Source organism: Tiliqua scincoides, chromosome 1 (genome assembly GCF_035046505.1).
Source record: "Tiliqua scincoides isolate rTilSci1 chromosome 1, rTilSci1.hap2, whole genome shotgun sequence".
Classification (NCBI taxonomy): Eukaryota; Metazoa; Chordata; class Lepidosauria; order Squamata; family Scincidae; genus Tiliqua; species Tiliqua scincoides.
The window spans coordinates 225550560-225838917 of NC_089821.1; the positions used below are offsets into that span (position 1 = coordinate 225550560).

At 42.9% G+C, this 288358-nt stretch overlaps 5 protein-coding genes and 1 pseudogene across 6 annotated transcripts; 3 read left to right on the forward strand and 3 right to left on the reverse strand.

The window, feature by feature from the left end:
* Nucleotides 1-6817: 6817 nt before the first annotated feature.
* WDR27 (WD repeat domain 27) lies at nucleotides 6818-162349 on the reverse strand. The gene is made up of 26 exons (XM_066623014.1): nucleotides 162324-162349; nucleotides 159643-159841; nucleotides 158218-158359; nucleotides 157377-157501; nucleotides 155975-156088; nucleotides 153873-153924; nucleotides 152512-152582; nucleotides 151647-151758; nucleotides 150741-150876; nucleotides 149950-150053; nucleotides 149496-149563; nucleotides 148539-148672; nucleotides 146280-146347; nucleotides 144776-144854; nucleotides 144236-144310; nucleotides 143871-143977; nucleotides 140285-140374; nucleotides 136598-136719; nucleotides 135644-135777; nucleotides 131188-131285; nucleotides 130236-130357; nucleotides 115759-115856; nucleotides 109663-109765; nucleotides 102599-102697; nucleotides 8663-8758; nucleotides 6818-6889 (listed from the first exon to the last, which is right to left on the reverse strand). The coding sequence occupies exons 2-26, from the start codon at nucleotides 159832-159834 to the stop codon at nucleotides 6818-6820; spliced, it is 2613 nt and encodes an 870-aa protein (XP_066479111.1). The 5' UTR covers nucleotides 159835-159841; nucleotides 162324-162349.
* On the forward strand, nucleotides 56072-56190 carry LOC136638165 (5S ribosomal RNA; annotated as a pseudogene).
* Nucleotides 162350-164023: 1674 nt separating the features above from the next.
* Nucleotides 164024-168641, forward strand: C1H6orf120 (chromosome 1 C6orf120 homolog). The gene is made up of 2 exons (XM_066616558.1): nucleotides 164024-164110; nucleotides 166663-168641. Exon 2 carries the CDS (start codon nucleotides 166668-166670, stop codon nucleotides 167226-167228), a length of 561 nt encoding a protein of 186 aa, XP_066472655.1. The 5' UTR covers nucleotides 164024-164110; nucleotides 166663-166667; the 3' UTR covers nucleotides 167229-168641.
* On the reverse strand, nucleotides 168575-187557 carry PHF10 (PHD finger protein 10). Of its 2 annotated transcripts, none has more exons than XM_066616542.1 (12): nucleotides 187474-187557; nucleotides 185229-185335; nucleotides 184139-184269; nucleotides 182748-182825; nucleotides 182454-182587; nucleotides 182193-182342; nucleotides 180977-181086; nucleotides 179863-180013; nucleotides 178946-179098; nucleotides 170373-170481; nucleotides 169983-170171; nucleotides 168575-168800 (listed from the first exon to the last, which is right to left on the reverse strand). In XM_066616542.1, the coding sequence occupies exons 1-12, from the start codon at nucleotides 187540-187542 to the stop codon at nucleotides 168715-168717; spliced, it is 1467 nt and encodes a 488-aa protein (XP_066472639.1). In that variant the 5' UTR covers nucleotides 187543-187557; the 3' UTR covers nucleotides 168575-168714. The 2 variants fall into 2 exon arrangements, with proteins under 2 accessions (XP_066472639.1, XP_066472631.1); XM_066616534.1 differs by having other exon boundaries at nucleotides 182748-182831.
* Nucleotides 187558-189886: 2329 nt separating this feature from the next.
* DYNLT2 (dynein light chain Tctex-type 2) lies at nucleotides 189887-195679 on the reverse strand. Its single transcript, XM_066623021.1, has 4 exons — nucleotides 195581-195679; nucleotides 192187-192444; nucleotides 190923-191081; nucleotides 189887-189997 (listed from the first exon to the last, which is right to left on the reverse strand). The coding sequence occupies exons 1-4, from the start codon at nucleotides 195677-195679 to the stop codon at nucleotides 189887-189889; spliced, it is 627 nt and encodes a 208-aa protein (XP_066479118.1).
* ERMARD (ER membrane associated RNA degradation) lies at nucleotides 195658-224148 on the forward strand. The gene is made up of 18 exons (XM_066616575.1): nucleotides 195658-195834; nucleotides 197913-198081; nucleotides 198353-198492; nucleotides 199886-199987; nucleotides 202482-202571; nucleotides 203353-203450; nucleotides 203647-203783; nucleotides 209453-209567; nucleotides 211056-211158; nucleotides 216335-216364; nucleotides 217141-217209; nucleotides 219042-219212; nucleotides 220700-220783; nucleotides 221124-221203; nucleotides 221688-221810; nucleotides 222254-222463; nucleotides 223100-223213; nucleotides 223638-224148. The coding sequence occupies exons 1-18, from the start codon at nucleotides 195796-195798 to the stop codon at nucleotides 223795-223797; spliced, it is 2034 nt and encodes a 677-aa protein (XP_066472672.1). The 5' UTR covers nucleotides 195658-195795; the 3' UTR covers nucleotides 223798-224148.
* Nucleotides 224149-288358: the final 64210 nt, after the last annotated feature.

Below are 288358 nucleotides of genomic sequence, written 5' to 3' on the forward strand. Positions count from 1 at the left end.
ATCCTATTCATGCTCTTGATGGCATCAGATCAATCAAGAGGCAATCAGGATGAAAGCTACAAAGGTTTTTTTTTTAAAAAAAAATCCTTTAGAAAATGCATTGCTTCTATTACTGCCCACATATTTTTGCCACAGAAATAAGCTTATGATGTGTGACATAATTCCACCCACCCATTTATGTCAGTACTACAATGCTTGTCAGTATTCTACTGTGACCAAAGATTTGAGAGGAACCAATAATATTTCCTCCTAATGACATAATCTCCACTTTACCCTCTTTCTTTTAACAAGAGAGCCAACACTGATATGGTAAAAAGAGGGGAACTCTGTGTGTATGTGTGAAAGGGAAGATCCAAAATGTATGCCTCAGACAGTTCAATAATGGCTCATGTCAAACATCTGTAAATTCAGTCTAATAACATCTGTAAATTCAGTCTAATAAGAAAGAATGAGCTTGCCATAGACAAGATATCCCTCCCCTTCTCCTTTATTAATAAATAAATGTGTAGAAACAAAATCCAGGACATGAAATTTACAGGGGGGAAAAGGCAAACTTTTTAAAAAGGATAAAGAAAAAAAGAGGGGAATACATAATATACATTGAATACATAAGAATTAACCAATCTATACATCTAAGAAAGAAATATAAGAAAAGCAATTTAAGAAAGGCTTCCAAGTGTCCCAAAGTACATCCATATTGGATATGGCTTGGGAGCAGTATATTTGAGAGACCATCTCCATCTGTATAATCTGGCCCATTCTCTTTGGTCATCTGAGATGGCCCTTCTGGGTGTGCTGCCATTGAAAGAGGTTAGAGGGATTATGGCCAGAAATAGGGCCTTCTTGGCAGTGGTGCCTGTCATTCCCTTGCCTTTGGGTTGAGAACTTCTGCTTCTTTATTTATTTATTCGATTTATATTCCGCTTTTCTCCCCGAAGGGCACCCAAGGCGGCTAACAATCAGGTTAAAAATACAAAACAACAGATAAAGATTAAAAATACAAAACAGTTAAAACAATTAAAACAAGATAAAATACATGGATAAAATACATAGCACGCAGTAAAAGACAAATTTATAACAACAGCCCTTATGGTGCCTCGAAGGCTTTCCTGAATAAAAAAGTCTTCAGGCCCTGCCAGAATGCTAATAATGAGGAAGCAGCTCTCAATTCAAAAGAAGGGAATTCCATAGTGCAGGTGCCACCACCGAAAAGGCCCTGTTTCTGGCCGCCATTCCCTTCACCACTCTCAATGACGGCACAACCATCAGGGCCCCTTCTGATGACCTTAGAGAACGAACCGGATTATATGGAAGAAGGTGGTCTCTCAAAAACGCTGGTCCCAAGCCATTTAGGGCTTTAAAGGTCATAACCAGCACCTTGAATTCAGCCCGGAAATGAATGGGCAGCCAGTGCAGCCGCCAGAGTAGCAGCGTGACAGAATCAAACCGCCGACCCCCAGCAACTACCCGAGCCGCTGCATTCTGCACTAGCTGTAGCTTCCGGACCATCTTCAGGGGCAGCCCCACGTAGAGCGTGTTACAATAATCTAATCTTGATGTCACCATGGCATGGACCACCGTGGCCAGATCCGCCTGAGACAGGTACGGCTGCAGCTGGCGCACCAGCCGAAGCTGGGCAAAGGCACCCCTGGCCACAGCTGACACCTGGACATCCAGGAGGAGCTGCGAGTCCAGGAGAACCCCCAAGCTGTGAACCTGCTCTTTCAGGGGGAGTGCAACCCCATTCAGAGCAGGGCGATAGTCCAGCACCCGCGTCGTGGATTTCTGCACCAGGAGGACCTCTGTCTTATCTGGATTTAATCTTTAGGAGCATTCTGGAGGCCTGAAGATCTTCAAAAAGACTATTTATTGAAGATTTCAAAAAAGATCTTCTTATTTCAAAAAGCGCTCTGAACCCTGTAAGGTTTGTACGTCTGCTGGTTGCAGATTGGGGCTTCGTGGTTTTTATTACTTATTTAATGTTTCAGGGCCAATGGTTTTTATAGCTGCTGCTGGTTGCTGGTTGTCTTTTTAAATATTGGGCAGACATTCTTGACAGCCCTCACTACAATTCTCCAGATTCTTTGCTAAAAGCTCTGGTAGTTAAATTGGTATAAAACCAATATACTTTCTAGTGTTGGTATGCTTTCAGAGAAGTCTGTCTTTCCATTTGGCTATAGGCAAAGTAAAATGTAGGAGCTAAATTTGTCCATGCACAACAGATCAAAAGGCATGCACAAAAGTCAGGAGTATTTGTTCCCCCTATTAGGGTTGCCAGATCTGGCCTCACCTTTCAAATGTAAAGAACTATGGTAATTCAAGCATGTGGTAGACAACATGTCATTTAAAGTATTTGTTTTCTGGAGAAACAGTAGCTTGCTGATACTTGGCATGCAGAAATCATGGTCATGGAAAAATATGTGAGTCACAGAAGAGAGATATCTTAGATGATTTAAAGGGAGCAGGGATGCACTCTTTGGTCCACTGGGAAGACTGGTTTTCTTGGAAATTTAGTCTCAGTGTCTCATCCGGGCTCCAACTTCTGCATCACAGAAGCTTGTGTAAGATAGCAGTTGCAGCCAAAAATACTTTCCAGAGCTTCCATAACATAACGGCTTGCCAGATTGTTTCTTAAAATCTCTCCGGCACCACTTGCTAAGAGGCTATGAGTACCTGTTGTTTTGCAAAGATCTTAGCTCAGTTCTTGACTTGCCTAGGTCACTGGACCATAAAACCATGTGGTGTTTATTTCTGGGCAGTGGTCTTATTTCTTGTTTCACTTTTCTGTCTCCTCTGGAGGCAATGAAGCAAGTGAAGTCACCACAGGGACAAGACAGGGAGGGGTATCACAGCCAGGAAGTGGGCAGTATTGGGCTGCAGCCACACAAAAATATCTTATCCTCCTTGATTCACCTTCCCAGGTCTACTTGAACTTGTGACAAAAATTGCTAGTGCAAGTCAAGAGTAGACTCACAGCAGCCGAGGACGATTACCCCCAGGCGAGGGGAAAATGTTACCGTACCTGGAGGAGATCTTTGGTAATGCCCCCTCTCCCAGGTTGCAGCATGTGTTCCAGTGGCACAGCTGCACTGGGGGGGGGCAGGGTTGGATAGGATTGGGCTGTTAGATGTTTAAAACTAAGAAAAACCTTTCACAGTAGAGAATCTAGCAACATCTGTTCTGCTTCCTTTTCCTTCTTTGTCACACATGCATCTCAGAAAGCACCTATGTTTGCATTTAGAAATTATTGTCAAGCAGAGCATACTGCCCTCGGTCAGATGGATCTACGTTAAGCCAGATGGACCTACAGTCAGATTCATTATAAGACATGCAACCCAACCCTAACCAACTTGCTAGCACCATTGCAGCCCCCAGGCAAGAGTGCATCCCCCACAAAAGAGGTGTATCCCCCCACAGCACATACTCTGTTGGCATTCTACATGCATTGGATATATAATGCGATTCACTGAAGGCTTATTCCTCCTCTCTGTATGGTATAATTCAACAGGGTTCTGAAATGAGCAACCTTTCTTACAACCTCTTACAACCTTTCTTACAAATTCTTACAACCAGCCCACCAAGAGAAGTGTATTTGTCAAGAAAGAGTTGTGGGTGACACAAACAAAATCCAATTTATACTCAACCAAGCTAACATGGAAATGAGGCTTTTGCAATAGTGGTTATCATTGTCAATGGAAAGAACAATATGGAGGGTTTCCAAGTCTACATATGTTAAAATATATGACCTTGATGTATTGCATGATATTGCTCCAAAACGCTGAGAAGTATTTGTTGGGATTATACTACATACCAAATCGGTTGAGGTGGAATATCAGATGCATCCAAAAATGATGTTACTTTTTCCATGAGCCAGAGAATTATCTTCCATGAATAGTATACGACAAAATAAAATCTGGCAACAGAAATTTCTATTATTACTTACTACTGTATAGCTTATATCCTTATGGCTAATTACTGCTTCTCTGCATCCCTCTCTACTGACAGATTAACCTTATATTATCTTTAGCAAGGCCTGCCAAGATTTTGGACTGACAATCAGCCTGAAGAAAACACAGGTCATGGTTCAGGATGCGGACTCACCTCCCTGCATTACAATCTCTGAGCATGAACTGGAGGTTGTCCATGACTTTGTGTACCTTGGCTCAACGGTCTCCGACACTCATTCTCTCGATACCGAGCTAAACAAGCGCATCGGTAAAGCAGCTACCACGCTTTCCAGACTCACAAAGAGAGTCTGGTCCAACAAGAAGCTGACGGAACATACCAAGATCCAGGTCTACAGAGCTTGCGTCCTGAGTACACTTCTGTACTGCAGCGAGTCATGGACTCTTCGCTCACAACAGGAGAGGAAATTGAGCGCTTTCCACATGCGCTGCCTCCGACGCATCCTCGGCATCACCTGGCAGGACAAAGTTCCAAACAACACAGTCCTGGAACGTGCTGGAATCCCTAGCATGTATTCACTGCTGAAACAGAGACGCCTGCGTTGGCTTGGTCATGTCGTGAGAATGGATGATGGCCGGATCCCAAAGGATCTCCTCTATGGAGAACTTGTGCAAGGAAAGCGCCCTACAGGTAGACCACAGCTGCGATACAAGGACATCTGCAAGAGGGATCTGAAGGCCTTAGGGATGGACCTCAACAAGTGGGAAACCCTGGCCTCTGAGCGGCCCGCGTGGAGGCAGGCTGTGCAGCATGGCCTTTCCCAGTTTGAAGAGACACTTTGCCAACAGTCTGAGGCTAAGAGGCAAAGAAGGAAGGCCCATAGCCAGGGAGACAGACCAGGGACAGACTGCACTTACTCCCGGTGTGGAAGGGATTGTCACTCCCGGATTGGCCTTTTCAGCCACACTAGACGCTGTGCCAGAACCACCTTTCAGAGCGCGATACCATAGTCTTTCGAGACTGAAGGTTGCCAATACAATACATACAATCTTTAGTGTGCCAGTCTTCTGTGAGAACTGTTAACCTGAATCACTGTTTTTGAAGTAGCAATTTCTGTGCTACTTCAGAAACCTTTAAAAAGTGACTCAGAAGTTTTCTTGGCATAGACTCAGTGGCATAGTTACGGGGTGCAGGTCACACCAGGTGACACACACAGGGGGGTGACACCACTACTGGCCAAAATTTTTAAAATCTTGGTATTTTTGAATAATACCATCATGCTGGCCTCCCACACAGGGTGACGCAAACCCTAGTGACACAACTGCATGGACTACTTCCTCATTGAGGGACACAGGTTCAAACACAGCGCTAAACACGGATTAAACTGTGCTTCATCATTAGTAGCACATGCTTTGGGCTCACATGCTTCTCCATTCTATGCACTTGAGAGGAAATCAGCAGTTTATTATTTATTTGTGAAAGAGATTTTGACCCTCATTGATCTTGACACCCTGTGTGTGTGTGTGTGGTTCAATTAAAGGAGGCTCCTTTGTATGGTAACTACAAAGTGGTAAACTACAAGTGGTAAACTACAAGTGGTATTTGGTGGTAGCATCAAAATAGTCCATGTCACACTGACAAATAGCTTCAACACATTAAATCCACCATGTGGAACAGCTGCCACATAAGTGCTGGGTCAGAGTTTCCATGTACAGTAGATATTGAAACCTGTGAAACCACCTTGGAAGAGGAAGGGGTAGGTAGACAACACTAGGTGGAGGTGACTGAACTGGCTAAGTTCCCTACATTAGCAGGGCTTGTAAAGTTCCCTGGGCTCTCTGGACTTGTCCAGACTGTCACTTCCTTTAGTCCTGCAGTCCTGTATTGGGCACTGTATTACCCTATCCAGAGAATGGGAATCCTGGGGGAACCATAGATTACTTTTCCCTGGGATACCTTCATGTTTAGTTTGGAGAGCCCTAGCATGTGGAGTGTACAGTCCATACTGCTGCCTTTCCACTGAAAAATTTGGTAGGAATCAACACAAGTGTATAAGCGTTCAACGTCTGGGTTATGGAGATCAAAAGCACTAAAGCATAATCAGAAGCTTTCATAAATGCCTTATCTGCATGAGGAGCTCAAAAGCCAAGACAAAAGTATTTTGTTATCTATTTCATTTATTTCCATTTATATCAGTATAACAGAGCCACTGACAGTGCTGGGGGCAGGGGGGAACAGAGTATTCTTTAAGGAAAATTATACTGTCATATAGTCTAATTTATGTCCTTTTATTATTATTTTTTCTTTGCAGATAGACTCCACACGCTTCTAGGAAAGATGTAAACGGTTCTCTGCAGGAGACAGATAAGCAGTTCAAATACAAGCAGGCAGATAAGTAGTTCAAATACAAGCAAACAGTGTTTTGGGGCAAAAGAAATTTCCTGAGAATGAAGTGATGTCTCACATTAGCCTGGTTAGTTTTGACTGTTTCCTCCCAGTGGGTGGAAAGTCGGACACAACAAAAACTGCTGAAGCAGTAAGCACAAATACCATTTAAGGGAAGCCCTAAAAAGAAAATGTGGAAAAACGTGATCCTCAAACAAATATTCTTGGTTGACGAAGACAATTTTGAAGAGCCAAAATAGGCAAGCTTTCACTCAGTGGATTCTAGAGAAAATGTTCTCAAAACCACACTTTCCCACTTAGAGGTTTATTGCTTAGCAGAAAGGAGAACATTCCTGAATATGGAAAAAAGTGTGCAGTCTTTCTGAGAGCAAGTCATCATTTCCATCCAGGCCTTTTCTACGCTCTTCTAATTCACGGCACCTGATGCTGCCTTGGCCGGCTCAAGCTCAATGTTGAAACTATGGATTTTTTTTTTTCTTGAACTCAGAAGAGGCCTGTCTTGCTGTCAGTACTGTGGTTGGAGAGCGCTCTTGGAGTGTCGAAATTCTCCAAGGAGGTAAACGTATCTCCATGAGAACTGTGAACAAAAAGAAATACTATTGTGAGGTTAAATGTGAAGTGGAGGGGAAACCTCTCCCCCACTTGACTGCATTGCTGGAAAGTCACAGAGATGGCCACTCTGCTGAAGAAACGCACATACAGTAGCATTTTCCAACACCAGCACCAGATGTGAGGAGGAGAGAGCTGCCAACTTCTCATCCAGCGCAGCTTCTGTATCTTTAATAGCTGCAAGGCCAGGATGTATTTGGCAGCTTTGTCTTCGTCCACTCCTGCTGACTTCTGAAAATCTGTGAGAGAGATTTAGGTCCCTCTCCCAATTGCAAAGTCCCCACCCCTTCCCAGCTATCTTCCTCATGTAAAGTAAAGCCAAGGAAACCAGGTGCCAGAGGCTGTGTTCTCACTAAAGTGGTTAGTTGGGTCTTCTGGGTGTCACCACTACAAGTGCAGATGGAATGTCCACCCGTAAAAAGACATCCCTATTCACAGAAAAGTAGCTAGTCAGGAAGGAGGACTAATGCTAGTTTTCTGTGTGGAGGAATGTAGGGTGTTTTGTTTTTGCTCGTAGGAGAGCATTTAGTCTTGTGAATCCCTAGCTTCAGTCTTAAGTGGCATGGTCCAGGCATCAGTGAGAATTAGGGCAAGTTCTCTCAGGTTCTCTTGGTTCTCTCAGGTGAGAGTTTGAAGGCAGGGCCTGGCCAAGTGAGCAACACTTCTCCTCAGTGTTGCTTCTGAGTGTTGCACTTAGTCCTCAGAACCTTCGTGTATTTTAGTGAGTAGGGATGTGTAGCATCAGCTCCTGTGACTGAGAGATAGTAAAAAGCCACTGTGTTGGTGATACCCAGGTATCAGTGCTGGTCTCCTGCCTTTGCCTGAGCAGTGCATTCTGCTTGCCACCATTGAGGCTTCAGCTTCCAGCTCAGGCCCAAGGGACCACAACAGGAAATCTTCACATCCTCCAGCTCTAATATCAGAAGTGGCTCACCAAAACCCCAATCTGGCTCCTTCATACCACCATGCTTGAGGCTGAAGAGTAGACTCAATACCCTGATCTTAAAAGTATGTACTTGAAATTAACAGAGCCCCAGGAATGTCGAAGTAATTTACTTCCATGTGGGTGGGCTTAGACTCATACCCTCAGTTTTATTATTCAGCAGAAAATTCCAGTTGAAGCATTTGACTGCCACATTGCCTAATAATGATAAAGGAGTAAACATCTGCTTATGAGATCTTAGAGATAAGCTCCCTAACAGCTGGGTTTTCCCTTAGCATCATGCTGGCCTAGCTGGCTCTGTGGTAGCTGATAGGCAGGATGAATTGTAGATGAATTGAAAGACAGGATGAATTGTTCTTACGTTCTTAGCCAGTCCCGCACACAGCTCTTCTTCCTCAACCTTTCTGTATGGTGTGCTTCAATGTAGCTGTGCCACATCTATTAATAGTTCTTGCTGGCACAGTAGCATCAATGCATGCCACCAGACTGTCACAGAATCCTGGTCTGCACAAATAACGAGTGCACCCCCATAAGTTGTGACATGATGCTGATTCTGCAATCTTTGCATCCAGTCCTCTCTGGTCATTTGCCCAAATATCGTAGGTCTGGGCCATGAGGTGTTACAACTTTGCATTCCTTATGGATTTTAAACATTCCCATTTCCTAAGGAGGAAAATGCTAATATTTACATCATTGCCAAACATCTCTTCTTTTGTAAACCTGTTGACTAGAAATAAAGCTTTAATAAGAGGAATTTTAATGAGAACGTTTTTCTTCTTTAGTTTCCATATTTCAAACCTTGGAGGAATCCGACATTTCCACGCATTCATGAATCCAGACCTGGACAGACAGCTGAGTCCCGGTAGTGTCATTGAAGTCCCAGTTTATGCACACCTGCAGTGGAAATGGCAGAAGAATCACTATATGAATCAGACTTTTATCTGAGAGAGGGGAGTTTTAATTCTTCAGCTTTGACAGCATCTGTAATTACAAAATGCTGAATAGAATTCAGAGCCTATTCCCACTGGAAAAGACTTGAATGTATAGTTGAATTTACAGCATTGACTGACTTTCCAAAACATTCACTCTTTAAGAAAACACAACCCCACAGAATATTTATTAATATAGTGTCACGTGCTATGCTTTAGGATTTCAGGAACGTGTCAGTGTAAGGAGCTGATAAAAATGTGGATTGGATCAGATCAGATTGGAGTGGGGTTATTCATTATTTTTGTTGTTTTGTTGATGTTTTGTTTGTGCTTGTGAGGTTTTGTTTTAATATAGTTTTTTTTCTTCTTTTTCAGGAAAAAAGTTGTGTTCTTGCCCTCTAACTTCTCTCTTCCAGAAGATCAGAAGTAAATTATTTTCTGGGCTTCCTTCCATCAGGGAATTGTGTTGAACAATGAAATGAGTTTGATGACTGTCAAGAGTATGGGGGACATTCCAAGAGAGGGGCCTGGGAGCCCAATCTTGGGCTCGGTGCAGTGGCTCACCACTGGCATGCACTGTTGCAAACATGCCATAAGGCACATTTGCGGGTCATTCCGCCAGGCAAACACTGGTGGTAGCCCAGCATTGACTGGTGCTGGGTTACCACCAGCGGGCACCCAACCTCTGCTGCTTGGCGGTTGCACAGACCGCCAAGCAGCAGAGAGGTAAGTGGGGGGAGGCTTGGAGGAGGCGTTCTGGGGAGGGGGGAGGTGAGAAGAGGGTGGGCAGAGGGCGGAGAGGAGGCATGTTGGGGAGGCGGGGAGATAGCAGCGGGAGGCATGCTAGGGGAGGGGGAGGGGAGGGAGGGAGGCAGGTCCAGTGGAGCTTTGCTCCACCGGATCCAAAGCCTCCATGTAGGGCTCGCTGCCTTACACAGGGGGCTCTTGATTCACTGCCCACCTTTGGGTTGGCGGTGAATCAAGTAGTCCCATAGCGGGGCTACTGCGCTTACCCAGGGGAAGGGTTTGAAAGTTCCCTTTTCCCGAGGAGCCACTGGAATCTTCATTGGGGGTGCAGGATGCAGCGGCAGCCATTTTCAGCGCTGCTGCAGCCATGTGCCCCAGGCAGCTCAGGACTGGGCTGCCCATGAGCTGTAGCTATCATATCTCCAGGTTCAACTCTCAGTCTCGGTCGGTCGGTCGGTCGGTCGGCCTCTCTCTCTCTCTCTCTCTCTCTCTCTGTGATATGCTTGAAAATACTTTCAAAAATTATGACCTGCCACATATTCAATGTTACAACTTAAAATACAGAAAAGGCTACTGGGGATTCTACTCTAGAGAAGTAATATATTTGGCAAATTACTGACTTTCTGAAAGGTAAACAAATGTACTGTTTTCAAGGCTGTGCAGTAAATCATTTCCTGTGTAGTTCACCACTCATGTCAGCGCTTTATCATATCTCATATTGAAATGTGTTTATTTATTCCATACTTACTTTTTAAAGTCTTCCTTTTTATGTGCCATCCAGGACATAAATGCTCCTAGCAACAGGGCCTTACTTTCCATGAGAAAGTGACAATGAAGTCATCACACACAATCTTTACGGCCACTTTGCAAACAGACTGTAAAAACCAAAGGGTGTTTCTAACTTGTTCTGTTTCATCTGTTGACACAATTATCTTACCCCAAAGATTTACTCTAAAGGCTGAATAGCCAATTGGGTCTGAGAGGTTTTGGGGCTTTTCATTCAGCAGTTTAATGAGCCTTGCTTATTTTAAAGGATTTTGGATTTTTCCCCAAAGATGTAATTATAACTTTCCCTCTATAGCATAGGTCTCCAAACTATGGCCCGGGGGCCAAATCTGGCCTGCCACAAGATTTTATCTGACCCGCAGCAACTTTATGTCAGAGAATTTGCAAATGTTTGACATTTTTACTCAATATATATGATTTCTCAGTTTAAGCAAGGCATTGTTTCTTTGTAATTGTCACATTTCTCTTTTGTTCTGAATCATAGCATGCTGATTACAAAAAAGATCCAAGTAAAACTTATTCATTCATTTAAATTTCATTCATTCATAAAACTGATTTTTTCAACTCAGAAAAATGTGTAAAATGTATGATGTGGTCCTCGTACTGAAACTTTGGAGACCCCTGCTTTATAGGTACATTTTAATAGCTATTGGGTCAGCACACCACCTAACTTTTACAGACATTTTATGCCACTACACAAACAAGTGATTTTATTAATTTTGCACAAAGGTAAAGATGTCTGCAATCCTCCAGAGAAGCTACATGCAAGAGGCTAGACATTTCCAAGGCATCAAGCAACTCCAGTACATTCAGTATAATCAGTGATCTGACCTCTGATTATGAGATAGAATAGATCTCCTGACCTATAAATTGTATCAATGTATACCTATCAATATATTGGTAATATTGCAAAGTTTGTTGAACCCCAGGACTGACTGACTAACTGGGAACCACTGCCTTAACCTTATTTCTGGATTTCATTACACCTGGGATTTTTTGCATTCTATTCTGGGCTTGACTTTTTACAAGAGATTTGCAGAACACAAGAAAACATTTATGGTCCTAAAGAACCATACCAAAATAATACTGTAATTTAATTTGATTATTCCCATGCCTCCTTTTTATATTAGTTTATTAGCTCTAATCAACAATAGCATGCTGTCTGCACCTAACATTCTCACAGATGTCTAGTAACTATAATTTCTTATTATAGTTTCACAGTGAATAGATGTAAACTTCTATAATTATTTTGTTGACAGGGCAGTGCTTTAAACACTCATGTTAAAAGACAGAGGAGACTCAAATAAAATGCTAAGCAGTCAACACTCTTAAAATCTAACCACAGTTTGGATGTAAATCTGAAGTACACCCTCAAATACCAACACTTGTGACCTCTACAAGGAATTAAATCAATTTATTATTCTCAGGGATAGAATGTATTGTCCAGCAGCTGTAGATTTGTTTTAGAACCCTGAGTCACAATTCTTTAATACTAAGAAAGTATGAAAGCAAGTAGGAGCTCTAGGCTTTGGAAGGCCATGGTCAAGCATTATCTCACAGTGCTACCAGGGATTTGGGTTCTTTATAGCAAAGATTAAAGGTCTGCAGCTAAAGACTGAACTGGTTACAAATCAGTGTATGAATTTCAACTTTTCAATATTTAGCCAATCTAATAACTGCCAGGATCCTTCTACCCAGCTAGCTCCTCTATGACATGGGCTGTGCTGTGCTGGTGCTGTGCTGGTGGAAAGTGCATTCCACCAGTGCTGGCTAATGAAAAGCAGCTGTAAAGCGTGCGCCAGCAGTACACTGGGTAGCATGCTGCCAGAGCACCACTGGCCATCCGCTAGAGGAGGAAAGCCAGTGGGGGAGGCAAAAGGGATAGGGAGGGCAAAACAAGGGCGAGGAGGAGGCAAAACTGGGCAGGAAGAGGGAGGAGCAGTGTGGGGAGGCTGTGCAAGGGGGTAGATCTGGTGGTGATGGCACATACTAGATCCTGTCCCCTCTGGCAGCATCCTCCCTTCCCCCTTTCTTCAGACTTGCACCAGCAAAATGGCTGGAGAAGGTCCAAGGAGATCCATTGCAGAGCAGGGGGCTTACAGAGGTGTAAAGGGATTTAAATTCCCTATCCCCTCCAAAACCTCCTGCTCTACCCCCCCCCCTTTTCAGCACAGCAGCACCAGCGAGGAGGGATAGGATTGGGATGTACGTCAGTTTAGCTTAGCCAGTCATGACCAGAGATGTTAATATTGCTACCATCAAAACAGCTTTTTGCAGTATAGTCTAGAGCAGGAGTGTCAAACATAAGGCCCGGGGGCTGGATGTGGCCCACAGAAGCTTTTTATCTGGCCCTTAGGCTCGGTTGCTGAGCAGTGCTGGGGTGTTACTACTGCAAGGGCAGCTCACATGAAAATTGGGTGTGAAATATGATCAAGATTTGCCTATTTTCTCCTCTATCATTTGCAGCTAATGAGTTCCTAAGTGAGAAAAAGTGCTTATTTTTGTTTATGGTCTGTTTAATGACATCACGTTCGGCTCTCAGCAGGCATCATGAATGCTATTCGGCCCTCAGAATGAAATGAGTTTGGCACCCCTGGTATAGATATTTATACTTGATGCCTGCTTATATTTTAAAATGTAACATGTTTTTAGCCTGAAAGTAATTTTTGCTATCACAATTAACCTCAGTCTTAGAGGAGAATTGTAACAGAATGATTGACTGATCGGCAGATTTTCTATGTGCCAAAATGTGGAAAGCAAAAAAAAGTCTGATATATTTAGTTTGGACACTATTTCATGATAACATTGGACCATCATACTGCTGTCTAAAGCCAATCCATCTCTGTAGAGAGAAGTATTAGATGTCTGTAGTTAGGTAAAGATAAGAACATGCCTGTACCCAGAGTTTATTGAAGAATATACTTTCCAAGGTTCACTTGAAGCCTTGTATTTTAGTGCTGTACATATCAAAGAATTGAGAGCTATTTTTTTGTTGGAAAAAAACAAGGTAATTTAGGAAGATCATTTAATCCATACCCTACAGTCCAAAGACATCAATATGCGCCTTAATATGCAGCCAAACAAAATAGATGAGAACAGAAAATGCCACAAGAAAGGACAAAATTCTTTTTCTAAAGAAAGTGCAAGTCATATTTCATTTTAATATCTGGAAGTTTTATTTGAACTCATAACTAGGGATGCACGAGTGCCCCAGCATTCAGCACAAAATAGGGCTGAGTACTTTCGTGCATTCCTAGCAAGCACTCACAAAAAGTGAAGAAGTTGTTCTCAGAGGTGCAAATGCCAAACACACGCTTTGCACCAATGTGATTTCCATCATTTCCGTCTAGAACAGGGGTGTCCAAAGTTTTTGGCAGGAGGGCCACATCATCTCTCTGACACTGTGTCGGGGGCCGGGGGGAAAAAAGAATTAATTTACATTTAAAATTTGAATAAGTTTACATACGTTTACATAAATGAATATATTAAAGATGAAACTTATATGAATGAATGAAGGTCTTGCAATAGCTCAAGGCCTATAAAAGGCCTTGCACAAAGCAAGGCTGGCCTTTCCTTTGCTGCCACTACTGCATCACAGACGTGAAACAACAAGCAGTGAAGGGAGCCTTCATCCACAGCTCATGCGTCAAACAGTTTGATACATCAAACAGTTGCCCTCCCCCTGAGAACAGTTGCGTTGGGCCAGTGTGGGCTCCAACAAATCTCCAGAGAGCCAATTGGAGACTGGGGGCTCCCTGAGGGCCACATTGAGAGGCCTCGAGGGCCACAAGTGGCCCCAGGGCCAGGGTTTGGGCACCCCTGGTCTAGAAGAAAAGCTTTCACCCAGATGGAAAGGATGTAAATACAGTTTCCAGTAGGAAACTGTAGTGTCAGTTTCCTACTGGAGATTCAGAGACTGGTAGTCTCTATCCCCACCAGCAGCGGCAAATCTAGGCCCATAAATTTTTGACACCCCTCATACGATTCAATCCAATCAATCAATCAATCAATCAATCAATCAATCAATCAATCAATCTTTTTCATATTTTAATACCACCCTTCCTCTAAGGAGCTCAGGGTGGTGTGCATGGTTCCTCCCCTTCTTTTGTCCTCATAACAACCCCGTGAGGTAGGCTGAGACATAGTAATAGTCATGACATGAAATGAATAATAGCCAGAAAATAAATGCAGTGAATATTTCCTCACAAGCAACAGATGAATGTCAGTGCCCTCCCCTGCTATCTTCCCTGCTGTTGCTCCCCTGAACATAGTACTCAGTGATATACTGCCCCTGCATCTGGAGGTTCAATGTGGCCGTCATGGTAAATAACCACTGATTACATGGTTTATAACCACTGATTATAGCCCACCATGAATGTTTAAAATCCACTTTAAAAGTCAGCCAGTAACCAACAACACCTTTCCACCAGTGGCATCACTAGGGTTTGGTGTCACCCAGTCTGGTAACTCATGGTGTCACCCCATTAACTTTATTTATTTATTTATTTATTTATTAACTATAGAACAGTACAGGTCACCCAACCAATTAGTAACTAACAAAAAAATCAGTGGACAACTTGATGATACTCACACAACTGAATAGGAGTTTGAATATTAGTTCAGAGGCATGGATACTGAAACCGTGGATACAGACAATACAGGGGTTCACCCCCCCCCCCAGAGGCAAGGGGAGCTCTGCTTTCCCTTGCCTCTGAAGGAGCCTCTGAGCAGAAGCTGAAGACGTCCATTCCAGGCCTCTGCTGGGCTCGGGCTGAGCTCTAAAGCTTAAAAAATGCAACTTCCAGTTCCATGGAGGAATCGGAAGTGACTTTTTAATGCCTTATAAAACATCTGTTTATAACGCCTTGTAAGGAATCTGCATCCTCAGCCTCTGCTGAGCTCAGAGGCCCCTCTGGAGGCAAAGGGACAAGAGCTCCCCTCATCTCCGGAGGGGTTGTGCACACTGGGGAGGTGGGACCCAATCCATGGATAAGTGAATTCACAAATACGGGGTCTGTGGATATGGGGTCCCCCTGTACACAGAGATCTGAATTAGGTCTTTTTACATAAAATTATCAACATGTAAAAGATAATAGAATATTTTCTGTAATATAACACCAGTTGTAGGCATGAGGAAATTCATATGCTTAGCACCAGAGATTGTGCTCTCAAAGGTTAAGTAAAACCTGCAAAGGGAAGGTTTTAATGTGTTGTTTTTTTTCTGCAGCTGATTAAAGGCAGATAACATTATCATAAGTGACATAAATCTAGAGAGGAGGGATAAGAGGAATAATGGCTATATACAGCTGGAAAGATATAGCTGGAAGTTTTTCATCCCAGACAGGCTAGGACTGTAAAGCACACTGGAGAAAAATTCTATTCTTCAACAGCTGCAAGATGAAACAGTCCATAATATATTGCTTTCTAATTTGGCTTCCAGGCATACAGAATGGATTTTATCTCTGAAATTCAGTGGTAGGACTTAAAGGAAATTGACACAGGTAGACACAGAGCATTCCAAGATAAAATGCCTTGATTTGGAAGTCTTTTCTTCAGTCTTGAAATAGTGACTAATTATTAAAACACATGTTTAAAGTTCAACATTCCTTTACTGTGATTTTCTTCTATTAAAACGGACATGCACACATTACTGCAAAATAGGACCCATATGCTCCAACAGGGAAATTGCTCAAGGGTCCATAAGCTCTGCAGTACATACAGAATTCTCACCGCCCACAATAGCTTCCTCATGTGTTTCAATGGAGAGACCCAATTCACCTGCACACAGACACATGTTCCTTAGCCCTATGCACATGTGCAAAATCCAACTATCATGAACACGCTAGTATGGAGTGGAGGCAGCAGGTCCCACACCTGGCTTCCATGTCTTCATTGCACATTGAGCCTATGGGCATACCCCTGAATGTGAGTAAACTTCTACACACAATCAATCCAGGATTTCCACTGTACATATACATATATATATATAGTGGCGTTGCTAAGGGGTGCGGGGGGTGCGGGCCGCACCAGGTGATGCGCATGTGGGGGTGACATGCAATTGGGGAGTAACATGCTAAAATCACGGTGGTTAGGATAACCCATCATATTATATACTGTTGGATGCAGAATTTTGAGTGGAATGCAATGCAAAAAACTGGAGTGAAATATCTCCTTTCTATCAAACGTTATGGCCAAACAACTGGAGAACAAAAAATGCATGGATCCCTATGGAAAGTGAAACTGAGCCTTATTGCGCATTTACTCATGAGTAGGTGAACTTGCATTAGTTCGTCGGAAAGGGCAGGCTGAGAGAAATCCAATAACACCAGATTGGTCCTGATCCAATGAATGCAGCCCCCAAAAACACCTGAGAAGAAAGTCCCTCCCTCCAAGCAGATGTATGTATTGAGCCCTATGGAAAGCAAAACTAAGCCTCAAATTTACTCGAGTTTACTCACGAGTAAGCAAACGTGCCTTGGCTGGTGTGGAAGATCAGGTGAAGGAGAGTGAAAGGCTACCAGAATGGTCCTGATCCTATGCACCTAGAGTTCAACAAGTGCTCCAGAAGGCAGCCTCCACTCCCCAATAAAAAGGATCAAAACAGAGGTTTCAGCTGATAAAGTGAACCTTTTTGAGACTTGCAAAGCCAGGTGGATCCTGACAGTGATCTGGTTTAAACAGAAGTTCTTAAATTGAACTGGGCACTGGGAAGGGCTGAAAACCTTACTAGTTTTGGAGGGAGTTGTTATTGCAGGCAGGCTACAGAGGAAATTCACTTGGTGGAACAGGGCTGGCTTCTGCTTATTTAATTATTTGTTTTACTTTGATCATTCATTCTTATTTATTTTAATTTGCCTGATGATATCACTTCCACCATGACATCACTTCTGGTGGGTCTTGGACAGATTGTCATTCTAAAAAGTGGGTCCCAGTACTAAAAGTTTGAGAACTACTGCAATAAGGTGTTAGTAAGCTGACATCCTGGGTGTGTGTGTGTGTATGTGTGTGTGTGTGTGTGTGTGAGAGAGAGAGAGAGAGAGAGAGAGAGAGAGAGAGAGAGAGACCACTAGTGACAAAATCACTAATTTGGAAGAATAATACCATCATGTTATATATCAATCAATGCGTAATTTCATGCAGAATGTGTTCTGTCTTTGTTCTATCAAAAGGTACAGCCAAAAAACCAGTGGGGGCGGAGTGATGGTACATCACCACACCCACCACCTGGGGTGTTGCCCCGCCCACTGCATGGGGGGTTACACGCTGGTCTCCCGCACCGGGTGACGCCAACCCTAGTGACGCCACTGTCTTCACTTAGGGTGTTGCCCTGCCCACTGCATGGGGGGTGACACACTGGCATCACGCACCGGGTGATGCAAACCTTAGTGATGCCACTCTGTGTGTGTGTGTGTGTGTGTGTGTGTGTAAATATAAAACTGCCACTGTGATACTTTTTCTGGATTCTACGTGATCTAAAACTCTCAGATGATTTGCATGGGTCTGTAAAAGCGTCTTGCAAGTTGCTTCTACTGAGGGAATGATGATTCTGTTCCTTATGGAAGGCTGTTCGGGTCAGAAGTTCATGAGGGGAGATCTCAGAATAGTCTCTAGAAATCTTTTTATTCCATAATAATTCTCAACTGCTTTGGAACTCTCAAGAGTTTAATGTCTGATATTGGTCAGAGAAGCCCATAGCATCAAATAAGATCTAAACAAAACAGCCTGGACCTGAATGAGAAATGTATTTCATTTTGGCTTTATTTTCCTTATATAAAACTAATATTTTATATTAGGAATGTTATGAAACTATAAAATGTAAATGTTTCTTTGGGAATCATAGCAAAGAATATCCCTAATTCATCCTGCAACCCTAGGCAGACTTACTTGGGAGTAAGCCCCATCCAACACAGAGTTGGAGAAGACATTTGGCTGAGGCTGGTTAGACAAGCTCAGTTTCTTTCTTCTCAAGTTTATAAAAACAAAAAATGCTATTGCCTTAAACGGGGATTAATTGGTTTTTTCCAGAAAGGCACATGCTAATGTTACCTGGCAACAACTAGGAGTTTGCTTGGCAACAACCACCCAAGTTAAACTATATACGGTAATCTTGATATGTGAATAGATGCAGATAATGAACACATTAACAGCATAATCCTGGGCATGTCTACTAAGAAGTAAGATCAGGAATAAATTCAATGGGTAAGTGTGCATATTCACTGGTAAGTGTGTATAGGATTTTAGCCTAAGGGAATTATAGCCTTATCCTAACTAGGACTGCACAGACTTTTACAACAGTGGAAGACTGTTCTGCTGTTGTAAAATGGTTTCCGGTGATGCACCATGCCCCCATGCCACCATGCCACCAGCACCCATTTTGGGAGTGGCACTGCAAATGGCAGTAGGTGCTGGAGGTCCGCTCATACAGCCAGCTAATTCTGGCAGGGCAGGCAAGGTAGTAGTGGCAGGGATTGGGTGGAATGTAGTGGGGAGGAAGAGACCAGGAGAGTGTCTGGGGGGGAGGGAGTCGAATGGGAGCAGAATGGATCGATAAATGTGGCAACAACTTTTGCCAGTATCCTCATCCTGTTCCCCTACCCCGTTACCTCTCTTTTATTCACCTTGCACCCATGCCAGCAAAGTAGCTTGAGCAGATCTCAGGTGACCCATTGGGTTAATGGAGGCTTACTCTCAGGTACAGGAACAAATATTTCCTTAACTGGAGGAGACCTCTGTGACTTTCCTCCACACACAGGGTGCAGCACACCCCCCACTGGCATGGTTGCATCAGCAAGGAGTTTTTTAGTTAGGATTGAGCAGTTAATCAACACTAACTGTATAGGAATTTCTTTATAAGGCATCATTTTGATTACTGCCATAAAATGTACCAGGACAGACTCACTTGCCACTTATTGCAAAACTAACATACTTTCCTTCCTACTGAATAGCTTGTGCTGCGTCATACATCCTGTAAATAAGAGCAACTAACACTCTGTGGTTAGATGGCATCCTAAAATGCATGTGGTACTTCTTCCAAAACTAGAAGTATATGAAGACATTTTCCTTTGAAGAGCCAAGATGTTCACCTTTCCACTGTTTTCTCTTTAGTGGTGTCCAAGTCTTTTAGAGATAGTCTCAAAAGCATTTTTAAAAAGAATTCTGGAGATGTCACTAACATTTGCTCCTACAGATGTTTAAAGCAGAAATTCTTAACCTTTTCAGAATTACACACCCCAAATGAATTGCCCAATATATCCCCAAACACCCTTTGTAGATACCAGCATACTTCAAAAGATGTCAATAGCTTGGCTTTACTTTATATATGGGTAGCTAGGACAGAATGCTTCAATCAATATTGATAATGGTGATAGTTAATAATCTAATCTAACAACAACTTTAAAAAAATTATTCAGACATCAAAGACGCAATCCTGAAGTGCCCTTGGGCTGACGCAGGTCCCTTGCGCTGGCCCGGGAGTGTCGCAAAAGTGTCACTCTGAGGTAAGATAGGCCATTACATGGATGTGTGCTGGCCTCCCCAAGCTGATGTGAGCAATGGGACCAGTAAGTATGCATTGGTCGAGCTCAACCGGCACAGGGGTCTGGGGGAGGACAAGGGGAGGGCAGGGAGGAGGTGGGAGGGACGCATTTTGGGGCGAAGGAGGGAAGGCAGGAAGCAGGAGGCGGTGCCAAGATCCAGCAGGTATGCCAGATTCTGATCCATTTCCCAAGTGGCCCAGGGCAGTCCTGGGCTGCTTGGATTTGTGCCACCATATCAGATAGCGCAGATCTGACTAGACCCATTGGGGCTGCTGTGGCTCTCCCCAGGGTAAGGGGGAAATTTTCGCTTTGCCTTGGGCCAAATCTCAAACAGCCCAAAACCTGCACAGGATAGAGTGCAGGCCCGCCAAGCTGCCTCTTCCAGCGCAAGTTAGAACTGAGCTGCAAGTCCTATATCCCCATCATCTGGGGCCCACACCCCCAAGGGGTATGGATACCATCAGTTAAGAATCCCTGGTTTAAAGCAATAGTTAGTTGCCTCCTTTTACTTTAATATTTCTGGGTTGCAACAACAGTTGCTATTAATGGACAATCAGCACAGCAGAGTCAATTTTCGAATGGGCAGTTCACACTCTTCTATAGGGAGGAGGCTCTGACACGAATAGCCCGATCATAACCAACTTTCCAGCACTGATGCAGTTGTGCCAATGGGCTGTGCATGTCATCCTTCGATGGGGGGGGGGGCAGTCATGGAGGCCTCCTCAAGGTAAGGAAACAAATGTTCCCTTGCCTTGAGGCTGCATTGTGGCTGCATCAGTGCTGGAAAGTTGGTTAGGATTAGGCTGTAAGTCAGAATGGGCTGTTCAAATTTCTAAGTAACTTCTAGCAGAGATGTGAAGCAGTTTTTCCTTCTTTTTCTTTTTTTGGATTTAAGAAAGCTGATATTTTGTTTTGGGATTAGCACCATGTTCTGTTTGGCTGCATAAACAGAGTAGTCAAATACAAAATCACACCTACTACAAGAAGAAGGAAGAATAAACACGCTCTTACTGGAATAGTTCCGGATCTTTGGTTGCTGTTGTGTATTTTGGTTGCTCTTTGGTGTAACCAAAGCTGGTGGGCTAATACGGGATCCTGTCACAAGGACATGCAAAGGCAACAAGGTCGACTTCAATACATCAATAAAAACAGACTAATTCACTGGTCCCGTCCCCCTTGCAAGGAAAGCAGCAGGCTTCACTATTCCACAAAGACGGTGGCACATGCATGGAAATTCAATCATTCTAATCCTTTGTAGCACTAAAGACTGATAGACGTGGAGCAAAGAGCTTCACAGCTGCTCTTCATTACCAAAACGCAAGGAGCCAATGTCAAGGGAAGACAGTGTTGGATTTTTGGCATTTTTAAACTGCTAAAAGGAACTTCTTTTAAGTCGACTATCAAAATAAGCGCTGGGGCTAGAGCCTGCATGGTAGTTTGGAATGCTGAATGGAACTGGGCTGACTTTTCTAAGAGCAAACTATATGTGCCGCTGGAGTGTACAGCTACACACAGTGCATATATGCATATGCTGAAATTGGCATGTGCATTTGTCTTCTGTACAAAATGTGCTGCCAGAAGGAAAGTGGGAAGCCAGAAAGAAAGGGGAAGGGGGGAAACATGCAGCTTAATCTGAGCCAGAGGACCACCACTTCTTCTCAATGCCAGAACTCAACCATGGAACTAAGAACATAGGAAGAACTGATGCAAGTGCCCTCAGCAGGTGCAGAGTCCACCCTCTTCACCGCGGGATCACCACAGAAAGTTCCCAAATACCAAAGAGGAGGGAGAGCCTCTAAATGAGATGGTGGAGTCTCCAGACAGTCTCAAGCACTGGCATTTCTTGCTGTAGAAATTAAGGTAGGACCAGGTCTGTATTACCCCCTTCAACAAAACCGCAAACATCAGGAGTCAGTTGTTTGAGGAAGGACATAAATGCTTGTGGGAAAACAGCCAAAGCAGTAGAATCTGAGAAAGAGACCAAGCCCCCCTCGACTCACTCTCTCCAACACGGCAGCAGCTACTTGTGGCAAAATGCTGCCTTTAAGGTTTTGTCCTCCGTTATAAGAGGGACTATGCAGCACAAGAAGAAAAAATAGTTAGGCTTGTCAGGGTTCCCCTGACTTACCTGGGAGCCACAGGCTGACCCTCACACCCACCAGGAGGGCAGTAGCAAGTTCAGAGGAGAGCAAGTTCTGGTGAGCCACGGCCAAGCACTCAGTGGCAAACCTGGCCTGTTCCTGAGCCAGGCACTGGGGCTGTGGGGGACCAAGCCAGTTCTTGCCTGGCTGGGCAGGCCTCCTGCAGACTGACCAGAGCTCCAGGGCTCACCCACAACCACCCACAAACCCAGCCCACTCCAGGGATGAGGGTGTGGGCAGCAGCCTGCAACCTGACTGGCAGGCAGAGCAGGAGGGGCAGGTGAGAAGAGGGAAGGAGGGCTTAGGTGGCCAGCATTATAACCGCCACAGGGAGGAAGGGGTGGAGCCTAAGGGGAACGGTCTCCAGCATAAAGCCCAGACAGGGTTGAAGGCCGAACTGGCTAGGCTGCTGGCTAGCCCATGAGGCAAAGCAGCCTGGGGCTGTGAGAGTCTCAAACAGTGGAGGGAAGGGCTTGGGTGATGCAACCCTTTCTCCCACAACCCTACCAAGGCTACTTGGGCCAGCCTGATGTTGCTGAGGCCAGACCCCAAGGTGCCCTGCTGCTGCCTCCTGTGACCCAGTGGGTCCCCCGTGTCCCGGGCCCCACAAGCTTCTTCTTTACAATCAGTAGCTACCATGGCAACAGAGGAGGTGAGCCCTCCCCAGAGCCTAAATCCAGAGATTATTTTTTCCAGTCTTAACTTTATACCCCATAGTAACTCAGCGAACACCCTTCCTCCTAACCTATGGATTTACTTTTTCCTCCATCCTAAACCCAGGCTTTATTCCTCATCCCTTTGTCACCCTGTAGCCTTCCCTTCTTTGGTCAAGCTGAACCCCAAAGTCTAAACATCCCTTCCCTGGTCCTTCTCCCCACATCTCCCTACTGCTAACACCATCTGCAAAATATCATTTATATTTTCATACATTGCAATACACCTTGAAAGGTTCTTGAGGCTATGTGCAATAAAATAGATCAAAACAGAGTCCTTTCTTCAGAAAAAGAATAGCAAAGATGAAAACAGCAATCAAGAAACACTTGATGATGACTCATACAGTTCTGTAGTGATGTGGTTGACATCTGTGAAAAAGAGGCACATGGATTGAGAAAATGATATGGTTTCATCCAATGCCAGCACTGCTGTTCTCCAGGGAAGGATGCTGAAGGAATCATGTAGTAGGTTGACCCATATATATATATATATATATTTCTCAACAGATATTAGTATGGGATTCAACTACACTCCAGGAATGTAAGAATAGGACCTGAAAGAAAGAATAAACACCAATAATATTCATCAAAATCATTGAGCATCCTGGGGTGCCATGATGAAAAAGATCCTACCCTTACCAAGGAGGCTTTCGGGGAGTCTAAAATGAGAGGAGGACAAGCTAGCACCCCCCTCATAGATAGGTAAGGGAGGAAAGGAGAGAGCCACCCTTACCCCAACCTCCCTTCCTTTCACTTACCCAGCATGCAGGATTGTTCCTATGCATTTGAAAAGAAGTGGTGCAGGAGAAAAGGCTGCAGACCAAGCTCTAAGTGAGAGAAACAAATGATTTTAGCATAGATGTGACTGGATACCGTTGTCCACTTTTTCCTTCTCCTCCTCTTCCCTGAGCAGGAAAGGCAGAACTTCATCCTCTTTCCAGTTCAGGTCTTATTTCCGTTTGTTTTGTAAAAAATGAGATTTTTTTATTTCAGCTGTTAAACATTTAAAAGTGCAATATGGCTGTTCACAGGTCCGTGGAGTGCAAGGCTTCTGCGTGCAGAGGATGGCTACATATAGCCTAGTAATTAATTGCAGAATCTTGTGCTCCACTTACCCGCATACATACAAATCGTGCTTTTAAAGGTTCAAAATGTTTATATATTTTTTGTGAGTAAAAAAAATTCAGAACTGGAAAGAGCACGGAATCCTGTCTTTGCTGCTCAAGGAGGGGGAAGAGAGGAGAAGAATAGACAAGCTGACAGCATGGGGAGATCTCCATTGACTTTTATAGGCAGTTCTTGCTTCATCCCCAGGGGAGACAAAACCAAAGCAATAGATTTACAAAGGACTGAGGAAGTTCCATCTTTGGACAACTAAACTGGGACTCTAGCCTTTTCCAAACTCTGTGTGTAACAGGGAATGAAAGCACAAACCACTACTCCACCTGTCATTCATCACTTACCTGTTCTGCCATCCCTCATTGGCTAGTAGAGTGGAAGGAAGGAAGTGGCTGCTTTCTCAGAAGATGAGGCTGCTTGCTGCCTGCACTTTGGGACTCATATTTCAGCTTCCAATAGTGCAATACTAACCTGCCCTGGAGCAGGTAGGCACTGTATCCAAAGCAGGATTGGAGCTGAAAGCAGCTCAGCCCAGAGCAAGGGGATCCACTTCTCCTTACCCTGGGTAAAGCTACAGCAGTCCCAATGGGGCTACTTGGATCTGCGCTACCTCAAGAGAGAGCACAAACCCAAGCAGCCCAGGACTGCACCAGGCCACCCGGGAGCAGGGTTAGGATTTGACATAACCGCAGATCCTCATCCCGCCTCCCGCTCCCTGCCTGCCCCAGGAATGTCCTTTGCTCTCCCTACCCTGCCCCAAAACGCCTCCTTCCCACCTCTTCCCCGCCCTCCCCATACTCCCCCCCAAAGCCTTGCATTGGTCGACACAGCTTACCCAATCCCTGGGGCCCGCGTTAGCATGGGGAGGCCGGTGCATATCTGTGCACTGGCCTACCCCTCTGTCAAGTGGCGCAAAAGTGCTTTATGGCACTTTTGCAACATTCCTGGGCCAGTGCAAGGGACTTGCGTTGGCCTAAGGACATGTTAGGATTGTGCCCCAAAGCACCTAGGAACTTACTTTAAGAACAATAGAAAGAAATTGGCAGTTCAGGTCATGGGTAAAACAATCAGGGAATGGGATGGCTAAAATTCAGGTAAAAACCAGTGGCCAGAATACCTGACCACCCCACCCCACACGTTTCAACATAGACAGGAAACCAGTCCATTGCTTTGTCCCTCTGTTCTGCTGTATGGCATAAAGTCGCAGTTACAGTATAAACTTGTATGCATTTGAGGGTTTTATCAATATTATACAAATGGATCCATTAAAAAGTAGCTTTATTTTAATTTGATACATTTTTAAAAAGAAGAATTGGGTTTAAATGAAACATTTTCTTGGTGGTTTCTTCAGTGCAGTTCCTGGTAGATATAATCAAGTTGGCACAATAGCCTTAGGGGAAAAGAAACTCAGGATCACAATAAAAGGAATGCCATATAGGTCAGAAGCAAATAGCTTTGACCAAGCCAGATGCTTGGGAGAAATAAGGCAGACATTCCAGCTGAGATCTATTGTATATAAAACAGAACAGCTCAAGGATTTTGCTGAGTAAGTTTGCCTTTAATTTGAACTGGAGTATGCCTGGACCAGTGTTTTTAACTACCCATTATAGTGAATAATAGAAGTAAAAACACCAGAGATTCTAACTGAACCTTCACAATCTTCTCTCTCTCCCTCTCTCTCTCTCTCTCTCTCTCTCTCTCTCTCTCTCTCTCTCTCTCTCTCTCTCGTGTGTTGTGCATGCATGCACACACACACACACACAGAGTCGTCTATGCAGTCCATGAAGAAAAACCCTGCTGGATCAGGACAAAAGCCCACCTAGCCCAGCACCCCATTTCCCACAGTGGCCCATTAGCTGCTTCTGGGCAGTAGTCGACTAGTAGATATTGATAGACCTTTCTTTCATGAATGTGATTAAATACAATATGCTTTCAAAACCATTCAAACTAGCACCATCACCCCATCTTGTGGCAATTAATTCCACAGACTATGTGCAACATGAAGTATCTCCTATTGTTATGTCCATTTCATTGGATAACTGCTGGTTCTAGTATTGTGAGAGAGGAAGAAAAATGTTTCTGCCTTCATGAAATACAGAATTCTATGCATTTCAATCAAGTCTCCCTTTAATCGCCTGTTCTCCAAGCAAAAAAAGCCACAAACATTGCTGCATTTCCTCAAGAAGAAGGGGCCTCAGCCCTCTGACTATTTTGGTTGTCCTCTTTTGAACCTTTACAGCTCTACAATGTCCTGCCTGAGGTGCAGTGACCAACTCTATCCACGGTATTCCAAATATGGCCACACCATAGATTTGTATAAAGACTTTATGGTGTTAGCAGTCTTATTCCCGATTATTTTCCTGATGACTCCAACACGGAAAATGCCTTCTTTTCCACAGCTGCAAGCTGGGTCGATATTTTCATTGAGCTTTTCCACCATGACCCCAGGTGGGTCGTTCCTGGTTTGTAACTAACAGCTCAGACCACATCATATGAAATGGACAGTGGTCAAAACTGGTCTGTTGTCATATGTGCTCTCGCTTTATGGCCGTGCCAAATAGAAACCAATTGTTCATGTAGTTTCCTGCTTTAGAAAGTAACAACACTAATGAGTTGGTATTCATTTGGATGTGCTTAATTAGTTAACCAGTACTGCCACCCACACAAATGGCATTTCGTTTATGAGTTTATGAGCTAACGCCAGACTTGCACTCTTTTTCTTTTTTTCTTTTTTTAATGCAGAATTAGGTGTTTGGCTTCTCTGCCATGTGTTCCATAGCTTCATTTTCAGAGTTGTGGATCACAGCTGAAGCATAGCTGAGGCAATGCTTAAATCCTAGATTTCTCAATTGTATTGTGTGGGCAGCTCTCTCTTCTGCTCCAGGGGAGGGGGGAAAAAAGGCAGGGACTGCTTTGCTTCTATGCTTCCAGAGAAAACTAGGGAAAATAAAAATAAAAGGCTTACAAAGATGCTGGTAAGCGGCCGTGGCTGCAATCCTATCCACACTTTCCTGGGAGTAAGTCTCATTGAACACAATAGGACTTACTTCTGAGTCCTGCATTGGATTGTGCCCTCGGGTTGGTAAGAGGCTGGTAGAGGCTCATGGCTGGCAGGAGAGCTTTTTCTTGCCCTCAAAAACCATGCGCTAGAGCTCTGCCCACCAGCTCTAGCTTCTTATCGCCATTGGAAACTCCCGTCTCAATCTCATTGCTGGGCAGTGGGTGTTACACACTTACCACCCAACACCACCTGGTATACCACTGGTTGAGAACCACTGTTCTAAAACAGCCAAGCTCCAAACTGCACGGAACTCTGTTTCAAGTTGCATGGCTACACGACTTAGAGGGAACACTGCCTGCCCTTGCTGCAGTATATTTTTGTGGTTGAGAACATATTGTTTTTAGGACTGTGACGTTTTTCTAGTATATCTCTAACCAGTAGAATAATTATCTCTTTGGGTTTTAAACTAGCAGAGGATTGATTATGGCAGAGTAAATGAGCAGTCCGGCAGACCTTCAAGGATGTACAACAGTGGAAAAGTGGGGCATGCAAAGAACAAAGGTATTCTAAGCACATCCCTATTTTCATTTGTAAAATGCTGAGGGTATGTCAGGGTCAGAAATAAAAATGTCACCTAGAAGTGTTAAGACTGGAAAAAAAGAGAAAGCCCCAAACTGCATACTATAAATATATTAAAGAACTTTTGTGCTGGAAGAAAAATTACAAAGGATACTGCAGCTTAAGCAGTGAGTTGAAGCCTGACTACATGCAGACTACTTTTTTTAGTTTTTATTTAGCCTTTGAGGTTTCAGCTATACATTATTGTTATAAACCGCCTTCTGGCCATTTTACAGCAGAAGGTGGAGCAGAGTTGTTATAATAAATAAATGCTTATATGTTGCACCCGCTGCTTAATTTGAATAATTACCACATTATTTGCACAATATGCAAATTAGTCTACCCAGATTTGGGGGACTGCAATATGGCAAACTTCTTGGTTTGGGTTCCAACCGTTCTGAAAATGAGTACACATCCCAAGTATGACATATAGTTTATATAGCACTGTTTGGAAAAGAGGTTTTCCTTCAATTCATAACTTTTCGAAATGTGGAACGACGCTTTCTGGTGCATACCACATTAGACCTTTTGCTTTTTATGATATTCTTCAGCAAAATATGAAACAGCTGTTCCCCAGTGCCAGCTGGCATGTATGCTGGTGGTGTGAATGGAAACAGGGGGTTCTTCTTTTTCCTCACATGAACCAGACAATTATGGAAACTGTGAGGTTACGGAAAAACATTAGCAGGTGACATAAAACATTTATTTGATTTACATAGTTCTTTATGGAACACGCTCCAAAGTCACTCTGACCAGTTCCAATTATAGCTTTTTTTTAACGTACAAAGATTTGATAACCACAGATGTAATTAGTTGAGTAAAAGAGCTAGTATTCATTGCCATTATCCTTCCTCAGGGAATACTTTTGGCAAACACTTAACAGATTTCAGCAGCTAACACTCTGACCTGTGGAACAGCAACATAAGGTCTGCGTGAACCTCTTCCTTCATCTCTTTTATAAGTTGGCACCTTCATTTTTATTCTCCAATATGATTTTTTGAAATCCCATTTATTCTGAAGCAAAAATTTTAGCAAATGCTTTATTTTGCTTTTACGCATCTGTTGAATCTGAAATGTGCACTGGAGGGTCTCACTTAAAGCCATAGATAGCCAGACACAGGTGACCAAGCCATGGTATAAAGGACAACTGAGCTCTTACAAAGAAGAAATTCTGAATTAAGTGAAGACAGCAGATCACCATGATTGACAACTGAACATCTACAGACCAAATCCAGACAGAGAATGTCTATCATCATGTTGAAACTACCAAAAGCATGCAGCTATACACAGGAACACATATACATGATCTTACAGCCAAACTACATGGGTGCTCAAATGTGTACTCTGGGGAGGGAGGCATTGAACAGGAGCACTGCCTTATTTCTTGAAAACACAGCCATGGGATGCTACAATCCCAGTCAGAACTGGAGCATGTGAGGAAGCAGGAGGTTCGTTCTCCCCTTGTGCATTGTTGTTCTCATAAAGATTGGCCTGATGAACAGGAATTTGCCCTTAAAACTGAGATTTGGTTTTGAGAGCAAATTGCCTTGGTGGGCTTATTTTCAAGAGGAAAAAATGGTACACAAGAGGAAGAATGGACCTCTCCCTTCCCATATGATCCAGTTCTAACCAGAATTGCACAGCTGCTTTCAAGAAAAAGGAGCCCTTTCCAGTTTCAGGAATGCCCCCTGAGTGTGTGTCTGAATGCTTGTGTAATTTGGCTCCCATACACATGCAGGTGCTTGCGTGCTGGTGTAGTAAAAAAATTATTTCATTTCAATCATGGATTTTGGCCGGGAAAGCCTCCGCAAATATGATGAACATGTAGACATACGTGAATTTATATGTTTGTCAGCTAAAGATATTCCTCCTTTGAAATGTGCTTTAAACTTTTGTTATCTTTTTGGTATGAAACTAGTGTCTTCATAATGAGCTATCCTAAGCCCTATCAGTATTTTATAATGATCAGTATCAAAGCCTAAATAGGTATATATTGTTTAGATGGTATATTAGATATTAGAATAGATGATATATTGTTTAGATTACACTAACAACTTTTGGGGACGTCATTTTTGGGGAAATCATATGATTTCGGAGAAATTGAAAACTAGATATTAATTTCAACAAGCTCCCTGTTCACTGCACATGAGTATTACTTAATCACAGGTGGTTTTAATTAAAATGGTGATGGGGCAGTCTTGGTTGTTGTGAATGTAGAGATAACAGTGCACCTTTCTGACAGAATGCACAACTGTACATCTCATCTGTCATTAATTAAAGAGAAAAATAAATTGAACTATCTGCTTTGATCTGCTTGTGTTTGAGTGTGTAATTGTTCTAGATCAGAACCCCATAGGGGAGCAGCTGGTTCCCCAATGATATCTTGGTTAAGGTCACCTTGTCAGGTGCCACTCAAAATTTCATGGCCACCATAATGATAACCATGAGCCTATCCCAATTGGATATCTGTCCCTCTGCAAGTGGTAGGGTATATCCCAGACTCGCTATATTGTACTGGGCAGGATGTTTATGATCTGAGGGTGGGGGAGGTTGAGTTTATTCTCTTGTCATGAATACATTATTAGTTGATGAGGTTTATAAAATGAAGTTATATCGAGCTCTGCCCAAGTAGGGGGTTGGTTAAGAGAAAGAACCAATTCACTGGGGGATTTACCTACTGGCAAGGCTGGCAGTTCTGTTGCTGCCCTGGTTGCTGCCCTGTTGCTGCCCTGCCCTGCTACTGGAAGACAGAGATGACTCAGGATGGTGACACAGTCACTCCTAGCAATGAGCATTGAAATGAGAAAGGAAATTATACTTTTGCCACCATTGTTGTGTCAGCAGTCAGAGAATGGAGTTGTAACTCACTGCTAGAGCACATGTCTTCCATGCAGAAGGATATCTCCAGGTAAGGCTTTGAAAGATCCTGCCTGAGACCCTGGAGAGATCCCCTGGAGCACTACCGGCAGAATACACAACATGACTCAGACAGACTAGTGATCTGACTCAGCATAAGGCAATTTTGCATCATATCATATGGAGCATGTCCATATCAGTTCCAAAAAGGTCCTCAAAGGGCAATAGATGAGCCCTTAGAAGCCCCAACTTGCAAAATAGTTTGCAGAGAAAATCACTCATCTTCATTCTGGCATGGAGTCTAGTGGTTCAGTGGTCATCTTGGAGGCAGCTTTTCCTCAAATTTTAGTAGATACATTTCAATGTCTTCCATCTGTGGATGTGGATAAGATACTTGAAGCAGTGTGGCCAAGTACATATTTGCTTGACCCTTACCCGTCTTGGCTAATTAAAATGGCTTGGCTAGGACTAGATGTCAGCAGAAGTCATAAATACTTCTCTGAGGGAGTGACATATTCCAGCTGTGCTAAAGAAGACTGTGGTTCATCCTTGGTTGAAAACCAAAAATAGCACTGACTTCCTCAGATGTGAACTATCATCTGTTGCCTAATATACCATTCCTTGCCAAGGTGCTCAAGTGGGCAGTAGCAACACACCTCCAGGTTTTCTTGAATGAGACTGATTATTTGACCTCTCACTCAAGTTTTCAACCTACTTCTTGGACAGAAATTGCCTTTGTTTCCCAAGCAACCACATGCAGGAGGGCTTGTAATTCTTTCATTCATTCATTCCACCTTTATTGGCATAAAGACTTGTAATTCTGTTGAGCCACCTTGATCACAAGCATTCAATACCATTAACCACGATATCCTTCTGGGGATAGGAGAGGGAGGCATTATTTTTGGTGGCTCTCCTCATTTCTGGAGGGTAATTCTCAGAAGGAAGTGTTAGGGGACTATAGCTATACCCCGTGAACTTTTGACTTGGCTTATCCCGAATGCTTTTTAACATCCACATGAAACTGCTGAGTGAAGTTCTCTTGATATTTTATCGGAGGAGTCATCAGTATGTTGATGCCACTTAGTTGCAGTTTTCATGTACATCAGATCCCAGTAAGGCAGTGGAAGCCCTGAAGTGGGGCTGTGAGGAACACAATTGGAGGGGGGAGAACAGTTTAGAGCAACTCCTACAATTCTGCAGTATTCTTGGTTGATGGCTCATCAGGTCCCATGTTTAGCTATATATTCGGATCTAGATGGGATTGTACACCCACTGAAAGACTCAGGGTGCAATCCCAACTGGCCCTTGGGCTGGCACAAGTCCCTTGTGCCAGCCCAGAGGTGTCACCTCAGAAGTCAGGAGGCGGACACATGGAAATGTGAGTTCTCACCGGAGCAGGGGTCTGGGGAGGGTGGAACGGAGGCCATTCAGGTGGGGGGGGGAGGAAGGACAGTGGGTGGGTTGGTGGGCAGTCTGGGGTCGAGCATGGGGTGGGACCAGGATATGGCACTTGGGCCAGATCCTAACACCACTCCTAGGCAACCCAGCACAGCAGGGCCTCTGAGAGGAATTTCATCAGGGTGTACAAAGTTTCTTTTGGGCCCCTTTGCAAAGGGGGAGGGGTGAAACAGCAGGGGAGAGCGGTGATGGGCAAGCAGAATAGGGGCAGGGAGGAATGAAGCAAGGGGAGGGGAGGGTAGAGACAGCTAGAAAAGTCTTTAGAGCCCAAGTCTACCCACCTATGTGGCATCAGTAGTGTCCCCAGCATCCCGTCATGGTAGTGTCCCAAGCATTCCGTACGGGCAACAAGTCTGAGTAGATAGGAAAATATCAAATCTAAGGAAATTTCTGGGGCCCCTCCTTTGGTTCTGGGGCCCCCATTTTGACCATGGGCCCGGGTACAAATTACCCCCTTTACCCCCCTCTCCTAGGCCCTGCAGCACAGCACCGAGCTGCTTGGATTTGTGCCACCTTTTTAGGTCACACGTCACCCCATTGGGGATGCTGCCATGTTACCTGGGGTAAGGGAAATCTGTTCCCTGTGCCACAGGCTGAACTGCAGCCAGCCCCAACCCCACACTGTATATGGGGCAGACCAGGTGGTCTGCTTGTTCCAGCGCGGGTTAGGATCGGGCTGTAAGTTTGCGCCTTGAAGATGCTTTTTGGTCCAGTACTACATTCAAGTCTCAGGTAGCAGTACTGTTGAGGAACTAGCCACACTCTTTTCTGGAAAAAAAAAATAGACCTCTTTATGGCCATTCATGGTCAAGTTCCAGATTGTATTACTGTGATGTACTCTATGGTAGGGTGCTCTTGACAAGCATTGAATACCATGGGAATACTGGCTGAGTGGAACTTATTTCAGGCATGCTCTGGTATCCACAAGGTTTCCATTCCAGAACCTCTTGCAGTTAACTGAAACCCTAGATACCAAGGAATGCCCCCCCCCACCCTCCAGAGGCGAGGGGAGAACCGGGATGAGAGGGGGGGGGAGACCGGTGGAGCTCAGAATTCCATGTTGGGCTGGAAGGCAAAATAGCTGGTGCAGACTTGAAAAGCCCAACTGAGGGGCTTAACCAAGACTAAAGTCTCCTTCCCCCGAGGAAACCTCCAGCATTTGCCACAGAGATGCAGGATTCAGTGGTAGCCACTTTGGTGCCGCTGCACCTGGCAAGGTTGCCGCCTTTAGGATTGGGCTGGAACAAACTAACTAAAGTAGTGATTCCCAAATTGATGGGTCATGAACTGTCAGCCTGGGAAACACATAGCTCTGGCCACTTAAGGGATGTGGAGGGAAGAAGGTAGCAACACGATCCTCAGGATGGCGCTGCTGCCAGGGGGGAAGGGGAGTTTTCCAACTTTCCAGCTGGAGTGCCAGTCTCCTGGGGGGGGGGTTTGCAGGAAGCCCTGCAGATGCCTCTACAGGGCTTCCCAAGCCTCTGTAACAGTGAAAAAACTCAGTTGAAAGCCATTTTCAGTTTTCAATCAAGAACAGGAAGTCGATTTCAATTGAGTTGTGTTTTTTTTACTATTACAGAGGCTGCCTGCACCCCCTGGAGGCCGGTAGTATAGCCGGTAAGTTGGAAAAACCACCCCTTCCCTGGCAGCAGCGCAACCCTGGGATCGCATTGCTGACTTCCCTCCCTCCCCCACACACATATAGAGTGCTCCCAACTCTCCTGTAGGAGTGTAGAAGCACTGAACTAAAGGATTGCCTGCTAAATTTCTTCCTTCTGTGTTAAGGGAACTCTGAAATAAACACCAAAAATACATTGGTAACCCTAATAGTGACAGGATCTAAAATTTGATCCTCTGCCTTCAAGAAGAACTACCAAATGCCCCAACTTGTTGGTTCATGCATGATAAAAATGCCACCAGAATTTGTTTGAGGTTTCTTTGTTTCATTGTATTTTTTTCCCCCTTCCTAAAATTCTCACCTGGGAGGGGACATTTCTATGCCAGGTTTTTAGTCTGGAGCCAAGTTGTTTGCAGCCAAGCCCCTTGAAAATGAGAAGAGAGTGTGGTTGTTATAATGGAAATGCTGGCATGACTTCAACGTCTGCACATGGCTGCCCAAAAGATGGTGTGGCTGTGAGTTGAAAGAATCCCTGCCAATCTGCATGCTGTTCAAATAAGGTAAAGCCATGCTAAAACGCTTGACTGGGGTCCTTTTCTCTGTGGTTTTTTCAACATGTTTAAACCCACTCACACTCACTTATTCAGGCAGTGACATAAAAATACGTCGCAGATGAAAAAGACACACAAAGCCATTTGGAATATTGTTTCATTCGTGTTTTGTTTCTGCCGTGTCAAAAGGGAGGTGGGAAGCCGTAGCTGAATGTGACATCTGAAATCACTTTTCCTGATTCTCAGACTTTACCTTTCCAGAAGAAAGGAAGTGCTATATGGGCTGTTCCCTGAAAATACAGAATAGACGTCTAAATATAACCAGAGCCACAGGCCTCAAATTGGCTTCTCAACACCAAGGGCTTCCCGCAGCAGCAGTCTGAACAGGAAGAGAAAAAGTTCTGTTTGTCTTTCAACTAGGTCCCCATTCTCTGTAATGGTGATTTGCTATATTTATGGATGAGCATGTATATTCCGTGCTTTTCAGGGTTTAATTTGAACATGTTTCTTAGACTGTGCAATAGTTTTTCAAAGACTTGGAGCAAGGCAGACTGATGGCCCTCTCTTTCCCATTGGCCTTTCATGGCTACACTGCTCACTGGTCAACAGCAGGCAATAGTAGATGCTTGGAGGTGGTCAGAATGTGGGAAGAGCCTAGTGGAAATTTCTGGGATTTTGTACATGATCAGAGTTATTTGAGCCTGTTCTAAGCATGTACAGAGTGCTTGGCTAAAGTAGGCCCTTGTACTTGGTTGTTTAGTTCAGCTGACTGCTTGAAAATACCCATGTCTGTGTTAAAGAGGAAGTGGTGTTGCAGCCACAAGCTTTGAAAGCAAGAAGTTGTTTTGCAGAACTTTTGCAGTTAAAAAGAAAACAGGAAACTGCTAGCTTAACTGCAACAGACAGGTGGTTAAAAAAGAAAAGAGACTTTTGCAAGCGTGCTATTAGCCAATGCAGGGAGGAAGAGATGGAACCTTTGCAGTTTAGAAATATTTCACATATTTTAAAATGGCATATAAGGTAGAGCATGTTAAAAAATGGAAGATGTAGGCAGGGACAAAGCTTCACGTGATATGCCGTTTGCCAATCAGAAATGTGACCGATGCTTTACAATGAGGACTTGTTCTGTGTATCAACCCAAAGCCCAGAGAAATCGGGTGTCACAGACTTTGGAAGCTATTCCTCTGTGACCAGCAGCAGGCTAAGAATAAAAGCTTGTTTTCCTTGACCTCCTGGTGTCCGCCTTTCTCCTTGCTCAACCTGCAACAAGAATGCATTTGTTAGTCCAACCCCGACCTCCGCAAGTTGACAAGGCTCTTATCCACAGAGTTCTGCACACATCCAAGCTGTATGCCCATCGTCAGTCTTTGCGCAATCGGAATCTCTACATCTTACAGGGACCCAGGCCATGTGTACAGAGCCTATACATGTTCACGTTGGATATTTATAGGCTCTGTGGTTGTAGGCTCTGAAGAGCTGAATCAACATATGGATTGAGGCAGGGTCAGAGGCAGTGAGTGCAAGCCCAAACTTCATTCTCCATACACTGACTATTGTCTGTTTCAGTCAGCTGAAGATGACTATTGCTGTCCTTTCACAGCTGGTGCCCATTCTCCATTTTTGGAATATAACATCAAGATAATACTTTCTTGAGGCAATGAGCCATTCAGAGGAATCACCATTTTCATGTTATGCAATCATCATGTTACTCAACCAAAATATTTTTTCAGTAGAGACAGTTCATTTATTTGGCTGTGAGTCATCCACAAGCACTGGATTCCAGAGAGGTAACTGTGCTGGCTGATTGTAGCAACAAAAACAATGAAGAGTCCTGTGGGACTTTTAAAGACAGATTTATCTTGAAGAGGAGAGCCTTGAAATGTCGAGAACTTGACTCACTCACTTGGGGCCTTTTCCAGGTCCAAGCTGGGGAACAGGTGAGGCGCCACTGCTAATGGGAGCTGCCTAAGAGGAAAGGGCAAAGCAGCACCCAGGAGGCAAGCGCCGCTTGTAGGAGACAGACAGCAGTCACCTTCTAGGCACTGCTTCCAGCTCCATTGGAACCTGGGCCACTGCAATTACTTCTGGGGGGTTGGCAAGTGAGGGGTGGCCCCTGGCAGGAAAACAACCAGGACCGCCATTGCTTCCTAGACTTGGCTATGAAAGAGGCAGTACACAGCAGCCAAAAGCATTTTCTGACTCGAGTGCAATGGCCTCCTGATTGTGTTTAAATATCCAGCTATGCTAAATTTTCAGCCTTCTCGCTGCTTCCCTTCCCTATTGCTGGATCTCAATTTACATGGAAGCTTTGTGTCACTGACACTAATGGTCTCGCTATGGTTGGCTTCCACATTGCATCATTAATAGCACCTTGTAAGTCAGAAGTGCAGGGAAGCAAATCTGCTGCTGGCTGCTTTGTTTTGCATCATTGTGATTTCCAGAAATGTTCAGCTCGTTTGCCCTCTCCGTTGCATTAATGAACCATTTCCAAAGTGGAAAAACACATCTGAAGGCACTGATTGTATCAGTAATCCAGATCAAGAGGGTACTTTCCAAGCCAGCAAGGCACTTGCATAGCAACTGTCTGGAGATTTGAGGGCAGGTCATTCACATATGCTGCCACCCATGAGAATGGCTGCTTGAAGCACCACAGGTGGAGCAGTGGTGGCGAGGTGCATTTTGACGTGCAAGAGCTCATCAAGATACCTTTCCTACAGCCAGGTCCCACTAAGACTAGTCAACAACATCAACTTTAAATATCTTCATTAGAGTGGGTTCTTCCTCTCTGACTTTGAAACGTTGGCAACCTTCAGTCTCGAAAGACTCTGGTATCGCGCTCTGAATGGTGATTCTGGCATAGTGTCTAGTGTGGCTGAAAAGGCCAATTCGGGAGTGACAATCCCTTCCACACTGGGAGCAAGTGCAGTCTGTCCCTGGTCTGCCTCCCTGGCTATGGGCCTTCCTTCTTTGCCTCTTTGAAACATATGATACTCAATTTGAAGATCTAGCTCATTTTATCCCAGACTCTTAGAGCAGGTTGCAATGCAGTAGTTTAAAACAAATACATGCGAACAGAAAAATTGAATTAAAAATACTCCAGAAAATATAAAAGATGTATTAAGTGCTGCTACCTACGCATGTTTATTCAGAAGTAAGTCCCACTGTGTTCATTAGGACTTGCTCCAAGGTACATATGCACAGGAGTGAATGCATTTGTAGCCTTACTGTAGTTTTAATGTAACATGATGTTGCCTTAATGTAACATGAGCAACATGAATCTCAGGTAGCTCTTAGGAAACAAGTTTGATAGCCTAGATCAGGGGTGTCAAACATAAGGCCCGCTGGCCAGTTACGGCCCCCAGAAGCTCTTCATCTCACCCATGGGATTAACTGGGATCTCCCATTGCTGCCCTTTCAGTACTGCCACTTCTGCCAAGGCTGTGGGAAGGAGAGATGGAAGGAGGTTTCAGAAGCAAGTGGTGCTATTGGAAGGGGAGCGCACATGATAATTGGGCTTTCGCATAGCTTGAAAATATGATCAAGATTTGCACATTTTCTGTCATTTGCAACTTATGAGTTCCTACATGAGAACAAAATACTTATTTCTGACCATCAGCTGCTTAATGACATCACTTCCTGCTTAATGATGTCACTTCTGGTCCTTTGCAGGCGCTATGAATGCTATTCAGTCCACAATATGAAGCTAGTTTGACACATAGTAACAGGTACCCCGGGCAAATTTCTCAGTTTGCCTCCTGCTCAGTCTGATGCTTCTTCTCAACTAACTGCTTTGGAACAAGTTTCAAAGTTTCAGCAGCACTTGAGAGCTCCTGCCAATGACACAGTTGCTATAGAATGCAGTAGTTGCCTATACTGAGCAAGGGGTTGGACTAGATGATCTCTAAGATCCTTTCCATCTCTAATATTCTATGACATCACTGCCTCTGTTGTAGGAGTGGTCCCAGATCACTGCTCCCCTCTCACCACATCCCTGATGTGGAGGTTGCTCTTCATGGCAAGCCAGCTGTGTGATTTTAAGCATTGCCGATAGCAAAAAGACCCAGATGGTTTGTGACCACAAGGTTAAACGTTGCCGATTGCTTTAGGAGCTGCTTGCCATGTGGATCGTGCGGCTTAACAAATGGATTTGATGTAAGCCATGGGTAAAGCATTTACCGTACTCATCAGCTCGTTTGCATACGGTGCCAGCTATCCGCGGCTGAATGCGAGCATACTGCTGGTGTGTCCTACACGTGACTGGACTGGTGCTTGTGGTAAGTCCCTTGAAACATGACAGGGCGCACATGGAACATTTGCAAAGGCCTGTGCTTTTCCCATAGGCAGCCTCACATCTGTTGCATGTACATGGTTGCTTCTCAATATGTATATGCAGGGCCAAAGGTGTCCAAGGGGGCCTCAAAGTTAAACACTTGTGAATCATTCTTCCCACCCCTATCAGAACAAAATGCGACACTCTCTCATGTTTTATTTGTATTATGACTGGGGTCTCCAGGGTCCTCTGACTGGATGTTTCCAGTTCGGATAAGCAAAGAAGCCTCCTGGAAGCAAATAGCGTCCCTTTTACAGATCTTTTCTCTTGAACCACTTTTCTTTGCATCAGGGTCGATGAAGAGAACTCTTGGGGGCTTGTCCTTTCGGAAGTGAGACCAGGCGAGAGAGCTCTCACCCTTTCAGGAGAGGCTTTTCAGCTGCTGCAAGGAGGCAGGCTGGGAAGTTTTCGGTGCCTTCATTTCCAATAGCTGTGGAGAAAGAGGAGGAGGAGCCTTGGCTTGGGGTCCCTGGGTACAAAGGGTGATTTCTGCTCACTGTCTCCGAAAGTGTTACGCAGCTCAGCAGCAGATGCTGGATACAGTCAGTCTGGGGGAAAGTTCAAGCTCCAAAGCCAGGGAGGGCTGCAGTGCAGTCGGTTCCCAGGTCCTTGCCCTGCAGCCTCTTCCAATTCGAGAGCAAGGCAAGGCGCAAGAACGCAGGCACAGCTCTTTTCCCTGGGTGACGGCTGGACTCCATTCTGTCTGAGCAAAATGATAAGATTCCCCTGGCAAGAAGCTTTGTCCTGCCTCTCCTTTTCCCTCCATCCTGCTGACACAGGGATCTCACCCAAAAAGTGTAAAACAACCTCCCAGTCACCCCGTCCCCATTCTCCCACCACCCCAACAAATACAGCTGGGGGGTATTCAGAACAGGAGGGGGGCTGCCCTCTGTCCTGCAGTAGGAAGTTTTCAAGTGGAACGCTTCATGGAGTATTTTGCACAGTTGCTCCTGACTTCATTGCCTCAGGGAACACTTGGGGTGTTGTGTTTTTTATTTTCCTTCCTCTAAAGCAGGGGTGCCCAAACCCCAGCTCTGGGGCCATGTGTGGCCCTCAAGATCTCTCAATGCAGCCCTCAGGGAGCTCCCAGTCACCAATGAGCCTCTGGCCCTCCAGGGATTTGCTGGAACCCGCACTGGCCTGACACAACTGCTGTGAGTGTGAGGGCGACTGACCTCTTGTGTGAGCTGTGGGATGAGGGCTTCCTCCACAGCTTGTTGTTTCACTTCTGTGATGCAGTAGTGGCAGCAAAGGAAAGGCCAGCCTTGCTTTGTGCAAGGCCTTTTATAGGCCTTGAGCTATTGCAAGACCTTCATTCATTCATATAAGTTCATCTTTAATATATTCATTTATGCATACTTATGTAAATGTATTCAAATTTTAAATATAAATTAATTCTTCCCCCCCCCCCGGCCCCTGACACAGTGTCAGAGAGATGATGTGGCCCTCCTGCCAAAAACTTAGGACACTCCTGCTCTAAAGTCCTCCATTCTGACACCTTCAAATTCAAAAGCCACATTATACAACCCGCATCCGTGTATAAAATGTTCACAAAGGATGGTTTGCCTAAATTTGCTGATTGCATTCTTTATTCTAGACTAGAGGAAGGCACTTGTCTCTGTTTACATAAGAACATAAGAACAGCCCCACTGGATCAGGCCATAGGCCCATCTAGTCCAGCTTCCTGTATCTCACAGCGGCCCACCAAATGCCCCAGGGAGCACACCAGTTTCCATTAGTTTTGTTTTAAGACTGGGGGACTTGATACTGGTTGAAGGATACCTTTCACATTTGGTACTGGGGAGCAGTGTGTGTGCAGAGAGAGACAAGAACAAGGGTCCATGGAAAGGATGAGAGAGATGTGTGGTATTCAGGAGTCTTGTCCCTTGACTACTATAAGCCTTGGTAGGACAGTCTGGAGTCTGAGCAGTCACTTGTGGCCCACAGTTATGAGGACTAACCAAGAAACTTGCTCTTTTTAACATGAAAGCCTGGCTCCTGCAGATTCTGCGTTTGCCCCCAGGAAGTTCAGTCACGGAACGTTGAAAAACAGTTGCAGCTGTTATGAGGAAACTTGGTTTGGCTGGTGAAAAGGCCTCACATGGGGCCTAATGACTGGCAAGTCCATGTGCTGAAGGGAAACTGTGGATATAGGATGTTGGCAAGGAGGCGAGTGGTGTGGAGAAAAGCTGGACACAAAAGCTGAAGACAGTACAGTATTTGCGTTGTTGATGGGTTGATGTTGACGGGACACATGGCAAAATTCGCTTCATTTTAGGGCTGGTGCTAGGAAATTACCAACCATAAAAGAAAGAGTTCCACCCCCCCCCCTTGAAATGTAAAGACTTTTGGTTACCAATATTTGACCAGTGGTGTAGCATGGCTGGGGTGGCTCGACTCCCCCTCGACAGCGATCCAGAAGTTTGCCAGGCTGTCCACTGGGATGGGTGCTCGGCACTCACTGCTCAAATGTTCAGAGCATTGAAGGGCCCTCCTGCCCACCTGCTCCTCTGTTTGGCTCCAAATCAGAGCCAATCCAGAGGTGGGGGTGACATGACTATGTCATCGCATCACCCTACCCCGGGCAACAGCTGGGTTGGCAATGTCACTGCATTTGACATAAATTTAAACATGTAATTCCTAAGCACTGGCACATGATTATCTACACATGCACCAGACATGCTTTCTGTGTAAGAACCCCATAGTCTGGAGTAATTCCAAAATAATATCTTCTAGAGCAGGGGCGCCCAAACCCTGGCCCTGGGGCCACTTGCGGTCCTTGAGGACTCCCAATCTGGCCCTCAGGGAGCCCCCAGTCTCCAATGAGCCTCTGGCCCTATTGAGACTTGCGGGAGCCTGTGCTGGCCCAACACAACTGCTCTCAGCATGAGGGCGACTGTTCAACCTCTCGCCTGAGCTGTGGAACGAGGGCTCCCTCCACTGCTTGCTGTTTCACATCTGTGATGCAGCAGTGGCAGCAAAGTGAAGGCTGACCTTACTTTGTGCAAGGCCTTTTATAGGCCTTGAGTTATTGCAAGACCTTCATTCATTCATAACTATAATATATTCATTTATGTAAATTTATTCAAAATTGAAATGTAAATTAATTCTTTTTTCCCGAGCCCCCGACACAGTGACAGAGAGATGATGTGGCCCTCCTGCAAAAAGTTTGGACTTTTTGGACTGCCCAAAAGTTGGACTCTCAGCTGTTCTAGAGCATAGCTGAGCTTGGGAAACCGTGAGAAGGAATCCTAAATAACAGAAAAGCATGGAGGGAAATCAGCTATTCAAGTGGAGGTTTTCTTTAAGTTTTCTTGTTCAAAGAAACCACTTCCTCTAAGTGTATGAGAGGAAACCATTTGATTAATTCAAAGTCTGGCTCTAAGAGCAGATTTATTCTGATTGCTTCATGCTGTCAAAAAAACAAGAATATAAATTCCAAGCAAAATATATGTTTCTGTATATAGCACAGTATGCAACTGATTACGTATTAGTTAATATATACAATGTCTTACTCTTGTATATAGAGAGATTTTGCAGCTTGATGGACTCCAAGGGTAAATAAACCACTATATAAATAAGTTAAAATACATTTTACCAGTTATGTTGACCATAATTTACTGGGAGGATTTTCAGATTATCTTCCAAGAACAAATAGCAACCATACAGAAAACTTTCCAGGAAGCAAAGCAAAAGGTAGATAGAATGCATGATCTCAAATCTTGTAGCCCTTAGAATACTTCTGGCTCTGACATTTCAAATACTGGATGCTGAAGTCAAGGTGAACCCTCTACAGTTAAGACATGGAGAAATGTGACATGATTTTATCTGACGTTCTCGTCTTTCTCAGCCATAAGGCATTTCTTCCACCTTGGTTTCACTACTTGCTCTTTCATTCACCTATGCTTCTCCCGAGGTCAAAACTGAACCAGAATGCAGCTAGATAGTATGAAATGGTTGTGTTATAAACAGAATCACCAAGAACCATTGGAGTAATGTGACCCATGTCAAAGCACTGTGTAGTGCCATCTAGTGTAACTGAGGAGTAGATACATTGAACAGAACAGACCTTCCCACAAACACTAGGCAAAGCAGGGAAAATGAGGACTTCAGTAGAGAAATTTAAATTCCTTCTGATTATGGAAGACGGGTACTAAGACTCTTGTCTTAGAGTTCAAATGAGTGCATAAAATAGAATATCTTTGTTAGAATTCTAACCCCTTGATACATCTCCATAATGAGGTCAGAATCTATATTATGAATTCACAAATTGAATTCATGGAAAATTCTTGGCAGAGAATACACCTTCCCGTGTGGGTGTGTTGAGGTGTAAAAACAGATGGGTAGAAAGTGGTAGAAAGGACATTGGGGAGAGAAGGCAGAGATAAGAGAAAATGGCCAAAGCAAAGTACAAAGTGCCCGGGATTCCAGGATGGGAAGCGGCTACTTGGGAATGAGGAATGAAGAGGGGATGGGGGCAGGCAATAGGCAGATCAGCCCTGGGAGAGGGCAGGATTGGTGCCCCTTCCAGGTCTGATCCACATTACACAGATCAATGTGGACTTGCGACAGCAATATCGTTGCCACAGCTTCAAGCTGACCCATTGTGGCTGCTGGTCTTATCCCAGGACAAGGAGACAAATGTCCCCTTACACTGAGGAGACTTCCAGCAGCCAAAAATCCCCCATGGGATGCAGTGTAACCTGGGCTGGCACCACTACAATCTGCACAGGGGGTTTAAATTGGACTGGGCTGCAAGTAGTGGAGCAGAAAAGATGCAAAAGATCAGGATACTCTCACAATACGGCATTGGTCTTTGGAGAGCCCCAGTTCCCATCATAGTCCCTCCAGAACTGTCAGCAACAATGCTTCTGAAGAGAAAGACCAAGCAGAAGACACAACTGATTTGACTCACTGATTTCAGTAAGACTGAAGGCCCAATACTACCCAACTTTCCAGCACCAGTGCAGCCACAGTGCAGCTCTGGGTTAAGGGAACAAACATTCTCTTATCTTAAGGTGACTTCCATGGCTGCCTCCCAATGACAGGATGGAATGCATGCCCCACTGGCACAGCTACATCAGTGCTGGAAAGCTGGATAGGATTGGGCTCTTAAGTATACCTTTGCTATTTGAATTGTATACCTAATGTTTAAATCTGGGCTGTTGTGTGTTCTTGGTGGTTCTGGAGAACCCTTGAGACGTGCTTTGTTTTTCATGGGCCATGTGTGCTAGAGTCTCATGGACAATGAAACCCTTTGCAGATTCTCATGATTCTGTCCTGTTCTCCCCTAGACGTGTTATTAACAGCACATTTTTGCTTGGACTGGAGAGAAGGTAACCCCTTCTGAACTCTTCAGATAGTCATTTTTCATTGTCAAAAGCAGTTTCCAGGCATGTACTTTCCAGCTTGCCCATCTCTACTAAAATAGCTCTTAAAAATGATAAAACATGCTAAGGAATAGAAGCCAACATAAGCATGAATTTAAAAAAAAAAAAAAGTAAACTATGTAAAGAAAAGGAAAGGAAAATCCCATGGGAGATTTTTGGCTGCTGGAGATCTCCTTTGGGAAAGGGGACATTTATCCCCTTGCCCCATGCATAAATCACTGAGGAAAAGGAAATACTTAGACATTTTTCTAAATAAATTACATATAAAAATTAAGGAGATGTTGACTTTCCATGCTTCGTACCACTTGATCTACAAGCACACAAGGTCAACTTTGGGGCAAGTTTATTAACAGTGCAACCCTATGCACGTCTACTCAGTAGTCAGACCCATTAAATTCAGTGAGACTTACAGCCCAATTCTGTGAGCGCAATGCACTGATGCATCTCATAATCCATCAGTGTACCATACAGGTCACTGCTGCTGCAGCCGCTCTGCTGTCCTGAGGTGAATTGCCACCAGCACACAAGGTCTGCACATGGATGACAGTGGCCTGCAGAACCTCTGTTGTCACCAGTAAGTTAACAGCAGGAGCAGATTGGGGTGGATTGGGGTAGGGTTTGGGCCAGGCCAGGGACAGGTCAGGGCAGGGTGGGGATGGGATGGCTAGGTTGTTACGCACACAATATGTAGGCTGTAACTACTTCAGTTGGCCTCATAGATGGCCTGGTCCTGCCCATGGCATGACCTGGTCCTGCCCATGGTCCTGCCCTCTTGGTGCACTGGGTATTGTCACTGCTACCTGTGCTGAGGGGTTAGATTGTCTGGCCAGGTGGGCCCCCTGATAAGCATTGACCCTTGATCAGTGACTGACCTACCTGGCTCTGATGTTACCTCTGAATAATGTAGGGTAGGAAGTACTATTGATCACAAAACAGACCATGGGTAGAAGAATTTATGGCCACAAATCAACTTGTAACAGATTTAGGATGAAAATCAGAAGATGGTATTTAAAGTTATGGAGTTCAAAAGAGTCTCCTGGTAACCATGTGGGTACAAAGAATCTTCCCAGGTTTGAGAAAGAAATGGCTGTCTTGTAAATTTTATTCTAATTCCTGGGGCTTGGGCCTTTTGGGGATTCAGGTGGGATTTATTTTTCCACACTCAATATTGGGTCTTTATTTCTGCTTCCTCCAGAGCAGTGGTTCTCACACATTCAGTACCGGGACCCACTTTTTAAAATGAAAATCTGTCAGGACCGGAAGTGACATCATCAAGCAGGGCAATTTTTAACAATCCTAGATTGCAATCCTACCCACACTTACCAGGTGTAAGTACCATTTACTGTCATTGTTAAAAGAGTATACACAGTAGCTTGTTAAAAATACAGGTCTGTAACATTTCCCCAAATGCAGTCACATACCATGGTAGCATCAAGTCTAATATATTAAAAATAAAATATTGAAATGAATGGGGACCCACCTGAAATTAGCTCATGACCCACCTAGTGGGTCCCGACCCACAGTTTAAGAAACACTGCTTTAAAGCAATAAGAAATGCTTTTGCTACTGATGGTATGATGGATGGGATAGGTTGGCAACCCTCCTTAAAGATTTCCCTTTGGAAACTCCAGTAGTTTAGTTTTTCTCTTTCTTACCATCTAGTTGGCTTTTGGTCTTTCAACTATGATTTTATTTGGCGGGAGGAGATACAACTTTACTACCTCATCTTTGAGCCATAAGGTTTGTTTAATCGATTCATGTTTATATCACAGTGTTATTTTCCCGAGAGTTCTTGAAAGACATATGACCTTACATGCTCCAAGAGGCTTCCATGAAATTGTATAGAAGTAAAAATTCAATTGACCTTGAACTACAACAGTGTCAACAATGAGGTAGGGGGAAAGCTACCCAACGTAACCCACAAAATCCTATATTACTGTTTCAATGTCCTTTGGACAGAGAAGAGAAGCATAGAGTCAAATCAGGCAATCCTCTTTGCATCTCGAACCCTGATACTGTTTTTGCCGGCAAAAGAAAGAACAGCACATTCCTCTTAGGATAGGAGCTGAGTTCACATACAAGCACTAAAGGAAAATAAGGCAAATGAAGAAAAACCGCAATATACTCATGGGGTATTTTCCATCCTTCATGGCTGACTGCTCAGTATTCATCCTACATAATATATGGTTACTAGAATTACCATGTTTTACTGTAGACAAGCTTCAAGTGGATGCCTGAAGTAGATGCTGGTGGAATCATTTGAAATAATAACACAGAAGTCTACCTACCCTGAGCACGTGTGCCCCCGTCATGTCACAGTGCGTCTTGTGCTGGATGGGCTCCGATGGGTATGGTCACGCCAGTTTGTTTGCAAAGGTAATGGGATTGTTTTGGTTTGAGGGTGATGGTGACATTTGAAAAGAATTCGAGACGATAAATGGCTGGAAGGAAATTGTCATGCAAGGCCAACAAAAGGGGAAAACAAATCGAGACTCCAGGCCAAGTCTATAATGGATTTGGCATTCTGCTTAGGAAGCAATGGTGTAAGGCTCAACCAAACCGGAGCAGTTACCTGAGGGTCAAACTTGACATGATACAGAATGCATAATGTAGCCCTATATGGGTGTGCGTGTGTGTTTGTATATAGCGCACTGGGGGTCAAAATGTGGCAAAACCACATTTGGTTTTGGGGACTTTAACACAATGCCCTTGCCTTTGTTCCAATTCTGATCCTCCACTTGCTACTTTTATGAGATAATCCTCTTCCACTGAAATCCATGTTCAGCCATGTCCTTTCTGTTTCATGTCCATCTGTCAAATGGGAAAACAAGAAGCCACTTCACAGGTTGTTGTGGGTAGGACGCGATTAGTATTGTGTAAAATACACACAGTATTCAAGAGATAATTATTTAAATGAGCGCTGCCTAAGGCAAGAACAAATCTTATTAACCAAAAACTTTTTGGTGCCCAGTTCTTTAATGCTCTTCTGCTTGAATCATGATGCAGGCATACCTGCTACTGAAAGGCATGATGGGAAACAATGGATGCCATTTCACCCTCAACTTCCTTCTATGAGACTTTGGATAAAGACTCTCAGTGACACCAAAGAAGGATGCCTGAGCATGTTCCAGTGAACTCCTCCCCGCTTCATCTGTAGAGACTGCGGACTGAAGGACAACACTTCAGTTTACCGCAGGAGGCTGCAAAGGCATCTTTCTCCCCGTGCAGCTCATATGGGAAGCACATGCCATACCATGCCACATGTTTTGGCCCACAGGCTGTAGTTCTCCTGTTATTATACGAGTGACACATCTTTATTATATCTTTCATTGCAAGACAGAATTTTCCACAAACATGTGAGTTCAGTCGTCTTTACTGCAATTGCAAATTCCATGATGTAATTGTAAGATGTTGGTTTAAATTTTTCAGTTCAGGTTTATCATTTTTGAGGTTGCAAAACCTATTTTTTCCATTCATTTTTCAATGATGACATTCCAAGGTTCCTACTAAGGGTAGTTTTTTTCTTTGTGAGCTTCACTAACAGCCCAAACCAATGTAAATCTCCACACAGTTATGCAGCGGTGCCAGCGGGGCTGTGCTGCATTCCGTAGGGGATTTTGCTTGAGATCTCCTTGGGATAAGAGGACAGTTGTTCTCTTACCCCAGAAGCTGCAACAGGTCAGCTCAGACCTACACCAGCAATAACCCTGGCATAAATCCACATTGATTCATGCAGGCTGATCAAGCCTGGGAAAGGGATTTGGATATGGCATGCACTGCTGCCGCTGATCCCTCCTGGGCTTGATCTGCCCTGAACCAATGTCCTCTTAAATTAAAAATTTTAAAGCTAGAGCTACAAGGCCAATGACTCTGTAGCTATATTGTTATATATAGCTTCTGTAGAATCCTACCTTTTCATTAAGGTTATCAGAGGGGGACCTTCTGACTGTGCTGCCACCAGCAGAGATGAGGGGGATGGTGGCCAGACATAAGGCCTTCTTGGTGGTGGCTCCTTGTTTATGGAATTCCCTTCTCCTGGAATTAAGAACAACACCCTCTCTGGAGACCTTTTGTTGGGGCCTCAAGACATTTTTATTCAAATAAATAAATTTTATTCAATTCTATTGAATAAAATGGAGATTGATGGAGAAGGTGGGGAGGGGGAGGTTTGGGGATATTCTGGGGCAAGGAAGGAGCAGGAGACCAAGGGCTGGCTGGAGGAGTTGGATCTCAATGGGAAATGCACATATCCCCCATTTTTTAGCCCACCCCATACCCTTTCTCTCATTGGACATGCCAGCTTTGTAGCTGATGTGGGTCCAAGGCGATTCATAGGTGGACAGGAGGCCTACCCAAAAGTAAGTTTAAAACTTTTCTGTGTGCAACCTGATGGCCTTCTAATCATCCCTCACCACTACCACTGGCTGCAGGGTGTGCACTATCCACTTGAATGCATCGTTGTTCTTGGTGATATTTACTTGGAAGTAAGTCCCGCTGGACCTTGATGTCACCTAAGTGTCTTTGGATTAGGTTATTTGTGGTTCTTCCATAAATGGTTTCCTTAAGCAGAAAATATAAGAAAAAAAAGAAATGAACAAAATGTGAAAATTACATCTGCGAAAAAGGCTGAGACCAAAAGAAGGTAACAGATAACTGACTTGTACTTTGCTTGGGGAAAAATGTTTATAGAACACAGGTTGATTCACAAAGAACAAACATACGGATTCAATCACAAAACCAAGATCTCACTGTTAAAACAGGAAGAATTTATATGACTGTGTTTATAACAGTTGGAAAAAAACATTCCATCACACACAAGGGCTCAATGTTCTGATAAGAGCTGTAGCCCAAGTTAGCTACAAAGGAAAAAAGGAGGGTGTCACCAACCATCTATCATCAGTTGGTCTCACAAAAGAAGGACAAGTATGTGTGTGATTTGAATTCTTTATGATATGACAGCCCAGTCTATGGAGAACAGGGCTGTCAAGCAGAGGCATTACAATAAAGGAGGCCACTTTTACTGTTGTAAAAGGGCTGCCATGGCAATTGCAGTGCTCCATTGGCAGCCATTCTGCAAGCGATGCGTCTGTTCGGCGACCAGATCCTGCTGTGCCTGCCAGACCTAGCAAGCCATCAGTGAGGATGGGAGGTGGGTGGAGAGGGGGATGATGAAGGCAAAACTGGGCAGGAAGGGGGAAACAGGGATGGGCTGGATCTGATGGCCATGGTGAATCTTCATCCTATCCCCTTCTTTTTGAAGCTCCCCATCCCTTTGCTGTCCTCAGATATATGCCATAAAAAGTGGTGGTATATGTTCAAGGAGACCCATAGGCTGCCCCAGGACTTACCAGGAGGTAAGTATTGATGTTTTACCTCCCAATTGCCCCTCAGGTTCTCCCCCCCCCCCCCGATGCAGTGTGTACCTTTTTGGTATGGCTGCATAGGTGGGGTGCAGAGGCAAGAATTGGGCCCTAAACATTTTATACTGCACCAAGATAAAGGCAACTTCTTTTCACTTACAACATTTTCAGCAATAGAGTCCTTATTTTTCTTCCTAATATTTGAGAGCATGTAGGACTGTCCAGCCCTTGAGATTGAGCAGGGCTGCCCATGCAGAGGCACCATTTGTTTGAACCAGATAGGGGTGTGTGTATGTGTGTGGTCTCTTTGGTTTCCTTAATCAGCCCTGTTTTAAGCTACTGTGGTTGTATAAATTGCAACTGCTGTCTCTGCAGTCCCAACATGGAGGTGCTATTTCATACTAATAGTGGTTCCATGTGAGTGCTTTCCAGTTGTGAAAGCAAGTGACACTCAATCTATTTTGAAAATGGCTTCTTGTTAAAGCCTCTTTCATCGAACCATGTAGTTCAGATCAAGTGCGAATTGAAGACCAAATGGAAAGATAGATGACTCAGTGCCCAACCTTTTCCAATTTTCCAGTGCTGGTGTAGCCATGCCAATGGGGTGTGAGCTGTATCCTGCGGTGGGGAGAGAGTCACAGAGGCCTCCTCAAGGTAAGGGAACATTTGTTCCCTGACCTTGGGGTTGCATTGTGGTTACACTGGAAAAGTTGGATAGGATTGGACCCTCAGAGCCCAATCCTATGCATGTTTACTCAGAAGTGAGTCCCATAATAGTTAGTGTATCTTACTCCCAGGTGAGTGTGGATAGAATTGCCGCCTCAGTGAGAAAAAGAACCTTAAATAGAAAGCACATGATTATTCTGCACAGCAAGACCAAATTGGCTTCTGGGAATCCTGAGGTGAGGGGATGGTGTAATGGGATTTTATTCTTTCCTTGTAGGAGCACTGGGTTTGACAAAGGGGAGTCAGTGCTGGATCTACAAACGGTATAACAACAATTGTCACAGCGGGAATGTCAAGGAGTCTTGTGGTTTATGTCCACTTGGAATAGAACACCCTTGTTTATGCCAGGCTGGAAGAAGAAGATTGAGCTCATGTTCTCTTGCTGAACATCTAGCAAATGGCGGTTTTATGATGACTGCATAAATCATGGCAGAAAGTGTTTTTGTTTTCTTTAGCACACTCAATGAAAATGTGGCCCTTCCAGTAATTTCTTTAGGCTGCTTTATACCTGATGCTAACGTTTGTTTTCAGAGTCTCCTCTGTGGTCAGACGCAAGAATGTTAAGGAAAACTTTCACCCATGATGTAAGGAGCGACCACAAATTGCTGCTGAAAATCAGTAAGCACAAAGCAAAGTGTCTTTCCAGATTATGATAAAAATTAGAATGGAATGTGTGGAACCAAAGCAGCATCCGCTGAGATCCGCACATTTCTGCCATTACGTCATACAGTGAGAAGGAACAACCTTACGGTTGGGGAGATTACATTGTTGTTGTCATTGTTACCATCGTTGTTTAAACTTACATACCACTTTTCAACCAACATAGTTGTCAAAGCGGCTAACATAGTAAAATAAAGCAATAAATGGTTGTGAAAGATCTCCTCTAATCCTATATGATTAAAATAGTAAATAAATGTTATATAGAAATGTAACCCATCTTAAACATGCCCCCCCCTTTTTTTTAGTTCTTACACCAAACATATATAAACCTTTTATGCCTTGGTAAATAGAAATTTTAATTTGAAGTGATACTTATTAGTTATTAGACCTCTGAAACTGTTTTCTTTAACAAGCTGAAGAGCAGACCTTCTGATCTTTACAACATTAAAGCATATTTGCAATTTTATTTTACATGAGGGCATAATTTATTTATTTCTGATTTATAGGTATAGCTCACTGCTTCCACAGGGGATCAGGGTAAAGGCCTAGTGTGGGGTTGCAATCCCCAGCATAGGAGGTCCCTCTTAATCAGTGTTTCTCAACATTTTCCCCCTCCCATACAACTTCCCATTGTCCACCTATTCAAAGTACCACTGGAAGTAACTGGCAATGAATCATTGCCAGTTGGGAGTAAAGACCCCTCACTAGGCCTTTCCTTTTGAGTTGGGAGACCCGACGTTAATCTATGAACACCAGTAAAAGGCTCAGGGTAGATGGGAGGGCTTTTTTTGAGCTCCGCCCATTGAACCGAGCCTCCTACCGCTGTTCGTTGTGTTTGCATTCCTGGTCTCGTTGCCAGGCAGACATGTCCAGTGGTCCCTCAAGTACCACCAAACACCATGTTAAGTACCACTGGTGGTACCTGTACTACTGGCTGAGAAACACTGCTCCAAATCAAAGGATTTCTGGCACATTTCTGGGCTGGCCCAAGACCTTCTGACATATGAAGGGACATAACAAATACCACTCACCTTTATCCAGTGGTCACTTCAATATTTTATTTCTAATATATTAGACTGGTCTGTGACTGCATTTGGGGAAATGTTACAGATCTCTGCTTTTAACAGACTACTATGTATATGCTTTTAACAATGATAGTAAATGGGACTTACTCCTGGGTAAGAGTGGGTAGGATTGTTAAAACTCTTCCTGCTTGATGATGTCACTTCCGGTCATGACATCACTTCTGGTGGATCCTGACAGATTCTCAGTTCTAAAAAGTGAATCCCGATGCTAAAAGTTCGAGAACTACCGTAAGGTATGTATATGTAACTGAAACAATCACATACATTTCCTGTTTGTCCTGGCCTCCATCCTCCAACCTGCTGTTGTCCCCCTTGTGACAATATCTAGATCAGCGGTTTTCAATGCCGTGAGGCTGTCTCAGGTGTGCCACGGGGCCAGAGGAGGCAGGTAGCCTGCCTGCGGAAAAAGAGCAACCCGGGGCTGCTTTGCATCTCCTGCTGCTGAGCAAGAGAAAGGCTGCAACCCAATCCTCATTTACCTAGGAGTAAGCCCTATTGACTATTATGGGGCTTACTTCTGAGTAGACACACCTAGGATTGGGTATCAAGTTCACCCCGCAAGCTGATTGGGCAGCCAGAGATGCCCCTGCGGAGTGAGTGAGAAGGAGGGAGGCAGGAGCAGGCAAGAAGGTCAGAAGGGAGTTTGTCTGCTGAGGCCACCAGCCCACGAACTGGCTGGCCTGGCGAAGGGTCCACGAAAGCCCCTTTTCCGGCCAAAGTTGCCTGCAACTGCCCAAAGCAATCCTCCCTGCCTTGCCTTTTGCCTTTTAGGGGAAGGGCATTGGGACACAATCCTAGCCACACTTACCTGGGAGTAAGCCCCATTGACTATAGTGGGGCTTACTTCTGAGTAAACATATTGCCTAGGATTGAGCTTTTGGTCACACTCTTCTTAAATACAGGAGCAGGCAATTGGCACTTCTCATAAGAACATATGAACATAAGAACAGCCCCACTGGATCAGGCCATAGGCCCATCTAGTCCAGCTTCCTGTATCTCACAGCGGCCCACCAAATGCCCCAGGGAGCACACCTGATAACAAGAGACCTGCATCCTGGTGCCCTCCCTTGCACTGGCATTCTGACATAGCCCATTTCTAAAATCAGGAGGTTGCACATACACATCATGGCTTGTAACCCAGAATGGATTTTTCCTCCAGAAACTTGTCCAATCCCCTTTTAAAGGCATCTATGCTAGACGCCAGCACCACATCCTGTGGCAAGGAGTTCCATAGACCGACCACGCGCTGAGTAAAGAAATATTTTCTTTTGTCTGTCCTAACCCGCCCAACACTCAATTTTAGTGGATGTCCCCTGGTTCTGGTATTATGTGAGAGTGTAAAGAGCATCTCCCTATCCACTCTGTCCATTCCCTGCATAATTTTGTATGTCTCAATCATGTCCCCCCTCAAGCGTCCCTTTTCTAGGCTGAAGAGGCCCAAACGCCGTAGCCTTTCCTCATAAGGAAGGTGCCCCAGCCCCGTAATCATCTTAGTCGCTCTCTTTTGCACCTTTTCCATTTCCACTATGTCTTTTTTGAGATGCGGCGACCAGAACTGGACACAATACTCCAGGTGTGGCCTTACCATCGATTTGTACAACGGCATTATAATACTAACTGTTTTGTTCTCAATACCCTTCCTAATGATCCCAAGCATAGAATTGGCCTTCTTCACTGCCGCCGCACATTGGGTCGACACTTTCATCGACCTGTCCACCACCACCCCAAGATCTCCCCACCCCACTCCCTCCCACAGGCAGATTCCCCCCCCAATCTCATAATCGCAGTTAGTGCCTCTCCTACTCTCCCTCCCTTCACTCCTCTGCACCTTTCAAAGGTCCAGAATCACTTTCCTCATTCTCTCCCCCCCCCCCCACTCCAGCTGAATCCTGCACTTCTTTCAATCATGTGTCTTCATTGCCTCTCACCCCACACCTCTGCACTATGTGCTCAGTCTGACCTCTCCTTGCCAACACTTTCTGGCATTACACTTTAAGAACAACATTTTCCAGATTCTTTCCAGAATCACATATACTTTCCTCTCCAATCTTCTTGTGAGTCTTTGGCTGCGATCCTAACCACACTTTCCTGAGAGTAAGCCCCATTGAACAAAATTGGACTTACTTCTGAGTAGACCTGGTTAGGATTGTGCCCTTTGTCATGTAATGATTTAATTGTATTAATTGTTTTCAAATTAATTGTAATGTAGTAATTAAATGTAAGTAAAAAACTGGTAGTGTGCCTTGACAATTTTAGTGCCTTGTCAGTGTGCCGTGAGCTGAAAAAGGTTGAAAATGGCTGATCTAGATTGTATGCTCTTTAGAGCAAGGACCCATCTTTCCACTCTTCGTAAAGCACCTGCACATTTGATGATTGATAATAACAGTGCAAATAACCTAGAATCCAAGTCACTGGGGATTTGAGCAACTCTTTCCGTAAAGTGTTGAGCAAATAGAACACAGTGGGTCACAGAGAGTTCCTCCCTGGTTCCCCAGGAGGCAGTGTGCAACAACGAAATTGCCCCTCAGAGTACCTTCACTAGCCTGTACTGATCAAACTCTATAGTGATGGAGAAATAAGTTTGCCTTACCACCACCACGGAATCAGCCCTAAAACAGATTCTCTCCTGGTTTCAGCTCAATTTGTCACAAGTCTTTCTCAGCTGTCGCTCTTGTTGTCATCCAAGCTCTTTCATTGCCTAGTGTCATTGTCTTCTCTGCCTAGTGATGGTCATCTGTGAACCTATGATAGAAAGGAATGGATATGTCTGCCAAGCAAAGGCAAGCAAACGTTAGCTTTTTTGCTACACATTATTATTACTGGACACTGGACAATAGGCGTGCTTGGGGAGAGGTGAGATGTGGCTGCTAACTAAAGTTCATGGTAGAACACCATTTTTATTACTGCATTCTTACGCTTTTTGCTAATACACAACAAATGGAATGATGATAACTGGAAGCTGTCATTCAGCACTGGAAGGAAAGAGAGAAACTCCCTCCCCTTTCCCTCTCCCCCTCCTGTCAAGCATCTGAATTCATTCTAGTTTGTTCAGTGGGAGAGAAAAAAATAAACACATCCTATAGTTATGATATACAGCTGAAACTTGGCTTGGAATTCAGCAGCTGGGAGCCTGGTTTCTTGAGCATGTCGGTTGTAGCGAATATAAAACTGCTATAGAAATAAAACAAGATACATGAAGTTGCCTTTATTATACTAAGGGCCAAATCCTATGTGCCTGCTTGGGTGCCAATAACTCATGTTCCGGCCGCACAGTGTGCTTTCTGGCCATTGCAAAATGCAGTGCATCATAGAGTGCAAGCTGACCACTGCCACAACCATTGAGTTCTGGTGACTGAGTGACAGCAGTCACCATGGGAGCCCCCATTGCCAGAGCGTTGGCATGGGGGGGAAGGGAGGCAATGGGTAGAACAGGGCGGGGAGGGAGAAGGGCATGGACTGGGGCAGAAATGGTGCTATGTCAAGGGTGGAAATGGCATGCTTAACAGTGGCAGCAATTCTGCAGATATCCTATCCCCCTTCCTGTCCTCGATCCTCCTACCTCAGTCCGCTCAGACTTGTGCCAGCAAAATTGCTAATGCAGAGCTGATTAGACCTATATAGACAGGGGAGGCTTGCTCAGGGTCAAGGGAACAAATGTTCACTTAACTTGAGAAGGATTCCAGGGCTTGAAACTACCCCATGGATAGGATACAGCATGTGTCCTGTTGGCCCATCGGGCTACTAGATTAGGCTACTCATTAGCTTACCAGTCCATCAATTAGTTTTACCTACCCTGATAGTATTTCCTGTGATCTGTAGCTCTTCATCCAACTGACTAAAGGCCACATATAGACCAAAACTACTTCTGATGTTCTTAAATAACTTCCTGTACATCTCCTTTCACTTATTTCCAGAGGTGAATGTATCCCCTTCATTAAATGTTAGCCTTGGGAAAATAGTAAGAATGAAACCAGTAGAGACAAACAAGAATCATTTTTGTATTCTTGCTACAAAGTGGTATCATTTCTCAATACTTTTTTCCTCTATGAAAAAGGTACTCATGGAAAAATATTCCAGGATATTTATACTGATTGAGGAATGAAATGACAGTGCTTTTCTCCATTCACCTAGAGTCACCTTCTTGCTATTAAGAAAAAAACTCTTACTCATGGTCTTGGCATCAGGGCTATTAGGAAAGAGTGCTCCAGCCATCCCTCCAATGGGATGCAGCCATGCATGAAAGAGCTCCCTGGGATGCTGGAAGGGCGTCCTCTCTTGTTCTGAATTAGTGCTTGGAAAATCTGCTCTCTTCTGCTTTCTTGATGAGATTTACTAGAGTTCACTCTTGTTCACTGCTGAGAAGCTAGGACATTTCCCCTGACAGTTTTAAGAACTTTCATAACCTGGAAAGTATTTTGTTGGACTAGAAGTTGCTTTCCTAGAATGTACAAAGGATGTTGTTGTTCCTACTGTTTTTGAGCCTACAGCCTAGTCCTAGAAATATACAGTACTGTAGTTCTGACAGCCCAGTCTATCCTACAGTGGCACTGCTCAGCTTCCTAGGTTGTCATCCCTTTATGGCAGGAGACATCTTTGTTACCCTGCACATGCCTGATCTTGTCTGATCTCAGAAGCTAAGCAGGGTCAGGCCTGATTAGTACTTGGATGGGAGACCGCCTGGGAATACCAGGTGCTGTAGGCTTATACCATAGTCTTTCAAGACTGAAGGTTGCCAGCCATTGCCATCTTCTAAAACTGATAGAGCCTGTTTGGGCAATCCTTTACATGCCCTACTGGCCACATGCAATCAAAGAAACAGAGGTAGGTAAAATCTTTTTACTTACCTCTGAGTAGGCCTTCTGGTTACCTATGGGTTTCATTGGACCTATACTGCCTATGCAGCTGGGATGTCAGAGGAGAGAAAGAGGGTGGGGCAGCCTGGGAAAGAGGGGATCAGATCCAGGCACAAGTCACTAGAGTCAGGGTTCACCCCCTCCCTAACTAGTTCTCTCACCTCTCTCCACCATGGAACCCCTCCAAACCTAGAGCTGCTTAAGATTCTCTCATACATTCTCTCCATTATATATGACAGATTCTCCAAGTGCCATAACTGTAACACAACAAAATGACCACAGCATGAGAAAGCATTCTTGATCTTTTACCCAACATGCTCCAATTTGCCAATGAAATTAGCCCTATGCACAATGGCACCATGCAGAAATAAAAGGGATAGAGGGGTTAAGGAATAACAGTAAGAAGGAATCACAGTTTTTCCTGCAATTAACTACAAGGGGTAACACTAACGAGAATGAAACTACAGGCATGTGCTGCTTAACAACTGTTTGCTTAATGACAGACCGCATATATGATGGCAGTCAAAGCACAATAAAGATGCTCTTAATGAAGCAATCGCATCTCCCATAACCTGCAGCAGAGTGTCTGTTTACACAACAGAGAGGTTCTTAATGCAAAGAAGAGGCAATCTCTCTCCAGTAGCCTATGCAGCCAGCTAGTGTCTGGCAGGGAGTGTCTGTTGACACAACAAAGGCAATAGATTGGACTGAATGTTCACTTAATGACCTAATCGCATAACAGCGGGGATAGGAGAATGTATCCACATCGTTAAGTGGTGCACACCTGTTTAATTAAAGCAAGTCATGCAATAAGAAAGCCTGCTAGTTTCATCCCAGGCCATTTACAAAGCCAAGAGTGTATTTCAAGTGAACCTTTTCCCCCACGGAGATCCCAAGACAGAGAAAAAGTGAGATTCCAAACAGCTTCTGTCATGCTTGCCTCAAGATGGGAGTGTCAATAAATCACCATTAACTCGTACAGTAATTGTCTCTTGGTACATATGCAATGGAGGAGCCATCACCTGACAGACAAGAAGAGGGACTCTGGAGTCAAAAATCCTTTCTGACCAGCTGATGTATGTTGGGATTACGCACAGAATGAAGGAAGGCAAACCAAATGCTTCAAGAAGCCTTTCCATATGTGATGTGATTCTGGTTGTTGAAACCTCATGCTGTGCACAGTTTAGATGGATCCGCTGCAAATGATGCATCACTGAATTTACATTCCAAATGGTGAGTGCAGGCCGAGGAAAAAGGATGAGCCTTCCCATTTCTCAGCATCTGTGTGAAAGTCACTGTTGGGCTTTGTGTACTTTTAAAATGGGTGGGAACGGTTTCTTTTCAGGCTTGATGGCCAATATGTTTTATTGAGCCCAGCTCTTTAAAACACATCTGCCTAAATAAGGGTTCCTATGAGAGGGGCTTTTCAGCCAATGGTTTTCTTATGGTGCATCATTTCCTTTTTGTCAGCACACCCTTAACAAGTTTACATCCCATTTACATCCTCCCATTCTTGTATATTATATACTGCACTTTTTGCTTTTCAAAAGATGCTTTTTTTTTTTTGCTTCACTCCTAGTTACGTTATTTGTGAAACGGAATCTGCAGACTCAAATTGTTTTTATATGTCATATGTTCTGTTATTATGGTTATCTTTATGGTCATTTTATGTAAATTTTGTAAGCCTCTTTGGGCATTTGCTTTGGCAAGGGAAATGAGAAATTTTTTAAATTAATAAAAAGCCATTTTGAAAGCACTAAGAGCCCAATCCTGACCTACACTGGTACAGCTGGGCTACATGGCCTGCGCTGTTTCCAACACAGTTTGAGAGGCTGGTGGGTAAGGGGATTTTTGCCCCCCTTAGTCTGTGTCGGGCCCCAGCCTACCCTATGGAGCTACGCGGATCCATGCCAGCTATTTAGCTGGTGTAAATCCAAGCAGCCTGTATAAGGGCTCGGGATTAGGATATGGCATGCACTACTGCAGCTGATCCTGCCCCCCTCTCGGATTAGGATTGCACCATAAGGCAGATAGCTATACTGTAAAGAAAGTGCTTGCGAATAAAATTCCTACATCCGTTATTATGCATAATAGCTGTTGAGACAACATCAGATTTTGCAGTAGGGAATTCCATCAATTAATTTTGTGCAAACAACTACTTCCTTTTGCCAGTCTTACTTGTCAGCTATTTGAGGACATATCTTTATTGGGGGATATATCATCGATTTATGTACAGGAACATCACTGTAGAATTTACTCCCCCCCCCTCCCAAAAAAACCTACTTAGGTTGCAATGCTGTGTTCTGAACCCAGTAGACCTTTCCTCTACATAAGAATATAAGAACAGCCCCACTGGGTCAGGCCATAGGCCCATCTAGTCCAGCTTCCTGTATCTCACAGAGGCCCACCAAATGCCCCAAGGAGCACACCAGATAACAAGAGACCTGCATCCTGGTGCCCTCCCTTGCATCTGACATAGCCCATTTCTAAAATCAGGAGGTTGCACATACGCATCATGGCTTGTAACCCATAATGGATTTTTCCTAAAGAAACTTGTCCAATTCCCTTTTAAAGGCATCCAGGCCTGATGCCATCACCACATCCTGTGGCAAGGAGTTCCACAGACCAACCACACACTGAGTAAAGAAATATTTTCTTTTGTCTGTCCTAACTCTCCCAACACTCAATTTGAGTGGATGTCCCCTGGTTCTGGTGTTATGTGAGAGTGTAAAGAGCATCTCTCTATCCACTTTATCCTTCCCATGCATAATTTGTATGTCTCAATCATGTCCCCCCTCAGACATCTCTTTTCTAGGCTGAAGAGGCCCAAACACTGTAGCCTTTCCTCATAAGGAAGGTGCCCCAGCCCAGTAATCATCTTAGCCGCTCTCTTTTGCACCTTTTCCATTTCCACTATGTCCTTTTTGAGATGTGGCGACCAAAACTGGACACAATACTCCAGGTGTGGCCTTACCATTGATTTGTGCAATGGCATTATAATATTAGCCGTTTTGTTCTCAATACCTTTCCTAATGATCCCAAGCATAGAATTGGCCTTCTTCACTGCCGCCGCACATTGGGTCGACACTTTCATCGACCTGTCCACCACCACCCCAAGATCTCTCTCCTGATCTGTCACAGACAGCTCAGAACCCATCAGCCTATATGTGAAGTTTTGATTTTTTGCCCCAGTGTGCATGACTTTACACTTACTTACATTGAAACGCATCTGCCATTTTGCTGCCCATTCTGCCAGTTTGGAGAGATCCTTCTGGAGCTCCTCACAATCACTTCTGGCCTTCACCACTAGGAAAAGTTTGGTGTTGGCTGCAAACTTTGCCACCTCACTGCTCACCCCTGTCTCCAGGTCATTTATGAAGAGGTTGAAAAGCACAGGTCCCCAGTCAGATCCTTGGGGCACACCGCTTTTCACCTCTCTCCATTGTGAAAATTGCCCATTGACACCCACTCTCTGTTTCGTGGTCTTCAACCAGTTCTCAATCCATGAGACTGTCTGTTGTAACTAAACATGCTTGGAATCAGGTTGTGTAACTAATTTGCTTTATTCTCCTAAAACACAGTTGAAATCTTGATTTTGAGGAGAAATCACCTCTACTGTGTAATACTGCATTTTATAAATTGCATTTTATAAATTTTATAAACTGCATTTTATAAATTGGGCCTGCAAGAAGCAAAACAATAATGAGTACAGTGGAAGGAAAACTATGACATGTTTTCAATGAATCCTTTCAAAGTGTAGCCAAGCATGTGCTACTTTTGTGTTTCATTTCCCTAATGACCAATGCATATGACTTTGCATCCCAGAAATATCAATGCATCAAAAACGCTGGAAGCAAAACCAAAATTTGAATAATCAAACCCAGATTAATTCTAGGATACCAACCTGTTAATATTAGCCACCCACTGAGTTCCCATTCACTGGAAAAAAAAAACCAAAAAACCTTGTTGCCATTAAAGGAGTACGAGCTGCTTGTCTTGCTCTGACAAATCTCCTCTATGTGCCTCTATTCTAATGCTCATTTGTCAGAGACAAGAAGCCGAGCACAATAAATCTAAATCAAAATGATCAGTAACTTTTAAAATTTGCAGTTTAAGACAATCTTGAAGAGTTCAGAGGAGGAATGTCTGGCCCACAGTTATTTGCAGCTCCTGGGCCATTTCTGTCTCCGTGACTGTTCTTCGGCTAGTGTTCCTTTTGCTCTCTGAGAGTTGGAATGTGCCAAAAATGAACCTGGCCAACACAGCAAGATTTTCTTTTCTGATTCCAAAGACACAAAGGAAATAAAAATAGAGGCACATGCCTTCATTTTATGGCTATAAAAATGAAGCTGTGACTGCCACGAAGGCGCCAGTGGTCATCAAATCTATTCTTCATGTCAGTTTGTCATGATGGGCATGGATGACACAAAATCAGCAAAATGATGGCCAGCCTAGAGAATGAATGAGGTTCCCTTTGCTTTTAGTGGCAGGGAACCTAAAAGTGACCATTTCATTATTTCAAGCAAGTTAGTAGTAACTCAAACCACCAAAAATGTAGGAAGAGCCTATCATGGTATGGGAATGAAAAACATATATAAGAATTTCTGCTAGTGTGTAACACACTTCATTTACTGAATGTCCGTTTGTGTCTTCGCACGAACCTAATGGGAAGGACAAGGCCATAAAAAGAAATGGTGCAATGCAGACAAATCTGAATGTGTTTAAGGGCCCTCCTATATGGAGCCAATGGCAACTTGGGGCGAGGGGAGATGTGGAGGCACAGACCACATTGTGTGACACCATGGGAGTGGGTTGACACCAAAGGATGGGAGCTAGAAATTTCCTGGCCAGGACATACAGGAGGCCAGGCTCTGGAGACTTTTCTGGCCATTGCTGCCCTCCCCCTGTCCCATTTTGCCCACTCCCCACCCCGTACCACTTACCCCTCCATCACTGCCCTCTCCCTGCCCCACACTGGGTGAAACCAGACTAGTGGCACCACTGTACAGAGCTCTTTTTGTAGGCTTCATCCCACGCCACTGACTGCCATTTGATAGTTAAAACTACATGGGTGGATCACATGGCAGTTCCACACCTTCTATGCAACAGGGACTGCCTCCATCACAATGGGCGCCACCTGCATGGTTTCAACTTCCAGATGTTACCACAGTGTAATGATCTAAAGCCACAGACAAGCGACTCTCATTCCACACAGGTCACATCTGACAGAGCCTCATCCCACTGAAATAAATGGAAGGGGACTTGAGTGTGTGATATGGATGTCAGTGCTGTGTTATCCCTTGAGCCGGATGTCTTCCTTCATGGAACGTCAGCCTGAGCATCAGTGCAGTTGTTTCTATGACGTTTGAAAGATTGTCCAGATTGCAGCTAGTTGAGTGCAATGAATGACACGGGCTTATGTGCAAATGTACCAAAAATGTACAGTGCCTGCAGGTTCTCATCTAGTCCCTTTTGGCTCTTTCTCATTACATAGATTGTTCACTCCACATAGCTGCCTCCACCCAAAATATATGCGCTCATGACACATCATTGGAATGCATATAATTTTCTGTCCTGTTCTTAATTACGGTCTGCAGAACTCTACAAGGGCTGGAGGCAGTCAATTGTTTTGACAAGGGTTGACAGCAGTTTGAGAGAGACTTTGCTTCCCAAAAAGCATAGAAGCTGTGATTTGTTAAAAGAAAAAGTCGCAAGCTCTCAGGCAGCCCTCTTGTGATTGCTGCCTGCCTGAGATGTCAAAGAGTGTGGCAGGCCACACTCCATGGTTGGTGGAGCCTAGTTTGACAAGCCACAAATGCAGCCAGGCATAGCTGTGGCATCCTGGAACATGCATGCAAACTTGTAGCCAAGAACTTCCCCCTTTTGCTTCTAAATTCAGAGTATTAGGCTAAAAAAGATTCTATGTTGCCAGACAAAAAAATAATCATCAGAAGAAACATTAAGAGGAATAAATGTTTGTTTACTCAATTTTTCAGCATTTTCTTCTTGCCTTTGTTTCCTCTCCTGAAATATGGGGCTCACTGGTAGGGAGTGAAATCCTCCATAAAGAGCTGCAGTCATATTAATTTCCTCTGACAGTTAGGCGGAACCAACACAGCACCTAACAACTGGTACCCATTGACACTGGATTTATACAAGGATGGTAGATGATTGGCACTACTGAAACCTCCATCTATCCCAATAAAAGGAAGAAAATAAAACAGACCACTAATGTGATGTTTCTTTACCCTTTGTACTCTTGCTAGTCCAGGCTCACAATCCTTTCACTTACACCTACCTGGATGGGCAAGCCCCATAGAAGAAAGAGATTGTATTTTTAGTTGTGTGTATTCTTAAATGGCAGCTATGGGGGATTCAGATTTGGACTGTGACATGGGGAGGAATGGCAGAATCCTTTCTTCTCATGTCATAGTAAAATCATCTTCCCCACCATCCAAGTTATACTCAGTACTTGTACCTTTTTGTGCCACTTCTTCATAGCGCTTCACAATCAATGAGAAACAGACCTCCATGGGAAATCCATCCAATTCAGTGATGGGCTCAAGCAACAAGTAATGTGGCTTATTAAACATGTGATACTATTGTCAATGCTATTCTCCTTTCTCTTTGAGGAAAAGGATGCATAATCCATTGCCTCAGTATTGTACTGGGAATCAGCCCAAATTGCCTTATCAGGACAGTCTCAAAAATGCCATCACGGGTTACAATTTCTGTGAGATTTTTCTGAGACTCTCTCCTGCTGGTGTTCAGTCGGAATTGTTGAAAAAGGAAGGTCATGTCAGACCTCCATCAGCTGCTTGACCTGACACAAACTTTAGAATTTAGCTTAACAATTAGAACTGAGAAAATGCCTGTTCACAGTCACATTGTTTTGTTTACCATCAATTTATGAGAGGAGGCTACCAGTGTTCATTTTCCTAGTAAAAGGCCAGAACAGAAGAAGAAAAAATGAACCATGATTGGAATCTAAACCATGTCCAAAACATGGCACATTTGTGCTATTTCAAAATTAAAACAAGGTTAATTCTCCCACACTTCTCTGCTATTAAGTGTTTTTGAAACAACTTGAAACAATTTGCCCTTCATTTGTTCTGCACACAGGAATTAAGCATTCCATTCTTTTAGAGCCTATCATACTTTCCTCCTGTTAATTGCACTGTTTTGAAAAACATTATTCAAGATCCTTGAAGGGAGGATCTTGGGTCCTCCCATTCAATACATTTGAAAGTATGTGTTGGTAAGAAGTGGCAACCAACTGTCAAGCCATGGCCTGACTTTGAGCCAGGTTGTGGGGGAAGTGGGGCAGGCGGGATTCAGTTACTATACAGAGTAGGCAGGCAGGGGACAAAGGAACCAGGGGCAGTTGATGTATCATGACAAGTTGGGGACAATGTCAAAGAGGGATCAGAAGGTCCAAAGGTAGCAAGCAAGGGTCAGGGTTGAGCTGGAGTTGAGTTCTAAGGGCTTCAAATCAACAGAGGCAGAGCAGGCTAAGGTGAGACCAGAAAAGAACAGACCAGAAGTTCTCAATTAAAAGGGGTGGGGGTGAGCGAATTGGGCCCAGGAGGCAGGTGGGATCATCATCACAGGCGCATCTTATCCTATCCCCCTTTCTGGTCCTGATCAGCTGACACAGATCAACTTGGACATGGACCACTGTGGCTGTGGGGGCTAACCCAGGAGCAAAGGGACAAATGTTCTCTTAACCTGAGGAGACTTCCAGCAGCCAAAATTCCTCTATGGCAGGGCTTTTCAAACTGGGGTGTCGCGACGCCCCAGCCTATGAGCCCTGGCCTCTGCCCCCTTAAGGGCCAGAGGCAACCTGGAGGCAGGGAGGAGGCAGCGGCGCGATCCCCAGGATTGCGCCGCCCAGGGGGGCTGCAGGGGCTTGGGTGCACTTACGCAAGCCTCCTGCAGCCTTCCCAGGCTACGGGGAGCCCAGCGCGAACTGCAGCAGGGCTCCCTGCAGCAGTGAAAGTAAATGCAGAGTAATCACACTCCACTTCCCCTTTAGCGCAATCACTCCGCATTTACTTTTACTGCTGCAGGGAGCCCTGCTGCAGGTCGTGCCGGGCTCCCCGCAGCCTGGGGAGGCTGCAAGAGGCTTGGGTAAGTACACCCAAGCCCCTGCAGCCCCCCTGGGTGGCACAATCCTGGGGATCACGCCACTGCCTTTTCCCCGCCCCTGCTGCCTCCCCCCCCGCCCCCACCCACACAAGTACTTAGTGGCTCTCAAACTCTCCCAGAGAGTTTGAGAACCACTGCTCTTTGGGATGTAGTGGAGCCCACAGTGATGCCACTGCATTGCCATGTAAGAATTTAGCTAAGACTGAACTGTCAGTCTCTTTTTTTCTCCAAGGTCTGATACCAAATGAGAAGCCTATTGGGAGAAAAATGCCTGGGGAAGAGGGCTGGGGGGAGTTAAGTAGTAAATGGAGGATTCCGCTCCTGCATCTCATTTTCCTCTTAAAATTGGATCCCTAAAAATCCTATTTTAACTGTAATTGATGCAGACCTATATTTAAAGATACCAATCTAACTTTGGCCTTAAAGCAACAGGCTGGGATAAGGTTTTCCATCTGTGTTAAACCAAGATAGGAGACTTGAGTGAAAAGTCTCCTCCAGCAGTGGAAGCCTTTAGTAAAAATGAATGAAAGTCATGTATAATAATAACCCTCATAATACCAGGGTCACTGCATAACTTAAGAAAATTTATTAGAACATGCAAACCATCGCAAACTTTCTTCTGAAAACAGTTCATTATAGAATCCTACTAATTACAGCAAGCCTGGCATATTTGAGAAGCAAGCATTTCCATGAGCCCGAAAAATAAACTGAGGTCAGTTAGTGACCAGTTGTCTGATACATCCTGTTGACTCCTGATGGGCCTTTTCCCCATATAATCAAATACTGATACAGTGTTGGGCAATGCACTGATTAATTCTGGAAATGGCATGTCGACTTGCCTGTATGCATGTTATTTCAAGGCCCCACTTACAGAGGATAGCGTAGTAGATATTAAAGTCCCAAAGGCTGCTGTGAAAAATAGATGTTATATAAATGGTGTGCATCTTGAGCTCTATGGATGGACTTAGAATGTTTTTCATTGTTGTTTGAAAAGGTAGAGACTCTTTGATAGTACGGCTGAATGATGTGCCATGGATGGAAGTGAGGGGGAGCAAGTACAGGAAAAGACTTTAAACACCTATGTTTAATAGCTGGGATAAAATGGAACAGTAAATTGAAGAACATCAGCCCTAATATTAGTTAACTATGATTCATAGCTGAATAAAAATACACTTTCATTTTCTTAAGGAATCCCAAGGGTGGCATTTATAGAGTCAGCATTTATGGTCACACTGTCAGCTGCAATCTCATGCATGCTGGTGCCCATCTCATTCTCTTTTTTATTTTATATATGTAATACATTGATATCCAACTTATCCACTCAGTTGAGCTTGGTGGTTTATGATAAAAACATAAATCCTGAAAACAAGCCATCAGACAATTACCTGAAAACAAGCAATCAGAAAGACAGTTAAAAAAAAAAAAAGAAAAAAGAAAACCACACAGGTGAGGGGGGAAAAGCAATAAAACCAGTAGCAGAAAAACTCAGGTAGATAAATCATGGACAATAAAATGATTTTTGAAGGTAAGCAGCATAGGAGCTTAAGTGTACAGGGCTGGCTCTAGTTTCAGAGTATCCTTGGTAAACTGACTTGCATGAACCTTCTCCTAACTGGGTGGTCTCCCTATGGTTTGTGTGACTTCACTTGGGCAGGAGATCTGGTCTAGAGGGTAGAGCCTCCGTTAGCCCGAAGATAACATCAGAAGGTCGCCAGTTCGAGGACACCGGCAGCTCCCTGACTTGCTGAGAATGGCGAGACCTTGAAGCAGCTGACAAGCCCAGCTGAGTGATTCCACCTGCTCTTGGTGTGAGCAAGAAGCGTCTTGGCTGCCCTCCATGTGAGAGATGGAGCTGCTTGTCAGCCTGCCTGGGAGAACTGGAGGCCAGAAGTGGGACCAAACCAGAAAGATCCATCTGAAATGTTGTTGGTTCTTGAAAGAGAGAACCTCTATGATTGTAAAAATCCCCTTGAGGGATTTAGAAACGCCTGCCTATGTAAACCGCCTTGAATAAAGTCAGAGGAGTAATCCAATGACCAGAAAGGTGGTATATAAATACTTAGTTATTATTGTTATTATTATTATTCACTTGTTGGCTGGGACAGTAAAGAGAAGGCAACAAGAGGTAGTATTGGAACATCCACACTACCCATTGGGAAAGATCCAAAAGCAGAAGTGTACTTTTAAGTGAACTTCTTCTCTCAGTGGCATATAAATGTGAGCAGCTTGACAATAAAACTATGTAAGCCTAGTACAACAAGCTAATATGACTGGTAATTTCAGCAAAGATAAATTTCGGAAATGCAACAAATGGTGATAACAAATGTTAGACTTCAATCTGTTTACATACATAGGATCAGAACCATTAAACGGGGGGGGGGGGTCCACATGATTTGTCAGCTTATAGACAGAGCACCTTGAAGTTTCTGTTATTTTTTGAACATGATCTGTTGATATTCTCTCTCTCTCTCTCTCACACACACACAATGTCTTACATTATTAGCAGTATATTTTTATAGTGCTATTGAGTGAAGTCTGCTGTTTCTGCACTGGCTCTGCTGAGCTACAGTGGACTAATTTGATTTGCCCCAGGACAGAGAAAGGACAATACAGTTTTTACTTGCAGAATTCATAGCATTACAGCTTGCTGATACAGATCCTGGTGTGAATGGAGCCAGCGATCATGTTACGAATCATTATTATTGTTTCATGGATGTAATTATGTGTTGTAACCAAATGTTTCTGGAGTTATTATGGAATGATTCAAACATCATCTATTCCTTTAGTCCTAAAATCTCCACCCTTGCGCTGAGAAGACTGTTGCCAAAATGAGACCACCCACTAACATGATAGATTTTTGGGGGGTGGGTGGGTTATTTTTGAGTTCACTCCATGTCTGTGCAGAAGTTAGAAACTTTCAAAAATAGAATCCCCAAAGGGACCTTAAAATGCTAAACTGGGAGGTCTAAAGAGAAAGCCTGGATTCCTAGAGAGGCTTCATAGTACACTGAACACCCAATTATTTCCTGCCCAGAGATGGGATGGGGCAAAGGACTTTTATTTTCAAGTGATTAGCACAATGCATTTGAAATACACTGGAAATCTTTGCAAAAGATGGGAATGGGAATGGAGAAGGAAGGAAGGAAGGAAGGAAGGAAGGAAGGAAGTCAACCATAGATATATCCATGAATTTCGGCATCTGCGGGGAGTCTGAGAATGGATCCCCTGTGGATACTGTGGCCCCACCTTCACAATGTTTGATCTGAAGTAAATGTTGACTCTGAAGTAAACCCCATGGAATCCAGCAAGATATCCAGCAGGAAAGATATGGAAAAGAAGCAGGGAAATTAAGTAGGGAAATATATACGACTCTGATCCAGACTTTCCAGGACAAGTCAGGGCATGTTTTCTCTCAAGTAAACCCATGAGGTCCACTAGTGCTTTCTCCAAGGGAGATGTAAACGTATCAAGAAGCCTGTTATAGGCTGAGCATGCTCAATGTCCTCTGGGAGCCACATAATGTTGAGGTGACAGGAAAAGCCATCAGCAATACAGGGGGATTGGTTTTAACAACTGAAGGTCAACAACTTGGGGTTGGGAAGCTGCAACATTTGTCTATCTAAAAGCAAACTTGGGTGGCTGAGCGCCTATCAATTTGGAAGCAAATGGTGGAATGTTCAATTTATGACTCTAAGAGTGCAATCCTAACCCCTTATGTCAGTGCTTTCCAGTGCTGACATAAGGGAATGCACATCCGAGGTAAGGGAACAAATGTTCCCTTACTTTGAGGAGGCCTCCATGAGTGACACTCAACTGCAGGATGCAGCACACGTCCCATTGGCACTGCTATGCCAGTGCTGGAAAGCACTGACATAAGGGGTTAGGATTGCGCCCTAAGTGGGTAATTCCAGGCTGCGTGTTTGAATAAACTTTTTGCACTTAACAGACAAGAATTCTAGTGCCTGTTGTTTCTATGACATGATAACTTTGTATGCAAATTCTAGATTTTGCTGTTGCTTTCTGTGGGCAGCTCTCATGTCCCCCAGGGGAAAAAAAACAGGTTTAAAGTGATGGTGTCAAACATAAGGCCCACAGGCTGAATGTGGCTCCCGGAAGCAATTTATTCAGCCCCCGTTATAATTGGGCTCTCCCAGCTTGACAATTGGGGTCTCTCACATCTTGAAAATATGAACAAGTTTTGCAGGTTTTCTCTTCTATCATTTGCAGCTAATGAGTTTCTAAGTGAGTACAAAGTGCTTATTTCTGGCCATCATCTGCTTAATGATGTCACTTCCTGCTTAAGACGTCACTTCTAGCCCTCAACAGGCACCGCAAATGCTAACTTCAGCCCTTTGTATGAAACAAGTTTGACATCCCTGATTTAAAGGAATCCCCCTCCCTCAGAGACTGAAAGAGATAGCTTCAAATCAATTATCACAGTTTTAGAAAATAGAAACAAAGTATTGTCTGTGTTACAGGCATTGTGTGATATTTTGTGAGTAGACATTCTACTGTATAGAATACCTAGGTATTCTACACCAGGGCTCTCTAAACCCCAGCCCACATGACAGATCTGGGGTTTGGAAAAAGCCCTCTCCCCCACCCCCACACTGTGAACGGCGCTTACCATTATGCTCCCTGTCCCCAGATCAGCTTGAAAGAAATGTACCGTCGTGGCAGAATGGAAAGTGCCACTCGGGATGGGGAGGGTTTTTCGGGACACAGCGGTTTCTAGTTTGGAGATCTATGCAATGCCTGAGTTTCACACAATGCCTGTAACAGAGACACTACAAACAGGAGGTACATTGGAAGGGTTACATAATTGCATTCACTGGAGACAGGAGGTTGCACAAATGGGATTATCATCTTCCTCCCAGGGTGTGTGACTGGAAGGGAAAGCACATTCAAGGGAATTTGAGGCTTGGCCTAAGTTTCTGAGGCTTGGCGTTCTGCAAAGCAGTGTCACATTGTCCATTTTATGTACAGAAGTTTTTGATGAGCCCATAATCCAAAACTGGCATCCCTTGGTATTGACACGCAAGGCAGGTGGTAATTCTGTCTGGCAGCAAACTTTATATTGTCCATTATCATTATGTAATGGCATGGCATGGACAGAAAATAAGAGAACATAATACAGGAAAATATGATTTGTAGCAGTTGAGTGATGGGATGTTAAAGAGGTCTGCTGGGAAAACAAAGAAGGGAGGGGAAGGGGATTGGCCTGTTTGAGCCCCTAGCAACTGGTAGTGTCTGAAAAGCAAATATTAGGGGACAGGCATGCCATGAGATTGAAAAAACTCCCTACTATTTAACAATGAAACAGTCAAGTTCAGGACTGACAGCCCACCTTGATCCTGAGCCCTTTAACTTTGCAAATTTAGCACAGGGGGGGGGGGGTTCAGAAGAATTAGCAAGAGAAAGGTTGTTCTTGCTGAGCTTCAAAGTGTGCTATAATGCCCTTAGAGCCAGGCTGAGTGGGGCACTGATCAGTACTCCTTTTAGGGGCTGTGGATGCTCTGCACCATTTTGCTGCAGGTCTCCACTTCTCAGGGATGCACAATACGGGTCACTTTATATGCACAGCATTTTTCACATTTCTGCCCCATGTTTTCACATAGCCATGGAAACTCTGAGAAGTCAGGCCAATATCCTTGCTTTTAAGAAACACTGGTGTAAACTGAAGTGCTTTGGGATGTGTGTTGGAATGCAGATGACATCTTGCTATTAGGCTGTTAGGTGGATAAGGATAAACATCAAAATACATACTTCATGGTGATTCTTAACACACACCAATCCCATGATTGTGCACAAGTTTCTACATCTAGTTACCATTTTCCCTAGCTTGCCCAAGAAAGTGCATGTGAAGCTGCTCTTTTTTCCCCCTTGATGAAAAATCAAACACAATTGGATGGAATTGGGCTTGTAATAATTGTCCACTCAACAGTACTGTAATATTTGAATTTGAAATCAATCCTGTTGAATTACCATGGCATACTATATGAATTACCATAGCATGGTATGAAAATACCATACCATATATATGTATGCAACCATGCATGTGACAGGATAGTGCAATTTTATGCATGCCTGCTCAGAAGTAAATCCCACTGTGTTCGTGGGGCTTAACCTCAGGAATGTATGCATAGGATTGCACTGCTGAGGTCTGAAAATGCATGAATCAGTACCTCCAAATATTTGCACTGAAGTCAGTCTGTGCTCTGCAGGGTGGGAGGCCATCCCATGTCTTTTGTGACTGATCTAAAACTGCCCTGCTTCTTTTCAACAGATGTAATTATGTCTGGCCTAATTTGAAGCAAAACCAACCCACTTCCTTGTTGCTCTCATTTTGAGCACTGAAATCAATAAGATGGCTCTTGAATGTGGGGTCTGAAGTGTGGTCAAAGTTATTTGCAAGAACTGCAGAAACTTTGCATTCAATCTGACCAAAATGAAACAGTTTTAAAATTCCATTTATTTCAGAGGGAGAGTTAAACACACACTTAACCATCTCTTACTGAAACAAATATGGCTTGAAAGTGCTGAAATGTGGCCGGAGCAGGCGCTTTATTGGTATTTCTATTCTTCCCAAAATCTGTGTCCTCCTTTGCTTAGGATCCTGATGGGTTCGGAAAGAGTAATGATTTCTTTGTAAATAGCTTTTATAAATAGCATCATCACTGTTTCAAAATTAGTTTTCAAGAATTTCTGTAAAATATTATTATACCACATCAGCATTCTTCAAGAGTCTGTTAGGAAACAGCACCAACCGCATTTTTCTTACTAACTTTTAAAAGGAGGTGGAAAAGGACAAAAATCCAATTTAATTTGGCATCTAAGGTCTTTTTAGATAATGATGCATTCAGTTAATCTTATTATTATTATTATTATTATTATTATTACATGTATTTATATACCACCTTTCTTGGTCATCAGATTTCTCCTCAGCATTTATTCAAGGTGGTTTACATGGACAGGCTGTTCTAAATCCCTGTAGGGATTTTTACAATCAAAGAAAGGTTCTATCTTTCAAGAACCACAACATTTCAGATGGATCTTTCTGATCTGGTATCACATTCTGGCCTCTGATTTCCTCCCATGCAAGCTGACAAGCAGCTCCTTCATCTCTCACATGGAGGGCAGCCAAGACGCTTCTTCGCTCACACCAAAGAGCAGGTGGAATAACTCGGCTCAGCAGCTGCTTCAAGGTCTCACCATTCACAGTGCCGGTGGCCTCGAACTGGCAACCTGCGGATGTTATCTTCAGGCAAATGGGGGCTCTACCCTCTAGACCAGACCTCCTGCCCTCTTGAAAGATTGCTGAAAGCATGGCCATCATAATATGAAATACAGTAAGTCTTAACTAGCATATCACAACGAAGGGGAAAATGCTCAATGTCTCAGGTGTTCCCTACTGTTTAAATAGACAAGGAAATAAATGACTAGGAGCCCAATACTGGGCTTGGCTTGCCCGCTCACTGCCGGTGTGCACTGTCGCAAGCATGCCATAAGGCACGTTTGTGGACCCTACCACTGGGCAAGCGCCGACAGTAGCATAGCACTGGCCAGCGCGAGACTACTGCAGGACTACCACTACACTGGGTGGGTGCCCGACCTCCACTACTCAGTGGTCGTGCAGACCACTGAGCAGCAGCGAGGTAAGCACGGGTGTGGGGGAAGGTGGGGAGAAGGTGTTCTGAGAAGGGGGAAGGTGGGCAGAGGGTGGGGAGGTGGGAGGAGGGTGGGGGTAGGCGTGCCCAGGGGAGGGAGCAGGGAGAAATAATATATATTATTTCTATATATGACAAGTGCAGCAAGAATACTTTTGTGCAACAATGGAAGACACCAGATAAACCCTCTGTTGAAGCATGGTGGATACAAATTTTGGACTTAGCAGAATTGGACAAGCCGAAGACCTTGCTAAACCAATTTCTTCCCAGCCCACATTTGATCCCCGTTGTGTATGTGCAATGCTGGGCAGAAACGGCTTATAGAAAAATCAGTAACTCCTTAAGTAACTTAAAAAGGTTAGAGATAATGGTAAGTATAAAAAAGCTCTGACAGATCTGAATTATATAATTTGAAGTACAGAATAGATACTGTGGGCATATAAGTAAATATGATATTCTGCTTCATACTTGCTATACTTTACCTTTAGACAGTTTATGTTTATGTATTTGTCTATTGCCTGATATTAATTTTGAAATAAATTAATTTTTTAAAAAATTGCATATACACACTGCCAGACATTAGCTTCCTTAAATCTTAATTGATGTTCCCTGACCAAATATGACTAGATTTACAGATAATAGGATTCATCCCCAAAGTCTGTTGAACACCTGCCTGTTTTGTAGCTATTTGTGTAGTCTAATTGCTATGTTACAAAGCATTACAGGATACATACATACTGCTCTTCTGGAGAAGCAGCAGAAAGGACCCAGTAAGTACTTTTGTACCAAATGTCTTTCTGATGGATAGCTTTCCAGCAATCATCCTGGCACTCTAAGCAAATCTCAAAGGGTTTATAAAAAAGTAGAAATAATCTGAAGGACTACATTTAACAGAAATACACAGTGGCTTTCCCAGTTACTAATCTTCTCCTTTCTTTCAAGGAGCTTTTATTCTCAGAGTAGCAGGACCGAGGATGTCAAGGATGATCGGCATCAGGGCAGGAACAACTGCAGTTTGCCATCCAAGGTGGCTGTGACAAGCTGTAATTCAAAACAGGAAGACTATTATTGGCATAGACATCTTTGTGCTGAATCATGCTTGAAGCTTGGATATCTTAGAAGATGCTTTGAATTCACTTATAAAATCTTAAAAGTCAAATTAGGAAATTAGTTTATTATTCTATTCCCCTTTATAGAACATATTCTTGCAATGATCCTTCCTCTGCTTCTCCCTTTGCAGATAGTGAAATTTATAGTGGACATCATTATATATACTGATCAGTTCCTCAAACTTTTTATTGCAAAATTAAGGATAAGCAAAGATCTGCTGTAAAAGCATTGAATTAAAAGTTGCTCGTGAGCTTCAAGAAGAAATTAAGTTCCACAGAGAACAAACACAATTCTTGATTGGATTTAAATTGGCTAAATATCTTGGATGGAGAAACAGACAACAGTGCCATCTGAGGGACCCACTGGTGGACTATTCAATTTATGGTTGTAAGTGGGTAATTCCAGGCTCTTTTGAATAGATAAACTTTTTGCACATATCAGACAAGAATGTCAGAGTATTCTAGTTCTTGTTAGTTCCATGACATGCTAGCTTTGTATGCTTAGGAGGTTTCCTATATTCAGACATGCAGTCTGAATTTATCCATCTGCAAACCGAAACTGTACAACTTGGTAGCAAATACATACCATGAGCCTGAAGACTGTATAGCAGGGGCATGAAGTCCTTCAAAAAGAGCCACCGCTGTGTGAGGTGCGCAAATACTCACAACCAACATGCTGTGTGTGTTGGTTCTGAGTGCCTGCGCAACTCACATGGTGGCAGCGTTTTCTGAAGGACCCCAGTGGGGAGGCTCTGCCCCTCCCTTCCACCGCATGTCCTTGTTGTATAGCTTGGCAAAAAGTCACAACATGTTCAGGTTTACTGAACTGTTTGCTAAACAGTGGTTTGCCTGGTGCTGATGTCATCACTGGATGAGACAGCCAGAAGCCTTGTCCCACTGCTGCTGTTTGCAGACCCTCTAGGAACCATGTCTCAAACTGCTATTTGAACATGTCACTCCCCCTTCCATTGTTATTTTGTCATCGTCTAGAAAAAAATATGCTAACAATATTTTCTAACAATATGTAAATACAATATTTACATTGTATTATAGAATCTGGTCCTTCCTTGTGCAGTTTCTTTAAAGCAATTGGGAAGTGCAGAATGTGCTGGGAGTGCTCCCAGTGTCCCACACTTCCTGATTTGTTTAAAGTGACCTTGTAGCTAAGAAGCAATGTAAAGAGGGAGGGGATGGATTGCTGCCTTCTGCGTGGTTTGTTTTTTGGGGGGGATACACAACAGCAGGTTGGGGTGGTGTTGGTGGGGACTTCAGGTTGGGCAGCAGATCACTTATTGGTATTTCAGACAGCTGTGTAGTTAATTTAAGCAAAAAAAGGGAAGGACAAAAAAACAACTCTCTCTTCACTTATGCATGAGAAGAAAAATCCCATAGGTTGTATTTGCTTCCCAATAGTTTTTTTCCAGCTATATATTCCATTGACAATGGATATGACCAGCCAGTGGCTGAATATTTAGTCCCAGCCAGAATAGATCTCAAAAGGAAACAAACTCCCTAGTGAAGCTACACTGTGCACACCCACATGAAAACAAAACATTTTTGCATCCATTATCACACATCAGCTACAAATAATTTAAAAAAACCTTTTTCCAGCTGCGTATTTCAGCCACTTCTTCTGCTGCTGCTCCACAAAGGGTCATAAACAATTACTAAAATGCAGCATTGTTTTAATGAGCACATTTTTAATAGCAGCTGCTGCCTTATAGAAAGCCCACCGGACAGCAAGAACCTCCTCTACTTTCACAACTGGGATCAATCTGACTGGGATCTTATTGTTCCATTTAAGAGCTTCATGATCCAATCCTAAGCCATGTGGTTGCTTAGGATGCTGGGCTCCTAGGGCACCAGCAGGGAGCCAGGCTGGTCAGGAGAAATAAGCAAATAAAAACTTTCCTTGCCTCCCTGGCCACTGCCTGATTTCCTTTAGGCCTCTTCAAATCTATCTCTTTCACTATCTCTTTCACTGGTGTAGTTTTCAGAAGCCTGCTGGGGTGTGTCAGGTCAGGGATTGGGGTTTGGATATGGTGAATGCTGGTGCCACCATGATCTGACCCTGTCCCACCCTGATCCCTGTCCCTTTTTGGTCTCTCCACTGGCTGAAGCATGCCAGTGGTCACTCTGCACAGCACCGCTTCAAGGAGTCCCCATCAGCAGAGATGGTATCTTCCTTTTTTTTTGTCTTCACAACAACCCAGTAGGTTTCCCAAAAAAGATAATGGCTAGTCCACAACTACATGGTTAGTTTCATGGCAAGGTAGATATTTGAATTTTCATCTCATATCCAAGCCTAATATTATCAAATCTGGCTCTTAAATATTCCCCGAGCATGTCATGATATTGACGCAATGCATACCACAAGACATGGTAACAGGGACTTGAGAGCAAGCTTGAGAGCCTGTATTGACCTTGGGTTGCTGCAGCCATATATTGCAGGCAGGAGGTCTGGTCTAGAGGGTAGAGCCTCCATTTGCCTGAAGATAACATCCACAAGGTCGCCAGTTCGACCTTGAAGCAGCTGACAAGCTGAAGCCGAGCTATTCCATCTGCTCTGAGCGTGGGAGGATGGAGGCCAGGATGGAGGCCAGATCAGAACAAAACATCTGAATTGTTGTAGCTCTTGAAAGATAGAGCCTTCTTTCAATTGTAAAAATCCCTATGGGGATTTAAATAAGCCTGCCTATGTAAACCGCCTTGAATAAAGTCTTGAATAAAGACCAAGAAAGGCGGTATATAAATAGCCGTATTATTATTATTATTATTATTATTATTATTATTATTATTATTATTATTATTATTATTATTATCTGGTCACAATGTTAGAGGTAAAAGCCCTGGAACTGAACTGGAGTCTCCCATCACAGAGAAAATGTCTTTAAACTGTCGTTGACAGTCTGGAGACCGATGGATTCCATGACTCTTCTACCCAAATAGGGTAGTCTTATCTATCATGCTTTAGAGGTAGAGGGCAACATCGTGCGGGGGGGACGGGACAGCATTATACAGACCTTTGCCCCTGGAGCAAGGTAGGGTAAATCTGCCACTGGTATGAGCTCTGCCACTTGCTGCTCTGGTGGGCATAAAAGCCTCAAGGCCATCATCACACTCTGCTGCAGTCTTTCACTCCTTTCCCCTGCCAGTCTTGAGGGACAAAGAAGTTCCTAGACAGACCCAGTGACATAACTCGCTGGGGGCAGGAGGGCAGGACACCCTGGATGCCACCCTCAGAGAATGTATGTCACCACTAGTGACCAAAATTGCAGTTGCTAGGAATAATAACATCATGTTATATACCATTTGATGTGTATCTACAGCTGAATGCAATGAAACAAACCGGAGTAAAATATCTCCACTCTGACAAAAGTTATGGCCAAAAAACCAGAAATCAAAATTACAACTGTCTTATATAACAAAAAGTAGGTCTCCTTAATTCAAAATGGACCAATGAGACTGAGCCAATGAGATGTTATTATGAAACAGCAGTATATTATATTGGCAACCTTCAGTCTCGAAAGACTCTGGTATCGCGCTCTGAAAGGTGGTTCTGGCACAGCGTCTAGTGTGGCTGAAAAGGTCAATCTGGGAGTGACAATCCCTTCCACACCGGGAGCAAGTGCAGTCTGTCCCTGGTCTGTCTCCCTGGCTATGGGCCTTCCTTCTTTGCCTCTTTGCCTCAGACTGTTGGCCAAGTGTCTCTTCAAACTGGGAAAGGCCATGCTGCACAGCCTGCCTCCAAGCGGGCTGCTCAGAGGCCAGGGTTTCCCACTTGTTGAGGTCCATTCCTAAGGCCTTCAGATCCCTCTTGCAGATGTCCTTGTATCGCAGCTGTGGTCTACTTGTAGGGCGCTTTCCTTGCACGAGTTCACCATAGAGGAGATCCTTTGGGATCCGGCCATCATCCATTCTCACGACATGACCGAGCCAACGCAGGCGTCTCTGTTTCAGCAGTGCATACATGCTAGGGATTCCAGCATGTTCCAGGACTGTGTTGTTAGGAACTTTGTCCTGCCAGGTGATGCCGAGAATGCGTCGGAGGCAGCGCATGTGGAAAGCGTTCAGTTTCCTCTCCTGTTGTGAGCGGAGAGTCCATGACTCGCTGCAGTACAGAAGTGTACTCAGGACGCAAGCTCTGTAGACCTGGATCTTGGTATGTTCCGTCAGCTTCTTGTTGGACCAGACTCTCTTTGTGAGTCTGGAAAACGTGGTAGCTGCTTTACCGATGCGTTTGTTATAACCACTATAATCAGTGGTTATTAACCATGATGGCTACATTGAACCTCCAGATGTAGGGACAGCATGTCACTGAGTACTATGTGCAGGGGAGCAATAATAGGGGAGGGCACTGACGTTCTTCCATTGCTTGAGGGAAATATTCACTGCATTAACTTTCTGGTCATTATTATTATTTATTTTATGACTATTACTATTTCTCAGCCTCACCTACCTCACAGGGTTGTTGCGAGGACAAAAGAAGGGGAGAAACTATGCACACCACCCTGAGCTCCTTATATAAGTGTGGTATAAAAATGTTAAAATATAATTTAACTAAATAATTTTGTCATATGGCGGTGTCAAAAATTTTTGGGCCCCGCATGTTAAATGACCTAGCTATGCCACTGGCCAGACCTGTGATCAATTAAGAGAGAAATGGGGTGGGGGGGGAATAATGCTGATACCAAGTTGTTGGTGCCTTAAGGCAAAACTCTACATGGAGTACACCATGGTACCCTTCCCCCAATGTCTTATTGGACCCTACCATTGCCTCCAATGCTGAAAGGTTAGGGCTCAGCCTGGCCAGTGCCTGACCTTATGAAACCCTTATTCCACGCCCGGAGGGGAAGTCATTCAGCAGAGGTGAATTTCATCCCAACTGGTCCTTTATCTCACGTCCAATTTTGCAATTCTCTGGGAGAGGAAGGGGGCATTCCTAATCCTTCAGGATTGTCCCACTCACTTGCAGGTGGCAGGTTCAGCAAGTTGAATAGACTATAGAGGGGCACCCAGCCACCAGACTGGCCCTGCCTTGAGCCAGGATGCAGGGTTTTCAGCTGAGCTCCACTAAGCTCAACCTTTCCAGCTTGAAGTTGATTTTCTTTCCTTTCTCTTTGTTTTCTTTCCTTTTCCTTTTCTTCTTTTCCTCCAATTCCCTCCCCACAACTCTAGCTAGGGATGGGGCTCTTTGGAGTAGGGAGGAAGTTTAAGGAAGCAAGTCTGAAATTCCTTCTCCCTTAAATTATAGTATTTCTTTAGAGAAGACAGTTCTACTGACAGGTTTTAGTCTGAAATTCCATTTTTGCAGACGTCACCCTAACTTGATGCTTTGAACTTTACCTCAGGTAAAAAATTAATAATTTATCAGATTTCCTGGTGACTTATATTCATGAAGTCCTGTGTTACATCCTGGAAGAACTGAATCGCTAGAATGTCCATTTTTCTATTTCATTTTTCATTATTATACAGTGCCCTCTACTGAAAATCCATTCCAATCTGAGACAGAGATGAAATGCACACAGACACATTTTGAAAAACCAAAAGGTAGAGGTAGCAAACTGGTATGCAGATTTTTTTCTTATCTTGTCCATTTTTTCCTCCCTGTCCTCCTCATATAGTCACCAAGCTACTGCCTCTCTTTGCCCCAAGTAAGAAGATGAATAAGGGCAGTCTTCCTTGATGTTGATTTCAATTGCTCTTTTAGAGTTGTGTTCTCTCTCTCTCTCTCTCCTCCATAGTTCACTGTTGGGAGAAGAGGCAATCTTGACATCATTGTCTGCACCTGAAGCAACCATTCACATCAAAGTTGGCGGAACTACTGTAGATGTCAAAATTGGTGGTAGTAAAACAGCAGCTGGCCCTGTGCTTCATAAGTGGCAAAGAGACTGTTGCTGATCGTGGTTCTCTTGCATGTAGCACTGCACAGTAAGTGTGATGACTGTAGCCACAACAGCAGCGATTATCCCTGCCCCCATATTGAGCTGTGTTGAACAACAGAAAGTGCCTATGATGATAATATCAGAAAGTTGAGTGTAGATACTCCAATCATCAATATGGAGATCTGAACAGTGGTAAAAACCTAGTTCTGTCACCATGGCTGTTGATCTCCACACTAATATTTTGGTTATGTACATGTCACTATTTCAAGACTGATCATATTCCGTGTCAATGACATCAGCTGCAACCTCAAGAAGAAGACGAACATTATGATAGTTCAACAAACTTCCCATCAGAATTAGGGCAGGCCATAACAATGTCCTACCCAGGGGAGGAGCCCAGCAATGGGACCTTCCAAATCAATCTTTATGGAGAGTGATATTGTTCCAAGGCTGGGTCACCAGGAAAGATGGCTTCTGAGGCTGGAGTGTTTGTCAGTGTTGACAAGTCAGCCACCAAGGGAGAAGGTGGGTTTGTGAGGACCCCAGAAGGCTTTTTATACAGACTTGATTTCCGAATGACATTTTGCCTTATTTTTTACAAATGGCCTTTGAAAGACCTAAAAAAAAAAGTGTGGTGGTGTGGGTGACGCCCAGGGCATTTATACCCCTTGACACACACCCCAGTACACGGCTGCCAGGACTCTTGTTGCTTCTGCTATAATGAGCTAACATTGGTACTTTTTTGAAACAACAAATGCTTATTCTAATGACAGTAAACATCACTCAACAAATATAAATTGGTCTCCAAAGGCAATGGTGGTGAATGCAATTATTTTATGTATTATGTTGTGCCCCATAATCATCATGCCATTTCTTGTATGCATTCATATTGCTGTCACTAATGTTCAGCTTACAGTATGCAAATTAATTCAGGTATTTTACCCTCTCAAATGTTTATCATCACACACATTCAACTTCCCTGTACTACACAATAATCATGGTTTTCTCAAACTGACATTATGTGGTATGCTGAGTTTTTAAAAATGTAAATGGAAACAAAGAAAATATTTAACTTTCTAGTAAGTGAGCCTTAAAATGCATAATGGTTTCCCACTCACATTTGTAATAGCCATTTGTAAGTCTATAACATATATTTAAAACTCACATGGCTGAAAGCGTATGGCTTCAAATTAGCTTTTTTTTAAAAAGATGAGTTTAAAAGAGCATTGGTTTCTCATGCAGTTAATATGACATCATATTATTTTCATCATGATATTGTCTCCCTAGTAATGAGAAAAACTGGGAAAATTACCTCTAGGAAGAAGTTGAGGAGGAGGTTTCACAGATGATATATAATTTCAGAGTTGCTCAAATTCTGGCTCTTAATATACTATGCTTGGATGCCAGATTAAACTAAACCCGAGATAAATGGTGAACTCTGTGTGATTCAACTTTGTGTGTAATTCGAAAATAGTGATGACTTAATAGCTTAAACAGTAAAGAATATGATGGTGATGATGATGTGCAATTTTGTAACTGTGGTTATATGAGGACTACTTCACACAATGCATTTCGAGGCAATTTTTGTTTAGGAAGAATGCAATGCATTGAAGTAATCCTCAGGATGCAATCCTATACACACCAGGAAATGAAACCCACTGAACTCAATGGGACTTGCTCTGGGGTAGGCATGTATAAGATTGCACAGTAAAGCTTTATTGCTAACATTCTTATTTGCTAAAATAATATTCAACATTATTCACAGTCTAATAACTTACATTTCTATTTGCAAGTTATTAGAAAACAGAAAACAGTGCAGCTTTATTTATTTTTAGAGATTATTATCCTGCCATTCCTAACCAACATGGTGACCTTAAGGAAGCTAACAAATATACAAATCAGCACAAAAGAAAACATCATAAAACTAAATTAGTTTTATCATAAAACATCATAAAACTAATTAGCTTCTAATTAGTTCTAATTAGAGAACCAGGGTGGAATTGAATTTTCATCCACACCAGGGCTGGAAAACAGCTATGCTGCTGCTTCTACTGTAATCTCGACTGAACTTTCAAAGCATGTTTTCAAATATTTGACAGCATCCTGGTGACCTCTTCCCCTTCCAAAACTAAGAGACAGTATTCTTTCTGAGGAGAAACAAAGAAAGACTTTGAGGAGTATATGGCCAGTAACATTAAGAGAAATAATAAAAGCTTTTTTCAAATATGTTAAAAGCAGGAAAATGCTACGGAAGCATTCTTGGGAAAATTAAAAAGAGGATTGAGAATAAAATGGCCAATATTATGACACTGTACAGATTGATGGTGAGGTCACAACTGGAGCATTTTCTCCAGTTCTGGACACCACATCTCAAAAAGGTTATAGTGGAACTGATAAAGGTAAAGCAGAGAGTGACCAAAGAAATCAGAGGGTTGGAGTACCTCCCTTACAAAGAAAAGCTACAACATTTGGGCTACAACATTCAGTCTGGAAAAATGGTGTATGCCCTTCCCTACATATCTGTAACCTATGAACAGTAGCCTGAAAGAATGGAGAATAACCACCATGTAACCCTTAAAAAACTGTATGTACACAAACACACATTGTTTGTAATGATGGCGTTGAATTTGCAATCCTTAGCACACAAGGCAATCTATAGAGAAGAATCGTATAAACTGCTTCTTCCTTGTTTGTAATAAGTAATGGGTCCTAAGGCAGAATCTGATAACATATAATATTGCCCACTTATTGAAACTATGTGGGTTCAGGTTTGGCCACAGTTTGGATGGACCATTTAGGGACTCAATATATGTCATTCCAAGTTCCACCACAGAAGACAGTCAGATATAAATAAGATAAGGAAGCAAGTGCTATTCTGATTCTGGAGACATGAAACATGAAAGCAAAAATGTTAACAGATGACCTTGCTAACAATCATTAGTGGCTTTTATTAGCTTAAGATTCTTTCAACATTTGAAAAATAACACATATTGCAGTTTGGGTAATAGCAATCCTTTAAAAGGCTGATGATCAACAAAATTCCTTTAATCCATTTGACAACTCTAAAATGTATATATGACTAAAACTTTACACTACACTTCGCAGTTCAAACACATGAGGTTAGTATAGAACCCTCAAATTAAGTGAAATATGCTCCCATAAACCATGAAATATGACTTCATACATTAGCCAACTGAAGGAGACGCACAGCTTATTATATTAGCTGTATTAGTACTTTTCCTGCTGTCTTACAAAAATAATGAATGCTGTCAATGAAAGCAGTGTCATCTTCAGCAGCCAACCAAAAAGGGGGAAAATGGAATTTTACTGTACTGCTAAGGTAATCAAATAGATGCAGCCGTGTGCTACGCAAATACCTAGGAATGCATAGAACAGCAAAATGCACGTGTTCTCAGACCTCAATGTCTGGAAGAACTTTGTGGTTTGGTTATAGTGATCAAGGGGCGGGTGGCAAACATATGCAGTGGTAAAAAGCTAAGCCTTGTTGTGTTACAAAATACATGGCGAGCCTAATTACCTATCAGGAATTGTCTTCCAAGAAGAAAAATTTGGGTGATAAGCCAGACCAATTTCTGATGAGCCCATCACTTTCTCTTGTCATTGTGTCAACTAGTTGAGGTCTATAAGGCCACATAAGGTTGAGGTCAATAAGGGTGCAATCCTATAGTCTCCTAGTGCTGGCACTGCATCCTAGTACAGCGCTGGGTGCCATAAATGTGCCATAAATCACTTTATGGCACCCAGAGAGTAGGGAACTCTGGTACTGGGCCCGCATCTGTCAGCCGCGGACCCAGCACCAGCAGGAGAAGGATGCAATGTAAGCAGGGGGAGATGAGACCACTGGATGGTAGTGCAGCCTCTGTTGGGGTGGGGGAGGGCAGGATGAGGGTGGGGTGGGGGAAGGCACTGGGTCAGCAGGGGGGTGGGATGACCCCCACTGGAAGGGTGGAAGGCCCAGTACAGATCCTGATCCAGCGGGGCTCTTCTTATGTTCTTGTTGTCATCGATTTGGTTTGGTTTTATGAGGGGTTTAGCACTCCTAGCTTGTGGAACTTATGTTCTGGAACGCTCAGGCTACACTTCATAAACAGGTGAACAGCCTGAGCATTCCAGAGCATAATTTTTACATGCTGAGAGTGATCCCCATTAGAAAAAGTTCTGCAGAATGAATGGTCTGGGTGGAGTCGTAATGGTGTCTCTGGAGTTCTGCACTGGAACAATTAGCATTTCCAACATGTGAGCTCACAAAGAATACTGATATTCAGGCACATGTATTCATAAATCACAATCCTATATATATATATATAAGATATATATCCTTACACGGAAGTCATATTGTAACAAATGAGGCTTACTTCCTAATAAATGTGTATAGGATTGCAGCCTTAGATATTTTCTGTCTGCCTCATCATGCCCACATCATAAAAATCTTATTATTACAAAGCCATCTGTCTTCCTTTTAGGAAAATGTTATGCAAATCGTAGCAATGTCAGAGGCCAAACCATCATCATACACAACCCACAAAATACTGAATTTATGAGCAAAGGATACTGTTCCACTAAGAAAAAAACACTCCGTTTTCACACTGCTATGCTATAATTATTCTAAACTGCCTTTAAGCAATAGGTACCTTTGGAGGCCTAGTTCACTGCCAATCCACATAAACATTTAGGTAGTCGTGCTGGTTCATAAGAAAACATCCTGAAGTCACATTCTGGCAATACCTCTATTAAGATCAACCCAAAAGCCATAATATCATAAGCAAGCTTCTGAGTTCTTCACTGATGTTCAAAAGGTTGAATGTTAAGAAAAGCAAAAATCAGGGTGTAGGGCCGAGTGGAAACAGCCATGAAAGGTCTGCATTTTATAAAAGTCTTAAGATAGAGTCAGGACTTATGCAAACTTACACTGATCAGTCTCACTCCATACCAGGCATGATCTTCTCAGGACATACCCAGGGACATGCACATATAAGGTGCATGATTCAGTAATGGCTTCACTCCAATCTTAGCAAATATAAAAACTAGCAGTTTAGTATGATTCACCTCCAGTGCTAAAAAAGGCACGAAGTCTATCTATAAATTCATATCTAACGTACCTTGTGTCAATCACAATAATCTGAATGAGTTTAAGTTAGTACACTCTGGGAATAGGAACAAGGTTCTTGAAGCAATACGCTTTTTCTGAAGTAGCCCCTTAGTAAGTGGGAACTAGGGTATATGTGGATATAATTCTGGATATTAGTGTTTCTGATGGCGTGGATTGCAATCTTCCTACTTGCAATATTTTAATATTTTTGTTTTAGTAGAACTACAGCTATTGTTTTCACTACTGCTGTTAATCACCTTAAGGCAACTGTGAAGGCAAGATAATTCAAAAATAAATGCAGATGATACCCAGTTACCTTTCTCCTTTTCTTTAAAACCCCAGTGAGGCAGCAGAATCCTGAACAGGTGCCTGAAGCATGGGGCTGAATGACAACTAACAAACAAAACTCAAGCCACCTAAAACAAAGATACACAGATCAACTGACTTGGGAACAGGTGGATGGGATACACTCCCTTTAGAGTAGTTCTTCAGACTGAATGCCATACCCCTTGGCATTGCTGCAAGATGCTCAAGTGGCAGCTGTTGCCTGGATTTCCTATTTTCAACAATGCTTGTGCACCAACTGTGCCCTCTCCTGGAAGATAAAGACCTAGCATCCATCATACATGCCCTGGCAAGCTTTAGAAACACTGCAGTGTATTTCATATGTATATTGTATTGGCAACCTTCAGTCTCGAAAGACTATGGTATCGCGCTCTGAAAGGTGGTTCTGGCACAGCGTCTAGTGTGGCTGAAAAGGCCAATCCGGGAGTGACAATCCCTTCCACAAATTTCGTATGTAAAGCTGGCGATTTCAGCAGGGCCAGAATGTAGCCAAGTTAATGCTGGAACGATCAGAAATGGAGATGGGTGGGAGCACCATAGTAATTAACAAAATGAACAAAAATAGTGCAGGAATACTTTAAAACATTGCAAGCACTGTATTTAGTGCAGTAGTCCTCTACTTTTAAAGTGTCTTTGTTCATTTGTTAGCTGGTAACAGAGAGATCCTATTACACTCGTCTTCAAGAAGCTGAACTGCCAGTTGGTTTCTGGGTACAATTCCAAGTTCTGATCTCGACCTTTAAAGCCCTAAGCAAACCTGGTTCCTGGTTGTCTGAAGAAATGCATCCTTCAAAATACTATTTATTTAAGAAATTTCTACTCCATCCTTCTGTCTCTGTAGGTGCCCACCTGGGCAGCTTATAGCAAATACAAAAAAGTTCCTAAAAACAGTATAACAAAGTGAAATCTTTGGGGTTATAAAACTGTTCCAGAGATGTCTATGTTTTCCTGATTCAGTTTGAAGGCTAATATCAACAAGAAACTTAACAAAGTTACTGCAGCTTGCGTAAGTCTTGGTAAGCTAATGAAGAAAAACCAAATGTGCCTGCCAGGCTAGCAGCTCTTCAGTGTAGAGTATCATATTTTGCAGTATAAACAAAAGATTTGGATGTTAAGTAGTTTAGGCACAGCCATTGGCCCAAGTCTTCATATATAAAACTAGTCTACATTCAAAATGTGCTGAACGTGGAGAATTAAGTAAAACAACAACAAACCAATTCCGTTGACTAGATTGTTGCAATATTGTAACACAAATGTTATAAGACAGGCAGTTCAATCCCTAGCTGTGCTAGCGCATCCAGGCTGCATGGCCTGTAATCCAGTTTAAAAGCAGGCTGGTGGTCTCTTCAAGGTATGTATTTCCCCTTACCCCCAATAAAGCTCCAGCCAGCCCTATGGGGCTTCTCAGATCTATGCCAGCTATACAGCTGGTGCAAATCCAGGAAGCCCCGCGTAGGGCTGTCCAGTCAGGGAAAGGGGATTGGATGCAGCATACACTGCCATCTCCAATCCCACTCTTCCATCCCCTCCCAGGCCTGATCCTCCCGCTCTCCCCAAAATGGAATGTAGGCATAAAAGGAGAACAATGATGGGAAACCAAAATAAAGATGATTCTTAGAATAATTGGTTCTGATTAATGTATAGTTCACAACAACATCAGAGAGAATGTTGATGATGATGTACGTTCTGAATGATACACAAGAAACAGTAATCCTAATCCTACATGCATTATCAAGTAATTTAGTTATTTGATTTTTCGCTCTAAACTTTTTTCTCTGTAAACTTCTTTGTGAACTTTTCATTGAAAAGCAGTGTATTATTATTATTATTATTATTATTAGCTACAGGAACAGGAAGTGCCAGCGCTTACTACTTTATCTGCAAGGGCTGCCCCACATTTTTCAAAGAAAGAGAACTTTCTGCCTGAATCCCTTTGCATGCTCCAAACTGCCCCATTAATTGAAGGCAATGTAGCAGCCAGCACATGCAAGAACTACATTTGTGTTTCAGAGCCCACACAGGCATCTGGATCAAGATTAGTTGTCTAAGGCTCTATGAGAATTCTAGAGAAATCAAACACAACTTCCACGAAATCCATTAAAAAAACACATCGGAATGTTTTTAATAAAAACTTTTTTTTTGTAATTTTAAATTATTGCATTAAGAAAATTACAATGATGCAATAATGAGGCACAATGATCACATTAATATATCCAGTTCATTGTCCCAAAGTTTAAAAAAAAACAAAAACAAGATTGCAAACTCATGCAGTTCTTATTCTAGCAAAAACTGAGCAGCTGTTCTATTTTCCTTCAATCAACATTTACAATCAAATAAATAATTTTAATACCATAGTCTTTCGAGACTGAAGGTTGCCAATACAATACAAATAATTTTATGTTGAAAGAAAACAGACCAAACATGAATGAACTTCCACTAATGCATGCATTGTCCAGAATCCACTAAGAGGGGCTATACTTAGAACTACATCAGTGGTCATTTCCATCAGCCCATCTCTTAATCAGTATATCTAGTAAATGAGATACTATAAACCCTGTGGTATTTTAAGGCATGGAACAAGCATAGAATAAAGAAAACAGATGATCCGGTGATGCAATTGGTGTTAATGCATGTTTTGGCACCAGCTGAAAACATTTTTATTTCAGTTTGTTTTCCCCTCTTGATTATGGCGCGGCTTTGTTGATTCTCATATTGATTTTTGTTTTATTTTTGATGAATTTATTGTCGTTTTTAAACTTGTGCTATTAGTCACGTTGAGTGCCTCTCTAATGAGCAGTGAAAGCAAAGGTTGATTTTTTTAAAAAAATAAATAAGTAATTGGGCAGCAGCCTTGTGTTACATGGGTTCAAGATGAACCACATATGTAACCAGAGATGACCAATCCTCAGATAGCAGTTTGGCAAAAGGTGCTCACCTCAACTGCTGCTGCTCCTGCCACTCTGTAAATTTGAAAATGAAGACAGAAGTGGTGGGCTAGAGCATCAACAATCTAGTCCACTATTCCTCTCTATACATCCTTTTACTCTCTACCCCCTTCCAATTTAGATGGGTGCATCACAGGTAAAGGAGACAACATTTGGCACATTATCTCAGGAGCCAGGAGGTCTTGGACCAGTCCTGCACACAGCACGCATTGACACATGCAGTTTCTTATCCAGTTAGGAATAGGTGTGCAGAAGCTTGTTTCCAGGTTTGCATGCCCTTAACTGGATTCAGACAAGTATTTAAACTTCCTCATACCACTACCGCAGGTTATACTAAACACAACTTGCTATTTTTAAGACATCAAGCCAAAATCCAATCCACAACTAGGGATGGTTAAGGATCTACCTGAAATATATTTCTCTCATAACTTTGATTTCAATGGTTCTTACAGATTTTGCTAGACATTCAAATGTAAAAAAAGAGATTTCTTTCATTTTTTAAAACAAATTTAATTCTTGATTTTTTTTCAGACTTGTAAATTGCCTTCAACCAAGAAACTTTATTTAAAAAATTTTTAAATTGGAATGTGGGTAGTTTGTTTCAATTTTTACAGTTAATTTCCCACTTAAAAAAATATTTTAACATGAATGTAATTGTTGGGGGATTTTTTTTTTTTTAGCAGTAACTATTGTGGGGATAGAAGCATATAACTTTTTACTAACATTCCAAATCTACAATTCAGATGATGTTGATTGCAAGGGACATCTAAATACCAGAACTATAGGCTAAATGTTTCTGAGCTCACTCCAAATTGGGAAAATAGGCCACAAAATGGCAGGTGCGTTTCAATGTAAGTAAGTATAAAGTGATGCACACTGGAGCGAAAAACCAAAACTTCACATATAGGTTAATGGGTTCTGACCTGTCTGTGACAGATCAGGAGAGAGATCTTGGGGTGCTGGTGGATCGCTCGATGAAAGTGTCGACCCAATGTGTGGTAGCAGCGAAAAAGGCTAATTCCATGCTTGGGATTGTTAGAAAAGGCATTGAGAATAAAATGGCTAATATGCTATTGTACAAATTGATGGTAAGGCCACACCTGGAGTACTGCGTCCAGTTTTGGTTGCCACATCTCAAAAAGTATATAGTAGAAATGGAAAAGAAGAGAGCTACTAAAATGATTACTGAGCTAGGGCACCTCCCTTACGAGGAAAGGCTACAGCATCTGAGGCTCTTTAGTCTAGGAAAAAGGCGCCTGAGGAGGAGACATATTAAGACATACAAAATTTAGCAGGGGGTGAATAAACTGGACAGGGGGATGTTCTTTTCCCTCTCATACAACACCAAATGGTTGGCTATGTTCAGTCTCGAAAGACTATAGTATAAGCTACAGCACCCGGTATTCCGGGCGGTCTCCCATTCAGAACCTGGGGATATCCATTAAAACTGAGTGTTGAGAAAGCTGAGAAAGACAAAAGAAAACATTTCTTTACTCAACGTGTAATCTGTGGAACTCCTTGCCATATGATGTGGTGATGGCATTTGGCCTGGATGTCTTTAAAAGGGGATTGGACAAATTTCTGGAGGAAGAGTCCATCAGATTACAAGGCCATCTGGGTATTACAAGACCATGATGGGTATGTGTAACCTCCTGATTTTAGAAGTGGGTTACTTCAGAATACCAGATGTGAGGGAGGGCATGAGGATGCAGGTCTCTTCTTATCTTATGTGCTCCCTGGGGCATCTGGTGGGCCACTGTGAGATACAGGAAGCTGGACTAGATGGGCTTTTGGCCTGATTCAGCCAGACTTCTCTTCTTAACAGACTTGAGGGAATCCACATATCCCTAGAAATAGACACTCATCATATGTTGTGAGAATTAACATCTTCTGGGAAACATCTCATGATACAAGTGAGTATTTTCCCCTTTTTGTGTATATTGTATTGGCAACCTTCAGTCTCGAAAGACTATGGTATCGCGCTCTGAAAGGTGGTTCTGGCACAGTGTCTAGTGTGGCTGAAAAGGCCAATCCGGGAGTGACAATCCCTTCCACACCGGGAGCAAGTGCAGTCTGTCCCTGGTCTGTCTCCCTGGCTATGGGCCTTTAAAACTGAGTGCAATAACTATTTTCTTTTTCCCTTTCAAGTGTTTACACGTGGATGCAGTTAGTTCATTAGGTGTTGCACGGGGAACCAGATGGCCATGTAATTCTTCTATTGGTTTTCCAGACATCTGGCTAGTTTTATTATACAGAGATTTTTCTAAACAAGTTGATTCAGCTCTTCAAAAAAGGGATATTCCACGACTACCTGTCATTTTGTATGACTACAAAAAAGGTGAGAGCATAGTCTTATAAATGGTTTGGATAACACTTAACAGTGAAGTGGTTAGCTGTATGAACCCATATTGTATAGTGAGCATTTTATAAGATGTTGAAATTGTTTCCAAAATATTTTTGGTTTTTAGAATAGTCAGCAAATCCAGAAGAAATCTATCATAGCTTTTCAAGGAGTAATTTCTTTCTGTATAGGTGCTGAACTGTATGTATTAGAAAAACTGGGCCTAATTGTGTTTACAAACAGTAGCCAATTAGACATTACCCTAAGATGGCAGCTGATACCAAAATATCACAACTATGCATCTAGCTCCCTCCTCTGTAATTTGTACAACATACCTAATATCACAGTTTTGTGCATTCCCTCCCCTCCCGCACCAACAGCGAATGATGTTCAGGGGTTGAGGTACACAGAACATCATAAAATGAAGCTCTGTCAAGGAAAGATTTAGGGCATAGCAAAAAAGACAAAACTAAACTGGAGGAAGTTGCCATGCTGCTGCCACAGAGCAAAGCATTCTGTTTGAATGGTCCTTTTAGGCTGCAATCCTAGGTATGCTTACTTGAGAGTAAGTCCCACTGCACTCAATGGTACTTCTGAGTACACATGCATAGGACTGTGCTGCTTGGCACAGTTTATTTAATTATTTAAATGATATATCCTGCCTTTCCTGTCCCCCTGTTCTTTGTGTTCACCACAGTCTTTGCTAGATGGTTCTAGTGAGATGGCAATTGGTTTAGGATATCACATATACATGAACCTATATTTTGGTGAAAAAAGAAACATGTAAGTTCTATGCTACTGCATATTACTTGATCTCTTATCTGACAGATAGGCCATACCTGACTGCTAACCAGCACATACACATGACCAATCTGTTCTTCATATTGAACAAACTACTCTCAGACATTTTGATGTATGGCCATTGACCACTCTTCTGTACAGCAGTAAGGGAACAGTCACTATATTCTGAGCTGTACAGATTTTTAAGAAAGCAAAGCATACAGACCAGAACACCTTCCACATCCATGGTAAAATAACAGACCCAACGTGCCTGGGGTTGTAAAGCATAGTTCATTAGCCAAAAACTCTGATCTCATTCTCCATAAGGTAGATGGGCAGCAAAATCCTAACTTGCCCTGGAACAGGTAGGCCATGCACTGCATCAAGTGCAAGTTTGGGGTCGGCTGAGTCTCGGACCGAGGCTCGGAGACATAATTCCCCTTACCCCAGGGAGAGCCGTAACAGCCCCAATGGGTCTAACTTGGATCTGCACCTCTTGAGGAGGTGGTGCAGATTTGAACAGAACAGAATAGCCTGAGGTCACTCTGCACTGCCCAGCAACAGGGCTAGGATCTGGTATAACTGCTGCTGCCATTTTGCTATAGCAGTTTGGACTGGACCAGTGGAGGTGCATTCTGTGGCCTGATGCTGGGCGTTTTGCGACACTAGGACACTCCTCCCAATGTTGCAAACAGTGCACAGGACTGGGCCATAAATCTCTCTCTCTCTCTCAAGCACAAACCTCTCCTATTAGCCCCTTGAAGGAAAAAAAAGTTTGCATATGTGGGACTGTTCAAAATAGTTGGCTTAAGGAACTCAGTCTAAGAAGTTTATGATGAATTTCTGCAGAATTAACACATTTTGTTATTTTGCTTAACACAATGTTCTCTTTGCATCAGTTATACAGGGACACATGTAATATAAAATGCATGCCTGTAGTTAATTTTAAAATATTTATGAGAATTGAAGACTTTTGTTCATTGTCACTTCTGAGGTCTGAGTGTTCCTTTAAAAAATTAGAAAGTCTTCAATTTCTTTTTTTGCTATGATTCTAACTTTATATAAATTAAAGTTAGAACATCTGGTAGAAAAGAACACACTAAATGTCAATAAATTTATGAGGCAATTCTCTCCAATCAGTGTAAAAACTATCTTGTGAGAAAAAGAGTTATCCTCAGTTTTCTTGGAAAGATTCAGCAGCGTTTGGCATCAATAATGTCATGTTAAATGATTTCATAGTTTTTAGAAGATCAGTACAGAAAACTGCTTCCCGATGTTTGTTTTCAATATAAGGCAAAGGCATGCAAAATTTATACACGTGTCTGTGTGGCTGTGTACATAGCCTCAAAAACTGCATAGCTACAAAATATTTGAGAATAGACAATTGCTTTAAAAATCCTGTTTTCATACCTAAAATATTTAGGTATGTATATTTATGTATGTACATATTTAAAATATGTATGCCTTGCCTCCCCTACATCAGGGGTGCCCAAACCCTGACCCAGGGGCCATTTGCAGCCCTCGGAGACCCCCAATTCAGCCTGCGGGGAGTTCCCAATCTCTAATGAGCCTCTGGCCCTCTGGAGACTTGCTGAAGCCTGTGCTGGTCTGATGTGACTACTCTCAACGTGAGGGCAACTGTTCGACCTCTTGCACGTGCTTCGGGCCAAAGGCTCCCTCCACTGCTTGCTCTTTAACATGTGAGAAGCAACAGCAGAATCAAAGGAAAGGCCAGCTTTGTGCAAGGTCTTTTAAAGGCCTTGAGCTATTGCAAAACTTTCATTCATTAAAAAAAAGTTCCATCTCTATGGAACTTTATTTTTCTCTTCATTTTCTTTTCTTTTCTAAACTCTCCTCTATTTGTTTATGCAAATTGATGTAATTTTATTCAAATTTTAAACGTAAATTAATTCTTTTTCCCCAGCCTCCGACACAGTGTCAGAGAGATCATGTGGCCCTCCTGCCAACAAGTTTGGACACTCCTGCCCTACATCATCAGAGCACCCAAGGCACTTTAGAAAAGATCATAAAACAAGAATATAAACAAGGGACTTAAAAGTCACATTTACGATAATACTTTTCATATGTCCATCGTCAAAGGATTAGATTGCTGATTCATACACATACATGCACGAATCAGTCTGAAATGGGAAATTAGCAATTCAGCTTTAATGATACTTGCATGGTTAGATAATCACCATTTTATCAGTGTAAACTCTGGACAGAGAACAAATGTGCTCCTTACCAACACACACAAATAAAATGTTCTTATGCTGAATGTGTCACATTAATAAAGGGAGTTATACACTATTGCATAACATGAAGATTTCAAGAATTGTGAACTTTTCAGAGCAATGATATACGTTAGTACAGAATATTTTTGGCATAAAAATAAAGAACATCTATAATTCTTTAGAGCTGGCCCAGTTAAGACAAGTTCTTTGCCTTCTTTCTATGGGATGCTCCTTCACCTGGCCTCAGCCACACACAATCATGTGATCACCAGGAGAAACAGGAATATGAGCAGTAACACCAGGATGGGGAAAAAAGAGGTGAAATTTCATGGGTGACGAAACCACAATGTAAAACCCACAATGGAAGAGAAATAGGTTGCAAACAACTTGACAAGATAAATCCACCTACAAAACAATATAATAGGCACATTGTTTGAAAGCAACAGATGATAATGCCTCAAATGTTAAATGTGCAATGCATAAAGGAACTTCTACACTACCATGCCCTTCTGTAACATCCACTGAGATAAGACTGGAATATTACTGTGAATTCTAAATATCCTCCTTTTTGTAGATACCACAGTCATAGAAATAGTAGAAGTTGTATAATTATAGTTCTGCTCCTCCACATGAGTGAAGCAAGAGGTCTGTTAAATGGAGAGAGAAAAACTGATCACATCAGCCATGTAGCTGACAGGCATGCTGGCGAGTCTACTGCCCTCTTCAACCCGGAAGTAATTGTGGTGATGTGATGACATCACCGCAATTACTTCCAGCTAGTTCAGAGCGAAGCCGGCTGCAAAGTGGCTGGCTTTGCTCTGACTGCGCCAAGAAAGACTGCGGGGGTGGGCAGGAGAATCTGACTGCTTCCGCAACCTTTCTTGGCGCGGTTGGTCTGTTGGAGAGAAGCTGGCTGCTTCTTTGTAAGCTGCCAGCTTCGCTCCAAACAACCACGGCTCAGGTTGGGGGGCAGGACTGTGGCAACTAAAGGAGTGCTGCATGGTGTTCTGTGACCCCCCTCAGCTACGCAACTGGTTCACATGTAGGAGACAAGTACAGTGAACCAGTCCTTAGCCACATTTTACATAGATACGTACATCCTGGAAAACCAAAAGGAAGCTTGGTCCTGGTACTTGGTCCTGGTACATGGGGTGCACTTACTCTGTGTAAAGTTACTATCTTCCAGGGTTCTCTAAGCATTTTTTCCCTGGAAACTGACTAAATGCAGAGCTTGATCCTGCAGCCAAAGTAATGGGCAAAAATGCTTATTTCCTTCAACGCAAGTAAGATGTCAGGATATAACTCTCCATGGGCATAAGTGCAGAGTTCAAATAGAATCACTTCAGAAAAGTTGGCTGTAACCCTTTCGACCGTAACAATGGTGGCTTATTTAAAATAATCTAAATAATCTTGTCAGAGTAGCAGAAATTGTTCTGATACTGATCAAGAAAATAAATAAACAAATCAAGATTTCAGACGCAGTTGCAGAAGCAACTCTCTGTATTCTGGAAAGACAAATTTTAAAAGGCATCATGTGCTAATGGCATTACTATCTTAAGGCAGCAGAAAGCAAACCCTCTCCTTCCCTCAAATTGGAACTGCCTCTATTAATTTTCCACCGCTACTTATGCTCCCCAAAATTAGTACATGTGATATTACAACAGAGATCCCTATGATAAATTAATCTTGGGAGATCCAATAGCTGAACAGGGGAGAAGCTACAAGTGGTGAAACCAAAAAGGTTTGAGGAAGAAATTTACCAAGCATTATAAAGCCCCTTGGAAAGGTCTTTTAGCGGAGTGGAAAAAGCTCCTGAAATGTCCAGCTCATTTATGTGCTTTTGTAACTTCCAACTTGATCCTGTATTGAAAGCTGGGGTGACATTCAAACCTATTGAAAGCCCTTTTGCTCCTTCTCTGTTTCTTGCCTACTATTATTTCTTCCTTTACAGACAGATATTAGATCCTGTACATTTGAAGCTATTTTGATTGTGTGTTTGCAGTGATTCCTAGAGCAGGAGTCTCCGAAGCCATTGGAATCCAGGAATCCACAGCAATTTCTTCTATTGCTATAAGTGCTTCACACTTGAATTTTGAAGAAATGGGAATTACTGGAAATGTATAGGCTTTTTTAACAATATGTAAAATATGTTAAATACCCACAGAGTATAATTTTTAAAAGTCATATCTTAATTTTTAAATTATAACCCCATCCCTACAACATATAAGAAGCTGTTTCCTAAACTCCCCTCCAGGGCAGGATGTTATTGAGGAATTATGCTGGCAGTTGTAATGGTTTTTAATCAGCTTTTAGTACATATTTTTGCTCCACTTTTGTTACTTTGTGGTCTTTGTTATCTGCCCTGAATTTCCTTTTGCAAAGAAAGACAATCCAAAACAAACTCTAAAAATAAATAGATATAACATAACAGAGTGTTTTCTGCGACTAGAAATTTAATACTAAATGTCAAGAGCAGGTCTCTGACAACAACATTGTCATTCCGTACATACTGACTAAATGCTTATAGTTTAAGTGTCAAAACAATATATTTTATAAAAGTTAAAGAAAATTAAGTGATCGCTTAAGATGTATCATATGCTTACAGATGTGCAGCATGGCCTCTTCCAGTTTGAAGATACACTTGGCCAACAGACTGAGGCAAAGAGGCAAAGAAGGAAGGCCCATAGCAGGGAGACAGACCAAGGACAGACTGCACTTGCTCCCAGTGTGGAAGGGATTGTCACTCCCGAATCAGCCTTTTCAGTCACACTAGACGCTGTTCCAGAACCACCAGAGTCTTTTGAGACTGAAGGTTGCCAACCATACTATACTATGCTTACAGAACATGGATTCTTGCTAATGATTTGTTCTAAATCCAACTTTAATGGCCATTGCATTGCAAGTTTGGTTTAAGCATCTAGAAGGTTGCATGAATTAAACCTGAAGAAAGTAAACCAAACCTTATGAATCTCCACAAGCAGACAAATATTTTTGCTGCATCTCCCTGAGATCCATATTGCTCTTCAGGTTCTCAAGCACTCAATGGGAGCTTGTCAACTTTGGAATGAGTACATGCTACAGGTGTTGCAGGACATGACTTTGTGTACCTTGGCTCAATGATCTCCGACACTCTTTCTCTCGATACCGAGCTAAACAAACGCATCGGTAAAGCAGCTACCACGTTTTCCAGACTCACAAAGAGAGTCTGGTCCAACAAGAAGCTGACGGAACATACCAAGATCCAGGTCTACAGAGCTTGCGTACTGAGTACACTTCTGTACTGCAGCGAGTCATGGACTCTTCACTCACAACAGGAGAGGAAACTGAATGCTTTCCACATGCGCTGCCTCCGACGTATTCTCGGCATCACCTGGCAGGACAAAGTTCCAAACTACACAGTCCTGGAACGTGCTGGAATCCCTAGCATGTATGCACTACTGAAACAGAGACGCCTGCGTTGGCTCGGTCATGTCGTGAGAATGGATGATGGCCGGATCTCAAAGGATCTCCTCTATGGAGAACTCGTGCAAGGAAAGCGCCCTACAGGTAGACCACAGCTGCGATACAAGGACATCTGCAAGAGGGATCTGAAGGCCTTAGGAGTGGACCTCAACAAGTGGGAAACCCTGGCCTCTGAGCCGCCCGCTTGGAGGCAGGCTGTGCAACATGGCCTTTCCCAGTTTGAAGAGACACTTGGCCAACAGTCTGAGGTTAAGAGGCAAAGAAGGAAGGCCCATGGCCAGGGAGACAGGCCAGGGACAGACTGCACTTGCTCCCAGTGTGGAAGGGATTGTCACTCCCGAATCGGCCTTTTCAGCCACACTAGACGCTGTTCCAGAACCACCTTTCAGAGCGCGATACCATAGTCTTTCGAGACTGAAGGTTGCCAACTCTAAACAGGATGCCATGCAACTAATCAGATCTGTCTATGTGATATCACCACAAAGCCCTTGTTGGCAGCACCCCATTCTGAAGAAGTGAAGGAACACCTTCCATGGGGGGGGGGGGGAAGGTATGAAAGGTTTTTGAAAAGTGCTGCCCTATTTGTCCTGGCCTTAGAAATAACGTATTTCTATATGGATATTACATAGAAATATATTTCTATAGTTCTGTAACACACACACACACACACACATACACACACACAGAACCTCTTAGCACAGCAATTTTCAACCCTTTTCAGCTCACGGCACACTGACAAGAGGTTAAAATTGCCAAGGCACACCATCACTTTTTTGACAACTGACAGCCCAATCCTGAGCTTGTGCGCCCTGGGCTGCCACGGGAGGCGCCTCAGGAGAAGGAGACTTTCGTCCCCTTCCCCTGGGTAAGGTAAGCAGCCCCGCAATGGTAAAGGTGCTCGTGTAGGGTGCCGAGTCCTCCATGAGCGCCTTGGATCCTGCAGAGCAGAGCTCTGCGGACCCATCTCTCTCCCTCCCCCAGCACTCCTCCCGCTTGCCCCCTCCCCATGTCACGCCTTTGCATCACTCCTCCCCCTGCCCTCTCTCTGTCCCCCACAGGTCTCCTCTCCGCCCCCATCCCCGCTTACCGTGCTGCAGCTCGGTGGTCCATGAGACTGCCGAGCAGCAGAGACTGGGCGACTGCCCCATGCTAGCCCAGCACCGGCCGGCGCTGGGCTAGCACGGGTGGGAGCCCGGCAGAGAGGCTCGCAAACGTGCCTTACAGCATGTTTGCGACAGTGTTATTGAGGGCACGAAGTTGTGCCATTGAGCACAGGATTGGGCTCTGACAAGGCACACTGCACTGACAGCAGGGGCACTCATCCCCCAGTGGCCCTACTAACAAATGATCCTCCCCCAAACTCCAATGGCACACCTGCAGACCATCCATGGCACACCAGTGTGCCATGACACTGTGGTTGAAAATGGCTGCCTTCGAAGTATCGTTATTATTATTTTATTATTTACTTCATTTGTACCCGCCTTTCTCCCCGAAGGGACCCAAGGCAGCTTACAATAGTCATTAAAAACACAATTAAAAACATGAATTAAAAACAAGATAAACACATTAACATAAACACTTTAGGAGGCTTATTAAAATGTTGTAGTCAACTGCCGGACATGCCAACAATTCATTCATTTCATTGCTGTGTTATGCCCGAATGCACAAACAGATTTATCCAATTTATATAGACAAATACAGAATATGCCATCATAGATTTGATCTTTCAGGGTGAGAGACTGCTAGCAAGCTGGGTGATGTTATGCTGTATACAATATTAACTATTGTTTATACCCAATCTTATCTAATAGAAAATCTTATTTCCAGATCAGTTAAAACATTACCCGCTTTACACGGCAGCCGTTAATGATAGTCTGATCGAGAACTTCCAATCTATGTAGTCAAAATTCCACGACTATGTCTAAACTGGGTTTAAACTTTCCAGGAAGAGCAGGAGGGCCCATTTTGTGGTAGTTATGTGTGCTGAAAGGTAGGTGCTGTCATTCCCTCTATTGAGATGGTGGACAACCTCCACTCTGCTGTGGTGGACAATTGAACCCCTGGTCCTGGCTTAGCTATGTTACTGGTGCCGGACCTCCGAGCGACTCCAAGGGCCAAGTCAAGGCCAAAAAAAAAAAAAAAAAAAAAAAGGTGGGGAAGGAGAAAATGGTGCCAAAAGAGGTATAAATGGTGATTTCACTATATTCCTGAATATTGCTTTATTTTGTTTTTAAAGGTCATTTTCACACTTAGCATCATTTTGCATTTACCATTTTTAAACACCTCCCTCCACAGGTCAGTCATTAGGCGGCCTATGCAGGGGTAAGGGAAAATATATTTTCCTTTACCTCTAGAAGGCTCCCTGATTACCTCCCCACAATAGCAAGCAGTGTGTGCTTTTACCCTTGCTAATTTGGGTAAGAGGCACTTCTTCAAGTGGGTACTCCTCTTTTATTTAGCAGGGGGAGAGTAACTGGCCCTCCTCACCCCAGCAGTGTCTTTTTTAGTGGCTGTCTGCTGGTGTTTTGCATCTTTTAGATTGTGAGCCCCTTTGGGACAGGTAGCCATTAGTTATTTGATTTTTCTCTGTAAACCGCTTTGTGAACTTTTGTTGAAAAGCGGTATATAAATACTGTTAATAATAATAATAATAATAATAATAATAATAATAATAATAATAATAATAATAATGTGCCTCCACAGCATGCCTGCATGCTACAGCATGAAGAGAGACACCATTGGGCAGTTAGATTTCATTCCTGGACTGCTATGTTGCACCATGGTTACTACTATTGAGAGCAAGAGATTCAGGAAGATTTGTTGCAAAATGTACTTGGTACAAATATAGATGAAAAACTTTAAATGGCACAAACAACTGATGTCATACAATCCTTGGTTTTACTTCAAGTAAAATACATCTGGTCAAGAAAGGTTGTAATCACATTGTCATGTGGTAAGATTTTGTGGCAACAGTAATAACGTCATTAGAAAGTGGTTCTTGCTGAAAGATGCTGTATTGAATTCCTACATCATTTACTCAGATTGTATTTCCTTTAATAAATAAGATTTAAATAATTCCATGACAGATGCTGTCTAGTCAAAATATAAATGTTTATTATACTTCAGTTATTGCTTCCTACTTCTTGGCTTGCTAAAAGCCTGTGAGATAAATGCCAAGTGCATGAAACCTAAACATCAATACTAAAGAAACAAAACATCATTCATAGCATCCGAGATCTAAAGTCTTATTTTAACATAACAAACTGGAACTTACTGATATATGTTCAGACAATTTGTGTTCATTGTTAACAATCACTGTTCTTGGGCTTCTTCTGTTATGGCAGAAGAATATTTCAGATAATACTGCTTCCGCATCTTTTCCCCAGTTGTTTCTGTCATACATACTATTGCTTCCTTTCTCTCCCATCTCTTTGTCTGCCACACATACAGGAGTAGAATACAAATCCTCATGTCTACTTGAGGGCTTCCCTTAGTGAAAATTACTTAATCTTAAAGAAACCCTTCAGGTGATTTTGACCCTGTCCAATATTCAGGTGATTTTGACCCTGTCCAAAATTTAAGGTTACTATGAAGAGACCACACAAAGGCTTCTGTTCTCAAAGCTTTTTTGCCTATCCAATCTGATTAATGCATTGCTGCACTCACAAAATACTTTGAGAATCAAGATTCTAGTCCATTAATAAAGAAACCTGCAGTCTTTCACAAAATGGAAAATATGCAGCATCTACAGGAGGGATAAGCTAGAGTGATTTAATGCCAAATGTAAGCCAAAGCATTGGTAAATTTTTTTTTAAATAAAAGGCTTTTCCTTATCACTACAAAGTACTGCTAACTTGCAGAAGATTAAGTACTACGGAAGATTAGATTAAATTAAAAGACAACAGTGAACCAGTATCAGAGAAGAATGGTGTTTTCATGCATATCTTTCTTCTAAACTGAGTTCTCCAGATGTTGTCACCAGGGAAAACAGACTTTCCTTAGCAGCCAGTTAAAAAAAATATATATAACATATTTTTAGACTAATCTAAAACTAGTTATAGCCAATTCTAAATAAACTGTGGTAATTTTAGTGCTAAAAATTGTACTGTCTGAGAAAGTCTAATTTCTCTATTGGTCAGTGGGAGGATACTTCCTTCTGACCTAGGTAGGCAGAAAAAGTCAATATAAACCTTTTTCAAGCTACAATGTAACTTTAACTGAAAAAGAGATATTTTTGTTTATACAATTTTTGTCCCACCTTTCCCTCCACAATGGGGTGCCCAAGGCAACTTACAATATAAATTATAAAACAACAAAAACTGTACAAAACTGCTAGATCTATTTGGCATCCTGGCCTTTGGCACATGGAGAGCCACAAGGTTCCATCTTTTCCCCCTTGTGATTTAATAGGTGTCCTCCTGTATATCCAGGGGATTCCCTCCACCTGCAGATACCAAAACTGCAGATAAAAGGGAATCCTATACTCACTGTGGTGCCAAGCACTCATGTCTCTTTGTAGAATGTTAGAAGAAGAACGTGACAAACTAGCATCCTGAACTCTAGAGGAGGGAGACAGCCAAAATGTTAACAGGAAGCTTCCTGCTTGCATTCTTTTAGCCTCCCTCCTCTAGCGTTCAGGCTTCCTGCTTGTCATATTCCTCTTCTAGCATTTTGCAAAGGAAGAGACATGAGTGTTTGGAACCACAGTAAAGGAAGACAAATAGGTAGTGGGCGTGGGGGTGTGGAGAATAACACATAAGTGAATCTGTGGATATAGTGGGAGAGAGGCTTGTATATGACACCACTAGAAGACATTCTCTAAGGGTATTCAATATGTGGATGATGACAAAGAAAAGTAGAGCTGGGTATCTAATGCTGGGGAAGAAGATGAAATCCTAGAGTGCAGTCTGGAGGTGGTGAAGATATGGAAGCGGGTTAACAGGGTGATATTAAATACAGACAAAACAGGTTCTTTTGGTTTGCAAATCCCTGACACATGTATTGGACAGTTCTGAACAGGGTTGCACTCCTTCTGTGGGAGCAGATCCATAGTACGGAGATCATCCTGAACTCTCTGCTGCTCCTAGATGCCCAGGTGGTGGCAATGCCTTTGCCCAGTTTGTTTTATCCAAAAAAATTATGAATATACCTTAATTTTAAGATCTTTCAGACAAGCTGGGAAGACACAATCTAGCACAGTTATGCTGTTCTATATGTAGGAACAGAATACACTCCCAAAACACTAAGAAAATTTTTTTTTTACTAAAATTTGCATCTGGATTTATTGATACCAGTGAATATGTGTAGCAGTGCAGAAGCACTGGGCTTTGAAATGCTTTAGCATATGTGGCAACAGCAGGTATGCCTGCTTCTGCGCAGAGCAAACTCTGCTGGCCTTGGTACTATGCTGAGTGTCTGAGCCCAGTGCTGTAAACAACAGGATGAGATAGGAAGCGGTCAGACCTAGGAATGTGTTGTTGCCAGCTAGCGTTATCTCTAACCGAAAGTAACATCAGCTTGCTCTGTATTGTTGGAGGAGGGTGAATAAAAGGCTGGAGAGAGGTTGGACAACAGGCTTCCCTCCTTGCACTCTATCTTTGAAACCTGCCTGCCGTCTCTTCATTTCTGCCTCTCTGACTCCTTGCTGCTTCAGTTCCTTCCCTCAACCCTCAGAGTGCCTCTGCTCCTGCACTACATCCAGCAGCTGGACTCTTGAGTCCTGCTTGCTCCCAACATCACTGCTACAAATATGGAAGTGCAGGTTTTTGGATTTTCCAAGCAGGAAGGGTGAACTTACATGCGCCCCCCCCAAGTCTCAAACATGACAAATAATGTTTCTCTGAAGGATGCAAACACAATTAGTAATATAAGTAAAAACATTCAGCAGTTGTTAAACTCTGATCATGTAGTTTGAATTTACTTAAGAAACATACAAACATAACTAGAACTGTAATTTTAACAACTAGGGAGTATGCTATACATTGGACAGAGGGTTGTTTACTGCCAAGTAAATATGCATAGATTGCACAGTATTTATTTATTTGATTTATACTCCACCTTCTGCCCTGAAGGGCACCCAAGGTGGCTAACTACATGGCACATACGATGGATTCCACTCTGAATAAATATTAATATAAACTGAGATGAGAAAGGAAATGAGGAAAATACCATAATTAATATTATAGGCAATTAAAAATAGATCTAATGTATAAGAAACAAACAGAAAAATACCTGGGGAGATGAAGGACAGAAAGCTACGTTAATTACAGATTCTGTATGTCCTGTTAGTTTATGGGAATAGGTGCCTGAATACTTCTCGTATATGTATGCCTGAAAGACAATAGAGATTTACATTAGTCAAGCTTGTTAACATTACATGAAGAAATGAAAACTTTAAAAAGAAAATATTTAGCTACTGAGATATTTAGCTAAAATAAAATGTATATTCCTTACAAAAACTGTATTGTATGCATTTTATAACCGAAACTAGATTTAACAAATCGGAATGAAAAGTATTTACAGAGACACTGTTTTCATCAGTGCTTAACTGCAACATATTTACAGTTGGTAATATCTAAACCTTTGGCACAGTGGTGCTCCAGAGTCATGTTCCTTCTGTAAACGGAAGGAGAGTTGCATATACAAAAGGAATTTTCAACAACAAAGTACTGCCGCATCAAAAGTTTGGAGACAACCCAATATAGAAATATAACTAACAGCCCAATCCTATGCATGTCTACTCAAAAGTAAGTCCCACTGAGTTCAATGGGGTGTACTCCCAGGAAAGTGTGCATAGGATTGCAGCCTAAGAGTGCAATCCTATGCATGTCTACTTAGAAGTAAGCCCCACTGCTGTTAGCTTTCTGGCTGTCATAAATCCAATTCAGTCCATTGGGGGCGTGCTGAACTTGGGTCAGGCAATAGGATATTGCCACTGCCACTGCCGCAGATATCTGCCCTCAGACCACACTCAAAATGTCCCCAGCTGGGCCCAATTACAACCCGTATTCTCCCCCAGAATGCCCCTCTGCTGACTTATCTGCTCTAGTGGGAGCTCTGGAGGCCATGTGCTAGTGGCTCTGGTCTTTGCTTTGTCACATCAGCTGTGGCACCAGCAATTCAAGCCCTGCTTTGATAGAATGCAAGTTCCATCAATGCAACACCTGGATAGGATTGGCCCATAAGTCAACTCCTGCCTTGGCAGCCTGAAACAGACACCTACTGGTAGGGCTCCCTTTCTCTTGGCTGCCAATTCAGTGACCACAGCTATTTAGTATTTTCCACCCCACCCCACAACTAGTCAGTCTTAACTGTTCTACTTTTATTAGATCTCAATTCTATTCAATCTACTAATAGGCAAATTTCAAATACTTCTTTTCTAGAGGAAAATCCCCTATATGAATAACAGTTACTCTGAAAAATGGTTAATTATATTGTTTTAACGATAAAAGGTGGACTGCAAAATCAATGTTATAAAGGGGGAAAGAAGCCATGGAGGAAATGAATAAATAGTGAAAATGAACATGTGCATGAAAGTCTGATTCACTACAGCCAAAGTAAATTTTTCTTTCATATTTAAACTTATTCCTAATAACAAAAAATTACTGATTCAGGACTGATTGCTATTTAGTTTTCATCTTTGGCCCCACTTCAGTCAAAAATAAAAATTATTTACCTGTCCTATTGGCATCCACATAGCCTTCCTGTATTTATAACCACACACTACTTTTGTGCCCTTAACTGTAAAGTGTAGCAATTACTTTCAGCACATTTTCAAAAATGCTGATGTTCAAGGGGGTATTTACTAATCCAGTGGTTCTCAAAGCTTTAGCACTAGGACCCACTTTTTAGAATGGCAATCTGTCTGGGACCCACTGGAAGCGATGTCATGACCAGAAGTGACATCATCAAGCAAATTAAAATAAATTGTAAATAATTAAAATTAAACTAAAATAAATAAATAAGGGGCAGCCAGCCCTGTTCTACCAAGTGAATTTTCTCTGTAGTCAGTCTGCAATAACATCCACCCTACAAAAAAAAACAACAGTAAGATGTTCAGCCCTACCCAGTATGCAGTTCAATTTCTTATATTTAAATCATATTACTATCAGGACCCATCTAGCTTTACAAGTCTAAGAAAGAAAGAAAATTCACCTTACCCACTCAAGCCTCAGTTTTATTATTTTTATGGGGGGAGGACTGCCTTCTGGAGCATTGGTTGAGCTCCACTTTTCATCAGATCGGGACCATTCTGGTGGTCTTGCTTTCCTCTTTGCCTGACCAGACCAGGAGCCAAGCCATGTTTGCTTACTTGCGAGTAAACACATACATGATGTATGTATCCCCAATGCTGAAAATTGCACATACAATTCTGAGATGCCCTTATATACCACTGAACCAGAAGCACTTCCATCCCAGAGAGCCAAGTACAGAACTCTGGGGCTTCCCCGCATAATTTCACTGAACATGACATCGTATGCGAGCATGAGTAGTATAGGAGCAAGGTACACACTCATGAATAAATTACTGTTGGGCAGCCCAATCCTGAGCCACCCTGACATGGAGGCTCTGGATCGGAGAGCTGCCTCCCTCCCACCCTGCTCCTTCCTCCGGAAAGCCTCTTCCCCACCCTCTACCTGCCCTTCTTCCATCTCCCCCCTCCCTGGAACACCTCCTCCTCACTTCCCCTCACGCCTCCACCTACCTCTCCGCTGCTTGGTGGTCTGCGCAACCTAGTGCTAGCCCAGAACTGGCCAATGCTGGGCTAGCACCAGTGGAGCACTGGCACAAGGGCCCACAAACGCCATTACGGTATGTTTGCAACAGTGCACACTGGAGGCGAGCCAGTGTGCCGAGCTCAGGATTTGGCTCTTTTCCTTTGTTCATGTGAACACAGGCAAAATTAAACTAGAGCGAACTTTGGTAGCATCTTAATTTGCTTGAATTGTGTGTCGACAAATAATTGAACAATGGTTTGAACCAGCATGGGGCTCTGCCAAGCTATTTTTAGCAAACAGTAGGTCTCTAGTTTTATTTTTACATGTAGGGAATTAGAGGCTAAGCACCTGCAATTCTTGTTTACAGTAACATAGCACTGTGATTTGTTTCTGGAACAAGAGGGAATATGGTTTCAATTTTATTTTTAAGCAATGTTGCCAACACATATTCTTTCCTGTCAAACACTTGTGGAATTGCAGAAGGCAGTTTATGATTAATATCTCTAATATATGTCTCTTTTGGCTTCTCATTCATTACACATTTCTTTAAAAGAAGGGGTGAAACCACTATGCCTCATAAATAGAATTACAGATGTCTCAAATATTAATCATCATTACAGACGTATTGGGAAGAAGAAGCTTATATAAGGTATTTCTTTCCAAATTCCAGTGTTTAGAGTCAAGAATAATATCACTAATGGCCAGAAGAGCTGGTAGGGGAGTGGGAGAGCTATTTCCACAGCATCACAGAAACTTTTCCCAACATTCCAAATAAAATCCATGCTGAGCAAGCAGGATGCTCTCTCTAGCTAACATGGCTCAGGTAACAGTGATTATATGCAGTGGCGTCACTAGGATTCACATCACCCGGTGTGGGAGGCCTGTGCATCACCCCATGCAGTGGGTGGGGCAACGCCCAGGTGATGGGCGTGGTTATGTACTACCGTCCTGCCCCCACCGGTTTTTTGGCTGTACTTTTTGTTAGAATACAGATATTTCAATGTGGTTTGTTTCATTGCATTCTGCATGAAACTACGCATTGATTGATATATAACATGATGGTATTATTCCTCCAAATTCTGATTTTAGTGATTTTGAAAACTTGTAGATTCTCTCTCTCTCTCACACACACACACCCTGTGTCAACTTACTAACAGCTTATTGCAGCAGTTCTCAAACTTTTAGCACATGGACCCACTTTTTAGAATGACAATCTGTCCATGACCCATTGCAAGTGATGTCATGGCCAAATTAAAATAAGCATTTGTCATTGAGCAAATTAAAATAAATAATTATAAATAATTACATTAAAATAAAATAATTAAATAAGGGGGAACCAGTCCTGTTCCACCAAGTGAATCTACTCTGAAGTAAGTCCCATAGTGGTCAATGGAGTAGTCTGCCTGCAATAACCCCCCAAAAAGAATCAGCGAGATTTCCAGCCCTCCCCAGTGCCCAGTTTAAGGTTCTTCTATTTCAGGCATATCAAGACAAAGACCCTACTGGCTTTGCAAGTGGAAAATAGAAAACTTTCCCCTTACCATTCAAGCCTCTTTTTTGTCCTTTTCAGTGGGGGGGGGGGAGTGCCTTCTGTTGCGCTTCAGCTCCATCGGATCAGGACCCTTCTGGTATCCTCACATTCCCCTTTCCCTGGCCTGACCACCAGCCAAGGCACATCTGCCTACTCGCGAGTAAACGCAACCGTGAGGCTGCTTTGCAGCTGGGAGGGAGGAAGGGACCGACCCCCTCCTCGGATGTTTTTGGGGGCTGCACTCATTGTATCAGGACTATTCTGACGTCCTTGGAGTCCTCTCAACCTGCCCTTTCCGACGGACTAAGGCAATTCCACCTACTCGCGAGTAAACGCACGATACGGCTCACTTTCACTTTCCATAGGCTCCATGCATTTTTTCCTTCTGGTTTTTTGGCCATAACTTTTGAACAAAAGGAGCTATTTTGATTCTGTTTGTTGCACTGCACTCCGCTGGCCATTCTGCATCCAACGGTGTATGGTATGATGCGGTAGCTCCTAACCCCGTGATGTTAGTGCATCTTCCCCACCAGGGCACATCACCCCCCAGGTGCGTCACCTGGTACGACCCACACCCCCCCGCACCCTCCTGGCGACGCCAGTGATTATACAATATGCAAACCTTACCGTGTGGTGGGTAACCTGAGAGTGACAGCAGCAAGCACTGCCTTGGAGAGCATTCCCTTTTCCATCAAAGTTTCCATATAGCTGTACTTTGGAAAATACAGAACATTTTCCTTGGTTCAAATTCATATGCATGTATCTTAGATATTTAGTCAGGGTATATTTCCTCATAGTGCTGACCCCTCCACCACCATATTACTGAACATGTGTGATTGTTCCAAGGGACACCTAATTTTGTAGTTATAGGTATAAAACACAGCCACAACATATACCCTTACAACACATTATAATACCTTAATTTTTTTTAGTTTAATATTGAATATATCCATGTGCAAACTTTTGAAACACCAATGAAACTGGGTCCCTGTGTCCCTTTCCTCCCTACAATGAAACTGTGTCCCTGTCTCCAGAGGACTCAAACTTCAATACTTTCCCTTCTCTCCTATCTTTTACCACAGTCATCCCCCCGCCCTGAAATTTACCCCTAGGTGCATAAGGCATTGTGCCACTTCATATGAATACAATATCATTTGTTCAGAATATTACAAAGACAAGAAATATGCAAGGTCTCCCTGAACTCCAAAATCCAAATAAATACAAAGATATATGAAAAAAACCTGAATTCAGTGCAGGAAAAAAGTATTTGAGACACTCAACTGTATCAATCAAGAGTTACATATCATCTTAAAAACAGGTCTTCTGGATCAGGCTAATGGTCTAGTTAGCACAGCATATACTGGTTCCCACAGAAGGAACCATGCACATACTAGATAGACAGTGTATATATGGGAAGAAGTATATTTGAGCATCTACTGTCATTAAAATGAACATCTTGTTTGTATTAGTTTTATGTTTTTAATGTATATTTTTTCTCTAACAAAATGCAAAATAAAAAAATTAAAAAATGATGTGCATTTCGCTTAATCCACCAGGGCTTTTCTTACGTCTCAAAGGTTATAATCCTAGACTCATTTTTTTCTGAGAGTATGCCCCAGAAATATTGTATCAATATTGGGCCCATTTGACACAATAGGAGTAGACGTGCATAGGATTGTGCTGTAAGAATGGCATTAACTGAAAGCAGATTGGAGATTACCCAGGAACACAGGAGAAGCATCTCCCTCAAGAACCTTTCTTTGGCTTTTGATTCTTTTCTCAGTATTATCATGCTTATGTGCAGGCTGTTTGCACTTCATATTGCACTCATCCATAACATATCTCCAGTGTCCACTGACTCAAAACACATAAGATTTTGTAAAACAACTTTGTTTGACTTAATAAACAAGCCAAAGGGGGGGGGGGAATCAGTAAAAAGGGTAGAATTCTGAGAATGTTTCCTTAACTATAGGAAACCTCAATTATTTACGGTTTTATGAAAAGTCAGTTTTTTCTTATCAGCAAGTCTTAATATACTGTCCTCAAAGGGCATCTACTTAGACCTAAATGTCTAAACAGCTAAATAACTGGCAGAGATCTGAATAGCCCCATTGAGCAGGCTGGGGTGCTACATGGGTAATGGTTATGAGTCTTACTGAACATAATGCACTTACTTCAGAGTAAAAAAAAATACTCTTTTCAACATTTCTGGATATAGGGTGAAATAGAAGTTAAATTAGGGTGTATACAGACTATCTAAAAATAGCAGCTGCTGTACTGTGGAAGTTTTGGTGTATGCTCACACCAAGAGTATAGACTGCATCAACTTCTGTTTTTAGGAACAGATGCAGTTTTAACATTTACATTTGTAAATATTCTTAATAATGAGATCACAGGTGGGTATTTGCTAAAGAACACTTTCATCAGAATAACAGAAGTGAACAAGGAAGACAAAAATAGCTGTGGCAGAGAACTCAAGGACACCCATGAGAAGAGGGTGCCAGAAGGGGCTAGAAGGGGGTATGCAAAGAAGTAAAGATAAGTGGCCATATGGCTTCGTCTATAAATACAGGTCCAGACTTATTATTCGCTAATTTGGGAACTGCAGTTTTATCTAACAACAGGTTGCAAACCAGAAGGTTCAGTTGGACCTGTTCCCTCCAAACACGACCAGAGTACAGCTCTGAATTACAGGGTGCCTACCTGCAGATTTCATTATCTTGCAGATTCTGGCATCTGCTGGGGTTCCGGGAACAGAAACTCCGTGGATGCTGAGGCACAACTCTATTAAGTGGGGGCAGCTGCCATCATGGCTGGACTCATATGGCATTCCTCACATGACACTCTGGGATGGTACCCAGGACAACCCGTCCCTAGCCCCTGCTAGTTACAACACTGGGAAGGTAGTTTTTTGGCATCCAGCAAAACCTCAAAGTAATGTACAAGTTGGGCCTCAGTTTTCCCCTTAAAATTTTGCCAGAAATGTTCAGGACACTCTTTGTACTTATGACAGCATATTCTGTCAGAAATAAATGACTCATACATACACATTTATCCTCAGATCCGCAGGCAATGAACTGTCCACAAGGAGAAACAGCAATTCCACAGGGGTGACAACGATTACTATGACCCCCAAAACGACGTTCGCATCTTCAGAAAAACATAAATATATTATTTTGCTGTAAATTCCTTTAGTATATTTTCCAACCTAATATGTGTACAATGGATTTCTTATCCAGAGGAACTAGAACAACCCAATGAAAAAATACTAACATTAATTAAATGAATATGTTATTATGATTTACTTTAGCAAGTCCTTTTCAGAGTACCACCTGATATTCTTCTCATGTGAACTGGAAAATTCATTATTAAGATTTATAGACTGCTTTTCAACAAAAGAAGTTCACAAAGCAAAAATAAATAAATAAATAGTTCCCTATCCCAAAAAGGCTCAAAACCTAAAAAGATCTCAAGGAGGACACCAGCAAACAGCCGCTGGACAAGAAGCTCTACTGGGCTGAATAGGAACAGTTGCTAAATTTGGGTACAACTTTTAAAAGGTGCCTCTTCACCCAGTCAGCAAGAGTGGAAGTGAATTAGAAGTTCTGAAAACAGGTTGACAATTGATTAGAAAACTTTTCCAAGTAGCAAACAGTTAATGGATCACAATCAGGAAGGGAATAGTCTCTACTGGACAATGCTCTCAGGTCAACAGAGTTGTATAACATAGGGCGCAATCCTAACTGATTTTCCAGCAGTGACCTAGCTGCAATGCAGCCCCAAGGTAAGGTAATAAACATGCCCTTACCTTGAGGAGGCCTCCTTGACTGCCTCCCCACTGCAGGATGCAGTGCACACCACATTGGCACAGCTATGTCAGTGCTGGAAAGTTGGTTAGGATTGAGCCCATAACCAGTAAATTATGTATGGCTGCAAACCTATACTTACCTGAGAGTAAGTCCCAACAAACACAATAGAACTTAATTCTGAGTAACCATGTATAGAATTGCACTGTAAATCATGTAATGCAAGCATTTTTATATTACTAAATAGGAACTCCAAAATCAAAGCACCAGAGCTTGCTTATAATAACAGGGGGCCCCCCATATCTGCAGATCCTGTACCCGTGGTTTCAGGTATCCAGGGATGTGGGGACCCACCTGCCCCCACTAAATCATTTTAGAAAGTTATCGGGGTGAAAATCAGCTTGCTCAAACAAGCCAATTTTTGCCCAAGTAACTTTTAAAAATGATTTAATGGGTGCATCGGACCAACCCCCACTTTCTGCATGCCCCCCAGAGGCCCATTAAACTATTTTAAAAACTTACTGGATGCACATTCTTGTTTAAGCAGGCTGTGTTTGCAGCCAGAAGGAAGGAAGGAACAAAAGTGAGGTCTTCCTATTGGTGTTCACCTACTGGTGTTCTCTTTAACCATTCTCGCTACTTAAGGACAAAGCAGCTGGAATGGTTAAAGAGAACACTAGTGAAGTCCATAGGAAGACCACATTACTTTAATTTTTGCCCTGGTAAGAGTTTAAAATGGTGTAATGGGTGTGGGGGTTGGGGGTTGGGGGGCATCTGCAGTTTCTGCAGACCCCGGTATCCGCAGGAGGGTCCAGAACAGAGCCCCTGAGGATACGGGGACATGCCTGTATAAGTTTATGAAATGTGGAGTACTTCAGTACACAGAACGTTTTTCTAACAAGCTGCTTTGTTTGCCTAGGACAAGTCTGATTATAACCGAATTTATTTACACAAGATAAATCTTTGCATTTGAAAAATATTAACTGTACTTTTATATCACAAATTTCCCTCTTTGCTACCATAAAAAAAATGGTAACAGGAACTTGTGGGGAAGCATTTCTATCTCAAGGATACTTTGTATTAGATTTGAAAACTACTAAAAATTTCAACAACACTTGGCCACATCAATGGGAGACCAGTAGGAAACTGATGAGTTGGAATTCATTTGCAGATTTGATATGGTTATACTTGGGCTCCAGAGACTAGGAATGCCTAGTTCACTACAGGTTCTCTTTAGTTATGCACACTATTCATTGTGCTTTATTAGTTCACTATTGTTGGGAATGGGCAACAAGTGAATTGGATGTTTTGCTCTTTTGATTAGCTTGTGTTTTCATCTGCACTCTAGTTGTCTATATCAGTGGAAGACATTTCATCTACCACCATCAGATTCTTAAGGAAACAGCCCAGTTAGTGCTTCTGCCACTGAGAGCTCCATCCAGGAATGGAGCGTTCCACTTACGGAAGGGGCCCTCTGAAATTACTCTTTGGCTGGTTTTGTGACATATTAAAACACATGTTCCATGAAAAACAAATTCTATGGTGTTAAACAATCACTTCAAATTTTTTCCCAGTACGTGGACAAGGCTAGAAGAGCAATCAGTCATTCAACTGCCACTTATTGCCTGAAGAGTAAAAGATTTCAGAGAAAGCTTTAGCATTAACTAGGAATGGATGGTATTCTATGGGTAGTATCCCAACTATCATCCTCTTCATGAATGGAAGGAACATTTTGCTCATACAAGGAGTCCTTGCATGAGTAGCAGCTTCCACTGATGAAAGTGCAAGTCAAGACCTACCTGTTGTAATTAAAGTGCTGCTACAAAAGGATCCCACAAGCGTTGCTGAGGCAGCTGACACACAGCCATGCAACATTCCTGACTTGCACTCCTTAGGCAGAAAGTAGGCACAAACTGCCACAACTAACATCTGGTAACTGTATAGTGAAGTTGTTTTGCCAAGTTCTCTCTATGTTCTCCACAGTACAATGCTTAGCAAATAATGTATACAATGTGTGACTTTTTATTTTACTAATAATTTGCTGCAGCTATTGTACTGTTGTGCATGATCTTCCTATTCTAAAATTAGGCCTCTGGGGAAAAATGTTGGCATATATTTCCATTACAGAATCAGTATACCACCAACTCCACCTGACATTTCCTGTAACTATTGCATTCTTTACACTAGTCTTGTAAATGATTATTAGCACTTACTACCACCACATCTATTTAGACAACAAATATACTACAAATATTGAGTAGTGTTCTAATTCATTGGAGCTGCTGGTGGATAAGACAAAAATAGTTTGGGGTAGGTGAAAAAGCTGCCATCCATGGCCAATTTGGATGACAGAAAAAATTCCTACCCAGCTCTCATGATGAAGGACTGGCTAATCTCATACTTGTAACCTGTGATGGAGTTTTCTGCCAGAAATCTGTCCAATCCCCTTTTAAAGGCATCTAGGCCAGACGCCATCACCACATCCTGTGGCAAGGAGTACCACAAAGTACACGCTGGGTAAAGAAACATTTTCTATTGTCTGTTCTAACTCTCCCAAAACTCAGTGTTAATGAGTGCTAGTGCTCCCTACTCCTTGTGCTATGTGAGAGGGAAAAGAGCATCCTTCAATCCACTCTATCCATCCCCTACATAATCTTGTAAGTCTCAATCATGTTTCCCCTCAGGTGCCTCTCAGAGCCTCAAACACTGTAGCCTTTCCTCATAAGTAAGGAGCCCCAGCCCAGTACAGCTCAGGAACTGAGAACTTAAAGGATTGCCTACTCCCACTTCCACCTGTTTGTGTATTAAGATAATCTGCAGGGGTTCCCACTGATGGAGATTAGGAAGGTAGTGACAAGAGAAAAGGTGTTTTTTGTTTGTTTGTTTATTTGTGGGTTTTTTTGGCTGTGATGCCTTATTTCTGGACTGCTCTCCAAAGGAAATCTTATCTGGTGCTCCCTCCGAAGTCTTTTACGTGCCAAGAAAGACCTTTTTTTATTTTTCCAGACTTTTAATATAATGTCTAATATGTTTTGTCTTGCTATAATCTCTCCTGTTTCATCATTGTCCTGCTTAATAGTCACTTTTATCACATTGGCTTGTATATTTGTTAGCTGCCCTGGAAGTATTTGCATTGAAGAGTAGGAAATCAATGCATACAATAAAATAAATAAGATTATTAGACTAAACTTGGAAGTATTAAGATTTCTTTTATGTCTCATATTTAAAATATGTCAGTATGAAATAATGTATTAAGGAATATAACCAGCTTTACATCAAAACACCCTCTCATGTGGGTGGTAGTACATGCAAACAGATTGCCCACAAAGTTTGGAGTTCAATTTCTAAAGTCTCCAAATGGCATTCTTAAGTCTCCAATGATATCAAGAGAGGTAGGGCAGAAAAAGGGGTACAAAGCCAAAGAAAGAGGGGAGTGGAGGTCTCTCAGAAAGGTGGACTGATGACAATACTTATGGTACATGGAAGAGTAGGGCCCTGAATACACCAGTTTGCTTATCCAGCTTTTACTTTTAACTGTTTTTCCATTCATCTACTCTTTCCATTCATCTACTCTTCTTAAATTAATGTTTTCGGGGAGGCAGCAGGTAAGTGACCTGTGAAAAACATTCAACTTTTTCATTATTCATGAACTGTAGTTAGACCAGTTGATTACAAAAACATAAGGATGTAACTGAGTCCAACACCAAAAGTCACTCATTTTATTACTTTTTAACATATGGTAGTGGTAATAAACATTTACAGTTTGGCAAGACCTTACAAGCTTCCTTAAAAAAATAAGATAAGATTAAATGATAAAATAACAAGAACACTGATATTAAGCTGGCTCCCACATTCTTCCAAAGCTGTTTTTCCACAACGCTTTACCTGGACACTTTCTACATTTTGCTGATTTACAGCAATGTCCCCACATATTAGTTCTTTTCTGTACTGCTGCCCCAGTTTGTAATACTGTATATGTAATGTCTTTCAGGTCAGACAAGATGAAATAGATTTTCAAGGTTAAAAATATGCATGTTATTACCGAATGCCAGTTTTAAAGCCCCACAGATTTCAAACAGCATTCAACTCCATATCTGCCTTTTCTATCTTTCACGTCCACCTTTTGATGTAAGGGTATTTCATTTATTGCAGAAAGTGCACAGAGTGAACAGGGCAGGGGGAGGGCAGAATGGGGAGGAGATGGAGTGGGGATGGGTGGATCAGGCCTGTAAGGGGGGTAGGTTTGGAAGTGGCAGCGCCTGCCACATCCAAACTCCCTTTCTGGGCCTTATCCACCTGCATGGATCAACGCAGCCTCCTGCCAATGATATTTGCTGGTGCAGGTCCAAGTTGTCCCTTTGCAGCTGCTGGGGCTTATCCCAGGGCAAAGGGATAAATATTTACTACCCTGAGGAAACCTCTAGCGGCCAAGAATGCCCTATGGCTGCAGTTTTAAAACTCTCAGGGAGTTTGAAAGCCACAGTAACTTCTTGCGAGGGTGGGGGGAGAGGCAGCGGGGGCAGGGGGAAGGCAGTAGCACGATCCCCAGGATCGCACCACTTAGGGGGGCTGCAGGAGCTTGGGTACGCTTACCAGAGGCTCCTGCAGCCTCCTGGGGGTGCGGGGAGCTCTGTGCGGCTGTTTGCAGGGCTCCCTGATGCTTCACAAGTGAAAGTGGAGCAATCACACTCCACTTCTGGTTTAGCAGAAGTAGAACATGATCACTCCACTTTTACTTGTGAAGCTTCAGGGAGCCCTGCAGAGAGCTGCATAGGGCTCCCCACACCCCCGGGAGGCCGCAGGAGGCTCTGGTAAGTGTACCCAAGCCCCTGCAGCCCCCCCAAGTGGTGCGATCCTGGGGAACGTGCCAATGCCTCCCCCCTGCCTCCTGGCTGCCCCCGCCCCTTAAGGGGAAATAGGCCAGGACCCACAGGCTGGGGCGTCGCAACGCCCCGGTCTGAAAAGCCCCGCCCTATGGGATGAAGGAAGCTGTGCCAGCTCTGCTGAATCACCATGCAGGGATTTAGATAGAAGTGGGCTGCCCGAAGTAGAGTATGTAGAATCATTAGTATATATTCAGAAATCTGCACATATTGAAACCTTAAAAGAAATCTGTATTTAAAATGACAGAAAAAATATGTATACATGTCAGGTGATAGGGTAAAAAAATAGGCACTGCTATTCACAAAAAAAGAGATTTATTTCCATTACATGTGCAACTATTTTCGTCCTAGTTAGCTGAAAAAATGTCACCATGAACGTTTAATTTGTTTCACATGTATGAACAATTGATGCAACATTTTGCCTTTTTCATTTTAATATACATAAGTATCTTACCTCAGAGTTCTCAAATCCCAGAGTTTGATGCCATCACCAATGGCTGTTGTCAAGAATAGGTTGTAATTTTCATATTGCTGAGTGCTAAAAGCTGATCCCTTTAAGACAGAACATTAATTTAAAATTACTGAATTCTATGTGGTTAGATATCACCTCTAGATATGCAGTTGTGCCAAAAATATATATGGACCACAGCAAAAATTTAAAAAATTCATCAGTATGCCAAAGTTTTCACACACTTCAGAACAACCACCTCAACATTGGTTAATTTGCCTCTTGTCCTTTTCATACAGTCAGTTCCTTTGGGAATGGAAGCTACTTGAATGACCAAACTTTTGGTAACGGGTCATGGGCAAGGAAACACATGCATTCACAGATGCCAGAAACTAGAAGCCAAGAAGGCAGAGAGGGAAGAGAAACTTGGGATTTTGGCTTATATGCCAAATGTTGCAACTACTGACAGTGAAAAATAAAGATGTTTTCCATGGTTGGATTGTCCTTCAACCTAAAGGTTATACAGATATTAGGAGAAGAGCATAGGTTAAGTAGCATTAGCAATGTCGCATTTCCCTCCAATGCGGTATTTATGAATTCCTGCCACTAATTTATTGTACATTTTAGACAAATATTCTACAAATGCTTATTGCTATCACTTACATTGGGCGCAGCAGATCGGGCGCAGCAGATGGAACGCTGAGTGCAGCACTACTCTGAGCTATATTCCAGAGAAAATGTAGTCACCGAAGAAGCACTGAACAACACTGAGTGCCTGCCTGTGATGAAAGAGCTTGACAGTGAACCAACCCTAGAAGAACTTCACGTGGCCCTGGACTCCCTTGCCTTTGGCAAGGCACCTGGAAAAGACAGCATCCCTGCTGAAGTCCTAAAATGCTGCAAAGAGATCATCGTCACTGAGCTGCATGAAATCCTCTGTCTCTGCTGGAGAGAAGGTGGAGTACCTCAAGACATGAGGGATGCAAACATCATCACGCTGTACAAGAACAAAGGTGACAGGGGTGACTGCAACAACTACCGCGGCATCTCTCTCCTTAGCGTTGTAGGAAAGCTGTTTGCCCGAGTTGTACTAAAGAGGCTCCAGGTACTTGCAGAGAGCGTCTATCCAGAATCGCAGTGTGGATTCCGAGCCAACAGGTCCACCACTGATATGGTATTCTCCCTTAGACAACTGCAGGAGAAATGCAGGGAACAACGACAGCCACTCTTTATAGCCTTCATAGATCTCACAAAGGCTTTCGACCTGGTCAGCAGAGACGGCCTCTTCAAGATTCTCCCCAAGATTGGATGTCCACCCAGGCTCCTCAGCATCATCAGATCTTTCCACAAGGACATGAAGGGCACTGTTGTCTTCGATGGCTCCACATCAGACCCTTTTGACATCCGAAGCGGAGTGAAGCAGGGCTGTGTTCTTGCACCAACCTTGTTTGGGATTTTCTTCGCTGTCCTGCTGAAGCAGGCCTTTGGAACTGCAACAGAAGGCATCTATCTCCGGACCAGATCAGACGGAAAGCTCTTCAACCTCTCCAGACTGAGAGCAAAATCCAAAGTCCAGCTGAAATGTCTGCGTGACTTCCTCTTTGCCGACGATGCAGCTGTCACTACCCACTCTGCCAAAGATCTCCAGCAGCTCATGGATCGTTTTAGCAAGGCCTGCCAAGATTTTGGACTGACAATCAGCCTGAAGAAAACACAGGTCATGGTTCAGGATGTGGACTCACCTCCCTGCATTACAATCTCTGAGCATGAACTGGAGGTTGTCCATGACTTTGTGTACCTTGGCTCAACGATCTCCGACACTCATTCTCTCGATACCGAGCTAAACAAGCGCATCGGTAAAGCAGCTACCACGTTTTCCAGACTCACAAAGAGAGTCTGGTCCAACAAGAAGCTGACGGAACATACCAAGATCCAGGTCTACAGAGCTTGCGTCCTGAGTACACTTCTGTACTGCAGCGAGTCATGGACTCTTCGCTCACAACAGGAGAGGAAACTGAGCGCTTTCCACATGCGCTGCCTCCGACGCATCCTCGGCATCACCTGGCAGGACAAAGTTCCAAACAACACAGTCCTGGAACGTGCTGGAATCCCTAGCATGTATTCACTGCTGAAACAGAGACGCCTGCGTTGGCTTGGTCATGTCGTGAGAATGGATGATGGCCGGATCCCAAAGGATCTCCTCTATGGAGAACTCGTGCAAGGAAAGCGCCCTACAGGTAGACCACAGCTGCGATACAAGGACATCTGCAAGAGGGATCTGAAGGCCTTAGGGATGGACCTCAACAAGTGGGAAACCCTGGCCTCTGAGCGGCCCGCTTGGAGGCAGGCTGTGCAGCATGGCCTTTCCCAGTTTGAAGAGACACTTTGCCAACAGTCTGAGGCTAAGAGGCAAAGAAGGAAGGCCCATAGCCAGGGAGACAGACCAGGGACAGACTGCACTTGCTCCTGGTGTGGAAGGGATTGTCACTCCCGGATTGGCCTTTTCAGCCACACTAGACGCTGTGCCAGAACCACCTTTCAGAGCGCGATACCATAGTCTTTCGAGACTGAAGGTTGCCAATACAAATCACTTACAGCACAATTCTATGAATGTCTACTCAGAAATAAACCCAACTGAATTCAGTGGAACATATTCCCAGGTAATTACATATAGGATTGCAGCCTTAGATGGCAACAATACTCCCTACATGGCAACCAATATAAGAATAAAATACAAAAATTTGTTTCATAATTTGGATTTTTCAGATTTCTGAATATTTGCTTATACATCACATGTAGACATGAACATTACAGAGGGAGGGGAGCACGTGGGTACACTCCAGAGGTGACCTTTGTAATCAAGGAACCGGTCCTCAATCACCAAGCATTGTTCTTCCATGAACCAAATATTTGTAATGTCTAATCAACACCATGGCAGCAGAAAAAGGCCTGGTGCCAAGCATTTTCAACTGCACCAGAATAAACGAATTTCTCAGAAAATACAAAGCCCTTTACTGGAATATGTTTTGTTTAGCAACAGGTTAAGTAAATTATCTCTGCACTTTTATCATATATCACAAGAAGAATGGATAACAGTGGTTCTCAAACTGTTCTCAGGAACCCACCAGTGGGTCATGACCCAATTTTTGGTGGGTCACAAAATTAACAGGGCAAATTAGACTATGTGCATCAAGGGTTAAACAAGCTGCTACTTGGGGGGAACACTGCCTTTTTCTAAAGATGATTCAGGGCTTAATGAGGTTATGAACCAAATAGCATATAAGCATACCTGCTTATTCTTAGTTTTAGCAATGTAACTGATAGCTCAAAATCCAACATGCATCAAGAATTGCAGCTAAAAAATACCAGACAGGGTATGCAACAATTTCCAAAGACATTTGAACATCTTGAGGATCAGGGATTATCAAAGATGGCACCCAAGGATTAAAAAAATGCTAAGTACCTACAACTGAACTGTACTTCAGACACAGCATGATTCTGGGGCTACCTTGGGGTCAAGAACTGGAAAGCTTGAATTCCTATCCCTCCTCAGCCAAAGACTTATCAGATTGCCTTGGGGAAGTCATAAGTCCTGACCCAAAGCTCCTTGTGTGCTCCAAACTTGAGACATATAAAATTATGGCAGAAGACCTCGGGCAAATACCGCTGCCCGAACAGCCCCTCCTGACCGAGGAATTAAGTCAGATAGAGGTTGAAAGAGAAGATGTTTCAGACCTCATTGATAAATTAAAGATCAATAAGTCACCGGGCCCTGATGGCATCCACTCAAGAGTTATTAAGGAATTAAAGAATGAAGTTGCTGATCTCTTGACTAAAATATGCAACTTGTCCCTCAAAACGGCCACGGTCCCAGAGGATTGGAGGACAGCAAATGTCATATCAATCTTTAAAAAGGGAAAGAGGGGGGACCTGGGAAACTATAGGCTGGTCAGCCTAACATCTATACCTGGTAAGATGGTGGAATGCCTCATCAAAGATAGGATCTCAAAACACATAGACGAACAGGCCTTGCTGAGGGAGAATCAACATGGCTTCTGTAAGGATAAGTCTTGCCTCACAAACCTTTTAGAATTCTTTGAAAAAGTCAACAGGCATATGGATGCGGGACAACCTGTGGACATTATATATCTGGACTTTCAGAAGGCATTCGACACGGTCCCTCACCAAAGGCTACTGAAAAAACTCCACAGTCAGGGAATTAGAGGGCAGGTCCTCTCATGGACTGAGAATTGGCTGAAGACCAGGAAACAGAGAGTGGGTGTCAATGGGCAATTTTCACAATAGAGAGAAGTGAAAAGCAGTGTGCCCCAAGGATCTGTCCTGGGAACAGTGCTTTTCAACCTCTTCATAAATGACCTGGAAGGGGTGAGTAGTGAGGTGGCAAAGTTTGCAGATGACACCAAACTTTTCCGAGTGGTGAAGACCAGAAGTGATTGTGAGGAGCTCCAGAAGGATCTCTCCAGACTGGCAGAATGGGCAGCAAAATGGCAGGTGCGTTTCAATGTAAGTAAGTGTAAAGTCATGCACATTGGGGCAAAAAATCAAAACTTCACATATAGGCTGATGGGTTCTGAGCTGTCTGTGACAGATTACGAGAGAGATCTTGGGGAGGTGGTGGACAGGTCGATGAAAGTGTCGACCCAATGTGCGGCGGCAGTAAAGAAGGCCAATTCTATGCTTGGGATCATTAGAAAAGGTATTGAGAACAAAACGGCTAATATTATAATGCTGTTGTACAAATTGATGGTAAGGCCACACCTGGAGTACTGTGTCCACTTCTGGTTGCCACATCTCAAAAAGGACATAGTGGAAATGGAAAAGGTGCAAAAGAGAGTGACTAAGATGATTACTGAGTTGGGGCACCTTCCTTATGAGGAAAGGCTATGGCATTTGGGCCTCTTCAGCCTAGAAAAGAGATGCCTGAGGGGGGACATGATTGAGACATAAAAAATTATGCATGGGAAGGATAAAGTGGATAGAGAGATGCTCTTTACACTCTCACATAATACCAGAACCAGGGGACATCCACTAAAATTGAGTATTGGGAGGGTTAGGGCAGACAAAAGAAAATATTTCTTTACTGTGTGGTCGGTCTGTGGAACTCCCTGCCACAGGATGTGGTGACGGCATCTGGCCTGGATGCCTTTAAAAGGGGATTGGACAAGTTTCTGGAGGAAAAATCCATTATGGGTTACAAGCCATGATGTGTATGTGCAACCTCTTGATTTTAGAAATGGGCTATGTCAGAATGCCAGATGCAAGGGAGGGCACCAGGATGCAGGTCTCTTGTTATCTGGGGTGCTCCCTGAGGCATTTGGTGGGCCGCTGTGAGATACAGGAAGCTGGACTAGATGGGCCTATGGCCTGATCCAGTGGGGCTCTTCTTATGTTCTTATGCATGGGACTGATAAAACGGATAGAGGGAAGTTCTTTTCCCTCTCCCACAACATCAGAATCAGGAGACATCCACTAAAATTGAGGGTTGGGAGAGTTAGAACAAACAAAAGGAAATATTCCTTTACACAGAGTATTATTAACCTGCGGGACTCCTTGCAACAGGATGTGAAGATGGCATCTAGCCTAGATGCCTTTAAAAGGGAATGGGACAGATTTCTAGAGGAAAAGTCCATCACATATTACAGAGCATGAAGGGTATATGCTACCTCCTGGTTTTAGAAGTAGGCTACTTCAGAATGCCAAATGCAAGGGAATGGCAACAGGGTACAGGTATCTTGTCTGGTGTGGTCCCCGAGGCAGCTGGTGGGCCACTGTTCGATACAGGAAGCTGGACAAGATGGGCCTTTGGTCTGATCCAGTCAGGCTTTTCTTATGGTCTTACATGGGCCTTCCACATACTACTTCAGCATAGAGGTTCATAAGATTTGGTCATTCCAAACAGTGGCAAATTTTCTGGTGCTGTCTAATCGGTTAGTTGATGCACATATCATTTCTTTGCAGAGATGTTTACTGGACTATGTCATTGCCACTTTAATATAAAGCACCGAACAATCATACTGCACTGCTTTGCCTTAGATGGAATTAAAGAAAAAAAGATAAACCAATCTTTTAATGTGCCATCAAAAATATGGCTAAAATACAGGGGCAAGCATGCTTAACCCTATCGATTGCAATGGGTTTAAGAAAGTGCTTCTGGTCTCTGTCTAAAAACTAAATAATTATGGATTTTATATGCAATAATATAATAAGAGAGAAAGAGAAGAATCATGTTGCCTTCAGAACCATTTATTGAAAAAGTCTGTGTTGATAATGTTATATAAGACCCAAATTTCTATTAATATAATTTCAGCTTTAGCATCAGCATCTACTATGTCATGTTGCTATAACAGGCTATGATTCAGAAAAATTGAACTTAAAAACATAAGAAAAAAAGTGAAGGGCCTGTGTAGTCCAGTACCCTGTTTCCCACAGTGGCTCATTAGCTGCATTTGGGAAGCTCACAAGGTGACAGAGGCATATTTCTCTCCCCCACCACCCCAGGGTGATCCCAATAGATCTGCTAACTCAATTGGCACAGAAATGTTGCCCTTGCCACTATGCACATGATCCCGTTTCCTCAACCCCCATTAAAAAAGAAATCAAACTCGCACACATGCTCCACCACAACCGTTGCTTCTGGCCCCCACACCTCCTCCTTAGCTACCCAGAAGCAGCTGGGCAGGCAAGGAAAGGGGAACAGATTCTGAAACTCCTTATTCATCCCAGTATGAGTAAGCAGCCAACATTGGTTTGAACAGGAGCAGGAGCAAGAGCAAGTATGAGGTGGAAGTGTCAGATAGATAGATCTAAAAGTTGTTGTGTTTTTTTAAAGGAACGAGTGGGGGTTGGGGCTCCTTCTCACCTATCTGGTCTTCTTGCTGGGAGTACAAGGTGGCAGAGCAATCCTGTTTTGTTCACTCATTGAAATGTGTGATCAAGACTGCATCATATTGCTACTTCTCTCTGCAGTACCATTGCCACAGTTGCATCTGGCAGCAGCATAGAAGTAGATTGTCACTGCCCCAATTCTCCTCTCTCTCTCTCTCTCTCTCTCTCTCTCTCTCTCACACACACACACACACACACACACACACACACACACTGAGTGATCAACAAGACTATTGGAGCACCAACATAAGTGGCTCGATAGGTGGTGGATTAGAGGGGAACCTGTCACCGATTCCCTCCAATCCACCATTCAAAGGAGTTACTTCAGTCAGACTCATGACTAGGATGGTTCTGCTCTCAGAACCATTGCAACTGGTTTAGAGGCATATTGCTGTTGAAACTGGGGGTAGAACATAACCAACATGATTAATAGACATTGACAGATATAATCTCCATGAACTGGTTCAATCATCATATAAAGTTATCTATACTAAGGCCTTCATCATATCTATGGCAATGAATTCCACAGACAAATAATATGCTGTGTGAAGAACTACCCCTTCTGCCCCTCCTAAATAGTCCACTGATCAGTGACACTGAATGACCCCTGGTTCTAGTGTCATCAGAGAGGGGGGAAAAACTGTTCTCTATCCACTCTCCCACACTATCCATAATTCCATAAATCATATCCTCCCTTAACTGCTTTTTCTCCAAGATAAAAAGCCCCTAACACTTTTCATTTCTTATAAAGAAGGTGCTCCAGTCCTCTGATCATTTTGGTTGGCCTCCTTTGCAATTTTTCCAGTTATACAATATCCTTCTTGACATGTGGTAACCAGAACTGCACACAATATAACAAATGTGACTGTGCCATAGATTTGTATTGGGGCACTTCAATATTAGCAGTCTTTATGCCATTCCTAAAGACCTTAGTATGGAATTTGCTTTCTTCACCACTGCAACAGACTGGGTCAATGCTTTCATTATGACCCAAAGAATCTTTTCCTGGTTCATCACCAAGAGCTCAGACCCCATCAGCGTATATGCGAAGTTGGAATTGTTTGCCCCATTGAGCATCACTTTACATTCATTGACACTGAACTGTATTTGTCATTGAGCTGCCATTTACCCAGTATGGAGAAGTCCTTTGGGGACACTTTAAAAACTACTTTGGTTTTTACTATCTTGGTATCATCCTGTGCACCCTGCAAGGCTTTTATCTTTTTTATTCCCTTAACAGCAGCTCCTCAATGTCCTTCCATTGCCTAAAGAGGCTGCTGGATTGTGGCCATAGTGTTTTGCCATTAAGCATTTTACTTTAACATTATAATGCATGTTACAAAACTGCAAAGGTTGATTTAGGACCATAATCTCCAATTTTCCATTAAAAACAAGCTTCGATTTCTTTCTTCATGTGAATATGTCCACAACTTCAAATGTGCTCTGCTTAAATAACTTCAAGTTGCTTTGCTGACAGAGCGAAAAGAAAAGCCAGAAAAACTAAGCATTGATGTATCACAAATAATACTGCATTAGTTTAGTGAAGTTAAGTGTTATACCAGACCAGTCTCTCAGAAAACCACAAAAGTTATGCTAAAGTCATTCTAAAGAACAGTTTTAAAACCACAAAAGAAAAGTCATTCAAAACTAAGGATGGGTTGCTGTCGGTAGCCTAACCAATGAGCTTAAACACAGTAGGAAGACAAAGCTGGGCACAAGGAACAATTCTTAATATCCCAAAGTGTCTCTAATTCCTAAAATGTGGGTCTATATTGCTGAAACAACCTTGAGAATTAAAAAAGGCTGTGAATTCTGTATCTTCTGCCCAAGGCTGCAGTGGAGAAAAATGTGTAATCTATCCCTGTGGTTCTCAAACTTTGAGGGAGCTTTACTCCCTCAGTAAGTCTTTGCAGGCGAAGGGCTAGGGCACCAACGCAATCCCCAGGATCATGTTGCTAAGGGGGAGCGAGGGGGAGTGTTTTCCTCTTACTTTTAAGTAGGTAGGGCTGGGGGAGGCTGCAGGAGGTGTGAGGAGCCCTGTGCAGCAATCTGAAGGGCTCCCTGAGGCTTGGAATCTTCAAACGGGGAGATCACAAAGCACCTTCAGCAAACAGGAAATGCTTTGCGATCACTAGGTTTGAACATTCTAAGCCGTGGGGAGCCTCTTCCTCCATCCCTTAAAGGGATGGGGGAACCTTTACACACATTGGTTTGAGAACCACTCATCTTATTTATAAATGTTTAGCAAAAATGTATCACGATGATGACAACCACTAACCCGACTCCCAAGAACAGCTATGAACTGGATTCCATATAAGAGGAAGCGAAAACCAGGACGTCCAAAGATCACATGGAAAAAGACCTTCATTGAAGACCTAATGGCCATCAACCTGTCATGGGATGAAGCCGAGGCTGCTACAATTGATCAAGTATGATGGAGAGCATTTACTGCCCAATGCACTAAATGGGAGGATCTAAGTTTAAGTACGTATCATGATGACTGAAAAAAGATTTCAGTTCCAAAAGGTTTGCTCGAGGCCTATTAATAAAATAATACTATGTGAGTATATTTTAAAGTTTAGTAACAAATATTTTTGTTGATTGTGAGTAAGTTTTAATAGAATGATCTTCTTTCAGCTGCTTTGAATTTTCTAAAAAACTTAATGTTGTACTGCTATCCACGAAAGGGAGTAGGACTTTCTTCTGAGTAAATATGCATAGGATTGTGCCAGACTCCTGCAGCCATGCTCATTGGACAAAGGATGGGTGAGGGAGGGCAAAAGGAGGAGCCCAAAGGGGTTCTTGCCTTAGATTGGCTGGAAACCCAGGGAGGGGGAAAAAGGGAGGTGGGGAAGCCAGGAAGCAGTTAGAACATAAGAACATAAGAACAGCCCCACTGGATCAGGCCATAGGCCCATCTAGTCCAGCTTCCTGTATCTCACAGCGGCCCACCAAATGCCCCAGGGAGCACACCAGATAACAAGAGACCTCATCCTGGTGCCCTCCCCTACATCTGGCATTCTGACTTAACCCATTCCTAAAATCAGGAGGTTGCGCATACACATCATGGCTTGTACCCCATAATGGATTTTTCCTCCAGAAACCCGTCCAATCCCCTTTTAAAGGCGTCTAGGCTAGACGCCAGCACCACATCCTGTGGCAAGGAGTTCCACAGACTGACCACGCGCTGAGTAAATAAATATTTTCTTTTGTCTGTCCTAACCCGCCCAACACTCAATTTTAGTGGATGTCCCCTGGTTCTGGTATTATGTGAGAGTGTAAAGAGCATCTCCCTATCCACTCTGTCCATCCCCTGCATAATTTTGTATGTCTCAATCATGTCCCCCCTCAAGCGTCTCTTTTCTAGGCTGAAGAGGCCCAAACGCCGTAGCCTTTCCTCATAAGGAAGGTGCCCCAGCCCCGTAATCATCTTAGTCGCTCTCTTTTGCACCTTTTCCATTTCCACTATGTCTTTTTTGAGATGCGGCAACCAGAACTGGACACAATACTCCAGGTGTGGCCTTACCATCGATTTGTACAACGGCATTATAATACTAACCGTTTTGTTCTCAATACCCTTCCTAATGATCCCAAGCATAGAATTGGCCTTCTTCACTGCCGCCGCACATTGGGTCGACACTTTCATCGACCTGTCCACCACCACCCCAAGATCTCTCTCGTAATCTGTCACAGACAGCTCAGAACCCATCAGCCTATATCTAAAGTTTTGATTTTTTGCCCCAATGTGCATGACTTTACACTTACTGACATTGAAGCGCATCTGCCATTTTGCTGCCCATTCTGCCAGTCTGGAGAGATCCTTCTGGAGCTCCTCACAATCACTTCTGGTCTTTACCACTCGGAAAAGTTTGGTGTCGTCTGCAAACTTAGCCACTTCACTGCTCAACCCTGTCTCCAGGTCATTTATGAAGAGGTTGAAAAGCACCGGTCCCAGGACAGATCCTTGGGGCACACCGCTTTTCACCTCTCTCCATTGTGAAAATTGCCCATTGACACCCACTCTCTGCTTCCTGGCCTCCAACCAGTTCTCAATCCACGAGAGGACCTGTCCTCTAATTCCCTGACTGTGGAGTTTTTTCAGTAGCCTTTGGTGAGGGACCGTGTCAAACGCCTTCTGAAAGTCCAGATATATAATGTCTACGGGTTCTCCCGCATCCACATGCCTGTTGACCTTTTCAAAGAATTCTGTAAGGTTTGTGAGGCAAGACTTACCCTTACAGAAGCCATGCTGACTCTCCCTCAGCAAGGCCTGTTCGTCTATGTGTTTTGAGATCCTATCTTTGATGAGGCATTCCACCATCTTACCCGGTATGGATGTTAGGCTGACCGGCCTATAGTTTCCCGGGTCCCCCCTCTTTCCCTTTTTAAAAATAGGCGTGACATTTGCTATCCTCCAATCTTCTGGTACCGTGGCCGTTTTGAGGGACAAGTTGCATACCTTAGTCAAGAGATCTGCAACTTCATTCTTCAATTCCTTAATAACCCTTGGGTGGATGCCATCAGGGCCCGGTGACTTATTGATCTTTAATCTATCAATGAGGTCTGAAACATCTTCTCTTTTAACCTCTATCTGACTTAACTCCTCGGTTAGGAGGGGCCGTTCGGGCAGCGGTATCTGCCCGAGGTCTTCTGCCGTGAAGACAGATGCAAAGAACTCATTTAATTTCTCTGCCATCTCTAAGTCTCCTTTTATCTCCCCTTTCCCTCCCTCACCATCCAGAGGGCCAACCGCTTCTCTGGCGGGTTTCCTGCTTCTAACATATTTGAAGAAGCTTTTATTATTCCCCTTAATGTTGCTGGCCATGCGTTCCTCATAGTCTCGCTTGGCCTCCCCTATCACCTTCTTACATTTCTTTTGCCACAGTTTATGTTCCTTTTTATTCTCTTCATTAGGGCAAGACTTCCTCAGTTCCTCATGGCTTCAGCCATTGTTACTTGGGAGGAAGAAGCTGCCTCATTGAATGATAGGCAATGGGACTACTACTGAGTAGAGCTGCAAAGGATTGCATTACACTCTGAAAGTAAGTCTCCCAGCTGCTATAGCGTAACCCTTCTCCCACTAGCCATTTCTGTCACTCCCCCACTGTCCATCTCACCCCCTTCCACCTTGCCAAGCTCGGATGCCTCGCAGTCCTTTTTGATCCCTAACCCAAAAGACTCTGTTTCAAGTCAAAATGACTTAGGAATTTGGGGGGGGGGGGAGCAAAGGGCGCCCATTAAGACTCGTGCACGAGTCGAGGCAAAGGGGGTAGGGTTAGACTTGAGTCACCCTGCGGTGCCAAGTTCCCATCCCTGCTTCATTAATTATGCTTTACCTACACCTTGAGTACACACACACACACACACACACACACACACACACACACAGAGTGTATGTGCCCATATATGAACCCTCACAAATGTCAGTTTTCTCTCCATGACAGTGGCTATCCATTATCTAACTGAGCAGCTCCACAAAATGAGGCAGACACCCACAGAACTTCCAAATATTAAGAATACTTGTGTGTTTCCTTAGCTACAGAAAAAAATGTAACAAATGAACCTACCACATGACAAAAAGTTAAGGACAAGTATTTCAAATCCTTGATGGCAGAGGCCTCTTACCAATATTAACCACAGTAAACCAGGATATGGCTCTACTTTATCTACCATGTCAAACTTGCAGATTCACATGCTTACTTACCTCTAATATGGAGGGACTGAAGGCAAAGGGAGGAAAAAGGAGGAAAGTTGCCATTTGGACTCACTTTCTACCACGTGACAGATTATGTAACTTTTTAATGGAGTTTGTTCTGCTGGAATTCTCTCTGTAGCTAACATCTAAGGGAATGATCTTGTTTCATGTCATCAAAATAAAAAAATAAAGTCTAGATCATAGAGTAATTAGTTCCCAAAAATGCATTTAAAATTTTGATTTATGGATTAGAAGAAATAACAGAAACCACAAAAATTGTTTTCCACTACTGAACAAGTGGAATGTACTTAGACTAAATTTGGGAACATTTTTTTCCCTTTGACTACAGCATGCCAAGTTTAGCCAAGACTGAATTTTTATAGTAGCATTATACATATTAGAAGAAAATCAAGATTAAAACGGAACTGCTGACAGATTACTTTCCATAATACCAATATTATTTTAGCTCTATTGATACCAATCCAATAAACCAATCGGAAGCCAACATTAGAAAAATCTTTTAATTAAGACTGTCATCTAAGAAGAATACTTGTACATTGGTTTAATTGCAACCAATGGAATTTGTTTCCAAGTAAATGTGTTAAAAGATCAGAGTGCATGACAATGTTTATGAATAAAGGAAAATGGGGAAATTATGTATAACACCACCTCACAAAAGCAGAGTTTCTGTAACATTTCAATGTACATTATTGTCTAATGTGGTGCAGCTCAGTTCAACTAGAATATGCAGATTAGCATGACTCCTCCATCTCACAAGATACTTCCTGAGTGATCCTTGATGCTGAACAATACTTTGCTTCTCATTATTTTATAGCAATCATTGTACAGAATGAATCAACTAGTCAATGGCAGTCCATGTCATCTGAATCTCCCCCAAAATGCTGCCCCTAAAGATGTGCCTCTCCCCATGGACGAAGAGAGCAAGCATGGGGCAAACAGGTGAAAAAGTGAGCATAGGTGAGAGCTGCAACAGCTTCCCCCTCTTCTTCCTCCAGCACTGATAGAAGAAAGGGGGAGGAAAAAAAGCTGATGCACTCTAAATTACTTCTCTTTGCTCACTTGGCACTTACAGTGCACCAAGTTGATGGGGGAGAGGCAATTTGGAGCTTACCCACCCATTTCCCTTCCCTTTGCATACCCAAGGCACAACTTGCAACCTCCCTTTTGGGTGCTGCTTCTGTTTCAAATGAACCAAAATGTACACTGGGAACACAATATATATCACTACTGTTCATTGAAACAGAATCAACTCGGAGCAGGGAATCTGCACTTCTGGTAATTAAAAGGAAGGAGAAGGCTCTAAATTGCCTCTCCCTGCTGCATTGGTACTTTAAAAGAACCAGGTGAGTGGGGAGAAAGAATCTGGAACTGTGGCAGGTTTTTTTCCCCCTCTCCACTTCTTCCTCCAGCGGTGCTGGATGGAGTTGAGGGCTTCCACTGACTCAATCCTCTTCTGACTTGCTTTTAAAACATTGAAAGAGGATCAGAGTCCCCAGTGAAGCAGCAGGATGGACATGTTGAAGGACAAACAGGCTGGGGGTTTGTCTGTTCACTGCATTTCCTAGGGCACTGTTTCACATGACCATTTCATGTCACTTTGTGGCAAGGCCAATCCTAACTGCAGTCCAAAAGGAACAGACTAATGAATTAGGACAAATGAGATTTAAAACTTGACATTTCCCTAACCATTTACTCAATACAATTAATCATAGAGAGTTAGAATTTTTCTTTCTTGTTCTCCTAAATTTTTTAATATGCCAATTACACATAATAGGAAAAATAAATTAATGTTGTTCTTAAGTGTGTGTTTTATGCCTGTTTGCACTTAGAAAACTTAATATTAACAGAAGATCTCACCTACCTTATTTTGGCAAATCTGGTGAACTGATCTAGCATGAACATCCGGTATCACGGCTGCACTACAACCCGCATTGAGGTCAAAAACTTCTAGCGCTCGGTTACTACCAGCTGCCAGTACAATATCTGCCATCTCTGCAAGTTAAAGTTCTCCTAAATCTGTTGCTTGTTACAGTGACAATTATTATTGTTAAAGTTTTCATAACTGTTTTTAAGTACATCTTTAATTTGTTGAGAAAATGCTACAATGACATAACCTGAACAGGGGCATTACGTTTGTTGGTAACATCAGAGCCACAGTGGACCTCCATTTGGCACATGGCTTTTGATAGTGCTGCTGTCAAAGGCCTCCTTTTTCACAGTTAACCACTTTGACTCAGAGGTATGCAGTAAGCAAAGCAGGCGAGATCAGAAGGCTGAGTTTGTTTTTCTACTTCATCTGCATAGTGCTTCCTATAGACTCATAGAGGATTGATGCAAGGGCATAGAATCCGCAGGCCAGAGACTTGCAAAAGATAGAAATAACCAGAAATGAGATGACTGATGGGGCACAATGCAGTTCAGAAAGTTTCATGGGTCATGTAAAAGGGGAACTGAATCCAATGGATTGGGAGAATATCACAGAGGGAGTACGAGTTTAACCATGTTAAGAGTTCTGATCTACAGAGACTGAAAGCAAAGAGAATACAGTACTTACTTCATCTCTGACTGGGAGCTGAAAAACTGCCCAGTCTCATAAATATATGGAAGCCCAAATTTCCCCAACATATTACTATTAGCATTATAGAATGATATTATATTAAAGCTTGTGATATAATTTTTTGAAATAATTTGATTTTTTATTCCTGTCATAATAGTTAAAAAACTTTAGATAGACAAAGAATTAATGCCATTCTATTCAATCAAATCTTTCTGACAAAAATGCTGAACATAGGTAATGATTAATGGAAGGATACAAGAGTAGAATTCATTTACTGCTGAAAGGCTGGTAATTTCCACTGTAGAAGCCATGAGAAATTTATGTACTAGTTTGCACATACTCTTATTTTGGTACCTGCAGAGAATATATATATTCCAAAGAGACAGAAACAAGGAAATCAATGATGATGGTTGCAATTCTATACATACTTTCTTGGTAGTAAATCTCATTGAGTTCTCGGTAGGCACACATAGGACTGCACTATAAATATTGTTAGTAAATAAAACATATTCTTATTTGTACAAACACTTTAAAGTATAAAGTAAAAATTACCCATGTAATTATTATTTTACATAACTGCATTGCTATTCAGGTCTACAGTTGTCATCAAAGCACTGCAATACCATGAGCCCAATTCAACAGCACTTTTCATATTTCTGTCACTTCCTGTTGTGGGTAAAAGGCTAGAGAAATGATTCAGATTTCTGTCCAATAGCAAAAATCTACAGCATACATTAAGAGAATATCTTCAAAAAAGATTTAAGTACTTCTGTAAGTGCAGGGGCCCATGTTATCTGCAGGTTTGGCACCCAAAGACCTCCAGTATCCGCAGGTGCTGAATGGCCTGCCCCCAGTCAGGCCTGGAGGTTTTCTGAGGCCTGCAGAGGCCATGTGTGATCTCCCACAGATGCTACAAGCCTCAGAATGCCCAAAGATACAAAAAAAGAGAGCGTGATTTCCAGCTTTATGATAAAACCGGAAGTCATGTTTTTAATGCCTTATAAGACACTAGGAGTCACCACTGGAAGTGGTTTTTCATCATTTATTTTTAATATTCTAAGACCTGGGGAGCCCTGCAGAGTGCTCTGCAGGGCTCCCTGCACCTCCTGGAGGCTGCTGAGGTGCCCTGGGAATAAAACCCTCCTCTTGGCCCCCGACAATGGTGCAATCCTGGGAATCGCAATCCTGCCTTCCCCCTTCCTTTAAGGGGCCAGAGGCTGAGGTCCTCAGGCTGTGGTGATTTGACACCCCAGATGGGGACCTCAGTTGTATAGGATTGTAGCCCTTGAACATGAAACAAGTATTTTCACCCATGGCCAGAGCATGTGCCTGTCAGATCACATGAAAAATTCAAATGCTTAGTCTTTGATCCCTTTGATACAGTTAGGGAATGAAGAAAAAGCAGAGTATGACTTCCTGCCTAGCCAAAACAGACATGATATTAAATGTGTTTTTGCTTCTCTATCTCATTTCTTTCTTTCTTTCTTTCTTTCTTTCTTTCTTTCTTTCTTTCTTTCTTTCTTTCTTTCTTTCTTTCTTTCTGCAAGTCTGTTTTATTTTGTTTTTTCTTTCATCAGATGGGAGATGGTTCAGACACATTGGAATCTGCACTGGGTTCCCTTCTGACACTACAGTCAGGGATCAGCTATCAGTAAAACTAACATTTAACCACAGAGACTACTGAAATGCAAATAGCGATAGCCAAGAAGAAAATTATCTTGATGGAGACAGAGAAGTGGAAGAATTATAGTTTAGTCAAAAGGCATGGCACACAGAAACAGACAGATCATGTATGAGAATACAGAAAAGAAGAACATGTAACAAGAGAACCAGACAGTTTTTTACTCAGGCAGACTCCCATGAGCAAAGACATAATTAACGTCACATCTGTTTATATTGGGCAATTAGATATTGTCATCTTGACACCAAGGCATACCTCCCCAAAGTCTGTGATGGGAAGAGAAAATGCTACGATTGCAAAGGCTCTTTCTTGTCCACCTGGATTCAAAGCACACCTCCAGAGAGCTGATTCACATACACATAATATAATATCAAATTGTGATTTGCTTGTATGAATAAGCCATCAAAGAACAAACATCACAGATTACTTTTACATCAAAAGAGAGAGTACAAGAGAGACAGAGAAGTGAGTGGGTGAGCTAAGTTGCACTACCATGTTCTTCTAATTAAGAGATTTAACACATTCCTGATGTTTCTGTCTAAAGTTTCACTGAGACTTTTCCCTTCAAGCATTTTTCCAAACCTGACTCATCAGAGAACTGAGTGAAGAATTAGGAGAAATTAAAGAAATAGCACAGTGGTATATTAAAAAAAAAAAAAAAGCAAGAAATGATGGGAAATTGACATGAACAAAGCCACAAACAAAATGTCAGGGCAAATTAGGCTTTTCATGTATATGAAATCACAAACAAACCAAAAACACCCTGGCTCTCAGGGTAACTTGTGGGTATTTTTTTTTCTTTGCCTTTGTCATTGTTTCTTTGGCTTTCAGTAGTGAATTAAAGGCCCAGTCCTATCCTTGAGATATGCCATTGTAGCTCTACATACATAGGTGTAACAACAACCTGATTGACAAAGTAAACCACTTGCCAAAAGACACACCATGGACACTGGTTGGAAAAATGCAGTGCCAACAACATGAATGTCACTTGGACACCAGTGCAATTTCTCCAGCAAGTAGGCCAAAACAGGGAGAATGCATGTTGGTGCATGACATGGGAGAGAGGTGGAGTTGATATCTACCATATCCTCACCCCCCTTTAGACAACGGACATACCCCTGACACTGGAAAAACACTATGCAAACACAGCTGGGATTTGAGGAATCACCCCACATGGAACAACAAAGAAGGTAAAAATAGCAGAAAATTGCAACTCCTGCCTAGGGGCAGTTCTGGGGCTTGTGCTGCCCGAGGGCATCCCTTGAGAAGTCAACCCCTGGCCCAGAAGTAATTGTGGTGACATGATGAAGTCACCACATTACTTTCACACTCCAAGTGGCTGTGATCACTTGGAGCAGCCAGGTCGCCCACTGTTTTTTGCATGTGGCCAAGAATACCTGAAACTGTATCTACAGTAGGCTAGTCCAATAACCAGCAGAAATCAATATGACTGAGTAAGATTCCAACTTTCCCCCCTTTCTTTTCCTTCTGCACAACTGCAGTGGACTGTAGCACATTTGGTGGGCTGGTGATGGACAACCTCCCTAAATAAAGCACTCTTTATTCAGCAGCATCCAGTCAATTTCATCCTGCTTCCCAGATAGATAGCCTGCTCATTTCCTAACCTTCCCCATACAATGCGGAACTTCTACCTTGGGATAGCACACAGGTGAAAAGAGCACCCACACTCCCATAAAGCTGCTTTCTTTAGCTCCATCTCACTACAGTGCCCTTTGTCCTGGCTGTGACTGAAAGCCATTCCAGCCAATGGAAGAAGTGCATACTTGGTAGTGTGGGGCCAATCAGCACCAGTGTCCTGCCTCATAGACATTGCTGGATTTTTATAGCGCTGTTTCACATAGTGCTTGATTTTCAGAGAACATCTCCTGAGCTACTTGAGACATTCTTGTATTAGACAAACAATGGTTCTAGTGCCTTTTGAAACATCTTTGGTTACTAATAAATTGAATTGAATTAACAGACTGTTCACCAGTTAAATAATTTTAGTTGGTTTATAGTGTAGGCCATATATATATATTGGCAACCTTCAGTCTCGAAAGACTATGGTATCGCGCTCTGAAAGGTGGTTCTGGCACAGCGTCTAGTGTGGCTGAAAAGGCCAATCCGGGAGTGACAATCCCTTCCACACCGGAAGCAAGTGCAGTCTGTCCCTGGTCTGTCTCCCTGGCTATGGGCCTTCCTTCTTTGCCTCTTTGCCTCAGACTGTTGGCAAAGTGTCTCTTCAAACTGGGAAAGGCCATGCTGCACAGCCTGCCTCCAAGCAGGCCGCTCAGAGGCCAGGGTTTCCCACTTGTTGAGGTCCATTCCTAAGGCCTTCAGATCCCTCTTGCAGATGTCCTTGTATCGCAGCTGTGGTCTACCTGTAGGGCGCTTTCCTTGCATGAGTTCTCCATAGAGGAGATCCTTTGAGATCCGGCCATCATCCATTCTCACGACATGACCGAGCCAACGCAGGCGTATCTGTTTCAGCAGTGAATACATGCTAGGGATTCCAGCACGTTCCAGGACTGTGTTGTTAGGAACTTTGTCCTGCCAGGTGATGCCAAGAATGCGTCGGAGGCAGCGCATGTGGAAAGCGTTCAGTTTCCTCTCCTGCTATGAGCCACTGCTAGAATTAAATCTGGCATACTAGTATCTATGACCAAAGTCAATGCCATGCTGCTGGATGTCCTGTGGCAAAGCCTTGCAGCACTGGGCCACTGATTTGATGCCTGCCCAATACCAGTTAGTGTTTTCACTGCTACCACTGCCATCAGTGCTAAGGATTTGAGTTGGCCTGGCTAGGTGGATCTGCTGATGTTGGTGGGCCTTCATCCACTGGCTGACCTCACCAACGTTATATCAACTTTAACACATGTGATGTTCAAATATTCATTTTCTGATACTCAACAATAGCTAACAAGAACAGTATACTATTTCTTCATTATTTTGTTTTTATTTATTCAGTTAAGATGTTTTATATACAAATAAAGGAATTTAGATATTTGTTAAATTGTAAGTTTTTACTTACCGTTTCATGTCATCCTTGCTGGTGTCAAGGGAGTATCTTAACAAATGAAACTCTGCTCCACAAGATAGCAATATAAACATATCCATATAATAAAACTGTGCTGATCGAATAGATTTATGAAACAACTCCTTGCCCTGAAATTAAGATTACATAAATTAGGAACATAGGAAGCTGCCTTATACTGAGTCAGACCACTGGCCTATCTACTTCAGTACCATAAATCCTGACTAGCAATCTCTCTCCAAGACTTCAGACAGAAAATTCTCTCTGCCCTACCTGATGCCAGGATCAGACCTGAACTTTCTGCATGCAAAACAGGTGCTCTTCCACTGACCTACAGTCCCTCCCAGCCCAAGCAGGAAGCACTGTAGCAGCTTAGGAGCAGACTGGAGGTCTCCTCAGGGTAAGGATAAGGGGATATATTTCCCCTTACCCCAGTAAAGCCCCAGGCAGCCCCATAAGGCTTCTCAGCTATATAGATGGTACAAATTTGAAAAACCCAGTGTAATGGCAAGCAGACTGAGAGCGGGGTTAGGGTGTGGTCACCACCACTGCCAATCCTGCCCACCTCCAGGGCCTGATTATCCCCTTCTCCCACATTCTTCCACCCAGAACCTCCCCTCCCCATCTCCAAAATGCCCTCTTGCCACCCTCTCCAAGTCTTCATGCTGCCCATAGCAAATTTACCTGTGCTGGCTGGCATAGGGTTCAGATGCAACACTGCTGGGCTGGCGCAGGCTTTTGCACTGGCCCAGCAGGCTCCTGAGTAGCCACAAATGTGTCTTATGGCATGCTTGTGACACTATGAATCGGTGCAGGGATGGCCATGTGGCTCAAGAGCACCTTAGCAGTAAAATGCTAATAGCTATTATTTTCCAAATGCTTCTACTCAGTAAGATTTGTGAATGCAGGTGCTGTATAGGACACAAAACCTTTCTAATGTGCATTGATTACCAGACATAAAGCAGGTTCTGCACTGCTGACTGACCAGATCCTTAATGTTCTGTCTTCAGAAGATGAAACAAGCCAATTATTGTCATGGCTCCAGCTCACTGAATTAACAGCACCATCATGCCCTATGAAAAAAATGACAGCAGATACATTTTTGAAAAATAGCCTTATCACAGTCTCAACAAATCATGAGTTTTTTCCAAAAATTTTCCTTTTATCTAAGACAACATAAAAATACATATTATAAATAAGCTGTAAAGAGCGAAACATGTGTACAATTATTTATTTACAAATTTATATTGCACTGTATCTCCCTGATTTATTACCCACCCAAGAGAAGAGTAGATTTGCGTAGAAATTAATATCTTTTCATCTTCCTGCTACTTGAGACTACTAGGTTACGTCTGCCTATGGAGGATGAGCATCAGTTTGTAGATTGCAATCTCACTTAGGTTCCAAAATTCCCGCCTTGTACAGGAATGGACAATAAATTACAGCTAATGTTCACTATAGCAGGAAGGGCAAAAAGGGGATCACTGCCTTTCCAATTAATCCCTCTCCTTTTGTTGTGGTGTACAACTTCACTTCTCACCTTGAATCCACTCTATGGACATTGGTATTCTGTGAACTTATAAGGGTTTTTAAAATACACTATATATTGTTGTGAGGTCAATTGACTGCTTCATTTCATTAATTTTCTTGTTTCAATATTCTCTTTTCTGTAGCTGTTATAACTAACTTCTGGTTATCGTGGGTAATCTGCCGTCTTTGCTGGATACCCAATCAAAATGTGCTTCCCCCAGTATTACCCTCACCATCCCCACCATAATGCAGATCACCATTATGAGATCAGACATTGACCATAACAGTATAAAAAAAGGAAAAAAATAACAGATACAAAATGTGTGTAACATTTCCCAATATCTATACTACTCAATTTCCAGTGCTGGAATATAATCAGTAAAATATGAAATGGTGCAAATACTTATAATACTGATTATATTACAATGCCTAATTTTAACAGGCATGAAAATAGAATTTAAAAAGCTAGTACTGTACCTGTCTACTTCTTCCCATTCATACAACTGCAACTTGATCAGATTAACATTGGGAAGAAAAGTAGTATACTGTAAAACAATTTCATCCATGAAAATGTCTCACGGTAATTACACTTTGCCATTATGTGAATGACTGTACTGCAATACTTGACACCTGACAAACCATGTGACTGTGATTTCTAAGCCCTGCTTTGAGCATCTCTTGAGTTGGCAGCTGGAGGAAAGAACAAGAACAGTGTAGCTCTGCCCACTTGCTAGGAGTGTCAACAGATGCTCTGACCATTTGTATAGCTACAGGGGGTGCAAAGCACTAAGTTTTACAGGGAACCTAACCGTAGCTACTCAATACTTGGAAAACAATTAGCAAGAAGGACAGCATCTGTACATTCTGGCCTTCTATTTGCTTGATTACAACATGGTAATTAAATATAGGGGGTCCCCATAATAAGCTTTCCTGTTATATGTTCCCCTGTATTTAAGTCGTCAACATTTTGAGGAACTAGGCGTAAAATTCAGCACTTTCATCCTTTTTTGCTACAGCCCTAACTGTGTATCTTCTTACTGCTTTGAACTCTTAAAGGAACAACCTTGATATTTAGATTTTGCCATTGCTGGATCTACATGTTCCTCTTTTTGCTTCCCACATCCTCCAAGCTCTTGAGGGATAAGGTAAATTAAGATTATTAATAAGTTAATATTATTAATAAATAATAAAACAGGCCAACACACATTTTGCTTCCTTAAACATTACACCAATTCCTGGGTATATTTGGGGTGCTGATTCCAAAAATGGCATCTGTTTTGCCTTATCACATCTAGTTTTGGAGACACGGCATAGCCTCTTTAGTGAATGGTTCAAGCAGCTTCCTCATGAAGAAGGCTGGCTCTCTCTCTCTCTCTCACAGTCCAGCACTCCTGCTTCCTTTCATGGCCACAGATAGAATGATGAACTCCTAGCATTCCCTCCACTGGCCCTTAAAGGAAGAGGAGGCAGCAGCAGCAAAGACTGTGTTGGGTACCGAGATTGGGGAGGGCTGACCTTTCTCCCAAAGTGTTGGATAACTTCCTCTAATAGCTACAGAGAGAATTCTGGACTTCCAGAAGCACTGGGAGAGAGGCAAGCCCTTCCTACCCTCCTCTTACAGGCTACAATGCGAGAAGAAGATGGAGCTAATTTGGGCTCGATGGAAGTGGCAGGCTGAGGAAGACAGCAGATGGGCATAGGGTACCCTCTGACAACTCACCACTTCCTACAATTTACTGCGGAACACAAAGTTCTCAGCTCACAACAAGGATAGGCTGCCCCTACAGGGGTCGTACTGGGTTATACATGTTCAGAATTGCATGCCACTCTCTATAGTCCCTAAACTGTCAGAATGCCAGATGCAAGGGAGGGCACCAGAATGCAGGTCTCTTGTTGTCCCTGGGGCATCCGACGGGCCACTGTGAGATACAGGAAGCTGGACTAGATGGGCCTACGGCCTGATGTTCTTATGTTCTTAACCTAGTTTTCCATTCATCCTTATGGGATAAAATCCTCCTCTTTAAGAGCAATGAAGGGCATGGAGATACTCACAGTCCCCATTAATTCCTATTTACATTATTTCTCATGGAAAAAAATTACCTGTTGTAAGTTGTTTTGCTACAAGCCCATGCCTTCTGTTCCCTAGCAGTAACTTGTAAAGAGGACTCCCTGTAAACTACTCATAAAGAAAGATAAGCATCAACTGAGAACTTGATATTATATGGATTGTTCTCATCTACTTACAAAAGGAATAAATTTGTTTGAAACTGAGACATATAAAAAGAACCCCCTTTAAATTATCAATTAATGTGGCTAGTTAATTTTTCAACCCTATAAATTGTGAGCAAATTCAAAGCAAATGAAAATCTGATGTAGTATGCCATTAGCTTTGTACATTTATTCCCCAATGTGAAAACTATTGATGTTAAGACATTTGAAGGTCCTAGGCTGCCCCCTAGTGCACATTCATTGATGTATTATTAAGAATATTTCATTTGTAGAAAGGTTTTCCAAGTTTGTCACAGTGAAGAAACAAATAGTTTTAGTCTCAAGTGTTATGAAAGCCAAATTAAGATGAACCTTCTAGCACCCTTGTACAATGCACAAAGTTGGCAGATCAGGGAAAATGAAACAAAGCATGATGGACAGTGTTTCCTAAGAGCATATCTGGGAGCCCACTTCACAGCATGTTTGGTGTCAGGTGGAAGTTCACAAATAGAATTAATCTCAAAACAAAATGTGGTGCACCACCATCTCTTCCTGAATGCATATCAGAGGAACTCGAGGACTTGGCAGAGCCCTTTAACTTTCCATCAACTTTCAGCAGGACACAGTAGCACCAAGTGTACACAATGCATCAAATATAACCTGAACTGAGAAGACCATGTGGACCTCCAAAAGTAAATCTAGACATCTCGCTCCAGACAAGTGGGCGACTCTTGCCCTACTGAAGAATCAATGAGAACATAAGAAAAGACATCAAAGTAGAACTGAAACAAAATCTAAGAGTCAGTGGCTTAGAACCTAGTATCTCAAGCTAGATGAACCCTCACCTTATACAGGACAGTGAAGGATGGTTAATACTGGAATTGTCTAGAATTAATTTACCTGAATATACAGTTGGTGTTCCAGTAAGGTTTGAACTGAAAGCCAGCAAGGTTTTGTCAGCTAAGCCACAAGCCAACAACTTTCCATCTCCTGTAAGAGGAATACATAAAGGAAGGGAAACCAATAATTCTAAATTGTACATATGCCAAACAGTGGAAAAAGCACATAACAGTTACACAGATTACATTTAAGCCAAACATGCATATGTGTTAAATGGGCAAACAAGACTAAGAAACAAGCAAATTGTTGCTGATTGTTTTAACTATAGACAATGTGCACCAGAAAAATTTAGCTCTGATTCAGGGAGGTTATTTTCCCCATCAGAAACCATGCTACATAAAAAACATGATTCCAAAATTTCAACAGATGTTCTGAGCATATAAATGGCTTTTACTATGTTAGTAATCCGTAAATTACAGTTAACATCTTTATAATTAATATTCTAATAGTGATCTTGACAATATAGCAATCTAGCTGATGAATATAAGAATCCATATTCTACCAATGATTTTGGATTTTCACAGAAGATTCCTTAATCCTATTTGGGAGACAGCCATAGCATCTTAGGATAATTGCTGAAGATACCGATTACTTTGAGAGGCAACTATCCCTCCCTCACTTCTTGGTCAATTGTACAATCAAGACTCATAGAAGAAAGAGGCCTGACTAGGGACAGAAGGATTTGTTAATGGTCTGGGAAAGTGGGTGATCAATATACTTACTTTGAAAGACAAAGCAGAAAAATCAGAGTCAAACTAGATATCACTTTAAGAATGTATTTTGAAAGCAGATCAATTTTTAAAAAAATGTTGAATAGGAGCTGGGCCTATCATGAACTGGGACCACAGTAGGATAGGCCACTGTAACTGGGGTTATGATCCCAAACTGGGTCCCTATAGTTCTTATTTACTAAGGAAAAAAGCAGAAACTAAGGAAAAAAGTGACTAGGGTTTGCACCACCGGGTGCAGGAGGCCAGTGCGTCACCCCCATGATTGACCTCATGACCATACAGTGGGCGGGGCAATGGCCATGTACCACTGCCCCCACTTCACTGGTGTTTTCGCTGTATCTTTTGATAGAACACAAATATTTCAACGTGGTTTTTTTTAATTGTATTCTGCTGTAAATTACACATTGAATGGTATATAACACGATGGTATTATTTCTACAAACTGTGATTTTAGTGATTTTGGTCAATTTTAGCGATTTTGGTCGATTTTAGCGATAGTGGTATCACCCACCCTGGGTGTCACCTTACTAACACCTTATTGGTTCCATGCTGTGTCATAACAACATCTCACTGGTCTGTTTTGAATTAAGGAAATGTACTTTTTTATTACATAAGACAGTTGCATTTTTGTTTTCTATTTTTTTTTTTTGCCATAACTTTTGATAGAATGGAGATATTTTACTTATTTTTTTAAATACATTCTGCTGTAAATTACACATCAAATAGTATATGATGGTATTTTTCCTACAAACTGCGATTTTGGTCACTAGGACGAGTCACCCTTCCCATGCGCGTCACTTGGTGCGGCCTGCACCCTCTGCACCTCCCTAGCGATGCCACTGAAGGAAAGTTAACAATGGGGGGTTAATCTGGATTGGGATTGTAATGGGGGTAGGGTTAAAGCCCGTCTCCCCCCACTATGGTCCCAATTGACAAGGAGCTCCTATCTGTTTGCTATTTAGAAAAATAAGCAAATACTTGCTGAACCTGTGCTTAAAGTTAACATCTAGTTGACCCTTAGTGAGGGGAATTCCAGAGCAAAGTGGTCCTTCAATAGCAGTTATCATTGGGTCTTTCCGGGTCATCTCCATGGACCATCTATAAAAACATACGACTATCACTGCTGGAGCAGGCCAAGGGCCCTTCCAGTCCAGCTTCTCATATGTGTGGCTCACCAGATGCCTCTGGGAGCACAGGACAACAACAAACCTATGTCCTGTTGCCACTCCCTTGCGTCTGTGGCATTCAGAGATAAACCACCTTTAAATCTTGGACGTTGCATATAGTCTACGCAGTCAGCAACACTGCTCCCTAGGTTCTTCTATGAATTGCCCCTTTGGCTCACAAAGGGACCTACGTATAGAAGCTATGAGAGCAAAGGACAGGAGGTAGAAAATAATCCCTATTTTCTCTCTTTCACACCTCAATCATGATTTATCCCAGGTTTCCACATGTTACTTATAATTCAAACCTAATTTAAATGTGATGCTGGGCATATAAGAAAAGTTAACTGATGAGATGTTTCACGTTGTCAACATGCCACTTTAACTGGGCCATCACCACTACACATGCAGCATCACCACACTATCACAGCACTCATACCGGATCCATGGTGTGCTTTATGATGCATATGTCATTAAGGTGATGCAGTTTAAAAACAAGATGCCAGCCCACAGAGCACTGCACTGATAAGGTTTTCTGGTGGAGCGCCGGTGCTAGCCCAGCGCTGGGCTAGCGCCGGTGGAGCACTGGAGCTCCACCGCTTGGCAATCATGCAAACTGTCAGGCAGCAGAGAGGTAGGTAGGGAGGGTGTTCCATGGCGGAGGGAGATGCAGGAAGGATGGGGAGGAGGCATGCTGGGGAAAGGGAGCGAGGAGAGAAAGAGGGAGGCGAGAAAGAGGAAGAGCTTTGCTTCACTGGATCACGAGTCTCCATGTCAGGCCGTCCGCCCAACACAGAGGCTCTTCCTTCTAAGCTGATCCTTGGGTCGTCATGGAATTGAGTAGCCCCATTGTGGGGCTACTTGCTTTAACCGGGGGAAGAGGAGGAATTGCAGTATATGCCCAATACCCATGTGGAATTGACAGCCTGGCTAGGGCAAGGATAGGCCCTGATGTCTTGGCCTGGATGAAAGCAATGTAATACAATGTAATGTGCCACAATGTAAGTGCCTGTATAGCCTCTGCAAGTATAAAGTGTATCATGTGGCGTACAAGTGACCAATGAAAATGGTATTGTGGACAAATGCCAAGTGACAAGGCAAGTGAATGCATTCCTGTTGCATCATGGGATTGGCTGATGCAATATCTTGCAATACAGAGTCACAAGATTATGAGGTAACCCACTTCCCATTGGCCAGTGTTGGCTTGGACAGCCTGCAGTGTGGGAGTTGTTATTAGGAGTGTCAGTGTGAATCTATGTTGGAGGAGTTGGCAGTTGTGGCTGGTTGTATCCTTGATATTTGTCTTTGCTGTGCTGCCGCAGCATTGTACATTTGTAAATACTTTATAAACAGACTTCTGGTGGTGGTGGATTGCCAAGTCTAGGCCTCATTCACTGGGAACTCTCGCCTCGCCTTGGGTCTCTGGTACAGCTGCAACCAAGCCTTCTCAACAGTCCCCTTCTCCCAAGGAGGTGGTGGCAGCTGCCTGGGGAGCACTGCATGCAATGGCAGCCATTTTTGGCACTGCTGCAATCCCACACACTGAACAGCTCAGGATTGGGCTACCTGTCTCCAAAATCAAAGTAAGCTATCTGAAATGAGTTGATTCCTATGTGAATAAATTTGGTTTTTAACATTTCAGTGCTACAGGCATCCAACTTAGAATGAACACACAAGTAGATTTTCTTATACCTGAATATTGAATACAGCATACAGAAGTTGGTTTATCAGCTACAGCAATCTGCCTCTTGGATTTGTTTGGTGGACAATTTGCCGCTGGATACTCTTCTTTATTTCTTCTTCAAAAAATATTTCACAAAAATACCAAAGGATACAAAAACAGATTGTGACACATTAAAATTTTCAGTAGCAATAAAGGAAGTGGGAACATGTCCCCCTGTTCTTGTGCTGCTGTAATAAAAGTCACGTATTAAGAAAATTTTTTAAAATGCATTTCTTTATTTTCCTCTTATGTCACAATTACAGGATAACACATCTACATCTCAGGTGTCATAAGTGCCCTCTTTATTTTTTTACATAGCCATTGTATCACTTACTGTTTGCAACTTCTCTTGCACTTTGATGTCAGACTATTCTGCTTTGTACCTGTCTTCGGAGAAAATATGGTCATTCTGCAAAGAAAAACAAGAAATATTCACTACAGCTCTGACACATTACATAGAGGTTCCACGAGTTAATTAAAACTTGGAAAACTTGTTTGCTATTTTTGCGCATCCATTTAGTACATTAGAAATAAGAATAGACAAGATAGAGACAAAGACTTTTGTAGTCACCACTGGCTCTGAAGGGGGGGCTGCTTGACACAGACTTCCCTGTGCCTGAAAAAAACTTAGCAGTTCCCCGCCCTGCCCCCCGGAACATCAGTAGTGCAAGGAGTTCTCCTGTAATTGTTTCAATGAAAGGAAGGAACTTACGATAAAAGAACATCACTCTGCACAAAGTCAGAATAAAACACAAAATATTTCCCATAAGTGAGATATCGCGTAAAGACTATACAGCTCTTCTTCCTGCAATAAAATGAACTTAAATTTATAACAAATGACTGCAAATAACATTACTACCATATTTGTACTTACTGTGGTGGTAATGTATATCCTGATGACTTAATTTTGCTATGGAAAACCAGTGGTTGGTCTTTTATAGAGTTCATTTTACCTGTGTTTTTAAAAAGTCAATAATAGTTAACTTAAAAAATGAACACTGAAACAACTAACAGTAAATAAATGTATTTCACAAACACAAATATTGTTATACCCACTAAGGGCCCAATCCTATCTAACTTTCTAGCTTTGATGCAGCTGCAATGCAGCTCTAAAGTAAGGGAACATATATTCTCTTACCTTGAGGAGGCATCTGTGACTGGCCCCCCATCGCGGGATGCAGCACATGCCCTCTCAGCATGGTTGCATCTGCCCAGGCAGCTGTCCAGGCACCCCAATCCTATCGAGCTTACTGCCCATGCTCTAGGCTTACCAGCTGCTCCGGGTGCCATAAAAAGTTCCATAAGGCACATCAGTGCTGGCAGTATGGGCGCAGCACCCATTCTGAGGCCAGTGCTAGTTGCGTGGTGCCTCAGCACAGAGAAGATGCATCAGGGGAGCACTGGGTGGTGAGTATTGCCACCAGATGGTGGCGAGGCTTTCCGCGACAGGGGGAAAGGGGAGGGGAGGGCATAACTGGGAGGAGGGAGGGAGGACTGGAGGGAGGATCAGGCCTGGGAGAGGAGCAGAGATGGTGGCACAGGCTGCTGCTGAATCCTAAACCCCCTCCCAAGCCATGGAAACCAACACAGGTCAAACAAACTGGCGCAGCTCTGAATGGACCTATTGGGTTGCCTGGGTTTGACATGGGGTAAAGGAACCACAGTTCCCTTACCCTTAGACATCAGGGAGCTCCCCTGGCCCTATAGGATACAGCAGTGGTCATTTTGGTGCTGCTATCTTCCTGGGTGCCAAGGAAGCATAGGATAGGGCCCTAATATTGGTGATTCCTATGTAGTGCTGCATTTTTTCACGATACATTTTTAAACTGCTAAGAAGTTCAAAAATATCCTTCTACATGCTGCAGGTGTTCTGAACTAGGAATCAATTCACAGGTACCATGCTGCACATACGGAGTTTCCACATGACTTCCCCATTTCTTTTACTTATTTCTTCATTAAAATCATTTGAACCATTCAGTTCAAAGACCCTCAAAGCAGGTTAATGATATCAGCAACAAAAACTAATTAAAAGCCTAAATAAGGAATTTTTCCCTCTTTGTTAACATATTTAGCATTATTTAAAAAAAGAAACTCCAATCAACAGTTCCAAGAGAAAGAAACACACATATGTATGAGATACATAAAACAAATCCATAAAACTTACATAAAACAAATCCATAAAAGATACATAAAACTTTACAAGATGTAAAGCGTGACAGAATGATGACCTAAATACTCTGAAAGGAAAGTAAAAGTAAATTCAAAGACATTTGAAATTAAAAATGCAGTGCAAGCTTCCAAAGTTGAGAAAAATGTGTGTGTGGGGTAGATATTTAAAGTTATTGGATGCCAGATGGACATAAATTTACCAAACTCACCTTTTCTGTTTACAAGTTTGCTTGTTTCTTTCTTCAAGTACAAGGGAGAGGTTGGCAGAAGAGAGCCACTAAACCAACAAATCAGTAGACATATTTTTATATATTTATATATATATTATTATGAGCAACAAATACTTAACTGCAATCCATAAAACACTTATAGAAAAGCTTCCAGTGATTTTAATATTGTAGCCTCAAAATAAATGATTCTGAGGACTATAGATAGCATTTTTTCTATCATATTCATACATATAACACCAGATGTCACCTTTCTTTGGAATTAGATATATCTATTTTTTAAAAATAGATGCATTTGAACAATTTAATATATTGGGTAATTTGTTAAAACGACATATTTACTAAATAAATTTAAGAGCTGAAGCAAAATTTAAACCCAGAATAACTGGTGCAAGTGTGACTGCACCAGCTCGACTCAAGGATTACACCGTTGGTGTAATCCTTTTCTGCAATGGGGAGGATAATATTAATTTTCCTTACAGGGATGTTATAAGGATTATTGAGATAATGTTAATTAAGTACAGGTGGTACCTTGATATCTGGGGGATCCGTTCCTGGATCCCTCCCCCCATGGATACAAAAAAAAGTGGATACAAAATCCACTGTTGGGCACCCCTTAAAGCTTCCAAAGGAGACTAGAGCTGTGCTCTGGTAGAAGCACAGAAGGCTCAGAAGGCTCTTCTGAGACCCATGGAAGCCTCCGTGGGCCTCAGAAAGCAGGCCTTTGACACGATACCAAAAGTGACCTTCTAATGCAGGGGTGTCAAACATAAGGCCCGGGGACTGGATGCGGCCTGCAGAAGCTTTTTATCTGGCCCTCAGGCTCTCAGCTGCTGAGCAATGCTGAGGTGACACTGCTTGAAAGGGTGGCCCACATGATAATTGGGCTCTCCCATACCTTAAAATATGATCAAGATTTGTGTATTTTCTCTCCTGTCATTAGCAGCTAATGAGTTCCTACATGAGAACAGAGTGTTTATTTCTGCTTTTGACCTGCTTAATGACATCACTTCCTGTGTAATGACATCACCTCTGGCCCTCAGCAGGCATCATGAATGCTTTTCGATCCTCTGTACGACATGAGTTTGACACCCCTGTTCTAAGGCCTCCTGGATGCCTTAGAAGCTTCCATGGGCCTTAGAAGAGCCTTCAGGGGATTACCAGAGCACAACTCCGGTTGCCTTTGGCTTCTGGTTGGGCCAGATCTGGCTCAACGTGGGTCCAGGGGACCCGCGTTGAGCCAGATCCTCAGATACAAAATCCATGAATAAGTAGACTCCACCTGTACACTGCAACTCAAAAACACTATTATAAATCCAATGCATTTTTATTGTTCTTATTACTTCACCAAGTGCTAAAAAAAATTGCTGAAATATGTTATTTGGAAAAAAAAATTCGAATCCACAATATCAGATTTTTGAAGAATCCCTTCTACGGATGGAATTCACCTTCTATGAATGAAGTCTCCATCTGAAAATGGAGCAAAAAGTTGGATACAACCCAATGTTTAAGAAGAAAAGAAATTATTCAGTTGACTAGGCCTAAGTCCAGCTTTAAAGTTTGCATTCACATTCATATCACAGCTGAAAATAATGACAACACAATATGCTGCAGAACTAGAAATTCTGATTATGCATAAAAAGTGACCAGGTAACCCAATTACTGGCTTGTATTGGTGCTACAAGCTGGAATTTGAGCATAGTGAAACCAACCTGCCTCCTATTACCAAAATCATTGCTCCATAGTGGAAGCAGCACAGAAAAGAGGATGCTTCCTAGAATAACTTGATGGATAACGTGATGTCTCAAAATCCACACATTGGTGATATAATTGCTTTTGTACAGATTTGGAGGATTCTGCTCAGACTGAAGTGCAAGATGGAAAATCAAGAGTTTTTTTTAATGCTCCATGCCCCAACATCCACCCCTACAGTTTATCCAAATTCCACTTGAATTAGAATATAATGGTGTAAAATTTAGCATTTGCTTAAGCTGTTTTAGAGCTCAATCCTACTCAGAAGTACATCCTATTATAGATAACAGACCTTACTCCCAGGTAAGTGCAGACAGCACTGCAGTCATAGGGCACAATCCTAACCAGGTGTACTTAGAAGTAAGTCCTATTTTGTTCAATAGGATTGCAGCCTTAATCAGATTTAGACAAACCATTTATATATTGTTATTGAAACTCTGTAGTAAACAAAACACAATACACTTTAGCGTATGTGAAATGTATTTTTACCTGGCAACCATGGAAAGGCCTTTTTCCCTTCCAATTACAAGGAGCTTACTCTTCTGAGATCGCAATAGGGCAGTCATATTAACCTCCAATAAGGCAATTTTATTCTCAAACATTGAAGTTAGCAAACAGAAAACCTGCAAAAACATGTTCATGGAATATTTAAATCCAAAGCAATGCCATCCGTAACAATGGAATCCTACAGTTTTATCAGTGTCCAATGCATGTGCCTTTTCAGAAAGCCAGTTGCTTTCTTACCATTCTCAAGGTAACTTAGAAGACTTCCCTCTATATAGATCTGAACAGTGCTAGTTTCCAATTCATTACATCTTCCAAGTCAGGATATGCAAGTCATAGTAATTGTGACTTTGTTTTGCCTTTCATAATTCAAAGGTAGCAAAGTCATGGCACGCATACATACACACGGGTGCACTCATTCAGGAGTTGCTAAGTAAACATCTCATCCTTCTCTTACTGCCCTGCTTACTAGTCAAGGCAGCATCACAGAAGTGGTGAGAGGGACAGAGCTTAGCATTAGGGCATACGCTGTGAACTGAACTGAAATCTTGCATGAAGTCCTCTGCAGCTTGAGAGAAAGGACCTTGGTTATCAAGGCTGGAAAAAAATTCTGTCTTACACCTACGAGACTTCTTGCCAATCAGAGCTGACAAAACGGAACTCAGAGAATCAATTAGCTAGCTCAAGCACAGATCAGCACCATAAATATTTCCTTTTCAGTGGTCTTTCCATTACTTTTTTGAAGTTTTATACACACCACTACCAATAAATTCTACAAAAATTACGAGGGGAAAACAACATAGGCTTATCTAAAAGTTCTGCTAGCATGTGGGTTATTTTCAAAAAACTTTAGAACTGTCAAGCAAGAAGAAACTACATTATGTGATTATGAATATTATTCAATATCCACATACCTTAAAATCACTTTAAAACTGTACTCACCTTACCATCAATGGCCTTCTTCATTAAAGCACATGATCCAGCAACCTGAATGCTGAGGGCACTGTAATCTTTATAGGAAAAAAAAGTTTGATATTAGAAAACATTTCTCTTTAAAAAAAAAAAAAAGCATTTCATTAGATTATATACTGGGTCTAACTTCCTCATGTGTGTTTTACGTCAATTTAATTCCCCCAATTTCTGCAGTGACAGTTTTAATATTTTTGAGTTGAAAAGGACTTCTAGCACAAGAACTCACAGAAAAATTCAAAGACAAACTCATTTGTTAAGAAACTGCACATACGTATAATTCTAGCCAGTCAGCAGAAATAGGAATAAGAAAACCACATATCAATTAAATGTTTTTAAACAGAAGCCTGGGGTTTTCCATATATGTGTAAGTGTTATATATAGTCAGAAATCACATCAAACAAGAACAAACATGATATAATCATACCTCTATAATGTAAAACAGCTTCTAGCTCAAGGTTTGCCATATTAATTATGAATAAACCAGTAGAGCTTCCTATCCACAAGCACCGATCATTCACAGAAGGAAAACTAAATTAAGAGAGAAGGGAGTATATATTTTAAAAACACACACACAATAATCAAGCATGCTCTTTGTTAAAGATACAAGAAGATATTTTCAAATACCATAGCCTTGATACAAGGACCTCCCATGCAAACTGGTAGTTCTACACACAGAGCAGATACTTCTCTTTGTGCGAGGGCTCAGCTGTCCCATCACCAAGCAGATTTCATTTTAAACTATTTTATGTTTAAAGAAAATGGTGCAGAATCAACAATTGTGGGAGAAGGGGAAGGACAAACGACAGACAAAGTTGCTGTAAAAAAGTGTCGGCCCACTGTGGAAAATTATATATATGAGAAACTTCTATATGGTTCTCTTTTACAGAATGTAAAATGGTTGCCAAGTTGTCAATGAACATGTATGACACTTACACTCCAATCCTACCCTGCACTGAACAGGCAGGCCAACAGGCCTACACTGTATCCTGAACAGCGCACAAGGTGGCTGCCATGCAACTTGGAATAAGAGGATTTATTTCCCCTTACCCCATGCAGCCAAACCTATGAGGCTACTCAGATGGATTTGACATCCATGCACTGGCACGGCTGACTTCCAAGTAGTCACAAATGTGCTTTATGGTACGTTCACGACACTCCTGAGCCGGCATAAGGGACTTATGCTGGCCAAGCACACCACTAGGATTGCACTCTTACCTGCATTCTTCAACACCTACATTTACAGACATGTCACAATGTTCAATTCTGAGAACTGGAAAGGTGGTTTCAACTGCTGCTTCATCTTCTCTTAAGTCATCTGGAGAGCACACTTTAGAAGTATTCTGAATTTCATCTAAGGAAAACAGACACTGTATCAGAAATAGGTTTACCAAGATATTCATTAAAATTAAAACTAATTAAACAAGTTCATAATCAGATTTACTTCAAAGTTGGTTCATGTGACACCTTGTGTAATGATGTTTTCAATTAACATCGAAGTGAGCACGCTTCTGTTTCTATCTGTCGTGCTGTACAAGTCCAAGGTATAACCCATTCTGGAAGGCAGACAGGATATCAACTGACTATTCTGTTCCTGCTCCACCACACCCTCTTTTTCTAAAGGCCCAATCCTATGAGCCAGGGCTAGAGCCCAGCGCTGGTGCTAGGTGTCATAAACATGCCATAAAGCACATTCACAGCACTGGGGAGTAGGGAAACCAGGCTAGCAAGAGTTGGGACTGGGCCCTGCATCATGAGGATGCCAGCTGGGGTAAGTGGCGCCGCTGGGTAGGTGCAGCTTTTCGGGGCTGAGGGAGGGTAGGGGAGGGAGGTCAACTCAAAAGGTCAACATGACTATTTTTAAATTGCCTAGAAAAGGAACTTTGTTTTTTAAATGGATTTGCTTTAATGCAAATTTCACCATCCAGTTTTGCCATGAGTTCTGGGAATGGGACCCTCCTGAATAATGAGACTCAAACTGTATGTGATGCAACTCTACTGATTTGTGCCCATGTGGAACAAATGAATAGAATTCATGAAAGTAAAATTAATCTATGTTGCTCAGAAAGTTTCTATTATCAGCAAACAAGAGATATTTTAAAACATCTTGAATCAACATATTACCCAAATGTTCAAATTTCTTCATTTTACTGTAAAATTTTTCTCTTTCTTTCTTAACATTTACATGTACCACACAGCGAAACTGATGGCCATTAATCAAGCTGAAGATCCACAGCTAGAACAGAAAAAACCCGTCACTATAAATATACTTTTTCACATTTCTGTTTTAGAAAATATGTTTATTCCCTGAAGTTAACGGTAAGTATTGATATCTGGCCACAAGCTTATCAGGACAGTGAAGTTTATCTCAGACATAAATGTCTCTATGAAATGGTGCCTTAGCAAGCAACTTTCTCAGGCTAGCAACACAACAATCTCTCATTTGGTTTAAACTGACTAATGATAAATTGACTAATAGGTGCATAACTGACTATTTTGAATTGCTAATAAAAATGCAATTAAAACTTTAATGTACATTTTTCATTTAAAAATAAATTGTGGCCTCATCCTACATACAAAACCATTATAAAACACAAAATTGTAAGACAGAAATATGTCTTACAAGCACATATCACAAATTACATTTCACATATCACATTACAAACACAAATCCAGCCATTCAAAACCATAGATCAAAGGTAAATGATCTGCTTTACACGTATTTGGACCCAGGTTCAACTCCCCACATAACTAGTTAGAAACAATCATAGACTACTGTCAAAGTTCATTATATGGCTTAGTACAAAGTAGTGACATATATCCGTGTTATTATGGATTACTTCTGTAATTTGTCTCGTGCTCATTAGTAAATCAAAAGGCATGATTTTTCTATCAAATGTTATACTGTCCCAGTTATAGGATTTGGTTATACAGATATGCTATTTCGATATTTGTCCAAGGTTAATATTTTCTGTTTTTCATTTCTCACCTGTCCATCTGCACATCCAGTGATAATCTGTTTATTTTCTTCATCAATGAAGAGGCTTAGGAGAGGAAATGCTGTATAAAACAATTGCATGGTATTATTCTTAATATGTTATACTGAAATCACTGGCACCTGTTCAGTTGCTTGGTCAGGTGCAACAGCAGAAAGTCCTATCTCATTCAAAGTGTTGTGTAAAAAAAAAAAAGTTTTAAATTCTTATAATAAATGCCCTGGTTGCCTTCAGAGCTCAGGTGGGCCCCAAAAACTGTGGTTTTCAGTATCTTCGGAAGGTCTGGAAATGGATAAACAGGCTCCACCTGTAAATAAATAAATTCGGAGCCTGATATCAGCAGATTTCATACCAGCAGGGTTTCCAAAACAGAAACACTGCCGATACCAGGGTCCAACCTGTACATGTGTTCTCTGGCCTGTGATGGTTTTCCCACTGTCTACTGAAAGATAAGAAAGTAAAAATGAAGCTCCAGAGACACAGAATTGAGGAGCTAAATGTATATTATGCAGAAACACACATAGAATAATATGTTCAAGGAAGAACAGCTTCCAGAATCTAGACAAATATTGTGTTTAACCATTTCTCTACCTGCAGTTCCTCTACCCCACGTCAACCACTAAGTAGCATCCTCACCACATACATACAGCTTTTTGCAACAGCAAACCCATGTTTTCAGTCCTGTGAGGAAAACCATTAGTGCAAGAGGCAACTTGGTGCAGAGAAGCTGAAGGCGAGGCAGGGGATAAATAGTCCCCTACCCCTCTTGAAGATGCTTTCTAAATAATGTTGGGGGCTCTCCTAAATGTACTTATACATAATATGTAACTAGTCCCCTGAGAACAGAATTTAAGCAGTAATGCTGAAGAATGAATAAAGGAACTAACATGAAGAAAAAGAGGCAGACAAGGAACAAAATATGGGGAACAAAAGGAAGCAACAGAGCATGGGGCCTAAATATGAATTCCATTATTAATGGAACTGCAAGATACAGAAACCAAGGATAACTAGCAGTAAATACAAACCGTTATCCGAATCCAATGGCATTTTATGCCTCTATTGAAACTGACAGGGCAAAACCTCTCAGTGGAGAAACTCTTATGTATGCATTAGAACACATGCGTTAGGCCCTGTGATCATGACAACTTCAGTTAATGTCACTTTGAGGAATATGGAGACTAGGAGAACCAGCATCGACCAAATTTATACCCATACTTCTAACAATTAATGAATTTTGCCTTTTACCTCCAAGCAACAATACCCACACAGGTGAACATATTCATCTCTTATTTCAAATATTCTATTGTTTAGAAAAGGTTGATTGGTATGAATTCATTTATTTTTTAAAACCTACCTGTTATTATTGCTGATTGGTATATTAACAGTCCAGCACAATAGTCCCACACCTTTTGAAAAACATGGAAACATTCAAATGCTGGGTTAAATCATAACATATTTTCAAAGCATGACTGAGCTATCCTATGGAGAAAGTGGACACCAAAGAGATCTGCTCCCTCTCCACAATACTAGAACCAGAGAACACCTAATAAAACATTTGCAAGGAATTTGGGACAGATGAAAGAAGATACTTCTTCACACAGTAGGACAGAGGCATCAGGCAGACAATCAACCAAGTCAGCAACCCATCACATAGAGGTGGTGATAATCACTTGCATTCTTTCACATGCTCAGGGGGAAGGGAGGGGTCACTTGCCTCGGAATGAAGCTGTACTAAGTGCCTGGAGAATGACTGATGGTCTGTCAGTTGGTTGCCCTCTCCCACATTAAAGAGGCTATTATAAATGACATTTTCCCTTTAATTTAAAGGGCCTTTCTCATCGCGTTGAGATAAAACTGCGAAAAATCTGTGGATAATTAAGTTATACATGTATACATGTTATACATATATAACAAAATCTGAGAAATTTGCTGCTGCAAGATGGGATGATCGCTTTAAAATGGGTTTAGGCAAGTTCATAGAGAACAAGTTTACCAATGGATAGTCATGACAGTTATGCATTATCCTTCAGGTTCAGAGAGGGGATGTCTCTCAATACCAGCTGCAGGAAAGTAATGGTGGGAGAGAGGCACGCCTTCAACCTCTTCTTGGGGACTTAACGCTATGGAGTTCATTCTCTAAGAAAAAAGATGCTGAGCTTCATGGATATTGGGCTCAGTTCAGCAAGGCTATTTTCATGTTCTTACATTCTTAACCAATGAAACATTATGTAAAATAACATGCTGCATGGTGCAAAGCAAATATTTCAAATAATGTACAGGAGGGCTGTATCTGCGGATCCTGTATCTGTAGTTTCACTTATTCGTGGATTAGGGATCCATGGGGCCCCCCTGCACCCCATTTGAAGACAAGGGGAGTTCATCTCCCCTCACCTATGGAGTGTAGGGGGAGGCATCCCCTGTGTCCATAGATCAGGTATCTGCAGATTCAGGTATCTGTGGGGGGTTCTGGAATGGAACCGCTTGCCCATGCAGGGGAACACCTGCATTCACTGTTATTCCAATGTGTTAAATGCAGTGAAATGCGGGTGCTTGCTTAGTACTGAAAATGACTGGCAGTAAGATACATACACACAATTTCTTTGGCAAATTTCTAATTAAGATCAGCTTATTTCCAAATAAATATGTTTTTGTTAGTACAGTAACCTGTATCAGACAACTTTTAATATAAATGCTCATTAAAAAAAGATTCTGAGCATAAAATTTTCTTGTCCTACAATCTGAAGAAGAACAAAATAAAGTGGACAAAAGTGAGCTATATTTGCTTTCAAAATAACAAAGAATAAAATATAGACCCATGGGCAGCCCAATCCTACGGTCCAGCACCACTATATCCAGCAGGGCCAGACCAGCTGCCAGAGCCACCTTGGGCTCCAAAGAACATTTGTTCCCTTACCCTGAGTACAATACTGTTGGTAACAATGGGTCTCATTAGATCTGTGCACTCTAAATAGTGGGCACAGAACCAAGAAGGCTCATGGCAGGCAGAACAGCTTGGGGAGGGCATAAGATTTGGCAGCAGACTCTGCTGTAGCCTCTGCCTCCCTCCTGGACCTGATCTGCCCACCGCCCTCCCTCCCTCTTCCCAGTTCTGCCTTCTCCCCACCCTGAAAAGTCTCCCCACCACTCAGCAGGACCACCAGGCGCTCCTTAGAGGAATCTGCCCAGTGCTGTCAACAGGTACTGGCCTCACTTCCAGCGCAGCATGCTCACCGCCTCCACCAGCATGCTCAATGCCAACATGCACAACAGCGGTTGCCAGGGCAGTGCATGGGACACAGGCACTGTCCTGGCTTAGTACTGGGCCCTAAAAATAGTTGACATGTTTTTATTCATTTCACATGATGTGAATTAAACTTCACAGGTAAAGCTATGCAGGAAGTTTAGGGAAAATATCTTTTCATAGGTTTTGTTTCTTTTATCATAAATTTTCCTTGCCTTAAAGCTTCTGTCTTCAGACACTGATATAAGCATATTTTTCTCCCAGGTACAAAACTCAGCAGCTGTCACTGGAGCCAGGTGGCCTTCCAATTCAGTAAGTACAGCCTCATTCTAAATTAATCCGGGGGGGGGGGGGGAGAAAAAAATGTCAAAAGAAAAAGAGCACTATTTTATTCTATCCATTTAAATGCCACTAGATCTTTATAACAAGTTATAGGAGTTTGCATCTACACATAGTTTAATAACATTAATTAATGACCTACAGAAATTAGTGGGAGCTGTGTAATCATATCAAAAGAGCTTCCCAGTGAGTCACTTAAGAGGACTGAATCCTAAGTCTGCTCCATTATCACTGTTCTCTACATGTAATACTATATCTAATTTTCATATAGTACTCACTGTATTTCACTGACAACCAGTTCATGAACTCCTAACATTCACTAATTTCAAGATCCTTACCTGTCCTAAGGACTATTTACACACACACACACACACACACACACACATATATATATAACTGCAAAAAGACCATAACAATGAGTGGCTTGTATCCTAAGGAGAAGGAGCATAGCAGTGCTCACACAAACTTCCCCAACTTCCCTTCCTCCCTCTGGCAGGTTCTGGTGTCCTTTACCAAAATGCTCCTGAAGTTTGGTGGACCCTGAAGAATGGTGTGGCATTGGAGGCTGCTGAAAGAGGAGAAAATGGCCAAAAATTATGCAAAACCAGCTTCCATGAGTAGCCACAATCCAATCAGAGAATACAGGCCAGTGATTTATGAGGTCCACTAATTCTTCTACTTCTTAAATTATGGTACCATGCTAGCTCTCACTCTCACTTTCTATTTTATTTTTTTTAATTCTTCCCTCCTATTTCAGCATTACCTTCCACTGTAATTATTTTCACTGGTGAAACAAAACATGACTTGGATGCAATCCTACACATAGTTATCTGAGAGTAAGTCCCATTGACAATAATGGGACTTACTTCCGAGTAGACATGCAGAGGATTGGGCTATGTCTCCAGTACATCACTTCATAATATTGCTGAACAGATATCAAACATGGTAGAGAATAATGCACTCAAATATACATACCACTATAATCAACAATGCTTTTCACTAGATATACAAACATGAGAAACTGAAGTAAAATTATTTCCTATTATTTCTGAAAAACACTCCACTTAATGCAACAGGGTAAAAATGGTTTTTGACATTTGTGTTTAATTCATAGCATAGATAGGGGACCACAAATATCACTCATGCAGTACAATCATATGCACGTTTACTCAGAAGTAAATCCCACTATGTCCAATGGTACTGAATTCCAAGTAACACTATATAGGACTGCAGCTTAAAATTTTGAAAAAGAACAGGAATACAGTATCATATGCTCACCTTTGCATTAAGCATGTATATTCTATTGCCAGCACACACTGCCACTGTCTGATCATCAGGACTAAATCGGACATAAAGCACCATTCCCAAAAGAGTTCCAATAACAATACCTTGCGGCATTAAACCTGCAACAGTTAAAAAGACAGTTATTAGGACTATTTCATAAACCTATCACTCTAAAAACTGCTTCCGCTCAGTCAGTTAATATCATACAAATATCTATGTTGTAACATACTGATTAATGTATCTGTGACTGAATAGACTCAAAGAGTCAATATGAGTTTATCTTTTCACATTACACTTTTTTCTCTGTTAAACATGTGATTCATTTTACATTCATAATTATCGTACTCCTCTTCAAAAGATGCATTTTCTAATTATTGTTAAAAAAATAACAGCATCTTGTACCACCTTACAGTTTATATTTCTTATTATAAGACTCTCTGTTACATTTGTTGCAGCCTATTGTGGCTATATTATTAAGGGTAATGGTATTAGCCACCTGTTTTTAGAACATTCAAAACTCTGTATAAAGGTATCACAATTTATCTGACTTTTCTATAACACAGCCCACCCAAAACAAAGTTAACAGAAATTAGAAGTTTCAAACTCTAGTCTGCACTTCCCATTATACATGCAAAAAAAAAAAAAAAAAAAAAAGGCAGAAAATTAATTAGATGCACATTTACATGGAAATAAAGACTGATTTGTATAGCCATTTTATTGTAAACATGCTGCATTTACAGTGTCTATAACATCTTTAGGGGGGACGTTCATGTGTTGAGCAAAAATTTGACTAGTTTATAACAAACCAATATTGAATATATCATACAGTGTTCACCTTGTAGCACCTTTTTTATACATTCATCCAGATTCCACACTATCACATAGTCACGTGAAGCAGAACAAACAAGAAGCGGGTTGACTTTGCTCCCAAATGCCAGGGCAGTAATTGAATGGTGATGACCTATTAAGTGCAATGGCTGACAAAATACATCATTGGCAATTTGAAACATACAACACACATCTAACCAAGCAGATTCTCCTAAAATACTCATTTAGTGATATTCAACTATTTCTTGATATACAGTATTACAGGCGTGATATACAGTATTTAAACATAAACAATAAGCAAGTCAATCCTAAGCAGTGCTGGTGCAGCCTGGCTGCAAGCCCACACTGTATTCAATGCAGCTTAGGAGCCAGCTGGAGGTCTCCTTGAGGTAAGGAAATATTTTTCCTCTTGTGCTGGGTAAAGCCCCAGACTATCCTAGAGGGCTTCTTGGATTTGCACCAGTTATATAGCAGGCGCAAATCCAGGAAGCCTGGTGTAATGCCAGGCAAGCAGGAGGGGTGTTAAGATACAGTAGAGGCCTGCTCCGCAGATCCTGCCCCCCTCCAGGGCCTGATTTGCTCTCCAATCCACCCTCTCCCACCCAGAAATGGCCCCCTCTGTCTTCAAAAACAGCCTCCCACTACCCTGTCCCAGACTCATGCCATCATGTGCAAACTACCTGTGCCAGCAGATGTAGGGTTCAGATGCAGTTTGGCTGGGCCAGTGCTGGCCTTCACACTGATACAGCTGGCTCCTAAGTAACCACAAACATGCCTTATAGCATGTTTGTGACACTCTGAGCCAAATAGTGGGCAGCTCATTTAGAATTGCACTGTTAGACATATAGTAATACCTACCATAATGCTGCTTCCTTTAGTGATGATTCATTATATTGCTCTTAGTTCTGGCTGTGATTGACAGCCATTGTAGCTAATGGAATCAATCAGAGCCAGTTTCCTGCCTCATTGGAAACAATACCTCCTATAGTGAGATTTAACAAAAGTTTAAAAGTTTAGGATGCTTGCCAGGCATCCTAAACTAGTTCAGAATTAAGAATTATCAAAATGGGAATGTCTTTCCCTTTGCCTGCATTATTTGACAGTTAACACAGAGAGAACATTATCAAAAAGACTCTCCATGACAGCAGAGATGAATTCCCAGTGAGATACAAGGGAAGAAGCAATCTGTAATCCAGTTTTTTCATGATTAACTAAACATTAGCTATTGTTGCATTAAGCACAAAATTGTACTTGCCACAATAAATTCCTATATACTGTTCCTACAAATATAAAACTGGACTTATTAATGGGTACAGTCTTGCAACAACCATCTATATTAATCAAAAAAGGATTTGCATGGAAGCAATGAACAATAGATTACATTCCTTTAGAACATTGCTTTTAAATAGGAACCAAAAAACAAGTTTTTAACCTGATGGTCACGGTCATCAGCAGTATCCCAAATGCAAAGCTCATTCCCATTCAAAGGAAAAGCACAATAATGAAGGCTGCAAGCAAGCTGAACATGTGATTCTGGCTCTTTGGATCTAAACACTTGTTTTTCAAGAACTATGCTGTTGTTACATCCTTCTTCAGTAAAACAGAGATCCACTGGGCTTTCCATAGTACAACTGAAATAAACAAAATTAGCGTATAATTAGTAATACATCATTCATTAGCATATTTAGACTCCATCTGAATCACTCAATACTATCCATAGCATGTTAAGTAACATATTTTGTGCTTCAACAAAGACTTGCAAGGTGCACAAGATTCTGCATTTCTACTTAATTCACTCAATTTGAAAATATTTCATTAATTACAGAGCCCATTCAGATCATGTATTCAAAAAATAATGTGTTTTTCACAATTACTTGAATTTAATGTAAATAATGATACTGTATTAACATTGTTTAGAGTACAGGAGTATATCAACATAAAAAGGGCCCAATACTATCCAAATTCCCAGCACTGATGTAGCTGTGCCAACAGGTCATGCATGTGCTGTATCCTGCAGTTGGGGAAGGGAGGGAGTCATGGAAATCTCCTCAAGATAAAGGAATTTTTGTTCTCTACCTCGGAGCTGTGCATTGCTTCTACACCAGTAATGGATAGGATTAGGCCCTGAGTCGCTAATGAAACTGGTGTTAACCTAATGGACCTAACCAAACTCTGAAATCTTTCTCATGCACTTTTTCCTTCAGCTCAAAATCTTCTGAAAGGTATAGGGAAATATATTGTCTCAGAGCCTAAGAACAGTGTTCCACTTGCAGAAAAGTGTCCCCCCCCCCCCCCCGGAGAACTAGCATTCCCCAAAATCTCAGGATAGGATTTCAGAGCAAGATTGCATGCAGCGAAAGCACCATTCCATTTGCAGCGCATCACTCATGGTTCTCTGGATCCAAGCCACCATTCAAACATTTTATGTTATGTCATTGTACAGCACTGAGGAGCATGACGATGTTTTTACTAAAGTATTCTCTTGCAGTTCTTGGTGTATCCTGGCCTTCCCAACGTGTGGCAAATCAGTCCTTGCTCTCCAAGCATGCACCCTCACATAAAAATACAGGTCTAACATTCCACTCATCAAACCGATGGCTACTTTACATATTAAAACATTAAACAATCTATATTAACACAATGCTTCTATACCTAAGCATGTTAGCTCAGGATTAAGTCCAAATGATCTCAGTAGGACTTACTTCTGCATAAGCATGTTAAGGATTAGGCTTTAAATCTTCACATCAGACATGCTGCTTAACAGTTCCTGTTAAAGCATTTGGGGCCCCATCCTATCCAATATTCCAGTGCTGGTGCTGCTGTGCCAATAGGGTATGCACTGCTTCCTGTGTTGGGGGTGCAGTCACAGAGGCCTCCTTAAGATATGGGAACATTTGTTCCCTTACCACAGGGCTGCATTGTGGCTGCACTGGAGCTGGAAAGTTGGATAGGATTGGGCTGTCAGATGGCTCCAAGATCAACTTTATTCATTTTTGTTATCATCATTATTGACAATGCATTCATTTGTTTTCCTTTCGTGGACAGCTGGTCATCATCCACCTATATGGAACTGGATGAATGTAAAAACTGAAGGGTCAACAGCTTTCTGCCATCCCAAAACAGAACATGGGACAAGGTGAACTTTGTAGTCAGAGCTATTTCACTGTGGAAAGATTATTTAAGCGTCTAAGAAACAAAAACGTGAGGAGATCCTTAAAACAAAGTTCTGTATAGCTTGGTACATACGCTGATCTATACGGCCCAAGAGTAACAACAAAGGGTTTCTATGCAAGTTGCCAGATGTGCAGAGTGCAGGATAGGGGACTTTGCTCCCTCCAAACGCATCCAGGTCAGCTATTTTCAGGCTCTCTCATCTTAACAGCACACTAATATTTTCAGGGGACAGCATCAGTTTTGTGACAGTTGACAAGGCACAGCATGCTGCCACTGGCTCACATTCAACAATGGCCCTGCTAATAAATTACTCTTCCCCCAAGGTCTTGTGGCACAAAGCTGCAGCGGGGTCCTTCGGAGAGCGCCGCTGCCACTGTGGGAGATGCTCAGGCACACTCAACCGATGCGCTTCGCCTGAGCATCTCCCACAGTGGCAGCGGCGCTCTCCAAAGGACCCTGCTGCAGCTTTGGAAACCCTTTGTTGTTGAGCTGCACCTGCCCACATTCCCTCTTCTAACGCCATGGCTAGAGGCACACGCACTGTGTCCTCCACAGTATCTGGTCACCCAGCCCGGGGGCTCACACTTTGGGAACCAACACTTAAAGCTATAGGCACTCTGGCCCTCTTCGCACCTGGCCGCCCTACCCAAGAGGGCTCTGAGCACAGCCTGACAACGCTGACGTCACAAAGAGCACCACTGAACGCGCCTCAGAAAGGGCGCGCGCTTCCACAGAACAGCGCACGTGACCCAGCGCGAGGCAGCGGGGGACCCTTTCCAGGCCGTTGGCGCGTTGAAGGGGCGGGGCTTGCTCCTCCTGCTCACGGGAGGCGGAGCTGGATTGGAGGAGCTCGCGGCGTGGGCGGGACACGCCTGGCGCTCATTCCTCATCCCCCCGGCCGCCCCCTCCCCTAATTCAGCGGAATTCTGCTCTCTTTACCGTGCCCGCAGGAATGGAGGTGGTGTTCCTGCTCGCCCCTGTCGGCCTACTCGTTTCCCAGGCAACCCAGACGCTTACGGCAAGAGGGCTGGGCCAATTCCAGCCGTCTCTTGTTTCGCCCCGCCTGCTTTTCAGGGGCTTCCCTGGGATGGACTGCACGGAACGGGGACTGGGCAGCCGCCCCCTCCGGGTCCCTGTGCCTTCATCATCTGCGCGACAGCCAGGCAGAAGTCCAACAGGTGGACTCTGATGGGGCAACAGCTGTGCTGTTTTTCCTGTACCTGTTGTGAAGCTGCTGGTGAGGCAGCGCTGTTCAGTTGTGAGGGAAGAGGCTGACTGGAGAGAGCTCGCTCATTTTGATAATGTGCTGTACTGCAGTGGCTCTCAAACTTTTGAACACGGGGGCTCACTTTTTAGAATGACACTCTGTTGGGGAACCACCAGATTGGGTCATCAGACCGGAAGTGATGTCATAGCTGGGAGTGTGACATCATCAAGCAGGAAAATTTTAACACCCCAATATGACAAAATCAAATTGTAAATTAAAAGTTTACAATATATATATTTTTAAATAAGTACCCTCATAACCCTCCCAGGGCCCAATCCTATCCAACTTTCAGCACCGGTGCAACCGCAATGCAGCGCTGAGGTAAGGGAACAAAAGTTCCCATACCTTGAGGAGGGCTCTGTGTCTGCCTCCCCACGAAAGGATGCAGTGCATATCCCGCTGGCATAGGTGCACTGGCACTGCAGCATTGGGCAGGAGTGGGCCCCCAAGCAGCTGCCGATCTGTTTTTAAAAAAATTCCCCAAACATCCCAAAGGCTGCAATGCAAAGCGATCCAATCCGCCCTTACTTGGGAGGAAGCCACTGACCGTCACCGTTAGAAGCATACACGTGTTCAAAGTACAGGCCTGGAACGTCTCCCCAAACGCACTAGATGGTTTCCACCCAGTCTGAGAAAAAGTGTTGTACTGTATAGCTAAGGAGCAACTGCAGATCCACTAGATGGGTCCTGAGCCCATTTCAGCCCATGGGGACCATTTCAATGTGCATTTTATTTTTAACCTATAAGACTTGATGCTGCCTTGCTATGTGACTGCATTTGGTGAAATGTTGCAGGTCTGTATTTTGAATGCATGAATGGGGACCCGCCTGAAATGGGCTCAGGACCCATCTAGTGGATCTGCAGTTGCTCCTTAGCTATACAGTACAACACTTTTTCTCAGACTGGGTGGAAACCATCTAGTGCGTTTGGGGAGACGTTCCAGGCCTGTACTTTGAACACGTGTATGCTTCTAACGGTGACGGTCAGTGGCTTCCTCCCAAGTAAGGGCGGATTGGATCGCTTTGCATTGCAGCCTTTGGGATGTTTGGGGAATTTTTTTAAAAACAGCTCGGCAGCTGCTTGGGAGGGTGAGGAGGTTCTTTATTTTTAAACTTGTAGTTTGTGGTCAGTGCACTTTGATTTTGCCATGTGGGGCTGTTAAAAGTTCCACGGCAAGGGAGTTCGAATCCCTTGCAGCCCCTCCAGCTCTAAGAGCAGCGCATGCTCCTGCTTGTTTGCTGTTTGGCGTCCGGTTGCCGTGGAAACGCTCCAAACCTTCCAACCCCGCCCCTTTCTTCCCTCCCCTTGGATGCGGGAAGGGGGGAGAAAAAACCATAACGCAGGCACGCCCCCCAACTCTCGCGATGCTGGGTGCGATCTCGCCGCCGTGGGCCCGAGTGAACGTGTGGCTTCCTGCTCAATGGTGGCGGGAGGACAAGCGGGGTGGCGCGGCATTGGGGTAAGCGCGGCGGCAGTTGGGGGTGTGAGTGAGTGGGGGGGAAGGTTTGGCAGGTGTGTGTGTGTGACGGGGGGCTTGGCAGGTGTGAGAGTGAGAGTGAGAGAGGGGGGTTTGGCAGGTGTGAGAGTGAGTATGAGTGAGGGGGGCTTGGCAGGTGTGAGAGTGAGAGTGTGAGTGAGTGAGAGAGGGGGGCTTGGCAGGTGTGAATTTGAGTGTGAGAGGGGGGGCTTGGCAGGCGTGAGTGTGGAGCTTCCAGAGTACGGGGAAGCCCTGAGCAGGCGACCCAGCTCTCCCCCCCCCCCCAGGAGCGGGCTCCCTCGCAGCAGCGCTTGTGTGCCTGTCCCTGCAGCCTTTGCTGCCAGGTCCTTTCCTCCCCAGGGCTTCTCCCCAGCTAGTGGCTCAGAGAAAGTCCCACAGGTGTGAGGGTCTAGACTCCAGAGCTGGTCTCCTTTCCTGTCCTGGTGAGCTCATTGACCTCTTTCCAAGCCTCAAAGACAAGTGGATGAAGCTTCTGCCTCTCACCTTGCTGAGCTTCTGTTCTGCTCTTAAGCCATTGCTGCCCAACGTTGCACATACGCAACAAATGCCTACACTGGGCAGAAATGGTGTGAACACAGTGGCTCCAGAATCTTTTTTTTGGGGGGGGGGGATACGTGGACAGATATATGACTGCGGACTCAATTGTCTGTCCTTTCCACTCCATGACCCCAAAACTAGATTACATTCCCCCCCCCATGCACTGTGTTGTTGTCAGTAAACAGGGTGCATTGCTGGCTTAAGCCATTACTGCCCAGTGCTGCATATGCGCAACAGGGATCAAATGTGTACACCTGTGGTCTAGGCAAATATGGAGTTAAAGCCATTTCTGCCCAGCCCACAGGTGTACACATTGGCGTATACACATTTCCTCTTGTGTATATGCAATGTTGCGCAAAAATAGCATAAGTTACTGCACTGCAGCCTCCAGAATCACTTCTGAACCTTCTAACTGTGTAGTAGCCTGTGTCTATGCGGTATAGGGGCATCTGTGCTCATGGCTTAATGTTACTTTTAAGTATCCAGGGTCCTGATATCTTTGAGATGCACATAGAAATGCCCCCACAGAAATGTTCACAGGCGAAACTTTTATCTTGAGAAATGTAACATGGTGTTTGTCTCTATTTACCAAGACTCCTTCATACTTTAGAACAGTGGTCTTAAACCGTTTTTGTGTCACAACCCCAAAAAATAGTAAGACTGGGGACCCACCATCAATCCTGCCCCCCCAGGACCCTATCCACCCCACCCCTGTTGCTACCCACTTCTCACCCCTATAATGCTGTGTTCATAGCAACCAAATATTTTTATTAGAGAGCAGAAAATGTTACCATGAAGCCTGGCACTGGTGAAAGCTATTTAAGCACAGTTGCTAAGATCCTGAGCAGGACTGGGACACAATCCCCTGGTACTTGAAGGGGTACACCAGATGCCTCCCCTTTAACTAGCGGTGGTATAGTCCAGTGCTCTTTAACCTTTTTCATTCCTGTAAGTTTCCAGGGCTTGGAAACCCTGACCCCCAGGTTGAAGAACACTGCTTTAGAATATAAATGTAATCCTTTCATTTGCATTTGAAGTAACCAAATTACTTTACAGTCCTATATGTACTGTAAATTCTGTACTGTGTAGTAATTTGCTGATCTTCAAAATACACTCTTATTGCGTGGAGAAGTACATCCATATGTTGCAGTGAAAGACCATCAAAGCAATTTGTAAATGAAAGGTACTTTGTAACTTTCTGGGAAAACATTTTCACTCAGTATTTTGAAATGCTGAAAGATGGCTTACCAGAACATGGCAGTTTAATGTTTACAAAGCCTGTAAATTAGGTAAGGCTCACCAAGTACTTTGACATAAATCTGAACAACACATGATGAGGATCTCCTGTATCATGTGTAGCTTGGTTCTTAGTACTATTTAGATTGACTTATGTGATTGGAGTATAGTATTGCATAATTTTCACATTGGTGCACTTTACTAATACTGGATGCCAGTAACAGCAATGACTTTAAAAAGCACAACTTTGTTTCCTTAAATCAGTGGTTCTCTCCCGGACCCACTTTTTAGAATGAGAATCTGTCAGAACCCACTGGAAGTGATGTTATGACCGGAATTGTCATCATCAAGCAGGAACATTTTTAACAATCCTAGGCTGCAATCCTACCCACACTTAGCCAGTAATAAGTCCCATTTACCATCATTGTTAAAAGAATATACATAGTAGTTTGTTAAAAGTACAGATCTGTAACTTTTCCCCAAATGCAGTCGCATACCAGGGTAGTATCAAGTCTATTAAAAATAAAATATTGAAATGAATGGGGACCCGCCTGAAATTGGCTCCTGACCCACCTAGTGTGTGGGTGGGTAGTATTTTTCAAACTCAGTTTGAGAAATACTACCTTAAATGATATTGACTCTCCTGTTTTTTCAACCATAGTTGTTGGAAATGAAATAAATATTCTTGCATTAACACTATAATTATATGTGACAGAACAAGTTTGCTCTGTATCCAACAGATGCCATGGCAGCTTACTGGAAGAGAATGTTTGTGATAGCACTTGCTTTTCAAGGACTTCTAATAGCAAACGCTTACAATGAGGAAGAGGATATACCTGAAGAATGGATTCTTCTTCATGTGGTTCAGGGTCAGATAGCTGCTGGAAACTACACCTACTTGAGGCTAAATCATGAAGGGAAGATTGTGCTTCAAATGCAGAGTTTGAAAGGTGATGCAGATTTATATGTATCTGATGTGACCCTTCACCCCAGTTTTGATGATTATGAATTACAGTCTGTAACTTGTGGCCAAGATGTGGTTCGTGTGCCAGCACACTTCCACCGACCTGTGGGAATAGGGATTTATGGCCACCCATATCACTTGGAAAGTGAATTTGAAATGAAAGTATACTACGATCAAACAGTTGTAGAATATCCATTTAGTACTGGCTCTTACAATCCAGAAAATATGGAAATGAGCCAAAAGCAGTTTCATTCAACAGAAGATGAGTCTCAGGATGAAGAATCTGTCTTCTGGACTATATTGATTGGGATACTGAAGTTAATACTTGAAATCCTTTTTTAGATACACCTGGTCTCCCACTGTGGACTGAATTCATTTATGACTGAATGAACATTTTCTGTGAGCATTAGTACTAACTGACATTTTCTATGCTGGGGAGGGGGAAATAAAGCCATAATTTTGTATTGTAAATTTCCCCTAGAGCTGCACAGTATTTGTATAGTTTTCCCTTAACCTATCAGGGTCAGATATAAATGAATTACACTTTACTGTAACTTTGAATAAAATTATTTTCTATATCAGAATTTTAAAAACTGTAAAAGACAATCTACACACTCAGTATTTATCGCATTTCAAATAGGGGCTATATCTGAACCATGGCTTTTGTAATGCTAGTAATCTGCTTGCACAATTGGGGGGGTGAATGATTTTCATTTGCATCTCCTCAGTGCACTCTGTCTCATTGCAGTTTGGTTACCCTATTTAGTTTTCTTTCTTGACTATATACAATTTTAAAAGGCTACCAGCCTTTGGAAGGTGAAAGCAATTTCGAGTGCTTTGACATGTTACAATGTTCAGAAAAGGAGTACAAGTTGCACTACCTGTCTTCATGCATCTAGACTTTTAGTATAGGGCTACCACTTCTATTGCTGCACAGAAAAATTGTGAGTTTCTATCTTAACTGCAGTAAAGTACAAGTCTCTCATTTGTTGGTCTTAGAACTGAATATACCAGAAAACTCAAAAGGCAGCTCAAGAATAAGGTAATGGACATGAAGTTGAACACATACTTAAATTTTAAAGGGGGGGGGGGGAGAGACAAACTTGTCTGAGGTAATGATTACTAGCCACAGCTTCCAGGATAGCTTTCCCTTTCTTGTAATTGAATTTGGTTACAACTGTAGTTCAGATGATAATGATTTGAGCCTCAATTACTTCTTGGGTGATATTTAAAAGTGGGTACCATTATCTAAGAAAAGCACCTTATTCTACACAAAATAAGCTTGATTTTTTTCTGTACTATTGATATAGCTTCCTATTCATTAACACATTTGAGATTGCCAACTCACTATGCTATAGAGACTCCCAGCATTGCACAAAGAAAGTCCTCTTCTAAATCCTTTGGAGTTACTGAACTAATAAAAAGTATCAAACAGCAACAACAGTCATGCAGCAGCAGCAGTGTAAATTGTTTTCCTTAGGATGGGATGTAGAACACAATATGCAATAAAACAGATCTGCGTACCTTTTTCTTGTTAATAGGATTATGTACATGTTAATGAAATGATGTACAGCACTAGATCAATGTGACAAATGATACATTTTTCAAAAATCTAGACAGAACCTGCCCTTTGTATGGGATTGTCAGCAAGAAAAACTTCAGGAACAAAACGTTCAATAACCTTCCCCTTCATACTAAAATTAAAAATTTTATTTGGTGAAAAAATGTTTTGAGTGGTATTTTTCCTTATACAGAGTGGTAGGTTAAATAGCACCAAACTTATCCTTGTTTTTTATGTGTGGTTTACAATAGAATGTAACTATTCCATTTAGCCTTCTTTGCTGTTCTTTGCTCTTCTTCCTCTGCCTCTTGGTACTGGAGGTTGTCTTTCACAACAGTCACAAATCCAGCGACCTACAAAACCAGAATTGTCTATTAAAAGCAGACCAACTATCTCCTGCAAATTAAAAGGTTGGTATAAATACTTGTGGGGGATGAGTAGGCAGGGCAGAAATGTAAACAGTAAATCAAGGTTACAATTCTACACTTTCCTGGACTGGCTTCCAACCTAACCTGTTTATTAGACTGTAATTTTTCAATTTCATACAGCTTAAAATAGTAGGAAGGGTGAAGTTTTTCTCTTTCTCATCGTATAACGTTAAGAAATCACCCACATTTTGCAGTTCTTCAAATAGAGTCTTACTGCCATAAAAATTATACAATAAGCATGAGGTTGCACCTTTTAATTGTTTACTTAGGGAGCAGAATGGCACTGTATCTCTGATCTCAAAAGAACTCAGTATCTGTACTCCAGTACTAAATAGATTCTTTTCAGATTCAGCACACTGCCACTCATTCCCCTAAGCAAATTTGAAAGGGCAATAGCACACTGTGTGAACGCTTAAAAACACTGCACGTTCATGTTTCCTATTATGGAAGCTTATTAAGAGAGCATTCAGTGTACTGTACTATGTGGAATGAGCAAAATAGTGAATGAGTTGTGTGATTTACTGCATTGTTTAACAGAGGAAATTGCTGGATATTTCTTGCCTTCATTAGGCTCACAGTGGCCAACTAACATTTATAGTTTACTAAAATGACTGACAAATACACTAGGGGAGGAGGAAAAAGAGGGAAGAGGAGGATAGTTTAACCAATAGCTACACTGCATAATCCACTCACAATAATTCAGAGCAGGAGTCAGTTTTTCTGCAGTTAAGGATTAACTGAAAAATCACCAACTCTGTCTCATATCCTTGATTTGCATACACAGATTTTAAAAAGCAATAATCTTCGCTGCAAACCCTGAAGACAGTTCTTGAGCTGCTCTTTAATTTGCTTGCCTACATCAGTGATTTTTATGATCAACCTACTTGTAGTTAAATACATGATTAATTGCAAAGACCTTTAATGAACAAGAGATGGAATGAAGTGCCTAAGAAATAGTTGTACCTAAGCACCATATTGATCAATGACATTTTATAAAACATTCGAATGGGTGTTTTTTTCAAATTGAAGAAATCTTTTTTTAGAAATAGTTTCTTAGATCATCTTTAGAGAAAGACCTGTCTCTGAACAAGAAGATTAACATATTACCTGAGGGGATAGCACCAATCCCCACACAAAATGTATGATAGCCACGGTCACACACATCACAGAACATCATTTCTTCCTCATGGTGAGGTTGCCCACATATAATGCACGTTTTACACTCCATACATTGCCACGGGTAGGTCTTAATTATGGCAACAAGTTCTGCAGACATATCCAGACAGGAAGGGTGGCCTAGATCAAAACCAGCACCATTACTAGAACAGTGAAGTGAAATATATAACAAGTAGCTTATTTTACAGAACATTGTTCATTTCAGCGTATCAGCCATGTTGTGTTTTTTTAAATGAAAAAAGTTAATTCAGATTTTTTTCTTCAAATGAGTCATCACTTTACATATTTAGACATACAATTAAAGCATGTTCTGTTACTTACCACTGTTTTCACACTGGGAGCAGTGTATAAGTGCTTCAGACTTCCCTTTCTTGTTGGACTCCTTACCCTTCAGACAAATTCCACATATAGCATTTGGAATGGCCTTTGGCTGGAAGGGTAGAAGAGGGCTATAAATTCATTCCAGAAGAATTGATATAGGTTCTTTAAAAAAAAAAATGTATCTCCTTATTTCAACTTTTATAAATTAATGAACCTTCTGTGTGGTGTGGATCAAAGGGGATTATTAAAATGGACAAGCATTGATTATACTAGAGATTGGGATAGAAATGAATGGAAAGTTTAAAGCATATGCAAAGTGAACCCTATTGCATGTTTAGAAAACATACCCTAGGCCACAAAAACATTTCTAAGCTCAAAATTTCCTTTAAAAGTCAAAAGCAAAGGAATCATACAATTGACAATTTCTAATCAGCTATAGTCTGTCTAAATCCTACAGAACAAAAATAATAGGAGTTGGAAGGAACCTACAATATCATAGAGTCCAACCCCTGCCAGTACAGGTAGTCTATAATGCCTGAGCATGTATGTGAAAATAAGTAGCACAAAGGCTGCAATCCTAACCTCACTTTCCTGGGAGTAAGTCCCATTGAACACAATAGGATTTACTTCTGAATAGACCTGCTTAGGACTGTGCCCAAAGACTTTTAAAATGTACACGCAACAGTTAATGTCAAAACCCAAACTTCCTGTTTAGTTTAAGAATTTTACTGTGCATTCACAATAACACATTAAGGAATGTAAAAGGCTTTTTTGCCCTTTACAACAAGAAAATTATTAAACGCTCTAAACCTGAGGGAACCTTTGAGCAGTACTACCACATGTTGCATTCTGCCCATAGTGTTGAAGAGCCCAATGGATGTTCCTCTTAAAATCAGTGAGATTATCCACAATTTAAGGCACAGCAGGATATAGAGGGGCTGATTAGCCTTCTAACTCAGTATTTTCAATCCATGAAAGATGGGAGGTCTTGAAGTCAACTCTGCTAAGTTACAGGCAGTAATGTTTTCCAGCATTGCCACCTGAGTCTGACAACAGCCTGTTCACTTTGTCTCTTATAAATTAATATAAGTTATTGAGTTGTATGGTACAAACTAAGCAAGCTGTAAACAAAGGCTTAGTTATGTAGGTGGAAAATAAAACTTATGCTACAACTGTTGGTGATCCCAGTGTCTGAGGCAGAAGACTAGTTTTACACTTAAATACAATCAACTACATCCCACAGACTGCAGTCTGTTTAGTTTGCCAACTGCAACCTAAGCCTGACTCTTTGTCTGCCCAGCACCACCCTGTGTTCTGTTCTTTGGTCACACTAGTAGGACACGGAAATATAACTTTGGAACTGTCTCTTATAATTCCCAGCTATATGCACTACAGAAGTTGGTATAAAATATCTGGACTACCTTAAAGTGATTTTCAATTGAATGGTACAGGATTACGTGCATCCAAGTATATGGAACTTCATTTGGACATGTCAGTAAGCATCACTTTACAGTACTCTATATCAATTTTAAATCACAAAATTCAAGTGCTTTTAAGTATTTGCATATATTGCATGTTGCATAAACTGTATTAAGAACATAAAATGTAGCTATCACCTGCCTATTCTGCTTTGCAACTATGATCACTACATGTAGAATATGTGGGGGTAAAAAAAGCACTTTATTGTTTGAATTAGTATATAGCAGTGGTTCTCACACATTTAGCACCGGGACCCACTTTTTAGAATGAGAATCTGTCAGAACCCACTGGAAGTGAGGTCATGACCGGAAGTGACATCATCAAGCAGGAACATTTTTAACAATCCTAGGCTGCAATCCAGAGCTTACCCAGGAATAAGTCCCAGTTACTATCATTGTTAAAATAATATACATAGTAGCTTGTTAAAAATACAGGTCTGTAACATTTTCCCAAATGCAGTCACATAGTATAGTAGCATCAAGTCTATTAAAAATAAAATATTGAAATGAATGGGGACCCACCTGAAATTGGCTCATGACCCATCTAGTGGGTCCCGACCCACAGTTTGAGAAACACTGGTATATAGTATTAAACCAACAAAAAGCACCTTCAGAAGAAAACCATTTTAAATTATCTTTGAAATTACTTACATTTTTCTTGGTGCTTAAATACATTTTCACAAAGAACCTTGATGTGTTACAGAAAACAATTCACAGCTGACTTTTATTATAATCTTTTAACTGTGATAGTGTATCTATGCTGACCAGATCCATTTTCCCTCCATGTCTACATTTTTAGAAAGCTGTGTCTTAATGGCATTTAATTCCAAGTAAACATGCTGTGCAAATCTGTCCATATTTTAAACTATTTATATATATAAATATATATATTTAAACTATATTTTGCATGATAATGCTGCATTTAAAAGAAGCATATCTTCCATAAATAAATTCCACAAAGTTAGCATCTGTTAACTAGAATTAGACATCTTTTCAGTGGTCCCCCAATTCCCTTTTATTCAACGGGGCAGAGCAACTGTTCTTATTCACCCCAACTTAGAGTCTTTTCCAATGATCATTTGTTTCTTGTGTCTTTTTTAAGATTGTGAATTTTCTTTGACATGAAACATTCTTAAAATGTTATTTCCTATGTAAACTTTTTTCATTAAAAAGTGGTATATAAATATTATAATAAATATTACCAATATAATCTGTACACACATTTGCATATTGTAGTTGTACTGGACAAATACCAATACTGTTTTGTATATGGCCCAGAGACAGTTTGCAAGGCAACATCTGCTGGCTTCAAAAGATACTGGTATCTGAACTTCGGAACTCCCTGCCTTGTTATGTTTGCAGCATAGGAGCCTATAACTGTGAACTTGCTGGCTGCTGTTATGGGTCAGTAAAACTTCTAGCGGTTTTCTTCAAAAACCTTATCAAAATAAACACCATAAGCACATCCCAAGAGTGAGAAGAGAAGTATGATCAGGCAGAACTTTGCAAAGTCAACAAGGAAAGGAGGGACAGCATTTAAAAAAGCACACGATAGAAAGATCCCTTCGCTCTGGCCCTCCAAACACTTGGGCAGTGGGTTGTTAATGGCTACCAAATACACATCCCTGTCAAGTACCGCAGATACCCGCCTATAAGTCGACCCCACAGATAAGTCGAGGGCAGGCTTTCAGCCAACAATCATGGAATTTTGTATGGCCCTCGGATAAGTCGGGGGTTAAACTTAGGGGGGGTGTCTGACTATAGTTTTGTCTGATTTTACCTGAGGCCAGATCCTGAAAAATAACCCACCACTAATTGTTACTTAAGAACTGTAGTCTCTAATTTATTAAAAAACATAGTAAAAGATCATACATTTTTATTCTTTTAAAATTCTGGTCTTCATCACCTTTTTGTAAGCACTATCAGAGTAAGTGCACTGTAAACAGCATACCAGTGAAACAGTGGTTCCCAACCTGGTATTCATGTACTCCCAGGGACACTCAACAGGACCTTTACGGGTACTTGAAAAAGAATGGAATAATGGTAGAAAAAGGCAGGTCATGCTCCAGAATGCCTTGCAAGACAGGAATGCCTTGCAAGGACCAGCAAGGCAAGAAGGGAGGTAGCTAGTTGACTGTGAAAGCCCCACCAATAGCTCGTTTTTGGTCATCAATTCATGTATGAACCAATGATTGAAATCCAGCACAAAGCTGAAACATAATATGGAAAGTGATCAATCACCCAGAATTTCTCAGCACACTTCTGGTGCAAAACAGTGCAAAGGCAATCTTCTGTTCTTCAAACAGACAAAAAGAGAAAATATGTGATGAATACATGAAGTCTGGGCTTTCATATGGAGGAGATAAGGGCTTGTATTATTAATTACAAACATTTTGCTAATAGGAAGGGTACAATTTATGGAAATGGGCTGCCAAGGGATATGCAAGTGAAAAGGGTTGGGAACCACTGCAGGAGAACCATGAATCAAATGCACCTTTAAGGTGTCTGGGTGTTAAGCCATAAGTTCTACGTACAACATACAACCCATAACACATAACTGGGAGTGTGCAATTCAGTTCACAGCAGAGAGATGCAGCTGCATATATTTGCAACCCTTTTTACTCAGAAGTAGACCCACTGCTTTCCATGGGTGTTATTCTTAAGCAAGGGTGCACTGAATTGTAGCCTGCTTCAAATGGAAAGGAGGATTCCCACCCTGGTGTTTCAAAAAACAAACCTGCTTTGCAAGCACTTGCAAAGCAGTACCAGGCTGCAGCAGAAGGAAGGAGAATAAAGGTTAACAAATTGCTTCTAAGGAGCTGCCTGCTGCTTGAGAAACTTGTTGCCTGTCTGCCCTTGAGAAATGAAACTTTTCAAAGTTGAAAGGCTTTCCCCTCTGATTGACCCGGATATAAGGCAAAGTGATAACTGGAGCTTGATTACTTGGCAAAAATTTCACAGCTATAGGCGAGTATCTACCTATATTTTAGTTATGCCAAAGGAAGCAGTAGAGATTTGAACTGTTCCAATCACTGCTAAGTAATCAAATGCATTTGTCTGTAAAGTCACACGCACCAAATGGGGGGAAAAAAACAAAATTATTTTGAACTCAAATTGATCTTAGGAAAAATGAATGTGAAAAAAAAATCAAACCATTAAAACTGATTCTTTAAAAAAGCTCCATCTAAATATACTGTTAGCCAGATATTGTTCAGTAATTATGAATAACTAACATTTTAAGGAATGTTTCATATGCACTGGCCTGATTTTAGAAGTTTTGAAATTTTAAAATCAATTTATACACCTCAAAAGAACTAGGACTTCGGGGTTCTTTATCTGGCCTCCAGAGTTTTGTTTAAACAAATACCCACAAGGCATTTATATACAGCTCCCTTTTCAAAAGATGACAGAGGCATTCATGAATAATTTTTTGCTTATTTATTTTTTTATAAAAAGCATAGTCCACCTGTTTTTATACATAAATATAATCAAATGATAAAAGAAGTCTACATTCACAAATGTCTCTACAAAATAATAAATACCATGGAAGTGAAAACATACATATAAAGTTTTACTATTAGCTATTCTACTCCTACATGTATACCTTTTTATACCCTGCTCTTGCCAACAAAAGGATTAGGCCTCATTTCTGCAGTGTTCACCCTCTTCCTACTGCTACATGTCTGTGAGGAAGGTTTTCATTGCATGTTAAGCTATAATCACTATGAAACAAAACAGCAAGTGCACTTTTCTAATTCTCTTACCATATCTATCACTGCTGTAGTACACAAGAGCAAACTCTCTTAATCACCCAAAGTAAAAGCTACTTTTCAGCTGTTATATCTGTGCTGTGTGATATGTGCAGTTAATACTCTGATACACAGTTTACATGGTAAAAATGGTATAGGTGCATTTATTAATCATGCTTCCTTCCTTCTATCTCCCCATATCTAGGAGTGAAATAGTCACAGCATAATAAGCTTCCAAAAACATGGAAGGAAATGAAATACAAAGGAGAGCCAATTCACATTTCAGAGCAATTCAACTGATACTAGGAAAAAAGAAATAGCTTTGCAGGAAAACTGAAGAATACAAGCTGGCATGCTGCTGGCCAAGTAACTGTGGACTCAGCAAAGCTAGGTAAGGAAAAAACATTTTCCATCCTGCTGCTTACAAAATTTGTTTTAAGACTAAGGCTATAATCCTGTATGTAGGCTAATACACCCCACTGAATATAATGGACTTCAAACTGTCTATTTGCAGAATTGTAGCTAAACTATTAATGAAAAACGACATAAGCACACTGGATTCACCGAGATCACTATGCCAGAAAATGAGCCCTGCCTCTTTTTATAACAAATGCATACAAACCAGAGAATTCTGGGATGGAGGAGAAAAAAAGAATGGTGCCAGGATTTCACCTCAGTCTCCTGCATGCTCAGTTTACATGAGTGCAGATTTCCCTTACTCTCAAAAAAGGATAGTACCACATGTGCGAATATAACTATCAGTCCGCCATCAATTAGAGCAACAAAGAATGACTACTAAAGAACAGTACATGGGGAACTATTCACCTCAAAGATAAATGTTTCAAAAGCATAAGCAAAATGCATGTATATGTATTTTTTTAATGTTGTGTAAAAACAGATTATCTGTATTCTACGAGTTATTAATAGTACACTCTGATATCCTAACTGCTCTTGTACTTGAATTTTAAGTTTTAAAATTATTAGTATTAATAGACATATTCTGCTAAATAGTATGATGATATACTGGCATTCTCTAGTGAATCCTGCATAATAAAACCATTAAAATATTAAGAGTTCCTGGGGACAACAGTAAAGTCCCCTTATAGACTTAAAAGTGCCTCAAAATTTAGGAACATTATCAAAAAGACAGACCACAATCTTCAGTGAAGATGCTCTTGTCTTACCAATTCCATGTAATAAACTGTACTACATGTTTAAAACTACTCTGCATATACCAACCTATATAGTCAAGGTAGGAAGTTGTGTTGAAGGGATGTGTGCCATAGATTTTTTTAAGTTGACAATGTTACATTCTCAGAGTAATCTGTGATATCTCTTCTTGGGGGCCAAAGCAAGACATTCTTGGGGGCAAGACACCAGAAATGAAATGCCATTGAAAAGAATGGCAGCTGCACAACAGCATAGGAATATTAATGTCTTGGGGGCACGCAGAAAACTCCTCAGTAAATCGTTTCCAGTTACTAAAATAGAGATGGTTTCGAACTACTGGTCAACAGTTACTTGGATCCACTTTCAAATCCAAGCACTAAAAACAAGGTACAGGTCCTACAGTTATCAGTCAAGAGCCTTACCCATTTTGATGCTGTGCTCTCACAACAACTGACTAGCCAAACATTTCTTATAGGTTGCACTCTTTGTTCATATAATCCCTAAAGTTCAAAAAATTGTACAAAGCCTTCTCAGGCTCCATCTTTGGGTCTCCAATAAAGTAAACATTTTGCAGTGAAAATGTCTAAAAACAGACATATTCTGCTGAAGTTTAAATCTCTGTACCGGTATCATTAAAAACCATTCCTAAAAGAAGGTGTGGCTGAAGACTATGTTGCTTTTTAGTATAGTCCAAAAGCATGCATTTTATGCAGTTAAACAGTATTCCTGGAAGCTTTTTCCAACAAAGGCAGAACAACTCAAACAGGAAAGTAGATTATTTTGAAACATTAAGGAAAAAAAACACATTCAGGATATAAACTACTATATGTAGTTTGGTAGTGGTCTGCAGAACGATTTTTGCATATGCTACATTACTTCTCAGAATAGACCTTCTTTAATCACCTTTAAGTTACTTTTCTTAACTTTCTTCCTATAACCTTTCCAATGCATGTGCCTTTTCTTGTTTTGACTGCAGAACAAAATAGCTTTCACTTATTTCAATGGAAGCAAAATGGGTTATTGCTTACTTCTTATTTCCCTTACCCTTCAAAATGATAGATCAATTCAATGAAAATATGAACGAAATGGAAATGTATAGTAACACTTATTAAATACTATATAGCAATCACTGTCTGAAATGCAACATCTTTTTAAACTTTGGACAAGCTTAAGGTGGAGAGATTCTGGGCATGTCCAGATAATATTTTTCTTCCCCTCCCACATCCCCTCTATGTGTACTGGTATCAGGAGAAGTCTCAGGATCACACACTTCCTCTCTGTCCCCCATTATCTACTTACAACATTAACAGATGAATCAAGAGATCGCATGTTTGGGATCTCCCCCAACCCTGCACTACAGAACTATGTGCCAAACTGCAAAACCAAGAAACTATATGAGTACTATACTGTTAAGTCAGGGAGAGCCTATATTTCAATAAAGTTGGAGATCTTCTGGTTCAGGCATTCTTCACATAACCAAGAGGAGTGGTGGAGAGGAAGCACATGAGTTCAAGACTGGCTTCTGACTAACTACATGTGGGTAAAGATGAAAAAGTATTTTCTGACCACATTCCCAATAATTAGACTAAATATTATTCCCTAAAAACAATATTGTATTGCTGCTCAAATCAAAGCTAGCTTCCCAATGTACTTCATATGAAATAAAGTTTGTTAAACATTACCAAATCATATTCTAAACAGTTACCTCTTTCCAGGTGAAAAACATGTTATAAGAAAATATATATATATATATGTATCTCTGTGTTTTACAGTGCTGGCCAACTGCCACACTAGTGAGCAAGCTATTTTAAACTAATTTCCACTTTGTACTCGATATGTAACCAGCTACTTTCTGAAGGCAGTGAAAGAATAAAACTCTACTCCCCCACCCCATCAGAAAAATCATTCTTATAATGGGGTTGCATGCTAAAATTGCTTAGGAACCAACTGAGGTACAGAAAATAGAAGCCACTCCACAGCCAGGGTCACAAACAGTAAGGCCCCCCAAGTAAAATAAAGCAACAGGAAGTAAAGAAGCAAACAGGAATGCACAACAGGAGAGCAGCTAGTCAAGTATAGTAAGCAGAAGTTCCATATTTTTGAAAAACAAAGGTAAACATTTCAGGGAGAGAGGCTGGTCAGTAAAGAAGCTGAGTCAGGGGCTTTTTTCTTCTACCTTGTACCCAGGAACTGACTTGGATACAGATCGTTTGGAACCCTCTTTTCTTGGAGTAGAATTTTTCTCTCTTGTTTTTTGTCTTCCCTGCAAAGGTTCCTCCTGGTTTTCGGGGGGGCATTCACCTTCAGATACATTGCCAGACGAATTATCCTATAACAAAAATATCATAATTTTGTTTGCTTTCTTGGGGTTGGCAACAAAAGAGCTCCTTCCGCACTTCCAAGCCAACTAGCATCAGAAGGAAGGTCATACTTTCTATTTGACTTTCCAGAAAAGGGACAAGGCATTTTTTTTTTAACCACTAAGGTAACATTTTTTTAACCACTAAGGTAACTGAATTCTACAACCTGATGCTCTACTGATGGGACCACATTTAAAGGGTCATGGCAATGGTACAAAGTCATAACAGCCTACTGACTACCAACTAGCAGAGAAGCAGTCACAAGCTAGTGCGCAGATAAAGATTTCTAGTCACCAGGCTATTAATGGGTCAACAGTTTCTTAATCTGGTGTTTTTACTCCTCTGGAAGTACGCTACAACAAAAGCAACAGTAACATAAATAATCATATAATTAGAAACATCTCAAGGGCTTCACTCAGAAAATTTTGTACCATCAGAACGATGTCATTTTCTGTTTGGGTTTTTTTTTTTAATTATTAAAAAAAGAGTTGATTGCATGAAATAACTGCAGTTCAGCAGCTGAAAGAGCTGTGTTCAGTATGGGACACATTCATATCCCCCACTCAGTCATACAACTCACTGGCTTACTACCAGTAAGTTGTATGAAGACCAGCAGAGAGCACACACACTGTTGAATTACAGCCTGATCCTTTGGATTTGACAGCCTTTCTATTACTCAATGCGAAAAGACATTTGTTTTTACTAAAATTACTAAAGGATACTTTTAGCTCACCGAGTTGCCTTTGATTTTCCGTTTTTCATCCCCTCGCTCTTCTGCATCATCTGAATCACCATCGCTGTCCAGCGCAGGTAGCTCTGGATCTAAGGGGGGCTCATAAAGAGCTGTATTTAGCGGCAAATACCGAAGTTCATCTGGAGAGTATCTAAAGTGAAGCAGTAGAACTTTGTGAGTTGATTTACTTAAAACAGGAAATTAGGGCTCAAAAAACTACATTGGATTCCACAACTGGTTTTGAATGTCATGAAAAATGCTGACAAGCAGGTTTGCAAAAACCTTGCACTTTCCTTTCTTTACTGTTATTCCCAAAAGGAAACTCATGGGGAAGACTTGCAAGCTTCAAAGTACGCATAGATTTCACATCTCCTTCACCAATCACTTTTTTCAAATTTGATTATTTTGCTATGCTGCATCCCTCAGGGGATTTTTTGCAACTGGATGTCTCCTTGGGAAAGGGGACATCTGTCCCCTTGCCCTGGAGTAAGCCCCAGCACCTGCAATGGGTCAACTCAGATCTGTGTCAGCAAAATGAGAATCTGTCAGGACTCACCAGAAGTGATGTCATGACCAGAAGTGACATCATCAAGACATTTTCAAAGGAAAATTTTTAGGAATCCTAGATTGCAATCCTACTCACACTTACCCCAGAGTAAGTCCCATTTACTATAATTGTTAAAAGAATATACAAAGTAGTTTGTTCAAAGTATAGGTCTGTAACATTTCTCCAAATGCAGTCACGTACCACGGCAGCATCAAGTCTGATATATTAAAATGAATGGGGGACCCACCTGAAATTGGCTTGCGACCCACCTAGTGGGTCCCAACCCAGTTTGAGAAACACTGTTCTAGAAGATACGACTGTCCACCACTGGAATATAAGGATCTTTAGTCTGAATCAGCGTGGCATTTTTAAGCAATGTTCATACATTAAATTCTGTATAGACTATGAGAACCTGGAGGCATTGCCAAACCAGGGCATTTGCCAAGCAAGTGTTTCACAAGCACATCATTTCCTTAAATGTTGTTTTCAAGTCATGTTCTCATAGCAATTTCAAGAAACTACACTTCTAAATAACCAGACCAGTGATATCTCAATATTTTACTGTACCTTTTGTAGTATTCCTGAAACTGGCCTGGTATGAGAGACACTGGATAAGGACTAACCTTCGTCCTTTCTGTAGGTAAGATTTTATATTTTCCTTGAGGCACCTGGATAACCTGCATTAGTAACCAAAAAAACCACAGAGTTCATTTTCCACAACAATTTAATGAACATATTTATTTTTCCACAAGATTATTAAGTATTTAGTATTCAGACTCACTCCGAGTACAACACCACATGCAACTAGTGCTGTAAACATAAACAAATCTGACTTCCATGGTACTCCTTGGCCCTCCCCAGAGTGCATCACATACTGTAAAACTCTATACATGTACTGGGGCACTGGGATTGTGTGCACCCTCACCCATGCAAGTAGGAGTTGAGGAGTCATACAGATGTATGCATGTGCATCCTGTACCACATGGTACAGTACACATAGTGGGCAGGACTAACAACCAAGCAAGATTCCACCAGGTATATAACATTTGTGAGAGATGGTGCGAAAAAGGTTACAGTGAGAAAGAATTGTGGAAATCAGATCTATACTCCTAGTCATGGGATATTATACATGAGGCTTGAAAGAAAGCAGAAGAAAGTGTTGTCCCAATTGCACACAATATGGCCATGGTTCCCTTTGCGTTCCTAAGTAAGATTAGTGTTTCCTTAGCTTATAAATCTGAGCTGCTTACAAACGAAAATGAAAAGAATGTAAGCAGAGTTAAAATGTATTCATACTCCAAAATATAAATGTGGGAGAAATATCAGCATTAAACTATCATATTCTTGCAAGCGTAGGGGTATTTTAAAAACAAAGGTTTACAGTAGTTGTAGTAGGAGAATAATAATACAGGAATAAGAAAAGCTAACTGTGAGTCTCAAAGCACCAGGGCAATTCAGGAATCCAGTGAATGAGCTCACAGGAATGTGGGTCTGAAAGAGTTTAGAGTTTGATCAGGACCAATCAGGTTTAAGTTCAATTAGGCTGATCCAGTTGTTTTTTTTTCTCCTCTGCAAGACCTGTGTTCAATCCATAACCAATCCATAACCATGAATCAATTGGAAAACCTTGGGCAACCGATTCCTACCTGCAGCTCCTTGGAAACATTAAGCTCAGCTTTGAAACAAGTTATTTTCCAGGAAAAATACAAAAGCAATCTGGCATCTTTACTATTAACAAGAAGCTACCTATGGTCATTTGAGGAAGAAAGTTAAACCATCCTACATGTGTCTGTAAATCAAAGTAGGCTCTTCTTTCTTCCATTCGTTCACGGTTCAAGTTGCTGTTGAACTCAGCGGCTTTCTTTGCAGCTTTCTTAATGTATTCTGGAACTTTACTTGCTTCAACCTTTTGGGTGTTCTGCTGCTGCATTTGCTGAAATAAAGTTTTTTCTTCAATTCACAAACTTCAGAAGCTTCCCAAAAGACAACCAACATCTTCTCCAAGTTTTTCAATCATTTCATCAGATACTATTTGAGTACTTACAGAATACTCTTTATAGTGATCAGTTATTCGCTGGCGTTCTTTTTCTTGAAGTATGACAGAATACTCAGCATGTTTGGCAGGATATTCCTTAATCATCAGATCAATTACTTCATCACTGCGTAAGGCTGTTAGACCTTAGAGTGCATAAATACATTACTCATGTGACTTGATAGAAACCATATTGTTAAGAGATTAAATTAAGGTCAATTTAACCTTTGGATGTTCTAAATATATTAAATTTTAAATACATTAAATTACTTTACAATTTTAAAATGAAAGGACCATTTTTCTTACCCAAAGTACACTGTGTTTCCGTAATGACATTTAATTCTCTGAGGTAGAGTTTTTCTTTGTGGGATAAATCTCGTCTTTCTAAATCTCAAGAAAAAGAAGGGGAAGGAAGTGGTAAAAAAGTGTAAAGTGTTTTTCCAACCTCTCCAAAATATATTCTAAAATAGATGCAGTTTGATTAAGATGAGAATTTCATGAAAAACTTCAATGAAAAAGCTACAGACTTCATGTAAACATTTAAAACTATTTTAAAGAGTCTGTAATCCTGCTCCTAATTACAATCATTTATTTCTGAGTGTGTTAGCCAACTTTAAAATCCTAGGATAAAATATATAGTATTAACTAACAAACAGTAGTTTAATACAAAAGCACACAATTCTGCCAAAGCTATTTAACCATTCTTGTTCACAGCTGTGTTGAGAGAAATTTTTCTTGTTCCCTTATTAATACATGGGGAGTGTGCCTAGATTAAGGCCACTGGTGATCTGAGAAAACTAAACTACTGCTGAGAACAAACATAAAAGGAAACATTCGATTCATTTTTACCGAAGGTTTTAAGGAATAAACTCTGGTCTATTCTAAACATTTCAAGTCAGACATATAAGGCAGAAAAATGACCTTTTAAAATTTCAGTGCTTTCAAAAATAGCAGCACAATGAGGGAAGAAAAAGCCTGAACAGGAAGTTACCAGGGTTCCTTCCTGGAGCTTCGGTTTCCTCAAAGGCTGGCAATTATGTATGACATCATTACTGAGCGTCTGAAGATGGTGCCATGCAGCACAGAAAGGATTCTCATAGTAGCATGGACCCCTTAAGCGCTGGAAGCTATCTTATCTGAATTAGATCACTTATCCATCTAGGTCAGCAGTGTAAACACAGACTAGCAGTGACTCTTCCGGGCATCAGAAGGAATTTTTCTCTGCTCTGTTACAGAGACTTCTGCATAGAGAGGATGGACATTTTATCACTGAGCTACAGTTCTTTGTGGATATTTAGGCTTTAGGAACGTTACAACCTCAAGCAAAAATATTCTATAGGCACCCTAATACTCACATATGAACTTGCATTCATTTGTCACAGACACAAAGACCATGAATACACACACAAGCATCCTCTTAACAGAAGGAGATTGCACCTCAGCTTCGAGCCACCTGTAAGTGCAAACCTATGCATGTTTGCTCAGAAGTATCATTTTGCTCACTGATAACTTAGTCTCTTGTAACTGTGTTTAGGAATGTAGCCTTAGGGGCTATACTTAGAGGCCAAAACTCTTATCATTCATGGGGTCCTGTGAACAGGCTTGCTTGTTCCACTGTGCGTATAAATATACAAGGTTGCTAATTTGTACACATTCCAATTTGCAAAGTTTCACACAAGTTTTTATAACATAAATACCTGGATATTTTCGCTTGAAGGAGGTCACACCTAAGTATTCACTGACTTGCTCTTGAAGCATATAATATTCTCCTGTTTCATCAGGTGGCCATTTGTACTCTATCAGGTTTTCAGCTGGAAAGTAGCTAAAGCTAAACACAGAAAGACCATTTTTGAAACTATCAACATTTGGAAGAGCAAACAGAACTTCCACACTCCAGCACTGCAAGACGGTGAATGGGAACACTGTCTTTGATTAGGAGATAAACTTCATATGCTGGGTTTTGACTCTTAAGTGTTCAAATGTCTAAATTTCAAGCCAATCTAGTCAGGCTATGTTTTTATCAAATGTCAGCTTTCTAGCTAGAGAGAAATTGTTTAATTTTACTCATTTATTTATTCTAAAATATTTCAATCCCACCATTTCCTTTCCCATTGGGGCAATCATTTAGGGGTACATTTTCAGTCCCCCATTTTGAGGGAAAGAAATATAAGTGGCCTCTTTACAAATGTTTCCACTGAACCTTTTTGACTACCTGAGCAATGTCAGCTCCAAGTACTCAAGGACCCCCAAGCACAAGCCCTGTGCTGGACTCGCTTTATATGTGCAGATGCTTGCCAGCAATGCCCCTCACCCTAGAATTATACCACCTCATAACACCATTGCAACAGTAGTTCAAAAAAAGAACTTCATCTGCCCACGGCAGTTGTCACTTTACTCCCTCCCATCACATGGTAGGATACAAGCACACTTAACAGGCAGCAACCACAGTGGATCTGAGCAGGTGGAGTGCACCTTCAACATTTGCTGCCCAGAAACTAGACAGGAGACCAAGAAGAGTTCTCCTTCATACCACAATTGGTACACGAGCTTGGGCACTCAGTCAGTGCTGGACCAGGCTGACCTCTGATGCTGATCCTGTACCTAGGTACTAACTTTGAGAGCTTTGGCTCATATTCTATGTCCTCATGTGTAAGCAAGAGAATCGGGGTGGCCCAAGTGTGTTTAATTAATTAATTAAATACACACATACAAACAATGGAAATATGTTGGAAAATAACACATTCTATACCAAACTGGATAAAAACACTTTTGAAAACATAACCTTACCTAAGATCTTGACTGGAAGTTTCACAGCTTCGTGAGCTGTCCCCTGAGCCCATTCGTCGTCTTTTAGATGGTTGGCTGCCATCGTTTGAATTTTCTTCTGTATCATCCTGAGACAAGTACCAAATGTCAGATAATCAAAAACAAAATACTGGGACATACTCATCACAAAAGGGGAGTAAGAAGAGCAACATTAAGTATCTGGATATGATGCCCATTTGGGATTTTAACAGGCCAAATGCAGACATAATAATCCAACAAACTGTGGACCATTGGACCAGGAATTAATGCTGGGTCCATGCATTTTCTCTTCCCATATTTCCTTACTGAATCAATGGTCAATCAATCTAACTGGATGTGGAAGTCCTTGGGCCTTAGTATTAATAGGGGAATACAAACCTATCCACTTTCTCCCTACCATTCATATCTCCACTATATCAGTATCTTTTTCCTACACTAAAATGCCCCAAATGTTTTAGCCATTCCTCAAAGAGAAAGCACTTCAAATCCCTAATCATTTTAGTTGTCCCTTTCCAGTTCTACAGTATCCAGTTTAGGTAGAAATTGTACTGGGATGAAGGTAACCACATGGGTAAGAAGATAACAGTGCTACCTGTATAAAAGTCAGTTCCATAAGATTACCAAGAAACAGAATCTAAAATGAAGCAGTCCAAATGATGGGTCAGGCTTCATTCTCTGCTAGGATCATAGGCAGCGTGTTTAGCCACATATCACAGCAGTGCCCTACCAAATATACCCCTTATTTTCTCAAATATAAGTGAGTGGTTGTCATTCATTCCTACGGGGGGGGCAATATTGGGGGTCACTGTTGAAAAACCTACTCTCCAGCCTTTGAAGTGAGTGGCTTTGCCTCACTGAGAGGTTTTCCTTAGAATAGAATGATGGGGGAAAGGATTCTAAACTGCCATCCCACTACCTATTTCTTTCAAAATACAAGCTTTCTCTCTTCTCTCACACACCTCTTACACAGCAAGTGGTCTTTTGCTAGTAAGGTGGATATGGTGGGGAAGGGCAGGATGAGAAGACTGAGTGCTGCTAGTTTAAAACATATATGCATTCCTTTATACCTACATCAAACCCTACACCCACACTACCATCTAAAGCAGTGGTTCCCAAACTGTGGGCCTGTGGCCCACCAGTGGGTCACAACCCAATTTTGGTGAGTCATGAAACTGACAAGGTATGAGGTTACGTGCAACAAGGGTTAAACAACCTGCTACTTGTGGGAAGCACTGCTGCCCAATGACCATTCTAGCCACACAGGCTTGAGCGGCTGGTAATGTGAAATTTTTTTTAGGTGGGTCCCAATGCTAAAACATTTGGGAACAGCGGATCTAAAGGCACCTGAATCTAAGCAGTTCGGTCTAGTCAGTGCCTGAATGGAAGACTGAGGGCCCAAGCCTATCCAAATTTTCAGATGCAGCTGCAATGCATCCCCAAGATAAGGAAACAAAAGCTTCCTTGCCTGAGCAGATTTCCATGGCTGGCCTCCCACTGCTGGATGCAGCTCATGCCCCACGGGCATCAGCACTGGAAAGTCGGATAGGACCAGGGCCATGCAGTGGGTGGGGAGGCAGGTGAGGCAGAGCCTCCCCACCAGAGTCCTTCAAAAAGCACCGCCGCCATGTGAGGCACCCAAGCACCCACAAACCATGCACTCTGCAGAATCTGCAGTCCAGGATCACATTCTGCCTGTGGGCGCCTTACCCTGCGGCGGTGCTTTGCAAAGGACTCCTGTGGGGAGGCTCTGCCTCACCTGCCTCCCCACCCACCGCACATCCTTGTACAGGCCTGGACCCTGAATGGGCCACCTTGAGCACCAGGAGAAAAGGGGGGTTATAAATGAAACAGAAGTGAGTCCTGTGAGCCAAGCCGGGGCAGGGGGCAGCCACAAGGGCAGGCACAGGGAAGCCTGGTGCCCTCCAGTCCTGAGCCTGGGCTGTGCTTCTGGGTCACACCTCTGGCACACAGGCAGAGGAGCCCTCCTTGGTGGCTGCCTCCCCCCTGGGACCCGAGGGCTAGAGGAGGGCTGCGGGGAAGAGGCGGAGGCTCCACACTCCAGGGAGCTCCTGGGCACAGCCGCAAGCCGGGCGAAGACCCCGGGAGACCTGCCTGCTCGCAGCCACTCAGTCCCCCCACCTACGCTGCTTCTCCAGCCAACCAACAGGGCAGCACGAGGCCGGGAGAGGAAGAAGCAACTCAAACCCGCCCCCCCCCGTCTCCTCACCTTTAGCGACTGGGCTCCAGGCGTGGCCGGGTCGCTGTCACAGACCCGCGGGGAGAGCACGGCCGCCATCACCGCCACCGGCCACGGATGGGCGGGGCTAAGCAGAGCCCCGCCCCCTCCTCCTGAAGCTGAAGAACAGCGTCCTCTGCTGCCCCGGGGATGGCAGCGCCGAGTCTGGCTGCAGCCCGTCCTCTTCCAGGAGCCGCGGCTGTGTGAGTGCTGCAGCCGCTCTTAGCGCGGGGTGGAGGACGAGGCCTTGAGGCTGCAGTCCTAGCCACTCCTGGGAGGAAGCCCCATCGACCAGTGCCATTTCTTTGGGCGTTCTTGTAGCTCAATCTTAGATGCATGTCTACTCAGAAGGAAGCTCCACTGAGTACAATGGGGTTACTTCTAAGTAGACAAGACCTCCATAAGATTGGGCTGGAAGAGCCCCCAAAGTAATGGAAGTGTAGGTCGTAAGAAACCTGGGGGCAGAGCCCAAACTTGAGGAGGCACCAGCAGGTTGTGTTGATGATGGCTCTTTGCTGTCCTGGCTTTCCTTTATTGATCATAGGAACACCAGAAGCGGCCTTGTATCAAATCATTGGTTCATTTAGATTGGTGTTACTGTCACCAGTTTGCTACAGTGCACTGTATATCAGCATATCTCAACAGCTTTAGAACGAAATTTATTTCAAAAGCATATTGTCATGTGGAAGGAGGGGAACTACTATTCAGTAAATATAAGGCCAAAGTACCCTTGAGCATGTGGATCTAGTTGCATTGTTCTTTCAATCCTCTATTTAAAGAATATATATTAAAAACTAGAAATCACTAATAGCTCAACAAGTGTTTGAAACTTGCAACCTCCAACAGTGATAATTTATTATTATCTTTTTTAATTATTATTATTGGGTAGCATCTAGACATCTTGTGGGACAGTACTTCCTTTACTAAACAGAGCATCACACTCATGCAATGCTACTCCCATGGGAATGCTACACCCATTAAGAATGGAGCTTTCAGTGTCAGTTCACTAAAGGACTACATATTACCCACCATTTTTAACACCAACTTTGAAGATGTCAGACTTCAGATGTAGATTTATTCCATACCATTTATGAAGTTATTGAAACTATTGGGAAAGAAATCCTGGGGAAAATAAGGAGATAATGGAACATGATATTTTATACAATAAAAATAAAACAGTTGGGATATTTGAAAGGCATGAATTTGGAAGAAGACTTTGAACTGAAAATGTATTTATCAGGATATATATTGCTACATGTTGGAAATCACTAAAAGTGTCAAATGTGGTGGACTGATATGAGATCAGTTGTACAGTACTCCTAATGGCAATTAGCATTATTGACTAAGGTCCTGATTCAGATCTTCTCACACTGGCTCACTCCCGGTGCACACTGTCTTACTATGGGCCTAGTGTCAGAGTTAGCCCAGCACGACTCTGCGCTGGGCCAGCTGCACTGCAGCACTGGGCCCATGGTCCACCGCCAGACACTCCTTGCAAAGCACTAGGCGGCGGAGAGGTAAGACGGAGTTTGGGGGAGGCAGGGCAGAGGTGTTTCAGGGGGAAGGTATGGCGGGGAGAGAGGGGGCGGGACAGCTCAGCTCCACCAGATCTGGAGCCCCGTGTCGGGCCGTGCGGCTAGAGCCAGCACAGAATTGAATAGCCCCATTGTGGGGCTACTTCCCTTCCCTACGAATGTCCCCTTCCCCTGAGGAGCCACCAGCGGCTGCCCAGCACTCTTAGGATGTCGCAGCAGTCATTTTTGCACTGCGGCAGCCCCATGCACCAGGCAGCTCAGGATTGGGCTGCCCACTAACATACAATAGCAATACAATGACACTCCGAAGTGAGTATCTATCCCATGGTATCTAATGGGAAGTACTCTCAGGTATGAGTGCATACGATTACAGACTAAAGGACTTTCAGAATATACATTTGTTAAACCTTGTTCAGAAAGGCAGGATCGCAATCCTTATATAAATAAAGTTCAGATTCCTTGTTGTCCACTATACTTGGCTTCCATGGAATGCATGTGTTATAGCTTCAACTGTTTTTCACTACAAAACCCACTTTTGAGCAAATAAAAAAGAAGAGAAATAGTCAACACAGAAATTAATGCAGAAATAGAATCCAGTATTGTTATTGCAAACTGAAAAGACCTCAGGAAGCCCTGAAGAACGCAATTAGTGTCCAAGTGTTTTAACATCCTGTTCCTCATTAATGTCATTCAAACAGCATACATGAGAAAATATCAAAGTCAGCACAGTATAGCTCTCAGTTTTATACCAAACTGAAATCCAGTTGAAAAAATAACTGCCAGAACATTTATTAGATCAAATACAGTATACCACTGTAGACAGTAACAGAATAACATTTGTACTATCACTGCAGGTTTTTTTAAAGGAGTCACTCATAATAACCAGCAACTATCAAAGCCACTGCAACATAGTTCTCAGTTTCATGTTCAACTGAAACCCAGTTGTCCCTTGAGGTATCCCAGACCCATCTGCTGGAAATCTGTAGGAGAGAAAAGAACGAAGTATTGAACAAGTTGCTCAACCAGACTAACATAATCACAGCTTTACAATTATTATGAACTACCTTGACAGTATAAGGGCACAATCCTAATTAGTAATTAGGATGTGGGATCTGCACCGCCCACAGGGATGGGAGAAGGGGGAAGGCATTCTGGAGGGGAGGGCGGGGGAGGTTGGGGGGAAGGCAGGTCAGGGGGAGGAACTGGGATGGGACTGGTGAAGCCCCTGCTCTATCCTCTATGTCAGCCTGTACAGGCGGACATGGACATTCCCAAGTCTATGCTAGCAAAACAGCGGGTGCAGACTTGAAAAGCGCCATTGTGGGGCTTGGGCTTTCCCTGAGGAAAGGGGACAAATGTTCCTTTCTCCCAAGGAGACCTCCGGCTGCCCCGGTGGTGCTGCTGGATGTAGCAGTAGCCATCTTGGCGCCACTGCACCCAGTGGAGCCCCCAGGGATAGAATTGGGCTGCTCCACAGTTATTTTATCTGATCCAAACACACATGTGAATGTTTTTACTTGTATGGACAGTTATTCACCATAATGGACCCCTGATTTAGCTATAAGGAGTGACCACAATTTTAGTTTGCATTCCTGATGCGACTCTTTAGTTATTAGCCAGGACAGCTCAATAGAATCTCTATGTACACCTCTGAATACAGGTTCTGGAAACAAACAACAGGGTGTGGACTGGGCATTCATGGCTTGTGAGCTCCCAGAGACGCACTACAAGCTGCTGTTGGACACAAAATACTGGGCTTTGGTCTGATACATGAAACATGTTCTTATATTCTGATGGTCTGGTAAGCCATCATTTGGTAAGCCCTGTTGTACACAACTGCAATGGAGAAAAAGGCCTAAGAAAGTCATTATTCTTCTAACAGAGTAAGCAAACTCATCTACTTACATGTACTGACTGACCAGTCTTTTCCACAATAAATATTTGGACTATATACTTGTAACGATCAAAGCCATGATCCTTCACAGCTGCTAATATATTCTCTGAGAGGTTTGTGCACATGGTGGCACCAGTGAAACCAGTATATTTGTAATCTTGAAGCTTACTCTGTTAAGAATTAAAAATACAGCTGCCAATATTAATCTAAAGACATCAGTGTATAAGTTATACTTATTGTAATATTTTAAATTTTTGTTTTATTATTATAACCCCACTGTTAAAAGATTATATCGCTGCAAAATATTTTAGAACATTATTTTTCATGCCTCTCAGTAAGAGTGTCTCCCAGTTTAGGGCTTGGTTGATCAGAAAACAGGTATATTTTGCATCATCAATCTTGGGCTGCAATCCTAACCACACTTTCCTGAGAGTAAGCCCCACTGAACAAAATAGGACTTATTTCTGAGTAGACCTGGTTAGGATTGTGCCCTTGAATATTTTTTGCTTAGTTCTATCGACTTGAAGCAAAGACTTTGGGTTAGGAGCAGTGCACGTTACCAAAGTTTATCTTTTGGGGATAAATTCCATTGCAATAAAAATGCTCAGCAAGTATGGTTTTGTAGAATGTTAGGGCTTAGCTATGCAGTAAGCGTATATTGGTTTCATGCAGCTTTAACAGTCATGATGTTCTCCAAACAATACTGGATATTATAGTTTGCGGAAGGTGTTGAGAATCCTGAAACCTCTAGCTCATCTTCAATTCCTAATGTTCTCTGGAACATTGTTCTCTGGAAAAAGGCAATGATTGTTAACCCAATTTGAGGCTGAAATCCTAGGTAAACTCACTTGGGAATAAGCACCATTGCACACAATGGATCTTATTTTGAGTAAACACAAGCACAGACTGCATACTTGTAGTGTAATTGTTTTCAAGGTTGTGTCATGTAAATATTTATGAGGATGGTAGATTGATCTAAGTCAAAGCAATTTAAATTGTGATATCAATCACAATTGGTACGTCAATATGGTGCAGAATGACAAATGGCAGTTGTTGACCAGTAAATAGAGTTTTCTAATAAATAGGTTTAAAAAAAAATAATATACTGTAGTAATCAACCATCAATCATAGACCAGAGATCATATAAACAGAGAAAGTGTTGTGGTACTGGGCAGTTTCCCTTACTGATCTATATCACAAAGTTTAAAATATGCACATATTTTGATGACAAAATTTTGTCACTTGATTTTTGAATGACGTCATATGTTATCCTACCTTTAAAATCTCTTCAGCTTTCTTCCTTACTAAGTGAGCCATAAATTTTTTATAAGGTTCCATTCTGTACGTGTTGGCAAATCTCGGTCTTGCAAAACTAGTTTTGAATACCAAGAGCTCAGCTTTTGTAAAATCAGAGACAGACTCATCCTCTCCCGTCTCCGCGCCTTGACTGTCATGGCTTGATGCTCTGCGTTTATCCCTTACAAGCTGTGAAGGCTGGAAAACCGCTGATAATATTAGGAAATATTTATCATACTTCACAGTTAAAAATAACAATTCACATTATGAATGCAAGTTAATCATCCTCCTCCTCCTCCTCATTATAAATTTACATGGATAATCTAAAGCAGGGGTGATGCTTTACATGGATGATCTAAAGCGAGAGGTCAAACAGTCACCCTCATGCTGAGAGCAGTTGTGTCAGGCCAGTGTGGGCTCCAACAAATCTCCAGAGGGCCAGAGGCTCATTGGACACTGGGGGCTCCATGAGGGCCGCATTGAGAGTCCTGGAGGGCCGCAGGTGGCCCCAGGGCCGGGGTTTGGGCACCCCTGATCTAAAGCTATATGGAAAATCACCATCTGAATAGAATCACTGTTAAACACTGTCTGAATATATATGGAGCTTGGATTAGACAAATGCACAGCCCTAAATATCAACAGGGAAAAGTGGCGAGAACTGAAGTATTGAAATGCCATACTGAAACAACTTCAAGTGTTTGGAAGAAGAAGATCACTACAAATATTTAGACATTCTTCAGGTGGAAAGCATTAAACATGCAGATTTTAAAAGGAAGATTAGTAATGAATATATTAGAAGGATGAAGAAGATCCTAAAATCCAAACTCAATGCAGGAAACACCATCAAAGCAATAAACACATGGGCAATTCAATTCATAAGATACACAGCTGGAATAGTAGGCTGGAACCAGGATGAGTAAGAAGTGTTAGACAGGAAGGTCAGGAAGGTAATGACAATTACAGCCCAGTGCCTGAGCTGCTAGGCACACAGGATTGCCGCGGTGCCAAAAATGGCTGCTGTAATATTCTGCGCACAGCCAGGCAGCCTGTAGCAGCTCCTCTGGAGAGGGGACTTTTGTCCCCTTCCCTGGGTAAGGGAAATAGCCCCACAATTGGGCTACTTAATTCTACAGTGGCTTTACAGCACATTTACAACACCTAGTGCGGGTGCTGGGCTCCAGTGCCGGCACTTATGGTCCATAGTATTGGGCCCTTAGTCCACTATTTTAATGGGCCTGCCTCTCTCTACAAAGGATCAGCTTCAGAAAGCAATACTCTAGGATTGCAGCCTAACCATGAAGGAAGGTTGCATCATTCTGCATGTTTTGTTCAGAGTAAGTCTCATTGAATCTAGTGGGATGTTGAACCCAGTATGTGGCGCCCCGCTGTAAAAAGGCAAATTCCACATTAGAAAAGAGACTGAAAATAAACTGCTATTATAATGCTCTTATATAAATCTACGGTGTGGCCACACTTGGAATACTATGTTTAGTTCTAGTAATCACATCTCCAAATGGTTATAGAGCTGGAACAGAACAGGACAGAAGAGGACAACCAAAATGTTCAGGAGACCACAGCACCTTCCTTTTTTTCATATTGAAAAAAGGCAACTAATGGAAGCAGGTTGCTGGGTGCCTGGGGCAGACACTGGGTTCCTCATCCGCTCCCTGATAGCACATTGGGGTACTATCACTGCCATGAATATTGAGACGTTAGTGATGATCAACCAACCAAGTTGATCTTGTGATAAATGTGGACCCTTGGACTAGTGACCAACTAGGCTAACCTCCTGATGCCACCCTTGAAGGGAGAGTGTGATTGAGGCTTTATTTATAATTTTATTTATAATTATACTTTATTACATAGTGTGGGCAGAGTGGATAGAAATAAGTTTTTCTCCTTCTGTTACAGCACAGCCCTATGCATGTCTACTCAGAAGGAAGTCTCACTGAGTTCAGTGGGATGTGCTTCTAGGTAAATGCATAGAATTGCAGCCTTACAACACTAGAACTAGCAATCATCCAATGAAATTGATTGGCAGGTTGGCCACTTTTAAGGTTGGCCATATAGGTCCTGGTCGTGGCTTCTCTGCTCTTATAAGTGTGTTTGGCAATAATCAGAAGCAGAGACTTTTAGATGATTGTCTGGTGTTTCTGGAACACCTTGCCCAGGGAGGTTAGGCTGCCCCCATCCTTTCCTGTCTTCAGGTGATGCCTTTTTTTTTAAAATCCAATACTCACTCCTGGGAGTCAGCCCCATTGACTCAAATTTAATTCTGCATAGACATGCATAGGATTGCACTGAATGTGAGCTACATGTAGGCTTCCTTGTGGTTCAGTCAGGATATAATAGCAAGTGGGCTTCCTAAAGAAATAAAGCCTGAGTAAATAAAGGTAAATAAAGTAAATTACAATATACTTTGTGTGTGTGTGGCCGCGTGCACACACACACAATATGGTTGATTTTATTATTGACAGCATCGCAACACAAGCAAAATGCAAAAAGGTGACATGTTTTATCAATTTCTCTCAAAGAAAAAGCTTTTTCTAGGTATGTTCAATTTCTTTTGGAATAAACACATGTACACAAGATGTACACAATGTGCATCTCTCTCCTTTCACTTGAGGGATTTTCTCTCTCTCCTTTCACTTGAGCTAGTTAAACGCCCCATTCTGTGTGTGTGTGTGTTTTATTCTGTGTGTCTTATTGTGTGTGTGTGTTTTAATTTGTGTGTGTTTTACTCTTTGTGTGTGTGTGTTTTACTTTGTGTATGTTCTACTGTGTGTTTTACTTTGTGTGTTTTACTGTGTGTGTGTTACTTTGTATGTGTGTTCTACTGTGTTTTACTTTGTGTTTTACTGTGTGTGTGACTTAGTGTATGTTCTACTGTGTTTTACTTTGTGTTTTACTCTGTGTGTCTGTTTTAGTGTGTTACTTTGTGCATATATTCTACTGTGTGTGTTTTACTTTGTGTTACTTTGTGCGTTTTACTCTATGTGTGTGTGTGTGTGTGTTTTACTGTGTGTTTTGCTTTGTAAAGAAGGAATTTGTAGTGATGCCTCTGATGGGTGCTGGATCTTAGTACCATTTTACGATGTCCTGACTTTGGCTGCGAACCCCATGCCCGTTTTCCTGGCAGGAAGTACCACTGAAGACTATGGGCTTACTTCTGAGTAGACCAGCATAGGCTTGTGCTCTCTGGAGCTGGACTATCTTATTCTGTCTGGGGAGGAGGGTTTGTGCAGAACGTGAACCGCCTGTCCTGAGGGGGAGTAAAACGAGCGCGTTTCAACAGACCACAGCTGACTCGCGCAGGCAGAGCCCAGCCCAGGCGCATGCGCGCACTCTCCCACTAGGCGCTGCCACCGCCTACCCGGCCAAGCCCCTCCTTCTCGTGAGAAATTAATTTTTTAACGCCCCCCGTCGCGTGATGGGAGGGGGCCGCGGCCAGCTTCTTGAAGCGCCTGTCCATGCTGGAGCCTGACTGGGCGGCGGGAGCAGCCACACCCACAACCGCCGTCCGCCAGCAGTCAGCCGCGCGACTGGAACGATCGGGGCTGCTTCGCGGGGGGTGTCGCTGCGCGCGCCATGAGCGGGGGGAGTGGAGCGCGCCTGGAGGGGCTGGAGGTAAACGCCCCTGTGGGGGAGGGGCGGACGCGGGTCTCGCAACGCCTGCCCGCTTGGCTTTTGGGCCTCACGCGCCTGCGCGTCCTTGCAGGTGAACGGAGCGCTGCTCTTGCTGCAGAGCAGCAACGCTGAGAACTAGTTCTGCTCGGCTGCAGGTGCTTCCCAAGCTTCGGAGCAGCGCAACCCACTTTTTAAAATGGCACTCTGTTGTGACCCACCAGACCCCACCCCCCAAAAAAACCAGTTGGTGCCTTCAAATGGGATCTCTGCCATGCCAGTCACTAGAGAGAATTTTGACCCACCAGAAATCAGCTCATGACCCACCGGTGGGTCCCAGCCCACAGTTTGGCAACCACTGCTGTAGTGTTTTTAAACATACTTTAACCACCTTGATTCTTATTCAGAAGTCTGGCTGCAGTCTTCTGGACTGGGGTGACCAGATGTCCTCTTTTCTAGGACATGTCCTCTTTTTCAGCCTCATGTCCTGAAAAAAATTTAATGTCCTCCTTTTCCTTGTGAGCAGGCCCCTGCAGGGGCGTCTACCTCTGTCAGTTGTACATAGTCTTCTCGTACTTAATAAATTATATGCAATATAGATTTAAATTTAATAAGTAATGCAGTGTTTAACCACATAAAATCAATATACAACAGTTATTAGCTTTTATTTTGTCATATCCTACATTTTTGTTGGTTGTCCTACATTTTTGGATGCCTTGTCCTCTTTTGTGGTTATGACATCTGGTCACCCTGGGCCAAATCCTATCCAGCTTTCCAGCACTGGTGCAACCACAATGCAGCTCTGAGATAACAGAGCAAACATTCCCTTACATTGAGGAGGCCTCTGTGACTGCCTGCCCACCACAGGAAGCAGTGCATGCCCCATTGGCACTACTGCACTGGCACTGGAAAGTTGGATAGGATTGGGCCCCCTGTCTGTACAGTTTTAATTCTGTATTCCTTGAATTGCCCGTAGTCTTCCCCCCCCCCTTTTTTACTGCCTGTACTCCAAGAAGCTCAGGGAGGTGTTTTCTTCTCTTTTTTTTCACAGTAACTCTGTGAGTTCGGTAAGGCTGAGAGACAGTAACCAGCCCAAGGTCACCCAGGAAGCTTCATGGTTGAGTGGGGATTTGGACCATTTAAGTTCAACAGCCAAACCACTGCACCATCCTGGCTCTATTCTGTATAGTGTAATCCAGCCACTATTAAGCAGTATTAAGTCCCACTGTTATTTACAGAGGATCATTAAGTATGTCCCTTTAACTCCTCAACAGAATTTTGGCTGGCTTGTTTCTGTAAAAGAAAAAAGGTTGATGTTTGTGAAACATCATAGGTGGTGTGGATGGAGCTATACATGTGTTACGTTTTAATGCAGTGAGCTTTCTGCAAAATGCAGCTAACCAGATATTCTTTGGTGTGATCTATGATCATATCTTGCATTTGTTACTTTAGCTGCATTGGTTGCTAGTTTGTTTCTGAATGTAGTTCAAGGTGTTGGTGATTACTTTTAAAACTGTAAACACTTTAGGCCAAGATCCTGGAAGGACCACCTTCCCACCATATAAATTTACTTTTCTGTTGAGATCTAGGAGGAGGGCTCTTTCATGTGCCCTGCTACCTTTTGAAGTGTATAATTGGTGGTGACATGCAACAGGACTGTCTCAGTTATGGCTCCTACATTTTGGAATTCCTTACCCTCTAGTGTATATTTTTTTTCCTCCTTGCCAGTATTTCATCAGACCTGGCCTTTCATAAGTTTTTTGTTTTTAATATTTTGTGCTGGCTTGTTTTTATTATATCTGCCACCTTGTGTCCCTAAAGGAGAAAGGCACAACATAAATTTTTAGGACAATAAGTTCAAGTGCTTTTGCATGTGGAGTGAGTGATTATATGTGATTCATTTCATAAGTCAAAATTGAGGTTGGGCCCATCAAAATTGTAGAAAAAATGTGGTACAATATCAGACACGTGAATGTGGTTAATATCTCTTGGGATTCTATAGAAGTGAATGCTACAGCAAATACATTGTTTTTAAAGTACTTTGTTTTCTCCTCTAGTCTTTATTTTTTATTTCATTTCAGATGTTACTGACCAATCCAGTCGCTACTTGCCTTTCCCCAACAGTGCACTATATGGTTTGTGAACTTGGTTTTGAAAGAAAAACAAACCATGCTATTAATACCATTGTATCTGAAGGTGGTGAGATATATTGGAAAACAATCACGAAGCATGTGCAATATAAAGAGTCAGGTGCGTGTATATAAAAGTATATATATTGTTTTATTAAATCATGTCTTTAATGTGCATCTTTGTTGGCCCCTCACTTTTTGTCTAATTCAGTGGAATAAGTTTTTTTAATTAATTTTAAAATAGATGTCTTGAATAAATATTGCATATCAATCTTTTATATAGATGTTGGTTGTTTTAGGGAAACATGTTTTATCTGGAGAATAAAGTTTATGCATCATGGGGTATCCAACCTTCTGCTTGACTGAACACTATTTTAATTCTTGTTTTTAAGATCACGATGTGGATTATATAAAAAGTGTGAGATCTTTAGGACCTTTATGTGAGTCTGTTCACTTACATTTACAATCATTTGCCATGGATCAATTCCAAGATCTGTTTATGGTGTGGTTCTCTTGGACAAACTGCTCAGAGGTATGGAAATTATCTACAGTAGTTTGTTTGAATTGAAAGTGGAAAATGGTTTGCCCCAGTCTGCTCTTAGAATATAATAATAATAATAATAATGGTATTTCTATACCGCCTTACTTGGTCCTCGGATTTCTCCTTAGACTTTATTCAAGGCGGTTTACATAGGCAGGCAATTTAAATCCCCGTAGGGATTTTTACAATTTGAAAGAAGGTTTCTATCTTTCAAGAAACCACAACATTCAGATGTTTCTTTCTTGATCTGGTCGCACATTCTGGCCTCCATCCTCCTCAGAGCAGATGGAATAGCTCGGCTCAGCTTGTCAGCTGCTTCAAGGTCGCACGGTGCCGGTGGCCTCGAACTGGCGACCTTCAGATGTTATCTTCAGGCAAATGGAGGCTCAACCCTCTAGACCAGACCTCCTGGCCATTATTATTATTATGCATTATCCTGTCTGGTATTGTACAAAATAATGTAAACAAAAAGGACAGAGAGCATGATGCTCTAAATTTCAACAGTGGGAGTGACAAAAGAAAGAAGAGGAAAAGCTCACAAGGGATGGAATTTGCCTCCAACATGTTACCTGAGGGGGGGACGGACATGATTGAGACATACAAAATTATGTATGGAAAGGATAAAGTGGATAGGGAGATGCTCTTTACACTCTCACATAACACCAGAACCAGGGGACATCCACTAAAATTGAGTGTTGAGAGGTTTAGGACAGACAAAAGAAAATACTTCTTTACTCAGTGTGTGGTCGGTCTGTGGAACTCCTTGCCGCAGGATGTGGTGACGGCATCTGGCCTGGATACCTTTAAAAGGGGATTGGACAAGTTTCTGGAGGGAAAATCCATTATGGGTTACAAGCCATGATGCGTATGTGCAACCTCCTGATTTTAGAAATGGGCTATGTCAGAATGCCAGATGCAAGAGGGGGCACCAGGAATTGGGTCTCTTATTATCTGGTGTGCTCCCTGGGGCATTTGGTGGGCCGCAGTGAGATACAGGAAGCTGGACTAGATGGGCCTATGGCCTGATCCAGTGGGGCTGTTCTTATGTTCTTACCTCGTCAGCTTAATACAGTATGTTGATATTGTAGTTGTCCAGTGCAGGTGTCTTATCATAGGCTCTAGGTGGGCCACACTTGTGCATTTGGGGCAGGGCAAACAGATCTTAACCTCTACTCATAGCAAGTGGCATAGTACATTTCTTCACAGGAAGAGTGACCCATTGTAATGCATAGAAAGATTTTCTCTGTAGCTTCATAAGTATTCTTTGATTTTATTTTGCCACTTAATTATATTTGTAAGCTTATTTGACTGTTCTGTTCTCTTGCATGTGTACGCTGGAAAAAATAGCACACAACCTCTCATTTCCTTGTTTGCCAAACTGCAGGTATTTGTTGACATGTTTGATGCGCTAAAGAGTTCATGCACTACAGCAATCTCACTCTGCTTAATGAAGCTTACATCATGTTTGGAACGAGCCTTGGGTGATGTAAGTGCTAAAATCTGAGACTCTACCAAGCTTTAGTTTAAGAATTCCTTCTTGCACTCAAGAAACCAGTGTTTCATGACTTCATCTAATGATTGGATAGTTATAAGATGAACCTAACTACCAGCTAGTTTCTGTAACCTTCTGTTTTTTTCATTGCAGAGGCAATCTGCACTGTCTCCCAGAATGCGCTTCTCATGGTGGAACTTCTGCCACTTACTGCCTTGAGGTGGTGAAGCAGCTTGTGTCTGGCTAGTTGCGTAGGTGTAGAAAGTATGGAGTATTCTGAGCAGGCTTTTCCTTCCCCCTGCTTGCCATTCAACAACTGAGGCTGTGATTGCTACATAAAAAAGCAGGGCAGAGATGGCCAGCTTTAGATGCTTCCCCTCCCACCTTGGTCCACCCATTCTGTTTAGAGAGAAAGTAGACAAATGGAGAGTATCCTTAGTACAGACATGCCCCGGTATCCACGGGGGTTGCTTTCCAGCCCCCCCACCCCGCAGATACAGGGTAAAAATATATAAATAGCAGGGAGGGATCCATGAGCCCATTAACAATTACCTTTGTTTTATCGTAGAGTGCTTGCAGCTCTGGAGTTCTTATTTAACAATTTTGCTTCACTGAGGAACCAAATGTGCAAGCAACTAGCCTGTACACTATTGACAAACAGGAAACAGGAACTCCTGCTTCCTATTAATTAGCCTCTAACATGTAGGCTGAGTGCCTGCATGTTTGGTTCTTCAGTGAAGCAAGATTGTTAAACAAGAACAATGGTGCAGCAAGTGCTTTGGCTATACAGCAAAGGTGATCTAATGATTCTGAGGGGTGGGGTGCCTAGGATAATGGAATCTCTGGATGCAGGATCTGTGGATACGGGGCCCTGCCTATATCTAATCAGTTACATTATTATATCCTTAGTTTTAGAAGAGTAAAATAATATTGTTACATTGAAAGTCTCTTCCTTGTATGCTCCTGTACTTGGGGTTTACAGTTTTCATTGTTCAACTATTAGTTACTTCTAAAGCAGTGGTTCTCACACATCTCACACCGGGACCCGCTTTGTAGAATGAGAATCTGTCAGGACCCACCAGAAGTGATGTCATGACCAGAAGTGGCATCATCAAACAGGAAAATTTTTAGCAGACCTAGTCTGCAATCCTACCCACACTTACCCAGGAGTAAGTCCCATTTACTATCATTGTTAAAAGAATATACAAAGTAACTTGTTAAAAGTACAGGTCTGTAACACTTCCCCAAATGCAGTCACGTACCATGGCAACCTGGAGGGCTGGGGTCACACTCCGGGAGGGTCACATCCCCCTCTGTGGGGCCCAAAGTCCAAGTAAAACTTTGGGAATTGCTGGGTTATAGGAATAAGCTACTGCGAGTCTCAAATTCATGCAGACTTCTTCCTCCATGGTCCTTCACTCATATATGAGGAGGGTGAAATCTCTCACTTCTGTTTCAACTAAACTACAATTTCCCATTATGTATGAACTTGGGCAGCTGTAAACTAGCCCTTTTTTCTTCTAAAAGCATCAGTGAATATTGCTTTTGTGTTGCTTTGTAAATTTAATGGGACATAATTATTTTTTCTTGCATTCTAAAATTCATAGTAAAGGTTTACAGATTTTGAACCCTTATGTTTAGACTGGTATCTAGGAAAAATCGATTCTCTACTGGTTATGGAAAACGCCTTCATCAAAAATTCATTTTTGGTTGGTTTCATGTTAATGAAATACTAAGGCTGGTGATCTCTGGTTTGTAGATTTTTAAAATAATTCTGCTAGAGCAGTGGTTCCCAACCTGGTGGGTTGTGACCCACAAGGGAAACTGGAAGCAGGGCAATTCCCCTTAAGGGCTCTGCTCTGATGGTATTATTTTAAATTATTTTTTCAGAACCTTTTTTGGCATGTTACACACTTACATACACAAACAGCCAGTTCCCAGACGTGAAGTAATGATTCCCTGAATGTTAGAAGATACAACCCATTTCCCTAGTGCTATTGACTGAGCTATGATGTTTCAGGAGATGCTTTAGAAAAGCCCCCAAAGTCTCAGTTATAGTCAGATCCTCAGATGACAGCACATTCTTCAGTTGAATATTGTTCGAACAGCATGTCCACCAGTTCAGATAGGGGCTAAATATTTCTTACAGGCCACTATTATTGTAAGGAGTAAGCTTTTATTAATTATATAGCTTCCCTCACTTCTCCATAAAATGTCTGAGGCAGGTCACAGAAATCTGAAACATCAAATGCATTGCGTTAAAATAGAAAGACCCAACAGCAGCAAAAGACTTGTAAGACCAGGTAAAATGTTAGCAAGTTTTAAAATAGTGAATTAAAAGTCCGGGTGAATAAAAATGTATTTTTCTGGCATCAATAGGCAATAAAAGACTAGGTGTTCAGAAATAGGAGGGGAAGACATTTAATAAGTAAATTAATTTTGTTGCAAGTTTTGAAACAAAATAAGATGACCCTGTTTTGATTTATAGGTGTTCTTATTGATTGGGAAAGATTGTCCTTTTCTTCTAAGAGACTTGCTTACATCACAAGAACTTGGTACAATCTTTGGGCAATCAGTGGTGAGTGTCAATTTCTTGAAATCCATGTGCCTTCTAAACAAACATCTGTTTTCATTCACTGACTGAATTACAGGGATATCAATATGTCCAAGGCTTAAAACAGGGGTCTCCAAACCGCGGCCTGTGGTGCATCTGATAATCTCAATGTCTGGGCACAGAATGGTGGTGCCAGAGACTTACTGTTCCAGCATGAAGCGACCTGTTTTTGCACTGTGACTTTGCAGAGCTTCACACTGGGTTGCTACTTCTGGTGCCGATCACCCCAGGAGGCTCTGTGTCCCAATTTCCCGGCACAAGCAGCTGCCTGGTGCAAAACTCTGCAAAGTCATGGTGCAAAAACTACTTGCTTTGTGCTGGAATGGTAAGACTTGGACACGGCTGCTCATGGACACAATCATTGGGCGCACCGAATCTGACCTGGAGGCTGGAGTTTGGAGGAGCCTGGCTTAAACCATCATTGTGTATGCAGAGGTGTCCTTGCATGTGGCTGCAATTCTACATACTTACCTGAGAGTAAGCCCCACTGTATCCATTGTATACATTTCTGAATAAGCATGTATAGGATCGCACTAGGTTTGGTAGCCAAACAAGGCCTCATTCCTTGCTCCTCAGAGACAAAGAGAGTCCTTTGGTACTCCCTTCCAATAAAGGAGTTATACAGTGGAGATACTATGGCCTTGTGGGGGAGAGACAAAACTTCTGCTCCAACCCCTGGCACTGAGGCTATGTCAAAGTTTAAATAAATGCTCCTGAAGCAGTCATTCTCCTTTCTCTGCATTAGATGGATGTCCTGAAAGTGTTTATTGGATCTCCAGATGGTCTAAATCTTCGTAACATTTTGTGGCATGGATTTGCATCTCCTCAAGAAATTCCTGTAAAGTAAGGTTGCAAGTTAAATGAATTTAGCTACATTTTGATAGACAGAAGTTGCATTTTAATGACAGAAGTTTACCTCTCATGTTTAAAAATCTTCGTTCTAAGTTTGCCTGAAACATTGAGAAATTTTTGAAGACATGTCTATGTACTTTTGTACCAGTATTTCTAATTTTATTATTTATATTATATTTTTTTTTAGGTATTCTTCTATGCTGCTTTTTTTAACAGTAGGCTTAGGACAACTCCTAAAGAATTACCTTCTGCAAACTCAGTCTACTTTAGTCCATCGATCTTGTGTGTCTTTCACTAACCTGCAAGAGCTTCATGTTTTTCCAGGTAAATATAGTTTACAATCTGTGGCAGATTAATGTTGCTTATAGCGCTTCTTGAAAATTTTTTTAAAGATCGGAACTTTAATTTTTAAAAATGTATACGCAAATTGGGAATATATAGCTGTTTTAGGCACACCCAGGAAAGAGTACTGTGAATCTGATGCAGCTATCCAAATTTAATAACTTTTGGAAATATTTGGCAATTATGTCAAAGTGGCCTGATTTTTTAAAGATCCAGTTAGCATTCAAATTTCTCCACTCTGAGACCATTTCACACATTGTATAAACACAAGCTTGCCACTAGTATACGTTTAATGGGGAGACAATCGCAATCCACATATTACATTTTTTTGCAGTATGTGTTTGGTATGCTTTCCATGTTTATGGTGTACCAGTAAAACATCCTAGGCATACATCTAATAATAATGTGGCCATTTGTTTTCTTCTGATGGTGTTATCCAAAAAAGTGTGAGAAGGAGACCTTCATGCTCAGGGGACCTCTTGCAACCTTTTCTGAAAAATGTCTTGCTCCACACTGTGGTGAACTTGCTGTTCAACAGAAATAAATTCATTTACGGCGCAATCCTAACCCATTATGTCAGTACTTTCCAGCACTGACATAAGGGCAATGCAACTCTGAGGTAAGGGAACAAGCATTCGCTTACTTTGAGGAGGCCTCTGCGAGTGACACCCAACTGCAGGTTGCAGCACATGCCCCATTAGCACCACTATGCCAGTGCTGGAAAGCACTGACATAAGGGGTTAGGATTGCACCCTTAGTTTATAAATCCAATATCCCTAATTAGTACACAGGGTAACTATATATTTGAACATAAGAACAGCCCCACTGGATCAGGCCATAGGCCCATCTAGTCCAGCTTCCTGTATCTCACTGCGGCCCACCAAATGCCCCAGGGAGCACACCAGATAACAAGAGACCTCATTCTGGCACCCTCCCTTGCATCTGGCATTCTGACATAGCCTATTTCTAAAATCAGGAAGTTGTACATGCACATCATGGCTTGTACCCCGTAATGGATTTTTCCTCCAGAAACTTGTCCAATCCCCTTCTAAAGGCGTCCAGGCCAGACGCCATCACCACATCCTGTGGCAAGGAGTTCCACAGACCAACTACACACTGAGTAAAGAAATATTTTCTTTTGTCTGTCCTAACCCGCCCAACACTCAGCTCCAGCGGATGTCCCCTAGTTCTGGTGTTATGTGAGAGTATAAAGAGCATCTCTCTATCCACTCTGTGCATCCCCTGCATAATTTTGTATGTCTCAATCATGTCCCCCCTCAGGCTCCTCTTTTCTAGGCTGAAGAGGCCCAAATGCCATAGCTTTTTCTCATAAGGAAGGTGCCCCAGCCCCGTAATCATCATAGTTGCTCTCTTTTGCACCTTTTCCATTTCCACTATGTCTTTTTTGAGATGCTGCGCCCAGAACTGGACACAATACTCCTGGTGTGGCCTTCCCATCGATTTGTACAATGGCATTATAATATTAGCCGTTTTGTTCTCAATACCTTTCCTAATGATCCCAAGCATAGAATTGGCCTTCTTTACTGCCGCCGCACATTGGGTCGACACTTTCATCAACCTGTCCACCACCACCCCAAGATCTCTCTCCTGATCTGTCACAGACAGCTCAGAACCCATCAGCCTATATGTGAAGTTTTGATTTTTTGCCCCAATGTGCATGACTTTACACTTACTGACATTGAAGCGCATCTGCCATTTTGCTGCCCATTCTGCCAGTCTGGAGAGATCCTTCTGGAGCTCCTCACAATCACTTCTGGTCTTCACCACTCAGAAAAGTTTGGTGTTGTCTGCAAACTTAGCCACCTCACTGCTCAACCCTTTCTCCAGGTCATTTATGAAGAGGTTGAAAAGCACCAGTCCCAGGACAGATCCTTGGGGCACACCGCTTTTCACTTCTCTCCATTGTGAAAATTGCCCATTGACACCCAATCTCTGTTTCCTGGCCTTCAACCAGTTCTCAGTCCATGAGAGGACCTGTCCTCTAATTCCCTGACTGTGGAGTTTTTTCAGTAGCCATTGGTGAGGGACCGTGTCAAACGCCTTCTGAAAGTCCAGATATATAATGTCCACGGGTTCTCCCGCATCCCCATGCCTGTTGACCTTTTCAAAGAATTCTATAAGGTTAGTGAGGCAAGACTTACCCTTACAGAAGCCATGTTGATTCTTCCTCAGCAAGGCCTGTTCATCTATGTGTTTTGAGATCCTATCTTTGATGAGGCATTCCACCATCTTACCCGGAATAGATGTTAGGCCGAACGGCCTATAGTTTCCCGGGTCCCCCCTCCTTCCTTTTTTAAAAATCAGTGTGACATTTGCTATCCTCCAATCCTCTGGCGCCGTGGCTGTTTTTAGTGACAAGTTGCATATCTTAGTCAAGAGATCAGCAACTTCATTCTTCAATTCCTTAATAACTCTTGGGTGGATGCCATCAGGGCCCGGTGACTTATTGATCTTTAATTTATCAATGAGGTCTGAAACATCTTTTCTTTTAACCTCTATCTGATTTAATTCATCGGTCAGGAGGGGCCGTTCGGGCAGCGGTATCTGTCCGAGGTCTTCTGCCGTGAAGACAGATGCAAAGAACTCATTTAATTTCTCTGCCATCTCTAAGTCTCCTTTTATCTCCCCTTTCCCTCCTTCACCATCCAGAGGGGCAACCACTCCTCTGGCGGTTTTCCTGCTTCTAACATATTTGAAGAAGCTTTTATTATTCCCCTTAATGTTGCTGGCCATGCGTTCCTCATAGTCTCGCTTGGCCTCCCATATCACCTCCTTACATTTCTTTTGCCACAGTTTATGTTCCTTTTTATTCTCTTCATTAGGGCAAGACTTCCATTTACGGAAGGAAGCTTCCTTGCCCTTTACAGCCTCTCTAAATTGGCTGGTTAGCCATGCGGGCACCCTCCTGGATTTAGTGGAACCCTTCTGCAGGGCTGTGTTCTTGCACCAACCTTGTTTGGGATTTTCTTCGCTGTCCTGCTGAAGCAGGCCTTTGGAACTGCAACAGAAGGCATCTATCTCCGGACCAGATCAGACGGAAAGCTCTTCAACCTCTCCAGACTGAGAGCAAAATCCAAAGTCCAGCTGAAATGTCTGCGTGACTTCCTCTTTGCCGACGATGCAGCTGTCACTACCCACTCTGCCAAAGATCTCCAGCAGCTCATGGATCGTTTTAGCAAGGCCTGCCAAGATTTTGGACTGACAATCAGCCTGAAGAAAACACAGGTCATGGTTCAGGATGTGGACTCACCTCCCTGCATTACAATCTCTGAGCATGAACTGGAGGTTGTCCATGACTTTGTGTACCTTGGCTCAACGATCTCCGACACTCATTCTCTCGATACCGAGCTAAACAAGCGCATCGGTAAAGCAGCTACCACGTTTTCCAGACTCACAAAGAGAGTCTGGTCCAACAAGAAGCTGACGGAACATACCAAGATCCAGGTCTACAGAGCTTGCGTCCTGAGTACACTTCTGTACTGCAGCGAGTCATGGACTCTTCGCTCACAACAGGAGAGGAAACTGAGCGCTTTCCACATGCGCTGCTTCCGATGCATCCTCAGCATCACCTGGCAGGACAAAGTTCCAAACAACACAGTCCTGGAACGTGCTGGAATCCCTAGCATGTATTCACTGCTGAAACAGAGACGCCTGCGTTGGCTTGGTCATGTCGTGAGAATGGATGATGGCCGGATCCCAAAGGATCTCCTCTATGGAGAACTCGTGCAAGGAAAGCGCCCTGCAGGTAGACCACAGCTGCGATACAAGGACATCTGCAAGAGGGATCTGAAGGCCTTAGGGATGGACCTCAACAAGTGGGAAACCCTGGCCTCTGAGCGGCCCGCTTGGAGGCAGGCTGTGCAGCATGGCCTTTCCCAGTTTGAAGAGACACTTTGCCAACAGTCTGAGGCTAAGAGGCAAAGAAGGAAGGCCCATAGCCAGGGAGACAGACCAGGGACAGACTGCACTTGCTCCCGGTGTGGAAGGGATTGTCACTCCCGGATTGGCCTTTTCAGCCACACTAGACGCTGTGCCAGAACCACCTTTCAGAGCGCGATACCATAGTCTTTCGAGACTGAAGGTTGCCAATACATCTTTCTTTTTGGTATACACCTCTGCAGGGCCTCTATTACTGTTGTTTTAAGCAGCCTCCATGCACTCTGGAGAGAATGGACTCTTTTTACCTTCCCTTTCAACCTCCTTTTAACCAGCCTCTTCATTTGAGGGAAGTCCGCCCGTCGGAAGTCAAGGGTTTTTGTGAGAGATTTGCCCAGTATTCTTCCGCCGATGTGCACGTCAAAACAGATCGCAGCACGATCACTGTTCCCCAACGGCTCCGTAATATTGACATCTCTAACCAGGTCCTGTGTACCACACAATATTAAATCCAGAGTCACCTGTCCTCCGGTGGGCTCTATGACTAGCTGCTCTAAGGCACAGTCATTTAGCACGTCAAGGAATCCGGTCTCATTTTCGTGACCAGAACACAAATTGACCCAGTCAATATGAGGATAATTGAAGTCCCCCATTATTACAACCCTGTCCCTCCTTGTCACCTCCCTGATCTGTTTCCTCATTTCAAGGTCCCCTTCCAATTTCTGGTCTGGAGGACGATAGTATGCCCCCAGTATTACATCGCCCCACAGGCCTGGTAATTTAACCCACAGAGATTCTACGGTGGAGTTGGACCCGCCTTCAATCTCTACTTTGCTGGATTCTATCCCTTCCTTAACATAAATGGCCACCCCACCTCCAACACACCCCTGCCTGTCCCTCCTGTAGAGTTTATAGCCCGGGATTGTGGTATCCCACTGATTCTCCACATTCCACTAGGTTTCCATTATGCCCACTATGTCAATGTTTTCCTTTGTCACCAGACATTCCAGTTCTCCCATCTTTGCTCGGAGACTTCGGGCATTTGCATAAAAGCATTTGTACATGGAATGCCCCAGGACGGGCTGCTTATTTGCTCCTTTGTCCCCGCATCCTCTCACTGTGCCAAACCGTCTATCACATCCCATCACGCTACCATTCCCAATTTCTTCTGCTACTCTGCCTTTGTCTTGTTGTTCTCTAACCTCCCCATCCTCATCCCATAGAGATGAGGAGTTCCGAACTGAATGCCCCTCGGCTCATGTTGGCCTTCCCCCAGGGATCAGTTTAAAAGCTGCTCTGCCATCTTTTTAATGTTATGTGCCAGCAGTCTGGTTCCATTCTGGTTCAAGTGAAGCCCGTCCCTCTTTGGTCAGGGCATGGACTCTTTGCTGAAGTCTTTTTGCAAATTTAGTTGGGAGAAAGTCCTACCGGACTCAGTAGGACTGAGTTTTGAGTATGAGTAGATTACAGTTCCTAAATTTCATATAGGATTTTTTTTCTATTTCTAGATTCCTTAGGACAATAATAGTGAAATGTAATATTTCTTATCTTGGCATGAAATTCTAGCATTTCCCACTTCCTCCCAAAACATGTGCTTTGAGTAATTCTTCTTCCACCAAATACACAGCTGTTTTCAGCACATCCAGGAAAGATTACTGTGAACCTGATGCACCTGTCCAAATTTAATAAGTTTTTGTAAATATTTGTGACGAAACTGTACATTCTAGTTGATACTCCTTTTTTCTGTTTTGTAGATCTGAATCATGAACTGGTTTCCTTGGCTGAAAACTTAGCAATCAATTCTAGTATTGTATTAAGAATCATGTTGCCTTTTTGGATTACTGCACTAACATCATTCAAACAAAATAGGTAAATACTGTAAAATGTTCTCCATGTCTATCAGCACATATATTAACTGTAAGCTTTGGGACCCAGGTCATCATCTGTTTACAAAGTTGACTTTGCTGGTTGCATTAGTAATGCATAGTTGTCATAGAATGTCACATTCAGATTTACCTGGCAATCAAATTTGATTGGTCCAGTGGAAAAATGTGTTGCTCAAAAAGAAGATACTTATCTAGCTGCTTATATAATAGGGTATTAACAGAAACGTATGGTATCTATTTTTCCAGAGAAAAGATCAGAGATGGCTCAAATGATCTCCAGCTGTGAAAGACTTTTGTTTGAAAATACTCTGCTGATTTTTAGTTTATCCAGCAGTTGGCTGTGGGCTTTGGCATACATATTAAGTTTGCCCATTGCTGTGTGTACCCACCTATATACCCCAAGGTTTAAAAGGCTCTCTGACATAACAAGCTATCCAAGCTGTTGAACCAATAACAGTCTGAGAGCATGACACTTATGCAGTTGACAGCCCAATCCTATATATGCTTTCTTGGAAATAAGGTCAATGCAACCTACTTCGTAGTAATGCAGCTTAGTAAATGTGTGCAGGATTTCCACCTAGCATGCTTGCAAGAGTAAACACTGTTGCACTGAACGGTTTGCAGAATAAAAAAGTAAACTGAAAGGACAAGGTTTCTGGGGATTCCTCAGAAGGAGAAAGATCAAGGTAGGCAAGGAGATGAAATAGCAGCAGTAGATTAAGGGGGTACACTATACAAAAGGTGAAATGCTTAAGTTCCATTCAGCTTAAGTGTTTTTAATGCTTTCAGTTGTCACTCAAAATATGTGATAAGCAGGACAATCTAAAGTAGAATTGAGCTGAATGGGACTGCTTCTGAATAAACATGCTTATAACTGTACTGTAGGGCTGCAGGATTTTCTGATTTTACTTACTGATAAATCTCCTGATTACTCTTAGGGCACAGTCCTAACCAGTTCTCCTCAGAAGTAAGTCCTATTTTGTTCAATGGGGCTTACTCTCAGGAAAGTGTGGTTAGGATTGCAGTCTTATTCTTATAATTTACTGTCCACTCACATCAGATTGTAGTGTAGCTGGATTTCTTTACTTCAGACATAATTTAAATTTCATGTTTGTTTTTAAGGATGTCTTCTAAAATAGAATAGCCAGTTTTTTAGGTTACTCACTTGCTATGGCCCTTAATATTTCTGAAATATAATATTTCCTTTTTGAAAAGTGAAAATAAGTGACCATTATTATTAAGCTCCTCTTGTTTCTTACTGCATTTTGCTTCCGCTCTTGTCATCTCTCTTTCAGATATGGAACTTTTTCCAGTATGGACAGAGTGTATGAATCTGCAGTCATTAGTACAGATTCAATTCAGTTTCTATTGTACAATATATAAACTTGTGTTTGTAGAAAGCAAACCAACTATTTGTGAACAAAGTAAGAATGTATTGGAAATCAATCTGGTTTTAATGATTCTCTTACAGGTATGCAGATTGCATAATACTGCTACTTCCTCAATTGGAAAGTGGACTTAGATTACTTTTCACCACAGTTAATAAATGCCCAAGCAGATTAATGACAGCAGAGGTACCATTTTTCTCTTTTTGGTCACTTTTTTTATTTGGTTGCTTTTACTTTGTGCTCTCTTAAGTGGTACTGTGTAACATTTAATAACTGTAATGTGTTAATTGTTGTGTGTCATTGACATGCAGCTGACCCACATCTTATGCACAGTTGGCTTGCATGAATTCAGGTATAAGTGCTTGACCCCACCCACTGACCCCAAAAAACAGAAAAACAACAGATTAAATACTGCAGGTGATTCTTCCGTTCATTTGACTTACTCTGTCTTTGCTCTGGAGTATGCCTGAAATGGGAGAATTAAGCTGCTGGAACGTCAGTTGTCTCCCCTGGGGGCTGAGGATAAGAATAGGCCCTCAGGCTGTACTTGTCCTAAGAAGAAACTAAACAGCCACCGGGTAGATGGGACTCAGCCTGGGAAGGCAGCTCATCTGAGAGAAGGAAAACTCTGATCCCAAACCTCCACAGCCTTGTGGCTACATCCAGTTATGGAAAAGGCTTCAGGAGTCAACCTCCAGACAAAATCTGGACCCGGAGTGCTGAACTCTGGCTGAACACAGTCACATTCCTGCAACTCCTGGACGCCACTGGAACCAACCATATTGGCTTCTGCCTTTCTATTGGACCATTTCAGCGACGTGGAGAGGGGGGATTTGCTGCATGGGTAACAGTCTATCCTCCATATCTACTTTACCCAGACTTCGCGCACTGGAGAGAACACTCTGTTCCAGAACCACTATTCAGAGCGCGATACCATAGTCTTCTGAGACTGAAGGATGCCAACACACAACCTAAGTTGTCTCACAGCCCAATCTGAGCTGCCCAGAGTCCAGGGCTGCAGCAGCGCCAAAAATGGCTGCCGCTGCATCCAGCACGCTCTAGGCAGCTGCCACTTCCTCCCCAGGAGAAGGGGACTTTTGTCCCCTTCCCCCAGTTAAAGCAAGTAACCCTACAATAGGCTACTTGATTCTACGTTGACCCAAACGTCGGCATAGAATGAAGAGCCTTCGTGTTGGCAGCCAGCCCAACATGGAGGGTCTGGACCCAGTGGAGCAAAGCTGTACTGGTCCTGTCTTCCTCCTGCCCTGCTCCCTCCCCTGGCATACCTCCTCCCCACCCTCCTTCTGGCCTCCTGCACCCCAGAATAATAATAATAATAACTTTATTTTTATCCCGCCTTTCTCCCCAAAGGGACTCAAGGCGGCTTACAACATATAAAAACATAATTTAAAAACAAATAAAAACATATTAACACATCATAAAAAACAGCAGTCAGAGTAAAAAATAGGTAAAAAGAGCATAGAGCAGCAGCAAGTCATAAAAGAATCAGGCCTGTAAAAAATATTAAAAGATGTTAAAAAGATGTTAAAAGGCCGAGAACTCAGAAGGCCTGTTTAAACAGAAGGGTCTTCAGGCCTCGCCGAAAGGTCTCAAGAGAGGGAGCCATTCTTAAGTCAGGGGGAAGGGAGTTCCATAGCGTTGGTGCCACTACTGAGAAGGCCCTATTTCTTGCAGCCGCCCCACGTACCTCCCTAGGCGGCGGCACTTGTAAAAAGGCCTTCTCTGATGACCTAAGAGGACGAGCCGGATTGTACGGGAGCAGGCGATCTCTAAGATACCCTGGTCCAGAGCAGTATAGGGCTTTAAAGGTCAATACCAGCACCTTGAATTGGGCCCGGAAACGAATGGGCAGCCAATGCAGCCGCTGGAGAAGCGGACTGACAGAGTTGAACCGCCTACCTCCAGTAACCACACGGGCCGCCGCATTCTGCACTAGTTGCAGTTTCCGAACCGTCTTCAAGGGCAGCCCCACATAGAGCACGTTACAGTAATCTAATCTCGATGTCACAGAGGCATGGATCACCATGGCCAGGTCTGCACGATCCAAGTACGGCCGCAGCTGGCGCACCAGCCGAAGCTGAGCGAAGGCCCCCCTAGCCACAGCCGCCACCTGGGAATCCAGGAGCAGCTGCGAGTCCAGGTGGACCCCCAAGCTGCGGACCTGCTCCTTCAGAGGGAGTGCAACCCCATTCAGCGCAAGCCGATAGTCCAGCACCTGCATCGAGGTTTTCCGAACCAGGAGAGCCTCTATCTTATCCGGATTTAATTTCAGCTTGTTAGCCCCCATCCAGATCCTCACTGCCTCCAGACAGCGCTCCAGACCCTCAACCGCCACCCTGGAGTCTGGAGGAAAGGAGAGATAGAGCTGGGTGTCATCGGCATATTGATGGCACCCCACTCCAAACCCCCGGATGACCTCTCCAAGCGGTTTCATGTAGATGTTAAATAGCATGGGGGACAGAATTGAGCCCTGTGGCACCCCGCATCTCAAGGGCCAGGGTGTCGAACAGGCATCCCCCAGCACCACCATCTGGGACCGACCCTCCAGGTAGGAGCGGAACCACCGCAAAACAGTGCCTCCAGCTCCCAACTCGGCCAGTCGGCCCAGAAGGATACCATGGTCGATGGTATCGAAAGCCGCTGAGAGGTCCAGCAGGACCAACAGGGACGCACTCCCCCTGTCCAGTCCCCGGCGTAGGTCATCCACCAAGGCGACCAAGGCGGTTTCCGTCCCAAAGCCCAGCCTGAAGCCAGATTGAAAAGGATCCAGATAATCCGCTTCATCCAAGACCCTCTGGAGTTGGGACGCCACCACCCACTCAATTAACTTGCCCAGAAACGGGATGTTGGAGACTGGCCGGTAGTTATCCAACACAGTGGAATCCAGGGAGGGCTTCTTCAGGAGGGGGCGAACCACTGCCCGTTTCAAAGCGAGTGGTAACATCCCCTCCATCAAGGAAGAGTTGACCACCTTCCCTGTCCACTCAGCCAGCCCACCCCGGGCAGCTCTTATCAAACAAGCTGGGCAAGGGTCGAGCAGGCAGGCAGATGGCCTCACACTCCAAAGGAATCTGTCCACATCCTCAGGCTGTACAAGCTGAAAAGAATCCCACAACACAGGACAAGCAGTTGCCAAGGGGACATCGTCAGACACTGTCAATGTGGCATCCAAGTTGTGACGAATACGATCGATTTTATCTGCAAAATGTTGCACAAACACGTCACAGCAAGAATACTTGCTCCCCACCTCTCCCCATACCTCCACCTACTTCTGCTGCTTGGTGGTCTGTGCGGCCACCGAGTGGCGGAGCTCCAGCGCTCCACTGGTGCTAGTCCAGCTGTTATGATATATGCCCCAGGCCTATAGTCAATTTACGGGCTGGATAGGGCAAGACTAGGCCCTGATGTCTTGGCCTGCAAACCTGCAGTGTAGAACTGATGCATCATGGGTTTGGCTGATGCAACAGGGCACAGTAGGGATGATGCAATACCCTGCAATACCATGTCACTAGACAATGAGTTATGCGATCACCAGATCGTAGCCCGCCTCTCATTGGCCAGTACCAATATATATTGCAGCGTGTGCAAGCTGCTGTGTGGGAGATATTACATGGAGTGTCTGCGGGAAGCTGCGTCAGTGGAGTTGGTGATCGGAGAATTGAGAAAAGTGCTATCTTTGCTGATTGCTTGCTGAGCTGCCTTTGCACTGTAAATATTGTACATACTTCAAGTAAAGGACATTTGGTGGTGGAGCGCTGCCATGTCTGTACCTCGTTATTTACCGGGAATATCTGCCTGACTTTGAGTCTCTGGAGCTGCAGTGTTGGCTGCGTATTGCAACACCAGTGCTGGCCAGCACTGGGCTAGCACTGGCAGAGCACCTGCGCTAGGGCCTGCAAACGTGCCTTATGGCACATTTGCAACAATGCGCGCCAGTGGTGAACCGACACCCGAAGCTTAGGATAGGCCCTCAGTTCCCTCATATCTCTCATACTAAGGTTTCAGTTCTTAGACATTATATATTTGTTGGGTTTAAGAGAGCTTTGTCTATACATGATTTTGCTTTGTGCACAGACCTCAGAATTTATTTATTATACAAGACGTGGGCCAACAATAGTTTTGGAGCAATGAAAGGAAACATTAATTTACTATTTTCATTTATAATAATTCAGTTTGCCTCTTCCTTTTCATTCTCAATTCCATTTGGTTTTTTTATTTTGCAAATAGCAAGCAGGCAGGATACAAAGGCAAGGAAGATTGGCAACAGTTTTAAACAGGAAATTGTAATGGAGCAAAAAGGTGTTAAAAAATTATTTTTTCAGTGTTCTACTTTCAGTCTGATTACTTCACATTTCTTTTTTGGTTACAATGAGAACAATGAGAGATTAAAAAACCCATCTATGCCTGTGGGTGTATGCATGCAACATTTAGGTGCTACCTATTCAGCGTGTGCACCTAAATGTTGCGTGTATACACCTGGGGGTACAGATTAATCATGGTTTTCTCTTATCAAGGTCTTTAATTCTGTGTGGGGAGCACCTGTTGCCCCTGCTCACTGGAAAGGGGAAGGCATTCTATGTATGCTCAGGCACACTTTTAAATTGGCTAGTAGGAAAACATGATTTGCATATAATACAGAACACAAGTTTATATCCAACCTTAACACTGTGCATGGAGGAAGTTCCTTCTGAGAACAGAAAGATAGTTGCATTTGTAGAAAGAGAATTCACTATGGTAGAGTGGCTTCTGCCATGCCCAAGTCAGTAGCATTCATTTTTGCCTGAAATTGCAGAGGGTTTTCTCAGCAGCCTCCCACACAGTCCTCAACATCAGAATCTGATCTGAGGTTGTGCACAGATATGACTGATGTGCAGGAGTCCAAATTTATGCAGTGTTTAGCAACCAAAGATTTTCCATTATATCTTTTTTCTCTGAAAATGAAATAGTAATGTCTTAATGACTTGGTCTAGGGACCAAGGTTATCTCAAAGACCACCTTTGTACAGACCTCCCTGAGTTTTAAAATTATTGCTGGAGTCCTGCTGTCTGACCCATTGCTGCTGGAAATACAGCTGGCTGGCACTAGGAGAGGGCTTTCTTGGTGGTTGTGCCATAGTTACAGAGTACCCTCTTGGAGAATATCTGGCAGCTTCTTCTCATTTTGGATGAACTTAAAGCTTTACTTGGTCACAGTCAATGGTTAATCTGTTTTATCTTGCTCTAACTAATTTGATATTACTGAATTGTTTTCACATTTATATTTTGTTTGGACGCTGCTTTAAGTGCATTCTGCTTCAGAATAGATCAGGATAAAAGTGAACTAAATATTTTCTTTTTTCTAGTCATTTTCCCTGTATACCACACTCGATGAGGTAAGATAATTGTATGATTCTTTGAAGATATGATAATACAGTAGCTGCAATGTTTTCTGTACTCTTTTTATAATGCTAACTGTAAAATCAGAATGTGAAGAGAAGGTAAAATGAAATTACCTTCCTTTGAAAATGCATCTCAGATATAAAACCTATATTAGTACAATAGTCTGAGAATGTTCTGAAAGATAAAGTGGAAAAGGATTACTTGCACAGGTGGTAGAAAAATTATACTAATGAAATTATAAATCTTTTCATTGCAAGTCTGGCATCCTTTTCTCAAAAATAATTTCTAGCAGGACTGGGATTTAGATATTAAGATCTGACCCTTTTTTGCCCCTGAAATGCACTGGCAATTCTGGCCCTAGTGTCACATGGGGCTAGGACTGGAGGGTGCCCCCCCTCCCCCACTGTTCAGGGCTTTCTTTTGGACAGCTTGCAAGGATGAACATGAGAGGCATCTTCCTGCAGTGGCTACAGTCACTCCTGGATAATACTGTAGATCTGAGCAGATGGTCCTGGGTAATTGCTTCTCTAACCTGTAGTGTTTTTGTGCAGCACTGGCACAATTTGGTATTGGTAACTGAGTCTTTGGAAGGTGGGCAGTGCTTGACGTTTCCGTTGGGTTTTTTTTTTCATGTAGGATATTGCATCAGGGAGTTTCATTGCAAATGTCCAGTTTCATCGAATCCATAGCTATTGACTTTATCCCTTTAATATTGTGATGCCCTTTGTTTTGAAATTGTTTTGCACTCAGAACACTATTTCCTATCTAGATACTAGCAAAAGAACTGAGTAATGAAGAAGTCAATCAGCTTCCGTTACTTCTTGGTGAATCAAGAATGGTAAGTCCACAGATCTTGGTTCTCTGAATTTGAGTTGGCAGTTCCATAGGCTAAGTGGTTCCGAAAAATATACTATTTTAAATATTCAAGTTTAACTCTTTTGAATAATTATTTAGGTGCATGTTGTTATTGCAGGGTTAAGGTATAAGTAGCTACTGTAAGTAGTTCCTCAAATAATTCACTAAAAATAATGTATAATTCTTTTGAAGTAAGCACTTGTTGCAGATAGTATATTTAAAAATTGATATAGTGTCTAACAATTTTAAAATAATGTAGTGATTGCAGAAGCAACAGTGTCAATTGGAGTGTCATCTTCACTGGCTTTAAAGCTATTTGCTATTTTTGTGTATTGAATCCTAGGTTACCCTCCCCATGTGGTGTGGAGGTTTATTTTGTATCTGCATGCCTGCAACTAAATTGACATAAATGAATGAGAAACATCTGGAAGAAGTGCTAGGTCTAAAGAACACTGAGCTTGCAAAATATTAATGTGGGACATGTTTTTCATTTTCATACCATGTTGGAAACGAGAAGTTTCTTCATATAGAAAAGTACATAAATGTAATCTTTTTTTCCTCTTAATTTTGGGTTGGATCCAAAAGTGCAGAGGGCATCCTTTCAGTCAGATTAAGTGGTTCTACACCTCACACTACAATATAACTTGAAAATAATGAAATGGAATCTGTTGGTGGTGCTTCACTTGCACAGGAAGAAGCAAGAAAATTGCTATAGAACCTCTCTTATTAATAGCGCTATGTGAGCTCCTGCAGAAAAATTTCCAGAACTGTGCTAGCAGCTTTGTACCTTTCTTTTCATGTTTAGATATAACCCTATTTTTTCATTTTTAACTTTGCTAAATCTTACTTTCCAAAATTCCAAATTGTTATTTCCTTGTCAGTATTTTACGCTGCTTTGAAAAGAAATAAATGATTTTTTTTTCTTATCGTTTTGACATGAAAATAATGGCAACAGAGATTTGTTTGTCTCCATGGGGCACTAATATTTGTTTCAAGTTTATTAGGTTGATCAGCACGTAAGCCATGCACCTATTTATCTAAAATCTTAAAACCAGAGTTTAAAACCACATAGAAATAGAATTTGGCTACAGTTTAATATTTGTTTAATACAAGGAATGGATGACATATAATCTTGTTGTTCTAATCTGCAGTTCAGAAAAAAGGACAGGTATATCAGTGTTAGAATTGTGTGTGCTGTCATAGTTTTGCTTGCTGTTTTCACAGGCAATTTCCATTACCAAAGAGGTAAGCCACTATTCAGTGTAAGAACATAAGAACAAAAGAACAGCCCCACTGGATCAGGCCATAGGCCCATCTAGTCCAGCTTCCTGTATCTCACAGCGGCCCACCAAATGCCCCAGGGAGCACACCAAATAACAAGAGACCTCATCCTGGTGCCCTCCCCTACATCTGGCATTCTGACTTAACCCATTCCTAAAATCAGGAGGTTGTGCATACTCATCATGGCTTGTACCCCATAATGGATTTTTCCTCCAGAAACTCGTCCAATCCCCTTTTAAAGGCGTCTAGGCTACACGCCAGCACCACATCCTGTGGCAAGGAGTTCCACAGACCGACCACGCGCTGAGTAAAGAAAGTAAAGTGAGTAAAGTGTAAAAAGCAATTTGTCTCTTCTGCAGTAGGGACTGCTGTGGGAAAAACAGGAAGCAAAGCTTGAGCTTGTACATGTACATTTATACTCCAAAATGTGTCCACACTTTGGATTATTTTACACCTGTCTAGCATCTTCTCAGTAAATAAAATAGACTGGTAATCTGGAAAGATACTTCTGATCCTGTTCACACACTTCTGTAGGCATTTCTTTTGGATTTCTTGAACCACCAAGAAGGTCCACGTGTTAGAGATCATCTAAGCCATGGAGAGATCAGGTTAAATGACTTCCCAAGAGAAATAGCAAATTCAATACTTGCATTTTCCATTACATTGCTGTGCAGATTTTCCAAGGACAACATTGCTGCTGTCGAGGTAAGGACTGCCTTTTGGTCATAATCAGTGACTTGCATTAATACTGTTTCTTTAAACTTCAGATAAGAGCTATCTGTATTTAGGAAATATGTTCGCCCACGTTCATGTATTTATGTGCTTCGCAGTGTCCAGGTTTCTAAATGCCTTGCATCAAGTTCTACTTCTCAGACTCCCCACTCCCACCATCTCATCCTACCACATGAAAAGATAGATCAGTAGACTTCTATAGATCAGAAGATTCTCTTGAGCAGTACTTGATTTGTAATGAAGGGATGCAGTCAGAAGCTCTGACAGCGTTTCTGCATATTTGTGCACAGAAATAAGGATAATTGTGACACCCCTTGAATCCTGTCAAACGTGCCGAAGACCATGGTGTAGATTACTTATGTGATGTTGTGTACTTAATGTTTGACAGCTGTACTCCTTCTGATTTCCTATTATTTCTACTAATTACTTGTTTTATTACTTGGTAGTTTTCATACAGACTTTCTAAGGGTTCATATTTCGCTTCTGACTTGCTTTACTAGTTCTCTAAGGTCTAGAACAGATGTAGTTTTGTTTAACTTTAAAACAGTCATGGGGGCTACAATTTTGAATGAAGCAGGAGCATGAAAGAGAGTGTTTTAACTATTTTACCTGTGCTGTCTTCCCAATCTAAATCTCCTCTGAAGCTGGCATTAACCCCTTAGGGAAAGATTAACTGAATTATTTAGAATAAGGATTCTTAACCTGTGGGATCCAGGACCCTATGAGATGCATGAAGTGCTCCCAGAATTAAGAAATTTTTTTGCCTTGTTACACTTTTTTTTACTAGATACCATTGATGAGCCAACAAAAGTCAATAATAGGCATTCATATTAGCCATAATATTTACTGTTTTCTGCCTTTTTGTTGATTTTTTTCTCATGAGTTTTTGATGTCTTCAAATTCAAACACTTTTTTTCTATGATTGAAATTCACGGTTTTTTGAAATTCCACTTGTTATATTTTCAACACAGTTTCAGGAAAATAGCAAATTAAAATTAAACAAAAAATGGGGGATGCTCTGTGTGTGTGTGTGTGAGAGAGAGAGAGAGAAATTCTCCTGGGGGTACATGAGGCACAAAAAGCTAAGAACCTCTAGTTTAGATTGAGGAAAGGGTTAAATACACTGTTCTCCTGTGCTGCTATGCCAACTTTCCCTCACAGAATTTTGTTCGTGTAGTGGAAACTGTGAGTTCCTCTCACATATGAACAAGGCAGGCATATAGGATTCTCCTCTTGCAAACACGAATCCATGTGACTAAATCTGTTGGAAACCAGTGGTGGCAAGTTGTGGCTTGCAGACGGATAGGTCCACAAATGTGTAAAAATCATACTGAAACCATTCCTCTGAAATAATTTAGTACCGTTAGCTTCACTCTAATTATTTTTTGTAAATGTTTGCCAAAGGAGGATTTAAACGTAGTTATGCTTCATTATATTTTGTAATCCCTTTTTTAAACCAGGAGCGTACAGTCTTAGAACCACTGATGAGCTGTGCAAATAGCTATTGTTTCCAGTTTCATCCAATAGCTAAACTTAGGAAACAGGTATGTAATTTTTTTCATTGTTTAATAGTGAGTTTATACCACAAAGCTTTTAAAAATATGAACTGTAACAGAACCTGTAAACTCTGTTGATGGCGGTGGGAGAGTCAGCCTTGTACATACAAAAGCATACAGAGTTGAGGATGTTAAAAGTGTGCTTGTCAACGTTTGAGCATCCAGTGCCAAGGTAAGACTGCCAAAGAGTTGAATTAGCAATGGGTTAATATCATTTTTAGTTATCATAAATTAATAAACTTCATTAATTAATAACTTTAACTTTTAATTACTTGGTGAATGTAAGACTATCAGTCTGATTTCAACATCAGTTTATTTTCCTTTCTAGATAATGAAGTGTATGAAAACCATCGCTTTGTGGTCTGATCTTCCTAAAGTGCCAGAAGAACAAGTTCAAGAAGTGGCAAGGTAATGTCTTCTCTCCACTTCCTGCCTTTTTTATTTATAGTGAACATAGGATCTAGTAGGTAAAGGCTTCAGAATTTATTTTCCTTGAAATTTCTATTCCATCCTATCCTGAGTGTTTAGAACTGGTCACAGTGCAAACCGTATCTGCAAACCACATAAGAAACAATATATTACAATATGCAGTGGGAAAATTTATAAGGGAGTACTGACAGGAAGCTGATATGGAGCATGTGCTCTCTTCCTTTCTTTAAAAGAAAGAAAAACATGTTCAACATCTAGGATTTTTGTATAGGAAATGAGAGAAAATAGCTCTTCCAAGGACTTGCCCCCAGGATGTGTTGGATGATCATAAAATAGAATTGAGAAATATCACTTATTTATTTTGCTTTATTCTGTGTAATCATTTACACAAAGAAATCTTGTTTAAAATTCTAAAAGCAGTTTTTATTAAAATCTTGTGATGTCCTTTTTTTTTTTTTTTAAGGTCAGAAAAAGATACCTCAGCTATTCCTTGGATCTGTGTGACTGCTGATATCTTCGCTCTTTTGCAGCCCTATTTGTCTCAAAATGTCACACTCAATCCTGTAAACAGCCTTTTTACAGAGAAGTAAGTTGGATAAGATTCTTCCTGCCAAATTCAGAGTATAGTTCTGTGACCCCTTTTGGCCATTTCTGGAATTCTATTTCCATTCAAGAGGCCTGCCTCATGAGAATATCAGTTTGAATACTAGTGTGCGGTACAGATTTGTAATCTGGATACTGGCGTGTGTAGTGGTACCTTAATATATGCTCCCTGCAAGGAGGTCACCTTCCTGATAAAGTTGTTCTGTTGTCCAGCTTTCTGAATCCTTATTTGACCTATAATGTATGTTTCTAGTTCTGACCATGAGTCTCACTGGAAGTAATATGGAAAAAACCACCAGTATTCCTCCTTTTAATAGCAGAGAGATCCTGCTTGCCCTGAATGTTAGCGAACTCTAATATAGTCTGATTGAAATGTTTTAGATTCCTTTTACTGCAATTTAAAGAATACCGTCTGTCTTTTTTCAGTTTGTTGATTGAACTCTGCAGCAAGCATGTTTGTATCCTATTCTGCCCACGGTCTGTCCTGGGAATCGTTGCGGTGCTTCGTCAAATAACCACACAGTGCCACCAAGTGTTGTCTCAAGTTATTTCTTCAAGTGAAATTAGATATGCACAGTGGATGAACAAGTCATTGCGATCACGGCAGAGGAATAACTATCTGCGCATGAGAAGGAGGTTAAAAAAAAATCAGAATTTTAACAGAAAACATTTTAAATGAACTCAGGTTTTGACTATCAACTAAACTGAGATAGTACTAGAAACATAAAATATTCAGTGCTCAGACTTTCCCAGTAATTGAGGTGCCTTGTCTGATGAATGTACCAAATTAAAGCTTTCTGACTAGTGTTAGAGTACCGCAGCCATTTGGCAGCACTTTATATCCCTTGCTTTGAGGGAGGGGTGTACACATATCCCAGTCAAATGTTTTTGGAGTCAGGGTGCAATGGGCTACACATGTATTAATTATTTTGGTTGTAGTTCACTGAGAAATAGACTTTGCTGGTGAATGAAAGCTTTGGAGGAGACCGCAGTTCTCCTGGCAACTGACTGCAGTTGTCACAGGACAAGTCATGATTTTATTTTGGATGGCAGTTGGGCAGATTTTAAAACAGGAGTATATGCTTAATGAGATTGCCTATAAAGATGCAGGAGTTTACTGGGAAAAATTTTCAAATGGTAAACTTTTCTGGCATTTTCCTAAATCAGGGATTATAGAATGATGTGACATCAGTTTCATCTATTTCAAAGTTTTCTCATTTGGATGTGTACTTGATTTTTGTTTCTAAGTTTTAAAATATTTTTTTCTTCTAGTATTAAGCTTCTGTCTCCAGTCTTGCAGCTAATTTTAATCTTGATTACTCTGGAACTAGTTCACATTCATACTGCTTGTGAAAAGAATCATTCTGAATATCAGCAATACCTAAAGTGAGTATGTTCTAAACATATGAAAGTGAAACATGAAACTGATTTCCCCAGGCACTTTATAATTTGCATTCCCACATCCTCCACAATGTGATGAATGAATTGAAAGGCACTCTTCAGAACCACCTCCCAGTATGCCCATATGGTGCTGCCAGTGTGGCTGTAGCAGTCTCTTATTGGTAGCTGGAGTTGTTTTCTAAGGCTGCAGTCCTCAACACAGTTATTAGGGGATAAGGTACATGGAATACAGTGGGACTTGCATCTGAATAAACATGCACAGAATTATATTATCGTGTTTTTCTCCATTTGGAATAGTGATGGAAGGATTGACCTTCTGGGATCTGAAAGACCAGGAAAATGGGCTGTTTAAAAACCATTGAATTCTGAACATCACATGTTCATGTAATAATATTTGTACTCCTCGCAGGTTTCTCAAGATGATATTGAGGTATATGGAGAATTTGGTCACGTACACAAGTGCGGAAAAGAATAAGTGGGAGGAAACGGTGGAACTTACACATAAAACTTTGATAAATACTAGAACTTTCTTGGAGAAACAGCTAACACTTGTACAGTTAGCTCAGTAAAGATTATTCTCCACCTCAAACTTAAGTGGACATTTCTGCTCTTTTTTTATTCCTGAGACATAACCAGCTGTTACTATCAAAGCACCTGTTGTGTTACTCTTTTTCCAATCCCACTGAGAATGAATAATCACATTTTCTAGGGGAGGGATGCCACTTTTGAAACAGGAAGCACTGAGAATCATCCTGAATACTTTTTTTCCCCCACAGTGAAAAACATCAATCTATGTTTTATTTCAGAATATGTAAAAAAAGTGTTTTTTAGAGGTCTTTTAAAAGATAAATGTATAAATTTCAGATTATAACTGTATAAACTGTACAAATTAAACTGCAGATTAAATCTCTATTAAACTACATGGATTTTTGTTTTAATTTTGTCTTTGAGGTGAATGGGTTTGGAGAAGTGAGGAACCGTCTCATGTTAAAAATGCTGTTGTGCCTTGAACCCCAATCCTAAGCACACTTTTTTACATTTAATTTTATTTCAGTAGTTTCACTGGAATAGGTTGATTCCTCCCCAACATAAAGCATTTAAGATTGGAGTCAAGTCCAACTGATCTGTTAAATTTAGTTTTACCCAGCATGGATAGATATGTGCAATGTATTTTAAGCTTTCAATATTAAGAAATTGGTTCATAGTTGACCAAAGAGAAAAATATTTGTCTTCCGAAACACCTATTGACAAGCAGCATCATAAAATCTGTGTTTTTAAATGAGTCATTAGGATAAACTGCAATGTACAAAAATGGGCACATGGTGGCAATGTTGCATAACTTACTTGTTTCAGGTTTGTGGCTCTGCTTCCAGTCCTGCCTAAACAGTGACTAAGAAATTCTTCTTTATAGTCTACACCTTTGCTGAAGGTTGTTTCTTCTTTAAAAAATAAAATGGAGTGCTATTCTGTTCTGTTTTGCTTTTTTTTGTTCTGGAAGCAATAAAGGTGATAACTGCATGTTTAGCATTATGTTTTTCTCAAAAGAGTATTAAATTATTAGTGGCAGAAAATGAAGTTGTTTTTATAAGATTAACTTTTTACAGTGTAAATTCCCCTGGCATTTGAAAGCCTAAATTTGATTGTTTGGTGAGATTAATTCTCCCTTTAAATGTTTTGAACAAATTGCCAGTTCTGAGATTCTTTGGCTGTATGAAATGGTCTGTCTCCCACCCATTCACTGCTATAAACACTAGTTTCTCTGTACCTATATCCTACTTCTTAACTGGTCCTACATATTTGTCATATTGTAGTTTTCCTTTTATCTTGTAAATCGCTGTATGAAAGTGCTTTTAAAACAGCAGTATAAGATACTGAGTATATATTAAAGTAATCGTGTCTAGTTCTTCATCCCTTGTTGACATACTTGGATAGCCATGATGGTCTTCCATTCACACCTGCCCCAGGCTCAAGCTTGTACTCTGATCCATTTCAGTTTTTGTTTAAATCATTTGTATTTTGGCTGCCTATGTTGTATTAACTATGTTGATTTTTTTTTACAACTTTAGAGTAAATGCTGGTTAGTAGTTGCCCATGCAGGAGCTCTAGTACAGCAAAAATAGAAGTACAGGTGGAGCCTATTTATCCGCGTTAGTTCCGTGACTCGGTGCAATTAACAAAAAACACATTGTGCTAAATTCCATAGAGTTAAGCAAACACACTACAGCCTGACACTTCCGAATGGAAGGAAACTAAGGCAGCTGTTATCAATCGCCTCCCCTCCGCTCTGTACTCAGCCCTCCTGTTGCCAGCTGTCCTGCTTCTTTCACAGTTGGAATGGTGAGCTTGCTTGGGAAGCCTCGTCTGCTGTGTCCCATGCGGCCTCCCAACAGCGCTGCAGGTTCTCCTCCTGCTTTTTGCTGCTGCCGCCCCTGCAGCCCTCCCTGGCCACCGCCATCATGGAAGCTCCTCTGCCCTGGAGCATTCTGGGACTTGTAGTCCGGCTCTCTGCTCACCCTCACTTGTCTCTCCAAGGCTTGCTTGGGAAGGCTTGCTGGAGCAGGAGAGCCTGCGTTATCTGGGAGGGGGGGGGAATTCAGCAAACACTCCCTGGGTTGTTTTTTTTAAAGCAATTCCCTCTCCTCCCCTTCCTGCATCCCCCTCCTGAACCCTCCCCATTGCCAGCTGCTCAGCTTCTTTCACAGTTGGAATGCTGAGCTTTTAAGAGTCCAGCCCTATGCGTTTCTACTCAGAAGTAAGCCCCATTCCAGTGTGGAGAGGATTGTAGGCTAAATCTCATGCTTTGCTTGGTGGGAAGGCTTGCTTGTGTTGTGATTGCCTGCACCATGGGGGGGGGGAATTCAGCAAACACTCCCTGGTTTTTTTAAGCAATCCCCTGTGTTGCTACCACACCTACCCCTGTGTGTGAGAGAGAGAGCTCCATGCACAGTGTTCTGGTTACGCAGGGTTTTCTGCCCCCCTCTTCAGTTGGCTCAGGGGCTCCAGGAATGTTACTGTTCCTTTGAAAGGGGAACCTCTTTTGTGGCTCCAGGGCTATTCCCTGCCTGGGCGAGGCGGAGCCTTTCTGCAGTGTTTTGGGCTGCCTGGAAAGGGAGCAGGAGACCAGCGCAGGGCAAAGGAGGCAAAGGTGTGTGTGACTTTCAGTACCTCCCCATTCACATTGAGACAAATCCACAGATAAAAAATCCGTGGATAAAAAGGCTGCACCTGTACTATTCTTGTGCTAAAGCACAGTCCAGTGGGAAGTTCTGCCCCCCCTTTGACACAGTGAACGGGAACACCGAAAGAGCACAATGGTGCTATTCTGAAGGTGATAGACCAAAGCATCTTCATTTCCTTCCCACCACCAGTCCCAGTCCATAGGTTTGACAATTTCAAAACAAAGCATGACTGAGTCACTTAACACCAACTTATTTTCCATATTTTCTAACTGAGGAATTAGTTGTCAGGCTGCTTATCTGCACAGTCCTGCAAATCTGAACAGATTATTTATTACTGTTTCTACAGGAAATACACCGACTATGTAAACATGTTTGATACCAACCATACAGCTAAGATCAAATCAAAAGCAAACAGAAATTGATAGGAAATGCCAGGAGCAGTCTTTAAACAAACTTGCTCTACATGCTGCAATGTGGTTCCTTTCTTAGTGCACTTGAACCAAATGTTTAAAAACCTAGTAAAATGAGGTGGGAATGTAAGATAAAGCTGTCAGCAGTTCCTGTGAAGGCTTAAGAGCACAAATCACACTGGCTTTTGGCAGGACGTAAGTGTGGATATTGAGCTCCAAAGCTATCCAACAATGAATGTTTGGGCAGTGCCTTCTTCTGTGGTTCCATTTTCTCCTTTGCTTTGGGGTGTAGGAAGCCATGCACACAACTTAAATAAACGTGTTCTATTTGCAAGCAAATAGCAGGAGGAACAATAAACGCCCTTGGAATTGCCAATCCACAGCATTGCATTTGGTGCACAATGCATGCTCCTCTATGTGGCACCAAGGCGTCGCAAATGGCTGAAGAAACCTTGCAGACTTGGCAATTTATTTGTCTAAAAAAATGAATCTGATGATAAACACATCTCTGGGGATGCAGCGAAGGGACAGTTACAGAAGTGATAGCCATTAAATTGATGGCATGTCTGCGACCTCTGGAGTCATAGGCTGCAAAAACGGAGAGGGTATTTTTCTAGTGATGAATTACGGCTTGTGTGGGGATAAGTAATGGTTACAATGTGCAGATGTGGCTCAGCACCTGCCTTTCTGGAGGCAGGATTTAGTGAGGGGCTGGTACAGCTCTTTTCCCATTTGAGGTTAATTTGTATGCAGACTTCCTTCAGTGGCTTCTTCAGAAGAGAAATGGTAGCTTGGAGACACTTCCTGTTTAACTGGGTAGTTTTCACAGAGCTGCTAGGGATGCCCTTTATTTCTGGGCTATTGGTTGTATGGATAGGAGATACCTCCATGTTTTATACACTTTCTCATTCTAGAACCAGCCTGACCTTTCCAAGCACTCCTTTGAATATTTGCCATGCTTTTCACCCTATAGGTTTTCTCTGAGGTAAATCAAGGCTATATTTCATGATTGACCCCTGTGGGCAATACCATTCCTGTGTACACAAGGGGGTTTGGGGCTTGTGTGAAAAACTGCCCCTCGTACTACATGGCAGTTTAATTTTGCAAGTGGGTTCAGTTTGTGATATGGCATGGCGATCCACTCTTTAAAGGGGGAAAAATTGATGGGCAGGAGGTCTGGTCTAGAGGGTAGAGCCTCCGTCTGCCTGAAGATAACATCCACAAGGTCACCAGTTTGAGGCCACCGGCACCGTGTGACCTTGGAGCAGCTGACAAGCTGAAGCCGAGCAATTCCATCTGCTCTGAGCGTGGGAGGATGGAGGCCAGAATGTGCCACCAGATCGGAATGAAACACCTGAATGTAGTGGTTCTTGAAAGAAAGAACCTTCTTTCAAATTGTAAAAATCCCTATTTAATAAGGGATTTAAATAAAGCCTGCCTATGTAAACCGCCTTGAATAAAGTCTTGAATAAAGACCAAGAAAGGCGGTATATAAATACCTGTTGTTGTTGTTATTAAAAATCACACTGGTCATACCTATGTTTCTTTCATGTGTCTACAATAGCTTTGTGGATCCTGGTTATAGCCTCGCTTGTACAGTAGTTTACTATTAATCCATTTCTGCCCAGCCCACAGGTGTATACATTTGATCCCTGTTGCATATATGCAACGTTGAAGGAAAATGGCTTAAGTTAGAGTTTTGGAGTTATGTCGTTTGCATTATTACTGGATTTCTATCTTGTTTTTCTGGCACACTACTGTGATATTGTTACCCTTAGGAATGTATTTATTCTCTCTCATGGTCTGGAGTCAGGCTATAACTATTTTTTTGTAGAGTCTTTTATCATCTTGGGATGCTTTTTTAAGTCACACAGAATTCAGTGCCAAAAACAAATGCAACTCCTCACCAGTAAACTGGTTGTGAATGACAGCACCTAGTTCTATGCCTGGGTGCCAGTTTGTCATCAGCTCCTGGCAGAGACTTAGAGGGATACTGGTCTTGCATACCATTGAACGTGCACCATCACAAGAATTCAGCAAGCGTTTAAAAAAAAAATCAGGCATGTAAGATTCATGATGTCCTCCTCTGACCAGAAGTTGAACCTTTCATAAGACCAGAATCCATGAGACTGTAAGATGACAGCAAATAAATCTTAGTCCAAGAAGAAATAACTATGGACGCCTGTGGTCCAGTACGATTTTTCACTCACAATTTATGCTGCCAGAATGCTCACTGGGCGACTCCATTTTCCTTTGACTGTCTTCTCTCATTAACCCTACAAATTGAGTCGAATGGAAGGTTTCCTACCTTAACTGTGTACCCTGCCATTCCTTCCTTGGAATGTTTAAACAAGGGACAATAATATCTGTAATGGCAGGAGTACAGTTCTACAAAGGAGAGCAGGTGAGTCTGCTTGGAAAAGAACCTATTCTCCCCCCCCCCAACTGCTGATAAGATAAATGACCCAAATCTTGTGGTTTAGTTAATGTTTCCCTCTTCAGCCTGCTGTGTACACAGAACCCTGCAGGATAAGCCCTCTCCAACGGTGTGTCAGTGTGTACAATACTATAATTCTCTGCATTATCACCTGGTGTTAACTAAACATCCTTTTAATCATTGCACAGAATGTATCTGCACTTGAGATGCAATTTTTTTTAAAGAAAATAGTAATTTTTTTTTAAAAAAGTACTAAATGAGTGCCTGGAAGGTTGAGATCTTGCACTTTCCAGGATCTAGATTTCAAATTATGCATATGTTTTAGGCAAATGTTTTAAATGGCTTCAGGAACCCACAATCCTATTACAGAAGTAGAAGTTTCTTGTTCTTGCCCTGCTAAACAGCCCCTTTGGAGTGAATATTGCTGAAAAGGGAGGCAATTTCCACTGACACAGTGGCATGCAGGGAACAAGTCACCCTTCCTCACCTGTAAGCCACAATGCTGGTCATGATTGGATCCTATCAGAGGTTAGGATGATCTGGCTGGAATGATTGTACCTCTGTAGCATGAGTTCTGATGAACATCTCTAGTTTGACCCCAGTCTCCTTTCAGATTGCTTAAAATCTAATTTTCTCAGAATTCTACTTGTAAAGCAGGAATGCCTTGCAGTAGCCCTTTTATGAGATGAAGCATCCATGCGTTTGGGGAGGTGAGCAACAATGTGCCAGCGAGCCCTGCCCCCACACCCATGTGCTCCTGAAGCCCTGTTCTCATGCATACCTCATCTGACTGCAGTAGCAACCCCACTGTACACTGAGATGTCCAGTGTTTGAGCTCATGAGGAGGAGCTCTGGCCAGATACCGTGTGCAGCTTCACGTGTGGATGTTTCCTTGCATGCATAAAGTGCAAACAGGGCTATAGAGTTCCTGCCTGTAACACAAGGTAACACAGAGTTTCTCCCCATGAGCTCTAACGCCAGACATCTCAGTGTATCGTGGGGTTGCTGCTGTGGTCAAATGAGGTATGCGTGAGAACAGGGCTTCAGGAGCACATGGGTGTGGGTGCAGGGCTTGCTGGCACACTGTTGCTCACCTCCCCAAAAGCATGGATGCTCCACCAATGTATTACTTCTTCCAAGTGTCTTTCTGCTCCCAAGGGTGCCATAAAAAAAAAAACCCAGAAATGATAGCCCTGCGCAAGAGGTAAGACTTCTGTTTCAAATCTTGGTAGCCCTGAACACAGGGATGTCAAACTCAATTCATACAGAGGGCTGAAGTCAACATTCATGGTGCCTGCTCAGGGCCGCAAGTGATGTCATTAAGCAGATGATGGCCAGAAATAAGCACTTTATTCTCACATAGAAACTGTTAACTGAAAATGAAAGAAGAGAAAATGTGAAAACTTGTTCATATTTTCAAGATATGAGAGAGTCGAATTATGCACTAGGAGAACCCAATTATAATGGGGGCCAGATATTTGCTGCATCTGGCCCTCAGGCCTTAGGATTGACACCCCTGCCTTATTTGATTCCAACAGAACTTGGTTGATTTCTATTGGACAGGAGAGGAGGAGTTTGAAGACGTCTACCACTGTCAACAATGGGAAATAAGGCTTGACTTCAGAGTGTTCTTTCCTTTTAATGTATTAGTGATTAGTAAAGAGGCAGGGACACCAGAATAAAGATTTCACATGGACTTGCTTGAAATGCTGGAAACTGGCACATCAGACAAGGTTCTCTCCTTCTAAAATAATAAATGCATTGGGAATGTGAGCAGCATTTGCAATGCATGTCCTCAGAGGGGATTTCTCTCCTAAGTATACTATAAATGGAAGCTTGTTATGAACATAAATATTAATTATACATTGAGAACCAGGAACTGTTTTTACTAGAAGCTTGTTAGCTTGTTAATTATCATAATTATCATACAAGAGAAAGGGGAAGAAAGCAAAAGCAAGAGACTGTGATTAGCGTTGGTAATTTGCCTTGTCTTTTCTCCTTGCTTGCCATTTTCATTTGAGGAAAATTAATTCTGTGGCATCGTCACTAGGACCACATCTGCATGGAGCAGCTTTGTTCCAACCAAATGCAGGCTGAATGCAGACTTGGCTCCTTTCCCATCTCTCTGTATCTTGCCATGTGTTGATGGGCAGTGATAAGCTGTGTGCCTTTCTCCCCTCAAAATTACTGCAAAAAGAAATAATGAAGGCCCTTTCCAGTTCATTGCCATTGGCACAGGTAATGTCACACACAAACTGTTGCCACAGAGTCAAGCTGTGAGGAATGCCCTGTTTTTTTTCTCCTAATTTTGGCCTATTTTTCTGTGTCTTTGAACACTTAATTCCTCAGAATCTCCTGTGCAGGTTCAGTAGCCTGAAAAGCTGCTGGGGCACCCCTTGCTAGCACTCCCTTGTCCTTTGTCTGGAAACTCCATTATTCCCCAATATGTGCTATTTGTCAGTTCAGTTTCTCTTCCTGTTTGGAATGGCTGCCCGCTTCTCCATGACTGGCATGTGCTCAGTGACTGGGTTGCCAAATGTGTCCATCTAGGTCAAGAAGTAGAACTGAGTGACCAGGTGGTTTCCACTCCTCCAATCTGGTAAGCTGATGATGTCATCAAAGCCAAGTTATGTATTTCCCAGAAAGTGGGGGGTTGCTCTCTGCCAATTACTTGTGTAACCTATTTGTTGGGGGTCTCACAGAAGAGCACCCATCTGCTCACCCATGAGTGCAAGGGCTGAAGATTCCTTGAGCAATGTAAGCCATTTAAACAAGGGACCGCCTAGCTAGATTGTGATCAGGAACTTTTTGCTGCTTTGTTTAACATGGGGAAGGGGGGTTTGTGGGCTGAGACTTTTGACTAGTATCCCTCCTCCATCTTCTGGGAATCACTGGTCTCTCTTCTTTTCTTCCAATCACCCTTATTAGAAAAAAAAAATACTCCAGATGGGGCTTTTTAACCTCCGAGTTTGCTACTTCCCCCCTCTGGGTGGCTGCCAGCCAACGTAAGTAGTCTTAAAGTTATCTTTCCCTCCTTCGAACTTCTCAATTAAAATTTAATGATCTGATTACTCATGGTTAAAACCTTTGTCCGCTTTCATGTTGAATCTAGTGGGCCGTGGGGGGGGGGAGTCTTCTCAGCTTTCCAGATCTATCCAAGATGGCGCCTGGGATGAGATGTGCTCCAGCACAGAGCAAAATCAGGATATCTTTGAAACTGCCATTTCAGAAGATAATCCTGGTTCACGCTCTCAGCCTTCGTCCCTTCTTCTTGGCAACGAAGTATTCCTCAATAATGAGGAACTTTTGGAAAACACATCCATTTAGCAGATCCCTCCGGAGAGCCCTCCAAGTTCACTGCTACTGCACTGAGTATTAGCTCCGCCTCCCTGGGAATCACTGGTTACTGCATCCGTTTGAGCTTTTCAACCAAGCTTAGGCAGTTTCCATCAGCCTGCAATTTTACACCCTTCTGTTCTTCCATTATTAATTCTTTTCTCCCATATTGTTCAATTGTTTAATTTTTTTTAATGAACTAGTTATGTTTTGACCCTTTATCTGCCTGGTCCATGTTCACAGGTAAGAGGATTGTCACATTTCTTCATCCTAAAGATGGTACTGTGGGTTTGATTTTTAATAAGAACCCCTGGGGTTCACTACTCTTCTGGGAGGTTTTTTAAAATCTCCCCTACCTGGTCACTGTAGCCTGGGATGGTGGCAGCAGATACAAACCACCAAGGTTTTTTCCCTATTGAGCTGCTGGTCCCATAAAGAAAATGTGGGGAGCTGGAATGGATGTCTGTGCTAACCACTAGATGCTACTTCCCTTGCCCAGCTTGCATTCTTTCCCTGTCACAAGTGTCTTCCCCGCTTGCAGAGCAAGGACATTAAAATGTCTTTCACTCAGAGTGAGCATCCAATTCTAGTACTCAGTCTCCGTACTGTTGTGTGACATAATTTTCCCCACATGGACTATGCTAGCGAGAGAAGGCTTTCAGGCATTGGATGCTCAAGCTGGGGAAGGGGAATTTAGCACTTCCATGCTAAGCCCTCTTTGGCACTTGTATAGCTATTTTTAGATTGTGAGCCCTTTTGGGGCAGGGAACCATTAGATATTTGATTTTCTCTGTAAACCGCTTTGTGATCTTTTCGTTGAAAAGCGATATCTAAATACTGTTGATAATAATAATAATTTTCTGTGGCATTTTTCATGGAACTTTGCTACTTTATCAGTCCAATCCTATGAAGGCCTAGCACTAGACTTCCTGCAGTACAAGGTCCTTTATGGCTGTTGCAAAATACACCATGCCATTCAGCACAGCTGGGGTTGCCTTGGCAAGTGGCCAAGTGCTAACCATCTGTTCAGGACCCCCAGTGCCTTTAAGTCAGTGAGGGGTGGGTGGGTGGGCAGAACAGAGTAGGGAGAGGAAGGAATGGGAGGAGGGTAGATTGAGACCAAGAAGGGAGCAGTATCTGATATCTGCCCCCCTTCCCAGCCACGATCTGACTTGGACCCAGAAAATCTGGGAAGGGGGAGAGGATATCCGTAGTGCTGTTGCTGCTGATACTACCTTCTTCTCTGTCTCAATCCACCCTCCTCCCCATTCCTATCCTATCCCCTTCCCAGCCTTGATCTGACTTCCCAGGTCCAGTCAGACATGTACAGTTATATAGCTGGTGCAAGTCTGAGTAGACTGAGCAAGTCATTAAGGTCTTTCCCCAGCTGAATTCCCTGGGAAGAGGTATTGTTTGCTGGGTCTGCAGTGCCAATCCTAAAGAGGTGGGATATAATTTTTCATTCTCTATTTTCTTATTCAAAATAAGTTTGTTTTTTAAAAGATCAAAGAGTGGTTTTTTTTGCGCTTCTGAAGGGGAAGGAGTTCTCATAAGAACAGTCCTGCTGCATTAGGTCAAAGGTCCATCAAGTCCAGCTTCCTGTATCTCACAGTGGCCCCCCAGATGCTTCCAGGCGCACAGAAGACAACAAGAGGTTTGCATCCTGTAGCCACTCCCTGGCACCTTGCATACTGAGGTAGCCTACTTCTCAAACCATATATCCCATATAATCCCAACACAGTAAGGCACACGATTTTCATTATTCACCCCACCCCACCATTACAGGTTATATGAGCATTCTACCTCTCTGCCACTGAAGTGTGGTGGAGTGATTGTGGGCTTCCCCCCCCTTTTTTTAAACACAAATATGGACAATTCATGATGTTTTTAGACATTATGTTGGTCAAAGAGCAAGCAGTTATTGCCCCAGCAAAAGCATTTGCCATGATACCCAGTAACATCTACTAGGAGGAAGGAAGGAAGGAAAGAAAACGGCCACTAGCAACTATAGCTGAAACTAGCCCCAAATTTGCTCCAGGCGCATGCCAGATTCAGTGAGCATGACAACAGGCTCCATAGCCCTGCAATTCCTGGATGATTCCATTATTGTGATTTGACTTATGGTGTGATAATTTGCCACAGGCATTAATTAGCTTTCCTTGAAGGGTAAATATTTTGAAAACAAAGTTGGGCAAAAGTTATGATGGGGGAAACATGGCAAGGCACCATCTCTGATGGCAGGCATACTTGTGAGTACTGTATAAACTGGGCCAGATGCTAGTGTTAGCTCGGCTAAAACTCGTTGTTGCCAGATTGTCCAAAAGCCATTGAGTTACCTAGCACTTTTTTTGTCAGGCAGAATGCCAAAGCATTCTGTGTAAATCAAAACTCTGCATACTCAAATCCTGAAAGTCGAAGGGGTTTTGCTCAGTGCCGAACTGCCATTTTTACCTTGGGTAAAAGTTAAATGCTCTCCCTTCCCAACAGTGTGGACAGGTGGAAACGATCTGGAGAGAAAGAAGATTGGATTGTTTTGTTGTTTATTGTGTGTTTTTGTGCTTCTGCCCAGTGGGCATGTCGCAAAAACAAGCCTTTTGCAAATGGTACCAGGCAGGCAGCAGCATGACATCTGGAAGATGCACTATCCTCAAAAGTAAAGTGGCTCCGCTATAATTAATCACGTTTGATAATTAACCAGGATGTAATTAGATATATTCACCCTGACAACAAGATGCACCTTTTTCAACAGACAAGGAGAGAGCTTGTCATCCACCTGTGTCTGATCAAAGGGGACAACAGAGCAGTGAGCTATTACTGGGAATGTGGTAACATAGCAGGAGCAGCTCCCCTATCAAGAGTCTGGTAATTGATACAGCCAAGCATGGCGGAAAATAACTAATTCATGATTTATTTATTTATTTATTTTTAAAAGCTCACACAAAACAAAAGCCCTGCCCCTGCCGCCATCAGCTCAGCTTTCAGAAACTGACCTGTCTGAATGTAACCATTAACATGGAAAAACAGGAGGGAAAAAAAATTACTTGTTTGTTCCATTAGAGATGGACCCAGCCTCAAGTATGTAATGTTACAGATAGATATAGAGTGGACCATGTTATTGGTTAAAGGAGTAAAGGAGGACAACTGGTGTCACATGTGATGATCGCTTTTATTAAAGGACCACAGAAAAAACTGCTAAGTACATTTACTTACAAGGCTTGAGTGGAGGCGGTACTCAGCTTTTCAAGAAGTAATGAGGAAGCAAAACTACTTGCATGCAAAGTACTTCTGACAGCAGCTCCCACCATCTGGGAAGTGCTATATATGGCACCCTCTCAAAAGAAATTAACCATTGACATGGTTTGCAAACCATGATTTGTAAAAGTACAGACTTGCTTGTGCATGACAGCCTCCTGTCCCTTATAGGTCTGATTTAACCATGCTCATAACTATGAGCAGTGTTTCTCAAAGTCTGCTCCTTGGAGCCCTGGAGTTCCCTGAGACCCTTTCAGGGGTTCTACAAGCACATCATATGTGGCCTCCATCTGCCCCCTGCCTGGTTCGCTTATCCGTCATTCCCGCCTCCCCTATTTGTGGCTCACACTATCCTCCTATTCTGGCTCTTTGCCAGTATTTGGTGCTGAACTCAGCACTGTGCCATTCTGCGCATGTGTCTTTCTGCACATTCTGAGGGTCCCTGAAGTTCAGTGCATGTGCTAGCTGGGCTGCCTGAAACTCCTTTTAGGTTTGAGAACTGCTGCTTTACAGTTATACTGGCATCTGCGCAAACATGGTTAATGGAGTTGCTAGCTGGGATGCATTTTATCCATTCTGAGATGGGAAGGGGATTGGTGATCTCAGAGAACTGCTAACCCATGAAAAATAGTGGGGGGGGGGAATGACTGATATGGGATAGACCCTTGCTGTAGAGGGGTAGGTCTCAGTAGCAAATGGGAGGAGTCCAGTGATGCCTCCAAAGTGGTTTGGGACTAATCTGAGATTACCACTCCACCATCTAAGGAAAAAAATAGAGAAGTAGCATTGGAACAGAGAAATAAAATAGTTTGGAGAGATGGAATCATTTTTTGCAAACCAGCAATTCAAATAATATGAAGGCAACTCCTATACAGGGTTGCCCATGGGTTTTTTTTTTAAATCAATCTTAGTGGTTTGCTTTAACCATGTTTGTGCAAATGCCTTTTTAATTCCTGGTTAAAGCAAACCATGGGGGGAGAGCACTTGTGAACCCACACCATTACCAAGGCATGGTTTGCCTTGTTATATCTACATCGGAATTATTTTCTAGTGCCAAAAAAACACAAATCGCTTTAGATTTCCAGAATAAAAAATACTGCAGGGTAAGTCTTCTAGATATTGATAACACCCTTCTCTGTGGCAGTACCATAGCTAATGAAGTCTCCCTCAAGAATGATCATCAGCATCCTTCACTTCACCTCTCACTTCACCTTTAAGCAGCGGCTAAACAGAGTTTTATTCCACAAGCCTTTTAATTTATTTTATGCATTTTTATACCTCCCTTCCTCCAAGTAGCTCAGAGCTGTGTACATAGTTCCTTCTCTACTTTTGTTCTCATGACAACCCTTTGAGGTAGGTGACACTGAGAAATAGTGGCGCAAGATCACCCAGGAAGCTCCATTGTTGAGTGGATCTTCCAGGTCTAAGAGCCCAATCCAATGCATGTTTACTCAGAAGTAAGTCCCATTATAGTCAATGGGGTTGACTCCTAGGTATGTGTAGAGAGGATTGCAGCCTAAGTCCAGCTCCCGAACCACTATGCCATCCTGATTTTTTATGATTGTTTATAATCGCTGCTGCCCTGTAATATGTTCTGTGTTTTATTGTGATTTTTAGTATTATAGTTTGTGCTTTGGTTATGTTTTGATTTGTAAATTACCTTATTATGAATTATCTTAAAATAACTTGCTATCTTAAAATGTGGGACATCCCAATATAAAAGGAACAATTGTGAGCACAGTTCATCATTCTTTTTACTTAGAAGGAGCCAGGTCTCACAGTGGGCTTTTGAGGGGCCTTGATCAAGAGAATTTTCTAAAACTGACCAGCAGGCAGACAATATGGGTTTCAACAAATGGAAAGTTTTTCAGTGGGATTCAACCTCTGCTTTTCCCTATGCTAAAGACAAGACATCCCTTGGATGTCTTGTCTAGTCCTGCGCTTCATAAATTGACTTTGATTAGGACAGCAAACTTTTTTTTTCTTGCAGAGCTGCTATGCCTTTAATAGCTTCATGGAATCTGTCCCTTATATGTTCAGCATAATTTTAATGATGAATATCAATGGGTGCAAAATTCAATATGCATTATTGCCCTCACATGGGCACCAGCTGTGAGGGGTCAGCTTTTAGCAGTGGCTGCCACAGTGATAATGATCAGAGCAGAGCCACTGAGAGGAATTTTCTCAGGGGGTACAAAGTTTCTTTTGGGCCCCTCCCTTCAAATGTGAATTTATTTCCTTGGGCCCCTTTGTTGACTTCTTTTGGCTCCCAAGACCAGGTTTAATGTACCCCCTTCACCTCACTCTCAGAGCAGGGCCTCTGAGAGGAATTTTGGCAGGGGGTACAAAGTTTCTTATGGGCCCCTTCCCAAAGGGGGAGGAGTCAACGAGGAGGGAGGGCAGCGATGGGGGTCGATGAGTATAATAAATATAAATAAATAAAAGATAACAAAGCACATTTGATTTGAACATATTTGTTTACGCTATAATGCAGATGAGAAAGAACAATACAGATAAGGAGACAGAATTCACATTGAAACAGCATTTTATATTAATATGCGGATATGATCATCAGAAGACATAACTATTATTAAGAAACTTACAGTGCAGTCCTATTCATGTCTACTCATAAGTAAGCCTCATTGTGTTCAATAAGGCTTACTCCCAGGAACGTGTGTATAGAATTGTAGCTTTAGTATTTGCAAAAAGAGCTTTCCTGGCCTTTTTCTGTGAAAAGTTTTGAATCACAACATGGAAATTAATTGTTCTGGCAACGCTTGATTTGATACTTGCCTGGCCAACTCCACAAGACGTCCCTGAGACATTGTAGATCTTAAATAATTCTTAATTAGCTTTAGTTTGCTAAATGACCGCTTTGCAGAAGCTACTGTTGCTGGAATTGTCAACAATATTCTTAAACTAATACAAACATTCGGAAACAGGTCACCTAGTCTGTACTCTGTTCACAAGTTCAACAGATCTCATGGTTTTAATTGTGCAGTTCCAAAATTTGCTTTATGCACTGATGGTAAATGTTCCGTTCATAACATACTTTTCTATTTCCTTTTGAGGTGGAAACTTAGTTGTTTTTTAGTTGTTAGGTGGAAACTTAGTTGTAAGAACTCTTACAGCTCAGAGCTCCAGTGTCAAGGCCTACATTATGATCACTCCTCTCTCCTTCCAAATTCACTTTCACATGCATCTGTAAGTTTACCTCTTTCTATTTTTCATTTTCATTTTTTGCATCTGCCTCTTTATCCATACTCTGTGCAGAAGCACCCAAATCAATTTGGGGATAAGGCTCTAAACATCTTCTTCTTGTTCCAATTCTACAGGTGAGCTCGATGGAGAATTCTGTGCATGTGAAGCTTCACCTCACCCAAACCGAAGTAGTGTTTGTTGACCTCTTCCATGAGTTTCATCTCGTTCTTTTTTGTCTTCTCTTTTCTGGGCTCCTAATTTATGAGAATAAGACATTTTAGAGACAGACCAGACGGAAGAGAAGCCACAAAAATTTTTTTCAGACGTTGAAAATGTTGAGGGAATATTTAGGATGCCAGCAGGCCACAAGAACAGATCTCAGTCCCTCTCTTACAGCTCAGAGCACAGGTCTGCCTCGTGCACTAGCGCCCAAGCCCAGTAGGTGGCGCTGCCTCTTTGCCTTGTGGGAGTTGCAGGCCAGATCACAGAGCCTGCTGAGCTCTCAGGAGACTGTATCATTGGGGGGGGGGGCCCTCCTCTAGCTCCCGGGCCCCCTTTCAGGCCCTGGGCCGGGTACAAATTACCCCCTTTACCCCCCTCTCCTAGGCCCTGTCAGGGCATGCCCAACCAACAGGTCATTTGTGTCTGCTAGATTTGTTTCAACTGTGTCCCTGTGTACCAGGGACATGCTCTATTTCTAGTTCCTGTCCTTGCGCAAACACAGTCCCAATGTGGCCTTTCACTCCTTCATCCCTGGATTTATATCCCGCAATGTAGAAAATCTAAAAACACAACACTTTAAAATGCAGATACTAAATCCACCCTGAAAGAAACAGAAAAAAGCAGAAACAGAGAAAACCAAAAAGAATTTAGCAGATCAAAACAATTTAACAGGCACTTCAGAAAAGAAACCTAGTCCATGGTCATTGCAAAAGAGTGGGATTCAACAGGCAAGAAAGGAGTCTGTTCAGCGGAGAGGGCATTCCAAAGTGAGGACACTGCCAGAGCTGGCCAGGGCTGTACTCTCTCTCAAATTCTGCCATTGGCCACCACCACATTCTCCAGTTTGTAGCAGGGTGCCAGGAGGAACTCCCAGTAGTGAGGTTAGGTATGCAAATGGTCTTAACAAAAGGCAGTGCTTATTGTTGAGATTCTTTACCTGCAAATGGCCACAAACTGCTTCCCATTTCCATTTTGACTCCTCCTGACCCCTTTGGCTTACTACAAGTCCTGGAACAGACTCTTAGGGCCCAATCCTATCCCTCAGCAGTTCATGGCACACAGTGCCACTGCCAGAGTATGTGCTGCATCATATTGTGAAGGAAACTGAATTCCTTATATTCGTTACTTATCTCCCCATAGATCACCTGTTTAGCTGTAAGTCTGAGAAGACTCAGGGGGTGAATCCAGGCTGGGAAGGGGGGGGGGGATATGATCTTCATGGCTGTCACTGAGATCTTCCCCTCCCACCCTCGATCTGGCCCAGGCCATTCCCCACCCTGTCCCACCCCGACCCTCTCCCAAACGGCTCCTGCCACTAGCCTACCTGCTCCAGTGGAGGATGGAGGAGGATCTGCTGGCTGATGGTGCTTGTACACAGCCTCCAGCCATTTTGCATTGGCATGCCTGGCCTGTAGAATAACAGAGCAACATCTTTCTGGAACTTAGGGTGGTAGATCATGATAAGATTGGGCCCTGCATCTGTGACGAACCCAGGACATACTAAATACTGGCATGGAATCAGGAATGGCTTAACTATAACCACACAGCCTTGAGGAAAGATACTTTCTATGAAAAAAATATAAAAAGATATTAATAAACGAACATCACCTATTTTGCACATCCAGCTACTCCCAAAGGAACAGGAGCAAGGCAGGCATTCTTTCATTTTTGGTGGGGAGGGGGAGGAGTCAGTTGGCAATCCAAGAGCCACTTGGTTTGATTCTCCACATGCTGCCAAACCAGTTTTATCATATGATTTGAGTGGCGATGTAACGTTATGCAAATTGCATGTTGCTTTTCAACCCTCTGATTATTGAATTATTGTTTTGGCTAGTCCCTCCTCTCCCCTTTGTTTGCTTCCCACCATTCAAAATGAAAGCACATTTGATGGCTGAGTATAGGCTGGAAGGTGATGTGCAGCAGATTGTTTTTGGGGATACAGAGATTAATTTGGAAAGGGACAGATCTCCTCAGTCTGACCACTTGGATTTCATTGTTATACCAAGTCACACTTCCAAGGCCTGCTTTTCCCCTTTGAAAGCATGACATGAGGAACATTTGCAGTTTTATCTTGACTCTGCTATCAAGGCACTTAAGCTGAGTCTAATGTCTGTGCTTTACATTACAAAGATGGAAAACAGAGGAAAGAGGGACAGGACAAAACATTAAATGACACCAGGACCAGGTCATCTTACCATAAGAGGTTTTTCCACTGACTGTTACATCGCCTTTCCTGGGCAAGGCACATATGTCTGAAATGTGTTACACAAAGACGGCTGGTCTGACTGAATTCAAAATACTTCTCTGAGTCTCTCTCTCTCTCTCTCTCTCTCTCTCTCTCTCTCTCTTTCTTTTCCAGAATGTGAAACGCTCGGTGGGGTGTATGTGTAAATATGGACAGATGGCGACACTCAGTTCCAGCTCAGCCAGATTAGTAAGAGAACTTAGTGTTCAAGGGACCAATTACCACTCTGTCCCCTAAGGGGAGAGCATATCAGATGTTTACTGGGGGGTTAATAATAAATGAACTGGGGGAAAAAAAAAGGTCTCCAAACTCCATATTTGCTGTATGCATGTCAGCAGGTTGTAATTAGCTAATTAAATGCCTGGACTGACAGAATGGCCCCTATGGGGGTTGCGGCATTCAAGGCTGCTCCTGAAATATGGGCAGGAAACATCTTGGAATATGTGGTCAGGAGTGCAGTGAACACCTACCATTTAATGGGATGCTTTTTCCTGTAAAGGTTACTGGGGGAGCTGGGAGGAGGACTTGGACAAGTCCTGTGTCTGCAAAGCTAGCAGACAGTGAAGCAGGAGATGACTGTGTGTGTGCACGCTTGTGTAAGGGAAACAACAACTTCTAGGCAACTCCTGAAACAATTCTGAAGATTTTTTGAGCGACCATTTTTGGAAGCTCATCAGCAAAGCACTGCTTTAAAAAAAAACAGAGGATGCTTGAAAGGGCAAGAAAGCAAAAGAGAATTGTGTTACCAGCTATGGAAGGTTTGCCCAAACATTCATCAGTAAACCTCCTTGAAGGGGACATGCAAAGCTGTTTGCCTTTAACACCCAGAAGCACACAAGTGAGCAAATGACAATCCTAGCCATGTCACTTTTGTGATTAACTTATGCCACATTCTTTTATTTTATTTTTATTCCTGGTGATGGGAATGCTGAGTATACAAGTGCCTGTGTTTTTTTTAATTCCTGTAGGTTGCCGTGACCCCACAACTGAGGCTTGAAGGTTGAAGAACATTGTTCTGAATAATTGGAGTAGGTGGTCCTTCAAAGGCCGACGTAATGGCAGAATAATAAGAACATAAGAAGAGCCCTGCTGGATCAGGCCAAGGGCCCATCTAGTCCAGCTTCCTGCATTTCACAGTTGTCTACCAGATGCCTCAGGGAGCACACACAACAGCAAGATACCTGCATCCTGGTGCCACTTCCTTGCATCTGGCATTCTGAGGTAGCCTACTTCTAAAACCAGTAGGTCGCACAAAGCTATCATGGCTTGTAACCTGTGAGGGACTTTTCCTCCAAGAATCTTGCACAGAAGTAACAGATTTTTTTTCTTGGTCTGGCTCTATTCAAGCTAAGAGTTTAAAAAAAATAGTAGAGCAGGCCCCACCGCTCCTAAGGCTGGCCCTGTCTAAAGGCATCTAGAACAGGTGCCATCGGCAAGAAGTTCCACAGATTAATTACAAGCCAGGTAAGAAATGTTTTCTTTCATCTGTTCTAACTCTCCCAACACTCAGTTTTAGTGGTTGTCCCCTGGTTCTGGAGTTGTACAATTCTGTGCAGAAACACATGTGTGAATATTAGATTCTGGCTGCAAGATTCTCAGAGCATTGGTAGAGTTGGCACCGCTAGACAGAGGCATCAGGTATGTTAGGGTGTATATGAAATGCTGACCTGACTGACACTAGTGCAGCATATTATCTTTGAAGTCAGTTGTGAAAATGTATCAGATGGGGATTAGACTTCTCTGAGTGGAATACAGGTGGATGCCCCTTAATGACCTCCCAGCCAGTGACAGGTCACATATGCAACGGCTGCTGCTGGTCAGGAGATTGCAACCCCCCAAGCCACTGAAGCTGAGGGGAGCTCTGCTCCCCCTTGCCCCTGGAGGCTTTTCTGAGCCTCCCAGAGGCTCAGAATGTCCCAATTGTGCAAGAAACGCGATTTCTGGTTTCCTGGAGGAAACTGGAAGTTGCATCTCTTGCACGATTCCACATTCACAGCCTCACAGAGGAAGCACATGGTTGCAGACTCCCCTTGCTTGGATGCAGACTCTGCTCGCCTTTGGAGGCTTCACCTAGCGTCAAGCCCTGCTTGACGACAGAGATGCCAGTCTGCATCCCTGTCGTTATGCAGCGCATGACTGCACTCCATGCTTGGATTCTCTGGCAGCCTGTGTTTTAGGTCATCCCCAGCAACACTGATCCTTCCGTCTTCTAAGGATCTGACTCATCCATTGTGGAGCCCAGTGAACAGTGTTCACTGGTACCATATCCTGTGGCCGTGAGTCTGTTGTGAAATAAGCTTCTAGCTCGAGTGCCATATGAAGAGGAAAATAAATGGTTCGATCCACTCTATGAGATTTCCATGTTACAATGCATGGCAGTACTTATTCACATGATTGCAGCTCTCCAATATGTGGCAGTAAAGGATGGGGAGCTGGTAGCAGGGAAAAGCAGGCTCTGCAGGAAGGGAGTGAAGGAAACAGTGTTGAACTCAGTGCTGGCCTATGACATTTTGCTGCCTGAAGTGGTGCACAACCCCCCCCCCCCTTCTAGATTAGGAAGGAAGTGAAAAAGCAACATGATGTCGTTTTGCCTTCCTTCTTCTGCCAGTGGGAGTCCTGAGTGGGCTGCCATACTGCCCCAGAGAACTGGCCTGCAATCTGCGACATGGAGTGACTACTTTGCTCTGTTGCGTGATAGTACCTTTCAGTCTCAAACCATTCATAATTTTGTACTTTGTAAAGCCCATATGTATACTGAGAACACCATATTCACAATAATTTCATATACCAGTCATATTGCCCCCTTTCCATTCTCATATATATTTTTTCCCTAAGCAAATAATTCTGTTCTTTTTACTTTTCTTTCTGCTATTAATGATTGGACCAAGATGACTGCGCACAATATTCTAAGGCTGCAGTTTTCAAACTCTCAGGGAGTTTGAAACCTGTAGTAAGTCTTTGCAGGGGTGGGGGTGGCAGCAGGGGCAGGGAGGAGGCATCGGCACGATCCCCAGGATTGCACCGCTCAGGGGGGTTGCAGGGGCTTAGGTACACTTGCTCAAGCCTCCTGCAGCTTCCCAGGGGTGCGGGGAGCCCTGCGCAACCTTCGGCAGGACTCCCCAGGTCAGGAAAAGCGCTAAACCGGAAGCATCTGGGAACCCTGCAGATAGTCACACAGGACTCCCTGCACCCCCGGGAGGCTGCAGGAGCCTGTGGCAAGTACAGCCAAGCCCCTGCAGCCCCCTGAGCGGCGTGATCCTAGAGGCTCCGCTGCCTCTTCCCTGCCTCCTGGCTGCCCCCGTCCCTTAAGGGGAAAGGGACCAGGACCCTCAGGCTGGGGCATCACAACACCCCAGTTTGAATACCACTGCTCTAAGGCATCAGTAGTTAACAAAAGATTGTGGTATGTTCTATTATTGTTTGTCATGATCATAGTGTGAGGGATGGCCAGAGAGAAGGAGAAAGGAAGAAGAGAGGACTATATGGGCCCAATCCTATGGTCCGTACTGCACCACTGTGGCGTGGACCACAGTCGCAAACATGCCTTAAGGCATGTTTGCGGGGGCTTACCGCTGGGCTCCCACCGGAGGTAGCTCAGCTCCGGCCAGTGCTGAGCCACTGCCTGGCAGGCGCCTGTGTTCTGCAGCTCAGCAGTGCCTGCCACCGCCGAGCTGCGGAATGGCAAACGGGGCGGGGACAGATGCTTTCCGGGGAGGCCAATGTGAAGCGGGGAGGGGGCGGGGAGGCCGGCATGACACGGGGAGGGGGCGTGCCAGAGGCTTGCGGGAGGATCCTCGGCGCTCGTGGAGGCTGCGTGCTTTACACGAGCGCCTTTACTTTAGCAGTGCCTTTTGGACACCACTAAAGAGAGTAGCCCCGTTGCAGGGCTGCCTCTCTTACCCGGGGGAAGGGGACGAACGTCCCCTACTCCCGAGGTGCCTCCTGGAGTAGCTTGGGAGGCAGTGGATGCGGCGGCAGCCCTCGTGGTGCAACCGAGTGGGGGCGCCCTGGGCAGCTCAGGATTGGGCTGCCACTTAGGATTGGGCTGCTCGTCACTTGGCCTTATCTGGTGCTGGATCTTGCCAAGGACTGGCTCTCGAGGACAGGCCTCCCCAGGCACATATTAGAGACCCACAACTCACATAGGGCTCCAATATACCTGTCCCACCTTTTCATTGTCTGCTGTGAGAGTTGCAGTTCATGTAGGGAAATCAAGACTTGTATGGTAACTAGATTTCCTAAATGAAATGCAATTATTTCAGCAGCCAGTAGGATTCTCCCAGGAATATTGTAGGGTCCTTGGGGGAATACCTCTTGGCCTTTGTGGAAGAGAGGAAGATATGGTCACTTCCTTCTCCCAGAGGCCAATGCAGCCAGGATGCTTGGTGAGGGGTGGGAGAAATTGACCACCTGCTCTCTAACCCTGTTCACCTGCCTGTTTCTTTTCCTGCCTAATAAGTGTGAGGCAGTAGCATACCTGGTGGGGGGGGGTCTAGGGGGCCTAAGGGCGGCATTTATCACCCCCCCTGTGCCTGCTGTCTTCCCCTGGAAGCATTATGAGGGCTGGAGAGGCCGTATGTGGGCTGGAGGGCTGCATGCCCAGCCCTCAGAAGGCCTCCTAAGGTTTCCTAGAGGCCAAAAATCATCACTCATTCAAGGTCTTAAATGGCCTTGTGAGGGCCATAGAGGCTGCACATGGCTTATCCAGTCTTCAGAATGCCTTCTGGTGGCCAAAAATAATCACTTCTGATTTTCAACTGAAAACTGAAAGTGATGATTTCTGGCCTCCAGAAGGCCTCAGAATGCCTTGGGGGAAGGCAGTGGGCGTGGGGGGGGGCAACACCTCATGGTTGGGGGGCAGCATGCCTGGAGGTGTGCCCCCAGACAGCACAGTGGTGTGGAACGCCACTGATGTGAGGGGGTGGACTGAGCTAGGAAGGTCAATAAGATGGAAAGGGTGTGCTTGCACGAACACAGTGCCCCAGAAAATCTTCATGTCCCAGGGCTCACTAGACCCTGGAGCTGTCACCAAATATGCCATAATTGAATTTTGAATCAAATCTTGAGTCAAATTTTGAGTCAAATCTGTGAACTCCTGAAGCTATCCCGTTCACATACAAATGTCACCTCAGTCCAAACTGGTTCAGAATCACAGAGGGCAATTTCCTGTCTTCTCTTGTAGGACATTCTTACGGTTCCTTCCAGAAAATATTTGGTCCACTGAAGAGATGGCTTGTCCTTCCTTCATTCATCTGGTACAGTCAATGGGACACAGAAATTATGAAGTAGCACAATTTGCTTCAAATAGTTAAGGGTAAAGCAGATGGAAAAAAATTCAAAAGAACAGAGACTGTTGGCGATGCAATGGCTCATTATCAACAATGATAATTCCAAAATGATACACACTGGAAACACACACACTCTAACCCTCATTTTATGTACATCAAATTGGATTCTAAGGGCCCAGGCCTATCCAGCACAGGAGCAGCAGCTCCAAATGGCTACCACTGGATCTAAACAGGCTGGGACATTCCTCCCCTTACCCTGAGGAAAGCTTACCCCAGCCTGCTCACTTGGGCTGGAGCAGACTCAAGAAGCCCTGTGTCGGGCTTCCAGACCTGACACAGGGGATAGGATTCAGTGGAGAAGGCCTATGCTAGTCCTGCTCCTGCCCAGGTCTGTCCCACCCACCCACTCCCATTCTGTCTTCTGCCCCACCCAGAAATACCTCCCCACACCCTGCCACCATTTTCCCTGCACCCCTGCGCCGCTTGGCACTTACATGCTTGCTGGCAGTGGGCAGGGGTCCCTCTGCAGTGTTTTTTTTTTTAAAAAAAATAAATGTTTATTTATTTATTACAGATACAGGACAGGGAAATGGGCTAGACTTAGGGATGGGTTCACACAGGTTACACATCAGGATAATGGCCTTGGAATACGACCTGCATTCTTTAAAAAAGTTTTTTAAAACAGCTAAAAAAAAAGAAAGTATCAATGCAAATGTTACCTCTTTTCTCATTATAATATTTACTTATTAACCTAAACAATCAATATTATTTATCTAAAATTGTCTATCCAGTCATAAAAAGGCTTCTAATAACTTCTTATTTTACCTATTTCTCTCTTTTTAATTCTTTCTGTTAAGATTTATGAAATAGCAGAAATGGATATCTTATCTATTAATTTTTCTCTATTTGGAACATTTATAGATTTCCACATTTGTGCATATAATATTCTTGCCCCTGTACTAATATGTGGTTGGCAACCTTCAGTCTTGAAAGACTATGGTATAAACCTACAGCACCCGGTATTCCCAAGCGGTCTCCCATCCAAGTATTAACCAGGCCTAACCCTGCTTAGCTTCTGAGATTAGGCATGTGCAGGGTAACAGTACAATAAGGTGTTTCTTGTGTAGGTCTTTAATTTCTGATGTCACATTTAGGAGGACTATTTCCGGTTTGAATGGTATTACACATTTCAATATCTCTTATAACATTTTATGTATCATTTCCCAATATTTTTTTTGCTTTTTCACATGTCCGCCACATATGATAGGGTCCCTCTGCGGTGTTGACAGGATGGCGCAAGCTTCCCCGCCAGCACCATTTACTTCCAGAGTGGCACAAATGTGCCTCATATTAGTGCTGGGGCTGCCGCACCAGCACTGAAGCCGGATAGGACTGGGCTGCCCATTTGCTTCTGTAGTTCAAAAAGGTGTATTCTAAACAATGCAGAGCATTCCCACTGAGGCAATGTAGTGCTGCAATATAAAGAACAAATAAAATGTGAGGGATTATTGGGAACCGCAGAGAGAAAGATGCCCTCTGTGATTCTTAACCAGTTCAGAATTATGTCACATTTTTCAAATCAAGCGGAGTTAATTCGTTTTTTGCGCTTTATTTTGATAACCCATCACCACGTAGGTGCAACAACATGGAGTCGTAGTCTCTCTGTGACTGGTCCTCTCTAGCAGATTTTACAGAGAGTTGGAGGCCTTTGTATTCTTGTTCTATGCACTACTGCCTGTTGCTTTCCTTCCTGGAGAAGTCTAGAAAGGAGACGCCTGAGGGGGGACATGAGTGAGACATACAAAATTATGCATCGGAAGGATAAAGTGGATAGAGAGATGCTCTTTACACTCTCACATAACACCAGAACCAGGGGACATCCACTCAAATTGAGTGTTGGGAGAGTTAGGACACACAAAAGAAAATATTTCTTTACTCAGCGTGTGGTCGGTCTGTGGAACTCCTTGCCACAGGATGTGGTGACAGCATCTTGCCTGGATGCCTTCAAAAGGGGATTGGACAAGTTTCTGGAGGAAAAATACATTATGGGTTACAAGCCATGATGTGTATGTGCAACCTCCTGATTTTAGAAATGGGCTATGTCAGAATGCCAGATGCAAGGAAGGGCACCAGGATGCAGGTCTCTTGTTATCTGGTGTGCTCCCTGGGGCATTTGGTGGGCCGCTGTGAGATACAGGAAACTGGACTAGATGGGCCTATGGCCTGATCCAGTGGGGCTGTTCTTATGTTCTTATGGAGCTGAGAGCCATAGTGCTTAACTTGTGATCTAGGGTCCCAGGGAGAAGAGAAATGGCTGGATATGTGTATGGGAGGTGTGCATAGTGTTCCTAGTCTCTGTTATGGCTGATAGTTGCAGTCTCTTCATGTGTGTGCGCGCGCATCCAGACCATTTGTAGCCATAAAAGGAACAGAAGTAAAGACGGCCTTACACTAGTCCTTACACCATCAAGCCTTACATCAGCCCTTCCCCAGCTTCCAAAACTGAACTTCAAAACAAATCAACATTCTCTTTCAAAGAAGAAAGTCAAAAACATCAACTAAGTTATTGAAATCACCCCTCCAATGATTTCTCACATTACATAGAAGTACCTGATAATCTGCAAGACCACCATTCACACATCACATAGGAGGTGCAAACAGAACTATCAGGGTTTAATTATAGCAGGACTCTCCGTATGTCAGCCTAGGCATGAAAATTCTAAATCCCTAAATATGTGAAGATAAGTATGTGCAGATTGACTTCACTCATCACTGAGTAAACCACAGTCTGACTGCATTCACTTTGAATTGAGTGGCAAATTTTCAGGACAAATAGCAAACCTCCCAGGAAAGCCTGAATTCCAGAATCTTTCTCTATAATTGAAGTACCACCCTCAAAAAGTTAAGCCCTACCCCAGCCATAGCACACTGTCACTTCCCTGGAAACTTACCGTATCTTAACTTTTGATTCAACCTGAGAACAGAAAACAAATCTAATGTTGAACAGAGACTAAAATGAATTCAACATTGGTTATAGCAGGATAACCAGTGGTGTACAAAGGAGCAATGATTAGGGTCTCCTGAATTTGGTAGAGTTGGGCTGTAGTAACAAAAACAGCAGACTTACAGCTCAATCCTATGCATGTCCACCCAGGAGTGAGCCCCATTGAGTTGTATGTGATGTGATAAACCTTCACGTAAGTGTGTACTGGACTGCAGCCTAGCAATCCAATCCTAACTAATCCCCCTCTCCCACTGATTCAGCTGGGCCAGTGGTGCTTGCACTGGAACCTGTGCGCAGGGGGGTGGGCAGTCTAGAAGCCTCCTCAAGGCCTGGAGGCCTGTTGTGATTGTGAACAACAGTTCCTTTACCCTGGGGCAAGCCTCTGCTGTCCCATCCCTGTCCAGAAACTCCTCCGTTTCTTCCTCTTCACAGCCCATTCTCTCCACCACCAGTGATGCTTTGCTGCCAGAGATAGCCAGCAGTGGCAGCAGGCTTCCAGCACCGCCACCGTTTGCGGCAGAGGACCCAAAAGGGCTGCCAGTAGCATTCCCCCAGCAATAGCCACTGCCAGGTATTCTGTGAAGCTCACACGCTGCAGAAAAGTTCCTTCCCATGTGACTTGTCCCAAGAATCTGGATTTACCTGTCATAGATAGATCTCTGTGAATTTGCCTCATCTCCTTTTAAAGCTCCCTATGGGAACAGATGATGGCTCATGTCACAAAACTGGTTAAAAGTCTTACACACCTGTGTTGTTTTTGAATTCCCTGGCATTGCCATACTTAATTGCTTTTTCTTGTTTAAGTATTCACATTTAGGTCTGAGGTTTAGATATAAAAATCAAGATCCATACCGGCATAATTGAAATGGCAGAAAACAGCCTATTTTGCCATAATGTATTCAGTGTCATTTATTACATGTGGTGATGAGATCAGGCAGCCCAATATAAGAGATCCAAAAGGAATGGCACATGGGATTATCAGCAAAGCCGGGGGAGCCTGAGGAAATGAGATCCTTTGCTATTAAAATCAGGCAAAGATTGTATTTGGAGATAATATTCCAGAACGCTGCAACCTCAATGTCAGCTGTGGGCTTGTAATTGCCATATCAGATAACAAACATATATTTATTATTTACCAGCACATGGTTTACTGATGCTCATTACAAGCTGTTAATGAAGTGTCTTCTCTAATAACCATAGTGGAGATGACAGGCCTGGCGTGCAAGGATCCTGTCCGTTTGCCAAGAGATTTATTCTCCCTGGCATTAGTACAATCACATACATGCTGATGACGGCAATAACACAATCCCACCAGTGTGACTACCGTGCTCACTGCTGCATTGAACCACGTTTGAGGAGCAGCCATGTTAGCTTGTTGCAATGAACACAACAGAGTCCTGACCCCCCTCATTGTTGCATAAACTTTCATGAACCCACACATGTTCATGCCATAATAAATGTGCACAGGACTCATTGTTACTTTGGCTATATAGTTATTATATGATGTATAGAAAATAACACAATCCCACGAAGGACTCTGCTTCTGCATTTAATTTAAATCATTTCTGCCCAATGTTGCATATACACAAGGACCAAATGTGTACACCTGTGGGCCGGGTAAAAATGAGTTAACTTGGAATGCAGCCAATAATTATTTTTTAAGAGGGTTAAATCTTGCCCATCCCCAAGAAATGAGTCATGTTGTTCTGCTCTTCATGACTCACCTTCCCAAATCAATCTGCACAAAGAAATATAAGAACATAAGAACAGCCCCACTGGATCAGGCCATAGGCCCATCTAGTCCAGCTTCCTGTATCTCACAGCGGCCCACCAAATGCCCCAGGGAGCACACCAGGTAACAAGAGACCTCATCCTGGTGCCCTCCCTTGCATCTGGCATTCTGACATAGACCATTTCTAAAATCGGGAGGTTGCACATACACATCATGGCTTGTACCCCATAATGGATTTTTCCTCCAGAAACTCGTCCAATCCCCTTTTAAAGGCGTCTAGGCTAGACGCCAGCACCACATCCTGTGGCAAGGAGTTCCACAGACCGACCACACGCTGAGTAAAGAAATATTTTCTTTTGTCTGTCCTAACCTGCCCAACACTCAATTTTAGTGGATGTCCCCTGGTTCTGGTATTATGTGAGACCAAACACCAAATATGTGTTTGGTTTGGGGCAAGTGAAGGGAGGCATGGGGCTCTCCAGCCAATCCATGCTCATGTGACGTCTGCCTTAAACTCATATTGCCGCAAAATCAGTGCCAAGGCTGCTGTGCCTGGAAAAAAATGGTTGGAAGTGAGTCCCTCCCAAACAGCTGTCTGGAGGTAGGAGGAAAGGACGTGTCACAGGCCCAACATGTAGAGCTGTGCCTGCAGGGTTGGCCCAAATTCTCCTGATGTCTGAGGCAGCATGCCAAATGCTGTCCCTCCCCTCACCTGAGGATGCGCCAGCCTCCTCTCCTCCTGCTCTCCAATGCTCTAGCTCAGCACTCTCCTCCCTTCCACATTTTCCCTTCCTCTCTGCCCCCCTCTTCCTTTTCCAATCCAGGGAGTGGAAGGAGAAGGAGGAGCAGTGGACGAAAGTAGGCAGACAGATGGGAGGTCCCACCAACAGCCTGCTGTCTGCTGGGACTGCTTCAGTCCACCTCATGGCTAGGTCAGCTCTGTGGTGTTCAACATAGAGAGCAGCTCCCTCTTGTAAGCTATTGACTTTGGTCTAGTTCACACACATGATCATGGTATATAGATTTTACAATGTGGTAAGGATTCCAGACATCTCTAGGCCGTCACTCAGTGAACCAATGTTTCCAATTAATGCTTCTCTATCCAGTAGTGTTCCAGGAAGGGGGCGGGGAGAAGGCACAGCACTAAGTTTTGCAGGCGTCTCAATGCAGCGTGTAAGCGGCCCCTCCCCCTCACCTTTGGAGCCATTCCAGGTGTTGAGAGCAATGCGGAGGTGCCTCCTCTGCTTAGCTCTCACCACTTGGAATGACTCCAAAGGGGAGGAGGAGGGACTGCTTACACAGCACATTGAGTCACCTGCAAAACTCAGTACTGTCCCTCTTCTGGGAACGCTACGGTCTTTATCTTACCTTGGGATAGATGCGACTGGTTTTGATGTAGGCAGGGAACAGTGCTGCCATCTGACCAAGGTAATTCTAGCCTGGCCTGCTGTTTTAACAGCAGCCAATTACTCAGAAATCATCAAGTGGCTTTTCAAGGCCTGAAAGGTATGCACTGACAGCTGCTAATGCCTGCACATCAAGCTGATGTTAAAGGCACAGCTAGAGAGTTCAGGTAAAAAGTTGGCAACCCATGTATTGCTAGATCCTGTCCTTATGACTCTCCCCCTTCTTTTCTGGTGACCAGGAGTGCTGTTTAGGAGACCGTGTTTACCGCATCATTTGTTTTTTCTTTGGGGGTTGTTGATCTGTTCCAGGGAAAGAGCTGGCATGTCCTGCAAAGATGCCTCTGTGTGTGTGTGTGTGTGTGTGTGTGTGTGTGTGTGTGTGTGTGTACATGCTTTATTCTCTCTCTCTCTCTGTCCCCTTTTGCACAGCTTGAGTACCCTGACTCTTTGTGAGAGATAGTGCGACAGATGCAAAGCAGGGAGCAAAAGTGGAGGCTCCAATTATTATGGCCTTGGGGCTCATTACCGGCAGTGGCCTTCTTCCTAAGAGTCACCCTGTGTTTGGCCAGCTCCCCAATGGCTTTGCGCATTCCTTTTCTTTCACTGAATGAATGCTCTAATCTGGCTGCAGGGCATCCCCAGCCCCAATAGCCTGCTCACTGCACCTGCTCATCAAGGATTGCAAACACCTGCCATGGTTGGAGCTTAGCATTTAAGTGCTGCTATTTGAAGACAAATCTTGGGGGTTTGGGTCCCCCCCATCCCGCTTTGGTGCTGAGGATTTTTTTTCAGGACAGAGTTTGTTTTCCTTTCCATTTCTGCTTCTCATGGACTGATGTGAAAGAGTCAAACTCAAGGGGCAAGGCAGGGAAGAATGGCAGTTTTAGAGTCAAGTCGAGCCAGCGGACCTCAAAAAGGTTCATTGCTATTGGTGGCCTCATGCAACTTTTCTCAGCTGCTGAAGTCGCGGTTTCTGCTCATGAGAGACAGTGTACTGGGTGTCGGGTTCCTGCTTTAAGACATATCCCTGGGGAAATGAAACAGTGCCTGGATGCAGTGGAGGTCAAGGCTCCAGTAGCTTTTAACAGCTGTGCTGAAGAAGGCATTTTGGCAGGTCGGTTTGTCACACAAGTAAAAGAAAAGTTAGGCCTGCTGACATGCCTGCTTCTGCATAGCTGTTAAAGATACAGGAGTTCTGCCACCCGTGGCATCTGGTCACTTGAGGAACTCTCCTCAATAGCATCAGATATATTTTGTGGATCTCTCCATAGTACTGGTCAGCCCTGCAACTTGGAGTGCCATCCCATGCCAATGCCACAGCTGCTTATGAAGTTGCTCACGTGGTTCGTCACTACCAGAAAGGGACGGTGCGCGCTGTCTCTGTCAATAGTGCTTCCAGTATTAAAGGAAGCTGCACTGGGGGTAAGGAAAGGATATCTGCTTCTCACTTGGATGAGTGGGAAGCAGACCATTGTGGCTAGTATAAGTGGCAAGTTGGACGGAGGTGGCAGCGGACTGAGGGTGAGGTGCACCCAAATCCACCACCCCCTCAGGCCCCTCACAACCCCCCACTAATGCAGTTCACTTCACATAAGAACATAAGAACAGCCCCACTGGATCAGGCCATAGGCCCATCTAGTCCAGCTTCCTGTATCTCACAGCGGCCCACCAAATGTCCCAAGGAGCACACCTGATAACAAGAGACCTGCATCCTGGTGCCCTCCCTTGCACCTGGCATTCGGACATAACCCATTTCTAAAATCAGGACGTTGCGCATACACATCATGGCTTGTACCCCGTAATGGATTTTTCCTCCAGAAACTTGTCCAATCTGCTTTTAAAGGTGGCCAGGCTAGACGCCATCACCACATCCTGTGGCAAGGAGTTCCACAGACCAACCACATGCTGAGTCCACAGACCAACCACACGTGTTTGGGTTGGCAGTGGAGGAAGTAATACATCTTGTGTAGAGAGCGGTTTTGGGGTATGAATGCAGTTGTACTGATGTAAAACAGCAACTTGACATAGGACTCACTGTGATATCATAGTTGCAACATTTGGAAATCTGAGCTGCAAAATATAACATGGTTCACCTCAGTGGCAAAGGAGCCAGGCAAAAAGGGATGCACATGCAACTTGTTTTTGTTTGGGAGGCTCCATTGCTTTTCATGTCAACCTGTTCCTCTTTGTTTCTGGACCCATTTGGAACATCCAGTTTCATTTTCATAAATCAATTTGTTTGGGTGGTGTTTTTTTTAAGAGGCAAAAGTGGTTGGTTTTTAACTTCAGTTTTTGCTGCTACTGTTCAGGTCCTCATTAGCAGAAGCTCCAATGTGCAGCTGCCTTGCAGTGGATGCCATCTTAAACACCTATCCTGACCAAGGATGCAGTGCAATAGTGGAAATTATAGTACAAAGTAACTTGAAACAAACAGAACTCCTAAATAAAGATTAATGAAGAGTGGTCCCAGAATTGAGTTGTACCTACTTATCTCATTCATTAGTCCATTTGCTTTGGAATAAAACCAAACCAAAGAGCCCCAACCAGTTGGATTCCATTCATTCTGCACACTGAATGCACACTCCTGAAAAGAACATCCTGGTAGATTGTGCCCATGTTTAAAAGGGGGGGTGAGAATGTACCTGCAACTGTCTTTGATTACTTGTTTGTTCCTAAAAATCTAAGTGTGGTTGGAACGTGCATGTTTTTGGCAATCTGCAAAGGAAGCCAGAATATGACATTGTACCTCTACCAGAAGCTGCATTTTCATTTCATTTCATGTGGCTGTGTTAAATGCTCTACATTATAAGCACGTTGTGAGAAAGGATGACAGGTAAATGTGACTGCTACCAAATCCCCTCAGCTTCATAAATACAACATAATCCCACTTAGTGAAAAAAGCTAGTGCCACATGCAAAATAGTTTGAAGTTGGAACAGATGAACAGTTCCACTGACGTGGTGCCACACAAGGGTTTCACAGTGAATTACTCAAATTACCCCTGAATTTTTCTCTCCTACAATTGTTCTGCGCTTCTGCAAGTCCGGCACAAGAATAGGTGGAATGCAGTAAGGAGATCATTTAACCACTGGGATCTTTCTCCTCTGTGGTGAATATAGCAAACCACAGCTGCCAGTGGTTTTACAGCAAACACCACACTTACCAAGGAGGGAGGAGATTATCACCTCTCGCTATGCACTCATGGTGTGTTCCTCCCTTGTATCCAGTCATTATCAGTGCGGTTTGCCATCTATTTTTGTATACCCCTATGCTGTCTCTGTAATTATTGCAGGAGTTTCTATATCTACTCTGCCATGAGTTGGTTTCTTCATTACAGTAGTGGTCTGTAGTTCAATGTGAGTAAGGACATTTTGGCTGGTATTTAGCACACAGAGGAGTCACCACGGCACCAGCTCCAGGATGCAGGTTCAAAAACAGTGAAGAATGTGAGATGGTGTTTTTGTGTTGGTGCCAAGTAGTGGTTTGAAGTGGGTATAGAAAAATATGGAATGCTGGATATAGTTGCTGGGCTAGGTAGACTGGTGCCCCATAGAAATTTGCCCTAGTATGAACCTGGTCCCTGTTCTGTGGTTATATGTTTTCTAAACTAGACTCGCCATGGTGTTAAGGTGGGGAAGTATAACCATAGGTTATATTTTAAGGCTCAGGATTAAGTAAGAGGAGCCCATGTCTATTCCAATTTGAATTTCTATTCCTAGAACTGCCCCAGATGTATTGAGGCAGGATTGAAAAGCCATAAAATTGGGCCTTCGTTATCAAAGTGTCCCTGATCAATTCCAATATCCAGATATAGTAGGCCAAGTGGAAAGATCAAGAGCAAGCAAATGTTCTAGGGCAGTGTTTCTCAACCAGTGGTACTTGTACCACCAGTGGTACTTAAGGTGGTGTCCAGGACCCCAGATCCCTGCCACCTGAAGGTGAGACCATGACAGTGATAGGAGTCTTGGCTCGATAGGCAGAGCTCCAGCATGCACTTTTCATGCATTTGAAAAGCTCTCCTTGGGCCTTTTGCTGGTATTTCTTGCATCATGTCTGGCCTCCCAATCTGGAAGTAACTGTTGATGACATCATTGCCAGTTACTTCCAGTATACTTCCAATAGGTGGACCATGTGAAGTGGTACAGCAGGGGACAAACACTGAAAAATGCTATGGCAAGGGATATCATTAGTAGATAAGGAGCCACAACTGAACTAACTGCCAAATCTTATCTACTGTCTGTGCTGCTGGAACTCTTGTTCCACCATCACATCGTGGTTTGCGGCATTGCAAAATGTGATGTGCTGTTGCATGCTACTGGGCTAGCAATTGGTGAGTGGCACCAGCTGTGTGGCAGCAGTTCTTCTGGCTCCTCTGGCACCAGTAAGCTGGTGTGGGGAGTGGGCAGGGAGCGGAAGGAATGGGGAGGAGAGCAGGAGGATTGGAGCAGGCATCGAGGCACATCAGAGCAGGCAAGGGGCACTTATCTGTGGCGAAGTCACCAGCAATATCCTATGTAACCTGCCTGGACTTGCCACGCTGCCTTGGACCCACTAGGATCTGTGCCAGACAAGGAGCTGGAGCAGATCTGAGCAGACCCACAGGGCAACAGGGTAGGGAACAAGTCCCCTTACTTGGAGGAGGCCTCTTGACTGTCTTGCCCCCAACCATAAGATGCAGCGCATGCCTCCATGGTTCATCATTGTAAGTGGCAAGGGATATGATTGGTGCATTAGTCAATCATAGTAAAATTAGAAGTCTGCAGTCGAAGAATTATCTGGTTAGTTCAGATTAATACGTGGAATTCAGCCTCCACTCCTACCCATATGGATATTTAGCTCTTGCTGTTCCTTCAATAGTTGTTAAGGCACAACTGTCAGAGGTCCCTTCCTGTGTAACTAAGAGCACAAGCCTAAGCATGTTAGTGGTAAGTCCCACTGAGTTCAATGAGGCTTGCTCTCAGGTAAGTATGCTTAGGATTGCAGCCTTAAACATATAGCAAACATGTCAAAGTCTCGACACCTTGGTTCCCTGGCCTACACGGCTTGCCTTGCAAACCTCCCTTCCTGCCAATAAAGCACAATTGCTCCTACCCTTAGATCCAATGTGATGTTTTGCACCAGTCCTATTTCCGTCTCACCACCTCATTTTGTCTCCTGCTTTCACTGTTTCCTCAGGCAGTAGCATAGCTATAGGGGGGGTCGCAGCACTAAGTTTTGCAGGGCAACTCAACACATGGTGTATGCTGCCCCTCACCTTTGCTGACAGAGCTTTTCCTGTCAGTCAGAGCAAAGTGGAAGAGACAAAAGGATCTGATGAAGACAGAAGGACCTGATGATCATGACTTCAAAACTTCAAGCATTAGAACATAAGAACATAAGAACAGCCCCACTGGATCAGGCCATAGGCCCATCTAGTCCAGCTTCCTGTATCTCACAGCGGCCCACCAAATGCCCCAGGGAGCACACCAGATAACAAGAGACCTCATGCTGGTGCCCTCCCCTACATCTGGCATTCTGACTTAACCCATTCCTAAAATCAGGAGGTTGCGCATACTCATCATGGCTTGTACCCCATAATGGATTTTTCCTCCAGAAACTCGTCCAATCCCCTTTTAAAGGCGTCTAGGCTAGACGCCAGCACCACATCCTGTGGCAAGGAGTTCCACAGACCGATCACGTGCTGAGTAAAGAAATATTTTCTTTTGTCTGTCCTAACCCGCCCAACACTCAATTTTAGTGGATGTCCCCTGGTTCTGGTATTATGTGAGAGTGTAAAGAACATCTCCCTATCCACTCTGTCCATCCCCTGCATAATTTTGTATGTCTCAATCATGTCCCCCCTCAAGCGTCTCTTTTCTAGGCTGAAGAGGCCCAAACGCCGTAGCCTTTCCTCATAAGGAAGGTGCCCCAGCCCCGTAATCATCTTAGTCGCTCTCTTTTGCACCTTTTCCATTTCCACTATGTCTTTTTTGAGATGCGGCGACCAGAACTGGACACAATACTCCAGGTGTGGCCTTACCATCGATTTGTACAACGGCATTATAATACTAGCCATTTTGTTCTCAATACCCTTCCTAATGATCCCAAGCATAGAATTGGCCTTCTTCACTCCCACCGCACATTGGGTCGACACTTTCATCGACCTGTCCACCACCACCCCAAGATCTCTCTCCTGATCTGTCACAGACAGCTCAGAACCCATCAGCCTATATGTGAAGTTTTGATTTTTTGCCCCAATGTGCATGACTTTACACTTACTGACATTGAAGCGCATCTGCCATTTTGCTGCCCATTCTGCCAGTCTGCAGAGATCCTTGTGGAGCTCCTCACAATCACTTCTGGTCTTTACCACTCGGAAAAGTTTGGTGTCATCTGCAAACTTAGCCACTTCACTGCTCAACCCTGTCTCCAGGTCATTTATGAAGAGGTTGAAAAGCACCGGTCCCAGGACAGATCCTTGGGGCACACCGCTTTTCACCTCTCTCCATTGTGAAAATTGCCCATTGACACCCACTCTCTGCTTCCTGGCCTCCAACCAGTTCTCAATCCATGAGAGGACCTGTCCTCTAATTCCCTGACTGTGGAGTTTTTTCAGTAGCCTTTGGTGAGGGACCGTGTCAAACGCCTTCTGAAAGTCCAGATATATAATGTCCACGGGTTCTCCCGCATCCACATGCCTGTTGACCTTTTCAAAGAATTCTATAAGGTTTGTGAGGCAAGACTTACCCTTACAGAAGCCATGCTGACTCTCCCTCAGCAAGGCCTGTTCGTCTATGTGTTTTGAGATCCTATCTTTGATGAGGCATTCCACCATCTTACCCGGTATGGATGTTAGGCTGACCGGCCTATAGTTTCCCGGGTCCCGCCTCTTTCCCTTTTTAAAAATAGGCGTGACATTTGCTATCCTCCAATCTTCTGGCACCATGGCCGTTTTGAGGGACAAGTTGCATACCTTAGTCAAGAGATCTGCAACTTCATTCTTCAATTCCTTAATAACCCTTGGGTGGATGCCATCAGGGCCCGGTGACTTATTGATCTTTAATTTATCAATGAGGTCTGAAACATCTTCTCTTTTAACCTCTATCTGACTTAACTCCTCGGTCAGGAGGGGCCGTTCGGGCAGCGGTATCTGCCCGAGGTCTTCTGCCGTGAAGACAGATGCAAAGAACTCATTTAATTTCTCTGCCATCTCTAAGTCTCCTTTTATCTCCCCTTTCCCTCCCTCACCATCCAGAGGGCCAACTGCTTCTCTGGCGGTTTTCCTGCTTCTAACATATTTGAAGAAGCTTTTATTGTTCCCCTTAATGTTGCTGGCCATGCGTTCCTCATAGTCTCGCTTGGCCTCCCATATCACCTTCTTACATTTCTTTTGCCACAGTTTATGTTCCTTTTTATTCTCCTCATTAGGGCAAGACTTCCATTTACGGAAGGAAGCTTCCTTGCCCTTCACAGCCTCTCTAACTTGGCTGGTTAGCCATGCGGGCACCCTCCTACTGTCAGGATGATATTATTCAGGTGACTATATCTTGATATGTGATCAAAGTTTGCCCCGCATAGCTGTGTCCGGAAATCAATCCAAATATTTGTTTGGAAGTTATAAAGTCAGCACATGAAGATTTCAGACAAAGGTGAGCAGTAGGGTTGTCAACTCTGACTGAAGCTCTACATGGAGATTTTCATTCCAGCATGATGGAAATTCCTGGAGATCCTGTTAAAATCTCCCAGCTTGCATTCGGTATTCTCCTGGCCTGGAAATCAGTGCTGATCCCTAGATCAGAGCTGATTTCTTCAGTCCAATCCTGAAGGGCTGGCAACCCAAGTGATGAGCCGCAAGCGAACGAAAGATGATCACATCTGAAAACATGTCTGAAAATCAGCATTTCGCCTGAGTCAATGGCTGTAGTGTTTTTTTATGGACTTCCCCATACGAAATGAAATGTTAAAGTAATTGTATGAAGCTACAGTCACTGGGTACTGGGTTGTTTCCAAAAATAATAATATTTATCCACCCCATTGCAAACAAGTGGCTTTGTACCCCTTGGCATTTTGGTAGCACCAACCAATTTTTCCCCCCATTTGCCATCACATTGATGTTACACCTGGCCCTGAACTGCATGGCCAGTCAGCATTGCCAGTGGCCATTTATGAGGTGGCATCTATTCCCCCATTCTTTTAATCTGGTGGCAATGACATGGGTAAATTCTATCCTGACAAATGAACAGCTGTGAGCAACACAGAGGCATGATATAATTATTTTAATTTGATTGCATCTTCTGTCTCCAAGCCCAGATGGCATCACAAAGCCTTGGTGCCATCCTGCTGGGTTGGCACACTGTGTCCGCCAGACACTGGTTTCAACCACGAAGCATAAAAAGCAGAATCTTCGCATGTGTCTGTATGGGTGGGTGGGTGGGGGGAAACCCTGTCAGCTCTCCAGAAAGACAGCCAAGGTAGCAAAACTGCCTTGTAAAACAAAGTAATTTTTGCCTCTTCTCTGTTTTCCTCTTGCACTCCTACACGGTTCCTCTCAGCTCCTGCTTAAGTGGCCTGGAATTGAAATCACAGCATCGCCAAAGAGCTGCTACTTTAATGGGGCAGCAGGTGAAGAGAGCAGAGCACATGTTTCTTTTGCAGTTTTCATCATCATACTTCACAGACCCAGAGACTGATTGATGGAATTTTTTTAAACATAGCTTTCTTGAGGCCCCAAGTCTGCCTCTGTCAGCCACACTGAACATATGTCTACATATTCCCTTGGGCAGTATTTAAATGTGCGCATCCATGTGGCTGTATTTGTTTAGTGTGTGCTCCCACTGATCTAATGGGACCTTTCCCATGACCCATTGCTTCCTTAAGTTTGCCACTTGCTGCTGTCATGCGAGAAGGGCTTTAACTTGGAAGGCTGGTGCAGTAAATGAATAGGATTCCCCCCTCCTTTTTAGACTGAGCTCTCTAACTGATGGATCATCTAATGCAGTTTAGCTGAGAACCTTTCCTTCTAGATGTTTAAAAAGAAAAACAACTAAACAGACCCCATCTGTTACAATCCTGTGCTATTTATGTGAATACAACATTTGCACTTTTGCTTTCAGAGGCTTAAAAATGCCCACCCCACAATGACAAAGATAAAGTCTCCTATAAAATATTAGGTGCAATCTACAATCCCCAGCTATGTCACTGCATATAAAAACTGTTTGGAAGAAGAGCTAAAGATGCAAAGAGCATGAGATGTTAACAGTAAACTATTGACATTTTCTCCATGCAAGTCAGTGAAAATCTGCTATTATTCTATTAAAGTGTTCTGGAATTTAAAACAAAAAAAACAACCATAGCCCAAGCCTAGGCTTGGTTATTCAGAAGTATGTCTGACTAAGGGCCCAATCCTATCCCATTTTCCAGCACTGGTGCAGCCACAATGCAGCCCCATGGTAAGGTAACAAATGTTCCCATACCTTAAGGAGGCCTCTGTGATTGCCTCCCCACCACAGAATGCAGTGCATGCCCCATTGGCACAGCTGCACCGGCACTAGAAAATTGGAAAGGATTGGGCCCTCAGGTTGCAATCCTAGGATACTTACCTGGGAGTAAGCCCTGTTAAACATAGAGGGACTTCTGAACTAAAACAGGTAGAATTGCAGTATACACTGAGTGCAGCTTGTACAGTATATAGAAAGGCTTAGCATTGACCTAAAATTTAGAAATAGTTTGGGGCTGGGAGGGGAGGAGAGAGCCACTATTCTAAACTATGTTCTGTTCTCTTGACCCAAAACATGTTCAGGTCATTCTATAGTTTTTGTTCTGTGCTTTTTAGATCTTGATTCTGTTCTGGATCTTGATGCGCCAAAGCCTCATTCGTTTATGTGCTGCATATAGGTTATTATTTAAAGGTTGTGAACTCCCTGGGCACCACTGACAACAAAGGCAGCTGCCGCATTATCTCTTATTTACAAGGAATGCTCCATATTTCAGCACATTACTGCTCCACAGAATATAACTCACTAGCACTGGTGACATTCTGTGGAACAGACACTGATGTTATATTGCCCCTGATGGTTGAAATTTTGAGCTGACAGGTGTGAAGTTGAATGCCTGCAGAGAGAGATCATTCAGAACCTGATGCATGAAAGTGGAGCAGAGACAGCTGACAGAACTCATTCACTGGAGGGTGAGGGTAGAATTGGGGAACATAGAGGTACAAGCAGGTTCTGCCTGCATAGGTGGGCACTGCCATGTTCAGGCTATAATCCACACTTCCCTGGGAGTAGGCCACACTGAACACAGTGGAAGCCACACTATCTCATAATTTTAGCTGCCATATTCCCACCTGATTTTGCTGCTTGTCCTTTGTGCAGCTTGGCTTCTTTTTCGGAAGCCACCTTCACCTAGAAGAGTGCTTGCATTTCAACTAGCGAAATTTACAAAAAGAGATTGGGGGGGGGGGGGAAGCAGGATATGAATAATGATGATCAAGTCAGCTGAGGCTTGTTTGGACAATTTGCATCCGCTGCTCTTCTTAAGCGGGATAGTTGAGTACACAATATAATGTACACACACAAGCCTTGGTTACCAAAAGTGATTTAAAATATTTAGACCAGAGACAAACAGTGCCAAGTATTTCCCAGCAAATGTAGCAATTTAATAAACACCATATTGCACTATAGAATTTATTATTATATCCATGTGCGGCATTTGCCTGAGAAGAAGTAATCAAAGGCCAGTTACCAGGTCGCCGGGGCTGGTTGTTGTGCGGAATCCAGTTCAGTTTTGATTCAGATGACTAGCTATTTGCACTGTAGTGATGGGTTAAAACCTCACTGCATAGTAACTGCAGCTATGTGAAAAGTTGGCATTACAGAATAGTTGGTTTCCTTCAAGAATTTTTGGCAAGTGCAGTAAACAAAACGAGCTCTGAAAGAGCTGAGCTTCTCAGTTAGTGGAGATCTTTGCAAAAGTTTAAGTGCACAATCCAAAGTGTGCTCTAGGCTGGCACAAGTCCCCTGCTCCAGCCTCCCAGTGTCACAAAAGTGGCACTTCTGTGCCACTGGGTGAGTCAGAAGACCAGTGCAGGGAACTTGCACTGGGCTCCGAAGGGCAAATGAAGCCCCAGTTGTTCTGGTGAGGTAGAGTTTGCAGTGGTGGAGGGCTTGGGGAGGGCAGGGGGGAGGCACTGTGAGGGCATTCCGGGGTGGGTAGCGGGTGGGCCCATGGGCAGAGTGGGCCCCAGAGGGGGATGGAGCCAGAATCTGGAACTAGGCCAGATCCTAACCCCCTCTCGGGTGGCCCAGTGTAGTGTTGGACTGCTTGGATCTGCACCAACTTTTTAGGCAGTGCAGCATTGAGTAGCTCCATTTGGACCACTGCCACATTACCTGAGGAAGGGGAACCAATTCCCTTTGCCCTGGGTTGTGCAGCTGCCAGCCCTAACCCTGTGTTGATGACAGAACAGGCCGGCTACCCTGCCTGTTCCAGTGCAGGATAGTAACTGTTTTACAGGTTACTGCTGCATACATTTGGCTGCCCATTCGTTTCCGGGCCCAATTCAAGGTGCTGGTCTTGACCTTTAAAGCCCTATACTGCTCTGGGCCAGGCTATCTTAGAGATCGCCTACTCCCGTACAATCCGGCTCGTCCTCTCAGGTCATCAGAGAAGGCCTTTTTGCGTGTGCCGCCGCCTAAAGAGGTACGTGGGGCGGCGGCAAGAAATAGGGCCTTCTCAGTAGTGGCACCAACGTTATGGAACTCCCTTCCCCTTGACTTGAGAATGGCTCCCTCCCTCGAGACCTTTCGGCGAGGCCTGAAGACCTTGTTGTTTACACAAGCCTTCTGACTCTATGGCCTTTTTAACATCTTTTATACATCTTTTAGTTTCTTACAGGCATGATTCCTCCTTGAACTGCTGTTTTATGCTCTTTTATTCTGACTTTTATCTGATTACTGTTTTTATGGTTTCTCTTAATGTGTTTTTAATGTTTTTATCTGTTAAATTATGTTTTAATCTGTTGTTTTGTTTTTGTTTTTTTTAATATGTTGTAAGCCGCCCTAGGTCCCTTTGGGGAGAAGGGCGGGATAAAAATAAAGTTTTATTATTATTATTATTATTATTATTATTATTATTATTATTACATTTGCAAGCCTTTTAGAATATGCAGACAGCAGCACTAACTCAGTCCTTCAGACAATTCCTTCTTTTTCTGAGGCTTAAATGGGTTTAAATACACCTTATAATGTGAACACATTCAGTGCTGGTCTGGGGAACACCAAGGACCAGGGCCAAACTTGCCAGGAAACAACCTGAAACGGTTGTGTGGAGCAGCACATCTGGGCACTCTTGGAGGGTTAATGAATGGATAAGTTCCCAGTCCAACTGTCTGCTGCCCTGACCAGCCTCCACTGGACACCCCAATTCCCTTACGACTTGCTACGAGCAATATGGAAGGAGATCACATCAGCAGCAGCCCCTTCTCCCTCCAGTGCTGCTGGAATGAAAGGGGTGGGAGCTGAAACAGCTCTACATCACTTCTCCTTTCCTACTTGGTGCTCACAAAGCATGAACTAGACAGGGAGAGAATATTTTGAGCCTGTCCCCCCTTCCCCTTACTTATGAACAGCATGGTGTGCAACCTCCATGTGCTCTGTGCTACTTCTGTTTCTCATTCATTTCAAATAGACCCAGCGCAGATGTGTGTCAGCGGCACACTGTCTTAAATGTGCAGTAAAGAACGTTGTAACAGTGCATGATCTAAGCCTGCCTGTGGGAAGACCTGCACCTTACCACTGGTGCCAGTGCAGGGAACAGCGCATGCTGGAGGAGATATGTTCCCGCCAGTGAAAACAGGGTGGGGGAGGGCAGCGATGAGGGTAGGCAGATTGGGCTCAGATGGGGGCAGGATCAGGAGCACCTGCTTGCACCGTATCTTTTCTCCCCTCCTGGATCTGGGCCACATCTGCCAACATGGATCAACTTGGACTTGCACCAGTGATTTTGCTGGCACTGGCCGAGTAGATTCATTGTGCTGGCTCCGGCTTTCCCAGGGCAAGGATATGAATGAGCCCTTACCTTGAGGAGTTCTCCAGCATGCAAAATTCCCCCACAGGATGCAGCACAAACTGTGTTGGTGCTGCTGCATCGACATGGGGTTTTTTGTTCTGGTTTGGGCTGTTCGTAACTTTTCCATATTCTCTTGCATAAACACTATTCACAATTAGCACAACTAGAGGGAACATTTCTGACACCCTAGCCTACTCTTCTCCACCCTTTCTCTTCTGCTCAATCCCCCCTCATCCTTTCCCTTTTCTAATCCAGGGAGTGGTGGGGGGAAGGAACAGTAGAAGTGAGTGGGTGAACAAAGATGATGTCCCTGCTCAAGATAACTGCCTCAGGGCCCAGTCCTATCCAAATGTCCAGCCCTGGTGTAGCTGTGCCAATGGAGTGTATGCTGCAACCTGTGGTGGGAGAATAGTTATGGGGACCTCCACAAGGTAACATTTGTTCACTTGCCTTGGGGGTGTATTGCAGCTGCTCCAGCACTGGAAATATGGATAGGATTGGGCCCTCAGTTTGCCTCATAGACTGGCCCTGCTGCCAGAAAAGCATCTCTCTCAGTGCTATTTGCTAGTGCCTCCCTTCTGTCCTTGTTGACATTAGGAATGTCTTTGGGAGAGGTCACAATTTTTTAATTTATTTTCCTATGAAAACCACTTTGTGAACTTTTTTGGGTTAAAAACTGCTTTATTAATATTCTCAATAATGACCATATGCTGAATAATAATAGATTAACATAAGAACATAAGAACAGCTCCGCTGGATCAGGCTATAGGCCCACCTAGGCCAACTTCCTGTATCTCACAGCGGGATACAGCGGGATACTTCCTGTATCCCACCAGATGCCTCAGGGAGCACACACAAGACTACAGGATACTTGCATCTTGCTGCCACCTCCCTGCATCTAGCATTCTATTTACACTCACACCTCCCATTAAAGACACCAGATTGCATTTGGGTTGAACTTGTGCTACTTTATTAAACACACTGACCAATTTTTAATGCATGAAAACTACTGAATATACTGTCCAGTCTGGGGTAGGCAAAAAAACTGCCCTCCACAGTCAATTCAGATGACAGAAAAAAATTCCCACCTGGCCGTCATAATGAGCAACCAGCTAATCTCAGACTGTACAGTCTGAGATTAGCTGGTCGCTCATTATGAGCGATCCCCCAATAAGGGGTATGTACTGTAGATTTCCCAATAAGGGGGAAGCTAGTAAAGAAAATAAGTATCCTGATCATACAGGATGTGGCTGGCTTTATCCAACTCATTCCTGCATGAACAGAAAGGTTTCAAACCCATTCAATTTTAAAAACCTTTAGCCGTCAAAATTTATAAATGGCAAGGGTATGAGTATAAGCTAGACATGATCAAGTACAGATTTGGGAAGTCTTATTGTAGAAGATGTCTTTATGATTAAAGTTTTAAATAGTCCCCTTTTTTTCTTTAAAGGATGCATTTAGGAAGTTAAACTGCACTCTTTTTAAATGAACGATCTGTTTTACAGGGCTTAAAGATATGTCAAGCTTTGCAGCAGTAAATCCTTCTCTTGCCATAATGGAGTAATGTAAGCAATTTTGGGCTGCCGTTTAAACAATTCCCAGTGTGTGGCATAGCCGGTGCAGTTTGAAATGCCTCTGTCTGTCTAAACAGAAACAGATGTTTGAACAGCAGAGCTGTGCAGAAGTCATTCTTCAAACAGTAGATTAAAACATCTGCCAGGAGCATCGGATGAGCCCAGACAACAGCAACAACATCAGCTGGGCCTGCCAGTCACTTCCACTTAGGAACCAGAGAGGAAGGGGAAAGGAAAACCCTTCAGCCAGCCCGCTCTGGTGCTCCTTCATTTCATACCCTTCCATTTAGAAGATTGTCATTTCAGTAGCATAACATAATCTCTAACTCAATTTGTTTTATACACTTTTTATGTTGCAATGCTTTTCTTTTAACAGCATCTTTATTTTTTTTCTCTGACACCCACATATTTAAATATCCCTTTTCCCGTCATTCTATAGCAGGGGTGTCCAAAGTTTTTGGCAGGAGGGCCACATCATCTCTCTGACACTGTGTCGGGGGGCGGGGCGGGGAAAAAAAGAATTAATTTACATTTAAAATTTGAATAAATTTACATAAGTTTACATAAATGAATATATTAAAGATGAACTTATATGAATGAATGAAGGTCTTGCAGTAGCTCAAGGCCTATAAAAGGCCTTGCACAAAGCAAGGCTGGCCTTTCCTTTGCTGCCACTACTGCATCACAGATGTGAAACAGCAAGCAGTGGAGGGAGCCCTTATCTCACAGCTCACGTGAGAGGTCAAACTGTTGCCCTCATGCTGAGAGCAGTTGCGTCGGTCCAGTGTGGTCTCCAACAAATCTCCGGAGGGCCGGAGGCTCATTGGAGACTGGGGGCTCCCTAAGGGCCGCATTGAGAGTCCTCAAGGGCCGCAGGTGGCCCCAGGGCCGGGGTTTGGGCACCCCTGTTCTATAGTACTGTGTTATGTCTTTTTGAATTAAAATATTGAATGTATCTTTCATGAACAGGGCTAAGAGCCTCCCTGGATTGGAAGCTTGGATCTCCTGAGAGCTCAACTCAAGGCAGGAGTGGGAGTTCCAAATGGAACACCTTCAGCTGTTGATCCTGAGCATGCCACACCAAAGTCATCAAAGTCATCTAGAGCCAGCATCAGAGCAAGGCAAGGGTTGGAGCACACATACAAAGACATTTTACCCAAGTGGTTAGGTGGTTGTCAGGGTGCAAATTAAAATCAATGCCTGATACTGGATGAAGGAAATCAGCACAAGTCACTGGCAGCCTCCCCGTTCACATTACGCCCCCATCCAGTTCACCTTTCCCCACCCTTGTTCTGCCCTCCCCCACCCCTATTCCACCCTCCCTCGCCCCCCCACCTCTCCTGCTGAGAACCGCTCCAGTAAGCAGCAGGAGAACCAACAATGCACATGGGAAGGTTCTGGTTTTCCTGCTGGCATCACTGTAGGGAGCTACTGAGCTCACTGTTGGAAAGCATTTTACAGCACTTTTTCAGCAGTTAGTGATGGTGGTGTTTATATTGTCTAAATGAACCACCACGACTGTTGTAGTGATACACTACGCATGAGTAAAAGAAACTGGCTCCACCAACTCCAAACTTCACCAGCTGCCACTGGAATAATGAGACAGCATAGCAGGAGGTTATTATAATGCGAACTCATGCAAGCAAGCAGGATTGCCACCAGGTCTGAAGAATAGTTAGAGGGAGGCAAAAGAAAAAGTTGAGTGTGAGTCCAGAGAACAAGGAAAGATACTTAGAGCACTGACACAACCTGAAAGGAGGAAGCGAGAGAGGGGTAATCAGTCAGGCATCGACACATAGCAGTTTCCAAACCTTTAGCACTAGGACCCACTTTTTAAAATGTCAGTATATTGGGACCCACCTAACTTAATGAGACTTTAAAAAAAAGTTTCATGTTACCAACCGCTTAAGCCTCTGTTATCCTTTTTACTATGATGGGGGGGGGGGACACCTTCTAGAGCCCTGGTTCTCAAACTTTTTAGCATTGGTGCCCCACCTAAAAAAAAGTTCCACTTTACCAGCCACACAAGCCTTTGAGGTGTTTGGGCAGTAGTGTTCCCCCCCCCCCAAGTAGCAGGTTGTTTAACCCTGGATGCACAGAGCCTAATCTACCCTGTCAGTTTCGCAAACAATCAAAAATTGTGTAATTGACCCACTGGAGAGCCACAGACCCACAGTTTGAGAACCACAGTTCTAGAGCATTTGTTGAGCTCCCTGTTCATTAAATTGGAACCATTCTGATGGCTTTGTGTTCCCTTTCACCTGGCCTTTGATAAGAGCCAAGGCATGCTCACTTGCTCATGAGTAAACATGCATATGTGGCTCAGCTTCACTTTCTGTAGGGCTCAATACATTTTCCTTGTCAGCTTTGAGCAGGGGATTGTATTCTTGAGAGTTTGTGGGGGCTGTGTTCATCAGATGGGGACCATAATGGTGGTGTTGCATTCTCTTCAGCCTGCCCTTCAACAGGGGCCAAATCATGTTTGCTTACTCATGAGTATGTGCTGCTTTGTGTCAGTTCCCATAGGCTCAATATGTTTTCCTTAAAAGTTTTGAGACCCACCAAAACCACTGTCACATAGGGTTAGTATTAATTTGGATTAAGAGTCAATTGCTGTTAGGCTTGTGCTTTAATATACCTGACTGTTTTTATGTATATAACTAACTGTCATACAGCTGCTCTTTATTCCTGTTTCTGGACATTAGCAAAAGGACACAAGTCAATTTTCCTTCCTATTAACCACAAACTTCTGCGAGTCAACTCCAGAAACTGCCAGAACAAGACATGGCTCTTCCTATATTCTGCTTGGAGCTTGCAAATCCCGCTCTTAGGAGACCCCTCAGATAAGGAGCAGCCCTGACTTTCCAAGACAGGCTGATATTTGTTGTGTTAAATTAAAGATAGAGTCTCCAATGGAAAAACTGTCTAGAGTCCCTGAGTCAATTCTTTATCTCTTTGCATGATTTTTATTAAAGAGCTTCCTGTTGCCAGGTAAGCTTTTTCATAGGTAGAAGTGGGCAAGCAAATAGTCTCTTGAAGTGGTCTTTACTGCTGACCACTTCCCACAGCTACATCTCTGCAGTGTAAAACTGGAAGACCAAGAGAATTAAAATTCAGTAACAAAGGCATTGTTCTATGATTTGATTATTACATTCTAACTCTCTGGGCTCTTTTTAAAATGTACATTTGGTTTTTAATTGGAATGTTAGTAGGATATATTTAGGGCTACAATGTTGAATCAATTAATCAATCAGGTTAATTAATTAAAAACCTCTAGATCACTTAAGGTGGTGACCTAAGCAGGCAGCAGTACTATACTATGTTTAAACATACCATTTTATATACCATTACTTACAAACACCACAGGTAGGAGACATCATATTAGAAGAGGCATCTCCTGTACTCTCTAATGCCAGGCAAAATTACTTTTCCAACCCAGGGCTCAATGCAACATTTCCAAGAAGGGCTAATTTATCTGTGTGAATATGAGTGACTGTAAATATGGAAAATGGACAGTATGCGTTTTTTCTTCCAGGACTGTTGTATTCACATGCGAATGAATGGAGATTTAATACATGAATTGATTAATCAATTGAGTTTTATAGGAATAATTAATGTAAATGATTGACTAAGATTTCTTCAGCCCTAGAGATTTTGTTAGCTTTTTTTTACCTGCTTAAATTTTTTGAGATTACCCAGGATATGTGCCAGGATATATAAAAATACGGGGGGGGGGGGGGAGGCACATCTGCAGATCCCAACTCCTCAGACTCAGTTAACGGGGGATCAGGTCCGGGGCCCCCACCAGCATATGTCTTCCAGCACGCACCTCTGGAGGGGCTTCTGAATTCAGCAGAGGCTGAGGATGTCTGTCCCTGGCCTCTGCCAAGCTCAGAATGAACTTAGCAGGCAAAATAACACGACTTCCAGTTTCATGGACAAATCAGAAGTGACTTTTTAATGCCTTATAAGGGTTTAAAAAGTAACTTCTGGTTTCTCCGTGAAACCAGAAGTTGCATTATTTTGCCTGCCAAGCTCAGTCTGAGCTTGGCAGAGGCTGGGGATGGCTGCTCTGAGCTCAGAGGCTGCTGAGTTCAGAAGTCCCTCCAGAGGTGAGGGGAGCAAGGCATTTGCCCATATCCGTGGTTTCAGCTATCTGTGTGTGTGTGTGTGTGTGTGTGTGTGTGTGTGTGGTGGGGGGGCAGGGTTCTGGAATGGAAGCCCTGTGGATAAGTGGGCATGCCTGTATAACATTTCCATGCAATCCCATTTATGTCTCCTTGGAAGTAAGTCTCTATTGAGTTACTCCTAGGTAAGTATGTATAAGATGGCAGCCTTTGTTTTCATAGTGGCCCATACTATGAAGGATTTATTTGTTAAATTTTTGCTAGTTTCTCCTTAACAAAACCATTACAATACTTTTTAAAAAAATCTTTCTTTTCTTAATATAAGCAGAGGCATATCTCTCCCCTTCACTTTTTATTTTAAAACATTACAGTGCCCTGGCTGTTTCTGAGTTCCAGAGATTCTGATTTCTTCTGTATGGAAATGCTGCATCATCCATTCTGTCACCCTCAGTGTTCTGCCTCTACACTGGCTGTTATGTCTCACCTGGTTCTTAGTAACTTTTAGCACTGCCTTAGAAGAGAGTTTAAAAAGTACAAAGCAAAAATAACCTCTAGCTTTTAATACTTCTGCATTGTAATGCACTAAGGGCACAATCCTAACTAGGTCTCCTCAGAAGTAAGTCCTATTTTGTTCAATGGGGCTTACTCTCAGGAAAGTGTGGTTAGGATTGCAGCCTAAGATATGTAAAGACTGCAGGGCCAGCTTAAAATTGCACTGTGAACAGCAAACAACTTCTAAATGCAATTCAATATTTATTTAGTTGTTCAGGATGGATGAGATAAGATCAGAAGGAGGAGATGGAATAAGATTGGATTAAACTGGAGGAGATTGGATGAGGAAAGAGGACAAGGTAAAACTAGCCCTTCTAGGCTGTGGTTCTGGGTGGCAGATGAGTTCCACACAAATGTTTTTCTACTGCTGAGAAGACCTAAGCTAAGCAAGGGCAGATGTTCTAGCTCAGGTTAATCAATCATAGCCTGTTAAGAAACAGTAAGACCTAATTAGTTGCTGACAGGTTCCTAGAAGGAAACTTAAGGCAGATGCAGAGGCTAAGGGAAAATATAACCACATTACACCAGTTAGGCCAAAACAACCACCCACTATTTTCTTAATGAAGTTGAGGATTGGTGGGATTGGATACAAGTTTAGTTGCCAGGTCTGGCATCTCCACTGAGCATAGGACTGTGAACTGACTACCCTAAGGGCTGCAGAAGCCAAAAGAGAACAGAACAGGACAGGACAGGACTGGATTTCATAAATGGATTTGTACTATCTAGCTCAGCATTTCTCAAACTGGGTGCAACCTGATTTTTGGTGGGTTGCGGGGCTGACACTACCCAGAAGCTGCAAAGCATTCTGGGGTGCATTGAGATCTGCTGATCTACCTAATTGGCAGCAGTAGGGATGGTGTCAGGTTGGCCAGCTGTGGCACTGGTTGAGGGCCCATGCCTAGCAGAGGCCTCACCTGGCTGGTCTGGATTCTGAACCGTTAGCACTATTGGCAATGGTATGACCTAATGTGCCATCAAAGTCACGTAGAGGATGTCACAGGGCCCATGTTGGGCTCTGCCCCTGGATTCCCAGCAGTCTGTCATTGGGCAGCAGACTTCTAGACATCTAGTTTCAAAGGCCACAACTGTATTATGTTCAGTTCTGGTAACCATATCTCAAAAAAAAATATAGTGGAAATGGAAAAGGTGCAGAAGAGAGTGACCAAAATGATTGGACTGGGGCATTTTCCTTAGGAGGAAAGGCTACAGCATTTGCGGCTCTTCAGTCTAGAAAAAAGGCGCCTGAAGGGGGACATGATTGAGACATACAAAATTATGCAGGGGATGGACAGAGTGGATAGAGGGATGCTCTTTTCCCTCTCACATAACACCACAACCAGGGGACATCCACTAAAATTGAGTGCTGGGAGAGTTAGGACAGACAAAAGAAAGTATTTCTTTACTCAGCCTGTGGTTGGTCTGTGGAACTCCTTGCCACAGGATGTGGTGATGGTATTTGGTCTAGATGCCTTTAAATGGGAATGGGACAGATTTCTAGAGAAAACTCCATCACAGGTTACAAGCCATGATGAGTATGTGCATCCTGATTTTAGGAGCAGGCTACCTCAGAATGCCAGATGCGAGGGTGTGGCACCAGGAAGCAGGTCTCTTGTTGTCTTGTGTGCTCCCTGAGGCATCTGGTGGGCCACTGTGGGATACAGGAAGCTGGACTAGATGGGCCTTTGGCCTGACCCAGCGGGGCTCTTCTTATGTTCTCATGGAATGTCCCAGAAGCTCCAGTAAAAATTCATATGTATGCCCTGTGATCATACCTTGTTTGTCACATAATCATTCAGTTGCACAGCAGCAGTCTTTACAACAGCCAGGCAGATGTACAGAATAAATAAACTCATTTGTTCTAGTGTAATGGCTGTTACTTGTGTACTCTCATCATGAAACCTTCAGACTTTGTTCAGCAGTTGATAAACAAAGCTGCTTAAGCTTTTGGAAAAGCAATTTGTAGCTGCTGATGAAGCCTATTTGCTGACCGTGGAAAATTGGACTTGATTCCTTTTTCAGGGAACAGGTGTCTGCATTATTGAAACCACTTACCCCAGTGGCACTGAATGAACTTCTCTGCAGTCTTGGCAAAAACACCATAGGCAAGTTGTTGTTTTTAGCTAACGGGACATGTGTGTGTGCGCGCTGAGGAAGAGGGGCAGGGGGGCAGAGGGGTGGAGAGGGCAGGGGGGCAGAGGGGTGGAGGGATCCTTGCTGAAAAGATCAGCACTTGCCTTCCACCAAGGAAGCAGCAAAAGAGATCACCATACTAATTTTGCGTTAGGGGTGGAATCTCATTTTGAAGCCAGCCAGAAATTTCATTTGTGAAACACAAACCTAACATGTCTCTAACAAACAGTATCAGGAGCAGGTTTTGGGAGCAAGAAAAATCAGGCAGTAGACTTCCCAGTACAATTGGCCTAGCTGATTATTTTTAATTTGCTTGATACATCTATATTGCATTGATTTGATCGTAAGTCCCAGTCCCATGGGTGTCTATTATGGAAAGCAAGGGTAGGTTGCATCTGGAGAAATGCTGTGGGTGAGAGAGGGAGCCCTTAACACAGTGATCCCCAAACTTTTTTGACTGACAGCTCCCTTGACCTATTAGACCATTGGCCATGGATACATTAGAGATACAGTCCTATACATTGTATAGGGCAGTGATTCCACAACTCCCCTGGCTGGTGCTGGTGTCCACAGCTCCCTAGGGTGTTACTGCTCAGTTTGGGAACCACTTCCTTAACGCTTTCCCCACTGACTACTTTTCCTCTGTTAATTTCCCTTGCTCTGGCTGCTTTCCCTCCAGCCTGGCCCAGAGTAGCAGCTGGAAGGCTTATCAGTATGACCCAATCCTTTTCAGCTATACTCAGAAGTAATCCCTTTTGTGCCAGTCATTCAATGAGGCTTCCTCCTCCCAAGTAACAATGGAGCCCAAAGGAGCCATGAGGTTGTAAAGTGTGATTACTACAAACCGCCTCCCCCACCCTTCCACATTCCCTTTCTCCTTTTTCCTCCTCTGGCCAATTCTAAGGCAGGAACCCCCTTGGGAGTCTTCTTCTGCTATACCTCATTGAAGAAAAAAATCAGACCACCCACGCTTCGTCCAATGATCATAGGTTCCTTCAGAGATGGACAAGAGAGCCTGCCCCCCCCACCTGCTCAATGCAAAATCAAAATATTAATTCTTCCTTGCCTCCTGGCTGAAACTTCCCTGCTGCTTACCCAGTCTGAATGATGGCCCCACAAGGTCTTTCATGCCATGAGTAAGTAAGCAAGCACACCCAGAAACAGACAGACTTGAGTCTGCACATGTGGGGGCCAAGTGCTGAGTTTGTGGTCACAGATTCAAGTCAGTACCCGAGTCATTGATGCAGGTGACTCGAGTGTACATGAGTCAGCAAAAAACATGTTTTTGTGACTCACTCACCGGACTCAAGTTCTCATCCCTGCCAGTAGCAGTTTCTCAGTGTCAGTCCTTGGAAAGAGGGTTGAGGAAGCTGAATTTCACTGCCTACTCCAAACCAGACAACCTTTTTAGGTTTGTTTTGTAATCCTGGCCAAGAGTCCCTAGCCTGTATCCCTGAATTGGGCAGCCTTTGGAGACCAGTTGTAGACCTCCCTGTGGTCACTTGCTTGCCTCAGAGTGCACACCATCCCTAATCTTAAATCCACATTATTCCTGCCAGTGGTGACCACCCTAGCTGAACAGCCCCACACCCTCTCCATCAGTCTGAAATATGTGAAAAAAAAACTCCTACAATTATGTAAAAGCAAAACCTTCCCACTTGGTCCCATAAAGCAGTGGTTCTCACACCTTTAACACCGGGACCCACTTTTTAGAATGAGAATCTGTCAGGACCCACCAGAAGTGATATCATGACCAGAAGTGACATCATCAAACAGGAAAAATTTTAACAATCTTAGGCTGCAATTCTACCCACACTTACCCAGGAGTAAGTCCTATTTACTATCATTGTTAAAAGAATACACATAGTGGCTTGTTAAAAGTACAGGTCTGTATTATTTCCCCAAATGCAGTCACATACCATGGTAGCATCAAGTCTAATACATTAAAAATAAATGTTGAAATGAATGGGGGCCCACCTAGTGGATCTTGACCCACAGATTGAGAAACACTGTGCTAAAGGCAGCCTGCTAATCTGACTGATTAGGGAAGAGGGAGAGTCTGACTTCCATGCCCAGAGAAAGAATGCTGCTCCTTTTGAACAGCCCAGCTCCTCCTCTAAATGTTGTGCCAGCCAATGAACTACTCTCATGCTGCGCTCTGGGTGAAGCAAGGGGTCTCTGGCTTTGAGTGAAGCCTTTCTAAGCACCTGGAGAGAGACTGATTGATGGATTGTCTGTCTAATGCTGCAGTTTTCAAACTCTCAGGAAGTTTGAGGACTGCAGTAAGTCCTTGCAGGGGAAGGGAGGGAGGCAGCAGGGGTGGGAGGGAGGCAGTGACGTGATCCCCAGGATCGCGTCACTAAGGGGGGCTGCAGGAACTGGGATATACTCACCAGTCCCTGCAGCAGCCTGTCAGGGGTGCAGGGAGCCCTGCGCGAGCATCTGCAGGGCTCCCCAGCCTTCTAAAAGTGAAAGCAGAGCAATTGTGCTCCATTTCCTGTTTTGCAGAAGTGGAGCACAATCACCCCACTTTCACTTTTGGAACGGGGAGCCCTGCAGATTCTCGCACAGGGCTCCCTGCATTCCTGACAGGTTGCTGCAGGGACTGGTGAGTACATCCCAGTCCCTGCAGCCTCCCCCCCCCCCCCGTTATCTACTAGATGCTGGGGATTGTGTCACTGCCTCCTCCCTGCCCCCGCCCCTCCAGGGGGCAGAGGCCAGGACTGTCAGGCTTGGGTATCACGATGCCTCAGTTTGAATAGCTCTGGTCTAATGACTCTGTCTTACATTACAAAAGTCAACAAGGCTATTTTTAAATTGCCTAGCAAAGGGACATTGTTTTTTAAATGGATTTGTTTTAGTGCAATTTTTGCCATCCACGTAAGTTCTGGGAATGGAACCCTCAGGAATAATGAGACTCAGTCTGTATCCTGTATATGAGCATGACCAAAAGTCCACTTGGAGCATGACTAGAGTGGTATCAGATGAAAGAGAAAACAGGCACCACTTGTTAAATGTTTTCAATAACATAATTTTGTGATCATTTACATGGGTGCATGTGGCAACAGAAGTCAATTCTGTTTAGTTAGTTGGCAGTACCATTCGCTGTGCTGGGGTTGTAACCATACTCATGCATCCCCCTTTGCTGAAATCATCCCCAGCAATGAAGGTGTTAATTATGCAGCCACCCAGAGTGGTGCTGGCTGCCCCCAAATGCCAACTTGCCAACTCCTCAAGGTTATTGTGAGGCACAGAGAGAGGAAGGGGTTAGGAACAGAAACAGTTTTAAGGGTACAAACACAGCAAGTGGTACTTTAGACTTCCATTAACTCTGCTGTTTCACTCTCCGCAGAGTTAATTACAAATCAGTTTAATTGTCCTCTCACTCAATAACTCTCTGATCTGTCTAAGACTTGCTCCACAGCAGGCTGTAAGGTTATATTTTATCACTTCTGGTTTCATTAGCCACACAGTGTTAGTCTGAGGCCTGCTTCCTCCCTCTCCCTTCAACTTTAACAATTACATTGATTTGAACTGACTTCAGGGGCGACTCCATTCAGAATCCTCCACTCCCCACCTCCCTGCCAGTCAGGCTGTCACACTGTAGGGTCACACGTGGCAACTTCAGTGCCCCTCTAGCCTGCCTTTCAGTCACACCATGACAAATTGTGCAGTGAGACATGATTGAGCGGTGGGGGTGGAGTTGGCGGGGTAAGCAGAGTGCAGATCGAGGGAAGTTCATACATGTACCCGAACAAAACAAGCCCGGTGATCTGCAAGAACATTATTTGTAAGAATTGAAGTCTGCCAGAAATTCTTACAGAGGTACCTATCTCAAATACTCTTTTTGTTGTGGCTTCTTCTTCTTACGGTATCCATCCCAGCCATATGTGCAGGGCCAGCCTTAGGAGCTGCAGGGCCCAATTGGAAACATTTTGTGCGGGGCCGCAGTCTATAGAATCTCAGAATATAAATGGAATTTATTATAGACTTTATGTCTCTATGGCAGAATGGAAAGCAATCAAAAAGTGCACTTTAAAAAAGGCATGTGAGTTAATGGACCAAATGGATATAACCACGTTTTAATATCAAACTGCATACGTGTAAGCCTACATATTACATTACATATTATGTAATTCAAGTTCAGTAAAAAAAAATTTCAGAATATGAACAGTAAAAAAACATGCTACTGACTTTTTAAGAATTCAGAAGGAAATTAAAACCTTTGCTGTTTCTCAATAAATCCAGCAATGTTGTATTAGGTGTCTGTTGCAATGTGTTGTGTGTATTTGACAAGACTAGATTACTCTAGCTCAGTGTTTCTCAAACTGTGGATCAGGACCCACTAGATGGGTCACAAACCAATTTCAGGTGGGTCCCCATACATTTCAGTATTTTATTTTTAATATATTAGACTTGATGCTACCATGGCATGTGACTGCATTGGGGAAGTGTTACAGATCTGTACTTTTAACAGGCTACTTTGTATATGTAACCCCTGCTAACTGGTAAGAAGCACTTTTTCAAGTGGGTGCTCCTTTTTTATTAGCAGGGGGAGAGTAACTGGCCCACCTCCCCCCAGCAGTGTCTTTTCTAGTGGCTGTCTGCTGGTGTTGCATCTTTTTAGATTGTGAGCCCTTTTGGGACAGGGAACCATTAGTTATTTGGTTTTTCTGTAAACCGCTTTGGGAACTTTTTGTTGAAAAGCGGTATATAAATACTGTTAATAATAATAATAATAATAATAATAATAATAATAATAATAATAATAATAATAATATATGCTTTTAACAAAGATAGTTAATGGGACTTACTCCCGGGAGAGTGTGGGTAAAATTGCAGCCTAGGATTGTTAAAATCCTAGGCTTTTGTTGGGCTGCTGTGATATACAGGAAGCTGGACTAGATGGGCCTATGGCCTGATCCAGTGGGGCTGTTCTTGTGTTCTTTTGTTAAAAATTTTCCTGCTTGATGATGTCACCTCTGGTAATGACATCACTTCCAGTGGGTCCTGACAGATTCTCATTCTAAAAAGTGGGTCCTGAAATGTGTGAGAACCACTGCTCTAGCTCATGCCCTTAGGCATGGGGCCCAACTGGGAGTAATTGGTTCAACTGGCTTAAAGCTGGTTCTGCGTACGTGACCTCATAGAAATGCTTCTTGTCCAGGGACAGTAAGATAAGCCCCACTGCATCAGGCAGAAAGCCCACGAGCAGGACATGAAGATACCAGCCCTTCCCCTCTGCTCCACTCCAGTAAGTGATATTCAAGGCTCCTCCTGCCACCCCATCCAGAAATACCCCTTGCCTGCAGCGTAATGGTCCCCAAAGATGGATTTCCTGGCACCTCTGGCTCTGGACAAGCACATCGGTTCCTCTCATTGCTTTGTGGGTCGAAAACAGAGAAATTCCTGCTTCCAGTAGCCAACTGCAACATGAGATAGTAAAAAGAATGGGAATTACAGAGAATTTGCTATTAGGTATTCCTTTGTGTTTTCTAGCATGTGGAAAAGGAAATAAGATCCATTATGAGAGAGACTGTTCAGGTTTCCTCCCTCCCCCCACTCTCCCAACTGCTGACTAAGGACAGGATAGAGTGGTGGAAATATGAACTATAAGTATACTTTATATTCCTTCGCTTTAATGTGTGCGGTGTGCTGGAGGGGGGGTGTGTGTTGTTTATGAGCACAGTTTTGCCAGCTTGAAATTTTTCTTGGTTCAAACCCAAGCAGGCTGCCAACCAAGACAAACATTTTTTGATGTCATGTAATTGTGACTAAGACCATTTGAATGATGGTTCCCAACTCGGGTTTGGAAGAGAAAAGAGGACCTTGAATGCATTCCAGGGGAAACACTGTGTGCTGCAAAGCTCTCGGTGGATGAAAAGATACTAGCAGCAGCCCATTTTGCCTGCTGTACCTTCAATAAAGATCTTCTACAACTGGAATACGACACAAGGCCTGTCTGGGGGAGGGAGCAAAATGGCACCCACCCGCCCCCTGCCCCACTTCTGCAATTTGTTTATGCATAAACAGGTGTGTGCAAGTCTGACAACCAAGAACATCTGGTGTTTTATACAACTGAGGGCACAATCCTAACCCACTTTCCAGCACTGACATAAGGGCAATGCAGCTCTGAGGTAAGGGAACAAACATTCCCTTGCTCTGAGGAGGCCTCCACGAGTGCCACCCAACGACAGGATGCAGCACACATCCCATTGGCACAGCTATGCCAGTGCTGGAAATTTGGTTAGGATTTGGGCCTGATTATTAAACAACTATAACTGTTTTATACAACTGATTATTTATACAACTGATTATTATTACTTTTAATTGCACACAGACTCTATTTTGGAGATTTATGTTTATTTCCATTCCATCCTTCTGTCAAGGAGCTCAGGTTAAGGTGCAAAGGCTTATCTCCTTCCCACACAAACCCCTCTGATGTGAGATAGCCTGGGAAACAGTGACTTCCTCTCTCTCTCTCTCTCTCAGAGAGTGAGAAGAGGGGACTGAGTTTTCCCTCCTCCTTCAGAGCCATTGCTTCCAAATGGTTGGGAGTAGAACTCTCACAGTCCTTCCTAACACCCATTTAGCAGAAGTGACACTGTTGGAAGATAAGAACAGTGGGTGCTGGATGGCAGGGTTGGAAGATGCTGGTCAGTGCTCATGGATCTGGTGCTTGAATTGATGTCATGCAGGGATGCATGCTGAACTGGGCACTCACACACATGCTAACAGGATGGGTGCCAGAATTTGGTAGAGGTAAGCAGTAGAATTTGACTCCAGATCATCTTGGGCTGCCCTACCTTTGCTCATCACCTGCCTGCTGCAGAACTAGACCTCCCAACTGTGGTTTTCCTCAGAACTTGACCTAGGTCTGACATGAGAGAAACTGGGTGTGATGCTCAAGCCCCTTTTAATATATGAACATAAGAACATAAGAACAGCCCCACTGGATCAGGCCATAGGCCCATCTAATCCAGCTTCCTGTATCTCACAGCAACCCACCAAATGCCCCAGGGAGCACACCAGGTAACAAGAGACCCGATTCCTGGTGCCCTCCCTTGCATCTGGCATTCTGACATAACCCATTTCTAAAATCAGGAGGTTGTGCATACACATCATGGCTTGTGCCCCGTAATGGATTTTTCCTCCAGAAACTTGTCCAATCCCCTTTTAAAGGCGTCCAGGCTAGACGCCATCACCACATCCTGTGGCAAGGAGTTCCACAGACCAACCACATGCTGAGTAAATAAATATTTTCTTTTGTCTGTCCTAACTCCCCCAACACTCAATTTGAGTGGATGTCCCCTGGTTCTGGTGTTGTGTGAGAGGGTAAAGAGCATCTCCCTATCCACTCTGTCCATCCCCTGCATAATTTTGTATGTCTCAATCATGTCCCCCCTCAGGCATCTCTTTTCTAGGCTGAAGAGGCCCAAACGCCGTAGCCTTTCCTCATATGGTTGCATACAGTCCCCATTACAAAGTGGGAATGTTCGCTATATCTTAATGCTCCCTCTATTATGTTGGCCACAATCGCAGTTTGAGAATAATGCCTCTGTAGATATTTACGAATCATGAACGTGGACAAAGATTTATTACAGCATGCTCACTGCTGAACTGGTCTATAGTCTCCTTTCTGCACAAGCAACTTTATTTATAGAAAGCCGTTGTTAGAAAACAGAGGCCTGGTGTCTTTTGGTTAAGCCTGAGTTGTAAAAGAAATGTTTATAAGGGACTCGGATTGTAGCTCAGATTGTAGCCAAAGGTCTTGCATCTTTGCATAACAGGATGCCCCAGGAAAGAGCCACATAGCCCAAAAAACTCAGCAACTCCCTGACATTTTTTTGCTGAGGGATATGTGAGGACTGGAGGTGCTGGCAGGAAGGCAAGAAGGTCTGATGAAGTTTTGCGCAAACAGGTGCTTGTGTGCGAGCCTGGCAGCCAAGAATATTTGGTGTTTCAGACAAGGGATTATTATTCTTTTTTGTTGCACATGGAATATGTTTTCAGGATTGATTTATATTTCCATTCTGTCCTTCTGTCCAAAACTCAAGTTGAGGAGCATAGGATTATCTGCTTTCGCCCTAACAAAAAGAGGCAGCACAGATTAAAACATGTTTGAAATAATATGTGCCTAGCAGTGCTTCACTGTACTGGCTTGTAACTAGGAATGGCCCAGCCATGAGACTGTTTGAACCCCTCACCTCAAGTGGTGAGCTGCAGGAGGTGGTGAGCAGGTGAGAGGTACCCTGCATTAGCCTGCCTGCTTGCCACCTGCTCCAGCCTACCATGTGTTTGGCCACACAACCCAGCTGCCCTATCCCCTTCTTACCGTCCCCTGCTGCTTCTTGTGAAGTGGCTGGTGAAGAGAATACTGGGAAAGGAGATCGAACATCTCCATTCCCAGAATTTTCTTGCCAAGCTACTTTGCAAAAAGTGGCTATAGAGCTGTGGCAGGATTTTGAAGATGGAGATGGTTAGGGAAGGGTGTAGGAGGAGTAGTGGTGTACAGCAAAGTTGGTGGTGGGTAGGTGGTAGAATTTGGAAGTTTGTTCAAATGGTGGATTGCCTTGGACTGCCCGATTGTATCCTGAGGTAATAATGATACGATACATTGGCATACTGCCATCTAGCATTTACAGCTCAGTCCTGTTCCTGTCTACCTGTACTCAGAAGTAAGCCCCAAAGAGTTTAGTGAGACCTCCTTCCAAACAAATGCACATATAATTAAAGTCCTAATTCTAACTAATCACTACTGAGTCAGTGGTATTTGGGTAGTCACAGGATTGCAGCTGGGCAGAAAAAGCAAAGTTCACATTTTTTATACTTGAAAAACATTGCTGCAGGGTTATTTTTACCTTCCTGGGTAAGATTTACTAGGGATTTTGTTTTGCTTTTTAAAGATAGCATTGCAGGGGTTTTCTTCATTTTTTTTAAATTTCATTTTTCAAATATTTGTGAATAGTTTGGAAAGTAACCATAGTGTATTCTTTCAGGAGTCAAGGAGGTCAGCACTGCAAATCTGAGATAAAGCTTCCTAGCTTGAAAAAAAAATTTAGGTCTGGAGACTCTGCTTGAGATAAACAGTAATCAGAAAGATAACAGATTTGCCTCACATTGTTGTGTCCAGTAAATCATAACAAGACTTCAAAATACTGGAATGAGGCCAGGAATTGTATGAGAGTTTGCTACCCCATTTTTGGAAAAGCAAATGGCATTTGTTTCACTGTGATAGGAATTCAGTCTTAACTGTTAGTTGCATCAAAAATGACACAGCTGCTTCTTCTTTGTACTTACATGGTCTATGGATTACTGCTTCTGTACAGTCATGAGATGAACTTTCCCCATACTACAACAGTGGTGCTAGTCTTGATCTGGCTTCCAAGGTTTAATAACTGTGCAAAGATAAGAGAAGCAGACCAAATCCTATCCGACTTTCCAGCCATGCCAATGAGGCATGCATTGCATCCTGTGGTAGGTGGACAGCCACAGAGGCCTCCTCCAGGTAAGGGAATGTTTGTTCCCTTTCCTCGTGGCTGCATTGTGGCTGCACCAGCACTGGAAAATTGGATAGGATTGGGCCTGCAATGAAGAGCCTTATATAGGAAATAGCTTTGCTGCAAGGAAACAGACTTGTTCAGTTCTAGAAAAAGTTTCCTGTAATGCTAGAAAGGAGGAGGAATACATCATCCAAAAACAAATGGATTTAAAAAATAAGAAAATGTTTTTGGAATAGCAGGGCATAACAAGGAGAATTATTACACTGTAGCATTTATATTTTCTTTTCTTTGCAAAGAACTGCATGAGTACTTGATAAGCACCAAGGCTTCAATCTTGTGCACACTGTTCTGGGAGTAAGTCCCATTGAAGACAGAGGAACTTACTTCTGAGTAAACATGCATAGGATTGTGATGCAAGTCATTCCTTTATTGAAAATGATTGATTATAAAACATATACTGAAAGCCATTCCAAAATTTCTTTGGGCATAGAGTGCTTCTTTGGGCTAATAATTGTTTTATAACACAATCTTATGCATGTTTACTCAGAAGTAAGTCCCTCTCTGTTCAATGGGGCTTACTCCCAGAGAAGTGTGCATAGATTACAGCCTAAGAACCCAAACCTATCCAATTTTCCAGTGCAGGTGCAACCGTACCAATGGGGCATGCTCTTCATCCTGTGGTGGGAAGGCAGTCACAGAGGCCTCCTGAAGATATGGGAACATTTGTTCCCTTATCTTGGGGCTGCATTGTGGCTGCACCAGTGCTGGAAAGTTGGATAGGATTGGGCCCTCTGTCATTGTTTCTTTCTTTAAAAGATCCTGCCTTTCCAAACCTCAAGACAGCTAACAACATTTATAATCAATAAAACACCAATAGTCATAAAGCACAATGAAAAAGCATAACAAAACAATCAGTAATGTTCCAAAAGCATCAGCGCACACGCCATTAATCACCATAGCAGCACAGGGCAGAATTTAAATTTACAACAGTATAAACTAGAGAAAAAAGAAATCCCAGGCACTTATAGTTTTCATCACAAAACCAGAAGTGCCCCCCCCAAAGGTATTTCGAGGAGCAGGAGCCCTGCAAAGTGCTCCCCAGGCCTCCCTGGACTCCTCAGGACTCCTGCACTGGCTGCAGGTAAGTACAAAAAACCTCTCCTGTCCCCAGCAGTAATGCAATCCTGGGGGTTGTGTTGCTGCCTTAGCCCCACCCTGCACACACTTATCTCAGGTCTCAAACTTCCAAGGAGTTTAAGAACCAAGGAACCTAATGGATAGACAAATACATTTTCACAACAGTCATACCAAATTATGTTCATATCTATTGGTGATGTTACTGGAACAGTTTGGCAGTTTTTTTACAAGCTGAAATGCTACAAAAACTTGCCAGGTTGGTTTGACCAAGACCTGGGACCGGTGCTTTTCAACCTCTTCATAAATGACCTGGAGACAGGGTTGAGCAGAGAAGTGGCTAAGTTTGCGGACGACACCAAACTTTTCCGAGTGGTGAAGACCAGAAGTGATTGTGAGGAGCTCCAGAAGGATCTCTCCAGACTGGCAGAATGGGCAGCAAAATGGCAGATGCGCTTCAATGTCAGTAAGTGTAAAGTCATGCACATTGGGGCAAAAAATCAAAACTTTAGATATAGGCTGATGGGTTCTGAGCTGTCTGTGACAGATCAGGAGAGAGATCTTGGGGTGGTGGTGGACAGGTCGATGAAAGTGTCGACCCAATGTGCGGCAGCAGTGAAGAAGGCCAATTCTATGCTTGGGATCATTAGGAAGGGTATTGAGAACAAAACGGCTAGTATTATAATGCCGTTGTACAAATCTATGGTAAGGCCACACCTGGAGTATTGTGTCCAATTCTGGTCGCCGCATCTCAAAAAAGACATAGTGGAAATGGAAAAGGTGCAAAAGAGAGCGACTAAGATGATTACGGGGCTGGGGCACCTTCCTTATGAGGAAAGGCTACGGCGTTTGGGCCTCTTCAGCCTAGAAAAGAGATGCCTGAGGGGGGACATGATTGAGACATACAAAATTATGCAGGGGATGGACAGAGTGGATAGGGAGATGCTCTTTACACTCTCACATAATACCAGAACCAGGGGGCATCCACTAAAATTGAGTGTTGGGCGGGTTAGGACAGAAAAAGAAAATATTTCTTTACTCAGCGTGTGGTTGGTCTGTGGAACTCCTTGCCACAGGATGTGGTACTGGTATCTAGCCTAGATGCCTTTAAAAGGGGATTAGACAAGTTTCTGGAAGAAAAATCCATTATGGGATACAAGCCATGATGTGTATGCGCAACCTCCTGATTTTAGAAATGGGTTATGTCAGAATGCCAGATGCAAGGGAGGGCACCAGGATGAGGTCTCTTGTTATCTGGTGTGCTCCCTGGCGCATTTGGTGGGCCGCTGTGAGATACAGGAAGCTGGACTAGATGGGCCTATGGCCTGATCCAGTGGGGCTGTTCTTATGTTCTTATGTTCTTATGGATGGTTTAGTAGTCCAGCATTTTGAAAATGTTCGCGCCTGTGAAAAGCATTAGCACTTTCAATGAGCGCAGGCCAGCCAAGACCTTAATGGAGCCTGAAGCGTTCAATACCACAAATGCCGCTCTGTGCGGAACTTCACACTGAAAATATTGGCCTTGTGAACAAATGTTATGCTAGCCAGCAAACCGCAATACTGAATCTATCTATCCAATTTCATGGATGAAGACTCCCAGTGTTAGGCTTTAACACTTAATAAACATTTTAATAGCCTTGTTAAACATTTCCTTGCATAATAAGAATAATCCACTTGCATTGTAGTTATAACATTACCAAACAGGCAGTACGCTTAGTTAGCACTTGTAACACTGGAGGCACATCAGAGTCCATGTAAACAATTGTTCTGTCAATATCTATAAGGGTGATGAATTTAGCTGTTAAATGTTTACCTCCTTTGATGAAAATGAGGTTGGCATATGTTGGTTTTTGTTTTCTTAAAACTGGTGGTCCTGCAAAAAGCAAAAGCAAAACACAGCCAAGAGTTGGCCATATCGATGATCACCCTGAGCTGAGCTATCACATCAACCAGGCTCTTTTGGTTTTTTTTAATAAATGCAACAATTTTAGTTGAGTAAAAGTTGGTTAAACACTTACGAGGCAGCTATTTCTGAACCCATTTTAGTCATGATTATATTAGTGATGCATCTCAAATGGCACAGTTTTGCTTCAATATTTTATCATCATCATCAATATACTTTTATACTTTTCCTTATTTTTATTTTACAGGGTTATTTTCCAATTATTGGCATCACTGGCTATGTTGAGATTACTGCTGGATGTGAACATATGAAACCACTTTTTTCTGAGTAATCCTATTGGTCCATCTGCTTCTACTACACAACTTCTCTCCATTTCTGATACATGGGAGGGAGTTTTGACCATGGCACACACAATTGTCTCTCTCATGGGCAGCCCAATCCTGAGCTGCCCACAGCACCCAGGTCCGGCGCTCCACGTTCGTCCCCTTCCCCTGAGTAAGGGAAGCAGCCCCGCAATGGGGCTACTCACTTTAGTAGCGACCAAAAGGTTGGCGCTAAAGTAAAGGTGCTCGTGTAGGGCATGCAGCCCTGCACGAGTGCCTTGGATCCTGTGGAGCTCAGCTCCGCGGATCTGCCTCGCTCCCCCCCAACACGCCTCCTGCTGGCCTCCCCCCTTCCCGGACTGCCTCCCCCACGCCCCCAGTCATGCCCCGCCTCCCATTCCGCAGCCCGGTGGTCCGGGAGACTGCGGAGCTGTGGAAGTCAGGCAACCACCGCTTGCTAGCCCAGCACCGGCTGGAGCTGGGCTAGCTCCAGTAGGAGCCTGGCGGTGAGCCCTGCAAACGTGCCTTACTTTTGTTTGCGACTGAGGTCCGCAGCGCGGAGCCGTGCCACGGACCTCAGGATTAGGCTCGAAGGCTGCAATCCCAATAACACTTTCCTGGGAGTTAGCCCCACTGAATATAGTGGGGCTTACTTCTGAGTAGACATGCATAGGATTGTGTTGTCAATAATTTTTCCTCTTTTAGACCTGCTGACCAATTCAATTTTGGTTGCTTCCACTTAACCAGGAACAGTTACCATGTAAATCAACACCATACCGCTCCTCACACCACAGGCCCAGTGTTGATTCTCCTTCTATCCATGGCAGCTATGGCCATGAGAAAAAAAACACATGTGCAGGGCTAAACTATATATTATGTGAGGGTCAGTTGTTGGAAGGAAATTGCCTACTGGACAGTGGGTGCGGGAATTTGTAGAGCAGCTAATTTTTTACCATTTGTTTAAGCTGTTGACCTAGAGTCATTTGTCAAATGGATGCTCTTGTTCATGTCCCACTGTGCTCTGTTCTCCTTTGGAAGTGGGAGTCGTTTTTAGAGAATCATTAAAGAGGAAGTGTAAATTGTAAGAGCCAAGAGAAAGTGAAGAAATCACCCATGGATCAGTTCA

Excerpts from the sequence above, each read along its gene's own strand:
- DYNLT2 (XM_066623021.1), bottom strand. The coding sequence starts at position 195,679 with ATGGACAGGCGCTTCAAGAAGCTGGCCGCGGCCCCCTCCCATCACGCG. Across the intron at positions 192,445-195,580 it reads AGAAGGAGGGGCTTGGCCGG|TATGATAAATATTTCCTAAT; the intron begins GTAGGCGGTGGC and ends TTAACTGTGAAG. Across the intron at positions 191,082-192,186 it reads AAGCTGAAGAGATTTTAAAG|AGTAAGCTTCAAGATTACAA; the intron begins GTAGGATAACAT and ends AATTCTTAACAG.
- C1H6orf120 (XM_066616558.1), top strand. The coding sequence starts at position 166,668 with ATGGCAGCTTACTGGAAGAGAATGTTTGTGATAGCACTTGCTTTTCAA.
- ERMARD (XM_066616575.1), top strand. The coding sequence starts at position 195,796 with ATGAGCGGGGGGAGTGGAGCGCGCCTGGAGGGGCTGGAG. Across the intron at positions 198,082-198,352 it reads TGTGCAATATAAAGAGTCAG|ATCACGATGTGGATTATATA; the intron begins GTGCGTGTATAT and ends CTTGTTTTTAAG. Across the intron at positions 221,204-221,687 it reads CAAGTTCAAGAAGTGGCAAG|GTCAGAAAAAGATACCTCAG; the intron begins GTAATGTCTTCT and ends TTTTTTTTTAAG.
- PHF10 (XM_066616534.1), bottom strand. The coding sequence starts at position 187,542 with ATGGCGGCCGTGCTCTCCCCGCGGGTCTGTGACAGCGACCCGGCCACG. Across the intron at positions 181,087-182,192 it reads ACTTTGATTTACAGACACAT|GTTATCCAGGTGCCTCAAGG; the intron begins GTAGGATGGTTT and ends TTACTAATGCAG. Across the intron at positions 179,099-179,862 it reads GGAAAATCAAAGGCAACTCG|GATAATTCGTCTGGCAATGT; the intron begins GTGAGCTAAAAG and ends TTTTTGTTATAG.
- WDR27 (XM_066623014.1), bottom strand. The coding sequence starts at position 159,834 with ATGGAAAGCCCAGTGGATCTCTGTTTTACTGAAGAAGGATGTAACAAC. Across the intron at positions 148,673-149,495 it reads AGAAGGCCATTGATGGTAAG|GTTTTCTGTTTGCTAACTTC; the intron begins GTGAGTACAGTT and ends ATGTTTTTGCAG. Across the intron at positions 146,348-148,538 it reads GGCCTTTCCATGGTTGCCAG|TGGCTCTCTTCTGCCAACCT; the intron begins GTAAAAATACAT and ends TTGTTGGTTTAG.